Below are 288,358 nucleotides of genomic sequence, written 5' to 3' on the forward strand. Positions count from 1 at the left end.
TTGTAGTTACTGATTATTTCAGAGGAGTTGCTGATCCAAGGATTAATCCAGTAATTGTTTTTCTCCTAAAAATGAAGAAAACTGTATTCCACCTCATGGGGATTGCCTCTAGATCAACATGAGGTGGACGTAATAGGCTAAACTAGATGTGCATCTGTCTTTTTTCAACCTTACATATATATTACACTATTTATGTAAAAATAAATATTAGACCTCCTGCCCTCTTGCTAACCTACTCTGAGAATGATTTATGGGCAGCATATAATTTAGTTACAATTATTGTATATTAGAAGAGTAATTATGAGAGAGCTGACAGAGCATGTGATCCAGGTGCTCTCTGCTAGGGAAGGCACCAACAAGAACTGTTATGTTGATACATGGCTGGGCCAGCAAACTGAATATCTGCCTTATTAAATAAGGTGCCTGTTCATTTTTATTGCTAATTTAAAAAAAAATCCTATTGTTATTATATTTAAAAATCAAGCATTTTATGTTGCTACAAATAATAATTGATTCCTAACTTTAGCCCACTGGCACTAGGAGAGCTCATAGTGTACTTACAGTTGTAACGTAGGAGTTTGCAATTCTATTATTTCTATACCCCTACAGGGAGAAGTATCCACTGCTATTAAATTCTTTTTTAAGAATGTAAAAATTAAATGGATGATCTAATTTGCATACTGACAGCTCCATTGTGATGTGGAGAGCAGATGATTTATGAAGCTACGTATTCAAAGTGCCCATAGGGCAACCAAAGTATAAAGCTCTACGTAGTGAAATAACAACAAGTAAACTTTAGATGAATTGCATTTTGTACTGTATGTCATTAACCGGTTGCCATTAATGTACCAGGGTAGGGAGTATATAAATGAAAAGGATCTGCAAGCACAGTAAATATCAGGGTTGTGAACTTTTCAAAAGAGCTTTACTGAAAAATCCTTAAAAAATGTGCTGACAAATCATATTCCTAATTACAGGTTTCATTCAATCTGGTAAAATTATACAGTCTATTAAAAAGATTGAGTAGATTCTAGTGGAAAAGGGGAACTTGAGAGCTTTATTTTATATCAATATTACATTATCAGCAGGGTGTCAAACTGTGGTACACAATGGAACGGAGTTATAGTTTATATTTAAATGATAAATATGAATGTTTCTTACCTATTATTGAATGATTCAGAAGGCAGGGAACCCAGTGCATGTAAGCCTCTAAAAAGAAAATTGTTTCTCAGCAGGTACATTTCTTGAAGTTCCTTCCTTTTTGTATTTTTTTCTAGCAGGCTCTGCGTCAGTATATATTATAAACTGGATGTCACATTCACCAATGTTTCTAATCAAGCAAAACAAATTTCATTGATAAGGCTCACAGTTCCCGCTGTGCTATAATCACTGTTATTTCAGCTTTCCCTCCCTCCAGAGTACTGCCCAAACATCTCGGATTACTTATATAATGTTTTTCCTCATAACCTGCATCCAAAAACTTTTGTAGTTACTCCTCTATAGTTTGTTTGCTCGAGGAATTCAACCTTGCAATATCACTGTTCATCTCAGTCCAAAGTAGTCTCTTCCTCAACAAAGGAGAAAAGCCAGCACCTAAAAACACTTCTTTCATTCCAAAAAATCCATGAAATTACATTTTATGGATTTTTTGGAATAAAAGAAGTGTTTTTAACACTAGAAAGGCCAAAAAGGTTCTTTTGATCTTTCAGCTTTTCTTTTAGCTCGTTATTTCTACTGCTTTGCCTGTAGAGCCATGGCACTTAGGCTTTATTCACACTAGCGTATATCGGCCGCCGTTTTCACGGCCGGCTGAAATATGCTACCATCTAAAGCATTGAAATCCAATGCATCAGATCAGATGAACAATTTTCGGCCGTGTAAAAGCGGCCAGCCAGCCAAGATAGTGCATTTCAGCCGGGCGCTTTTACGCCGACCAGAAAAGGTAGTCCTGGAATTATCTTTCTGGCCAGAATAAAGTAAAGGCTACATAGACCACTATAGGAGCCTATGACAGCTGCCAGAGAAGGGAGGGAGTTTAGCAGCGTGACTGCTAAACTCCTTTCCCCTTCTCTCCTCCTCTCCACCCCTTGCCGGCTATTTGCTATCGGAGGAGGCAGGATGGAGTGGGAGCTAGTTGCTAAGGGCTACTGACAAGTAGTGGAGAGGGGGCGGAAGCTTAAGCACACTAGCTCTCACCCCACCTCCTCCCTGTGCCAGGAGCCAATGAGGGGGCAGAAAGGGGGAAGCAGTTTAGCAAGCTACACTGTCTCCCCCCCCCCCCCCGCCCCGTGCCCGATGGCAATCCGGGCTCAGCGTATCTGCGCCAGGCTCAGGCTGTCTGAATGGTCACACAATCTGCCATTTGCCATTCAGGCATTGTCACAACATGGCAGGGCACACGTAAGAGCACCCACGCTCATGTGAAAGAGCCCTTAAAGATATTTTTCAAACTAATGAAGGGAAGTGTTGGCTTAAAAAAATAGGGTGCCACAAATCCAAAATATTCTAATAAGCCCTACCACTCACGCCACAATCAAAGTAATAAAATAACTATGTCAAAGAGAAACAGAGTCCGACAAGCTCTCCCGCTTTCACCCCAGAATCTCTAATACCTTACATTATGGGCAAAAAATCTTCACCATCCTCCCACATCTGGAATAGAATGTCCATGACAATTCATGACATCCTAAAAGGCCCCTAAATCACCAAATAAGAACAAATAAAACCTCTTATCCCTACCAACAATCCCAACTTTTTAGAAGAGCTAAATCTATATAAGCCACTTTCAAAATTCCTCGATCCATACCATAATAAATTAAGGGATCCATTATGGTTTGAAACCTATCCATCACTCCCAAAACCCTGCAAAAAAGTAATCTCTAAGCTTCACAAGGGAGTGCATCACATAAACCATGGTTCTTGAGAGAATGGGATAAAGAATTAAATATTACCCTGTCTGAAAAAAACAGACAAAATCCTGAGCAACTCATTGTTTCTCAAGATGTATCTGCATTCAAAAGAACTCATTCAAACTTCTAACAATATGGTACAAAACACCCCAACATTTATTTAAGCTAAAGTTAGCACCCTCCTCCACATTTGGTGAAACTTCCCAGGAATAGTCCCCATTCTCCTGAATGAATACAATTTGCACAACCTCACTAAACTTAGCGCCCAATGAAGTATTCTGGCTTCCATCCAAAAACTTTACCCAAAGGAAGGACAATTTGCCAACAAAATTATTAACTGTACCCAAGTTACTCATACAAAATGCATCAAATTTTCCTCTTTAAGGAGTTCATGAGCTGGGAGAACGGTCCCAGAACTGAACACCTGGTCACCATGGATCGGATTTAAGAAAAAAGAAAACAGGCGGCCATGCTATATATAATATGTCCAACAACTCTCTCTCACCATCTAACATAGCCCCTCCAACTATTGAGGCTTCTTAAAAAGCCTTTAGAAACACACCCCATAACCATTAAATAACAAGTCTCCAGATCAGAAACTCTTCTAAACCTGCCTAGACAACTAACCCTCCCCCACCCCACTTACTGGGTCTTAGGTTAATATTTTATAGTTAAAAACATTATCAATAATCTTTGATACTCTTACAAGAAATAATTAGTTCTGATTCTTATAAATTGACTCAAAGTTGTTTTGTATTGTAATTGATTGACTCTGCTGCGAGACTTCCGTGTCTTGATTATAAGTATATAACTTCATTTATTACTGAGCAATATGTCTTGATTTACATTGCAGATCAGTATATTTTGTAACACATTTCTTAATTTAAAAAAAGATTGTTTAAAAAAAAAAACTAGGGTGTGAGCCACCCACTTTCAGGATCTGTGTAGTTGGATTTGTGTGAACTTCGATTTAAAGATATGGCTAGTAGAAAGCATTACACTGCTGAACAAGTTGCAAATACTGTATGTTATGTTAATTGCAAGATATTAGAGAGGGTCTGTCTGAAAATGAAGATGAACCTGAAATGTCTGACCTTGAAGAGGAGTACGAATTTAGTGCATCAAGTTCTAATAGTGAAAAGGAAGTTGTGTATGAAGAGGATAACAATAACCCAAAACAATCTTCTAGAGGGGAAAAGTGAAAGCGACTTGTTATTTGTATATTGCCAACTTATTCCGCAGCGCTTCTAGGTAATTTATTTATTACCACTATCAAGCACCTTCTAGAGGAGTCTAAACAAACATTTGGTTACAAGAACCAAGTCAGTATGACCTTATATTACACTTACTGTCTAACTTTTGTTGTACTACTTCATGCATGAACTTTGTAATGATCTTTTTTGTAACAATATTTGCTTTTTGTTTCACCCACATGTATTGTACTTACCAAATAATTTTAATTCCAAAGTAAAATGCAATCCATAATTTTATGTCAACATTTCCTTGTTACAGGGCATTTTAGGCTGGGTTGACAAAAAGTGGAATTGACACGGAGGTTCTGTGAGGACCCTCCACATGGAAATTCCGCTGCATTTACAGTAGCAGCAAAATAGGTGAGATTTTGAAAATCTCATCCACAAGCTGCAGAAATAACCCGCACAAAACCAGTGCAGAAACTGACTTGTGGCGCGGAATTCAATTCCGCAACATGATAATTATGTCGCCGTCTCCACTGTGGAATTCACCCCCTCTCAGTGAGGGGGTGAAGGAAGGCATTTTGCGGCTGATCTGTAGCAGAATGTCCGCTGCAGACATTCCGACTGAAATCAGCCCCGTGTAGACCCAACCTTATACTTCACTTTGTTTGATTGTAATTTAATTAATTGTTAATATTTTACAACATTTGATATAAAATGTGATTCATTTAAATTTCAAAATAAAGATAATAGCTTGACCTAATTTTTTCGAAGTGATTGCACCCTAAAAATAAACTTCCGCAACACCACAGATCTAAATTACGAGCGTAAACGAGAAAAACGAAATATATTAAAGACTAAAATAACTGTTTGGGCCTTTTAAGGTTTAAAGACATCTTAACCTTTCTAAGAAAGATGCCGACTTCTCTCCTATGTTGTTACTATTTAAGCCATCTAACTCACGGTCAGTCTGAGCAACTGAAAACTTTCAAGCTAAATCGTGGTAAATACCACTTACTAACCAGATGAAGATAACGTTGTATCTTAGTCTCTTCCTTCCTGCCACTGACATGTTATCTGCTCTACAACTCCCTCTTAACTCAACTGTCTATCTTGGCTTCAGTCCACAATGTACACTGAGTCTTTACAGTAGAAGTAAAGGGGAAGAAAGCAGGCATCACTTCCTTTTATATGACTCTCTGGAGTCCACTTTACAAACTGTAATACCAATAAAACTCAAAAAAGCTTCCATGCTACTTCTTATGAGTGTATCTTCCAACATAAGGTCACTTCAAGGGCATTTCCACTGTACTTGTGCTTCAGAGGCTCTACAAATTGGCATGGCACCTAAAAACCAATCCAGAAAAATCCATGCTCCAATAGTCAAATGATGCTTTCCAGCATCTGAGGCTAATAGTGTGCCAAAACAACAGTTTATTTCCACATACTGTATTTTTCTGACTATAAGACACATTTTTAGCAAGAATAAATCTAGCTAAAGTGTCCCTTTGCCTTAACCCCTTAGTGACCACGCAATCGGGTTTTTACATTCTCCTGTTACAGGACTTGTATGGAGGGAGATAGCGTTGCTATCTCCCGCCAAACATCACAGGTTTCAGCTGTTTGTTATAGCTGACACCTGCACGCAACAGCCCCGATCAGGACTATTAAACCTTTAAATGCCGCTGTCAAATCTAACAGCGGCGTTTAAATTCCCCAAACAATGTTTGGGAGTCCCATATGGCCTCCTCACAATGAAATCGGGAGAGCCATACAGGAAAGTCAGCCAGGGGTCTTCTGAAAGGCCCCAGGGCTGTCATGTCAGAATGCCTATCAAGCCATCCCTGTGGGGTGACTTGATAGGCTGCCTGTCAGAAGGCAGTATGATGTAATGCTATAGCAAGAGCAATCTGAGCATCGCATGTGGTGGCTCCCCCGGAGGATAAAATAAAATGTACAAATAAGAACAATAAAGTTTTATTAAATACTAGCTTACCCGTCGCGCGTTGCTGCGAAGACAGACAGACAGACATTCATACATTCGTTTTATATATCTAGATAATAACCAATCACAGCGCAGCTTTTTTATGTTACCTCAGTGGTATAATATATAACAACCAATCGCAGCGCAGCTTACATGTTACCTCAGCTTTATAATATATAACACCCAATCACAGCGCAGCTTTCACGTTACCTCAGCAGTATAAAATATAACAATTAATCACAGTGCAGCTTTCATGTTACCTCAGCAGTAAGAGAAATAACAACTAATCACAGCGCAACTTTTATTCTGCCTCAGCAATATAAAAAATAGCAACCAATCACAGTGCAGCATTCATTTTACCTCAGCGGTATAATATATAGCAACCAATCACAGCACAGCTTTCATGTTGCCTCAGCAGTATAAGAAATAGCAACCAATCACAGCACAGCTTTCATTTTACCTCAGCATTCTCAATATGCAGCAATTGTCTTGCGAAACGTTCGGCGGATGCATCATTTTGTAGTTGAACACGCATCCCATTGCTCGTAATGCCTTTTGTTTTTGTGCTTGAGATAGAAATCAAATGATCTTTGTCTGGGGGGGCATAACTGTCGACGATGCTCGCACGCACGCCACCTATCGTAGGATAGTTGTACTATGCCAGTAATCTTCCCAGGAGTGTACTCAACAACTTCCCAATGTTTCATGGTGATTGGATGAATGGTGTAGTAATGCATAAAGGACAGACAGACAGACATACATACATTCATTTTTATATATATATAGCTGACATCAGGAAGTGAGAGAGGTAGATTCCATACGTAAAATTTGCAGCGCAACTTTTATTTTGCCTCAGCAATATAAAAAATAGCAACCAATCACAGCGCAGCATTCATTTTACCTCAGCGGTATAATATATAGCAACCAATCACAGCACAGCTTTTATTTTACCTCAGCATTCTCAATATCCTATTTATGACATAATCAATGCTCGTGCCAGATTTTGCGCTTAGGATTGAATAATCGAGTTGGGACCCAATAACTTTTCCTATTTATGACATAATCAATGCTCGTGCCAAATTTCCCGTTTCTATGACACCGGAAAGTGAGAAAATAACATTCCGTACGTAAAATTTGGACGCTAATTCTTTTGCGCATAGAATTGAATAATGGAGTTGGGACCCATTAGCTTTTCCTATTTATGACATAATCAATGCTCCTGCCAAATTTCGAGTTTCTATGACACCGTGAAGAGAGAGAATTAGATTCCGTACGTAAAATTTGGACGCTAATTCTTTTGCGCATAGAATTGAATAATCAAGTTGGGACCTATTAACTTTTCCTATTTATGACATAATCAATGCTCGTGCCAAATTTCAAGTTTCTATTACATTGGGAAGCGAGAGAATTCGATTCCGTACGTAAAATTTGGACGCTAATTCTTTTGCGCTTGAAATTGAATAATCGAGTTGGGACCTATTAACTTTTCCTATTTATGACATAATCAATGCTCGTGCCAAATTTCGAGTTTTTATGACATTGGGAAGCGAGAAAATTAGATTCCGTACGTAAAATTTGGACTCTAGATTCCGTACATAAAATTTGGACGCTAATTCTTTTGTGCTTAGGATTGAATAATCGAGTTGGGACCCATTAGCGTTTCCCATTTATGACATAATCAATGCTCGTGCCAAATTTCAAGTTTCTATGACAGTGGTAAGCGAGAAAATTAGATTCCGTACGTAAAATTTGGGCGCTAATTCTTTTGCGCTTAGAATTGAATAATCGAGTTGGGACCTATTACCTTTTCCTATTTATGACATAATTAATGCTCGTGCCAAATTTCAATTTTCTATGACATTGGGAAGCGAGAAAATTAGATTCCGTACGTAAAATTTGGACACCAATTCTTTTGCGCTTAGAATTAAATGGAAATCCCTTGGTCAGTCAGAAATCCTCAGCATGACTATTAATGCTTAAATAGAGCCTGCTGTAATCTTTTCCCAGTGTTGGACGCAGCTAAACTCCCTCCCCCTCCCTTTTTGTGCATCTCCCACAGGAGTCTATTGGAGCCTCCAGCGTATCTCACTCAAAGATAGGGCAAGACCTATCTTTTCACGCACCATATAAAATCGGTTGCATTTTTGGTCACCGATGTTTTATTTTTTTTCCGACACACCCAAAAATCGCTCATCTGAATGATTACATTGGAATCCAATGAATCAGATGGTCGTGATTTTTGGACACAACTACAATAGCTGTGTATATACGGTCATGTGAATAAGGCCTTATATATATTTTTCCTCCGGCTCCCACTCCTGGTTTTGCCTTACAAAAACTCATGCAAAATACTAAGCAAATACTGCAGTCTAAATGGGGCCTTAGCCTCAAGTAGTCTGGTTCATTATACAGCTGAACTAACCTTGTGAATTTTATTTTTGTACATTAGCTGGTCTACTGTGATATTAAGAGTTTTCAAAGCACACCATTACTAATTGCAAGAAATGTGTAAATTTATCGCCTTTACAGATTATTTTCCATCTGCACAGTGGTTCCATTGGGACTCTGTTTTATAGCATCTTTTGCTTATTAACCCATGTGAGCTGGACTGTGTAAATTGCATCTGTTCATTATCATTTTTCTACATATTTACAATTGTGCTTTTTTCTAGGCAATTAATTTCATTTGACAAGGGTTTACTCGATATTAACTAAGTATAAAAGACAACTTTCTGTCAATTTGTAACAGATTTTCGCAGAAAATTCTTGGCAGTAGAAGTATGAGGATTATCATATGCTGAATTACAAATAATGCACAAATATAATTACTAAAGTACATTCAAATGAAATGTTCTAATGCACCATACAGTAGACTAAAGATGCATTGAACCAAGTGCAGAACTTGTTTTTTTTTTTTTTTTCTTGACGTCCTCCCACTCTTGTCTATTGCAGAATATAATCTAAGTTAGTGCAAGAGACATTTAGAGACTTAATGGAGAAATCAGTCGAGCAAACAGAAATGTTTTTACAACTATTATGAGTACATTGTAAAAAATGTATGTTTGCCCTTTTTTACTGCTTATGACATGCTATTATTAGCATGTAGTCCATTTTCCTTCTGGACTACTGTTATGTAATTGTGGGATTTAGCGTAGTGTTATATTTATTTAGGAGTCTTTAAAAAGCTTTCTAGTAATGAAGAACTACATAAAGTGGTTGTTTCACAGAGAAACTAATTGTCCATTTGCCCTTTTAGAGGTTATAAACTTCATAGAATGTCTCCCCCTGCCCAGGACCACCCCTAGATCCACTAAAATAGTAGCTTTCACACTGCAAATTTTCTTTATTTACTACATAATTATCAATCCTACATTTAAATGTACAGGATGACTTCTCACTAGAGATGAGCGAACGTACTCGGTTCGGGTGTTTTTGCACTCGAGCACCGCTTTTTCCGAGTAACTGACTACTCGGACGAAAAGATTCGGGGGGTGCCGGGGGCGAGCGGGGGGGTTACAGAGGGGAGTGGGGGGGGGGAGAGAGAGCTCCCCCCTGTTCCCCATTGCTACCCCCGCCCCCCGGCGCCCCCCGAATCTTTTCGTCTGAGTAGTCAGTTACTCGGAAAAAGCGGTGCTCGAGTGCAAAAACACCCGAACCGAGTACGCTCACTCACCTCTACTTCTCACCCAGCACTTCACATTCTATGCTTGAAAAAGAGGTAGAACTTGGAAACACATTCCAGTGCTGTACAGTCTTCATTCTATCTCTAATGCCCTTTTTAGTTCTATTTTATTGCATGTATCTATAAGTTATGAAAACATCCATTGCCTTCTAACATCTGGGACCCAAACATCATTCTGTCTTTGTAGCATAGAACATCAAGTCCTTGGATTTACCTTAGGGGGTCTATATTCACGTTAGACCCCCTACTCCAGTAAATATAGTTTCATTACCTTTTACCATCGGTTTGCTTGACAAACCCTTTGAGCTTGGAAGTCTTTTGTGTTTACATTTTGTTTTCTATATCACATTTTATAAAACAAATACAAATTTTTTTTTTTGCATTTAGACAATGCACCCCTGCATTGTTTTTCATAGAAGGGCTTTACATATAAGCCCTTCCCTGAAAAACAAGGATTTTAGTGTAAAAAAAGAAAAAAAGAAAAAGAAAGCTTTACCTATCCGCCACTGCCGTGTCCCCCGCGGGGATGAAGAACTCATCTGCCACATGTGGCAGATGTTTCCTTCATCCCTGCTAGTAAAAAGAATTCCCTGCTGCTACATCTGCCAAATCTGTGACAGATGCAGCAGAGGAATTCTTCAATTCCCTTCCACAGCTGACAGACATGACAGCTGCGGTAGTGGATCCTGCTGCCTGCACCCCCGTTAATGGATTTCAGGGAAGGTTTTTAAATATAAGCCCTTTCCTGAAAATCCAGTAAAAGTAGTGTAAAAAACAAAAAAAATAGATACTCACCTCCCTTCCGCTGCCGGGGCTCAGCCACGTCTTCTCTGCTCTGTCCCCAACTCTGTTATGCTGTTCTATCAGCAGGCAGGGATTTAAAATCCCTACCTGCTAACTGTTACGGCACTCTGCCCCCCAGAGCGCCAGGTGGGGTGCCTTGATCTTCCCGCACCCCACTGTCCCTGCCTACTTGCCTCGGTCCTGGCTAACCCCAGGCGGACAACTGGGCGGCGGTCCCTGCGCTGGCTAGGGACCTGGCGACTACCTAGATGGAACTACTAACAGGGGACAGAGTGCCGACAGAAGAGGCAGGTGGAACAAACCAACAAAACTTACAAGCAGAGTAAGTCTGGAAATGGAGCTCACAGGTAAACAGACAGGCTACTGACGAGCAACTAGCACAGACTGGGAACGACCTGACTAGAGGCTAGCAGAACCAATAACTGGCAGTGAGCTCAGGTCACTGCCAGCCTTTTAACTAAAAGCCTCCGCCCAGGGGCGGAGAGTGGGAGGAGCCGACTCTCCCACTGTTGCATAAGGAAGGTGGAGGAGAGCGGGCGGCACCCTACGGGCGGACACGCCCACGCCGCTGCACGCTGGCTGCTCCACGCCGCTGCACGCTGGCTGCTCCACGCCGCCGGGAGAGCCCCGACAGCAGAGCTCTGGGACGCCGGAGCCGACATCGGAGCGCCGCGCGCCGGCCGTGGGAACCAGCGCCGCCCTGCATGGTAACATTACCCCCCCTCTGACGGGGGACCTCCGGGCCCCCGGAAACTTGACCAGGCTTATACGGAAAACGACGGTGGAACCGCCGTACCAACACGGGAGCGTGAACATCACGTGCGGCCACCCAGGAGTGATCTTCTGGTCGAAACCCCTTCCAGGCCACCAAATATTGTAGGGTTCCTCGACACCGACGAGAATCCAGTATCTCCTGGACCTCGTATTCAACTTCATCCCGGACCAGGGTGGGCGGAGGGGGACCGGAGGTGGGCATCACCGAAGGGACAAAAGGTTTCAATAGCGACTTATGGAATACCCTGTGAACCCTCCATGTGGGTGGCAGCCCCAGCTCGTAGGCGAGAGGGTTCACCACACGTGTGATGGCAAACGGCCCTACGTAACGTGGCGCCAGCTTCAAGGACGGAACCCGCAATTTGAGATTTTTAGAAGACAGGTATACCTTCTGTCCCACCCTGTAAGGTTCAGACACAGACAGACTCTTCCCACTACGCAACTGCATACGGGCCCCCGCTGCCTCCAAGTTCCTCTGTACCTCTTTCCATACCCCCTGAAGCGTATCTGTGGCGACATCCGCTGCAGGACAGACCGACGGGGTAGGGACTGCTGTAAGGAATCGAGGATGCTGACCGTATACACAAAAAAATGGAGACACCCCAGTGGAAGAACAAAGGCGGTTGTTTAGTGCAAACTCTGCCAAGGGCAGGAACTCTGCCCACTGATGAGCCTTTTCGCTAGCAAACAACCGTAAATATTGAACTAAATCTTGGTTCTTCCGCTCAGTCTGACCATTAGTCTGCGGGTGGAACGCTGAAGAGAAGGAAAGCGACGTTCCCAGGTTTCTGCAGAAGGCACGCCAAAACTGCGACACAAACTGAACCCCGCGATCAGATACAATATTTTGGGGAACCCCATGTAGGCGAATTATTTCCTTTACAAAAATCGTGGCGAATTCTTTTGCCGAGGGTAGCTTTTTTAACGCCACAAAATGTGCCATCTTGGAGAACCGGTCGACCACCACTAAGATAGTGGTGCACTTCTGGGATTCTGGAAGGTCAGTGATGAAATCTACTGATAGGTGCGACCATGGGGTGGAAGGAACCGGTAGCGGTCTCAGGGGACCCTCCGGAGGACGCCGCCGACTCTTATTGCGAGCACAGACCGAGCAACCCCTCACAAAGTTGCGGATCTCCTGAGACATGCCTGGCCACCAGAAGTGTCTAGAACAAAGCTCCAGGGTCCCCTGGAACCCTGGATGCCCGGCGAGAACCGACGAGTGAGACTCATCCATGACTCTAGGGCGTAGGGTCTCAGGCACAAACCATCTGCCCTCCGGCACCCCCGAAGGAGCGTCCTGCTGAGCATCCTGTAGTTGAGGGATGAAGTTAGACTCCACAACTGCTACCACCACGCCGGGGGCTAAGATATTCTCGGGAGTCATGGTCTCACTATCCGGTACCCCGAAACTCCGTGACAGGGCGTCCGCCTTCACGTTCTTCTCTCCTGGGATATATGTCACGACGAAATTAAACCTGGCGAAGAACAGCGCCCACCTGGCTTGACGAGCTGTGAGTCTTTTAGCATTGGCGAGATATACCAGATTCTTGTGATCAGTATATACGGTAATTGGGTGTCTAGCACCCTCAAGATGGTGTCGCCACTCTTCCAGGGCCCATTTGATAGCCAATAGTTCGCGGTTACCCACGTCGTAGTTGCGCTCTGCTGAATTGAACTTCCGCGAAAAGAACGCACATGGGCTATACCCAGACCTCCCACTGACTTCCTGCGACAATACTGCTCCTGTCCCCACTTCAGACGCGTCTACCTCAATAAAAAAGGGTAGTTGTGCGTCCGGCTGTATTAGCACCGGGGCAGTCGTGAATGCCTTTTTTAGACGGCTAAAGGCCTCAAGGGCTGCAGGCGACCACTTACCCAAGTTGGCCCCCTTCTTCGTCAGGTCGGTCAGAGGTTGAGCAATAACTGAGTAATTCCTAATGAATTTGCGGTAAAAATTTGCAAAACCTAAGAACCGCTGAAGAGCCTTGAGGTTGTCTGGTCTGACCCATTGGGAGATTGCTGCTACTTTATCAGACTCCATCTGAATCTCTGTGGGTGAGATTACATAACCAAGGAAGGATATTTGTTTAGAACCAAACGTACATTTCTCTAACTTGACGAAAAGTTGATACTCGCGCAAACGGGTCAGGACCAACCTCAGGTGCCGCACATGTGAGTCCCAGTCAGGCGAGTACACCAGAATGTCGTCAAGATAGATGACCAGAAATACCCCCAGAAAGTCGTGGAAGACCGCGTTCATAAAACCCTGAAACACAGCGGGGGCATTACAAAGTCCAAAAGGCATGACCAGACATTCAAAATGTCCTAACGGGGTGTTGAACGCCGTCTTCCATTCATCTCCCTCTCTAATGCGAATTAAATTGTAAGCCCCCCGCAAGTCCAGTTTGGAGAACCAGTGGGCCCCTACCACCTGATTCAACAAGTCAGGAATTAGGGGCAAGGAGCACTGGTTCTTCACAGTGATTTTATTCAGGGCCCGATAATCCACACAAGGCCTTAGTGTCCCGTCCTTCTTCTCTACAAAGAAGAGACCCGCCCCGGCAGGGGACATGGAAGGCCGGATATGCCGGTTGGCCAGAGCCTCCGAGACATAGGACTTGAGGGCTTCATGCTCACGGCCTGACAAATTGAAAATGGCTCCCTTAGGGATGGGGCTGTCGGGAATCAGATCAATACCACAGTCCCACTCCCTATGAGGAGGCAGAGCCTTAGACAGTTTTTTGGAGAATACATCCTGAAAGTCTGACAAATACTCCGGAATGAGCACCGTATCTGCGGAGCACACAGCTATGGTAGACAGGTGGTCATGACAGGATGATCCCCAATGAGTCAATTCCCGGGTGGACCAATCAAATTGGGGATTGTGCAGTGCCAACCAGGGCATACCAAGCACCACATCAACCGACATTTTCTCCATAACCAGGAAGGACAGTTCTTCCGAGTGGAGGATCCCCACCGTGAACTGTAATCTTGGGGTCCTCCATCGTACCAGGCCTGTAGAGAGGGGGGTAGCATCAATACTGGTAAAATGAATTGGCGTCTTCAGCGCCACAAATTCCGCCATCAGAGTACGGACAAAACACAGACTTATCAAGTTGGCGGCTGCTCCAGAATCAATAAACGCCCGCCCTGATCGGGAAAAATCCCGGAATTTAACATGACACGGTACCAAAAGTTTAGGAAGTACCTGAAGTCCTAGGCGATCCTCCCTGCAATCGCCTAGGACTCGGAGTTTTCCGCCGGTTCCGGCTGCGAGCGTTGAGCCCTCAGTGGGCAGGTTATCACCCGGTGTCCAGCTTTCCCGCAGTAGAGGCAGAGACGGTGCAACAAACGGATCCGGCGTCGCTCTTTGGGGTCCAGCGGATCCACCTCCATCGGCTCGGACACAGGGACTGGTAAGGAGGAAGAGGGACCGGGATAACCGACCTCCCTGACTCTACGGGTTTGCCTGTCCTGCTTCCTAGACCTGAGCCTCCTGTCTGCCTTCACTGCTAGCTCCATAGCCTCCCTTAAGGACCCGGGAACGGGATGGGAAATTAACAGGTCTTTAACTGCGTCCGAGAGGCCCTGCAGAAAAACGTCTTTCAGCGCGCTATCGTTCCATGCCGTATCCCCCGCATAGCGTCTGAAGTTGGAGCAATAATCCTCCACACAAGCCGACCCCTGCCGCAGCGCCAACAACCGCGAAACCGCCAACCCCACTCGGTCCGGTTCATCGAAGATACCCCCGAGTTCCTGAAAAAAGGAGTCCACAGACTGCAGGCAGGGGGAACCCTCGGGGATGGAAAAGGCCCATGTCTGGGCAGAGCCCCGCAGCAGGGACATTATCAGCCCGACCCTCTGAGCCTCTGACCCGGAAGAACGGGGACGCATCCGAAAAAACAGGCGGCACGCCTGTCGGAAAACAAAAAACTTGTTCCTCTCCCCAGAAAACGCCTCGGGAAGAGGGCACTTGGGTTCGGGGCTGGTTGCGGCGTCCGATCCCTGCAACACCCCCCGCTGCTCCTGGGCCACCATGCGGGCAGATAAATCCTGGATCACAGGCACCAGGGCCTGCAGCTGGTTTGTGAGGGAACTGATCGCCTCCATGACAAACGGTTTTTAAGGGCCAGTTATTATGTTACGGCACTCTGCCCCCCAGAGCGCCAGGTGGGGTGCCCTGATCTTCCCGCACCCCACTGTCCCTGCCTACTTGCCTCGGTCCTGGCTAACCCCAGGCGGACAACTGGGCGGCGGTCCCTGCGCTGGCTAGGGACCTGGCGACTACCTAGATGGAACTACTAACAGGGGACAGAGTGCCGACAGAAGAGGCAGGTGGAACAAACCAACAAAACTTACAAGCAGAGTAAGTCTGGAAATGGAGCTCACAGGTAAACAGACAGGCTACTGACGAGCAACTAGCACAGACTGGGAACGACCTGACTAGAGGCTAGCAGAACCAATAACTGGCAGTGAGCTCAGGTCACTGCCAGCCTTTTAACTAAAAGCCTCCGCCCAGGGGCGGAGAGTGGGAGGAGCCGACTCTCCCACTGTTGCATAAGGAAGGTGGAGGAGAGCGGGCGGCACCCTACGGGCGGACACGCCCACGCCGCTGCACGCTGGCTGCTCCACGCCGCTGCACGCTGGCTGCTCCACGCCGCCGGGAGAGCCCCGACAGCAGAGCTCTGGGACGCCGGAGCCGACATCGGAGCGCCGCGCGCCGGCCGTGGGAACCAGCGCCGCCCTGCATGGTAACACTAACAGAGCTGATTGTCTGTCATTCATTTGGTGCTCACTCAAGTAATGAGTACTTTTGAGTATGCTAATGCTCGAACGAGCATGCTCGCTCATCTCTAATTATCATGCATTTTTGTTCATTTGAAGGAATTTTGAGTAATAAACATCCTGTGTAAATGGCCCTTTATAGGAGTGTGATAAGAAATGCCCACATTGATCAACCGATTACCATATATTAGGGACCTTTCACACAGAACGGACTCGTCCACAAGATATAGTGCAGAAATGGATTTTGTCAATTAGTGCAGATTTTGTTGCATTTTTTACTTGTGGAATGCATTCTGCAGAACATCTTTTTTTCAGCAGACTTTAATTGCGGAATTACATCTCCTGTATGCTACAAATCCACAACAACAATTTCACAAGACGTCCTTAATTCCAAAGCAGAAAGATTTTCCGCTACAGAATTTAATCTTGCAGTTTTTAAGTAAAGACATGCAGGTGTGGAATTCAAGCCCCATAGTAATAACATTGTGATGCATAAATAAGGTCTTGCAGACTAATTCCGTCCCATGTGAAAGATTCCTAAAAAGATGTTATATTAAAAAGATTAGAGGTTCAAGAGTCTGTTTTCCTGTACAACTTCTATTGCTATAGCTGAAGTTGTAGAGATTGTCATGGTAGTACATATACTACAATGGAGGGTTAGAAATAATAGGTGATCATTAGAGTTCGTTACCTGCTATATGCATCCTCTTCTTTAGATGGCTGTAAAGACATTGGGGCATATTTAAATTTCATACACTGGTCAAACTAAACTATTTATCAGTGTCAATACAACAAATGTTGTCAGAGGTGCATTTGTAGCAACAGGCACGAGTGAACCACAAAGGGTAGCACCTGCAGCCAGTGAAGGTCTCAGATACCATGCTATTCAACCTTGGTTTCTCTTACTGAGAACAATCACACTTTGCTCTACTGGCTAACACGGTACTAAACTGTTTTTGTTTTACCTAATGGAGGATACCAGAATGTACCGTACACAAATTGAACTGAAACATCTTCTGAAGAAATTGGCACAACTGGACAGCCACATTTTCTTTTTAACCAGATGCAAGAAGGAACATTTCATTCCCAAAGGACTTTGCCAAAGGAATCCCTTCATGCCCTTTATGCACAATGTCTTTGCTACAGGACTTCTGAGAGACTGCAGAACCATTTTATCCACATCTTCTACAGCACCAAGAAAAAGGCACTTACGGAGATACAAACTTTAAGGAACACACTTACAGAGGACTTGAGAATGAAAATGCAACTCTATTACACAACACTACGGTTGTGCCTAATTAAAAACAAGGAAAAAAAATTCCAAAGACTTTGACTCAGAGCGGGCGTGTACCCCAATACTGATCAAGAACAGCCTGGCAGAATAAGAGTCCGCAGGATGGAACAGAACCCCAAACAGGATACGGACACACGTAAAATCAGCTCTATTATAACAACCCCACTAATGTGGAGCTCAGTGTTCTCTCCAGGAGACTTTCATTTAGTTCTACTAAAATACTTGACAAAACAGAACTCTGCAGTGACATGGAGGAATATTTCAGGAGAATAAGACTGAAAGAGTTTCCATGATAAAAAGCACACAGGACGGGGGAGGAGCCTGACTGCAGAGCTTAATGGCTGCTTGAAACCAGAGCTCCTGCAGCAAGGCGCCCACAGAGGTCCTCTACAGCTTCTAATACCAGCGGCTATGGGGAAAACCGGCAGAGAGAAAGGCACAGAGCAGCTGGGCACCCCCCGACCGGTGAAAAATCAGTCGGGAATGCAGCGGTACTTGAAAGAACGGGCGGCTCGTTCCCCGCACCCAGCACCTAAGATGGCACCGGCTCACGAGGCAGCCGCAACATACAGTAAGGAGGGGGAGGGAGAGCTCTCTTCTGATGAAGAAGATAGTGAAAGTATCACCAAAGGCTTCATGAAGGAGCTGATTGTAAATGCCCTGCACCCAGTTCTGTCAGAACTAGCAGAAATAAAAGAGGAGGTGAAGCACCTGGGTCGCAGGGTAGAGGACTAGAAGTCCTCCTCAGCAGCAATCTCTTCCCATGCACTAGCTATGGCTAAAGTGCTTAAAGACCAGCACGATCACATAAATCAAGTGCTAATCATGCAGGAAGATCAAGAAAATCGCAGCAGGCGCTGCAATATTCGCTTTAAAGGCATTCTTGAATCCTGGGCCGCCGACTCCCTTTCAAAAGTAGCCACTGAAATTTTCAGCTCTTTGCTCGGCGTGGAGAGAGCGGCATCCATAACAATAGAGCGCATCCACAGGGCACTCAGACCCCCCCCCTCATCGGACCCCCCGAGGGATGTCATCTGCAGATTACTCTCTTTTCAAGACACCGCAGCCATCTTGAAAGCTGCAAGATCACATAAAGACCTGAACTACAAAGATTCTACTATACAGATATTTCAGGACTTATCCCCCTCGACGCTGGCGAAGCGTCGCCTTTTACGCCCCCTGCTGGAGGCTCTGAGGGCGGAGGGAATAAAATACTCCTGGCTGTTCCCGTTTGGTATTGGCATCACTCACAATGGTCGCCGACTAAACATCCGTTCGCCAGACGACTTACGCAAATGCTGGGAGCACCTTCAAATTGTACCTATTGATCTGCCCTGCTGGCTACCTCTCCCGGAACTCCCGAAGCTTCCAAAACTGTCTCTCCCGGAAGCCTGGCAGCTGGCAGGTACTCCCAAATCGCCGAGAGAGAAAAAGAAGAGGTCTAAGGACCCCCCACACAATGTGTACACTTGAATTGAGTAGCCACATTTATTTTTGGTTGCATTATAGCACAGACATTTGTGTGGCCCGAAGACCTCTCCGGCTGCTCGGAGAAGACCCAGTGTATTGGTGAAACACCCTAGTTGAGTTGTTTGATCTTGATGCCGCACGCGTTCTGCTTTACAAGAAGCGGCATCCGTTTCTGGCTACCAAATTTGAAGAGTGTGTGTGTGTTATGGAGTTTGTAATTCTACAGATCTGCTTTCCTTTTCCCCAGAGAGCTGATGTACTTTAAAGTTTATTTTTATCTTTTATGCTTTATGCCCATATGACCTCGTGGGCGCCTGACTGTTCAGGCTGTTCTCGCGGTTGTCTGTCCTCCGAAGTAGAAGTTCAGACAACTAGCCCCCCCAGTCGGGAGCGAGGCCTCGTGTTTGGACCTCACCCTATCTGTTTTCCTAATTCATAATAGATACTTGAATTGTTTTGTATAAGTGTTCTTGTACCACCCCCCCTTCCTTTCTTCCCTTCTCGTACCTTCCCACCCCTCTTACCCTTCCCCCTACTCCCTGTATCTTCGTAGCGGGACTGATTGCTTTCTCTACCGATAGACTCCAACCACAGCTAATTTATTCCTTTTCCCTCCACATTAAGGCGATCACTCTGACTGCATGCCGGGCTCCTTTGCCGAGGATACCTTCCTGCGTAGTACAACACTAAACGTCAAGGGGATCAACTCGCCTTCCAAGAGACACCAGATTGCTCTTCTCCTAAAGAGGTATGGATCTAAGATCGTTTTCTTGCAGGAGACCCACTTCAGGGGAAACAGGCACCTATCCCTCCCGGGCAAACAGTTCCCGCAGGGGTATCACAGCACCCATCCTACTTCAGCCTCGAAAGGGGTCTCCATCCTCCTGCATAAAACCGTTGCTTTCTCATGTGAAGCCCGCCACTCTGACCAGGAGTGCAGGGTCCTGTTCTTGAGGGGATATTTAAATCACACAAGAATAACCCTTGCCAATCTATACGCCCCCAATACGGACCAGATACCATGGTTAATTGGACAGCTGGAAGCCCTAAAACACTTTGCCATTGGTCCGATTCTCCTGGGAGGTGACCTGAATCTTGCCTTAAGTCCACTACTAGACTCCTCTTCCGGTAGGTCCGAAACCCCCCAGAGGAAAATAAGAAAGCTTATCCGCACCCTGGCGGAGATGGAGGTAATTGATGCATGGAGGTGCTTGAATCCCACAACGAAGGATTACACCTTCTACTCGCCGGTCCATAATTCCTTTCATCGCATCGATTACATCTTCGTTTCCCCTTCCCTCCTACAAATTACGAAAAGAGCCAAGATAGACTCTATCCTTGTCTCAGATCATGCGCCTGTGCATATTGACCTAAAACTACCAGACCCCTCTCCCAAGGAATGGCGCTGGAGATTAAATCCATCCCTTCTTGATTCAGAGAAGGACAAGAAACAACTGAATGACTCTCTGGAAGAGTTCTTTAGTATTAATACTTCAGAGGATCAGCGATTCCCGATAGTGTGGGAAGCCCATAAGGCCTTTATTAGGGGACTTTTAATTGCCCTGGGCTCTAGAACCAGGAAAAAACAACAGAAAGAGATTGATGACATACTGCAGCTAATTGCTAAATTTGAACAAAAGGCTAAATATTCAGAACTCAAGGAGTCACAGGACAAACTCACTGCACTTAGAAAGGAACTTAAACTACTACTGGAAGCCAAATTTAACAAGAAATGTCTCTTTCTCAAACATGCTGTCTATGCCCAGGGCAATAGAGGTAGCAAGTTCACCTCAGCCCTTATTTAAAAAGCTCACTCCCGGAATAATATTAAAACTATTAAAACACAGGATGGTCTCCAGGTCACCTCTACAGCAGAAATAGCTCTGCAATTTCAGAAGTTTTACTCCCGCCTTTATAACCTCTGTGAGCCACCCACCCCACTGGCTAAAGCCAATCTTATATCACGGATTGACTCCTTCTTAAAGGACTTAAATTTACCTAAAATCCCCAGTAACGAAATTTCTGCCCTCTTAGCCCCTGTAACTACCCAGGAAGTGGAGGACCTGCTTTCCTCTTTCCCGGCTGGGAAAAGTCCGGGCCCGGATGGATTCCCACTTATTTATTATAAATCGTTTAGAGGAACACTAGGCCCTCGGTTAGCCCAATTATGTAACTCACTTTTTCAAGGTAATGCCCTGACAAAACAGGCACAAGAGGCCCACATTGCACTAGTTCACAAAGAAAATAAAGACCCGGAACAGTGTGGAAATTACCGCCCTATATCTCTAATAAATTTTGATTTGAAACTTTGGGCCAAACTGCTCACAAAAAGACTTGAAAAGCATGTCACAGAATTAATCAACCCAGAACAAGCGGGTTTTGTTAAGGGGGGAGATGCTAAAGATAACTGCCTGAGACTCCTACACGCTGCAAGGTACGCCCAAACCAATAACATCCCATTAGCCTTTCTAAGTACTGACGCAGAAAAGGCGTTTGACCGTGTGAACTGGTTGTACATGGAGAGGGTTCTTCTGCAGTATAATATACCCCCGAGCTTCGTTAATGCAATCCTCTCCCTGTATGCCATGCCCCATGCAAGGCTCAAAGTAAATAATACCCTCTCCCCCCCTTTCAACATCAACAATGGCACCCGTCAGGGTTGCCCTTTGTCACCTACACTTTTTATATTAGCTCTAGAGCCCTTTCTCCAAAAAGTCAGAAACGACCCTCTGATCCATGGTCTAAAAATAGGCAAGGAGACCCTGTCGTCGGCATCTTATGCGGACGACATAGTATTCCTTTTAACAAAGCCGGAGGATAGCTTCCCGAGACTCACCACACTCCTGGAGGAGTTTGGATCCCTGTCGGATTTCAAAATCAACTTTGGCAAATCCACCGCGTTAAATATCTCTATCCCCGCCACCCGATACAAATTGCTCAAATCCAGCTCCCCCTTTACATGGTCGGAGACGGGAATAGATTTCCTTGGTATTAGACTTACCAAAAGAGCGGAGGATCTCTTCTTAGCTAACTTTCCCCCCTTAATAACTAAGGTTAAAAATCTCTTACGTACATATGAACTACCGTTCATCTCCTGGCTAGGTAGAAAGAATATATTGAAGGCATATGTCATCCCCATTATACAATACAAAATTAGACTACTCCCAATATTCATTCCAATGGCTTTCTTTAAGAGTCTCCGGTCAATCTTTTCCAGATATTTGTGGGGTGGGAGGAGACCGAGACTGGCTCACTGCTTACTGGTCAGAAAACGCACGGAGGGAGGTGTGGATTTTCCCTGTATTCGGGAATTCTACCAAGCCAATCAACTAAAATACTGGACAGAGCTCTCCTATCCTACTAAGGATATTCTCATTCATCATAATCATCTGGACCAGCACCAAACAAGAACTAATAAAATTCTATGGGAGATTCAATGCATTTCACTCTACCATAAACCCGCCGTTAAGCTACTCATGTACAGAAATCAACTGTTTGGACACCACCATAAAAATTTCAAACAACTCAATACAGACATCCCTATACCAAAAAAATGATTGATCGGCCTACATACCTCAGAAGGGACAGTTCAATCCTAAGCACATCAAAAATTCAATCATCTACAGCCAGGTCTTCTCATACAACTGGATCAGCGCCAATCCAACAGACAGAGAGGAACATCTATACCATCTTAAAAGGATATTTTTAAATCAGGGCTACCATCCCACCTTAATTGATGACCAAATCACAAGAGCCACCAGGATACCCAGAAACCATGTACTTCAATGTAGAGAGAAGGAAGAAAACAGATGTTTACCTCTAGTAGTGACCTACAATTCACAGCTAGAGGTACTAAGGAAAACTGCAAAGAAACTCCACCATACCCTGCACAAGGATGACCACCTGAAAAGCATATTCCTGGACCCTTCCCTTCTTTCTTACAGGCAAACTCCAAATTTGATGAACTTTATAGTCAGGAGTGCATTGCCCTCAGACACACAAAAATGAACTTATCCCTGTAAGGTAAGGAGCTGAAAGACCTGCTGACATGTACTGACTGCGGACAGGAAGCAAATCCCCAACACACAGCAGGACTATAAGATCCCCGGGACATTCACATGTTCCACATCTGACGTTGTGTACCTGATCCTGTGCAGTAAATGTCCTGTTTGGGCCTTTATGTTGGAGAAACAGGACAAAAACTTAGAGCAAGGATGAGATCTCATTGCCACACCATTAAAGAAAGAAAGACAGAATTACCTGTGACAGAGCATTTTTCTAATCACTGGCACAGCATAGAACATTTGAACATTATTATACTAAAAGGCAATTTCAAATCTCAGCTTCACAGAAGAACTTGGGAGTTCAAGTTTAGAACCATTCTTGATACCCTTAAGAATGGAATGAACCTCAGAGGGAGCTTTTTGCATCGGTGGAGAATATGAGAAATCTAGAACAGAAATAATACACTGGCCTGATGACCGCCTAACATCAATTTAGAAACCATAAAACTTTCACATTCCATATCAGTGGACTAAATAAGTAATTACTCCTCTGCTCATCCTGTTCTGGTATTGTTTTAAGTGCAAATAAATCCCATCATGTCTGTGCCTTTTCACATCTATGTGTGTATACGTATATGCCTCTTCGGATCTATTCCATTTAATGTTGAGGAAGAGCCCTGAATAGGTTAGAAAGATTACTACAACATAATGTATTTTTATTAGCCATTAAAAGGTATCATATCTAAAAGATTACTTGGTTTCTCTTACTGAGAACAATCACATTCAACATAGGCCTCAGTGAAGCCCAGTGAATTACCTCCAGGAAGGGTCTTAGCCACTTATGCTGCTGAAAAGATGTAGGGAGGGCCAAAATTATAGATGGTCCAAGTGATGTAGTTACTGTATTAAAGCATGCGGATTGCTAAGGGCCCAACCTTATGATTTATGCCTCAAAAAAGCTAAGCTCATTTGCCAAATCACAGTGTGACAGGTGAATGGTGCTATGGCGCAGCGGTGACAGAGGGAGGCAAAAGCAGCACACACTTTTTTTTAATTGCAAACTTTATTAAAACAGAAATTAGTTTAAAACTCGATGGGACACATAATATTTAAATGGTGTATTATAACTGTTACATTAGAACTGAAGATGTAATATGCTGTGTAATACAGAACTTTTATAAACAGAGCCAGAGAAATTAACTTGCTAACTTCAGATGGCCATAATCACCTGTGCTGCACATAGCATAGACCTTATCCATGCCGTTGGGGCTGAGTATCACCAATGAGACACACAACATCTTAGCTGTCACGTGAGCCATACATCTAGGTTTATCCCTGGCTACGCCACATTGTGTCTCACAGATGTTCTGCTGCATTCTTACATATATGCAATGCTTTGCAATGCTGATCCAAACTCATTCTCAAGCAATCCCATCTCAGCCTGATCTTTGATCCCCAGTTATCAGAACCCTTCAGTCAGACTTTAGCTCCAGATTATCAGAGCCCTTTTACCAGACACCTTTGCTGTTTTCAGTTCATTGTAGCTGTTCTGCTGCCCACACCTGGCCACTCCCCAGACAAGGGCAACATGGCCCATGCCACTGCCATAATCAGCTTCTTTTAATCTACTTAAAGCGGCTCTATCATGCAGCTGATGACAGTGGCATTAAGCTCAGGGCACCATCTACCCCTCTTACAACAGCACTGTTGCAGTGGCAATGTCCAGACAGCTTGGTGAAGATTGCCTTGGCCTTGCGTGGATGCACTTGGCTGCTCTGATTGGGCTAATTAGTCTGGTTTGAACCTGTGACATGTTCTGCAATTAACATAACAGATGTGTCTGCATTAATGGCTTACTTAACAAAGCTCAGTTAGTTACAACATGTTTCCCTAAGGGTGCGGGCAGACGAGCGCATAAACGGCGCGTTTTTGCGACCAAACGTATATACGTGACCATCTGAGGCAATGGTTTCGAATGTATTCGTTCACATGGGCGATTTTACGGCGCGCAAAAACGGCAATTCGAAAAAAAACGGAACATATGCGACCGAAATACGCGCCAACGCATATTCGATCGCCGAAAAGACCGTTTGCAAAGTAGGAACAAACGAAAATACGCTTTCTAGCTCTGGTCGTGATCGGTGAAAAACGATCGCTCAGGCGATTATACGTTGCGCTCGTGCGAACGTAAATACGCCTACGCTCGTCTGCCCGCACCCTAAGGGTGCATTCACACGAACGTATATCGGCTCGGTTTTTACGCCGAGCCGATATACGTTGTCCTCGTGTGCAGAGGGGGGAGGATGGAAGAGCCAGGGCCAGGAACTGTGCTCCCGCCCCCTCTCTGCCTCCTCTCCGCCCCTCTGCACTATTTGCAATAGGGAGAGGCGGGCCGGGGGCGGGGCTAATTCCCGGACCTTAGCCCCGCCCCCGTCCTGCCTCCTCTCATTGCAAATAGTGCAGAGGGGTGGAGAGGAGGCAGAGAGGGGGCGGGAGCCTGAGTTCCTGCTTCTGGCTCTGCCATCCTCCTCCCTCTGCACACGAGGACAACGTATATCGGCTCGGCGTGAAAACCGAGCCGATATACGTTTGTGTGAACGCACCCTAAGGAAGTATAATGAAACGTGTGTCAGAGCAACTACAAGGACTATTGGGAGGTATCATAAGAAGGATAAAAACTGCTACACTGCACTTGAGCAATTAATGCTCTGGGTATTATATTGTTCAGTCATGTGCACCACACGTGCTTATACATCTTGTGGCTAAATTGGAAATGGCTAAGTAGCGCACTACACCTGTTGTAAAACAGTACCAGTTTTCACCACTCTTTATTGTAGTCAGTTTGGCAGTGAAAGAGTGTCTCTAATTGTTAAGCTGGAGGTGCCTTGGACCTTCTGGTTAAAGGAGTAGATGTGCCACTCCCATTCATATTGAGGCTCCTGGGTCGGACAGGTGTGTGAGGAGAAGCCATCAAGATTGGAATGAGAGTGCAGGCCAATAGAGCATATTGTGGGGCAATATGTTGTTTTCCTTGTTTTCACCCTAATATAGTATTATGCTAATATATATACAGTATCCACACATCTTTGCTTCGTGTTTGAGTTTCTTTTTTGAGACCAATATGAGTATAATTTTCATTGACTCACCTTCTGGTATATGATTTATTTCTAACTAAAACTTGAATTGGTGAAGACCAAAGTTTCTGCCAATTGATTCTATGGAGGTATGATTTAGGCCTCCTACACACGGGCGACACAGCATTGCGGCAAGAAAATTGCAGCAATATTGAATCATTGCACCGCACGATATCTCTGCATCTTCTCGCAATAATACTGCACGACTTTGTAGCACCACATGCAAGGATTTTCGGGGGAGGCTTGAAATATAAACCCTACCCTGAAAATATACCATAACTGCAGAAAAAAAAACCCAAAACATACGTCCCCTAGACGCGCTGTCCGTGACTCCGCTGCAGCTTCTTCCAAGTCCCTGGTCCACTTCTCTTCATCTCTTCTGGCCAGGAATTGAAAATCCCCACCTCCTGGAAGCGCTAGCTGTGATTGGCTGATGCTTAGCCAATCAGAGCCAGCACTCGATGTATGGCTGTGATTGGTTCAATGAGCACTGGCTGTGATTGGCTAAGCGTCAGACAATCACAGCCAGCGCTTTCAGGAGGTGGGGGTTTTAAATCCCTGGCCAGAAGATGATGAAAAAGAATAGTTCCGGGACCTGGGGAGAAGATGCGGCTGGGCTGACAGTGCTGGAGAGGTGATGCTTAGATTAGGGCTTTGACAGTAGGATTCCCTACTGTTTTTTGTGAGAGCGCAGACGACCGACGAACAGTGGTGTGCCGCATCAAGATCAGCCAGGAAGCCACCACTACCAGCCTCACCACCACCAGCATGCGCAGGCATATGTTGGCCAAGCACCCCACAAGGTGGGACGAAGGACATTTACCGCCTCCGGGTCACACCACTGCCTCTTCCCCTGTGCCAATCTGGCACACAAATCTAATCCCCCTCCCAAGATGCAGGCACGAGCGTCTCCCGGCCTGCACCCACACCCTCACATCCACCGTCCTCCACTTCATCCAGCGATGTCTCTCAGTACAGCATTCAGCTGTAGCTAACACAAGCGTTGGAGCGAAAGCGGAAACACACCGCCACCCACCCGCATGCACAAATTTTAAACGTGCACATTGCCAAATTAATCAGCCTGGAGATGCTGCCATAAAGGCTTGTGGAAACGGAGGCTTTCAAAAACATGATGGCGGTGGTGGTCCCGCGCTACTCGGTCCCCAGTTGCCACTATTTTCCCGGTGCGCTCACATGCTACTCACACAGAGGATAGCGGGTCCTACCTTTGTGATGGTTTCTGCGGCATATCATGCCACCTCCTCCAACACCCCCCCTCCTCCTTCTCCGCCACCTCCACCTCTCAATTAAGAAGTGTGAGCACATCGCCAGCAGTCGGTAGCATGCGACGGGGCAGCACAGCGGTGCGCAAGCATCAGCAAGCCGTGCTGAAACTTATCAGCTTAGGTGACTAGAGGCACACGACACCCGAGCTGTTACATGGTCTATATCTCAGCGCATTTTGAAGGAGGAGGAGGGGGAAGAGACTGCTGGCAACACTGCAGAGGGTACCATTGCTGCTTCCCTCTCATCTGTGCAGCGTGTATGGGCTGAAGAGGAGGAGGAGGAAGATCCAGAAAGTCATCCTCCTACTGAGGACAGCGCTGTTATGCGTACTGGGACTCTGGCACACATGGCTGACTTCATGTTAGGCTGCCTTTCCCGTGACCCTCGCGTTAGATGCATTCTGGCCAACACGGATTACTGAGTGTACACCCTTCTCGACCTACGGTATAAGGAGAACCTTTCCACTCTCATTCCCGAAGAGTAAAGGGGTACGAGAGTGATGCAATACCACAGGGCCCTGGTGGAAAAAGTGATGCTAAAGTTCCCATCTGACAGTGCTAGCGATAGAAGACGCAATTCAGAGGGCCAACTAGCAAGGGAGGTGTGGGGATCAGGCAGCATGTCCAGCGCAGGCAGGAGAACACTCTGCAAGGCCTTTGGCAGTTTTATGGCTCCCCAGCAAGACTGTGTCACCACTCCCCAGTCAAGGCTGAGTCGGAGGTAGCACTGTAAAAAGATTGTGAGGGAGTACATAGCTGATTGTACCACCGTCCTCCGTGATGCCTTTGCTCCATACAACTATTGGGTGTCAAAGCTGGACACATGGCACGAACTTGCACTGTATGCCCTGGAGGTGCTGGCCTGCCCTGCCGCTAGCATCTTGCCAGAGAGGGTGTTTAGTGCAGCTGGGCGGATCATCACGGATAAGCGTACCGGCCTGTTAACTGCCAGCGCCGACATGCTTACACTCATAAAGATGAACAAAGGCTGGATTTCCCCAGACTTCTCTTCTCTACCGGTGGAAAGGAGCGGAACCTAAAGATTCTTTTAGCTGCAACAGGAGAAATATGCATCCTTTATCACCCCAAAAAAGGGGAGAAGTAGCTTGGTCTATCCTCCTCCTCCTCAAACAGCATGTCATCACGCTGAACTGCCATTTTTTCTGCGGGTAAAAAGGCTCTCTTAAAACCAATGTTTTTGGAGAGCTGCCTCCAGGCTCTGTTACAAATTAAGCAACAGCAAGCTGATTCTTTAAAAAATGTTTATGAGTTTCACTTGCCCCTCAGGGTTAAGCAATTTTTCAGGGGTACACTTTCACTCTTGATACACCAATTTTGCAGGCCCTCGGCTACACTCTTAGCAAACTAATTTTTCCGGGCTTCACCTATACTCTTGGTAAACAAATTTTTTCAGGTGTTCGCCTATACTCTTGGTACACCAATGTTTCAGGGGTTTGCCTATACTCTTGCTACAAAAATGTTTCAGGGGTTCGCCTATACTCTTGCTACAGAAAAGTTTCAGGGGTCCGCCTATACATTTGCTGCTGAAAGGTTTCAGGGGTCTGCCTATACACTTGATACTGAAAGGTTTTAGGGGTTCGCCTATACTCTTGCTACAGAAATGTTTCAGGGCTTCGCCTATACTGTGGGTGCACAAAGGTTTCCCATAGTGGCCTTCAGCTGTCTGGCACAAATACACTGAATGACTTGGGAAGAAGTGTGGGCCAATGCCGAGGTCCTGGGCGGGATGAAACTCTGCTATGTTTGGGCACTCTCATTTCTTCATGTGTAATACTGTTTTTGGGTTTCATTGGCTCGCCTATGCTGTGGGTACACAAAGGTTTCCCAGCGCGGTGTTCAGCTGTCTGGCACAAATACACTGAAAGACTTGGGTAGGGTGCAGATGGCTTTCCCATTGCGGTGTTCAGCTGTCTGGCGCAAATACACTGAATGACTTGGGCAGAAGGCAGACAGCTTTCCCATTGCAGTGTCCAGCTGTCTGGCACAAATACACTGAATGACTTGGGTCGGGTGCAGAGGGCTTTCCCATTGCGGTATTCAGCTGTCCGGCACAAATACACTGAATGACTTGGGTAGGGTGCAGACGGCTTTCCCATTGCGGTGTTCAGCTGTCTTGCACAAATACACTGAATGAATTGTGTGGGTACACATGGGTTTCCCATAGCTATGTACTCATGGCACCTTGTGTCACACAAGGTGGAGGCTGTGACCCAGCCTGACCCTGGGCCCATTCACGTGCTTCCCACACAGAGTATTGCGGGTCTTACCTTGGTCACGGTTTTTCGGGCTTATTATGCCACCTCCTCCTTCTCCTTGGGGTCTGGGTAACAGCACTGGTCTGCATGTATTATCACTCGTTTTACCAAAGTTATCCGAGATACTGGATTGGAGCGTTCACAGTAGGCGTAACTGATTGTCATTCACAGGGTCACTGTACACCTGTGGTGGCCACTTTGGCAACACCTCCTGCTTCAAACCAATCTTTGGTGTTAATATGCGCTGCTGCATTGTGGAGATGTGTGGAAGTACTGCCATCTGAGTCCCCTTTATGCCCACGTTTGCCGCTCCTGACAATTTTGTGATGGAGGTGGCACGGGATTGGAATTATGATTGTACGTCAATTTATCATTAATTCTCATCAGCATTGTGGGTTATCGCCCACACTTTCAAAGAGGGTCGCTGCCAGGCCCTGCCAACCCTCTGCAGTGTGTGTCTCCGGTTTCTCCTCATCCAGTACACACTTATAAATAGACATGAGGGTGGTGTGGCTATCAAGTAGACGTGTGGCATGAGGGTAGCTGAATGCTGTGCAGGGAAAATTTTTTGTGCGCTGTGGACGCTGGATCTTGCAGAGGGTTGGACAGCAATGCCAGCATGTAACCCAGGAGAGGAGGCAGTGGTGTCACCCACAGGTGGTGATTGTCCTTGGTTGCAGCTAGTGTGGTGCTTAGCTAAGATGTGCCAGCACGTGTGCCGTGCTGCTTATGGTCTGTCCCAAGTAAATTGTTAGGGGTTAACCGCCAGGCTCTTGCCCCCAATTTGGCTTAATAGTGGGACCTAGGTGCCTCAGATGCACCCATGCATGCTGCCCCTGCCGTTCCCTATCTGTTTATGTGGTGTTTCCATGACTTTCTCATTTTTTCAGGTGTTTCACACAACCTCCCCCATGCGGAGCATCAGTCAGCTTGAAAAATGCTCGAGTCCCCCATTGACTTCAATAGGGTTCGTTACTCGAAATGAGCTCTCGAGCATTACAAAAAGTTCGACTCGAGTAATGAACACCCGAGCATTTTGGTACTTGCTAATCTATAGTCATCAACTAAAGGAAATTATTTCTAGATGTTGTATTTCCAAATGGAGTTTGTAAGCAATTCTTTACAATAACCAAAATATGAGACTTTTGAAAGACAAGTTTAAAGGATATTGGTGTGTTTTTTTCCCCCTCCAATGCAGAGAATTTATAGATAATTTTCAAGGGTGTGATGGTAGGTAGGGTGTTAAATACATACATATACAGAGCAGTTGCTATTGAGACTACAAAAGAGGTGTGGCTAGTTATGAAGCATTTTATTCTTATATATTGGAATATGTCTGAGCTTGGAATTCTGTAGTTTTCTTCTTAGTTCTTCAAAGCTGGGGATTTTATCTACAGACATCATATCCTCAATATATCCAATCTCTCTCTTTCTCCAGGCCCAGATTCTTAAATTACTGATAACAATTTCTAGGCTCTCAATCAGTAGGGAAACTTCCTTTATAACGACAGTATCAAGGAAAATGGAACACTTCTCTGCTTGTGGACCACTGTTAGACAGTGACAAGAGACACCCCAGAAAAGGAGTACAAGTGACAAGCAAAGAGAATTTGTTCACATGATTAAGCCCTTTTATTTAAAGTTAGTGTATCTTTAAAACCAGAGTTAGGCCCACTAAACAAAATATAATGTCACATTCATTTTCTTTGATCAAAACTTAGGGTACTTTACTTATTTTGAAAAAAAGCACTTCCAAGTGTAATTTTAGTATTTTGCTTTGAGATTAGCATATCTTAAAAACTAGAGCTAATAAAACAAATTTAATGTTGTATTCGTGTTTCTCCACCCCAAATTAGGGTAGTTTAACTATTTTGAGAAAGGAAAAAGTGCATTTTTGTTGTCTAGTGAAATCGTACAGCTGATGTATTTTGGATGTGAATTCCAGTACTTGGTGCGTTTAATTGGCGCTGTAGTACATCAGAATCTTTGGCAAACTTAAAAATGCACATGGTCATGTGAAAGAGCCCTTAGGGGGAGTTTCAAATCTTCGTCAGAATCAGGCTGGAGGTTCTGTCACAGATGCGGCTGAAAATGCTGAAAAAAAGGGCTGCATACAGCACTTTTTCTTCCATTCAAAGGCTGTACAGACGGGCAGAAAGCAGGTGAGCTTCATTTTAGTAAATGGGGTCCACCATTGACTATAATGTCCAGAGACAGAACCATTCAGCGGCAAGTATTCCCCATTCCTGCTCCACGGAAAGAGCAGAAAAGCAGAATCCACAATGCAGTTCTGAAAACATCTTAAGCTAGTCTAAAGTAAAATTATATTAGTATAATTTTATGTTATTACTTTATGTTAACTTGTACTATATTTAACTTTTCTGATGAATACCAGTTTGTGCAGCAGTGCCAAGTGTGCTTACACTCAGATTCCCTGGAGATTTGATTGAAGTTACAATGTGCACAATGCTATAGACACAGTTATTACAGAAGCATGGCATTCACAATTGTAGCAGAACTTGGTTAAAAGCGTGGAATTAAAAGCAAATTGTCTGAGGCTATAAAAGGGAGTACTATTTTATTAATTATGCTCTTTAATAATTTACAATTGTTAGCTTTTATAGAGCAAAATTATTATTTGGAAAATGCTTTTGGATGACAAAAGAAAACCTTTTAAACTATTTAGAGTTTATTTCCTAGTTAATTCTCAAAGTACTCCTCAAGAGAAAACAGTGTAACATTGTATCATAAACTTAATAGAATGTGAACATCAATATTGTATGGCCTTTAAGCTGTGGTATTGATTTTCTTTTCATGGTTTAGCACTAAGGTGTGCATATATATATTTCTAAGTATTATCTTAAGGTCAATAGAGTTTGGATTTTTTCATTATGTTGGAAAATATCTGCCCACTGCAGGCACTTTTTAAATCAGGCTACTGGGTTCTTGATTAATTGATATCACTATTTGTAATAGAAAACCTGCATTATATAATGAAAGCAAATAAATAGCAGAAAATTTGAGCTTCATAATCTGGAGGTTTCCCAAAAGTGTTTATCACTTCCCTAAATACATTTTAAAGAACGCTGCAAGGACAAATCACTAAATTGGAAAACTTGTGTTTAAAAAAAAGTTTATGGTAGACTATATTTCTGTTTAGCTGTAAACACACATGCATTTTTTATGGAGTTTTTTGAGCCAAAACCAGAAGTAAATCCAGCAGTAGAAGTATAAACCCTTGCTTTATATTTCCCAATCCTTTTGAATCTTCTCCTACAGTAGCTTTGCCTAAAAAAAGTGCATCAAAACCTGTCACAAAAACTGTGGCAGTTTTCCAAAAAATGCTGTGTTTCAAACCATTTGTATGGCAATATCTACCCATGAAATTAGATGTGCCTTTGATCTGATGTAAAATTTGCAACAAGACCCTTACTATGTGCCATTTATAATACCTTTAAGTATTGTTTAAGGGTCCAGGAGCAACTATAACATCCCCTCTATAGCTAAGTATAGTATGTAAGTTAAAAGCGGTACTCCCATCTCAGACTTTTATAGCATATCAACATGATGTGCTATAAAGGTCAGACAGTTGGAAGTCTCACCTCTGAGACCTGCACCTTTCTCTAGGTTTGGCTTCCACCAACCTCAGCTAGGCTGTATAATGGCTGCTGCTGTGTGGGATTATGAAAACAGCTGAGCGGGCTTTGCCATGCTGTTTCTGTAACTCCCACAGACGTCAGTGGGTAGGAGTTTTTTGTTTGCTAATCATTTGTCATTCAATTAGTGAAAGCATAAAAATCAAACAATGATCAGCCTGTGTAAACAGGCAGTTGTTCATCTATGAGCAACTGCCTGTTTACTTTGAATGGAGGTGGGCAGATGGGCAATTTCTGGTCCGCTTCCCCTCCACTCACTGAGTGAACCATTACCATTACCATCAATCTATGAATACATTGGCTACAGCAGTGATGTTCCATATGTATACGCATATGCTTGTTGCAGAGGTCTTTAATATCTTTTGAGGTTTATGTGAGGAGTCTCTTTCTGTTGGACAACTTTGATACAGTGTGCTAAATCAAAGTAGCCAGTGGTACTGATGTAGCTTTTATGTTAGCACTATGGTGAAAGGTTTAAAGAAATATTCCAATAAGAAAGTTATCCCTATCCACAGAATAAGGACCAACACTGGACACCAGAACGGAGGTACCATGTACCTCTGAGAGACTGGCAAATTAATGGAGTGGCAGCTTCCATGTTCAGCCACTATTCTACCAATCTATTCATTTCCATACAGTTAAAACGCTCGTGTATCTCCAGTACTCCTATTGAAATTAATGGAGAGGTGGCCACCACCACTCCATTGAGTTGCTAGCTTCTCAGTGGGACATAACCCCCATTTTTTCAATCGGTGGGGATCTCAATTGCCAGAAATCCACCAAACAGCTAGTTATCCCTTACTCCGTGGTTAGGCGATAACTATATCTTACCAGAATATCGCTTTTTAAGAGCCTGCATTCATTTTGTATTATGTGTTTATTGAGTGTTAAGGCTGCAAGGTCATGAAATGCAAGAGTTGTGCTTGCTCGTTTGTGAGGTTTTCAACAGCTATGGCTCTCTATTGAAGATATTCTTATATAAAAGTTGAAAAAAATTACAGATAATATCATAGGTTGGCTTTAAGCTTTAGTCACTGTGACCTATATGCTCTTTCAATCATTAGAAAATGTATGTCTGCCTCATCCAGGAGATTAGAGAAGATACTTGGTTATGGTTTCTGCTGCTACCGATTCAGGAACACCATTAATCCCCAAATTATTTCTTCTATCCTTGCTTTCATGGCGTGCTACTATGTTGCACATCCTGTTAATGTAGTCTTCATGCATTTTCTTCAAATAATTTTTATTTGATTTTTAAAACATACATGAATAAATCACTTTAGCTTGCCTCATTACACACTTGAATGTGAAAGCATAAAGGTGCACATATTTTAGTCTCGATCACACATACAAGTGGTTTACATCCGTTTAAGTATGGAATATACAAAGAGCATTTTTAAGTTAACCTGTGTGTGTGTGTATATATATATATATATATATATATATATACATATATATATATATATATATATATATATATATATATATATATCCAACTATACTTAGTAGATCTTAGTACATGATTGTGATTACCGTATTTTCCGGACTATAAGGCGCACCGGATTATAAGGCGCACTTTCTATGAGCGCCTTATAAGCACTCCTGTTTCATATATAAGGCGCACCGGATTATAAGGCGCAGCACATTACCGTTAAATAAACCATTGCTCAGACTGCAAGTCAAAATTTATTACACTTTTTAACAATAACTTGCAACTGGTTCAGCTGTAATTGCAAATCAAAACGTTTACCGTACTTTTTCAGTTCATTCCTCCACCAGAAATCCATCAAATCCGTCATCTTCAGTGTCGGAGTTGAACAGTTGGGCGATTTCGGCATCAAGCATGGGGTCCTCCTCTTCATTATCCGAGTCGGTCTCGTTGCTGCTGCTAGGCTCTTCAGTGGTGATTCCAGCCTTCCTGAAAGCTCGGATGACACTGGAGACTGATACATTCTTCCAGGCATCCACGATCCACTGGCACATAGTGGCATAACTCGCACGGCGTTGCCTCCCTGTGTTGGTGAATGTGTGGTCACCTTCTGTCATCCAATGCTCCCATGCAGCTCGCAATTTAACTTTAAATGACCTGTTGATGCTGATATCTAGCGGCTGGAGCTCTTTGGTTAATCCACCAGGGATGACAGCAAGCTCCGAATTAGTTTTCTTCACTTGGGCTTTGACAGTATCGGTCACGTGGGCGCGCATCGAGTCACAGACCAATAGGGATGGGAATTAGTGAAAAAAGCCACCCGGTCTCTTGACGTAGACCTCCCTCAGCCACTCACTCATCTTCTCCTCATCCATCCAGCCCTTTGGGTTAGCCTTAATGATGACACCAGCAGGAAAATTTTCTTTAGGCAAAGTCTTCCTCTTGAAAATTACCATGGGTGGTAGTTTCTGGCCATTAGCCTGACAAGCGAGAACTACAGTGAAAGATGACTTCTCATTTCCTGTGGTACGTATAGATATCGTACTGGTCCCTGTTTTCTCAACAGTACGGTTTACGGGGATATCGAAAGTGAGGGGAACCTCATCCATGTTAATAATGTGTTCTGGCTGGATATTTTTTTCATTTATCTTGGTTATGCAGTAGGTACGAAAAATGGCCAGCTTCTCTTCATAATCCTTTGGTAATTGCTGGCACACAGTAGTTCTGGTGCGAATGGAGAGATGACGCCTTTTCATGAAACGAAAGCACCATGAAGGACCTCCTCGAAAGTCCTTGATCTCCATGTCACGTGCTAAAGCAGTGGCTTTGAGTCGAATAGAGACAGTGGAGACGCTTTTACCTGCGTTTCTCTGTTCCATAACCCACTGTTCTATTTTGTCCTCCAACTGTGGCCACCTTGCTTTGTTTCCTCGGAAACTCATTTTGGTCTTCTTTACTTGGCGGAGGACATCTTCTTGTTTTCTCCACTTACGCACCATGGATTCATTAATGTTGAATTCTCTTGCAGCTGCCCTATTTCCATGCTCTACTGCATAACTTATAGCTTTAAGCTTGAAACCTGCATCATAAGCATGTCTCTTAACAGGAGGCATTTTTTGGGGTAGTGGGTATAGTTAACGCTAAAGCACAGATATGCAAGTCGTGCGCTAGATAGGCACTCTGCATAGACAGCCCTGGGGCCTTTCAGGAGGTCCCCGGCTGCCCAGCAACCGCACAGCGTCCCGCGATCTCATCGTGGGACGCTGTACGGGCCCCCTGAACGTCGGGTGCCGGCTGTTTCTTACAGCGGCCACCCGGCGGCAGCAGTTCTGATGAGCCGCGCCGCTCATTAGAACTGTTAACACTTTAAATACCGCTGTCAGAGCGGTATTTAAAGTGTTAACAGTTCTGACAAGCGGCGCGGCTCGTCGGAACTGCTGCCGCCGGGTGCCCGCTGTAAGAACAGCCGGCACCCGACGTTGTATGGAGCGGGATCCACCCGCGATCCCGCTCCATACTACTACTTGTTTGACTTGCGAACGGGGGGGGGGGGGAGGAGCATGGTGTGTGCTGTGGTATGCCGCCCACGATAGAGGTAAAGGATCCTGTATGAACCGGGTTCATATATAAGGCGCACCGGATTATAAGGCGCACTTTCTATTTCTGAGAAATTCTCAGCATTTTATGTGCGCCTTATAGTCCGGAAAATACGGTACATGAGAAATCTTAGTTAAAAACACTTAAATCAACACATGACTGTATCCAACTCATAACATAAAATGTCGCCAAGTTTTCCATTAAGCATTAAAGCTGTTTAGGTTACTATTAGATTTGGCATACATTTTTTTGGGATGTAGTGGTCTGCTACTGTGTCCAATAAATCATTGACCACAAGAGCAGAACTCAATCCCCACTTCCTCGTTATTATAAGTTTCACTGTCAGCAAAAAATGGCAATTCCACCTCCTGTGTATTCTTGGTAGCAGGTTACATTCAATCAGTAAGAGTGCAATTTGAGGATTCCTCTTTTTTGGATGCCCGTTATTTTTCGGATGAGATCAAATACCTCTAGCCAGAATGGTTTAATCAATGGGCATTGCCAAAAGATATGGAGTAATGTGCCCTCTTGACTACAGTACCTCCAGCACCCTTTGCTCCAGAGGGGGGAGCTCCTAGCAAGCTTGACAGGAGTATAATACCATCTTGTCAAAAATTTATAATAGGATTGCAACAAACCTGTTGAGAGGGTAGACTTATTAGCCCACTCAAAAGCTCCCAGCCACTGAGCTGGAGAGAACTCTTGTTTCAAATCTAATTCCCAATTTATGAGATGTATCCTCTTCGAGGTCCCTATATCTCCTAATAGGGCATTATATAATTTTCTGGTCTTCAACCCTTGGGCAGTGGTGCACTTGGAGAGGATAGATCCCGAACCTTCTGGGAATACGAGGTCTCCCATCTTATTTTTCTTTAAAAATGATATTATTTAATAATATGGGAAATATTCATTGTCTTTTAGCCCAAATTTCACTTTAACCCTGTTAATTGTAAGTACCCCCCCCCCCACACACACACACACACAAACACCCTCCATGATGTTGGCGATGTTGCCCCTTCTGCTCCATCATCCAATGTTTAAATATTATATAAAATATGTGAGGTCCTCTATTGGCAGTTTGAGGGTTTGGTTTCTCAGGGAATATATATTCCAAGCTTGCAGAGTTGCTAGCATAGGTGGTGACATGTCCTGAGAACCCATTGGAGGGGAAAGTTCTGGATACAAAGCCCCAATCATGTAGGCTTTGAGGTGGGAGTCCAGTGATCTATGATTTTTTAAATCTTTTTTCATAAGACTCAGAGTCCTCGAGCCAAGATGAGGCTTGATTTAGAACAGTCACTTGATAGTAAGAATGTAAATTTGGAACTCCCAACCCTCCCTGCTTGCAATGTTGGAATAGAATCTGGGCTGCTACTCTAGGCCGCTTGTTGTCCCAATTATATTGTATCAATTGTTTTTGGAACCCCTATATGGTGGACTATGGAATGGGGTAAACTAGGGTGCGGAAGAAGTATAGGATTTTTGGGAGTATTAAACCAGTAGAATTCCTTTTTTTCTCTATTTAGTCCAGATCTTTTTGGATGGACAAGAGCAAGAGTCCCAAATTAGCTAACACAGTCTTAGATAATGGGTAACATAATTTTATGCCCAGATAAGGGATTTCAGAATGCCATTGAAAAGCAAGCTCCCCCTGGATGTCTAATCTTAGTTGCGTATCCACATTGATTCCCCAAATATACGATTTGTCTACATTCAATTTATAATAGGATGCTTTACTAAACAACATTATATTTCCTGACACTTTCCTCAAAGTGTTTAAGGGATCAGTCAAAGTTAGTAGCACATCATCCAAATAATTCAATTTTATGTTGCCTAAATCCATGAGGGACTCCCCTTATCTCTGGCATGGTCCTAATCAATTCCACCAATGGTTCTATTATAAACAACAGTGGGGAGAAGGGGTGCCCCTGGCGAGTCCAATTTGTAATATTGAATGATGAAGACAGAATCCCATCCACTAGGATTCTTGTGGATGGCGAGGAGTACAAAGCTTAAATGGCCTGTAGGAATGTATTCCTTATTCCAAATTTTTTGAGAATTGAAATTGCAAACCCCCAGTGTAATCTATCAAATGCCTTCTCAGCATCCAGGGCAAGGAGGAGAGAGGGCGTCCGACTCACTTTCAATATCGAAATCGGGTTCAAAGTCCTCCTTGTTCCATCCACTGCCTGTTTCCCTTTAGTAAAGCCTACCTGATCTTAATGAATCACCTCTGGTAGGACCTCTAGAAGTCTTGTAGCTAGATTTTTGGAGTAAATTGTGGTGTCCCAGTTGAGGAGAGATATTGGTCTAAAATTGCTAAAAGAAAACTCTGCTGTGTAGGTGCAACTCTCTGGAGGTTCCAATAAAAGTACCAGAACAATCAGATGAATATCCAACTACTCGTTTTATTTAGAATATTAAGATTAAAATCCAGCTAATAAATGCTTTTTGGGGTAAACTCCTACATCAGTAGTGCTGGGATGACTAACAGTACATGAGCAATGGCAAAAGTGAACTTATAACCCTAAATACTGGGTAACAGAGTCATGAGCAAGAGCACAGTGGATTTCCAAATGAGAAGTTCGATATTCATCTAATTGTTCTGGTACCTTTATTGGAATCTCCGGAGAGTTGTGCCTACACAGCAGATTTTTCTTTAAGCATATTCTACCCTCCCACCATTGGTGGGTTTATCTGGGTGGCAGCACCTCCTATTGTCTACCATATCCAATCTAAGCACTTTAAGACCAGTGTATCTTCCCAGGCCTTTTGTCTCAGTCTTCACTGTGGGTTTGCTGCACCTCTCTCTCCACCTACTTCTATTTGTCTAAAAGTAGCTGGGTTCATCGGGGGACTACCTGGTTTGGGAGTGATGACGATAGTCGCTTGTAACATCTCTGTCAGCATCAATCCTTCAAACATTGTATCATTGAATAGGTTAACAAGGTGAGGAGACAGATTAGAGGAAACCGTTTTTATAATATTCATTCTAGAACCTGTCTGACCCAGAGGATTTGAAGTTTTTTAATCGGGTAATAAATTTCATCACTTCCGTAACAGAGATGGCTTTATCTAATTCTTGCGCTTAATTGCCTAGTGTAGGGAGGGCTATTTTGTCTAAAAACGTATTAATGATAGTCGCGCTGAGTTGTGGAGTAGATGTATCATCCTTCAAATTATATAATTTGGCATAGAAATCTTTAAATACTGCTATCTGTTAGGGATGAAAAATGTTATGGTATACTACCCTTAATACGCCGAAGCGACAAAAGGCTTCAATAATGACTTATCAAAAACCCTATGAACCCTTCATGTAGCTGGCAAATCAAGTTCATAAGCAAGCGGATATACAACACGCGTGATGACAAAGGGACCAACATAACGCGGCCCCAGTTTCAAAGACGGAACCTTCAATTTGACATTTCTAGAAGACAAATATACCTTCTGTCCCATCCTGTAAGGTTCAGATACTGACAGGCTCTTCCCACTATGCAACTGCATACAAGCCCCCGTTGCTTCAAGGTTCTTCTGTACTTCTTTCCATACCACCTGCAGCGCATCTGTGGCGACATCAGCTGCAGGACAGGCAAACGGAGTAAAAATAGTTGTAAGGAAGCAAGGATGCTGACCATATACGCACAGGATTGGAGATACCCCAGTGGAAGAACAAGTACGGTTGTTTAGCGCAAACTCTGCCAATGGCAGGAATTCTGCCCACTGATGAGCCTTTTCGCTAGCAAACAACTGTAAATATTGCACTAAATCCTGGTTCTTCCGCTCAGTCTGACCATTAGTTTGCGGGTGGAATGCCGATGAGAAGGAAAGCGACATTCCCAGGTTTCTACAGAAGGCTCGCCAAAATTGTTCAACAAGCTGAACACCGTGATCAATTACAATGTTCTCGGGAACCCCATGTAGACAAATGATTTCTTTTACAAAAATCTTGGAAAATTCTATTGCAGAAGGTAGCTTCTTTAACGCCACAAAATGTGCCATTTTTGAGAAACGGTCTACAACAACTAGGATAGTGGTGAACTTCTGAGACTCAGGTAGATCGGTGCTCAAATCTAGCGATAAATGTGACCATGGACAAAAAGGCACCAGTAACGGTCTCTGAGGCCCCTCCAGCCACCGCCGACGACTTTTACTGCATGCACAGACAGAGCATCCCTTAGCAAAGTCGCGGGATTTCCCAAAACATGCCTGGCCACCAGTAGTATCTAGTACAAAGATCCAGAGTCCCCTGAACCCCCGGATGGCCTGTGAAAACAGATGAGTGAGACTCTTCAATGACTGTGAGACGCAAGGTCTCTGGCACAAACCACCTGCCCTCCGGCACTCCTGAGGGAGCATCCTGCTGACAATTTTGTAGATGAGGAACGAGATCAAATTCTACAGCTGCCACCACCAACCCAGGTGCCAAGATATTTTCGGGAAACTCTGTGAGAGGGCATCTGCCTTCATGTTCTTCTCCCCTGGAATATATGTAACGACAAAGTTAAACCTGGCGAAAAACAACGTCCACCTGGCCTGACGAGCTGTGAGTCTCTTAGCATTGGAGAGATATACCAAGTTTTTATGATCAGTATACACGGTAATAGGATGCCATACCCCCTCAAGATAGTGATGCCACTATTCTAGAGACCAATTAATCGTCAATAACTCACGATTACCCACGTCTTGGTTACGTTCCACGAGAAGAACGCACATGGACAATACCCAGGTCTCCCGCTGACTTCCTGAGACAATACAGCCCCCGCCCCCACCTTAGACTCATCGACCTCAATGAAGAACGATCACGGCGTGTCAGGCTATACTAGCACCGGGGCAGTAGTAAACTTCCTTTTGAGACAACCAAAAGCCTCTAGGGCCTCTGGTGACCATCTTATCAAGTCGGCACCCTTCTTGGTAAGATCGGTCAGGGGTTGAGCAATAACAGAATAATTCTTAATGAATCTACGGTAGAAATTTGAAAAACCTAAAAACCGCTGGAGAGCTTTCAGGTTATCTGGTCTGACCCATTGGGAGATTGCTGCCACTTTATCACACTCCATTTGAATCTCCGTGGGTGAAATCACATAACCAAGGAAGGACACTGGTTTATTACCAAAATTCTCCAACGTGTGTTTCTGGTCTTAATTGTCTAGGCAATAAAAATGACCCAATATTCACAAAATCAAATCAGGTAAGTGTGAACCAATTTATGGCAAAAATCAAAGGAAAATCAAATTTCCATAATGCCGGCTACAGAGGTTAGAGTGTAGCCAATCAGAAGCCAGGACACCTTGATTATGCCACCAATGTTTCCTTTATCTTGCATACATACAGCACTTTCATTGAAAACTTACATCACGTGACCATGCCATATAAAATATAGGCACAGTGTAACCGACGTCCCTTTTTTTTTTTAATCATTGGATCTTTATTAGCATTTTCAAAATATACAACATTTAGATTTCAATGTAGTAGTTGCATAGTCTAGAGCTTTCATCAACATTACATACGTATCTTATATGGGGGAAGGGTAAGAAAGGTGGGGGAGGGAGGGGGGGGGAGATAATGGTTTTTGGAAAGTTTTTTGAACGTAACTTATTGTTAAGTGTACATAACAGGTGTTCACTTGTGTTATAATATTATTGAACAAACGTTTAATAAAACAAACATTTAGCATACCAAGGTGTTATGTTAAGTTGGTTTCCACATTCCCCATACCTCTTTGTGTTTTTTAAGGTATTGTCTCTTAGCGCCAACCATTTTTCAAATATTTGTTGTTCAGCCATACGGTCTGTGAATTCGCCAAAGTTGGGGGGGAGAGGGGTTCTCCAGTGTTTAGCTATTAATGATTTAGCTGTCATCAAAGCGTGGGCTAGCAAATACCTGGTACTCAGAGGGTGTTTATTTAAACCTATCAGTAGCAAGATTGTTTTTGCTTTTCTTTCTATGCGAGTTCTTAGATTTTTGTCTAGGAGGTTTAGGACTGGGTTCCAGAAATTTTTCAACTTGGCGCATGTTCAGAATATGTGGGTAAGTGTGCCTTTTTGATCACACTCTCTCCAGCATCGGTCATCGCTGTGTTGAAATCTGGCGGCCAGCAAAGAGGGAGTATAGTACCACCTTAGGTTAATTTTTAGTTGTATTTCTAGGATTCCCAGTCCTTTGGTGGAGCCACATGCTGTTTTGTATGCTATTTCCCATGTTTCAGTTGGTATAGTTTTGCCTAATTCTTTTTCCCAACTGAGAATATGTGATTTTTTGGGTAGGTTGAGGTTGTCTGTTAGGACATCATAGAAATATCTAGTTTCTGATTTCCCCCGGCAGGGGACCCATTATAATTTTTCCCAGAACCACATTTGGAATTTTTGTCTTATGTATAGGGTTTTTTTTTAAGAAAGCAGATATTCTTGTATAGTTGAAGAGGTCGCTGTTGGTTAAGTTGAATTCTAAGCTCACAGTTTTGAAGGGTTTCACCCCCTTTTCTGATGTGAGGTTGTCTAGAGTTTTTATTCCCTTCTTTATCCAAGGTTCAATATTTATATCATGTATAAATAGGTTTAGTATCTCCAGTGGGAGGTCAGGCTTTTTGTGAGAGTCATATGTGGCCACCTTTTCTGAGTATTCCCTCCAGGCTTCTATGGAAATCGACACCCTTGGGGGAGGATTTTTTAGAATCATTTTTAAGTCGGGATGGTTTTTTGCTGTGGTGAGTGATGCAGCCAATAGTAATAGATTTCCCTTAGGAGGGTTAATGTAGGATGTTTCCATGCCCACCCAGGCCATTGTGTTATTGTTTTTTACCCAATTTCTGGTTTGGTTTAGAATAGTAGCTTTGAAATAACCGGCGTCCCTTTTACAGTTCAGCACATAACAGAGAAGCTGCATCACGTTTAGATGCCTATACAAAATGTGGTCTGTTGTTAGGGACAGATATTCTACAAAGTATATATTCCTGCTGGGTTTGAAATCTTGTATACAAGCAGATAACCTAAATGGGGTTCTCTAGGAGGGACCAGAGAAAGAAGCTACATCACATTTATATATCTACTAGCTGATATACCCGGCTTCGCCCGAGTTAATTTGGTATTGGTGTTTATCTGGTGTTCACACAGAAAATCTTATGAAGTCGTGGTTACTTTAGAGATACCGGGAAAAAAATATGTTCACCATTTTGCATGGTTCTTTGCGTTACCCAGGAAACATCACATGGAGGTAACCATGAAAAGTTTCCTTTATATAAAATTACATCAGGAAATGAGAGAATTAAATTCTGTACATAAAATTTGGATGCTAATTCTTTTGCGCTTAGAATTGAATAATCGAGTTGGAAACTATTAACTTTTCCTATTTATGACATAATAATCAATGCTCGTGCCAAATTTCAAGTGAGAGAATTAGATTCCGTACGTAAAATTTGGACTCTAATTCTTTTGCGCTTAGAATTGAATAATCGAGTTAGGACCCATTAGCTTTTCCTATTTATGACATAATCAATGCCTGTGCCAAATTTCAAGTTTCTATGACATTGGGAAGTTGAAGAATTAGATTATGTACGTAAAATTTGGACGCTAATTCTTTTCCGCTAGAATTGAATAATCGAGTTGGGACCCATTAACTTTCCTATTTATGAGATAATCAATGCTTGTACCAAATTTCAAGTTTCTATGACATTGGGAATTTGGAGAATTAGATTCCGTACATAAAATTTGGACGCCAATTCTTTTGCGCTAGAATTCAATAATCGAGTTGGGACCTCTTTATTTTTCCTATGTATGACATAATCTATGCTTGTGCCAAATTTCATGTTTCTACGACATCGGGAAGTTGGAGAATTAGTGGTGAGTCAGTGAGTTAGTCAGTCAGTGAGTCAGTAAGGGCTTTCGTCTTTATATATATCCATATGAAACGTGGTCTATACATAGGGAGAGTGTATATTTCTACTGCTGTTGCTATTTAAAGCAGCAAAGCAGATAGACAAACTATGTGTTGGCATGGAAAATACAGCAGCTCACTGTTTGTGGCCTCAGACGTCATTCAAAGTTGCCACTCCGGCCACTACAAATTATTTGCAAGGAAATATTCTTTCCTCCACATACTGTGGCTCATCTGAAAGGAAAGGCAGCTTTATATGCCTTCCGACAGAGGACATTCTTATACCAACCTGTATGAACAGCCATCTCCCAATCCAATTTCAAGCCATCTTCCATGAAAGCAACAAATCAAGTGACCTCCTTCAAGGATAACTTTTCCTCCTCTTTAATAAAATGTGTCTATACCCTTGACCAACAAATCTCTTAAAAACCCTCAAGTGCATCCCAGATTATTTCCTTTGATGTTGATACATTATTCACCTCAAAATAATTTGCAATTGATTTGCAAAACGATATTCAGTATGAACGTGTCCTAATTATACTGACCTGACTATCATTTAACACGACTAATTGTGGAGACTCTTCCTGTGCCCATGCTAAAATAGAGCATGCTGTGTTTTTTTTTCTGCTTGCGGAATCCGCAATTCCTACCCACATGTCTGAGCAAACCGGCGAAAGTTCATACCTTTCAATGCCTGTGTATTACCGTGTATCATCCGCATGGACATCAGTCGTGGAATCAGTATTTCAAATCTGCCCATGTGAGGGCCGCCTTACTGAATGGTTGTCACTAGAGATGAGCGAGCATACTCGGTTCGGGTGTTTTTGCACTCGAGCACCGCTTTTTCCGAGTAACTGACTACTCGGACAAAAAGATTCGGGGGCCGGGGGGCGGAGTGGTGGAGTGGGGGGTAGCAGTGGGGAACAGGGGGGAGCTCTCTCTCTCCCCCCCCCCACTCCCCTCTGCAACCCCCTGCTCACCCCCGGCACCTCCCGAATCTTTTCGTCCGAGTAGTCAGTTACTCGGAAAAAGCGGTGCTCGAGTGCAAAAACACCCGAACCGAGTATGCTTGCTCATCTCTAGTTGTCACTCTTTATTGTACAGCAACAATAATCTCTGGGATAACTGTTATGTGCTAAGAGCCAGACAATCTTCCTGTGTAAGATGACCCTTAATTTGTCAGGTTTTTCACGTAATATACAGTTGTAATCACCAATTGCAATGAATTGAACATAAAGTAATGTATTTTTAAAAATTGCATTTTCCTAAAAACGTCTGACAAATGTTGGGTGGCGATATATAAAGAAAGGCAAAATTAATCTGTCAAGTCTGACATTTTATGAAAAAAAACATAGACTTCATGTCTCCATCTACCTTACTTATAAAATCGTACACCCTAATACACCCTAGTATTGAAAAGGGAAGGTATACTGCATGATATTCCGCTCTGTCCATTTCCTCTCCCATGGGTTCTCCATTTTATTAAGTGTATTTTAAGCACCATACTATCCTGAGTAAACAGTATGAATTTTAATAACCTTAAAACCTGCTATCCTTTTCAATCCAATCCCTTGGCCTGTTGGGTTCCAGACTAAGATCCAGAATATAGGATCCTCATATTCATCATTTATATGCAGAAACAAACAAAGTAATGTCTTGTAAGGTGGAATCAGAGAGGGAAGATGAGGCCGATATGGAGATGGGGCAGAGGGATTAAATGTGCTTGAAAATAACACATTGCAGAAAAAAAACACCACCCCAATACTCTAAGGCCTCCTTCACACAAGCACTGTTGCTTGCAGAAATTCGTCTGCAGGAACTGCAACTATTAAAACCCATAGGTTTCAATGGGTGCACTCACATTGGCCAATTTCATGCGCTAGTTTTTGTCGCTGACAAAAATATGTGGCATGCTCTTTTTGGGCTGCCTTTGTGCACCCAAGGCTCCATAGGAGTCTACGGTGCACTCCAAAGGAGTCTATGGTGCACTCCAATGCGTCCTTGTTCCAAAAAAAATTGCGCTATTTATTTTTGTGGTGTTAATCGATAAGACTGGGGACTAGAGATGAGCGAACACCAAAATGTTCGGGTGTTCGTTATCCGGAACGAACTTCCCGCGATGTCCGGGTGTTCGTTTCGAATAACGAACCCCATTGAAGTCAATGGGCGACCCGAACATTTTTGTATTTCGCCGATGCTCGCTAAGGTTTTCATGTGTGAAAATCTGGGCAATTCAAGAAAGTGATGGGAATGACACAGTGACGGATAGGGCAGGCGAGGGGCTACATGGTGGGCTGCATCTCAAGTTCACAGGTCCCACTATTAAGCCACAATAGCGGCAAGAGTGCCCCCCCCCCCCACTGTCAGCATAAAGATCGTTCTCCTCTGCCACAGCTGTAACAGCTGTAGCAGAGAAGAACGATGTTTGCCCATTGAATTCAATGGAGCAGCAATACAGCCGGTTCCACTGAATGCAATGGGCTGCCCGCGATCGCAGGATGAATGATCGGAAAGGGGTTAAATATATAACCCCTTTCCTGCAATTCATCCAGAAATGTGTTCCACTAAAAATATATACCGGCGTATAAGGCGACCGGGCGTATAAGACGACCCCCCAACTGTCACCTTATACGCCGGTAATACAGTGGAGCAAAGAATAAAAAGCATTACTTACGTTTTTAGATGATCTGCGGCGCTCCTGCAGGCTGTCACACCCTCCTGGTCCACGGCAGACAAGCTTTCTCTATGAAAGGCTTTAAATCCCTGCCTCCAGAAAGACACGTGCCTTCAGCCAATCACAGCCAATGACAATGATGTCATTGAATGGCTGTGATTGGCTGTGTTTCTGGAGGCGGGGATTTCAAGCCTTTCGTGGAGAAAGGAATACTTTGCCGTGGATTAGGAGGGAGCGACAGCCTGCAGGAGCGCCGCAGATCATCTAAAAACGTAAGTAATGCTTTTTATTCTTTGCTCCACTGTATTACCGGCGTATAAGGTGACAGTTGGGGGGTCGTCTTATACGCCCGGTCGCCTTATACGCCGGTATATATTTTTAGTGTATCACATTTCTGGATGAATTGCAGGAAAGGGGTTATATATTTAACCCCTTTCCGACCATTCATCCTGCGATCGCCGGCAGCCCATTGCATTCAGTGGAACATGCTGTATTGCCGCTCCATTGAATTCAATGGGCAAACATCGTTCTTCTCTGCTACAGCTGTTACAGCTGTGCCAGAGAAGAAGGATTTGTCTTCTATATGTTCTCAATGGGGTCAGCGCTGCTGCCGCTGGCCCCATTGAGCGCATATAGAATGCATCCATAGCGAACAGCGGGAGGGGCAGACTTTTATATCAGGCGGACACCTTATCTCCCCAGCCACTCACAGCAGGGGGGTGGTATAGGGCTTAAACGTTGCAGGGGGAAGTTGTAATGCCTTCCCTGTCTTTATATTGGCCAAAAAAAAAGCGCTAACGTCTCAGGGAAGAAAGTTAAAGTAACCCGGACACCGCATGGTGTTCGTTACGGATAACGAACATACCGAACACCCTAATATTCGCACGAATATCAAGCTCGGACGAACACGTTCGCTCATCTCTACTGGGGACTAATTAGGCAGGCCCGCCCACTGAGTTGGTCGGTCTGCCTATATTTTACAATGCCCTGCCTGTTCAAACATAGCTTGGGTGTCTCCCACAAGAATGTGAACAGGTCCGTCAGTGGGGAAAAAAGCAGTAAGTAGCATGGATCCGCTCGCCAGACGATGGGATCAGCCTCCATTCGGAGCACAATTATGTTTTCATTTGGAGAGCGTGATTATGGGATGCTCTTGTGAAGGAGCGATTGGCTGTTTTCAATTTATATCGCTCACAACTTCACTATTTAAAGGCTTAAACAGATGAACATGTTACGAAGACATTTTGTGCGTGCTAAAATCCCGCTCACAGAACGTTGAGAATAGAATTCATTGATTTCAATAGGTTCATTCTCACTTTTTTTTCTCATTCTCGCTGTTTTTGCGGGTACAAAAATTAGGATCTGCTCTATCTTGTGTGTGCTTGCGCACCAAAGAACCCCATAGAGTTCTATGAGAGGTGCGCAAACACGCACATCTGCCTGTGCAGATATATGCTAATCGCAGTGCATATCCGCAGTCACTGCCACCGCGTTAGGCTAATTAGCCTTTTAACTTGAGGTGGGGTGATTCTACCACCCATGTGAAAAAACAGTGTCTGCATCAAAACGTAAATCATACTTTTTTCTTGCTGTCATTTTCCACAATGGGGATTATTTATTAACTCAACTGTGACAGAATTCCTGCAGCAAAAACTATCAGTTTTGGTTCAAGTCATTTTTATGCAAAAATTAGGCCTTTTTGCTTTTTTACGCCACTCTTGCTAACTTTTTGAAAAGTGGGTGCAGTACATTTCTACTAGAATGCTAGTCCAGCCTATATCTGAATCAGATTTCTTAATATGGTGCATGGACAGCCCAGGTTACACCTAATGTATTTACAAACTATGTGTTTCTTAATACATTAAGCGCATTTTAGTCCAGGGCCCTGTTTATTAAGACTTGGGTGTGAATTGCCAAACTTAATACGTGTACCCCATTATTGTTGGAATTTATGAATTGTGCACTCTGATTTTGGATATTAACCCCTTCAGCGGCAGGTTTATTATTACCATGTCATGCCTCACAGGACAGGTTTTTTTAATGAGTCAACAATGCAATTAAAACCCTGGAAGATTTCAGATGACACATTTCAGCACTAGAACCGTCCTTGGAAATCTTCCGGGGTTTAACTGCATGGTCAGTGCAGCAAGCCCCAGAGATTTTCCAGGGAGTGCCACTAAAAGGCTTAATACAAACTTACCAATAGTTTAAAACCAATTAGTCATTCAATATTTATGATTCTATCTGAATATTTTTTTATTATAAAAAAAATTTTGAAAAAAAAGTTCAGTAAAAAAAACTGTACATAAATTGAAGCCAGGTGTAGAATGTGTCTTCTATACAATTTAGCTTTTTTTTCCTAAAAAAAAGAATCTTGGATGCGGTCCTGACACCAAACTGCAAACTGTTCCCATAAAACTGTGATCTTCTTTTTAGCAAACACTATACAATTTTAACAGCTGGGCGCCATTTATCATTTACAAGTTAGCAAATGCATAGTGTTTTTCTTAAGAAACCTGTGTTACTAAGTGTGATGAGCTGGATTATTACAGGTCTCTAGATTCCCACCTTTGAGATCTAATCATATATTGTGAGACGCGAGTGATTTCTATTTCTAACAAATATCCTTACATTATGGAAGAAGTATTGGTGCCGTCAGACATTCCATGAAGCAAAACACTTAAGAACCAGTACTTATTTCTGTTCATGCAAGCATAATATTCTTGTGAATACATTATATTAATGTCCAGAGGGATGTGGGAAATAATGTTCAGAAACATAATAATGGCCACTGGGGCTTGAAGATCCAACAGTTCCCTCTAAGTGTCAAATTTAATTCCCTTTACTTAGCATTAGTACTGCAAGTGACTAGGGCGGTGTTACAATGCGCTTACAGAACGCGGCTGGAAATACTATTATGAAGGGAAGCACTGTCAAGGAATCACGGAGCTTGTAGGACTGCTGCTCTTTCATTTTAAGTATCATGAGGGGTTCTGTCAAACCCCAACAATCAGTTAGTGAGCGCCAAGCAATACGTTATTACTTGGGAAGTGAGAAAATCCTCTTGGCTGCTTCCACATAGTACTTTGATATATTTTTAAAACTTTTTAGAATTTTTTTGTCAAGTATGCTGCGGCCAGATGATCATTTAACGTTAATAGCAAAATTTTGACAAGTCAATTTAAACAGCATTTTTGTTTTGGGGACAACGGCATATTCAATAGCAGCATACAATGATGATGATTTTTCTGGTGCTTTCCCCACAGGCTTCTCTATAGGATTTCAAAAATGTGAGGACAAATACTTGATTAAGTACGTTTTCAGATGAGTGTATGTGCAAATACACTCGCCTCAGCGCAACATAAAGAATGAGGTCTGATGAGGTAGATTAGCGTGCGTATCAGAAAATAGTACTGTAATTTGTAGGCACGCAGGGTCAGGTCATACATGCGCATGACACACCTCTTCAATGATTTAAAAGGCTTTCTAGCCTAACAAGGTCTAGAGTAGATTTTTCCTGCAGAATTGTGCAGCCAATTGATTGCGCATTTGCGAACCTCCATAGACTCTATGGGGCTCCTGGTGTGCAAATACACAGGAAAATAGAGCAGGACCTATTTCCTTTCACACACATGAAATGTGTGTAAAACTTGCTCATGAGAATGAACCCATTGGCATCAATGGGCTCTATTCTCTGCACATTGCACACATATTCTACGTGCACAAAAACATACGCATACATGGTCATCTGAATAAGCGCAAAAATGTAAAGAAAAAAAAAAGCAAGGTAGTTTTTTCATGTCACCAGCATCTGCAAGGGACAGGCATGTGTGACTATGCTCCACTGGTCACTCATTTGTGCTCTTTTTCTACTACCCTAGTACAACTGCAACCAGACTGACTACAGACCAGCATACTGTAGAGTAACTGCAGGTACTTTACAAAGAAAGAACCAAGAGTACTGCGAGGTACAAGATAACAGGTGAATGGGAAGTTAGGCAAATCTAAGGCCCGAATCAGGTATCAGCAGGAAAGGGTTTTCCAGGGGGGTAGTCTAGAAAACTGGGTCAGTAACATAGGACACAAAAAACATAAATAGTACACCGAGTTGAATGATTCAATAGCTTGAAAAGCACATGGAAAGGAAGTGTTTAATTAGAATGCTGAGCACTCTCAGAAACTGCAGAAGAGGTACACTGATCAGATATCAGAAGTTACCTTTTTATGACTGGCTAGTAGAGTGGATTTTATCTTATCTTTACCTGAAAGCTTCTTATTTTTCAGAATTAGTCTTTCAAATTCCAGGTTGTTGGAATTAAAATACCCTCAGTTGAGTGAATAAAGCGCTCTGAGAGAACAGTCCATCAGAGGCATCATTCAAAGTCAAAAGTAAATACCTTTCTGGGCCAAAAGAGGGCTATAAGTATTACTCTGGCCCTCTCTTCTGTCTTCTATTAAGAAGACACAACAGCATAGCTGTCTCTACCAGGGCTGAGAAAGGGCATTGACCACTAATGTCCCCAAATTCAGGGAAATGAACCAAGGCCTTTTTTTGTTTGCCCTGGTTGCAAAAAAGTCCAAAGTGGGAAACCGCATAGAAGGGATATGGTGCAATATCTACTACCCCTGGCTGACAGTACTGTTGCTGGCTTAAGAAATTTCCATGAATATTATCTGATGCCTTCAGGTAGACCACAAAAAAAGTATGAACCTCTGCTAGATCCAAGAGCTAATGAGCAATTCTCATCAGACCTGGGCACATGGTTCCCCTTGTCTGTTGATGAAGGCCACCACAGCCACACTGTCTGACAGTATCTTCACATCTGAAGTGAACAGAGTACAAATAATAGTTCCCTGGTATTCTGTGACTCCATCCCCATGAAAGCCAACCATTAAACCTGAAGAAAAGATTCTGAGTGAACATTGCAGCCCCTGACACTTATGTCCATAGTGCTTGTCAAGGCATTGTGCTTCAACTATTGCACCACCCGTTGAGAGGTGTGAAAGTTTCATCCATCAGGAGAAGCATGGTTTTACCTGAGGGAATAGAAGAACTCGTCTATCCAGGAAAAATGTACTACATCTCAGAACGCAGAATTTCTAGCGGAGGGTACTTGTATCCCACACAATAGTTGGGATACAAGAGGTCAAATCTGACATGGGCTTCCTTAGAGAAATTCCATTGGATTTAATTACATTTTCTACTCTTTTCTCATCAACCACAGAATTTTTGGGGCAGGAAGGAAACAGGCTTGCTGGGTAGATTTCTGTAGGATCCCTAGGAAAATATAATGGTAACTTGGGAACAAGAATAGCTTTCCCTAATTTATCTCCCACCCCAGTTGAGATAGGATATATCTATTAGTCTTTTTATCTAACTTCTGAGGCTTCTTCATGTGAGCTAATAGTTGAAATTGTCCTGATAAGGAACAATTGCAATAGCTTCCTCTCTGCTACTAACTTTGTGAACACCATTGTGGTTTGAGACACATATCCTAGTTCCACAATGTCTTCGATGCAGTAGCTGGCTGAATTTTTTTCTCAGGCATGAAAGAAAAGGTAAAGGTAACTTCACACTTGAAGTCTGTTGCTATTGCTGATTCCTATTAGGAGGGTTAGATTGTTGCCTGAACAAAAAAGAAAAAAAACATTGTTTTTGTTATTGAATATCTAGTGATATTTTCTGAAGTCTATGTTCTTTTTTCTCTTACACACTAATGCTATACCCCCCAAAATGGCCTGTGCTTCCTTGGAAAACTAGACATAGGGAACCTTTGCTTTTTGTCCAACCTTTTTTTCCAGGATCTCATCTAGTGAAGGAACAAGCAATAACTCTCCCTTGTATAGAATGGTACATAATTGTTTTTAACCAATATCTTCATTCCAGCACCAAAGCCACGAAACTCTGTGTGCTGAATTAGAGGTGCGTCTCTAGCACTTACCCTCAGAGTAACAGCAGACGTGTTTGTGATTAAATCTACTGCCTTAGGCATAGAGAGAAAAGTATGGCAGCAAACCAGGTGCAGATAAATGATGCAGAGCTTTATTCCTCCTCAAGTCACAGATACATGACGTTTCGACACAAAGTCTTTTTCAAATGCAATGAAAGCAATGGTACAACAGGGTATATATGCAGTCAAACAGCTTAAAAAGATTGATGTATCGCTGCAAAAATTTAAAGAGGACATTGAGTCAGTTAAACGGACGAAGTGGTTTCGCGACCTAGACGATTACGAAAAGGGTCGCATATATAGTTGGCGCATGACTAAAAGTGAACGTAATATGCGTATACCTAGACGTGGTCGATATGCGTCTAGAAGAAAACAATTTAAGGAGTCAACGTTTGGTTTTTCCTCGGCCGATTCCGAATCTACCGATGAATCCTCTCAGGGTTCTAATAGATCAGTTCATTTTTTAGGATCAGGCCCTTCCAATCGTGGGAGAATGAAAAATGCCGCTTCAAATCGGTTCGCAGAGGTGGAAGAAAACACGCAAGATGGAGAAAAAGGGTCACTAAGCAGGACCACACGATCCAGCAACAAAAAGGCGACAACGCAACTAACCTAGTGGTAAACATCTCATCTAGGACACTCTCGGAGGTCGAAACCACAGTTCTATCAAAAGGTTTGTCCTATTGTCCAACCCCTCAAATAGACTGGTTTGAGATTGATTTGAGTCTACGGGGCTTCTTTAGGAGACTGCGCCTTAAATCCTTCTTCTCTCAACAATCGAATGGTGACACTTCCAACAATAATGGTGACTCTAACCCTATTGGACAAGTACCTTTCACCTTACGTAAGTGTGGCATTTACAATAAGAGCAAATTTCAACCACCGGATACTAACCACATTGTTGAGACATACATCTCCCTGGTTCATGCTGACATTAATAAATTACGCAGGCGTAATGTATCCTATAAATCTGTATCTAACCTTTCTGGTGAGGAGCGTCGGGCGCTCAGAGCGCTGTCAAGTGACGGGTCCATCACCATCAAGCCCGCCGATAAAGGCGGAGCTGTGGTGGTGATGGACTCGATCCAGTATGAGGCTGAAATTTATCGACAGCTAGCAGATCTCAACGTATATGAACCGTTATCAAACAACCCCACCAGTCAGTATCAGACTCTTCTACGGAATATTTTGTTTGACGCCGTCATGGAGGGCAACATAGATCAAGCCCTTTATGATTTCTTGTACGTAATCACACCAGTGGTGCCAACTATTTATGCATTACCTAAAATCCACAAATCTCTTGTAAACCCCCCCGGACGCCCGATCGTCTCGGGGAGGGGATCATTATTTAATCACACATCAATTTTTTTGGATAAGGTACTGCGTAGGTTTGCTACCTCGGGTGCCTCTTATGTTAAAGACACCAGTGATTTTTTAACGATCCTGAGTAAAATGACTATTTCAGGCGATGTGATTCTGGCCTCATTTGACGTGACATCGTTGTACACGTCAATTACCCATGAGAAGGGATTAGAGGCAGTGAGATACAAACTAGCATCGTCTGACATATCTCTCGAATGCGAACATGTTGTTCTATCATTACTTGAACTTATTCTGTCAAAAAATTATTTTCTTTTTGCTGGCAAATACTACAGGCAGTGCCAGGGGACCGCCATGGGTTCGAACGTAGCGCCTACCTACGCAAATATTTACATGAACAGATTTGAGGAAGAGTTTGTGTATGCGTCTGCGTTCTGGCCCATGGTGGTCTCCTGGCACCGGTATATTGATGACATATTTTTGGTGTGGCGTGGCAATGAGAGTGACTTGATGTCATTCCACTCGGAGTTAAATGGCATTTGGCCAGAACTCCAATTCACTTTGAAATATTCAAGAAACGAAATTGCGTTTTTGGACGTTCTAGTAACCAATGTTGGCGGTAGATTGGAAACCGATCTTTATGTTAAAGAAACGGACCGTAATAGTTTACTAGAATACAATAGCTTTCACCCTCGCTCCATGGTAAGGTCTTTACCGTGGAGCCAGTTAATTAGGGTTAAACGAGTTACCATTGACCACAAACTTGATATTCGTTTGTCACAGATGTGCACTAAATTTCTATCACGTGGATATCCTCAAAATGTAATCACTATGGCCACACAAAGACTGACTAATGTTCAACGTGTTGATTTGTTGTCCCCTAGATCCAGGGTGGAGGGTCCAAAACGGATCCCTTTTGTATCGGTATACAATCCTGTAAGTACACGATTATCTGCTGTTCTCAGAAAACATTGGTCATTGCTACGCATGGCCGACAATAACATTGAGGAGTTTGTTAATCCCCCCATGATGTCCTACAAAAGGGGTAAGGACTTGCGAGACATCTTGGTACACTCATTGTATGAAAAGAAATCAGGATTACAGCAAACATTATTAGCACCCCGCCGCTCGGGAAATTTCCCGTGCCTAGGGTGCTCTTGCTGCAATAATATGCTTAAGGGTGATAAATTTCACCATTCATCAACGGGTGCTGCTTTCTCGATTAAAGGTTTCTTCACGTGTTCCTCTTCTTACGTAATTTACCTTTTGTGTTGTCCATGTGGACTGCAGTACGTAGGAGAAACAACGCTTGAAGTTCGTACTAGAATTAATGGACATAAAAGCTCTATTCGTACCAAGAACCTGTCATTACCTGTTTCGCGCCATTTTGTGGAGAGTGGTCACACGGTCGGTCAACTACGATTTAGGGTGATCGACTGTGTGCCCCCGCTCTCACGTGGTGGCGATCGTGAAAAAATTCTCCTTAAAAAAGAACTCAGCTGGATCTATACTTTAGACACTTTGACGCCACGTGGCCTCAATATAGATTACAATATCACGCAATATCTATAGTGCTGTTGAACCTCACTGTATCTGTCTTACTTTTATTTGTGCATTTTTTGTATTTGGTATTTATTTTGATATGTTTGTCATATTTTTGCTTATTTATATTTTTTTCTTTTGTTATAGTGGTGAAATATATATTCGTTTGAGATATTGGATATTGGAATCTACCGGAGTGAACTTGGAGCCACACATGGAGACTTACATCCTTTATTTGCAAACACATTTTGTACATATGCATATACAGCGGTTTCTGCTGCGTTTTTGTAGCGATTTGTACATTATGCACCTTTTTCCTTGGTGCTACTAGTCCCAGCTGTTATATTTGTTATGTTTCTATACATTGCGATATTTGGATGTTTGCTCTGTGTTTTGCCCCTGTTCCTCCTGTATTGTATGAATTATTTTTTGTATTTGACTAATTAATGCATGGACTTTTGTTGACACTTTGGGCTTTTTTTGACCTTTTTTCGCATTGAATACGTAGTATTTATGCGTCCCGCTTTGGAACGCACATTTTGACACACAGGCCTTTTTTCGCAAGCTTGCGATTAATTTATGCGCCCTATTTGGAAGCGCTTATTGTGATGCGCACGTGGCACATTCAATGACGTGTGTTCACGTGACAGTGTAGACACGCTGTATGAGGCCCCTATGCGTGGTACGTCGTGACATCATGACGTTCTATCACATGACTTTCTCCATGACGACGCCTGATGCCAGAAGTGCCCACAAGTATCCATGCATTGATTCTAAACCCTCCACATGAGGTACTAATTTGCAATTAACAACTTGGCTGTTTGACTGCATATATACCCTGTTGTACCATTGCTTTCATTGCATTTGAAAAAGACTTTGTGTCGAAACGTCATGTATCTGTGACTTGAGGAGGAATAAAGCTCTGCATCATTTATCTGCACCTGGTTTGCTGCCATACTTTTCTCTACATACTTGGATTACTTTGGAAATTATTTGGATCAATTTCCTTGTGGCGATTGCAAGTTACCAGTTCATCCCTTATTGGGTTAAGGTTGTGCTGTCTGCAACTCTGCTTCTCTTTACTGCCTTAGGCATAGTAAGGACCAAAATCTGATCACGAGAGGTCTTATTTTGAATGTGAGACTCACTAGTTCAGCTAGACTTTAAGTGACCTGGTAACTGCAATAGCAGTTACACAGGGTTCAATGAAGATATGTAGCCTCCTAATTATTCTTTAAAGAGACTCTGTCACAATCTTTTGCACTCCTCTCTGAGAGCAGCATACGGTAGTGACAGTCACACTGATTACAATGATTTGTCTGTTGTGTGTATCAGTGCAGTCCTTTTAGAGAAATTCATGTTTTATCAGTAGCAGCACATGCAGAGAGGACTACCTGAAGTAGTCCTGGATATTCCTGATCTGCAGGCTAGCCATGCCCACCCCGCCCTCCAGCCAATGATTGAGAGCTGTCTGCCTACTACTGTGTATAGAGAGAGAGTTGCCAATCATTGACTGGAGGACAGGGTGGGTGTGGCTGGCTGCAGCTCATGAATATGGAGGACTAGTTCTCTGTTTGGCTGCTACTAATAAAATGCAATTAACCCTTTAAATATATTTCAGTCCTCCTATCCATAAGATGTATTAGAGATCCCAAATCCTCAAAGGATAATGCTGCTTTCTTATAGCTTTTGATACAGGTGCTCAACCTTATAAGTCTCATCTGAATTAGCCACTTCTTCCACATCAAAAGTATACTTCCTCTTAACTGACTTAGGGATGCAGAACTTTTTTAACTGGCCTTTTACATTCTTGTTAATTAGGGATTTACCTATAACCTGTATAGTGAATACTCTGCAACTTCTAGGTATAAAGCTTTCAAACATCTGGTCTTGAATGGACTGAACAGATGTAAGTCCTAACCTAGAACTAACAGTAGCTTTAGATTGAGCAAGACGTTTACTTTATCTGAGGAAGAATCAAAAAAATCTGACACTTCCCCTTCTTCTCTGGTGCCAGGGAGTTCTATGGGAGAAAATTTGCTCTTGGGAGTGAAAGTAAGGGAACTCTTGAAGTTTTCCATAGACCGACCAACCTCTGATTCAACAGCATCCTCAATATTTTGCGTAAAGGATGGACTTTGTATGTCATAGAGCCATCATAGACGTGTAGGCTAGGAAGGTGGAAGCTTCTTTTTACATAACTCAAACTCACTATTTTTGCCTTGAAAGTGGCCTTTCTTAGGACATCTCCAGATTTCTAAAATACAAGTGAAAAATCCAATACGAATAGAGATCTAAACACTCCCCCTTCCGGAAAAAGAAGAGAAGTGGTTTAAATTTCTCTTAACCCACCACACTACTTTTCTGCCATTAGTGCATGGGTGTGGATGTTCTGTACATTGAAAATCATCCATGTTGCTGTTTGGGAAAGGTAGGAATCTACATCTTTGTGAGGCGATTCATCAGCTGGGATGACTGTTCTTATGTACAGGTCCATCAGCCCATCAGTCTCCTGGCTCTCCTCTGGAACATCCTAAGTCACTCAGGTGTACACACCACATCACTTCCTGGAGACTCACCTCCCCTTCCTCCTTTTTGTTTTTTAATAGTAGGGCGCCTATCTTGGACAAATATCAAAGACCCTGCAAACTGATCATAAATTGTTGCATTTAAAGAGAAGCTACCTGCTAGGGAAGCTCTGGCTAAGTTTTGAAGAGCCCCAGTCCTTTACCTATCCCAGGTTTGGAAACATTTTTGTACAGTGTAAACATTGTATATCATAAAAGTAAAAGTTTTGTCTTTTTTGCTTGTTGTTTTACATAATTTCACAAATAAAATTTCTGATTTGACTAAATATGTATGCATTTGCGTGTTTATACTCATATTGTTCAGACTATAAGAGTTTACATAAATGTGCATCAAATTTATATAACTAAAATAAGGATAATATAATAGTTTAACTATTCAAAGTGATAGACAGTTTTCTGTTAAGTTATATGAAAAGATTGAAATGGGCAGTTTAATAAACATCAGAACTCTGCATTTGAGATTTTAGATTAATTTGCACTAAAGACATTTATCGGGAGAATTTTATAGAAATATCATGATTTCATGGACCATATTCTACAAAATTGAGATGTCATTAAACTAATAAAGAAAAATCACAGTCTTCCACTTAAAACTGGAGTGGAATACAGTATTTATGGTTGTTAAAATATAAGTATGTTAAGGCATTTGTATTTTGACATATGTTATAATTAGAGATGAGCGAACGCGTTCGTCCGAGCTTGATATTCGTGCGAATATTAGGGTGTTCGGGATGTTCGTTATTCGTAACGAACACCATGCGGTGTTCTGGTAAATTAAACTTTCTTCCCTGAGACGTTAGCGCTTTTTTTTGGCCAATATAAAGACAGGGAAGGCATTACAACTTCCCCCTGCAACGTTTAAGCCCTATACCACCCCCCTGCTGTGAGTGGCTGGGGAGATAAGGTGTCACCCGAGTATTGAAATCTGCCCCTCCCGCTGCTCGCTATGGATGCATTCTATATGCGCTCAATGGGGCCAGCGGCAGCAGCGCTGACCCCATTGAGAACATATAGAAGACAAATCCTTCTTCTCTGGCACAGCTGTAACAGCTGTAGCAGAGAAGAACGATGTTTGCCCATTGAATTCAATGGAGCGGCAATACAGCAGGTTCCACTGAATGCAATGGGCTGCCGGCGATCGCAGGATGAATGGTCGGAAAGGGGTTAAATATATAACCCCTTTCCTGCAATTCATCCAGAAATGTGTTACACTAAAAATATATACCGGCGTATAAGGCGACGGGGCGTATAAGACGACCCCCCAACTGTCACCTTATACGCCGGTAATACAGTGGAGCAAAGAATAAAAAGCATTACTTACGTTTTTAGATGATCTGCGGCGCTCCTGCAGGCTGTCACTCCCTCCTGGTCCACGGCAGACAAGCTTTCTCCACGAAAGACTTTAAATCCCTGCTCCAGAAGCACATGTGCCTTCAGCCAATCACAGCCAATGACAATGATGTCATTGAATGGCTGTGATTGGCTGTGTTTCTGGAGGCGGGGATTTCAAGGCTTGAAATCCCCGCCTCCAGAAACACAGCCTATCACAGCCATTCAATGACATCATTGTCATTGGCTGTGATTGGCTGAAGGCACATGTGCTTCTGGAGCAGGGATTTAAAGTCTTTCGTGGAGAAAGCTTGTCTGCCGTGGACCAGGAGGGAGTGACAGCCTGCAGGAGCGCCGCAGATCATCTAAAAACGTAAGTAATGCTTTTTATTCTTTGCTCCACTGTATTACCGGCGTATAAGGTGACAGTTGGGGGGTCGTCTTATACGCCCCGTCGCCTTATACGCCGGTATATATTTTTAGTGTAACACATTTCTGGATGAATTGCAGGAAAGGGGTTATATATTTAACCCCTTTCCGACCATTCATCCTGCGATCGCCGGCAGCCCATTGCATTCAGTGGAACATGCTGTATTGCCGCTCCATTGAATTCAATGGGCAAACATCGTTCTTCTCTGCTACAGCTGTTACAGCTGTGCCAGAGGAGGACGATCTTTATGCTGACAGTGGGGGGGGGGGGCACTCTTGCCGCTATTGTGGCTTAATAGTGGGACCTGTGAACTTGAGATGCAGCCCACCATGTAGCCCCTCGCCTGCCCTATCCGTCACTGTGTCATTCCCATCACTTTCCTGAATTGCCCAGATTTTCACACATGAAAACCTTAGCGAGCATCGGCGAAATACAAAAATGCTCCGGTCGCCCATTGACTTCAATGGGGTTCGTTGTTCGAAACGAACCCTCGAGCATCACGGGAAGTTCGTTACGAATAACGAACACCCGAACATTTTGGTGTTCGCTCATCTCTAGTTATAATGCATTAAAAACAGAGTTAGTAAAGCAAGCTCTTGTGCATTGCAAGACAATAACAGTAAGAATTTGTATGGCTAGAAACAATAAAAATGACATACTCGAATTGTTATTTTATGGTGCATCAAATAGAGGTAAAAGTTAATGGGCTGCAACAATACATTGCATTTTCTGTAGGAAATTCTAGGACTCAAGACCAAAATGTGAATGAAAGAGCAAATTAAAAATGATTTGACAATATCTTCTACAACAGTAGATACTTAATGTCTCATAGAGACTGAGATTTCAATAGTTTCAACATTTTATTTTTTTAATGTATATTGTTTGCTATTGTCCCATTGTTGCTGTGCATTTAGTATATTAATAAACAACTGGATACTATCCCTAATCTTACAAGTATTACAGTGTGTATGAACTTAAAAATAGATAGTAACAGAATTATAGAATGGCTACAATAGTAATAATAATGATAATAATCTTTATTTATATGACACTCATATATCCCATAGCACTCTACAGATCAGAGTGCAAATGCACAGGCAAAATTACACATTATATCAGACATTACATATACAGTATTATTAGACAAATAAATAATTAGAGGAGGTAGGGCTCTTTTCACAAGAGCTTATAATTAGTGTTGTTCATTGTGATCGACTGGGTGATAAAAATGGTCTGAATAGGATTGGGTCATCCAAGCAGATTTTTAGAAAAAAAAATTGTTTTGCAGACAGCAAGCATGCATACATACACATATTTTCTTCCATGAATGTAGCTCAGTCGTTAGCACTGTTACCTTTTCAATGCTGGGGTTCTTGGTTTAAATCCTATCAAGGTTAACATCTGCAATGACTTTGACTCCATCCAGAAGTTACCCCTGGCCAGAGTTAAACCTATAACTCTAGCAGTGGTAGTGCTAACAACTGAACTACCACACTAGTCTGTTCTGCTTCAGAGGAGGAGGGGAACAACAAGAATAAACACAAAGAGAACATAAAACCCCCATCCAGATGTTGTCCTTGGTTAGATTAGAACCCTCAGCTTCAGCACTGCAAAGCAGCAGTACCAACAACTGAGCCACCATATTTTTCTTATCTGCTCCTGAAGTGGGCAAGAACAATAACAACGAGAATAAACCCAAACAGAACATTAAAAACAAACAAAAACATGAAGATGTTGATGATGATTATCTGTTCAGTCCCATCTGACCCTCGGTCACTCCATGGATCAATGTTCTCCACACATTTATGTCTTTCTCGGCTTCTTTCAATTGCGCAATTGACATGTTGGTGGTGGCCTTTTTTTGTATCTAGCCATCTTGTTCTTTGTCGTACTGCTATTCTCCTCCTACTGACCTTGCCGAGCATCAGTACTGTTTCCAGTGAGTTAGCATGCATCACGTGTCCAAAAAAAGAGAGTCGCTGTTTGATGATTTTGCCCTCTAGTGATCCAGTTTGACGTGATCTTACACTACCTTGCTCGTTGTCAGGCAGTCCAAGCATATCTGCAGCATTCTCCTCCAGCACCAGAGTTCAAACACATTAATTTTCCTTCTGTCTGCTTTTCTGAGCGTCCAACTTTCGTAACCGTACATCATTATGGGAAAGACAATTGCATTGACCAGTCTGGTTTTTGTTGCATTGCTAATATCCTTGCTTTTGCAGATCTTTACCATTCCTTGCATTGCAATCCTACCAAGTGTAATCTGTCTCTTGATCTCGGGCTCAGATTGCCCATTGCAATCGATTTTGGATCCAAGGAAGATGAAATCTTGGACCATCTTGACTTCTTCTTTGCTAAATTTTATGTTCACTGTACCATTGCTTACCATAGTTATGTCTTTCATGTTCTTGCTGTTCTTGCTCTCGTTGGATAAGGTATTCCAGATATTCCAAGATGTTGCTTTTGGACAAATTTGAGCCTAAAAAAACAGCACTGCAAGCCAGCAGTGCTAACAGCTAAGCCCACATTTGTGCTTTCTGCTCCAGAAGAGGAGAACAAAAAGAATAAACATAAAGAGAGCATAAAAACACCATCCAGGTGTTGCCCTTGGACAGATTTGAACCAAAGACACCAGCACTGCAAGGCAATGATTGAGCCTGCTTGTTCTTTTTTCTTCTCCTTTTTCCTACTCCATCTTCTCCGAAAGAAGAAAGAAGAAGAAAGGGAAGATCTAACTCCCATTCTTCTCCTCCTCATCAAGAGAAGAAGCGTCCGTGGGAGGAAGGAGGAAGAAGCTGGTTGCGTGGCACTGCTGCTTTTTAGCACTGCATTTCTGGGTTCACAGCTGAATATGTTCTTTTTGTGTTTAATATTATTTTGCTTCTCCATCTTCTACTCCTCTGGAGAATGGTAAAGAAAGAAGTGTCATGGCTGTCTTGCAGTGCTGAAATTAGAGATTCAATTCTGTCCAAGGGCAACATCTGAATGTTGTTTTTATGTTCGCTTTGTTTATTCCTGTCACTATTTTTCTGCTCTGGCACAGAATATACAAATCCAGTGGCTCATTTGTTAGATCTGCTGCTTTGCAGTGCTGGAATTGTAGGTTCAAATCTGATTGAGGGTAACATTGGATGGAGTTTTTCAAAGTCCATGCAAAAATTATCCTTGCTGGGATTTTAACCTAGGCCCCCCAACACTGAAAGGATACAGTGCTAGCAACTGGTCAAAAGAAAATGATTGGAGTCAGAATTGGCTGTATTGATTCTCAACTATTTTTTTCAAACGCCGCCCAGAACATATCCAATAATCTCTCAACACTACTTATAATCTAAGAGGTAATAAAGGGGATGTAAGAGGTAAAGTGTGCTTGTGCTGCATAATGGTTCAGCCATCTTTTAAATAAATAGGGTGGTATACAAAGCTGTGTAAAGCGGTCACCAGTCAGTATCTATTGTGACATTTGGGGATGTCAGATCGCTAGGGTCACAATCTGCCTCCTTAAGATGGATGGCACACAAAGTACTTTCACTCTCGTTCACACTGGTTACAACCATCTTCATTGTGCTTCACACAGTACACAAAAAAATAACTTCACACATTATAGTACAATGAGCAAAAATAACAAAAGTCCTGGGACTTTCTGGCCCTTCAAAACCCCACATGGGTTCATTATCACCTTCTTTGGTGTGTCTGGCTACCTGAGACTAGCTTTGCCTCTTCTTCCCAGACTGGAGTCAGGACTCAGAGCTTCATCCTTCTTTATGCACTAATGGCGTTTGAATGAGCACACGAATTAGTGACATCACTACTAGTTGTTTGCGCTCATGCAGAATGTTTAGACAGGTAGATCCTAACTGAGAATTATTCATTTCTTGTTCACTTCTCTCAGTGCTTCACATTCTATGTACACACTGAGCGGGGAGTGCTTAGATGTAATGAGAAGTAAGCGAACCAGCATAATTTTTATGCATACTGAAACTGAACGTCAAATGAAAAGCAAACTAAAGATGGCTCACGTTTAGATGTAAGAATTATCACTCACTTTTGTTTGAGCAAATTTTGAGCGGCAATCGTTAAATGTAAATGGGCCTTTAGAAAGCTCTTAGGTTGAGCATAAATAGACCAGTTTCCCAACTACATACGTGCCTATGGTGACCGTGTCTGCTTTGCAGACCTTCAGGTATGGTATTTTTGGCTTTTTCTGTGAATAATGTGTTTGTTTTTTTCCCTCACCAGTTGGCCAACTACAAAGCATTGAAACCCTTTCTCTGACCCACCGTTTTTAATTAGGCCCTCTCATGTCCACTTCTTGAGCTACACTGCTGCACTATATGTGTACAAATATAAAGTGCATTAGGGTGTATAGGATGCGTGGGAAATACTCTGATTAGGTTCTAAGAAGAGTGCAGAAGTGGGATAAATGGGGAAGAATTAAATGATAATAGGCTTCTTTAAAGAGATGCATTTTTAGGGGACACTTAAAACTGCAGAAACAGGAAAAGTCTTGAAGATGGTAATGGGAGGTTCAGACTACAGCAGAACTTAGTCAAAGGTCACTAGAAAAATGGCGAGCGCAGGAACGGTGGTTGATAGATATGGGGGGAGAGGAGATATAACGCAGTGCAGCAATGTGGGGAGCTTTACAGATCAGAGTGTTGAGTTTAAATTGTACTCTATAGTGAACAGGCAGCCAGTGACTGGCGCAGGGTAGAGGTATCGGCATAGCTCTTGAATAGAGATGAGCGAGCGTACTCGGAAAAGCACTAGTCGCTCGAGTAATTTGCTTTATCCGATTATCGCTGTGCTCGTCCCTGAAGATTCGGGTGCCGCTGCGGCTGACAGGTGAGTTGCAGCGGGGAGCAGGGGAGAGCGGGCGGGAGAGAGGGAGAGAAAGATCTCCCCTCCGTTCCTCCCCGCTCTCCCCTGCAGCTCTCCGCTCCGTGCCGGCACCCGAATCTTCAGGGACGAGCACAGCAATACTCGGATAAAGCAAATTACTCGAGCGAGTAGTGCTTTTCCGAGTACGCTCGCTCATCTCTACTCTTGAATAAGAAGATCAGATGAGCCTGGATACTGCATTCAGGATGAATTAGGCAGAGAAGAATTTAGTGAGGAGAAGATAGATCAGTACTGAGTTATAAAAGTTAAAATGAAAACAGATCAGGACAATAACAAGACTTTTTGTTGTATCAATGAATAAAAACATTAGATTTCGGAGATGCATTCGAGATGCAGGTGACATGAGCAAATATGAGCCCAATACAGAAGATGTGCTACCTTGGAACTATTGTAGCACCACATACTGAATTAGAAATGTAAGTTTTAGGTAAACCAGTAGAGAAAGGAAACACAAAGTTCAAATTTGGATAAGTTCAGATCCAGATCGAGAGACAACATGATGTTAGAAACAGTAGACAGATAATCACCGGTGCTTTGTAGTAGCGCAGGGGTGATGTTTTGCAAAGAGGAGTATAATTGGGTGTCATCAGTGTAGAGATAGTACTGAAAGCCAAATCTGCTGATAGTTTGTTCGATAGGGGCTGTGTAAAGAGAACCTAGGACAAAAACCTGAGGAACCCCAACAGCCAAGGGAAGAAGAGAAGAAATGGAGCAAACAAATGATACTCTGAAAGATATTTCCAATTTCCCTTGCAATCTATTACAATGAAATGATGAGTGACCTTTATAATCAGAGTTTACTGAGGTGTAACTACCGCCATAGTAGCTACTATAATGCCGGCATCTCAGGGGGACCCATGCTGCCGGTCTGGACCAGAATCCTGGGTTTTCTTGCCTCTTCTCAGTATTGTATGTATAATGGCACCTTCAGTGCTCACTCACACGAGCAAATTCAGTTTTAGTCCATGAATTAGGCAATGTTATCACAAACTAAATCTGTGCATACTCCCTTATATCTTTTTTTCATCCATACATATTTATTTCGTTCTTCACACATGCAAAAAAGCACAAGAAGGCCCCATCGATTTCATATGTAAATACATAGTAAATGCACATGCAACATGCATATTCCCTGTATATTTACGTGATTCCTTTAGTTGTAATGGGCTATTTTGGCAGGTAATATAGACTAAAATAGGACATGCCTTTTTTTTTACAGAAGAACGTATGCACAAATACATTCGCTGGTACGGAACGTATTTGTGCCTGAACGAGAATAGATGGCAAGAAACAGGCTGATACGTATGTGCCAGCTGATAGATTGGTTATATTTGTGACCGAAAAGCCAGTTTAGACGCTCGTGTCTTACACCCTTCCCATGGAATAGAATGGCAATTAAATGCCAAATCAGGGCCAGCTGTCCCCTCCCTTTTTTTAAGCTGCTATAGACTTCTATGGCAGCTCTCAGCATAACACAGACAAAGATAGGGCAGGTCTTATCCTTTCTTAAATGAAGATCTTGCGCGGCAAAAACACATTCAGCTGAAAGAATCTATTGAAATCAAAATTGCATCATTGCATTATATAGGCAAGATTTTCACATATGGAAATGCCTCCGCAAATATGTTTGTCTGAAACTGCTCTTAGAATGAGGCCTTATGGTATAAAATGGAAAGGGCATTATACTAACCTCTGACCCCACTGCTCCGTTATCCCCACTGCTCTGTCTTCTCCGTGCTTCCTGGTAACTGGTCACATGATGAACACATGACTGCTGCAACCAATCCCCAGCCTCAGCCACATGAGGCCAGGGAATGGCTGCAGCGCTCATGTGCATCCGAACATGTGACCGAATGCTGGGAAGTGAAGAGAGAGCAGTACAGCAGAGACAGCAAAGCTGCCGGGTCAGAGGTTAGTATAGTGTTCTTTTATAATCTACAGCATAAAAGTGCCATTATGCTAAAAATACTAAGCAAGAGAAGGAGGGATGGGGGGTAGCCTTTTCTAGTTACACCCCTGTGAGTTTAATATACACACTTTGATTCTACACTTTAATATTACCAGGAATGAGTTTTATTTAAGGAACTTAGAAGTTGCTCATAAAGAGTACAAAAAATGTAGCAATCAGAATGTTTAAGAACATTAAAGCATATTTCCAGTCATCCACTTAAAAACCTCTTAGGCTATAAGCCTCAGTGTGTGAATTGAAATTACTAAGCTAAAGTTTTTAAAAATGCAGGTTCTACACTGTATTTAGTATGTTGGAGATAAGATTGAAGCAAACAAGAGATCTTTATCATTTTAATTCCCCCCCCCCCCCCCCCAATCAATTTAATCTTTTTCAATTATATTAGATATATCACTTGTTTGCTAGTTTGTGCGGGAAAATATTGTCATGTACCTGATTATCCCTCGCATCACTAATAAGCTACATATTACTTATCCCAAACTCTAGACCTTTTTTTTTTACCTCTATAGGATTATTACAAAAGATCTTGCCAATTTGAAGCACTCTCGTTTAATGGCATTCAGATAGATAAATTTGATATCAATGGAAACAGAAACTCAAAAATTTAGCAAAACTTTCAACCAGTATGACCATCCTTGTTGCCTGTAGTGACCAATCACACGTTCAATCACACCAATTAGAACTTTCATTTCTCAGGTTGCTAAGGTAAAAAGGAAACGTGCTGTGATTGGTTGCTTATGGGCAACAAGGACAGTCTAACTGTTATACAGTTGTGCTAACTGAGGCCCAAAAAGTTTTATTCTGCTGTAGTCATCACTATGGGGATCGGAGACAAAATAACTGCCAACAAAAACAGGAGAGCGTTATGTGTCCTTCATTTTCATGTCTACCAGTCTATTACTAGAGTGCAGTGTCATTTTTGAACAGAAAGTTTGGTAAAGTTCCACTCAGCAGGCGCACAATTTGTAAGCAATACTAATCTTAAGGAAAAAGGTTGTATCTGTAAGTGAAAATCATCTGCCTGTACATCAGTAAGCGGGGAAACAGCTAAGCATTTACATTAGTGTGGGCCTTATTTTTCAACTTTCTAAAACTTTAGCTCCCCCCTCCCCCCCCCCCCCCCCTCTATCTCATTCCCATCACCAAAAAAAAAACGATCTGTGCAAAATTGTAGCTCAATCAGACAACTGTGAGGCGACCCTCATCGACCATGAACTTTTGACATTTTTGTCTGGAATTCATTTTATCAAATAACATTTTTTTTTAATTATTTTAATTACTTTATTTATCACTTGTAAGCTCTAGTAATGGAAATTAATGCGAGCTTTCAATAATTTTATTAGCATTGCTATTGCTCAGTTCAGCTGACACTACAATTGATTTAACACACAATTATGTTATGTATTGGGAAGTGCAGAGTGTTAAGGCAACAGTATGCAGTTCTAAGCTTTCACTCATGAAGATTGCAGGTTCAATCCCTGCATGGTTCAGGTAGCTGGCTCAAGGTTGACTCATCATTCTGAAGGTGGTAAAATGAGTACCCAGTTTGCTGGGGGGCTGATAAATAAATTACATAAAAGCACTAATTTGTCGCTTTCCCCCCTATGCGATTTGCACAACAATGTTGCATACAGCACTTTATTATGTTGTTGGGCTTTATCATTGCACTGGTTACAAAAGTGGAATTGAAAAACTTGAGAAGACAGTTGTGAATGACGTTGCAGAAAGAGGCGGCAAACTCATTCAGGATTACAATAACATTCTCACAGAAGATGAAAATGAGAAACAATTTGTTTTACAGATCGTTGCCAGAGATCATAAAAAATACCTAAAGCCGCATGCACCCAACTGGGATCCTGCAGTGGAATACAACCCAGGACTGGGCCTGTGACCCCTGCGTACCTGTCCGAATGGTTTTAGTCTGTGTTGCAGAGTACAGATGTGGCTACGCCACTGCTAGGTGATGCCACGGATTCTGTGGCCTTTCCGTAATGAAAATTGCGGAAGGTCCGCAGGACGGACAGCTTCCATTGACTTCAATGGAAGCCATCCACAAGGAATCCGGCTCAAAATAGAGCATGCTGCGATTTTCCCCGAACTAGTGGAAAATCGCAATTGATTTCCACTCATGGGTTATGGAAACCCACTTTTACATTGCGTGCTATGGCCAGTATTTGCTGTGAAATCCGGAGGTGGATGCCCGCTCCAGATTACGCAATGCATATCCGGCCATTGTGCAGGCGGCCTAACTGCTACTAAATCCTCTCTTAGGAAAAAATAATCTTCAGTGTTCGTTTGTTCACATTATATTTTGATTCTTTAGAAATTATTTTTGCAAATAAAAATGTGTTTCTGTTATAGAAGTTGTGTGCGTTATTAAAAAAAACTAATATTTTTTACATTTTTCACGTTATTTCAGGAACCTTTTGGAATTACCTTTTGTGAAATTTGATTTAGTATGTTTTAAACAATTGCTGGGGTTGCCTGGATGTGTCCACATCAATTTCTCTAGGAAGAAAAAACAAAATGTTCGAGATACAAAAGAGTACACCGCTTTGGAATGGAATTAATCATTGTGTAAAGCATATACTATGTTCCAACTTCAAGGCATTTGAGGGTTGCCTAGCAATTATCCGATTGAGCTGAAGTTTTGCACGGCCTGTTTTTTTGTTGATTGGAACAGGATTAGGGGTGGAAGCAGCAAAAGTTTAACTTTTGAAAAATTACCTATAGCTAAGAGCCACCCTAGTGTATATGCAGGTTTTACACAAAGTCCTCAGAAATCCACCATCACAACAAGCAGAGAAATGGACGTCCCACGGCCTACTATGTGGAAGAATCTGCACAAACATTTACGATGTTGTCTCTACCAATTGCAGATGTTACAGACCCTTAAATCAGGCAACACAGTGAGGCAACATTCTTTTCTGTGAGAGTAGGCGAACTCTAATAGAAACTGATGGTCTCATGGGATCTTTAGTGTTTCGTGATGAAGTCACCTTTCTCTTTTTCAGGCACAGTTAAAAAAAACAAAAAACTCACATGCCTACATGGGGCATATGCCCAAGGTGAATGTGTTTTGCATTATAATCTTTTTTTTGGAGTTTTGTTTTTTTTTCAGCTTCCTAAGTGAGGCTAGGTGACGTCACCCCCAGCCCGCAGTATCTGTGTATGCAGCTGCTACCGGCCGGAGTGGCTGCGGCTCACACTTGTGCTCTGTGCTTTTGCTCAACTGCTGGTTATTGCCTTCTGCTCCTGTTCTCCACCCACTGCTGCTGGGTGAGTGTTCTTTACATTGACATAATGCTTGTTTTTACTTTCATTGTCCCTTTTTTATTGTATTTTTTAACATTGCTATATTGCCTTTTTCACTCCATCCTGCTGCATTTTACATGCCCCTTTTCCTGGTTGTACTAATACAGGCACATTGATGAAGTTCAGCGCACCGTTTGTACTTTATTGCTTTTGCTTTTCATTTATTACTTGATCCCTGTTGGAAAATTCCAGGATGCTGTATTCTACATACATTTCTAAAGAAAGGTGACTGCATTTGTGTGAGGTCTTGTTTCCACTGAAGTATACGGAGTATGCAGCAGGCAAGAATTGGTAGACTGCCATTCACCCAATAAATGAGGATCTCAGAGGTAGCAATTATGGCATCTGCTGTGAAAGGTAAGATCACACATAACAGCCACAGCATGGCTGAACTGTGTGCTTACATGCAAAGTTGTGTGGTTGTGTGGCCATTAATAATCAATTTGAAATTTGTGCTAATTTGTGGTAAAACCATATGTCCGCATGGCTTTCAAGTGACCTCACTGTTAAGAAGGTTTCTAGTTGAATACAATCTGCGGATATTCAGCTTGCTGTCCATTATTTTTCATGGCGATGGGGAGGGGGGGGGGTGTGTGTGTGTGTGTGTGGGGGGGGGTCATGTGAATGTGAACAGGCCCTGCATGTGCAAAAAGTACAGTGCTATGAGCCAATACTCACACAGATCTACCTTGTTCATGGCACAAATGTGTTGCGCTAAAAAATGCACATTTGCACATACGCTTAGGAATAATGCTTACAACGCATCTAAGGCAGTCTGAAGTCTGTCACCTGTCTTATCTTAGTTTTAATAAATGCACCTTGAAAGACAAGAAGATAGTTCCCATTAAAAGCATAGAATGATTACAAATTACAAGAATCTAAACTACTAATGAATTAAATGAAACTAACACATAAATGAGCTCAAAAAGGGACACTTAGATCAGATACAATTGGTATAGTAGCTGTATATTAATTGGGCATAAATGAACAGATGCAGAACATTCCATTACAGAATGATTATGTTCTATTAACATAAGACCTTGGTGCTTTTATCAGTACTTTATATATAAGTCTGCTATAATATTAAAGCATTTAACTTTTGTTTATTGTCAAACTAGCCTCGGTATATCTATTGTTATACAATGTAAATGTAGCCACAGATTTGCTGTCAGATGCAGCAGTAAGTCAGTCCAGATTAGCTGCATGATCCATGGCTCTTTCTACTGTAGCAGAAGGGCCATTTAGATAAAACCTTGGCTGTCTGTTTCCACCTACAAAAGCAACCTATACAACATCAAATACAAGCTGGGACACTTGTTTAGGGCAGAGCTGAATGCATTGAAGGATGACATATCATTTAAGAAGGGAAAGAGCCAACTCACACGACAGCAGAGGTCCTCCTCACAGAGAGGTGGAAGCAGAGCACCTAATCGAGCAAACAAACCTAAGAGACCAAAGTTCCGAAGCCAGGATTACGGTAGGGAGATGCCTATGCCACTTCCTTCCAGTTTGTGTCTCTGTACAAATTTTTTTAGATCTGGTCTGGAGTCAACACCCGGCAAATCTGATCAGGTGGAGGGGCCCACTGATCCTGGAAGGCCCACTCAAGGGTCTACATTCTGTGAAAACCTGCCTGCAAGCAGGGTGATCGTCCCAGCAGGGACAGCCTAGTGCTGCAGCCTAAGTAAGAACTTGCCCAGAGATGGTAAATGATCCAAGCAGAACAGGAGACAGTTCACACTAACACAGCATGGAGCACATACACAACTGAACAGGACTGTTCACATGACATGTCTGGCAACCAGGTCAGACACACAGAACACATCACAGTTCACACTCACAGAGCAACAGGCATGGATGCAAACACAAGGGGGAATGAGAAACACCAGCTCCCTCCAGCCAGAGGGCTGATATTTATATGCAACAGTCCGATGATGATTGGCTTGCTGGAGAACACCACACCCATCCAGTTCAATCATGCCACACATGTGGAAATGTGCTCCTGGAAACCCGTAGTACTATAGGTCCCAGAAGCACAACCTAACATATAGTAATTATAATCTATTATATAAGGCTACTCTCACATTTCTGGCATTGTTTCATTTTACTGCTCTGTTTGGAGAGCAGGAAAGGGAATCCCCTAGCCAAATGAACAGAGTCTGTCTTATGATGGAACGGAACAGCATCAAATGGACCCCCGTGACAACTATTGGGTCCGTTCAATTTTTGCTAAGCTACCCAGCATTTTACCAGAAGAAAAAGCACTGCATGCACTGGTATTGTGTTGCCGGTTCTGCAATGGAACCTCTGAATGGAGGTTCCAGCACATATGTGAACCTGGCCTAACTAGCATCACATGGAAGGTTATAGTGCATGTATGTATTGTGTCACAGCACTACTATGCATGTTTGCACAATTTCATGGTTCACTTTTAGTCCTGTAGCATTTATTATTATAAATTGTGTAATTCCGACCATTTTTTGTATACATTTCTATTGCATGGTCTGCATCGTTCCACATGATGCTGGCCAGAAGAGGCCAAGGCAGAGGATGGAAGATGCTGCGTTGGAGCATGATATAAGTGAGTATATTTTTTTAGTGGCGGGGCACAGCAGGACCTTATTTATGACTCAGACTGCACAAAGGGGCTTAAAAAAAACGGGGCCCACTGTGACTCTATCGCCCAAGAATCCACCCAAACCTGAAGCTGATCCTAGTTCAGGCACTGTATCATACACTGAATTTACTTTATAGAAATTTTACAATGTATTAGACAAGCAATTCAGCTGGTCAAGTCCACTGGTGGGACAAAAAAAATGTAAAAAAGTTCAATAAAATATTAGAAAAATGTTACAATTTCCCCTTACCATCACCGTATTATGTAAAAAAAACAAAAATCTATAAAAAAAAACATAACTAGTATCACTGTGTTTAGAATAACCCTTACTTTAACACGGAGCATTATTTATCCCACATAGTCAATGCAGAAAAAAAAAATATATATATATATATATATACTAGCTGATATACCCGGCTTCGCCCGAGTTAATTTGGTACTGGTGTTTATCTGGTGTTCACACGGAAAATCTTCTGAAGTCGTGGTTACTATAGAGATACCGGAAAAACATATATTCACCATTTTGCATAGTTCTCTGCGTTACCCAGGAAACACCACGGGGAGGTAACCATGCGACATTTCCTTTATGTAAAATGACATCAGGAAGTGAGAGAATTAGATTCCATACGTAAAATTTGGACACTAATTCTTTTGCACTTAGAATTGAATAATCGAGTTGGGACCCATTAACTTTTCCTATTTATGATATAATCAATGCCCGTGCCAAATTTCAAGTTTCTATGACACCGGGAAGTGAGAGAATTAGATTTTGTACGTAAAATGTGGACGCTAATTCTTTTGTGCTTAGAATTGAACAATCGAGGTGGGACCCATTAACTTTTCCTACTTATGACATAATCAATGCCCGTTCCAAATTTCATGTTTCTATGACACCAAGAAGTGAGAGAATTAGATTCCGTACGTAAAATTTGGACGCTAGTTCTTTTGCGCTAGAATTGAATAATCGAGTTGGGACCCATTAGCTTTTCCTATTTAGAGACATATTTAATGCTTATGGCAAATTTCAATTTTCTATGACATTGGGAAGTGAGAGATTTAAATTATGTACGTAAAATTTTGACGCTAATTCTTTTGCGCTAGAATTAAATAATCGAGTTGGGACCCATTAGCTTTTCCTATTTATGACATAACCAATGCTCGTGCCAAATTTCACGGTTCTATAACACCGGAAAGTGAGAAAAATATATTCTGTACGTAAAATTTGGACGCTAATTCTTTTGCGCATAGAATTAAATAATCGAGTTGGGACCCATTAACTTTTCCTAGTTATGACATAATCAATGCTCGTTCCAAATTTCACATTTCTATGACACCGATAAGTAAGAAAATTACATTCCATACGTAAAATTTGGACACTAATTCTTTTGCGAATAGAATTAAATAATCGAGGTGGGACCCATTAACTTTTCCTACTTATGACATAATCAATGCCCGTTCCAAATTTCATGTTTCTATGACACCAAGAAGTGAGAGAATTAGATTCCGTACGTAAAATTTGGACGCTAGTTCTTTTGCGCTAGAATTGAATAATCGAGTTGGGACCCATTAGCTTTTCCTATTTATGACATATTTAATGCTTATGGCAAATTTCATGTTTCTATGACATTGGGAAGTGAGAGATTTAAATTATGTACGTAAAATTTTGACGCTAATTCTTTTGCGCCAGAATTAAATAATCGAGTTGGGAGCTATTAGCTTTTCCTATTTATGACATAATCAATGCTCGTGCCAAATTTCACGGTTCTATGACACCGGAAAGTGAGAAAATTACATTCCGTACGTAAAATTTGGACGCTAATTCTGTTGCGCAAAGAATTAACTAATCGAGTTGGGACCCATTAGCTTTTCCTATTTATGACATAATCAATGCTCGTGCCAAATTTCATGGTTCTATGACACCGGTAAGTGAGAAAATTATATTCCGTACGTAAAATTTGGACACTAATTCTTTTGCACATAGAATTAAATAATTGAGGTGGGACCCATTAGCTTTTCCTATTTATGGCATAATCAATGCTCGTGCCAAATTTACGCTTCTATGACACTGGAAAGTGAGAAAAATACATTCCGTACGTAAAATTTGGACGCTAATTCTTCTGCGCATAGAATTGAATAATGGAGTTGGGACCCAATAGTTTTTCCTATTTATGATATAATCAATGCTCCTGCCAAATTTCGAGTTTCTATGACACCGGAAAGTGAGAGAATTACATTCCGTACGTAAAATTTGGACGCTAATTCTTTTGCGCATAAAATTGAATAATCGAGTTGGGACCCATTAACTTTTCCTATTTATGACATATTCAATGCCTGTGTCAAATTTTAAGTTTCTATGTGAGAAAATTACATTCCGTACGTAAAATTTGGACGCTAATTCTTTTGCGCATAGAATTGAATAATCGAGTTGGGACCCATTAGATTTTCCTATTTATGACATAATCAATGCTTGTGCCAAATTTCACGTTTCTATGACACCGGAAAGTGAGAGAATTAGATTCCGTATGTAAAATTTGGACGCTAATTCTTTTGCGCATCGAATTGAATAATCGAATTCGGACCTATTAACTTTTCCTATTTATGACATATTCAATGCCCGTGCCAAATTTTAAGTTTCTATGACATTGGGAAGTGAGAGATTTAGATTATGTACGTTAAATTTGGACGCTAATTCTTTTGCGCTAGAATTGAATAATCGAGTTGGGACCCAATTACTTTTCCTATTTTGGAGATAATCTATGCTTGTGCCAAAATTCTCGTTTCTACGACATCGGGAAGTTGGAGAACTTTTGGCGAGTCAGTCAGTCAGTGAGTCAGTGAGTCAGTGAGGGCTTTCTTCTTTATATATATAGATGTTTTTAGTCATCTCTACCCAAAATAATAACCCTGGGGAAAAAAAGACCTTACACAGATCTGGAGACAGAAAAAAAAATTTACTCTTTTGGACTAAGATAATAAAGAAAGGGGGAAAAATGCTGTATCCTTTAGGCCGAAATATGCCATGTTTTAAAGTGAGCTTGTCTTTACTTTTAAGTCCCATAAGCTATGTTATGTGATACAAAGGTGATGGAATGGGGAGTGCAGGGAGCTGTGTTTTGTAACGCCCTATTCTAATGCTGTGCCTCTGAGAAGTTGTGCCTCTGAGAAGTTGACAAACAGATAGTGTGATTCATTTCAGCTGACTACCATACAACTCTATGAGAGAGCACATGCTCACAGCTGTCTGAAAATATTCACGCTGTATGCACACAGCAACTTTACGGGGACACAGCACTGCAACAGAGAGTCCAGCGAGTATAAAATACTGCAATAAAAGACTCCCCGTTCCATAAACTTTGAGTCCCATTCCATAGTTTATGGGGTTCAAAGGTAATGACTGGTTTCCTTTAAGGGTCAAAAGGGCTGGGGTCAAGGTATAGGCCTTAAAAGAATTTTCTGAGACCCCCTCAAATTTATTGAAAGTCAGCCAGAAATCATTAAATAATAAAAAAAGAGAAACAAAGAAAAATTCACCTGCTCATTCCACCATTGTTCCAGCGCCATTGCATTGGGGCCTAAGAGCCTGCTTTTTTTTTGGCAATGCTGAAATTATGACTTAACCGATAGCAATTACATGTAACTGCTGAAGCTAATCACTGGCTTCAATAATGACTTGGGTAGTCGGTTATGTCATTCCTGGAACACCACCATCGAAAAACAATTCAGACCCTTTTGCGAGTCTCAATTTATTCTAGAGACTGGTTTGGGGTCTAACTTAATTTTGGGATTTTGATACATTTTTTGGTCTGGTCTATAGTTTGATGCCTTTGCTGACTCTGTTTTGCCTTTATGTGGCAGAACAGTCTGGTACTATTTTTTATGTTTCCCCTTTCTGATTTAGATTCTGAATCCACACCTATATCACTGCATCAGACCAAAGGGGAAGTCAATTTGCAAATACTGCAGAACAGTAGAAAAGAAAGTACAACAGCATGGACTACATCACAGAGAAAAAAGATTGAATATCAATATTGAAGTGAATATCAAAAATAGTGTTTAAAAGGACCTGTCACTTTGAACATGCTGTCTGAAATCCAGGCATCAAACTGGACGGGGATTTATTAGCACAGTCTTCTGTTGCTAGGTGGATGTCTGTGGAACCCTTCTGAGGTGGGATGCCAGCCAACATTGTTGGAGAAGGTTGCATTCATCTCCAGTGATTTCATTTAAACAAGTTGTTTAATTTTCACCTATTTTGTGATGATTAATTCATAGAAATAACATGCTGCGGTGAAATTTTGTTTTATTTTTCACTGTTCAAAGTACTCATTAAAAAAAGTCACAGGAAGGGAGACCGGATAAATACAGAGTAGAGGCAAAAATTGCTTAACGCTCAGTGCTGTGTGGAGACACACGTAACTGGTTCTTCCATCATTATAATGAACCTGCCCACACAGCACTGAGCTCAATCTATATGTTCATGAAGAACGGCATGACACCCTTGCCTCATCCTCCATATTCACCTGATCTCACTCTGTGCAACTTTTTTTTACTTTTTTTACTTTTTTTTTCAGTGCTTTGAGCAGTTGAAAAGGAAATAAAATTTCACAGTTGTACATTGTTCATAAGAATCAGCCATCACAAAACAAGTGAAAAAATGGAATGCCTTCTTTAAAAAAAATTACTGGAGCTGAACGCAGCCTTCCCCAACAACGTGGCTGGCATACTACCTCTGAAGGGTCTCACTGACATTCATCTAGTATTAGAATCCTGTACTAGTAATCAAGAAATCAGTTTCTATTTCACTGCCAAGCAAGAACTTCCCTTCCCTTTTCTATTCTAAACCTGAAAAAAAGAATTCTGGTGTTTTCATTGCCGTTAAAAGTATTGGTACCTTTCAGTCTCTGCATGGTGGTGCTGGTGTGCAATATTAACAATTCCACCTTAACAATAGTTAATGTGAATGCACCTAAAAAATTACAGGAAGCCTTTCTAAATTCCATTAGAAATAATAGTATAATCTCAGGGAAATTATATGTGGGCACTTCAATATAATCCATGACTTTGCAATGAATTCCACATCAACGGGCAGCAGATCCCCTCCTCATATTCATAGTTGGTTGATTTGTGAAAATTGATATGATGTTTGGCATTGTCTCCATGCCTCAGGAAAAACGTTTCCTTGTACTCTAATCGCCACAATACATATACGCACTCATATGCTTCTGACTACCAAATGGGTTCTTCTAGAAGTAAAAAAATGTAATATTTGGAATATTACCTGGTCAGACCATATTCCCATAACTCTAAACCTTCAGCTTCCTCATTATTATGAAATATGTATGTCTGGAAAAACAAGACTTTTGTTATGTCCCTTATTCTCAAAAGACTCACAAGCTAGATTTTAAATCCCATTTAGTACTGGATTTTGAGCAGCAAACAAAACAGCTAAAAATGTCATATAACCAGATGCACAACAAGGCTAGAAAAATTAATGGATAACAAAGTTAAAACTGCACGAGTCAAAACGACAGTAGCTTAACTCCTATTCTAAATGCCAAACATGAGATTCAATGGCCCATTAGATATTGTAAACAAATTAACTAAATGCTACCATAAAGTTTATAACTTAAGTCAAGATACAGAAATCTTTTCACTTAATGCTAACCAGATTAAAGATTTCCTCCTTTCCACCAATCTCCCTCAGCTAAATTTGACCCAACTTAAAGAACTTCACAAACCTACTGCAGCTACTGACATTATGTCTGCTATCAAATCTCTGAAATTAGGAAACTTTTTTTGCCAAGACAGGTTCTCTAATGAATGCCTTAAAGTTTTCCACCCTGTCTTCATCCCCTATATCCAGGATTTGTTCAACCACACAATCATTAAAAGGGTTTTGCGAGTTGTAGAGTGTCTGTTCAACCAGGTTCCCAGAAACTGAGACCTTACAGTCTTCTCTGTCCTCATCTCTCTCCTCTCATGCCCCAAACACTACCAGATCCACTGCTTGCCCCACCACATGCGCCAGCGATCCTCTCCCCTCACATCTCCTCAGGTCCCTTTCTCCGACTGACATCACCCATCTCACCACTATCTTCAGCCTCTCCCTAACCTCTTGTATTTTCCCCTCCTCATTCAAACACTCCATAATATCCTGTCTGTTAAAAAATCTACCAATGCTGCTAACTACTGACCCATCTCAAACCTCCCCTTCATCTCCAAACTCAGTTTCTCCCGCCTCACATGCTACCTCTGTGACAACTCCCTCCTCTACCCCCTCCAGTTGGCTTGCGCCTTCTAAACTCAGCCAAAAGTGCCCTTACAAAAGTGTCAAACGACCTGATGACAACAAAGTTGATGGGAGACTATTCCCTACTAGTCCTCCTTGATCTCTCTGCTGCGTTTGACACTGTTGACCATGACCTCTGCTTCATTATGCTTCACTATATCAGCCTAAAGGACACTGTTCTATCCTGGTTCTCCCCCTATCTCTCTTACCGTTCATTCAGCATCTCCTTCACTGACTCTATCTTCCCTCCACTTCCTTTTGCTGTTAGGGTCTCCCAGGGCTCAGTCCTCATCCCCATTTCTTCTCTATCGATATAACCCCAATACGACAAACCATCCACAAATTTGTCCCCCAACATCATCTCTACACCGATGACACCCAGCTATACACCTCTTCCCATGACATCTCAGCACCCTGCCTCCACTAATAATAATCTTTATTTGTAAAGTACCAACTTATTCTGCAGCACTTTCGAGGCAAATAGGGAACACAAGCAATACGAAATTTACATGTCATATTCAATTATTTGGAAAAAATGGGGTGGGATGATACAGAAGGTACAGGAACAGGAGGTGGAGCAAGGGGGAACACAGCAATATGATGATAACATGATATACACTTGTTAGGACACAAACAGGGTGGTGGTAGTACAGGAGGTATAGGGCAGAAAGTGTACATGATAGGCAAAAGTAAAAATCAATAGGGAGGGGCAGGGGCATATTGTGGGGGTGAGGGACTAAATAAGGAGGTTTGTTATGCTACTTTGAAGAGGTGCAGCTTTAAGGCACTTCTGAAGTTTCGTGCAGCCTGGACTGTCTGGATGTTTTGGGGTAGAGTGTTCCAGAGGATTGGTGCTGCTCTTGAGAAGTCCTGGAGGTGAGCATGTGAGGTGAGCATTATAGGGGTGTTTAGTCTGAGCATGTTAGCAGATCAGAGTGTGCGGGATGGGTGATGTATTGACAGGAGGGAAGCGTTGTACGGTGGCGTGGCACCATTGAGAGCATTGTGGGTGAGGGTGATGAGCTTGAATTGAGTTCTGTAGTATATGGGCAGCCAGTGCAGTGACTGGCATAGTGCAGAGGCATCTGATAAGTGGCTGGATAGGAAGATGAGTCAAGCTGCTGCATTTAGTATGGATTAGATTCAGCATCTCCAAAACATCACCAAATGTCTGTCTGCTGTCTCTAACTTAACTCTCAAAAACTGATCTTCTCATCTTCCCGCCTTCTGCCAGATGACCTTCCCCCCAATATCTCCATATCATTATCTGGCAACATCATAACCTTCAGAAAGCATGCCTGCTGTCTTGGTGTCACACTGGATTCCGACCTTTCCTTCACCCCAGACATCCAATCACTGGCCCAAACATGCCACGTGCACCTCAGAAATATTCCAAAATCTGCCCATTTCTCACCACAGACACGCTAAAGACTACTGCAACTCATTACTCATTGGCCTTCTCTGCACCAGACACTCCCCTTTCCAATCCATATTAAATGCAGCAGCTAGACTCATCTTCTATCTAGTTGTTTATCAGATGCCTCTGCACTATTCCAGTCACTGCACTGGCTGCCCATCCACTACAGAATCAAATTCAAACTCATTACCCTCATCCACAAAGCTCGCCATGGCACAGAGCCACCATACATTTCCTCCCTCTTGTCCATTCATCACCCAGCCCGTGCACTCTATTCTGCTAACACACTCAGAATAAACGCCCCTCTAATACAAACCTCACATGCTCACCTCCTGGACCTCTCTTGAGCAGCCCTGATCCTCTTGAATGCACTACCTCAAAACATCTGGACTATCTCTGACAGATGGAGCTTCAGCCATGCTTTAAAAATGCACCTTTTCAGGAAGGCCTACCTACTCTACTGATCCCATCCCCCACCCCCATAATATGCCACTATGGCTCCCCACACCTTCCACTCTGCCTATCATATATGTCCTCTGCTCCTATACCTCCTTATCACCCCCACTTCAATTGTTCCCTGACAACTGTATACCACTTGTAATCATCGTATTGTCTGTGCTCCCCTGTGCCTTATATACTGCCCTTGCAGCTCCCGCATTACCCACACCGCGTTTGTTCCCAACCAACTGTATACCATATGTAATTGTCTGTATTATTCATGCTCCCCCATGCTTTGAAAGCACTGCGGAATAAGTTGGCACTAGATATAATAATAATAAATCTTTATATGTGAAGTCTGACCAGAATGTACCAAAACCAGTCCCCTGAACAGTTCCTTGGCTATGTTTACACAGTGGAACAAAGTCCTTAAACCACCACACGTGATGTCTGGAATAAAAGATGGAGAGGGGAACTTTTCCTATATGATTTGTAAGAGATCGTATCTGTCTATAGCGGGTGTCCCATCGTGATATGAATACACCCAACCCACTATCCTTGGCCACTAGCTGTCCCGATCTGGGAGAGAAGTAAACGACTAAGTAAGACTATAACTACCACCAATGACCACAGTACTTATATTGAAATGGGCAGAGAAAAACAGGAAACCAGGATATAGCTCTGAATCCAAAACCCATCAGATGAGCACTGAAAATAATCAGCACAGGTCTACAGCCAAGACAGGAAAAAAAGCCCTCCCTAATTGCTAAACAGGTGCAACAGGTTGGCGAGCTCTCCCATAGACACTCCCACCAGTGCTAATGAAAGCTGAAAGGAAAATTCAAAACAGAACTATCATAAACCAGGCCTCTGTGAATGAAAAACATAACCTGCAGCAACACATGCACAGAAGAAGCCATATATCATCACAACCATCACAATCCTGAAATGCTGGTGTCTTCTCTGGGTCAAAGCTAATTTAAAATGGACTAAGGCAAAATGGAAAACTGTTCTGTGGTCAGATGATTAAAAATTTGAAATTATTTTTAGAAACCACAGATGCCATGTCCTGCAGACTCAAGAGGAGAGGGACCATCCAGCTTGTTATCAATGCACAATTCAAAATCCTGCATTTCGGATGGTTTGGAGTTGCATTAGTGCATAAGCAGTTTAGATATCTTGAAAGGCACTATGAATTGTGAGCAGTATATAGAGGTTTTAGAACAACATATTCCCTATCCAGACAATGTCTCCTTCAGAAAAGGCCTTGCATATTCTTCAGCAAGACAATGCTAAACCATACACTCTATCAAGCAAAACAGCATGGCTTTGCTGAAGAAGAGTCTTGGTGATGAACTGTAGTTCAGATCTTACACCAATAGAAAACATTTGGTGCATTATGAAATGAAAAATCCAGCAAAGACGACCTAGTACTGTTGAACAGCTAGAACCCTACATCAGACAATAAGGGGACAACATTCCTCTCACAAAACTCTAACAATTGGTCTCCTCACTTCCTAGACATCTACACACTGTTGTAAAAAGAAAAGGTGAGTCTGCGCAATGGTAGACATATATCCCTGTCCCAACTTTTTTGTGATGTGTTACTGCCATCAATTTTTTTTAATTAGTTAATTTTTTAAAAAAGGAATTAGAAAAATGGCTCAAATTCAACTTTTGATATGTGTTCGATCGTGAATAAAATATGGTTAGATGAGATTCCCAAATTATCACATTCTATTTTTTCTTTACATGTATTTACATTTTTCACAGTTTTCCAACGTTTTTGAAATTGGGGTGTGGAACTGAATGCCTCCCCTAATTGCTGGATAAATTGTAAATGCTTGGGATCCATTATACGCTTTTTTTTAAATTGCCCCCTAATCTCCTCTTCATTGGCACAGGTGTTCAAGCTCCTTAGGCAACTCTATGCCCCTATTATCAAGAGAGACCTGGAAATTGCCATCCTACTAATAGGCATTGATGGTATTGTACCCAGTCACAAAGTGCTGCTTTGTCACATTTTCATGCTGTCGGACTGCTAGTAAATAGGTACTGGAAATCTGCACATGTTCCCTCAATTGATGAGGTGATTAACACAATTTCCTTACATTTTCTGTATGAAAAAATGATAGCTAATTATAATCAAAAGGGTAAGCTGGAGTTGTCTGCGAAAAACTGGAACACCTGGGCTGCCTTCTTGCCGACTCTCTAGATTGGGAATTAATACGTTAATGGGTATCAATATTCATCCAACTACCACTACCAATTTCTTACTTTGTCCGAACACATTACAATTGTTAGATTTTACACTTATCAACGGATGGTAACCAGACTTGAGGTGCTTTTCATTATTTGTCTTGTTTTACTCCCCTTTTCTCTCTCACTTCCTCCCTCTCTTGTTGATGTTTGATAATCTCAAGTGCCTGTTTATTATACATAAAGCTTGTTCTATTCTGAGGGCTCAGTCACACGGGCATTTTATTGTGTGAATTTTTGTGTGCAGAATGCAAATGCACAAAAAGTTTGCATGACCGAAACGGGAGCACGCATAAAAAAAGCACTTGGCCATGTTTTTCCGCACATAAAGTGTGCTGCCATTATTCCCTGCTGGGGCTGTGACAGCTGCAGCAAGGAATTCCTTGGACGTGAAAACCCTAGATGCTGTCTCATCCAGGGGTTTCACTTTTGGTCAATGGGGCTGGTGGCAGCAGCAGCGGCCCAATAGACATACAGAGAGGATCGCGATCCTCTGCTACAGCTGTGACAACTGTGGCAGAGGATTTCTTCATCTCAGCTTTGTCACAGAGTACAGTGACAATGGAACTACCTGCAGAGATGAAGAAATCCTCTGCCACAGCTGTCACAGCTGTAGCAGAGGATCGCGATCTTATCCCATTGAATTCAATGGAGCCAGTGCTACAGCTGTCTCCAGTGAAATCAATGGGCTGCCGGCAAGCCCTGCAGTGATTTTTGGGGAAGGGCTTTAAATATAAGCCTTTCCCTGAAAATCATCCCTAGAATGTGTAAAAAATTAAAAATGTATATATACTAACCTCTCCACAGCTGCCGGGGCTCAGGCGCATCTATCCAGGTCTTCTGCAGCACTGCTCTGAAGTTATTTCAGCAGGTGGGGATTTAAAATCCCCACCTGCTGAAAGGGCTGCATCTGATTATCTGAGCACTGTGACCAATCAGAGGCAGCTCTCAGCTGTTAATCAATAGCATTGGTAAATATTGGGCATCTGACTGCTGCCATTGAAAAGCATTGGTTCTATATAGATGTGGATTGCAAATGCAGGTAACATATGCACATAAAACACCTGTCTGACTGAGCCCTGACTCAATCTTGTGAAAAGAAATATTATTACTAAATTTCAGCTTGATTCATCTGTATATTAAGGCTGGGTTCACATGGGACGGATTTGCTGTGGAAATTCTGTGTGGAACTTCTGTGTGGCAAATCCGCCCACGGCTCCTAATTCCAGGATTAGCCAGCCATGTGGACAAGATTTTGCAAACAGGGCGGCCAATCAGTCACGGCAAAGCCAGGCGAAAATGGCGATGTGGCGTGGAATTGACAGCTGCAGCATGATAATTCTTTTTTTTTTCTGTTGCAGCCTCACTTCTCTTTATGGGGAGAGAAACCTGCAACGGAATGACGGTGGCCGAATCACTCCAAAACCTGGGGCGAAATGCTGTCCCATGGGAACCCAGCCTAATAATCACTATTCGCTGACAAGTTTAAAACAATTTGCTTTCTGTATGTTTTAATACAAAACCTAAAAGATTGAATTTTCAAATAAAAAAAATGACACTAACCCTATATTATGCATCATCGCAATGTGTACAGTGACACTTTATCAAACTCACAAAACATAATTCCAAAGATTACATAATCTGTACTTGACTTTTTTCCCATTATATATGGACAAATACAATGATTTGCAGGCTCTAAAACAATTTGTGCCAATAGAATACAGTGCTTACAATTCGGCAATGTTTCAGATGATGTTTAAGATAAAACGATAAAACCTTTTTTTTTTTTAGAACTTTCAGCCATATTTCAGGCTTTAATAAAACATTCCCTGCATGTATTACAGTGTTCAAAATAAATTTCATTATATACTTTAGATTTGGCGAGCTGTGAAACTTTTAAATTAAAATGATGAATTTTCAGTAAAAGTGAACTATGATCATTCTTTCCGCAAGCCCTTTATATGTAATCTTTGCCCCTAAAACATGTGACAGAACAAACTTCCCAGAAACAATAACTAATGCCAGTTTAAGGAAATACATCATCTCAAATGATCCTTATAGACCTTTTGGACAATTCCCAAGAGATAATGACAAAGAAAAAAATATATATATCTCAGAGACATACTATGAAAGAGTAACAAAAACTGTCCTGAAATGTATCATTACTTTTCTTTGTTATTCTCCAAAATTAAGTGCAGCGTACTGCGAAGCTAGTTGGCTGTTTGGTGATTGTAAGAAAATGCGATTAACTTTGGTTTGAGCCAAAGCCATAAAAAATTGGAAAGCTTTTTCTACCAAAATACAGCATAATGAAAGTTCACAGACTTGTGCTGTAGCTTCTTTATGATCAGTGCCAAAGGGAGGAAACAATTGACCAAGGAATTGAAAGGCAAATTAGAAATTTCTTCAAGGCAAAGAATAGTTAGTGTCAACTTGACACTGGCAATGGCAAATATGACCTTTTCTGATCATAGGGAGAACATTGGAAAAAAGTAACAATGGTAATTTCCTTGCAATCATAGAGTTACTAGCTGAGGGTGACATTTAAAAAAAAAATTGCTACAATTACCTGAATGTGCATCAAAATACCTAACTCCTCAAATTCAAAATAAACTAACACATTTTATCTAAAAAGGGTTCAAGACAGGATTTTATCTGAAGTGAAGCAAGCTCTATTTTGTTCACTGATTATGGACACTACACAAAACATTGCAAAAGTAGATTAGATGAGGCAGGTGGTTAGATTTGTGCCTGTAGAGAAAAATAGACATATGAGAACCACAAAAGTCAGTATACATGAAAGTTTTCTTAGCTTTCAGGTGGTGCTACTGGTAAGGGAAAATAGATGCTGGCATGTATTGGCAGGCATGGTCTTTCTTAGATAAATGCTGTGGTCAGGGTAATGATGGAACGGCCACAATGAGTTGTATGCATTATGTTGTGCAATCTTCAATTTCACAAATAATAGAAAATGTTCTCTATGTTCATTGTGTGAATTTAGTGCTTCATGATGCTATTTATGGAAATACGGGAAACTTTAGCAACATGGTACAAATTTTGTATACATTTTGGGGGAAAGTGTAAGACATTGGGAAATTCTGTCTTCATTCCCAAACCAGTTTTTTTCTAACTTTAAAGAAATTATGCCCACAATGCCGATTGTTATGCTATAAATTACAAACAAATCACTGAAAGAGGACATATCAATTAAAAAACTTACTGCCAGATCAACCAATACACATGATTCACCCTGCAGGCTTACGACTTACTAACGACACCTCGTACAATTTAGCTGTGCGGGTTGTCCTGCACCTCAAAAGTGAACAACACTGTCTGCATGAGATGTGGTTCTATACCTCCCCTTGTATTTTGTATCATTATATTAGTAAGTATGGCTACTGGAAGTGATTTATTTGAATTGATGTGTCCTCTTTCTGTGTGTGTTTTTGTTTCCCATGTTCATGTAGGAACTCATAAAAAGACAATGGCCCTTGACAGTAGGTTGTGGGCTTCTGTATTGTGGCCAAATTATTAACCCATACCTTGTATTTATTGGCATTTAGCATTATGTTTGTAGCAGGCAGTATGGCTTTAATTGCTGGGAGAGCCCAGGGTGGCAGTGCCAGTGTGGCTCACTTTTGAGGTGCAGGACAATGCATGTGGCTGAATCATACATGGTGTCATTAATAGGCTGTGAGCCTGCATGTGCACCGTACGAATCAGTTGGTCTGTGACCTTTTGTATACCTCATCTATGTGCAAGAATAATAAGAATAATACTAAACATGTACTCCCCACAATATGTCGTAGATATGTGACTGGTTGTTCATCAGTATTTTGACCTGTGCAATGCTCCTCCATATTACAGTTTGGCCATCTGCGTGCTGTGGGATGTGGTGTCTATTTTGTATCAGTATATCAGTAAGTATGGTTGCTAGCAGGGATATTTTTTCATGCCATAAAGCATTACTTGCCTTGCGTTTTCACTTTCTAGATGTTTTGAAGGCATTGTCAAAACTCATTCTTATCTCATTCAAAAAAGTGAAAGAGATGAAGCAATGAGACTTAAAATGAAAATTTGAGTCATTTCAGTTTGTTTTCTTGGTAGTCCTACGAACAAAAGTATTTCAGAGTGTTAATGTTCTGTCTATAATGCTCCAGGCTGAAAGCATGGATTTATCAAAGGCAACACATTTAATTAAGAATGTTCTTGAGAAACTTTCAGACTACAGAAACAATTTTGAAATGGCCAAAGTTTGTGCTGTCTAATTGGCATGCACTTGGAAGATTACTCCATATTTTGAAGAAAAAAACAAATTCCCAAAGTAAAAACTCATATTGATGAAAGATTGAAAAATATGGAAGAAAGGTTCAGAGTCACATTTTTTGACAACTATTTAGACTTCATCATAAATATATTTAAAGGAAAATTTAAAGGAATGAATCAAGTTGTTAAACACTTTTACATAATTTAGCCAGCCGTTTTGGCTTCTGCATGAGATGACGCTTTGTTTGAAAGCTGCGTCAAATCCTCAGCAAAAGTATGAAAAAGATTTCTCACCAGCTTTTCCATTAAAGCTTTTAGAAGTGCACTTAAAAATGAAGCGCACAATTGTCAATGAGAGGGCTGGTAGATCTGCTTTCAGTGGAGTACAAGCACTGTCATCTACTTGGCCAGATGTGTGCCCAGCTTTTCTTTTGCGCCTTACAATGCCTGGTACTGTGGGCTCTGCGGAAAGGTCCTTTTCAAGACTGAAGTTGGTGAAAAGTAATTTGAGCAGTAAAAAATATCTGAGCAAAGACACTACGGCCTTACAATCCTAATAAATTAAGATACATATCATATATCTTTTAATGACTAATATAAATCTCTTAAGGACATGGCCTATGATGGGCATAAGAAAGCAATGATGTTTGGCAGATTCCCATCTCAATTCTTCAAAAGCCATGACTTTTTCATTTTTCCATCGACATGGCCATATAAGGGCTTGTTTTTTTTGTGTGGCAAACTGTGTGGCAAACTGTACTTTTATTGGTGCCATTTCTGGGTACATAGACTATATTGTAAAATTTTTATTATTTTTTTTTTATGTCAACACGGAGAGAAAACATAAATTCTGCCCCTTTTTTTACAGTGTTAATTATGCAGCATAAATAACACAATCCATTTTTTCCGCGGGCCGGTATGATTACGATGATACAAATATTCTTATATATTTTTGCAGTCTTTCCACTTTTCCACAATAAAAAACTTTTTTTTGGAAATGATTTGTTTTTCTAAATCGCTGCATTCAAAGCCCTATTACTTTTTTAATTTTTCATGCACGGAGCTCTGCCACGGCTTATTTTTTGCAAGACGAGCTGTAGTTTTTAATGGCACCATTTTGGGGCACATATGGCTTTTTTGATCATTTTTATTGTATTTTTGGGAGACAAAATGAAAAAATAAGCATTTTGCCTCAGTGTTTTATAGGGTTTTTTGCACTTTTTGCTGTGCAGGATAGAAAGCATGTTCAATTTATTGTACATGTCATTACAGATATGACAATACCAAATATGTGGGATTTTAATTTAAAAAAACAACAATTATGCTAATATGGGTAAAAGCACAAAAAAGTTTTTTTTAACACTTTTTTTTTACTTTTTATGAAAGAAAGTTTATAAGGCATCAAATGTTCACTAGATTAAGCAGATAATATCTAGTGCAAACATGCCCTTTGGCCTCTATGGTCCTTTAGGCATCAAGGTCCATTCCACCATATCTATGTCAACTAGTTTTGCACAACATTCTTCTGTTTCAGTAGAACAGATTTGTGGTGTAACATCTTGGTCCACACCCACTTTCTTAGTCACTGCATGACACAAAAAGATCTTCAGAAGTGATTGCCATTGATCAATTGATTTTATTTGTCTTTGATGATTGTTCCTTCTAAATGCCCATTTACACCAGCTGATGATTGGTAAAAAATCACTAATCGGCGATCGTTTTAGTGATAATCAGTGCGTCTAAATGTGCGCCCATTGTCTGCTTTTCGGGCACTGTTAGGTGATCGTTAAATTCAAGCTAACCAAAAATTGTTCACTCTTATCAGAAGTTCACCATGGGGAGCGGTCATAGCATTGTTTCCCCGTGGAGAACAAAGGATCTGAATGCAGATAATAGCCCTGGGCTATTAACTGCATTCAGGAAGGCATCATTTGCACACCTAATTGGTACTTAAGTAGCTGAGTAACTACTTAATACTTTATGCAAAATGATCACTCAAAGCTGTCACTCAAACTGTCCTTTGAGCGATCATCTGCTGATGTAATTGGGCCTTAAGGCATAACATGCTATATCCCCACATGTTGTACTGTTAAAGGAAGGTAAGGGAAGTTTGAAATAAAATAAAAATCTGTTTTCCCTTAGTCCCCTCACAGCACAAGGCTTTCTCCCTTTATAATTAGTATTCAGTCAGACTATCAATACAATAATATATACATAATGCCAAGGAGCCTTTATATAGTTTCAGCTTTCTACAAAGGTTCCACCTATCCTATCGCTTTCAGTATAGAAAATTCAGCACATGTTGTGCCGTGGATGGGACTATGGGAAAACAGATTCCCATTCTAAATCCAAATATATTCTTTGACTTTCTTATATCCTGTGAAGAAGCCTAAGCAATAATATCTGATTTTTAAAAAAAACAAACAAACAGCATTTTTATGTCAAAACTGGAAGCAAAACACTTCTTCCAGATAAGACATAACTAGTTGTCATACAAGATACTAATGTAGAAAACTCAAAATATTTATAACAGTACCAAAAGTAGGGGAACAGGAAATCTGACCCTAACCTCTGACACAAGGGATCCTTGGGGTGACCCTGATTTTCCCTAGGCGGTGACAGGTAATTTTGGCAAAGGGTAGATGACATGATATATGAATGACCACTAAGACTCACGGAAGCAAAATGTTAAATAACTTTACAGGTGTTAAAGTAAATGTGCAGCCAACTTAGCTTGGCTAAAGATTCAGGTCAGGCAGGGAACTGCATACTGGACAATAACACCTTCAGATAGCAGTCTACAGACAAGACCAAGAACACCTGTGTCTACACAGACTTGACCAAAAGGAGGAGCTGGAATAAATGTGTAAAGATTAAAGCTGATTAGGTTGGTTGTAACACCTCCCAGCCAACCAATCCACCCATACATAGACAAAGATGTGTATCTGTTGGTGTGCAGTGCCAAAATAATGGTATGCATGTGTTAACTTGAGGATCACACAGGCCAAAGCTGACACTGTGCTGTCATACCTGTTCCTGCCCCTCTTTTGATGCAATCACACCATAACAAGTATGCAGCAATTGCAAAAAATAAGCCATTGACAAAAAAAAAAAAACAGACAGTTAAAAAGCAAATACCACAAATTGTTTATATTATTTTTAATATTTTGCTATTTGGAAAAAAAAAGCAGCAAAAAACACCACTAAAAAGAGTACTTTTCCTAAAAATGCTGATTTTGAAATTACCCAAATAGTGGAAAATGGCAACTTTTAGATGTGATCTTAACTTAGGAGGAAAATAAGATATATACTGCATATGTGATTCTAGCTAGAGTGTAAGCTAGAGTAAAAAAATGTTGTGGAGTTTGTTAAAATTTAGGAAAATTATTATTTTTTAAATAGAATGTGCGCATAAGAGCAAATGGGGATTAATGTGAGGGGAAAAGCAACACCTCAACTTGTAATACCGAAGCATACCAATTTTATATGTAAAACAAAACAGTAAATGTACAAATCAGCAACTGGTGGACTGAAGACACTCACCAGACTGTTTTTCCCTGATGAAGAAGCCACATCTAGGCTTCAAAATGCGTAGGCTCTATTGCGCAGTGGTGGCCACTATAGCCAGCCGTGCTCAGTCTCCTCCCACACTGCCGCTTCCGACCGAAGTGCCAATGTGCATCCTCTTTAGTTTTACATTTAGCACGCAGCAAATAACCACCCCAAACAAAGTTTGTGAGGAGTAGTTTACACCAGACTTCTCTTCAGGGCATACAAATGAGGGCAAAACCACTATACAGGACTTCTTTGGAAGGCATCTCCCTGCCTACAGGTTCCCTGGTATTTCTCGGAGTGTCTTTAGTCCACCAGTTGCTGATTTGTACATATACAGTATTGATTTACACATTGTACTTTTTACCCCGCACTAATCCCCATTTGTTCTGTTGTGTACTACTTCATGATCAGTGATTTTGCACACAGTTCTGTTTTATGATTTCGTTTCACTAATATCATCTATGTATTTGCTGCAGGAAAAACAACATCCTTGGCACTGAGTCCCTTTTACTTATTGTCAACTTTTTCAATTATTGTTTCAAATGATTACAAATAGTTTTTATATATTGCACACTATAGTACCTGGAGAATTGTGAGTGCATTTAAGGGTGGCTTTACACGAGCATGTACGTACATAGGTGCGCACCCCTGTACGTGCAAAAACACGCATGAATGCAGGTACGCATTGTCTTTAATGGGCACCTCAGCCAATCACAGGCAGCTCTGGCTGAATGAATGACAGGCGAGAGCTGCCTGTGATTGGCTGGGCGCCTCAGCCAATCAGAAGCAGCTCTTTCAGCAGGCGGGAATTTTAAATCCCCGCCTGCTCAAAGAGCTGCATTACCGACCCGGGGACAGTGCAGAGAAGATACGGCTAAGCCCCGGCAGCTGAAGGAAGGTGAGTATTTTTTTTTTCATTTTTTTTTTTTCAAATAATTTTTATTAGATTTTATAACCAGCAAGAGCATATACATAACATTTCACATGCAAGTAGAATTATGTACTTTGTTACAATTTTTTTTATTAATGAGCATGTCAATTTTTACTTTTTATACAGTTGTATACTTTAAGTGTGATGAATTGCTCTTTAAATTCAAGCAATAGGCGAGAAAGGTCAACAAAACAGTTTTTAAAACATGTCAAAACTTATTTTTTAACTCAAATTACTGCCATTTATTCCAGGTGCTATTAAATTTGGGAAGACAGTTATTGAATTTTGCATATATCTTTTCGTAACAATAATGGTCTGAAACTGCGCCCAGGAGGTCTTCCATTGAGGGTGAATGGGTTTCTCTCCATTTTTTTGCTATGATGTTTTTGGCGGTTAGTAGAAAGTGGCATATCTATTTTCTTTTCTTTATTGGGATTACTTGGCAGTCAATGAGGAGGAGTGCTAGTTGAGGTGAAGAGTGCAGGCGAATGCCAGTAATGGATTGAATGGTGTTAAATACTTCTTCTCAGTATCTATGAATTTGGGGGCACTCCCAGAACAAGTGGTATAGGGTACCTTCCTGTCCGCAGTTTCTCCAACATGAGTTAGAATGCGTCGGAAAAAATCTTGCCATTTTCGCGGGCGTGTAGTACCAGTTGGTTAGTACTTTATAGTGGGTTTGGAGAATGTTGGCCGAAAGCGTAGCCTTGTTGGCCCATTTGAAAGCTTTCAGCCATTTGGGGAGTGGTATGCTTTCTCTTAATGTGCGCTCCCATTTCAGTAGGTGAATATTTTTAATCTATTAATATTTTGAATGAATGTGTTGTAAAATATTCTAGTTTGGGAAGCCTGGGAGTATTTGCACCTAAGAAACATAGTCTCCAACTCTCTCGGGAAGGAGAAGTTATATATATCAGCGTATTTGAGAAAGGAGAGAATCTTTATATATGAGAAAGCTTCTGAATCAGGAATATTGAATTTATTTTGAATTATTTGAAAAGGAAGAGGTTTGCCTTTATTTAGAATGTCAGAGATAAATTTTACTCCCTTTATCAACCATCTATTTAGATTTAGGTCCCTTATAAAATAAGAGAGGACTTCAAATGGGAGCTCCGCTGGAGAGTCCCTAGAACCTGTTCCACATCCAAGGGTCAATTGGTTCCAGTAATGTAGGGTGTTTGACATTAGTGAGGAGATATTCTGGAATTCTAGTAGTGGTTGGATCTTCGGAGTCAGGGCTCCTAGGATTGAGGCTTTAATTAGGGAACCTAGGTGTCTATCTCCGTTTCTGCTTCTTTCTATATGACACCAGGAAGGATATGTTTGGGGTTTCAGCCAGACGCTAGATTGGCTTAATAGTGAAGCTTTATAATAGAATTGGAGGTTGGGCACACCAAGGCCTCCTTGTTTCCTAGGTTGGTAAAGTATTGATGCTGCCAATCTCGGTTTTTTGCCGCTCCAAATAAACTTGAGAAGTTGTCTCTGAAATTTTTTAATTGTGGGGGCGGGGGAACTGGGTAAGACAATGTGCGAAAAAGATATAGGATTTTCGGGAGTAGTACCATTTTATAAAGTACCATTCTGCCAAACCAAGATAATTCTTTCTTACCCATCTCTTCCATCTCTGCTTGAAGAGAGATATATAGGGGGTCAAAGTTTGCGGAACTTGTTTCAGATAGGTTTTGGCATATTTTGGTACCTAAATACGGTATCTCGGTTTTCCATTGAAAAGGAAACTTCCTCTGTATATCTGATTTTAAATCAGGGTCAATGTTAATCCCCAGTGTCTGGGATTTGTCAGAGTTTATCTTGTATAGAGAGGCATTGCTGTATTGAGTAATGCAGATATTTACACCTCTTAGGGAGTTCAGAGGGTCTGTCATTGTAACAATGATGTCATCGGCGAAAAGACCAATTTTGTGTTGTCTTAATCCCATAGACACTCCTCTTATTTCCGGGGAGGTTCTAATCATTTCCACAAGGGGTTCTATCGTCATAACAAATAGCAATGGTGGGGGGCGTGGCCTAACCAGGAACCAAGATGGAGGTTTGAGAGAGAGCTCCTCCATGAACTACGCTCATTAGCTACTGCACAGCAGCATTTGGACATCTAAATCTCTCACATAAGTGACTGAAAGGAGTGAGGATCATAATGCCACCAAAAAAGAAGCAGCCCAAGCTTCCTCCACGCAACCTGGAGGAGTTTTTCCCAGCACTGGAGGATACACTCAAGATGGCACCTGCCATGCGGCCGAGTGCAGTGACTGCTGCTTTTACCGAGAAGGAAGAGGACAGAGGCTCTGTGTGCTCCTTATCAGAGTCCCAGGAGGACAAACAGACAGATGAAGAGGCTGCCCTATTGATGGAAGCTGTGGGAGCAGAGGAGTCTGTGTGTGCAGGGAGTGCAGGCACCAAGATCTCCAGGATGGAGCCAGCCACATGGGTGAGTGCAGCTGCTGCTGCTATTACAGAGGAGGACGGGGGCTCGGTGTGCTCTCAGCCAGAGACCACACTGTCAGGGAGAGAGGACTGTTTATTAGTGGGCACAGTAGGAGCTGGAGTACACAGCATGGGAAGTACAAACAAGATGGTGCTGGTGTAGGGACAGCAGGCAGGGGTAGCCACGCCCACTAAAGCAACATCATCAAAACCACACCCCCTCATCCCAGCTAACAAAGTACAGGCACGAAGTTCAGCACATCTCACCTCAGCAGAGGATCACAGTACACAGTCAGCACTGGCATCTCCTGGCCTGTCAGGCTCTGCTAGAGCATCAGTGAAGGCAGGCAGTGTGGGTGGCAAGGGAGAATCCCACAAGCTAGAGCCAGTGAAGAGACGATGGGCCCGTGAGGCTCCGCCCACTAAGATGACATAATTGAAACCACACCTCCCTCCTATAGCTAGCATTGAACAGCCTCGCAAAGCTCCACCCACTAATACAGCATCACCAAAGCCACACTCCCTTGCCTCAGCTAACAATGTACAGGCACCAAGTTCAGGACATCACACCTCAGCAAAGAATCAAAGTGTACAGTCAGCACTGGCATCTACTAGCCTGCCAGCCTCTGCTGGAGCATCAGTGAAAGCAGGCAGTGTGGGTGGCCAGGGAGAATCCCACAAGCTAGCCCCAGTGATGAAAGTACAAGCTAGTGAGGTCCCACCCATAACTGCAAACAAGCAGTTACATGGAGCAAAATCACCAGGGCTGCTGGAGGAGTTTTCACAGCACCCTGCTGTGTCTGATGGTGAGCAGGCTTGTGGCCTAGCACTGCACACAACAGCAGAGAGACAATGTGAACTGTTAACCCTGGCAGGCCCTAAGCTAGCAGACTCTGCTGCTGGTGACCCTATAAAGCAGCTTCACACTACTAATCAACCAGCCACTGAAAACTTCATCAAAGAGATTGTTATGGCTCTGAGAGATGCTTTACAATCTGAAATGAGAAGTCTGACTAACTCAGTTAATTCCTCTATACAAGACCTCAGCAACAGGTTTGAACATACTGAACTGAAGATGAGTGAAGTGGTCAAATCACACAACGAATTGATTGATGCGCATTATACCTTAGAGGAGGAAGTACAGCAATTAAAAACCAAACTCGCAGACATTGAGGATAGAAGCAGAAGGAACAATGTAAAAATCCAGGGAATTCCAGAGTCTGTCCCCAATCAAGAAATTCAGGAATATTTAAAACGCTTGATTATAAAAATCCTACCCGACACTCCTACAAACGAGCTCATCATAGACAGAGCCCATAGACTGCCCAGACCCAGCTTCATCTCTGAAAAAACACCAAGAGACATAATAGCTCGCATCCATTTCTTCCATATTAAAGATGCCTTAATGTTCGCAACAAGAAATATGGACTGTCTTCCAACTCCCTTCTCGGATTTACAAATATTTACAGATCTTTCACAAACAACAATACAAGCGAGGCGCGCATTTCTTCCAATTACTTCGTCACTCAGACAGGCGGATGTCAAGTACAAATGGGGCTTCCCCACAAAGCTGTTAATTAATAGAGATGGTAAATTCTACTCAATTAATAATCCATCATCTGGAGAAGAGATTCTCAAATCATTGGGGATCCCGTTACTTACATCATCTCGCCGTCCACAAACGGCCAAACCCTCCAAACAAGGAAGAGATTGGTCCCATAGGAAAACCACACGTTAAGTTCAAGGTTGCTGTCTAAAAATACTCTGTGTGATCCACTGACAGAAATAATCATCATCCCTCATCCTTCCAGACACTAAGGCAACGACAAGAATGCATTTAGTTGAGATTGTTGCTGTCTAAAGATTTACTTTTAAGTGAGCGTTTGTTCACTGTTCCTGTAAGACTTTCCACGCTGAACCATCCCAGGTCGTATCCTGCAATGTTAATAGTGCATTCATGTAGGCCGGGGGTCTGATGTGTCTTCCGTGGGGGTGCCTCAGATCTTGTGGGGGCTCCTTTACTGGGGGTCGTATTGGGTCTCAGACAAAATGTTAATTCTACAGTTGTTACTGTTTTTGTTATACTGTTTAATTTCATGCTCACTCTTCCAAAATGCCAGATGTTCTCTGTCACTAGCTTACCGCTAACAAACCAGACACTCCTAATCATCAGCAAAACACCATCACCCCTCAATGGCGGTTAATATACTGTCGCTCAATGTGAATGCTCTAAACTCCCCCTTCAGAAGAAGGTCTGCATGGAGGGAGGCATTGAAGTCCAGGGCCGACATACTGTGCTTTCAAGAAACGCACTTCATGGCTTCCGCACCCCCCAAAATGTCACACGCAAAATTCCCGGTAACATTCTTTGCCAACTCCAGCAAGAAACAAGCTGGAGTTATGATAGCAATTAAAGATTCCCTAAATTTCTCAGTTATTGATCAAATCATAGATTCTAAAGGTCGCTTTATAATTCTATTATGTACCATTGACGCCTCTCCTGTGACGCTGGTGAACATATATGTTCCGAATTCTAATCAAATCAAATTTCTAAACAGAGTGATGAAAAAGGTGCGGAAGTTATCAAAAGGTAATATAATTTTATGCGGAGATTTCAATGTAGCACCCGATAAAGTCATGGATACTACAGGAAGCAGTAACAGACATGCCCCTAATCTGAATAACTGGCTTCAAACAGAGGCACTGTATGATACATTTCGTTGTAAAAATGCCTCATTTAAGGAATACTCCTTCTATTCAGCTCGTCACCAAACATTCACAAGGATTGACCTTTGTCTTGTGAATAGATCTCTACTTTCTAGTGTGTCATCCTCAAAAATTGGAACGGCTACTTGGTCAGACCATGCGCCCTGTACCACATCTTTGGTGCTGGGCATGGCCCAATCACCCCCCCCCCCCGCAATTGGAAAATAAATACCTTCCTACTAAAAATCCCCCACTACAACAGATTAACTGCGGAAGAACTAGAAAATTATTTTAAATGGAATAACACGGAAGGGATTAACGCAATGTCTATATGGTTAGCACATAAGGCCTATATCCGGGGAATTATAATCAAAATGGGTTCGCGCTACAAAAAAGAGAAAGCCTCAACAATAGATGAACTTCTAAAACAGATTAAAGTAGCAGAAGGTAATATAAGAGCTTCCCCATCAGACACAACCCACAAACAACTCTTTAAACTCCGAGAAAGCTTGAGAAATGCTTTAGTCAGTGACTATGATAAAGAGTTAACAAATCTGAGAACAAATATGTATGCTTCATTAGGCAAACCATCCAAATGGTTAGCAAACCAGGCAAAAAGGAAGGAAGCTAGAACAAAAATTCCCTTTGTCTGGGATCCTGGGGGAAAAGGTCATAAGATATCTCACCCACAACAGATGGCGGACGTATTTAGGGGATACTATGAAAAATTATATAACCTGAAAAAAGACCCAAATATTTCCCAACCCACTAACCAAAACATATTGGATTTCCTTCAAAAAATCCCCCTTCCAAAAATATCTAGAGAAGAGGATGAGAGATTAGCAGCCCCAATAACATTAATGGAAATAGTAGAGGCAATAACTAAACTAAAATCCACCAAAGCGCCTGGACCTGATGGTTACGCTAATGAGTATTTCAAATCATTCTCAACGCAACTCTCCCCATATTTATTAAAAGCAGTTAATTCAGCCACCAGTATTGGTCACTTTCCTGAGGAATTTCTACAGGCCACAATAGTAACCCTTCCCAAACCAGGTAAACCCCCCCACTCACCAGAAAACTTCCGACCAATTTCTTTACTCAATACTGATGCAAAAATATTTGCGAAAATCTTAGCCAAAAGACTTCTAGACATTCTACCTAACATAATTCACTCGGACCAAGTAGGCTTTGTTAAAGGTAGACAGTCTTCGGACGGGACCCGGAGAATTATTGACCTGCTACACTGTGTTGAAAAAACCCAAACCCCTATTATACTGCTAGCCTTGGATGCAGAAAAGGCATTTGACAGGGTTCATTGGGGGTATGCCTTCTTAAGGGCGCCCACCCACTGGCGTTTTTTTTCACTGCGAAATTCGCAGGTTTTTTTTTCTGCAGGGGGTCTATGGGACTTGTAATGTAAAAATCGCGATCGCGCAAAATCGCGATTTACCGCGATATCGCGATTTTGCGCGATCGCTATTTTAGCTTTGCATGTCCCATAGCCCAAAGACCCCTGCAGAAAAAAAAACGCTGCGAATTTCGCAGTAAAAAAACGCTAGTGGGTGGGCACCCTAAGGGCTCCCACCCACTAGCGTTTTTTTACTGCGAAATTCGCAGCGCTTTTTTTTTCTGCAGGGGTCTTTGGGCTATGGGAGTTGTAAAGCTAAAGTCGCGATTGCGCAAAATCGCGATTTCGCGGTAAATCGCGATTTTGCGCGATCGCGATTTTAGCTTTACAAGTCCCATAGACCCCCTGTAGAAAAAAAAAACGTGCGAATTTCGCAGTGAAAAAAAACGCTAGTGGGTGGGAGCCCTAACTCTAAAGAAATTTGGACTAAGTGAAAACTCTATAAACTTAATTAAAACCTTATATGCCAACTAGAGATGAGCGAACACCAAAATGTGCGGGTGTTCGTTATTCGAAACGAACTTCCCGCGATGTTCGAGGGTTCGTTTCGAATAACGAACCCCATTGAAGTCAATGGGCGACCAGAACATTTTTGTATTTCGCCGATGCTCGCTAAGGTTTTCATGTGTGAAAATCTGGGCAATTCAAGAAAGTGATGGGAACGACACAGCAACGGATAGGGCAGGCGAGGGGCTACATGTTGGGCTGCATCTCAAGTTCACAGGTCCCACTATTAAGCCAGAATACCGGCAAGAGTGCCCCCCCCCCCCCTCCCAACAACTTTTACTTCTGAAAAGCCATCATTAGCATGGCATACCTTTGCTAAGCACCACACTACCTCCAACAAAGCACAATCACCGCCTGCATGACACTCCACTGCCACTTCTACTGTATTACATGCTGCCCAACCGCCCCCCCTCCCCCCCACAGCGCACAGCAAAGTGTCCCTGCGCAGCCTTCAGTTGCCCTCATGCCACACCACCCTCATGTCTATTTAGAAGTGCGTCTGCCATGACGAGGGACCGCAGGCACACACTGCACAGGGTTGGCACGGCTAGGCAGCGACCCTCTTTAAAAGGGGCGGGGCGATAGCCCACAATGCTGTACAGAAGCAATGAGAAATAGAATCCTGTGCCACCTCCATCTGGAGCTGCACACGTGGGCATAGCAATGGGGAACCTATGTGCCACACACTATTCATTCTGTCAAGGTGTCTGCATGCCCCAGTTAGACCGGGCTTTTTAATTCATAGACACAGGCAGGTACAACTCCCTATTGTGAAGTCCCTGTCGACCGACAGCATGGGTGGCTCCCTGGAACCCACCGGCGGTATACAAAAATATCCCATTGCATTGCCCAACACAGCTGAGGTAGTAATGTCGTGCGTAATACAGGTGGGCTTCGGCCCACACTGCATGCCCAAGTCAGACTGGGGTTCTTTACAAGTGGACACATGTAGGTTACACTCCGTGTGCACCTACAGCATGGGTGGCTCCCTGGAACCCACCGGCGGTACACAAAAATATCCCATTGCATTGCCCAACACAGCTGAGGTAGTAATGTCGTGCGTAATACAGGTGGGCTTCGGCCCACACTGCATGCCCCAGTCAGACTGGGGTTCTTTACAAGTGGAAACAGATGCATTTATAATTCCCTGTGGACCCACTGCCTGGGTGGGTGCCAGGAAGCCACCGGCGGTACATAGAAATATCCCATTGCATTGCCCAACACAGCTGAGGTAGTAATGTCGTGCGTAATACAGGTGGGCTTCGGCCTACACTGCATGCCCCAGTCTGACTGGGGTTCTTTAGAAGTGGACACATGTAGGTTAAACTCCCTGTGGACCCACTGCCTGGGTGGGTGCCAGGAAGCCACCGGCGGTACATGGAAATATCCCATTGCATTGCCCAACACAGCTGAGGTAGTAATGTCGTGCGTAATACAGGTGGGCTTCGGCCCACACTGCATGCCCCAGTCAGACTGGGGTTCTTTACAAGTGGACACATGTAGGTTACACTCCGTGTGCACCTACAGCATGGGTGGCTCCCTGGAACCCACCGGCGGTAAACAAAAATATCCCATTGCATTGCCCAACACAGCTGAGGTAGTAATGTCGTGCGTAATACAGGTGGGCTTCGGCCCACACTGCATGCCCCAGTCTAACTGGGGTTCTTTAGAAGTGTACACATGTAGGTTAAACTCCCTGTGGACCCACTGCCTGGGTGGGTGCCAGGAAGCCACCGGCGGTACATAGAAATATTCCATTGCATTGCCCAACACAGCTGAGGTAGTAATGTCGTGCGTAATACAGGTGGGCTTCGGCCCACACTGCATGCCCCAGTCAGACTGGGGTTCTTTACAAGTGGAAACAGATGCATTTATAATTCCCTGTGGACCCACTGCCTGGGTGGGTGCCAGGAAGCCACCGGTGGTACATAGAAATACCCCATTGCATTGCCCAACACAGCTGAGGTAACGTCAGCTGGAATGCAGGTGGGCTAAAAATTAATTTGATTACACTGTAGGCGAGGGCCCACAAAAATTGCTGTATCAACAGTACTAATGTACATCCCAAAAATTGGCCATGGCCAGCCAAGAGGGCAGGTGAAACCCATTAATCGCTTTGGTTAATGTGGCTTAAGTGGTAACTAGGCCTGGAGGCAGCCCAGTGTAACGAAAAATTGGTTCAAGTTACAGTTCCAACGCTTTTAAGCGCATTGAAACTTATAAAAATTGTTCAGAAAAATTATTTGAGTGAGCCTTGTGGCCCTAAGAAAAATTGCCCGTTCAGCGTGATTACGTGAGGCTTCAGGAGGAGGAGCAGGAGGAGGAGGAGGAATATTAGACACAGATTGATGAAGCAGAAATGTCCCCGTTTTGGATGGTGAGAGAGAACGTAGCTTCCATCCGCGGGTGCAGCCTACGTATTGCTTACGTATCGCTGCTGTCCGCTGGTGGAGAACAGAAGTCTGGGGAAATCCAGCCTTTGTTCATCTTGATGAGTGTTAGCCTGTCGGCACTGTCGGTTGACAAGCGGCTACGCTTATCTGTGATGATTCCCCCAGCCGCACTAAACACCCTCTCCGACAAGACGCTAGCCGCAGGACAAGCAAGCACCTCCAGGGCATACAGCGCTAGTTCAGGCCACGTGTCCAGCTTCGACACCCAGTAGTTGTAGGGGGCAGAGGCGTCACCGAGGATGGTCGTGCGATCGGCTACGTACTCCCTCACCATCCTTTTACAGTGCTCCCGCCGACTCAGCCTTGACTGGGGAGCGGTGACATTGTCTTGCTGGGGAGCCATAAAGCTGTCCAGGCCCTTAAAAACTGTTGCACTGCCTGGGATGTACATGCTGCTCGATCTCCGCACCTCCCCTGCTACCCTGCCCTCGGTACTGCGTCTTCTGCCACTAGCGCTGTCGGCTGGGAATTTTACCATCAGCTTGTCCGCAAGGGTCCTGTGGTATAGCAACACTCTCGAACCCCTTTCCTCTTCGGGAATGAGAGTGGGCAGGTTCTCCTTATAGCGTGGGTCGAGCAGTGTGTACACCCAGTAATCCGTTGTGGCCAGAATGCGTGCAACGCGAGGGTCACGAGAAAGGCATCCTAACATGAAGTCAGCCATGTGTGCCAGGGTACCAGTACGCAACACATGGCTGTCTTCACTAGGAAGATCACTTTCAGGATCCTCCTCCTCCTCCTCAGGCCATACACGCTGAAAGGTGGACAGGCAATCAGCAGGTGTACCGTCAGCAGCGGGCCAAGCTGTCTCTTCCCCCTCCTCCTCATCCTCCTCATGCTCCTCCTCCTGTACGCGCTGAGAAATAGACAGGAGGGTGCCCTGACTATCCAGCGGCATACTGTCTTCCCCCGCCCCCGTTTCCGAGCGCAAAGCAGCTGCCTTTATGGTTTGCAGGGAATTTCTCAAGATGCATAGCAGAGGAATGGTGACGCTAATGATTGTAGCATCGCCGCTCACCACCTGGGTAGACTCCTCAAAATTACCAAGGACATGGCAGATGTCTGCCAACCAGGCCCACTCTTCTGAAAGGAATTGAGGAGGCTGACTCCCACTGTGCCGCCCATGTTGGAGTTGGTATTCGACTATAGCTCTACGCTGTTCATAGAGCCTGGCCAACATGTGGAGCGTAGAGTTCCACCGTGTGGGCACGTCGCACAGCAGTCGGTGCACTGGCAGCTTAAAGTGATGTTGCAGGGTGCGCAGGGTGGCAGCGTCCGTGTGGGACTTGCGGAAATGTGCGCAGAGCCGGCGCGCCTTTACGAGCAGGTCTGACAAGCGTGGGTAGCTTTTCAGAAAGCGCTGAACCACCAAATTAAAGACGTGGGCCAGGCATGGCACGTGCGTGAGGCTGCCGAGCTGCAGAGCCGCCACCAGGTTACGGCCGTTGTCACACACGACCATGCCCGGTTGGAGGCTCAGCGGCGCAAGCCAGCGGTCGGTCTGCTGTGTCAGACCCTGCAGCAGTTCGTGGGCCGTGTGCCTCTTATCGCCTAAGCTGAGTAGTTTCAGCACGGCCTGCTGACGCTTGCCCACCGCTGTGCTGCCACACCGCGCGACACCGACTGCTGGCGACATGCTGCTGCTAACACATCTTGATTGCGAGACAGAGGAGGAGGAGGAGGAGGAGGGTGCTTTAGTGGAGGAAGCATACACCTCCGCAGATACCACCACCGAGCTGGGGCCCGCAATTCTGGGGGTGGGTAGGACGTGAGCGGTCCCAGGCTCTGACTCTGTCCCAGCCTCCACTAAATTCACCCAATGTGCCGTCAGGGAGATGTAGTGGCCCTGCCCGCCTGTGCTTGTCCACGTGTCCGTTGTTAAGTGGACCGTGGCAGTAACCGCATTGGTGAGGGCGCGTACAATGTTGCGGGAGACGTGGTCGTGCAGGGCTGGGACGGCACATCGGGAAAAGTAGTGGCGACTGGGAACTGAGTAGCGCGGGGCCGCCGCCTCCATGATACTTTTGAAGGACTCAGTTTCCACAACCCTATACGGCAGCATCTCAAGGCTGATGAATTTTGCTATGCGGACGGTTAACGTTTGAGCGTGCGGGTGCGTGGCGGCGTACTTGCGCTTGCGCTCCAACAGTTGAGCAGGCGATGGCTGGACGGTGCGCTGAACTACACTGCTGGATGGGGCCGAGGACAGCGGAGATGAGGGTGTGGGTGCAGGCCATGAGGCGGTAGTGCCCATGTCCTGAGAGGGGGGTTGGATCTCAGTGGCAGGTTGGGGCACAGGGGGAGAGGCAGGGGTGCAAACCGGAGGCGCTGAACGGCCTTCGTCCCACCTTGTGGGGTGCTTGGCCATCATATGTCTGCGCATGGTGGTGGTGGTGAGGCTGTTGGTGTTGGCTCCCCGGCTGAGCTTTGCGCGACAAAGGTTGCACACCACTGTTCGTCGGTCGTCAGGCGTCTCTGTGAAAAACTGCCAGACCTTAGAGCACCTCGGCCTCTGCAGGGTGGCATGGCGCGAGGGGGCGCTTTGGGAAACAGTTGGTGGATTATTCGGTCTGGCCCTGCCTCTACCCCTGGCCACCGCACTGCCTCTTGCAACCTGCCCTGCTGATGCCCTTGACTCCCCCTCTGAAGACCTGTCCTCCTGAGTAAGCGTTGCACACCAGGTGGGGTCAGTCACCTCATCGTCCTGCTGCTCTTCCTCCGAATCCTCTGTGCGCTGCTCCCTCGGACTTACTGCCCTTACTTCTACCTCACTGCAAGACAACTGTGTCTGATCGTCATCGTCCTCCTCACCCACAGAAAGTTGTTGAGACAGTTGGCGGAAGTCCCCAGCCTCTTCCCCCGGACCCCGGGAACTTTCGAATGGTTGGGCATCAGTGACGATAAACTCCTCTGGTGGGAGAGGAACCGCTGCTGCCCAATCTAAGCAGGGGCCTGAGAACAGTTCCTGGGAGTGTTCCCGCTCCTGAGCAGGTGTCATTGTAGTGGAGTGAGGAGGCTGGGAGGAAGGAGGAGCAGCAGACAGAGGATTCGGATTTGCAGCAGTGGACGGCGCAGAACTGCGTGTTGACGATAGGTTGCTCGAAGCACTTTCTGCCATCCAGGACAGGACCTGCTCACACTGCTCATTTTCTAATAACCGTCTCCCGCGTGGACCCATTAATTGGGCGATGAATGTGGGGACGCCAGAAACGTGCCTCTCTCCTAATCGCGCAGCAGTCGGCTGCGACACACCTGGATCAGGAGCTCGGCCTGTGCCCACACCCTGACTTGGCCCTCCGCGTCCTCGGCCGCGTCCACGTCCTCTAGGCCTACCCCTACCCCTCAGCATGCTGTATTACCAGTGATTTGATTTCACAGGCAGGAAATAAATTGGCGCAAGACTGCAGGCCAAATATAATTTTTTCCCTTTTTTGAAAACGAAAGGCCCCACTGCCTCTAGTGAATGAATAATCTAAGTTTAATAACTGTGCTGTGGCCCTGCTAATGTGTCACAGAACGTGAGGGTAGCAGAGTTATTAACTCTGGCAGAGCAGGTATTTTTTTTCCCAATTAAGGAAAGCAAATGGCGAAGCCAGGAGTAAAACGTAGCTGGGTGCGTCTGATTTTTAAACGTTGCACACGCAGCCGACACGTGTCCACCGCCCTTAGGACGGACAGAGGCAGGACAAATACAATTATTTTCTGTTTTTTTCCACCAAAAGGCAGCACTGCGTATATTCAATGAACATGAGAAGTTTAATAACTGTGCTGTGGCCCTGCTAATGTGGCACAGAACGTGAGGGTAGCAGAGTTATTAACTCTGGCAGAGCAGGTATTTTTTTTCCCAATTAAGGAAAGCAAATGGCGAAGCCAGGAGTAAAACCTAGCTGGGTGCGTCTGATTTTTAAACGTTGCACATGCAGCCGACACGTGTCCACCGCCCTTAGGACGGACAGAGGCAGGACAAATACAATTATTTTCAGTTTTTTTCCACCAAAAGGCAGCACTGCGTATATTCAATGAACATGAGAAGTTTAATAACTGTGCTGTGGCCCTGCTAATGTGGCACAGAACGTGAGGGTAGCAGAGTTATTAACTCTGGCAGAGCAGGTATTTTTTTTCCCAATTAAGGAAAGCAAATGGCGAAGCCAGGAGTAAAACGTAGCTGGGTGCGTCTGATTTTTAAACGTTGCACATGCAGCCGACACGTGTCCACCGCCCTTAGGACGGACAGAGGCAGGACAAATACAATTATTTTCAGTTTTTTTCCACCAAAAGGCAGCACTGCGTATATTCAATGAACATGAGAAGTTTAATAACTGTGCTGTGGCCCTGCTAATGTGGCACTGAACGTGAGGGTAGCAGAGTTATTAACTCTGGCAGAGCAGGTATTTTTTTTCCCAATTAAGGAAAGCAAATGGCGAAGCCAGGAGTAAAACGTAGCTGGGTGCGTCTGATTTTTAAACGTTGCACACGCAGCCGACACGTGTCCACCGCCCTTAGGACGGACAGAGGCAGGACAAATACAATTATTTTCAGTTTTTTTCCACCAAAAGGCAGCACTGCGTATATTCAATGAACATGAGAAGTTTAATAACTGTGCTGTGGCCCTGCTAATGTGGCACAGAACGTGAGGGTAGCAGAGTTATTAACTCTGGCAGAGCAGGTATTTTTTTTCCCAATTAAGGAAAGCAAATGGCGAAGCCAGGAGTAAAACGTAGCTGGGTGCGTCTGATTTTTAAACGTTGCACACGCAGCCGACACGTGTCCACCGCCCTTAGGACGGACAGAGGCAGGACAAATACAATTATTTTCAGTTTTTTTCCACCAAAAGGCAGCACTGCGTATATTCAATGAACATGAGAAGTTTAATAACTGTGCTGTGGCCCTGCTAATGTGGCACAGAACGTGAGGGTAGCAGAGTTATTAACTCTGGCAGAGCAGGTATTTTTTTTCCCAATTAAGGAAAGCAAATGGCGAAGCCAGGAGTAAAACGTAGCTGGGTGCGTCTGATTTTTAAACGTTGCACACGCAGCCGACACGTGTCCACCGCCCTTAGGACGGACAGAGGCAGGACAAATACAATTATTTTCAGTTTTTTTCCACCAAAAGGCAGCACTGCGTATATTCAATGAACATGAGAAGTTTAATAACTGTGCTGTGGCCCTGCTAATGTGGCACAGAACGTGAGGGTAGCAGAGTTATTAACTCTGGCAGAGCAGGTATTTTTTTTCCCAATTAAGGAAAGCAAATGGCGAAGCCAGGAGTAAAACGTAGCTGGGTGCGTCTGATTTTTAAACGTTGCACACGCAGCCGACACGTGTCCACCGCCCTTAGGACGGACAGAGGCAGGACAAATACAATTATTTTCAGTTTTTTTCCACCAAAAGGCAGCACTGCGTATATTCAATGAACATGAGAAGTTTAATAACTGTGCTGTGGCCCTGCTAATGTGGCACAGAACGTGAGGGTAGCAGAGTTATTAACTCTGGCAGAGCAGGTATTTTTTTTCCCAATTAAGGAAAGCAAATGGCGAAGCCAGGAGTAAAACGTAGCTGGGTGCGTCTGATTTTTAAACGTTGCACACGCAGCCGACACGTGTCCACCGCCCTTAGGACGGACAGAGGCAGGACAAATACAATTATTTTCAGTTTTTTTCCACCAAAAGGCAGCACTGCGTATATTCAATGAACTTGAGAAGTTTAATAACTGTGCTGTGGCCCTGCTAATGTGGCACAGAACGTGAGGGTAGCAGAGTTATTAACTCTGGCAGAGCAGGTATTTTTTTTCCCAATTAAGGAAAGCAAATGGCGAAGCCAGGAGTAAATGTAGCTGGGTGCGTCTGATTTTTAAACGTTGCACATGCAGCCGACACGTGTCCACCGCCCTTAGGACGGACAGAGGCAGGACAAATACAATTATTTTCAGTTTTTTTCCACCAAAAGGCAGCACTGCGTATATTCAATGAATAATAACTGTGTTGTGGCCCTGCCTACACAATTCTTTCCCTGCAGTATCAATGGAGGGTGCAATGCTCTGCAGAGGCGATTTTGAGAAGAAAAAAAAAATGCAGCACAGCTAACAGCAGCCTGGACAGTACTGCACACGGTTAAATATGGCCCTAGAAAGGACCGTTGAGGTTCTTGAAGGCTACACTCACTCCTAACACTCTCCCTGCCTATGCAGCACTTCTGTCCCTAATGCCGGGTGCAACGCTCTGCAGAGGCGATTTTGAGAAAAAAATAATTGCCACTGCTAACAGCAGCCAACACACAGCTATCAGTGGCCCTAATAAGGACCTTTGGGGGTCTTGAAGCCTACACTAACTACCAATTCTTTCCCTACAGCAGCTCCGGTACAAACAGCACTGTCCCTCATCTAACTCACACGGCATCTGAGGCGAGCCGCGGGAGGGGCCGACTTTTATGTTCGGGTGACACCTGATCTTCCCAGCCACTCACAGCAGGGGGGTGGTATAGGGCTTGAATGTCACAGGGGGAAGTTGTAATGCCTTCCCTGTCTTTCAATTGGCCAGAAAAGCGCGCTAACGTCTCAGGGAAGGAAGTGAAAGTAACCCGAACACCGCATGGTGTTCGTTACGAATAACGAACATCCCGAACACCCTAATATTCGCACGAATATCAAGCTCGGACGAACACGTTCGCTCATCTCTAATGCCAACCTTTCCGCGAGAGTCTTGGTGGATGGCACCCTGTCAGAACCTTTCCAAATTACTAATGGTGTGAGGCAAGGTTGCCCATTGTCTCCACTAATATTCACAATGACTATAGAACCACTAGCCGAAGCGTTACGGATTAACCCAGAGATAAGGGGAATTACCGCAGGCCTTCGCCAGCATAAAATAGGCCTCTTTGCTGACGACATCATTCTTTCATTAACCAACCCACTAACGTCACTACGAAAAGCATACCAAATCATAAAAGAATTTGGAAAAGTATCCTTCTACAAATTAAATACAAACAAATGCCAAATCCTTGGCACCAACACTCCCACAAAATTAAAATCAATAATACAAAGAGAATTCCCTTTTAGCTGGCAAGCAGAATGTATCCGATATCTAGGCATTATCCTAACCTCCCCGCTAAAACTTTTGGTTGAAAGAAATTTCATCCCCCTCCTTGAATCCATGCAAAAGGACATTAACTCCCATAAAACTCAAGGACTATCTTGGTTAAGCAGAATAATGGTATATAAAATGATCACTCTACCCAAGATTTTGTATGTATTCAGGGCCCTGCCAGTCATTGTCCCTAAACAGATTCTTAACAAACTCCAAAGGCAAATTTTCAACTTTGCCTGGCAGGGCAAAAGACCCAGGATTGCAGCAAACATACTGACACTAAGATTAGGCAAAGGGGGAGTGGGAATTCCCAAACTGGAAGCTTATTACAAGGCCATAATCATAAACCAGACCAAACAATGGACAATAGCAACACCAGCCCTAGGGTGGAAAGGAATAGAAAACACAATAATTAGTCCCAAACCTTTGGGAACATTGTTATGGGCGACCACTTTGTGCCATTACCAAAAAGGACAAACATTAAGTACCACTAACCTGGTTCAGCCTCCAACTATGCTAGCCTCTCTGGACTCTTGGCATGCTTTCCTTGAAAACCAAAACACATCACCCCACCGATTAACACCAAAAATACCTCTAGAGGTGATAGAGCATTTCATTAATGATCTATCAACTAGCTCTTGGAAAACCAAGGGGATCACCTACATTAAGGACTTAATAGAAAAGGACAGAGTCAAATGCTTTCAAGATCTACAGGTCCAATTTGGATTAGGTGAGGGTGAAAGATTGCGTTATTTCCAGGTCCACTCCCTACTAAATTCCTCTAAAATGGGCGAAATAAGAATTCCTAGATTAGTACTACAATATTTACAGAAAGAAGATTTGTTAAACTGCTCATTCACTAGGATTATTTATGATTGTTTAACAGGGAATTATGAACTCAGCAAAAAAATCCACTTGTTGAATTGGGAAAAGGACCTGGGGAAGGCGTTTTCTATGGATAGCTGGGAATCAGCCCTCAGGTTAGCTTCACAAGCGACAAAAGGAGCAGCAATACTTGAAACTTTCACGAAAATAGTGACCCGCTGGTATCTTACGCCGAGAGCTCTTAAAAATAGAGGATTAAGTGACGACGACCAATGCTGGAGAGGATGTGGCCACTCGGGGACACTTCTCCATGTTTTTTGGGAATGTCCACGAGTGATACCCTATTGGGAGGAGGTTTATGACATGTTAAATAAAATAACAATTTCTCAGGTGCCCAGAAGACCTGAATTAGCACTACTCCTACTAGGCCTAGAAAATTATCAAATAGACACCAAAAAAATACTAGCCCACATTCTTATGTCAGCTGCAAATTTAATTGCCAAGAATTGGAAGGCCCAATTACCACCTAAAGGGAGTGACCTCCACAATAGGCTTCATGCCCATGCCACTATGGAAAAATTGATGGCAATGAGATCCAATACCCTGCACAAATACGAGAAAACGTGGCACATCTGGCTCACACACTATCCGAATTAAATGAACGAGAGCAATTTAAAGTTATGTTCTGTTGTTATGTTATTAAACTGTTTTTATTTTAAAGCTATAAATTTCAATAAAGATAAGCTCTTGAATAAAAACTTATCAAAATTGTATGGAGGAACAGGAACATGTTATGCATACAAGAGGGACGGAAGCCCTCAAAATTATTCTGTTGCAATATAATTGTAATGTATTTCCTGTGTTCCCTACTACTAAATAAAAAATGTTCAAAACAAATAGCAATGGGGATAGAGGGCAACCCTGTCGGGTGCCATTCGATATAGAAAAGGATGAGGACAACACCCCATAGACTAATACCCTGGCCGAAGGTCGTGTGTAGAGAGCTCGGACCGCCCGCAGGAAGCCCTCACCCACCCCAAACCTCCGGAGCACCTCAAAAGCAAAACCCCAATGCACTCTATCGATTGCCTTCTCCGCATCCAGGGAAAGGAAAAGAGAAGGCGTCCGACTCGAGCTGACCCATTCCAGCAAGTTCTGGATTTTGCGTGTACCATCTGTGGCGCTTCTGCCCTTCGTAAAACCTACTTGGTCGTTGTGTATGACCGTGGGTAGAACCTCTAGAAGCCTATAGGCCAGTATTTTAGCATATATTTTTAGATCAGAGTTCAGGAGAGAAATGGGCCTAAAATTTGCTGGTGTTGTAGGGGGCTTGCCTGGCTTGGGTATGGTGACGATAGTGGCTTGGAGTATCTCTTCATGCATAGAGCCTTGTTCCATCGTCTCATTAAATAGTAAGTTTAGGTAGGGAACCAGCAGGCGAGCGAAGCTCTTTTGAGAGACCGTCAGGTCCAGGGGATTTGTGGTCTTTTAGATCTTTTATGGCTTTAAGGACTTCTGCTTTGGAGATTGGTCTGCCCAAGGCGTCTCCCCGGGCGCCCAATGTGGGGAGAGCTATCCCATCCAGGAACTTGTTTATTAGCTCTGGAGTAGGCTGCGGGGTGTCCGAGTTACTTCTGAGGTTATAAAGGTTGTTGTAGTAGTCTTTAAATTGCTCAGCTATCTGCTGGGGGTGAGAAATTTTTATTTGCGCTGCGGAATAAGTTGGCGGTATACAAATAAAGATTATTATTATTATATTATTATTTGTGGATTGCTATTTTTGATAATGAATGGAATTTTTGTTTTTATTTGTTTTTTCTTAACAAGGTTGGCCATCAGTTTTGAAGGCTTATCCATATAGGAATAAAAGTTTGCTATGGAGTACATTAGACCCTTATTATAGTTATCTAAAAGAGCTTTCTTTAATTCTCTTCTCAAGGAAGTCAATTCCATTAGGTATATGTTTTGTGAGGATTTTTGGTGGAGTGATTCCAACTTTTTTATTTTTTCTAGTGAGGTTTATCTTCGCTCGTTTGTTTTTATTTTGTTGTATTTTGAGTTTTATTAATACTCCCCTTATAACTGCCTTATGGGCGTTCCAGAGTGTGACGTTGCTTATGTCAGGGGTAGAGTTGAGAGAAAAATACTCCTCTAAAGCTTTGTTAATAATTTTTTGGTTTTCGGGAATATTGTATAAGTTTGTGTCATTGCGCCAAATTTTTGTTAGGGTGCATGAAGCGCCCACATTTAGTTTTCATGTGTATTGGCGCATGGTCCGACCAGGTGGCGACTCCAATCGTGGAGTTGATAATTGATGTGAGAGTCTCTCTGTCCACCAAGAACATATCTATCCTTGAATATGTTTTGTGCCTTGGGGAGAAGAACGTGTATTCTGTTGAGGAGGAGTTGAGACATCTAAATGTGTCATATAAACCCTCTTTGTGTAACCAAGAGTGAAGGACCGACATGCTCCTGGTGGATGCTGTGGAGTCTATTTCCTTGTCTACTATTATGTTGAAGTCTCCACATAAGATCAATTTGCCCATGAGTACTCTCTTGATCTTCTTTATTACTTTGTTCAGAAAAGAGATTTGGGATTTGTTCGGTGCATAAATGTTCACCAGAGTAATCGGTGAGTTATTTATGGTGCCTGGCAGTATCAGATATCTGCCTTTGTCATCTGAAATTTGTTTATTAAGAGAAAAGTGAAGACTATCCTTCAGGGCGATCAGCACTCCAGCGTGCTTTTTATGGGCATTTGAAAAGAAAATATGTGGGTATTGTTTATTTGAAAATTTGGGGCAAGACGGCTGAGCAAAATGCGTTTCTTGCAAACATAAAATGTCTATGTTAGACGCTTTAGCGTCTTTTCAGACCATTGAACGTTTGAATGGGGAGTTTAATCCCCTAACGTTCTGGGAACAGATTTTTATATGCATTATAAAAATAAGTCATAAGCGTATGTGGTTGGAACAATTTGGCAGCATAGTAAACATATGAACTTAAAATAGAAGTACAGGCGGAAACAGTAATATGCCTGTTAACATTTAAGAATATGTGGGTTACGTTGTTAATGCTAATCAGTAGAGTAAATCTAATATATTCGTTTTCCATGTTAGAAAGCATTAGAATGTGTCCTTTTTGAAGGAAGCAACGAACCTGTAAAAATAAACAGATAAAACTTTGGATAATAGCAGGTATAATAACCTGAATCCTGTTGTGGGGGGAAAAGTTCGGCATGCAGACCATCAGCCTGGCGATGAAGATCGATGAAGAATGTGTCCAGCGACCTATAAAGAAGAACATTTGGGGGGACTTTTGCTTTTCTCACGGAGGGGTGTTAGGAAGCGTGCGGTGGTAGGAGGATTTGAGAGGTCTTTGAGGCTTGTTTGGTTGTGGTTCATCTGGAAGTAGGATATTCCACTTTGAGAGGACTTTGGCGCCATCCTCTGGAGAATTTAGAGCATGTACTGTATTGTCCTTGTGGATTATTATTTTAGCAGGAAAACCCCATTTGTAGGGTATTTTTGCGGCTCTTAGAGATGAGGTGATTAAGGAGAAGACCTTTCTTGCTTGGATTGTATTCTGTGACAAGTCGGTAAACAGGCTGATATTTGCAAATGGGGATGGTAGGGTACCCTGTTTTCTTGAAGCTATCATCAGGGCATCTTTTATGTGGAAAAAATGGAATTTAGCAATTAAATCTCTTGGGACAGAATCCGGAAGGAAGTTCGGCTTTAGCAATCTATGTGCTCTATCAATTGTGCAATCCAATTCCGAGACGTCTGGGAGGATACTTTTGATAAGCTTGGTGAGCAAGCTTTTTAGATCATGCTGTGGAACACTCTCTGGGATGCCTCTGAATTGAACGTTGCATCTCCTGCTCCTATCCTCCAGATCTGTAAGCTTTTTCTTTATGTCTTCTACTTTATCCTCTAGGGTATAGTGTGCATCTATTAACTTATTGTGAGATGCAGTTACTTCTCCCAATATGGTCAGTCCTCTCTTCCAGATCTTGTATAGAGGTGTTTAGGGTATTTGACAGAGACTTAATGTCCTTTTGTAGGGACCTCTTAAAGCTAAGATCATTTGTTTTCTGAAATCCGCCGTAGCGGGCATATTGGACGATGGGACACTTATGATGGGGTCAAGTTCAGCTGTGGGGTCCTCTTGGATTTGGTTGATGTCTGGGGACAGCCATGGGCGCTGTTTTTCAGCACTTGACAAAGGAGTGGAGGGGGCAGATGATGGCTGAGAGCCCGTTAGCACCATTTTGCGGCTATGTAAGGCGGCACTGTCCCTCACCCCAGGGGAGGCACTCACCCCTCATCTAGCTGTGGACCTCGGTGTCTCCTCTCCCTGCAATTCTTGGTCGGTGTTTAGACTTCTGGCGCCAGATGATTGAGAAGGAGAAACCTCTGCTCTCTCTCTGGGACTTGCAGACGTGGGGAACCATCCTTGTTTATTGGCCCCTGTCTCCTCGGCCCGCGGGTAGTGAAAAAGTCCGAGACTTTGTTTAGCGGTGTTTCGGTGCTTCTTCTTTTAGGCATTTTTCCTATAGAGGACCTCCGATCTAGTTTTTAAGTATTTTTGAAGAGATCAGGGTCACTTTTAATCCCTGCGTGGGTTGGGAGTAGTTGACTCTTTGTGTTTTGTGGCTGTCTCAGTCTATGATTAGGCCACTCCCCTTCCAAAGGAGCTCTTTATTAATTTCACTTGTGGTATGCGTATGGCTATGTTTGTCCTTGTATACAGCCGTTTTCAGCTTACACACTGTTTGGGGAACTCTCTTTGCAAGCTCCAACGTAGTGGAGTCACTATCTCTGAGGACCCTGTCACCGGCACCCAAGTGCTGCTGAGCTGTTCTCCCTGTTATCAGCTCACTATTAAATGCGAGCAGCTAGTATTCCTGTACCCAGTCGTCTACTGAATGTAAGTAGCTGCTATGGGTTTCTTTATTTCGGGAGACTCGGGGAGGCAGTGTGCAGTCTGGTGCTGTCACTTCTCCTTCACTCCACATGTCGCACTCAGCCGCCGCTGCCGGAGTCTAAGATGGCGCCCCGTTCCCGCGCTTCCCCGGGCTTCTGATTACAGTAACTCACCAGGTGGCACTGCAGGATTGCGCTGTAGCTCTGACCTGTCTCCTCCGTTGTAGAGAAAGCCTCCGAAGACGGGTGAGACCTCCGATACGTCTCAGGATGCTCCCGCCTCTCCGGTTGTGTTGGATGGCGAGTATCTCTATTTTTTCCGGTTTCACTTTTCAGCATATAAGTTATGCCATTTCCAGAGGGGAAAGTGCAGAGCGTATTTGTGCATGAACCAGTAATCTTTTATTTTTTTTACTTTTCAAACTGTGTGCACAAATGTTTTTTACATAATCAGGAAGATAGGCCCTTCATTATCTTTTCTTGCATGAGATTTTTGCTAGTCATAACAAAACCATTGAAATCAATGGTTTTGTTTTGTCACTTTTTAGCGGCCTTGATTTTTTACGGGGGTAAAACTTGACAAAACCACAGCCATCTGAAGAAGCCCTTACCTAGACTATAATGGGCATGTTTTTCACAGTATGCACAAAAGTAGCACTTTTTTAAAGCAGCCATTAAATAAATATCTCTATAAAAAGATACATAGATTTACATCAGCTTCGTATGATGGTCTGCAAAAAATAGATGAAGAATATGCTTGTCTGAAAGCAGCTAAATACAGTTTATAGTCACGTGTGGCAGATTTCTTGCATTAATTTCTGCAACTATGGGCTTAAACACAAAGGCCCATATTTGTCCTGTTATGCAGCCGTGATAATCATGGCCATATATCGGGACAAACCAAAACCATTGATTTAAGAAAGGATAGAACTTGCTCTATATTTCCCACATACAATTAATGCCTTTATTTTCAAACTCTAGTGCTAGGGCACAAAGTTTGATCGGCTGGAGGGAAAAAAAACTCTTTCATGTGTAACTACGCTCCGTAGCGGCGAACATAGTTGCGCATACAGCCATCTAAAACCCTTCCCAAGACCAAGCTTATTTATGTAAATGGGTTTCTTTGCTTTTGGTGGTTTCTGCCAATTGAATTTATATAAATGTGACAACAAATCTGTCATGCGTCAATGTCCTATAGTGTTTCAGTTTTAGTTTATGTTCCGCGGGATGCTTTTACTAAATTGGAATGTTCCTTTTACACGCTGATTTTCCTGCATTTTAAAATGCATATATTAAAAACTCCATGTGTTTCAGTCACTTATTTGTGTTTGTTAACTAGAATGTATGCACACATGACAGATTTGTAACAGAAACTGCCAGTCTTAGGGCGGTGTCACATGAGCCTTTGTGCAAATGTGCCCACTGCAGCACAGCGTCATAGTGCACAAACTAAGTTTAAAGAGGACCATAATTAGTGTGCTGCTCGTGTGTCTGTGTATATAAGGCTTGGTTTACACTGGGCGGATTCCCGGCGGAGATTTTGCGGTTCGGCCGCAGCGAAAAACCGCAAGATTTCCGCCGGGAATTCGCTGTTTCAAAACTCGCGGCACTTAGCAACGGATTTTGAAGTGGCCTAGCTGCACGCTCTTTCGCTGCAGCTGGCGCTCCCATAGAGGATGAAGAAAAAAATAAACATGCTATGGCCGGCGAATCCACGTCACAGCACCAGCTTCTGCCAGCTTTGCTGCGGCGGATTCGCCGTCCCATGTGGACGAGATTTCTGAGAAATCTTGTCCACATGGTTGGCTAATCCTGGGATTAGCTGACGCATATCCGCCCTGTGTGAGCCCAGCCTTACTATAATTTTTGCGCACGCAAGGCCAGTTCACACAAGCATGTGGCACACCCTTTTTGTGGAATTTTATGGCTCTTTATTCTCTCTTCCTTCTCCTGCATTAAGCATAGTTTTACACCCTTCCCCTTTTGTATTTTCATACCTGCAAGACTTACTCTTTTACTGGCCTGGTGAATCCTTAACACTAATTCAGGGACCATAAAATGTTCACATCTTTATCAGTTGACTATTTAAGTATGTTTTTATTTCTCTACCCAATATATATATATATCTTCGGATCTATTTCATTGTGTCTTATGAGAAAGAATTCTGAGGGTCTCGAAAGCTCGCAAAATCATCATGTATTCTTGTTAGCCATTAAAAGGTATCACATCTACAAGATTACTTGGTTTCTGTTGCTGGGAACAGTCACATTTTCCTTTTTTTGCACCCGCACAAAATGCATGTGCAAAACGATTTCAGAGGACAAATGCATTGAAATTTATTTATTCTATTCTCTGTGTTCAGCACACGAAGATTTAACCAATGCAAATACCTGCGCAAACATGACCCTGTGATGGAGCCCTAACAGTAATAAATCATCAAAGCTCATCACATATAACAGGTTATCTGCTCCTATTTATTAATTATTGAATAGCATTCATTAATCACAAATGTACCACAACCTTTATTACTGCAAATTCTGATTGTGTAAGAGTTCCTCTGCCATTATATATATATACAATTAATCCATATTTAACATGAATGTAAAACATTATTGTTCTTTTCTAGACTTCATTTAGTGTGTAAAAAAAGACATCTAGTTATTAAAATAATAAGATATTTGCCAGATGGCACGGGAAAGGAAGGAAAAGCAAACAAAAAATGTAAATCTTTTAATCTCTAAATGTACAAGGAGGTCTTATCTTCAGTTCTCTGCTATGTTTTTGGATGAGCTGCAATAGAACAGGGACTCTGAATGATCACATGCAAACACTGCCAAAATCACACATATTTGAGTTTAACAAATCTGTCAATCTGTCTGCCATCTGAATAAACATTTATTCAGATTAAACATGTTTCTATTAATTTATACTGCCTTAAATGGGATTTGTTATAACTATATTCACTGTGAAAACTGAGCAGCATATGTGAGGATATCAAGATATGAATAATTCTAAACTATTTTTTATAACTCAAATACATTTTAAATGCACTCTGACTATAAATGATTATTCCCTACACAGGTTGCCAGTTCAAATACATTTTTACATGTCTTATGTTGCTAGGCCACAGCTGATATTGGCATGCAACATTTTCACCATTTTTTCAAGACACGTACAGTATTGTAATGCAACGGCTAAAAAATGTAACTAAAAGAAGAGAAAAAAACAATCCGAAACATATAAGAATGACACTGTTGTTTTGTACAGTGCTTGCTAAATGTATCAGTCTGAAGTCCAGCATGTTTAAATAATAGAAATATACTGGTCTCGGCTCGATGGCCGCAACAAGGTTTTGGCATAATGGCCACAATGCAAAAATGGACTGGCAGCACAATGTCAGTCCGAGCCACGTTATGACACTGTTTGGATCGCATGCCTGTTATCTCTTAGGGTTCCCTCGTCATTGCTAAAGGATCATTGGGAGTCATATGTTAAGATTCCCTCAGGTGTTTTGTGTTTTTCGTGGCTGACCAATCTACTAGAGAGGGAGCTTATATATTCCAGCCCTGCTCTTTCAGGTCACTAATTATTCATCTCATGTTGGTGAAATTGGTCTGGTCCATATTCCTCTTGGTGCAGCCATCTTGGTTAAGATAAGTTGCTGGTGTATTTGTTTATTGGTGCTGCCTCTGCCATTGCCCCTGCTGCCTATTGTTATTTCCACTTGCTTATAGACACTCCCTGTTTCTACCTAGGGTCAGTGCGGGTGACCAGGCTCATGATGTGGGGTCACGCTTGTCAGGGTGATCCCCCCACTTTAGGCAGGGTTTTTTTTCTCTTCTGGCTGTTAGAGATATATTTCCCATATTTCCCTCTTGGTTGTGTTTGGTGGTGGTTTTTGGGTTATACATGGGACTTACTCGTGTTTATTTCTCCCATGTGAACATTGCCTTGTGTCCATGTTGGACATAGTGCATTAATGCTCAGCATGGATGTAACAATATCTGGACTAGATCCAATTGTATCTACTTTGCAGCTGAGAGCAGGACTAGTTATGTATTGAATGCCATCATTTACTGACAACAATCAATAGATTCTTGAAAAGGAAGAAGCATTGCTTTTATACCTGAACTACATGGAGATGGGTACTTGGTTAAATGGCCTTTAAACAAGCCGATTCAGGTTGCATGGAGGACAAACACTTTTGTCACTGTAGGTACCACATGCCATGTTTAAACAGGGAGATGTGCTGCCAACAATGTTAGGTTTTGCAGTTACTTAATTAGTCCAGGGACAAGAAATGTGAACGTTTTATGGTCTCTCAATTTATGTTAGGGGGTCACCACCAGATCAACGTAGTACCTCTGCTCTGGCTTTAGCATCCCTTGTCCCTAAACTAATTAAAGGGGTTGTCTCATGAAATCAAGTGGGGTTATATACTTCTGTATGGCCATATTAATGCACTTTGTAATATACATCGTGCATTAAATATGAGCCATACAGAAGTTATTCACTTACCTGTTCCGTTGCTAGCATCCCCATCGCCATGGATCCATCTAAAATCGCCGTCTTCTGGCGATTTTAGACGCGCTTGCGCTGTGCGGTCTTCTGTGCGGTGAATGGGGCCGCTCGTGCCGGAGAGCTGGTCCTCGTAGCTCCGCCCCGTCACGTGTGCCGATTCCAGCCAATCAGGAGGCTGGAATCGGCAATGGACCGCACCGAGCCCACGGTGCACCATGGGAGAAGACCCGCGGTGCATCGTGGGTGAAGATCCCGGCGGCCATCTTAGTAAGGTAAGAAAGAAGAAGGTTTGTCTCGTGCCGAACGGGGGGCCTATTGAAAAAAAAAAACCGTTTCGGCGTGAGACAACCCCTTTAAGTATTTACTGTTATGATCATCCCTTTCTGGTATTTATCTAAGTGCTATTAATCACAACATGTCTATGCCCACTTACCCTGTTCTGGAACTCATTTCAAGTGCAAATTAAGCACACCATGTTTGTGTCCTTCAGTGTGACCATGTGTATATGTTGTTATATAAATACATCTTTAGATCTGTTCCATTATGCCTGAGGAAGCATCCTGAGTAGGCTTGAAAGCTCTCTATAACATCATGCATTTTTGTTAGCCATTAAAAGGTATCATATCTACAAGATTACTTGCTTTCTCTAACTGAGAACAATCACACTTAAAATTAATTCAGAACTCTAAATGAATTTAAAATAAATAAATAATTAATTATTCTGACTCCAGACTCTAAAACTAAGTTGGAGCCCAGATTTCAAGTCCTAAAGTAGTTCAGACATCAACATTATTTCAGAAACAAATCCCCAAAATTTAATTATGACTTCACATCCCATGAGAATTCAGACCACAAACATTGGTATCAGCTGGCTTTAATTGTTTTTATGTTTGCAAACATAAGTGACTGTGTGAGCTAAGCGGGTGTGCCTGCTGTATTCTAAGTATGCTGTTTTCTAAAGTATGTTGTTTCTTAAGTGTATGACTTGGGATAATTAAAATTGCTAAGTGCATCTCTCCCTATTTTCTTTGCGTTTGTTTATTTGTGTTTAATATGAGCTCATAGTCACCTTTAACCTATACTTATTGTCCCTTTTTCCTAGAGGTTAAATATATTGTGTTAGGAGGATACATTGAAGGGTTATAGTATTAAAAATTGTTACATTTAAAAAGTCTGCTTGTGAGTTTCAATCTCCATTGCTTTTCATTGGTGATACGTAGGAGCAGGGTTACCCAATCAGGGTGCGATAAATTGCATCTGTGGAACATCCTGTGTCCTTTCCAAACAGAGGAGGAGCAGAATTATTACATATAAATGCTATATAAATAAATCATAAATGAGCATACAAGCCAAGTGAATATGCATGCTGTATTCGAAGTGTACTATATTCTGAAGTGTTCTGCTTCTTAAGTGTGCGACTTGGGATTAGTGATTTTGGATTCGGGGACTTTAGAAGGGTCATTTGTATTTAATTACTGCTTATCTATTTGAATTTTTGCATTTTTATCAAATTTACCTCTGACCGTCAAAGGAATGACTACTCCAGTAAAAGCAGCAATGGGAGCACAGGGCAGGCTAGAAATGTCCTGGTAGTGGGAGAGTCAATTATTAGGGGGACAGACAAGACAATCTTCTGCAAAGACCGGGATCATTGAGCAGTGTATTGACTTCCTGGTGCTCCACTTTGACACATTGTGAATCGTGTTGACAGGTTACTGGGAGGCCTGATGAGGATCCAGTAGTTATGGTACAAATTGGCACCAATGACAAAGTTAAAGGTAGGTAGAGGGCCCTTAAAAACAATTTCAGGGAACTAGGATATAAACAGTGCAAGGATCTCCAGAATAGTATTTTTTTTTTATGCAACCTGGTCCACCTGCCACACCAGAAAGGCAGAGGAACATTAGGGAGGTAAAAAACTGTCTCATTAGTTAGTGAAGAATCAGGGGTTTGGGTTCCTGGAGAACTGGGACAACATTGCTTTTGGCTACAGGTTCTAATACAGGGATGGGCTGCATCTCAATGGGAGAAGATGGCTAGAAGGTTAGAGAAGTTTTTAAACTAAGAATTGAGAGGAGGGCAACCAGGTACATAGATGGGAAGACAGTATAGACAGTGACCTGTGACTAAATAATGAGAATGAGGGTGGAGCAGTGGGAGGGGTTAGTACAGTTGGAACTAGCAGAAGAGTTAATAGAGATGCCCAAAATAAATAATGACCAAAACTTTCTAGACTGCATAGTAACAAATGCTATAGGTTTGACCAATAACGTTGACAAACTGGAAGTAATAATGTCCAGAAAAACTATGACATGCTGGGAATAACTTAGACCTGATTGGATGAAAGCTGTAACTGGGTGGTGAACTTATAGGGTTGCAGTCTGTTCAGAAGGGATTATAAAAACTGGAGAGAGAGGTTTGCCCTTATGTTAAGTCCTGTTTAAATCTCACACTGCAGGAAGATATTTCTGAGAGAGATGAACAAGTAGAGTCTCTATGGCTAGAAATACACAGAGGAAAAAAAACAATGTGATTCCAAGAATACATTTTTATCATATTAAAGAAGAGCTGATGAGAGCTGCTAGAAATTTTAAAGACCTGCCTCCTCCCTTCGGGGATATCAAATTATTCTCTGACTTCTCTCAGGCTACTATGTCCGCACGCAGAAAGCTTTCTGCAATAACAACTGCTTTGAGAGATAACAAGATATTATATAGATAGGGCTTTCCAACTAAACTTTACATTAATAATGAAGATGGCACCGACATTATCACAACCCACGAGGAAGGCATATCCCTCCTGAAGAAATGGAACCTCCCATTACCCAAAGAAAACATACAGGCTTGCGTCTCCAAAGACTGGTCCCACAAACAGCTGAACAAAACAAATAAAAAATCAGCTCCTAACCGCTAAAACTCTGCAGGGGAATATATATTCTCCCACTGTGGCACTCATGCCACATTTGATTGGTGCTTCTACTATAGGCTGAACTTTGTTACCCCCCAACCAAGACCTTCTCCAAGAGGTTAACACCAGCCTGCCTGCTGGAAATGAATCAACCACACCACAACCGTCAGAAGCAACTATAAATGCCTTTCTAGATTCGATTCAGCTCCCCAAATTGACAGAAAAGCAGCTTGAAAAACTTAACTACCCCATTTCCTCCAGAGAAATTCCACAAACTATTGATAAAGCTAAGAAAGACAAAGCCCCTGGCCCAGACGGTTTCTCTAATGAATATTATAAAATATATAAAACTCAGTTGGTAGTTCACATGAGGAACCTGTTCAATGAGTCAATGACAAAGGGTTCACTACCCCCAGAAATGCTTCAAGCAAATATCGTGACAATCCCTAAACCAGGGAAAGACACATCCAATCCTGCAAATTTTAGACCTATATTATTATTAAATAACGACACCAAAATATACGCAAAAATATTGGCATTGAGACTGCTAGACATCTGCCCGGATCTTATTTACAGCAAACAAGTAGGCTTTGTCAGGGGAAGACAAGCATCAGACGCAATGAGACGTTTGCTGGATGTTTTGAGTGAAGCGAAGGACTCTCGAATGCCTTGTCTGCTTCTCACTTTGGACGCGGAGAAGGCATTTGACAGAATTCACTGGGGATACGCCTTTGCTGTGCTGAGAAAATTGGGCTTTGGAGGTGGAATTCTTTCGGCTATTCTGCTCGATTCCTTGTGAATGGGGTCATTTCCAACTCATTCAACATAACCAATGGCACCAGGCAAGGCTGCCCATTATCGCCTATGCTGTTTATTTTGACCATGGAACCCGTAGCCGAAGCAATTTGCATGTGTAGCGAGATCAAGGGGATACCTTTAGCATGTAGACAACATAAAATAGGTTTATATGCAGACGATATTGTATTAATGCTAACCTCCCTGCTGGAATTCATTAGGGCGGCCTCTGACTTGTTATTTTAATTTGGAAAAATCTCACTTTACAAAGTGAACCCATCAAAGTCAAAAATTAGTGTTCACCTCAGGCTTCAAACGCTGATAAAGCAAGAGTTCCCATTTGAGTGGGACAAGTTGGGTTCCCATTATCTGGGTACAACAATTACCTCACCAATAAGTAATATAATGGACTTAAATATAGGGACACTAAGGCCTCCTTCCCAAGGGACGGATTTCTGCCGCGTAATACGCGGCGAAAATCCGCCGCGTTGCCCGCAGCTATTGGGTTCTATTGAACCTAATAGCTCAATGCTCACGGTGCGGAATTCCATTGCGGAATTCCGCACCGTGAAATCTCCCGTCCTCACCCGCGGCATGCTCTATTTGCCGTGGGTGTACGCGTGGCCGGCTTCCATTGCAGTCAATGGAAGCCGTCCGCTCACGCTATCTTCCGCTGTAACACAGCGGAAGATAGCGTGAAATCACCTTTCCGCCCACCGCCGCTGCGTCATATGACGCGGCCGGCGCGTCATATGACACGGACGGCCGCATCATGTGACACGGCCGGCGTGTCACATGACGCTGCGGTGCGTCACGCCGAAGTGTTATTCGGGACCCAGAGCGCCAGATCCGCTGGTAAGTATAGGGTCTCTGGGGGGCGCCGTGACGGACTTCGTCGCGGAATATTCCGCGTCGAAGCCCGTCACGGCCGTGTGCAGCCGGCCTAAGAGAAGAAATTCAGGGAATCCTAAAAAACTATAGCAAAACAGAGTTCTTGTGGTTAGGCAGAATTGTCATATATAAAATGATGGTTCTTCCGAAAATATTATACATCTTTAGAACAATACCACTGAAATGCAACACCAAGTTACTAAAGCATCTGAAAAATCAACTCATGTCCTTCCTTTGGGGAAATAAGAGACCAAGAGTGGCCTCAGCAATATTATACTGCCCTAGGAGACATGGTGGGATGAGGGTGCCAAACTTAGAGGCCTACTACAAAGCCAATATCGTTTCCCAATTTAAGGCATGGTGTATCCCATAGGAAGGAATAGGTTAGCCCAACATTGAACAAACCTCACTAGGGAGAAAATCCTTTAGAAATCTACTGTTAGCATCAAGTATAAATATAGACAATATCCCTTTAAGGAACCCAATGGTTAGGAACGCCATAGATATATGGAAACAATTAATACAAATTACAAAGGATCACTCCCCCAGGGTAAAAATACCTCTACCAATAGAAGTATTAGAATTTTGCTTTGATAACATAAACACACGACCTTGGAGGTCAAAGGGTATTACATTTATATCAGACATAATTGAAGGCTCAAAAATTAAAACATTCCACTGTCTTCAGGAGGAATATGATCTCTTAAGCGGAGATTTTCTTTTGTACTCTTAGATACGGGGAAGATGGTCCTCCACCATCTTCCAGGAGATTTTCCTGCCCAAATATCTATATAGATTTCTATTTGACCCCCCTCCATATAAATTATCTTTAAAAGATATATATGAAATCTTTTGTGGCGGAGGGGACTACGCACAAGATTTGCAGAAAAAAGCACATCTTCTCAACTGTGAGAGAGAATTGGGGAAGACATTTTCTTTTCAACCCTGGACTAAAGCACATAGTTTGGCGAATAAGTCGTCATTGTGTGCCTCCCTGATAGAGGTCCACTAGAAAACTCTCACGTGTTGGTATAGATTGGCAGATTTTTTTTTGAGAGGTCTCAGATAACTGCTGGACAGTCTGGGTAAGGAGAGGCTCCCTGTTACACATTTTTTGGAACTGCCCAGAGGTTTGGACAACCTAGCAAAAATTATTTACACTTATTAGCAATATCATTGGGATAAAAGCACATCCGTCTCCTGAACTAGCAATACTCTTGATAGGAGTAGAAGATTTCCCTCCCAGGTTCAGAAAGTTGATATCCCATAGTTTTCTCGTTGTCAAATTATTAATAGCTAGGAACTGGAGATCCCAACGCGTCCCCTCCCTGCTTGAATAAACTAACCTAATATCAGACCAAGTGGTAATGGAAAGAATATATGCATTTAGACAACATAGAATCTCTAAATTTAAAGAAGAATGGAGTCCTTGGATAGACTATTTCTTGCCTGAATCCTCAAATATAATGCTTAACCCATTTACGACCAGCCACTGTATATATACGGCGGATGGTCCTGGGCTTAGAGGACCACCGATCGTAAAAATACAGCGGTGCTCTAAGTCTCCTGCCTCTGCAATCAGTCAGAGGCAGATATGGGTTATCAGCTGTTAGTGACAGCTGATAACCTGGAGCAGAAGGCAGGAGGGGTTTTTAACCCTTCCTGCCTTCTGCCTCCCCGATATCCAGTGCTCAATGAGCACTGTCTGGGCAAAGTGAAAGTAACATGGACTTTCACTACGGGAGCCTCGGGGGGTCATGTGACCTCCCGGGATTCCCTGCTACTGCAGAGCTGGAGGGTCAGACTTAGACCCTGGCAGCTCTGCAGGTGACTAATGTTACTATAGGGGTTGCTTTCCCCTATAATTAGGGCTCCTATGGACGCCCCAGCTACAGTGGGAAAATGTCAAATAAAGTTAAGAAAAAAAAAAAAGTGAGTGTCCCCCAGAGGTCTTATATGACGTCATGGGGGACACAGATAGTAAAAAACACAATTGCATAAATAAGTAAAACAAAACAACAGAATAAAACAACAATACATACAAAAGAAAGAGAATAACACAAAGCAGACGCCAACAAAAACCGTCACCGTATGCGCCCTGTAAGCCAAAACCATACATACTATATATCAAAACGTCCGAAATAAATAGAGGAACCAACTTCCATACTTTATTTTAGTGTAAATATAAAATAATTAAAAAAAAACCTGTAAATTAGAGATGAGAGAACGTACTCGGATAGGCACTACTCGTCCGAGTAATGTGCCTTATCCGAGTACCTCCCCGCTCGTGCTGAAAGGTTCGGGAGCTGCCGCTGCTGACAGGTGAGTCGCAGCGGGGAGCGGGGCAGAGCGGGCGGGAGAGAAGGAGAGAAAGATCTCCCCTCCATTCCTCCCCGCTCTCCCATGCAGCTCCCCGCTCCGTGCCGGCAGCCGAACCTTTCAGCACGAGCGGGGAGGTACTCGGATAAGGCACATTACTCGGACGAGTAGTGCCTATCCGAGTACGTTCGCTCATCTCTACTGTAAATGTTAAAAAAAATCATTTTTTTTAGCATTTTACCCCCAATAAAACTAAAAAACGGAAAAAAAAGTCAGTGAAAAAAATATTAAAAAAATAGTCCTATATTTCACGGGGGAAAAAAAACACAGCAAAAATAATTTTGGTAGCTAAAGGAAAAAAAATGGAGCAGTAAAACCGCCACATGGGTAAAATCCCTAAAAAGTGTCTGGTCCTTAAGGTACAAAACAACCTGGTCCTTAAGGGGTTAAAAATTGAGTAATATAATAGATCTTTATTCCACAAAATAGGAATGATTGATCACATCAGACGGTTGAGAGACAGATTGGTTTTAATTTGTAAAGAGGAATGGATTCTATTGCTTCCCTTCCCCTTCATACCCTTCCCTATCCCCCCCCATCCTTCCCATCCAAGTTTGTTAAATTTCAACGATTGTTACGAAAACAACTTGCATAACCAAGTGTTGCATGAGCCTCATGTTATGTACTCCATGTGATTTCGCTATACGTAAGCAGAAATGTTTCATATTACATGTATGTACAATTTATCTATGCTAACTTTCAATAAAAGACAATTGAACAATGAAAATATTATTGGACTTATAGGTGGCTCTTACTTTTGTTGATATCAAATTGCACTAGAAAGAGGTTGCACAAATATGATCCACATGGAAAGCATGGCAAGAAAAACCATTGCTGTCCAGAACAAAGACCAGAGCAAGACTAAAGTTTGGGAAACAAATATAGGTAATCAGAAGAATTTTTGAAACAATGTACACTGGTTAGATAAGGGAAAGATAAATAGTTTCATGAGAAGAAGCTGTTAGCAACTAAACAGCATGGCAGTGTAAATGCTGCTAGGCTGCATCAGGGTCTGTGTAGCTTACCATAATAGAATCTACTAAGAGTGGGGATTTAAAATGGTCAGTGCATGCAATAAACCACATAAATATTAAGTGAGGAAAGCTTCTCCCAATCGACATCTCCTGTAGTAGTACCTGTGCTCAAAGCACAGCGACATACAGCTCAATGGGTATTCTCCAGAAAACAGAGACAGCCAAACTGCTATATGGAGGAGCCACTGCACAGGTGCAAGGCACCAATGAACGGCCACTCACATACCTACTTTCCTTATATTGAGGGGGTAGCTGCTTAGAACTATTCTTATATAAAAAAGTATATACAGGGTGCCAGGCCACATGATACATGTAGTCAACTATGGAGGCTTACACCCTATTGTTGATGCCATATTTTAATCCAGCATGTGCACTACATGTATCATGTGGCCTGGCACCCTGCATATGTTTTTTTTACGTAAGAATATTACTAAGCAGCCAGACCCTCAATATAAGAAAGGTATGTGAGTGGCTATTCATCAGTGCCTTGCACCTGTGTGGAGTTTGTGAGTGGCTGTTCATTGGCACCTGTGCGGTGGCTCCTCAATATAGCAGTTTGGCTGTCTGCATGTTTGGGGTGTGGTGTCTATACCTGCCCTCTTGTGTCAGTATATCAGTAATAGAGATGAGCGAGCACCAAAATGCTCGGGTGCTCGTTACTCGGGACGAAATTATCGCGATGCTCGAGGGTTCGTTTCGAGTAACGTACCCCATTGAAGTCAATGGGCGACCCGAGCATTTTTGTATTTCGCCGATGCTCGCTAAGGTTTTCATGTGCGAAAATCTGGGCAATTCAAGAAAGTGATGGGAACAACACAGAAACGGATAGGGCAGGCGAGGGGCTACATGTTGGGCTGCATCTCAAGTTCACAGGTCCCACTATTAAGCCACAATACCGGCAAGAGTGGCCCCCCCCCTCCCAACAACTTTTACTTCTGAAAAGCCCTCATTAGCATGGCATACCTTAGCTAAGCACCACACTACCTCCAACAAAGCACAATCACTGCCTGCATGACACTCCGCTGCCACTTCTCCTGGGTTACATGCTGCCCAACCCCCCCCCGCACGACAGTGTCCACAGCGTACCCCAAATTGTCCCTGCCCAGCCTTCAGCTGCCCTCATGCCACGCCACCCTCATGTCTATTTATAAGTGCGTCTGCCACAGGAAAAGCAGGCACACACTGCAGAGGGTTGGCATGGCTAGGCAGCGACCCACCCATAAAAGGGGCGGGGCGATAGTCCACAATGCTGTACAGAAGCAATGAGAAATCCAATCCTTTGCCACCTCCATCTGGAACTGCACACGTGGGCATAGCAATGGGGAACCTATGTGCCACACACTATTAATTCTGTCAAGGTGTCTGCATGCTCCAGTCAGACCGCGGTTTTTTATAAATAGTCACAGGCAGGTACAACTCCGCAATGGGAATTCCGTGTGCACCCACAGCATGGGTGGCTCCCTGGAACCCACCCGCTGTACATAAATGTATCCCATTGCAGTGCCCATCACAGCTGAGGTAATGTCGTGCTTAATACAGGTGGGCTTCGGCCCACACTGCATGCCCCAGTCTGACTGGGGTTCTTTACAAGTGGACAGATGTAGGTTAAACTCCGTGTGCACCTACAGCATGGGTGGCTCCCTGGAACCCACCGGTGGTACATAAATAAATCCCATTGCATTGCCCATCACAGCTGAGGTAATGTCGTGGTTAATGCAGGTGGGCTTCGGCCCACACTGCATGCCCCAGTCAGACTGGGGTTCTTTACAAGTGGACAGATGTAGTAACAACTCCCTGTGGACCCACAGCATGGGTGGGTGCCAGGAAGCCACCGGCGGTACATAAAAATATCCCATTGCATTGCCCATCACAGCTGAGGTAATGTCGTGGTTAATGCAGGTGGGCTTCGGCCCACACTGCATGCCCCAGTCAGACTGGGGTTCTTTACAAGTGGACAGATGTAGTAACAACTCCCTGTGGACCCACAGCATGGGTGGGTGCCAGGAAGCCACCGGCGGTACATAAAAATATCCCATTGCATTGCCCATCACAGCTGAGGTAATGTCGTGGTTAATGCAGGTTGGCTTCGGCCCACACTGCATGCCCCAGTCAGACTGGGGTTCTTTACAAGTGGACAGATGTAGTAACAACTCCCTGTGGACCCACAGCATGGGTGGGTGCCAGGAAGCCACCGGCGGTACATAAAAATATCCCATTGCATTGCCCATCACAGCTGAGGTAATGTCGTGCTTAATACAGGTGGGCTTCGTCCCACACTGCATGCCCCAGTCTGACTGGGGTTCTTTACAAGTGGACAGATGTAGGTTAAACTCCGTGTGCACCTACAGCATGGGTGGCTCCCTGGAACTCACCGGTGGTACATAAATAAATCCCATTGCATTGCCCATCACAGCTGAGGTAATGTCGTGGTTAATGCAGGTGGGCTTCGGCCCACACTGCATGCCCCAGTCTGACTGGGGTTCTTTACCAGTGGACAGATGCAGTTACAACTCCGTGTGGACCCACAGCATGGGTGGCTCCCTGGAACCCCCGGCGGTACATAAATATATCCCATTGCATTGCCCTACTCAGCAGAGCTAACGTCAGAAACAATACAGGTGGGCTTCGGCCCACACTGCATGCCCCAGTCAGACTGGTAAAATGTACCTTAACAGTAACCTCATTGGTGGTAATGTGGTGGTGACTGCGGACCTGGTAGCGCGGTTTTATGTAGTTGGTTTTCGGAATGTGGCCAGGATTAAGTGGGCCGTGGCGGGGGGATGGTGGTGGTGCTCTCTTGTTGTGTCGTTAAAGGTGAAATTCTTGGACTGCCACCAGACGGACCAATGCATAGGTATTTGCCAAGAATGTTTTTATTGTTGGAGGAGGAGGGGGATGTTTTGGAGGCACTATGTGTCCTCTACACGTGTCCGTGGTTATATGCACCTTAACAGTAACAGCGTTGGTGGGAAATGGCCTCGCCGCCATCATGTCTTTGTGAAGCCTCTGTTTCCACACCCCAGTGACATACCATTAGCAGCGGTATAGGCAGAGCCCAGAATTATTAACATTTCAGCGGTAGCATTAGGGACAGGCCCCACTAACATATTTCTAGCAGCAGTATAGGGGGAGCGCAGTCTTAGTTCCATTTCAGTAATAGTAGCACTCAAGACAGGCCCCAGTAACATTCCCATTGCAGCAGTTTAGGGAGATAACAGTCTCTTTCACATTTCAGTAGCTGCAGTATAGACAAGGCCCCAGTTACATTTATTTAGCTAAAGTGTAGGCCAACCCCACACACCTTTCTGTACCATGAGTGCAGGCGAAGAACATAGAAATTACTATGATTACACTGTAGGTGAGGGCCCAAAAAAATTGGTGTACCAACAGTACTAATGTACCTCAGAAAAAATTGGCCATGCCCAACCAAGATGGCAGGTGAAACCAATTAATCGCTTTGGTTAATGTGGTTTAAGTGGTAACTAGGCCTGGAGGCAGCCCAGTTGAACGAAAAATTGGTTCAAGTTAAAGTTTCAACGCTTTTAAGAGCATTGAAACGTATAAAAATTGTTTAGAAAAATTATATGAGTGAGCCTTGTGGCCCTAAGAAAAATTGCCCGTTCAGCGTGATTACGTGAGGTTTCAGGAGGAGGAGCAGGAGGAGGAGGAGGAATATTATACACAGATTGATGGAGCAGAAATGTCCCCGTTTTGGATGGTGAGAGAGAACGATGCTTCCATCCGCCGGTGCAGCCTACGTATTGCTAAGGTATCGCTGCTGTCCGCTGGTGGAGAAGAGAAGTCTGGTGAAATCCAGGCTTTGTTCATCTTGATGAGTGTAAGCCTGTCGGCACTGTCGGTTGACAGGTGGGTACGCTTATCCGTGATGATTTCCCCACCCACACTAAACACACTCTCTGACAAGACACTAGCCGCAGGACAAGCAAGCACCTCCAGGGCATATAGCGCGAGTTCAGGCCACGTGTCCAGCTTCAACACCCAGTAGTTGTAGGGGGCAGAGGCGTCACCGAGGACGGTGCTGCAATCGGCTACGTACTCCCTCACCATCCTTTTACAGTGCTCCCGCCAACTCAGCCTTGACTGGGGACCGGTGACACAGTCTTGCTAGGGAGCCATAAAGCTCTCAAAGGCATTAGAGAGTGTTCCCCTGCCTGCGCTGTACATGCTGCCTGATCTCTGCGCCTCCCCTGCTACCTGGGCCGCGGAAATGCGCCTTCGGCCACTAGCGCTGTCGGATGGGAAGTTTACCATCAGTTTGTCCACCAGCGCCCTGTGGTATAGCATCATACTCGAACCCCTTTCCTCTTCGGGAATGAGAGTGCAAAGGCTCTCCTTATACCGTGGATCGAGCAGTGTGTACACCCAGTAATCCGTAGTGGCCAGAATGCGTGTAACGCGAGGGTCACGAGAAAGGCATCCTAACATGAAGTCAGCCATGTGTGCCAGGGTACCTGTACGCAACACATGGCTGTCCTCACTCGGAAGATCACTTTCAGGATCCTCCTCCTCCTCCTCCTCCTCTAGCCATACACGCTAAAAGGATGACAGGCAAGCTGCATCTGTACCCTCAGCAGTGGGCCAAGCTGTCTCTTCCCCCTCCTCCTCATGCTCCTCCCCCTCCTCCTCAACGCGCTGAGATATAGACATGAGGTTGCTCTGACTATCCAGCGACATACTGTCTTCCCCCGCCTCCGTTTCTGATTCCAAAGCGTCTGCCTTTATGCTTTGCAGGGAACTTCTCAAGAGGCATAGCAGAGGAATGGTGACGCTAATGATTGCAGCATCCCCGCTCACCATCTGGGTAGACTCCTCAAATTTTCCAAGGACCTGGCAGATCGCTGCCAACCAGGCCCACTCTTCTGTAAATAATTGAGGAGGCTGACTCCCACTGCGCCGCGCAGGTTGGAGTTGGTATTCCACTATAGCTCTACGCTGCTCATAGAGTCTGGCCAACATGTGGAGCGTAGAGTTCCACTGTGTGGGCACGTCGCACAGCAGTCGGTGTACTGGCAGATTAAACCGATGTTGCAGGGTCCGCAGGGTGGCAGCGTGCGTGTGGGATTTGCGGAAATGTGCGCAGAGCTGGTGCACCTTTCCGAGCAGGTATGACAAGTGGGGGTAGCTTTTCAGAAAGCGCTGAACCACCAAATTAAAGACATGGGCCAGGTATGGCATGTGCGTGAGGCTGCCGAGCTGCAGAGCCGCCACCAGGTTACGGCCGTTGTCACACACGACCATGCCCGGTTGGAGGCTCAGCGGCGCAAGCCAGCGGTCGGTCTGCTCTGTCAGACCCTGCAGCAGTTCGTGGGCCGTGTGCCTCTTCTCTCCTAAGCTGAGTAGTTTCAGCACGGCCTGCTGACGCTTGGCCACCGCTGTGCTGCCACGCCACGTGACACCGACTGCTGGCGACGTGCTGCTGCTGCTGACACATCTTGATTGCGAGACAGAGGTTGCGTAGGAGGAGGAGGAGGGTGGTTTAGTGGAGGAAGCATACACCCCCGCAGATACCACCACCGAGCTGAGGCACACAATTCGGGGGGTGGGTAGGACGTGAGCGGTCCCAGGCTCTGACTCTGTCCCAGCCTCCACTAAATTCACCCAATGTGCCGTCAGGGAGATATAGTGGCCCTGCCCGCCTGTGCTTGTCCACGTGTCTGTTGTTAAGTGGACCTTGGCAGTAACCGCGTTGGTGAGGGCGCGTACAATGTTGCGGGAGACGTATTCGTGCAGGCCTGGGACGGCACATCGGGAAAAGTAGTGGCGACTGGGAACCGAGTAGTGCGGGGCCGCCGCCGCCATCATGCTTTTGAAAGCCTCCGTTTCCACAAGCCTATACAGCAGCATCTCTAGGCTGATCAATTTTGCAATGTGCACGTTTAACGCTTGAGCGTGCAGGTGCGTGGCGTCATACTTGCGCTTGCGCTCAAACTGTGGCGCTAGCGACGTCTGGACGCTACGCTGAGAGACATTGCTGGATGGGGCCGAGGACAGTGGAGGTGAGGGTGTGGGTGCAGGCCAGGAGACGGTAGTGCCTGTGTCCTCAGAGGGGGGTTGGATCTCAGTGGCAGGTTGGGGCACAGGGGGAGAGGCAGTGGTGCAAACCGGAGGCGGTGAACGGGCATCGTCCCACCTTGTGGGGTGCTTGGCCATCATATGCCTGCGCATGCTGGTGGTGGTGCCTCCCCAGCTGATCTTGGCGCGACAAAGGTTGCACACCACTGTTCGTCGGTCGTCAGGCGTCTCTGTGAAAAACTGCCACACCGTAGAGCACCTTGACCTCTGCAGGGTGGCCTGGCGCGAGGAAGCGCTTTGGGAACCAGTTGGTGGATTATTCGGTCTGGCCCTGCCTCTACCCCTGGCCACCGCACTGGCTCGGCCTGTGCCCACACCCTGACTTGGGCCTCCGCGTCCTCGCCCGCGTCCACGTCCTATAGGCCTACCCCTCAGCATGGTGTATTACCAGTGATTTGATTTCCCAGCCAGGAAATAAATTGGCGCAAGCCTGCAGGCCAAATAGAATTTTTTCCCTTTTTTTTTAAAGGAAAGGCCCACTGACTATATTCAATCAATAATAAATGTGTTGTGGCCCTGCAGTGTGTCACAGAACTGCAGTCTTGCACTGTTATTAACTGCAGCAGAGCGGTGATTTCCCAGCCAGGAAATAAATTGGCGCAAGCCTGCAGGCCAAATAGAATTTTTTCCCTTTTTTTTTTTAAAGGAAAGGCCCACTGACTATATTCAATCAATAATAAATGTGTTGTGGCCCTGCAGTGTGTCACAGAACTGCAGTCTTGCACTGTTATGAACTGCAGCAGAGCGGTGATTTCCCAGCCAGGAAATAAATTGGCGCAAGCCTGCAGGCCAAATAGAGTTTTTTCCCTTTTTTTTCAAGGAAAGGCCCACTGCCTATATTCAATCAATAATAAATGTGTTGTGGCCCTGCAGTGTGTCACAGAACTGCAGTCTTGCACTGTTATGAACTGCAGCAGAGCGGTGATTTCCCAGCCAGGAAATAAATTGGCGCAAGCCTGCAGGCCAAATAGAATTTTTGCCCTTTTTTTTAAAGGAAAGGCCCACTGACTATATTCAATCAAGTAACAAATGTGTTCTGTGGCCCTGCTGTGTGTCACAGAACTGCAGTGCTATTAACTGCAGCAGAGCGGTGATTTCCCAGCCAGGAAATAAATTGGCGCAAGCCTGCTGTTAAACTTAGCTGGCTGCGTATGATTTTTTTGACGTTCTCCACCCACCACACACGTACCCAGAACGCTGAGGACTGTCAGAGGCAGGCCAAATAGAATTTTTTCCCCCTTTTTTTAAAAAGGAAAGGCCCACTGACTATATTCAATCAAGTAACAAATGTGTTCTGTGGCCCTGCTGTGTGTCACAGAAGTACAGTGTTATTAACTGCAGCAGAGCGGTGATTTCCCAGCCAGGAAATAAATTGGCGCAAGCCTGCAGGCCAAATAGAATTTTTGCCCTTTTTTTTAAAGGAAAGGCCCACTGACTATATTCAATCAAGTAACAAATGTGTTCTGTGGCCCTGCTGTGTGTCACAGAACTGCAGTGCTATTAACTGCAGCAGAGCGGTGATTTCCCAGCCAGGAAATAAATTGGCGCAAGCCTGCTGTTAAACTTAGCTGGCTGCGTATGATTTTTTTGACGTTCTCCACCCACCACACACGTACCCAGAACTCTGAGGACTGTCAGAGGCAGGCCAAATAGAATTTTTTCCCCCTTTTTTTTAAAAAGGAAAGACCCACTGACTATATTCAATCAAGTAACAAATGTGTTCTGTGGCCCTGCTGTGTGTCACAGAAGTGCAGTGTTATTAACTGCAGCAGAGCGGTGATTTCCCAGCCAGGAAATAAATTGGCGCAAGCCTGCAGGCCAAATAGAATTTTTGCCCTTTTTTTTAAAGGAAAGGCCCACTGACTATATTCAATCAAGTAACAAATGTGTTCTGTGGCCCTGCTGTGTGTCACAGAACTGCAGTGCTATTAACTGCAGCAGAGCGGTGATTTCGCAGCCAGGAAATAAATTGGCGCAAGCCTGCAGGCCAAATAGAATTTTTGCCCTTTTTTTTTTAAGGAAAGGCCCACTGACTATATTCAATCAATAATATATGTCTTCTGGCCCTGCCTACACAATTCTGTCCCTGTAGTATTACTGCAGGGCGCAATGCTCTGCACGGCCGATTTGGAAAAAAAAAAATGTGCACCACTGCAAAAGGCAGCCTCCACAATACTGCACACGGTTAAATGTGGCCCTAAGAAGGACCGTTGGGGTTCTTGAAACCTACACTCACTCCTAACACTCTCCCTACAGCAGCTCCAACACAATAGCACTTTCCCTCAGCTAACTCACAACGCATCTGAGGCGAGCCGCGGGAGGGGCCGATTTTTATACTCGGGTGACATCTGATCTCACCAGCCACTCACAGCAGGGGGGTGGTATAGGGCTGGAACGTCACAGGGGGAAGTTGTAATGCCTTCCCTGTCTTTCTATTGGCCAGAAAAGCGCGCTAACGTCTTAGAGATGAAAGTGAAAGTAACCCGAACATCGCGTGGTGCTCGTTAAGAGTAACGAGCATCCCAAACACCCTAATATTCGCCCGAGCATCAAGCTCGGACGAGTACGTTCGCTCATCTCTAATCAGTAAGTATATGGCCGCTTTCTGTGATTTTGTTATGCTGACTGCAGTATCATCTATCATGATCAGTTTGTTAGTGGGTCAATGATGGTTTAAGGAGGCATAGCCTTGGATGGTTGCACAAACCTCCATGTCATAGCCAACAGTACCCTGAATGCTGTTGCTGAAGGTATCAGGTAAGAACTATTAGAGGTTGATCCAGGGATTAGTCTGACTGCCATTAGGGAGTCAGGAAGGAATTTTTCCCCCGAAAGGGCTAATTGGCTTCTGCCTCTTGGGGTTTTTTGCCTTCCACTGGATCAACAAGGAGGTTAAACAGGCTGAACTAGATGGACATTGTCTTCATTTGGCCTAGCATTCTATGTTACTATGTATCAGGATGATATACTTAGAGCATTATGTTGTTCAGTGGGCCCTGGGTTCCTCCTGGTGCAGGACAAAGCCTAGCCTCATAAAACCAGATTGTGTAGGCAATTCATGTATGACGAAGGCATTGATGCCATTGACTGGCCGTCATGGACTACAGATCCAAATCTAATAGAGATCCTCTGGGATATTCTGCATCAGTGCATCTGACATCGCCAAATAAACTGTCCAGGAACTCATTGGTGCCCTGATCCAGGTCTGCGAAGAGATCCTTGAGGACACCATCTGCCATGTCATCAGGAGCATGCCCAGATGTTGGCAGAGGTGCATACAGGAGAACATACACACTACTAAGTGACTTTACAAGTTGCCATGATTGAATTCACATAAATTGATTTTCTTGGTGATTTAGAATACTTCCCTCAATTGATTGTCAATTTTGTTTTTCAATAATTGTTGATATGTCATTTTGTTCTGCTGAATTACACAACTTGAATTGTTTATTTATCAGATGCGTGACTTAGGCCTCCTGCCCACGGTCAGGTTGGATTCTGACTGTGAAATCTTGCAGTGGAATCAGACCCGGCGCCCCCAGAGACCCAATACTCACCTCTCCGGATCCGCCATGACCATCTCGGGCAGCATGCATGCGCACTGCAATGCATGATGCTCCAAGGTTGGGCTGTGATGCAATGTCCCTTGATAATTCCGCAGTGCTCAATGTAATGGAAGTTCTCCGTGCGATTTTACGCACAGAATAGAACATGCTACGATTCTCCCTCACAAGCGGAAACTCACAGCTGATTTCCGATTGTAGGCAGGGGAGAATCGTTTACCATTGCATGTCTATGGACGGACATTGCTGCAGAATTTGCGTCAGGTGTCTGTCCGCGAATTTCGCTGGAATAATCTGTCTATGGGCATTCAGCCTTAATTGTTCCTTTCATTTTTTAAGCAGTGTATAATTATATTTAAGTCATTTAAACATAGTGCTAGAATAAACATGAGCTATTTATACAGTGTGCACAAACTGAAACTGGAACGTCCTTAGTCTCTTACTTGACTGCATTTTCTGAACAGTTGCCTGAGATGTCCACTTATTTTTATGGTCATCCCCAGAGGGAAAACTATATACTGACTTATCACTAAGTACAATGCATGGGAGCTCAGTGCATAGGTCCAAAATTCTGTACTGATTAATTTCTAATTACCTCCACAGTGGATGGAACATTGTTTTCTGGATACAGAGCTCCAAATCATCTTTATAATCTTAGCTTTAAAACATAACATATGCAGTAAGCTCCCTCTGGTGATGGCTACAGGCAGCCAGCGTGTCATGCTTTCAATTTATGATTATATAGAGGATTTGGAGATTTTGAGGGAAAAAAAGCTCTGAAAGCTATAGTGATATATGAGAAAATTAATCAGCACAAAATGTTTGACCTAATTAGATTAAAACATCGAAAATGATAATAAGGGGTTGGAAATTGTTTTAAACAATATACATTTGCTCTCTCACTCTCTTTCTATAAAATGTACCCGTAAAAGTACATATCAATTGTAAGAAATTCTGCTGTAATAAAAAGAAATAAGTGAGACAAGTGCTGTTAAGAGATTTAACCACCAGCAGAAACTTATAGAAGAAAGTAGCAGCTCAATTGAGTTAATACATTTGCTAAAAAAATAAAGTTTAGATACTGAAATTTAAAACAGAATAGTCTCAAGGGCACAGCAGATGGAGAAAATCACAGGAGGCAGAGAACAGTTAAGTGAAAATGAAAAGTTGCACCATGATTAAGAGTAGCAAACTGAAGTAGGGTTTAAAATGATAATAAGGATGCAAAAAACAATGAATATATGAATAGACAAAGTTGCTATATACATTATGAATGAATGTAATAAAATAGTTAAGAACAGATTACATATGGACTTATGCTGCTATTCACCCACATTAAAATTGTCTATTTTGGGCTAATAGTAAATCTGATGTAGCATTTGACAATAGATCGTGCAGCGTCCCGCAGGGTGTCCCCGGACACAGGGAGTACGTTGAGGAATTGGGAGGGTAGGATGCTGGCTTGTCACGGCGGCACTTACCACGCTTCCTCCCAGAAGTGAACCACATAGCCTCAGCCAGGGCAGTGCTGGTCTTCTTCCGGACACCCCTCAGAGCGGGATGCCCAATAATCATGTTAACAAGGATAGAGATTATCACAGGTGATGCCACTGTTCCATTACCCACTGGTATGACCGACAGCGGTAAATAAATGGAGCCGCACACAGAATTGGTGTACCTCAGGTCCCTGGGAATGGTCAGGGCCTGGAAGAACTTTACTTGAATAACTTCACACGGTGATCCTAGATGTCAGGACGGCCGTGTGTGAACAACAGACTCAGGAGTACCTCGACCCGGTGATCCCAGACTTCAGGATGGACGAGTGTGACGAATGAAGAAGAGTACCTCTACGCAGTGATCCAATAGGAAAAGAGGTCAGAAAGTGCATTAGGCCTTGCACATACTTCTGGCTCACGCTCTCTCTTGTGGCTCACTTTTTTCTCATCACAGATGCACTCACGCTAGGGAACCTCTCTTCCTCTTCCATTCTTCACCACATTACAGTTGAAGGTACCCTCATGCAGCTCACACTCTGAAGCCTTAGGAACCCAGAAGCAATGGACTCATTTACTCTGAAGAATGGACCCTTTCCCGCTCTCACATGCTCACAAATTATAGCTTCACTCATACCACGTGACAGGACATAATTTGATACATTTACAGGCAAGCTTTAAGCTCTTGCAAACATTTAACCCATCACACACTGCAGCTGTGCAATACATATAACAGAATGACTAGACAGATTTGCACAGTGCAACAACATAAGACATGACAATTATGACATTATAGAGAGAAGCCAGGAAAGTATGTACTGGGCCACTACAATCGTGTTAAAGAAAAGTGTGTTTTTATGCTTACCAGCCACTATCTTCTCTATATTTGTCAATTACAGTGTATGAAATTATTCAGAGACTTTGCACTCACTGAGGTATCATTTTAGGCTCTGGTCAAACCTGGGTTAGAAGTTTCATGTAGACCCTTCTCTGCACATTTCAACATATTTGCTGAAAAAATTAAAACAGCACACAAATCCCATTATAAGGCTTCTTTCCCATGAGTGCATAAACGGCAACATTTTTACGCCCAACCGATATACATGAGCATCTGAGTCATTGGTTTCCAATGCATCCGTTCGCATAGGTGAATATACGGCATGTAAAAACAGTGAGCTGTGAAAAATGGAACATACATGACCAAAATACATGCCGACACACATATGCTGGGCAAAAAGATAGTTCTGGAACTATCTTTTGCCCGGTATACGGCGGCGGCTCCCATAGACTCCTATAGGCTGGAAAAAGAAAGGAGGTGGAGGCATTTTAGCAGTGCCCAATGCTGCAAAAAGCTTACAGGTGCCTCTAGATAGGCATTGGAAGGCATTTTGAGGATTTTTGCAAAGCGAGGGTTTTCCGGGGCGCAGTGTATTTCTTTGCTAAAAACGACGCTCATGGTCATGTGAATGGGCGAGAAAACGCTTGTCGTGATCACAGAAAAACATAAATCATTGTGAATTAGGACAGCCAATTCCGACTCCCATTAAAATTAATGGGAATAAAAATTGGGTTTACTATTTGCCCTCCGGCAGGTCCACAATGCAGCCATAGTTCCCCACATTACATGGGAATACAGCAACACATTTTGAGAACACCGTGCTCCTCCCATAAATTTGTCAAAATAGTGTGCAGTGGTATAGGGGTCAATCGTTGCATACAAGTGTCACTGAAAAAAAGAAGGCCCACATAGGGTCTCCTAGATCAAAAATTGCATCAGGGCAGACAGCAGGGGTGCTGCATGTTTTAAAAGCAATGTCATAAATTTTGCAAGGACCAATTCTGCCAGGTGAGCACAACACTTAAGGCGCCTTCACACTGGCAGTAAAAACGTGCAAGATTTGTGCGTTGTGAGACACACAAATCTCACACAAATATGGAACCCATTCTTTTGAATAGGTTCATTCAAATTTACGATGTTTTCCTGCATAGCAATGCATTGCAATGCGATGCAGAAAACAAATTGCAGCATGTTCTTTCTTTTGTCGATATCATCCATTGGTTTCAATGGGGCTGGCGGCAGCAGCGCCGGCCCCATTGAAACCAATAGAAGAACATCGTGATCCCCTACTGTGGCTGTGACAGCTGCACCAGAGGATTCCTTCAGTGATCTTCTCCCATTGATTTCAATGGGGCTGGTGCTGTGACAGCCGCAGTAGTAATGAAGAGAACCCCTGCAGGGATGCCAGGCTGTTTTCAAATGAAAACACCTCGCATCCAGGGGTTTCAGCATGTTTTCAATGGGGCCAACAGTAGTGCCGGCCCCACTGAAATCAATTGGAGAAGATCGCTATCTCCTGCCACAGCTTTTCCTGTGATTTTTTCCAAAAATCAGTTTGGACTTACCCAATACAATTTGGTGAAAAGAAGGGCAATTTTATCACCCAGCTGATCAAGATGAGCTGTACTAATCATAAGTCAGTGAAATCCCTTATATGCTGTTGGTGTTCATCTTATGATGGATGGGTCATGGCTGGAATTCTGTTTTTCTGTTTCTGTGACAATACAGGAAAAACTAAATTTGCAATGCAGATGTGAAGAGAACGTTACACAAAGCAGAACTGCAGACACAGTATATCAGAAAGAGGAAGAATGAGGGCACTCGCGCACACTGGACCTCATTATAAAAACAGTCTGAAAGAAAACCAGGAATTTTCATCCATAGCAACCAATCACAGTTCAGTTTTTGTTCTTCCAGAGTTGCTTAAAAAATGAAACTTGATCTCTTATTGACTGCTGACTTTGATTAACAAGGCCAATTTTTCAGTTGAATAGTTCTCCCGTTGGACAAATCATGTAGTAAGCAATAACACCCAGTTGGTTAAGTGTAGCATTTATGTATATGTAGCTGCTCTGACAATGGAAGGTGGTGGGCTGTAGACCTACTTCTTTCATATCCAGACTTGTATGGGCAATCCAGCACCACCACTACAAGAGGAACCATAAAAGTTGAACTGCATTTATGTCATATTAAAATCTATAGATGGTTGCATATGGATTTTAATATGATTTAAATAAAATTCGACTTTCTAATTCTGCTTGTTCTGGTAGTGCTGGCTTGAAGATTTGAGCTTTCTGGTTATCTTGACACATAATTAATGTAGTGTTGACCACTCTTTCACTGCGGCAGAGGAATCGGATAAACTAGAACTATTTTCACTGTACAGTTCTAAATAAAATGTGAGATGGCTCAAAGAGACAAGAAACTAAAAAATAATTTTTTTGTGTCTGGGATCCCAGTCTTACAGGGATAAAAAAAAGTGGTTGTGAAGCGAAATAAATAGCTTCCGTTAGATACCCAGACACTGATGTAAGCTGATGAGATTTTTCTGCCCAGAGGACATACAGGGTTCTTTGGTACTTGTAAACCCTAATAAGTATACTGTTCTCATGAACTTGTTTAAATCTCAATTGTTAAGTAGTGAGAAAAAGATGTCATAGATGTCCCTATGTCATAGAAATTTGAAATTTGGCATGAGCATTCATTATGTCATAGATAGGAAAAGCTAATGGGTCCCAACTCAATTATTCAATTCTAAGCGCAAAATAATTAGCGTCCAAATTTTACATACATAATCTAATTCTCTCACTTCCTAATGTCATAGAAACTTGAAATTTGGCATGAGCATTGATTATGTCATAAATAGGAAAATTTAATGGGTCCTAACTTGATTATTTAATTCTAAACGCAAAACAATTAGCGTCCAAATTTTACGTACATAATCTAATTCTCTCACTTCCTGATGCCATAGAAACTGGAAATTGGGCACGAGCATAGATTATGTCCAAAATAGGACAAGTAAAAAGGTTGCAACTCGATTATTTAAGTATAGCGCAAAATAATTAGCGTCCAAATTTTACGTACGTAATCTAATTCTCTCACTTCTCTATGTCATAGAAATGTGAAATTTGGCACGAGCATTCATTAGGTCATAAATAGGAAAAGTTAATGGGTTCCAACTCGATTATTCAATTCTAAGTGCAAGAGAATTAGCGTCCAAATTTTATGTACGTAATCTAATTCTCTCACTTCCCAATGTCATAGAAACTTGAAATTTGGCACGAGCATTGATTATGTCATAAATAGGAAAAGCTAATGGGTCCCAACTCAATTATTCAATTCTAAGCGAAAAAGAATTAGCATCCAAATTTTACGTACGTAATCTAATTCTCTCACTTCCCTATATCATAGAAACTTGAAATTTGGCACAAGCATAGATTATGTCCAAAATAGGAAAAGTAAAGAGGTCGCAACTCGATTATTTAATTATAGCGCAAAAGAATTAGCATCTAAATTTTACGTACGTAATCTAATTCTCTCACTTCCTGATGTCATAGAAACTTGAAATTTGGACGAGCATTGATTATGCCATAAATAGGAAAAGTTAATGGTTCCCAACTCGATTATTCAATTCTAAGTTCAAAAGAATTAGCATCCAAATTTTACGTACGTAATCAAATTCTCTCACTTCCTGATGTCATTGAAACTTGAAATTTGGCACGAGCATAGATTATGTCTAAAATAGGAAAAGTAAAGAGGTTCCAATTCGATTATTCAATTCTAGCACAAAAGAATTAGCTTCCAAATTTTACGTACAGAATCTAATTCTCTCACTTCCTGATGTCATAGAAACTTAATATTTGGCACGAGCATTGATTATGTCATAAATAGGAAAAGGTAATGGGTCCCAACTCGATTATTCAATTCTAAGCGCAAAAGAATTAGCGTCCAAATTTTATGTACGGAATCAAATTCTCTCACTTCCTGATGTCATTTTATATAAAACAAACATCACATGGTTACCTCCATGTGGTGTTTCCTGGGTATCGCAAAGAAATATGCAAAATGGTGAACATATTTTTTTCCTCGGTATCTCTAAAGTAAGAACGACTTCATAAGGTTTTTTGTGTAAACACCAGATAAACACCAGTACCAAATTAACTCTGGCGAAGCCGGGTATATCAGCTAGTTTATAATATATATTCAAAAAAGAAAAAACAAACATAAGTTTACTACAGGAAGGATACTTTTCCTGCTTAAGCATGTGCCTTCCATATCAAAAAGTTACTTCCCACAACAGCTTCATCATACTTCACATTTCCAAGCATCTAAATAAAACAGTATAGACATCAACAGATCCACTTATGTTGTCAAATCAAATTGTTGACCTGGAGGGCATCAAAGGTAACATTTGCAAACAATTGAGTAGTGTTGGAAATGTATACAGTATGCCCCAAATTTAGTCTAGGCAAACTGTTAAATTGCACTTTACAAAAATGCATTGACTTTCAAAAAGGTACCCCGATTCTTGGAGAGGATTGTAATGGAACTTATTTTAGTTTCCTCTAACATTCCCTCCCACATCTTTCAGTGCACCAGCTAAAATTAAACAGTTAATCCATGCTTGCGATTTTAGATATGTATAGAGATTTTTCAATCCTAGTTCTAATAATTACAACCACTACTCTGACCTTCATTAATCATGTACAATGTCAGACTAGTTCCTCACCTTTATTCAGCGTCTGCAAAAATGCAACCACCTCTGTATTAATTCTGTCATGGCGAATCATAAGGTTGCAGTTGGACGCTGCTGCTGGTCAACACTCCCATGCCTCTGCTTGCTTCCAGGGCTCTGATCATAGGACTCACATTCACTCCTGCCCCCTCTCTCAAAGAGTGAGCTTTGTGACCTGTAGCAAAGCTTGTATCCCACTATGAGGGTTTAAGCATGAAAACCAGGGTTCCTTAGGTGCTGCCATTTCATAAAGCCACAACCAAACTGGTGTGTGGCAATGCAGATTCACATCCATCTGCCTGACATATTTTTTGGATGATTCCCAATCAATATATTATTTATTTCCCAGGGTGAAGTCATATAAACTGAATGGGTTGCTGCTAAAGTTCTCAAGTATTCTCCATCAGCTTACTAATAAACTTATGGATTTTTTTTTTAAATAAATGATGGTGCTTCTTTCTGTCTTTGTTGGTATTCTATGGGAGGAACATAAAGCTTTCTTTAGAAGAGAGTATATTGCACTGACCTCAAATGTTAAAAAGAAAAGAGAAGAAAAATGTATAGAACTTAGCAATTGAGACCATAAAGAAGCAGCCATTTACTGAATTGCATGCTCAAAAACTTCAAGATCTCAGATCTCACCCAATATAAAAATTATGTCTACATTGACAAACAATTAAATTCATAATTATACAGATAAAAGCAAATCAAAATTCTTTATCACAGTTTTAGGTATATCTTATAAATGGAAACTTTATGACATGAAGTCATAACGCTAAAGTCTGATGAAGAAAGCAAACTACATTTGAAAGCTTGCTGTAACAGCATCTCTTTTTTGCTAGCCATTAAAAGGTAACCTAAATATTACTTTGCTTATCTTACTGAGAACAATCACAAAATACTTCTTTGTGCAACTTAACTCATTTTTTGGAGCATTTTGATATTTTTTATCTCAAGCACACCTGATATAACTAATGAAGCTCTTGATTAGTTGCAGCAGGTGTTTTTGAGACAACACATCATTTGCAAATGTGTGCTGTTATGAGGTATTCTATTTAAGGGGTTGAATAATTCTGAGACTGCATAGCTATTAAAAGTATCATTTTATGTAGAATTTGGAGAAAACACTTGCTGTATTAGTTATGCTGGCTTTATTAAATTATAGTTTATTTATTTTTTGCAAACAGGTGAAGGTTTATCATTTTGGCAAATAAACCTAATTTGCAGTGAGGTTAAATTATTTTGATTGCAACTGAAGATGCATGTTTGGGAAGTTAATCCTAATATAGAAGCTGCGATAGTAAACAAGACTTTCTAATTACAAAGACAAAACATTGTAACATTGAGATCGTAGAATCAATGTCTCATCATTTTCACAAAGTTTAACCCTGTCAGGGGCATTAGAATTAGAGTTATATTTGTAGAGTCAGATTTTGGACTGTGCAGATGTCATTCTCTACAAGCAAGACCTGGATAGTACAACAATACTAAGATCAATGATTCTTTTAAAGTAATAGAGATGAATGACAGAATACGTCAGAGTACAGATGAACAAAATTTGGAAATTTGATTCACCAGCATTTCACTGATAAAAATTTCCTTCAAAAAAGCTGTTTATGGCACATGAAAGACAAGAAAGGCAGAATGCTAAAATATGGATTCATATTTTAGTCTGCATTGCTTTGCAAGCTAATTTTGTTTGCCATAACTTCAACTTTACAGTGTTACACATTTTCTATTGCTACATATACAGCTAAGTGTATAAATGTAAAGGGCCCAAATGTAAAGGATCCATCATTTTGAAATGTCATTTTCAGACATTGAGTTACTAGAAGAAAGTCCGCCATTAGGAACCTCCAGCAGTTAGATGGAGTGCAAAACAGCTAAGATAAGTGTCTTTCCTTGACGTCCCTGGAGATTCCCGCACATTTATGTCAAATACATTGCATTAATATCAATAAGAACCTGTGAAAAAAACTAATTTCATCAGTAGTAGAGATTTTAATATTTTCAACAGAAGAACACCATGTATTCAGCTTCATTTTGGCCAATCTTCTAGCAAAAACGTATTGATTTAAGAGGACAACCCCATAAAGTGAGGTTTAGCTGAATATTATGCCTTCTTACCTATAATATAACTTTCCAACTAGATTTGCTGTCCCTCCATAATTGTAAAGGGATTTTCCAGAGAAATACTATTCATGACCTTATCCTCAAGTCTTCCACTTGAGCCCCGCCGATCAGTTGATTGGGCGCCAGTTGACAACACCACAGTACACGAAGATATGGAGTAGAAGAAGAAGCAGAATTATTTTAATGAGAGCTGCACCCACAACTACAAGTGGTGGTCACTACACAATGGTCAGAGCAGCAGCTTTGGCTCCATTCCCCTGTGTATTGAGGCACTGACACTGGGAACCTGATCAACCGTGGTCCTGAGCAGCACATTCCAGTGGATTGACTATAAATAACCTACCTGAGCATAGGTCATCAATAGTATTTCCCTGGAAACCCCCTCCAACTATAATGAATGTTACACCCAGTGCAGTGTCCGAGGAGCGGGCCCACAGCCGAGAAGATGGTGGGGTAGATAAAGGCCTTGTCACAGGGCTCTACCATCTCCTCCCCTGGGGCTAGATCAGGACCTGACCAAGTTACTGCGGGGGGCAGGTCACAGGGAAAAGTAACAATAGGTTACCTGTAGTCTTTCTTGTCACTTGTGACACCACTGTTCTGTCCTCTGCGGTGAACTTTGACGGTAGAATAAAGTAGTCTACACATGGAAATGTTATGGACAAACTGGGAACGGTTGGTATTGTCCATTTACTGTAACTCCAAAAAAGTCCTCTTTACAACAGCAGTTTGGCGCATTTACAGCCAGAGAAGGTGGTGTGACAGGGAGAATACTCGGGGTATTCCAGACAATCCACAGTCCGAGTTATCTGTGTTAACCCACTCCCGGCGACTCTGTCTCTCTCTAACTCTCTACCAGTCAACACTTATGCTTCTGGTGCCTTTCTCTTGCAAAGCAGCGGTCCTTCCTTTTCATACAGTACTCAGTGGTATCACTGGCATATCCTGGGTAGACTGGTGGCAGGCCACACAGAAGGGAATCGCTTGGCTTCCTCTATTCTCTCCACATTTGGACTGATCTCAGAAGTGTGGGTGTCAGACTTCTTTCACTTGCACAAACTACCAACTATTTCAAGACTAACTCAGCATCACATCCTTGCAAACACATATACATGACACAGTCACGATACATTTTCCAGACAAATCCCAGACATTAACCCATTCAGTGCTGCAGAGATGCAATACACATACCAAATGCACACTACATTAAGACACTGACAAGACAAAGGCACAAGACAGACATAACATTATGGAGAGACACTACTAACTTTGGGCCACTACACCAGTATCACAATAATTAGTTATATGTTAATCATACACATGCAAGCAGCTTTAATAAAATTGCATTTATGTTTTTTGAATGGAGAGAGCTCGTTGCTCTGATAACTTCCATTATTTTGCTGTGTGTGACAGGAACATTATATTCAAAATGTTGCAAATGGCACAACCAGTTCTGCAATGAAACTTTGTACATTCATGAATGGTTTATAGTGCTTTATAAATAGCCTTCTGTTGTTCTCTTGCCATTTCCTTAGGTTAAAGTAGACTAGTTTCAATAATTTTGGATGTTGCACAATATAGAAATAAATGGCAGAGCCAAAGCACAAATCTGTTTAGCTGGAAGAGCTGAGTTGTGCTCTTTTCATATTTTTTTAAATAAAAAATAAAAAAAACTGTTGTTTATTCATGTTTTCCTATTTTCAACCATTGTCAGTTGTCATATTTCCAACTTACAGGTCTTTTGAGGACAGCCAGTGCTAGCAAGTAGCATCAGGTCATAAAGCACATTTAATTTTCTCTTTGCAATTTGCAGTGTATTTGTATGTAGCATGAATGCACAAAATTGAGACATAACATTTAAACCGATGACAGGTAATATAAATAACATGATTATTGCATGACAACAACACCTGTTGGAGGGTGGGAAACATTATGTAGCAAGTGAGTACTCAGTTTGTGAGGTTATTGTGTTGAAAGTATAAAAATTGGGCAAGCATAAGGATCTGAGGGACTTTGAGAGGGACTAGATTGTGATGGGAAGATGGTTGGGTCAGAGCATCCACAAACTGTGCTGATCGGTATTTACCAAAACTAGTCCAAGGAAGGAAACCTACGGTAGTAAATAGTTAACAGAGTCATGGTTGCTAAGGCTCATTGATGCATGTGGAGAGTGAAGGTCTGACCCAATCTTTGTAACAGCTATTGTAACAGAAAGGTGTCAGACATACTGTGAATCTCATCTTGTTGCAGAATTGCAGAGTGTCTATACTGACCCCTGTCCACCATTGAACATATCTAAATCGAAGTTCTACATCCACTTGCTTGGCTCTTCAACTATTCGTCTACATGTGGTGACCAAGATTGATCCACCTATTTTACCTTTCCCCTTCATTGCATATGTTTCAACTGGTCGGAGCTGTTTTGGCAGAACCTGGGAGTCTCACACAGGTGAGACAGGCGGATTTAATGTTATGATTGGTTGATGTAAATAATAACAAACTAGGATGTGCTTGAGGAAAGAATATGTTTATAGAACCATTAGAACTTAGATATAAAATATAAATGGCTCATGTTCTTTGAGGGTCAGATACAAGTCTGAGGTCTGCAATCCTTGTCTGTTCCTGCCCTCAAGCAGAAGAAACTCTTAGAATTTATGTTTACAGTAGGTCTTTCCATTATGTCTCCCTTTTATTTTCAGATTGTTCTTCATGTTTGTCATTTTCTTTTATGTATTTATTTTGTAAACACTGTATGTTTTATTAGTAGACTTTATAACTTATGTTTGGTCTTTGTGTGCTCTAAATAATATGTGACCTTTCTTAGAGTGTGCCACCCCTGTGATTGCCTGAGAGCAGTGAATGTAACATTTCCTTGGCCTTTCTGCCTCTTTCTTTTTAGTCAAAAACTGTCCAGGCTAAATGATAACTGCAAGTCAAAAGCAAAATATAAACCGCATATTTTTTGTGACATATTTCACTAAAAGTTTTCTACCATGTTTGTTGTTGTTCTTAGCCGTTCATGAACCTCAGCGACCCTAAATGCAAGCTCCCTTCATGTTTTTTTTTTGTTTTTTTTTGCGCTGCTTCTTTCAGTTGTGTTATATCCATGTCAGTATCAGCTTTGACAGTATCAGCCATTACGTCCTTTCGTGGTCGGGTTTTCTTTTGCCACTGATCTGTCCAAGCATTATAGATTTTTCTAGCGACTCTGCTCGCATTACATGGCAAAAATACGTGCGTCTGGTCATCCTCCCCTCTAGTGATATATCAGGTTTTATATGATTCACGACTTCTCTGTTTGTTACTCTCGCCATACAGGACATACGTAACAGCGTTCACCAGCACCACAGTGCAAACGTATCAATCCTCCTTCTATTAGCTTTTTTCGCAGTCCAGCTTTCACATTCCTACATGGCTGTGGGGAAAACAATGGTTTGCACTATCTTGCATTTCGTTGCTATACCGATATCCCTACTTCTCCTGATTTTGTCCATGATTAGCATCGCACTTTGCCCCAATTCTATTCTATGTTTTATCTCTGGCACAGATTCTTCAGCCTGGTCAATTTTTGAGCTAAGGAAGATGAAGTCTTGCACGCATTCTATGACCTCATTGTTGATTTTGATTTGACTTTGGCCATTTTTGGCAGTTGTCATTAACTTTAAATTCAGGTAGAGGCCCATTTTTTCACTTTCAGTTTTAATCTTACATATCAGGTGCTTCAGACCTGCTTCTGTTTCTGCAAGCAGAGTTGTGTCATCCACAGCTGCATCTTAATGGGGAGGGTGCAGCTGTGCTGGGGGAAAAGATGGCTAGAAGGCTGGAGGAGTGTTTAAACTAGGGACTGGGGGGGAGGGTAAAATGAGAAATAGTGGGGTAGCCAGTGTAACTAGCGATCCAGGTCCAAGCAAAGGGAATGGGGGTCGAGCAGGGGGTGGGGTTAGTACAGTTAGAACTGATAGATCAGCCATAAGTACGAATAGCAACAAAACAAATTCAAAAAACAAAAAAAATGATATAAATTGTATGACCACGAATGCACGAAGTCTGATCGGTAAAGTGGGTGAGCTTGAAGCGAGAATGACTGATGAAAACTATGATATAGTCGGAATTACAGAAACATGGCTTGATGATAAGTGCGATTGGGCGGTGAATTTGAAGGGGTACAATCTCTTCAGAAGAGACCGAAGAAACCAGAAAGGGGGAGGGGTATGTCTGTACGTCAAATCGAACTTGAAGCCGAGGCTACGGGAGGATATAGGGGTAGGAGACGAACAGGTGGAATCTCTGTGGGTAGAAATACAGGGAGGAAAAAATAACAAAATCCTGATAGGGGTCTTCTATAGACCACCAAAAGCAACAGAAGAAACTGAAAACTTACTACTAAGGCAGATAGAAGAGGTGTCAAAACGAAACGAAGTAATTATCATGGGGGACTTTAATTACCCACATATAACATGGGAGAACGAAACCTGCAAATCTCAAAGGGGTGATAAGTTCTTGAGAGTAATTAAAGACAATTACCTGAACCAACTTGTGCAGGAACCAACAAGAGGGAGGGCCATTCTGGACCTAGTACTAACTAACAAACCGGAACGTATAAAGGGGATGCAGGTTGAGGGGCACTTGGGGAACAGCGACCACAATATAATCAACTTCCAGCTGTCAATCAATAGGAAGCCTTATCAGGGAGTGACAAAGAAACTAAACTTTAGTAAAGCAAAATTTGATGAGCTAAGAACTACTATCGGTAACATTAATTGGGACAACATCCTCAAAAATATCAGTACGGAGGAAAAATGGGAAAAGTTCAAAAGGATCCTAATCGCCTCATGTGAGCAGTTCATTCCCTTTAAAAATAAAAGAAACTCCACTAAAAGGAAACCAATGTGGCTCGACAAGACGGTAAGAGGGGCAATAAACGGAAAAAAAAAAGCGTTCAAACTACTAAAGCAAGAAGGCATCGAAGAAGCGCTAAAATCATACAGGGAAAAGAACAAAATATGCAAAGATACGATCAAAACTGCCAAGGAGGAAGCAGAAAGACGGATCGCAAAAGAGAGCAAAAACAACCCGAAGCTATTTTTCAACTACATTAACAGCAAAAGGATTTGCAGGGAGAGCGCTGGCCCTTTAAAAATCAATGCAGGAGAAATCATTGATGATGACGAAGGGAAAGCAAATCTACTAAACAGTTTCTTCTCAAGTGTATTCACCAAAGAAAAGGAAATGCCACACCAGATGCAGGGGAATAAAACGAACCCCTCACAAAATATCTCATACCTGACGCAGGAGGAGGTGCGGAAGCGTCTAAAGAAAACTAAAATTGATAAATCGTCAGGCCCAGATGGATTACACCCAAGGATACTAAGGGAACTAAGTGATGAGATAGCTAGGCCGCTATACCTAATATTTCTAGACACTATCAAGACCGGTGTAGTACCATTGGATTGGCGCATTGCCAACGTGGTTCCAATTTACAAAAAAGGGAGCAAAAGGGAGCCTGGTAACTACAGGCCAGTAAGTCTCACTTCAGTAACGGGAAACATTTTCGAGGGGATTCTGAGAGACGCCATCGATGAGTACCTCAAGGAGGCTAAGGGAATAACTCCTCACCAGCATGGATTCATGAAGGGTCGCTCATGTCAGACAAATCTGATCAGTTTCTACGATGAAGTAAGCTCTAAGCTGGACCAGGGAGAATCTATTGATCTTGTATATCTGGACTTCTCTAAAGCCTTTGACACCGTGCCACATAATAGGCTAATATACAAAATGAGGCAGCTCGGACTGGGCGAAAACGTGTGTAAGTGGGTAAAAAATTGGCTCAATGATAGAAGGCAGAGGGTGGTAATAAATGGCTCATACTCTGATTGGACCACAGTCGCTAGCGGGGTACCACAGGGTTCAGTACTAGGCCCCACTCTGTTCAACATATTTATCAATGACCTGATAGAGGGGCTGCACAGCAAAATATCAATATTTGCAGATGACACAAAATTATACAATATAATTAATGCAACGGAGGACAATGTGCGGCTACAAACGGACCTGGATAAGCTGGGGTCTTGGGCAGAAAAATGGCAAATGAAGTTCAATGTTGAAAAATGTAAGACTATGCACATGGGCAGGAGGAACGGATGTCACAAATATTCAGTTAATGGGGTACCACTAGGGAAAAGTGATATGGAGAAGGATCTCGGGGTATTCGTGGATAATAGACTAAACTGGAGTAACCAATGCCAGTCAGCTGCTGCAAAGGCAAATAAAGTCTTGAGGTGCATTAAAAGAGGTATAGGGGCGAAGGACGAGAACATTATCCTTCCATTATATAAGGCACTTGTCAGGCCTCACATGGAATACTGCGTACAATTCTGGACACCGGTGCTCAGGAAAGATGTCACAGTGCTTGAGGGGGTTCAAAGAAGGGCAACTAAACTAATACATGGAATGACGGGACTGGAATACCCAGAGAGGCTGTTCAAATTGGGACTATTTACTCTAGAAAAAAGAAGGTTAAGAGGCGACCAAATAGCCATGTATAAGTACATGAGGGGACAACACATGGATCTCTCCCGCGATCTGTTTACACCCAGGACCATGACGGTAACAAGAGGACATCCGCTACGATTAGAGGAAAGTAGGTTTCATCACTAACATAGAAGGGGATTCTTTACTGTAAGAGCAGTTAGACTGTGGAACTCTCTACCGGAGGAAGTGGTGATGGCAAAATCCATAGAGGAGTTTAAAAGGGGACTTGATGTCTTTCTGGAGAAGAAGGATATTACAGGATATAAATATTAGGTTAAGTGTCAATCCTGGTATATAGGCAGGTAGGAACTATTAGGGGTTGATCCAGGGAACAGTCTGATTGCCATTAGGGAGTCGGGAAGGAATTTTTCCCCCAAAAGGGCTAATTGGCTTCTGGCCTTGGGGTTTTTTGCCTTCCTCTGGATCAACACAGTAGGATAGACAGGCTGTACTAGATGGACATTGTCTTCATTCGGCCTTACGTACTATGTTACTATGTTATGTTACATAACGGAGATTGTTGATGTTTCTTCCACCTATTTTCACCCTGATTTCCTTTTTGTCTAGGTCCATTTTACGCATGATCATTTCCGCATCTAGGTTAAATAAGAAGGTTGAGAGGATGCAGCCCTGTCGGATGCCTTTGCCCATCCCAAACCAATGTTTGTCAACACTGTGTTCTCACAGTAGCTTCTTGATTGGTATACAGTGATTTCATTAACTTGACTAGATGTGATATACCTAACTCTTGTAGGGCCTGTCGTAGCTTGTCATGGTCGATGCAGTCAAAAGCCTTGATGTCAATGAAGCACATGTACATATTCTTTTGGTTTGCAATAAGATTGCTGGTGCCGCGTCCTTGCTGGAATCCTGCCTGCATATCAGAGAGTGCCACTTCAACTACTGATTTCAGTCTTTCCTGTATAATTTTGAGAAGGATCTTGCCTGCATGCTGAATGAGGGCTATTGTTCAGTAGTTGGAGCAATTCTGGAAGTCCCCTTTCTTTGGTAGAGGGCTTAAGACAGATCTTTTCCAGTCTTGTGGCCATTGTGTAGATGCCCATACTGCCTGGTACAGCTCTGTAATGGTGTTGACTGGTAATGGCAGCAATAGCTCTGCCAGTATGTTATGTATAGCTGATGATTTGTTTTTGGCTAGTTGTTTCATTGCCATAACCACTTCTGACTCCATAATGTAGGGTTCCAAGTCCGCAGGCTCCACCTCACACAATGGTCTAGGTGTCTGGTTGCAGCCATATAGTTCTTCTGTGTATTCCCTCCACCTATTCCTGATACTCTGTTGGTCATTCAGTTCCTTCCCATTTTTGATTGTGCTTTTGCATGCCAAGAAAGGTTTTCGGTCTATCTTGACCTATGAGAATAGGCTTCACATATGACCTTTCATGGCTTCTGCTTCCAGTTGTTTTCAACGCTCATTCCAGTCCATTTCCTTATCTTTCGTGGAAAATCGGCATTTAGTTGCCAAACTTCATCTTTGTTGCTGGCCACCTTTGCTGCTCTTCTCTTATTAGCTATTCTTAGGGTTTGCGCAGACAACCAATTATGTATTTTTTCCTGCTTCTTATAGGTGAGATGCTTACTAGTTGTTTCCATAACTGTGGACTATATATCGCGCCATAGTTCCTCTAGATGCCTTCTAATGTGTCAAGCAGTTCAAATCAGTTTGCTGCCTCAATAAGTGTATGATTGAGGGATGTTAGAGGTGTGAAATTTCTTAATGAAGCACCTTTCTTAATGCTATGGAATTTGCTCTTGGTCTTAGCCACAAGAGTTCATGATCAGTGCTGCAGTTGGTGCCAGCAAAGGTTTTTATTGCAACATCTGAACTTCGCCATTGATGATTAGACAGGATGTAATCAATCTGATTTTGATGGAGGACATTGGGGGATGTCCATATGTACAGTCGGTGTTTGGGCTGCATAAACCATGTGTTTGCTATCTTTCACCAAGCCCAAATCTTCCTGTGATGGTTGCATCTGGCTGGCAGCCAACTTTGGAATTGAGGTTGCCCATAATGTAAAGTCATGAAGTTCTTCTTTGGAACTTTGTTTAGAGTTTTCTGGATGTCGGCATAAAAATCTACAATGGTGTCCTTATCAGCATCAGTCGTTGGGGCATTGACCTATAAGATTGAGATGTTCACTGGCTTACCACATATCCGGATAGCAATGATACAGTCGCTGATTGTTCTAAAACGTTCTACTGTCTTTGAGGTCTGCTTGTTTGTAATAAAAGCTACTCCATTCCTCTTGATTTCCTCATGTCCGGCACAGTGCAACGTGAAGTCATCGGACTGAAAATATCCATTACCTATCCAGTGCAATTCACTAATTCCAAGAATATCAATGTTAAGCCTTGTCATTTCACATTTCACAATGTCCAATTTCCCTAGACTCATGCCACGTATGTTCCATGTTGCTAGTATGTGAGATTTGCTACAGCGCAGTCCTTTCCTTTCATCATGACGTGCATCAGCAGCTGGGTTTCCCTGAGGGCTCTACCCCAGTTGCATCATAAGGAAAACCCTGTCTATTCCTACCCAGCCGTGTAGGAGTCATTCAAATATGCTTCAAATAAGCATGATGCTTATTTTTCCCCGTGCTCAAAATGCGCTACGAAAAATACTACATGTGAAGGAAACCATTCAAGTCAATGGGTTCTATATGCTGCGCATTGTGGGCCCAGGTTTTGTGGCCACAATCGGGCTCATGTGAGGTCGCCCTTAGATGTTTACAGGTCCAGACAATCTGCTATGAAAAAAAGGAATGTAAAGTAAGCCTTAGAGCCTCCTTTTCGTGGATGACCTTTTGGGGTCTACCACATGATCACTGAGAATGTTTGCATCCTTCCAATTTAATGTTATGAGGCTGTGCGCACAGCCTGAAGCAATCCCACTGACACAAGTTCAGCATATGAAAACTTCCTCATTTCTCTTTTATTTGTGGGCTTGTAGCCTCTTTTATAGAGTTTAACATATCTGCCCTTTATGGGCAGGCCAAAGATTGCATAGATAAAATGTATGGATAGACAATTGGATAAGTTCTTTAAGGTTCCTCTTGCACCCAGTCATCTGTTGTTCTTGGCATTGCCCGTCACATGGTATCAGTCAGGAGGGAGCAAGATGGGATGATCGAGTTGTCATAGGTACCACATGTGGATGGTCCGCTATGATTGGAGGTAATGATTTGAACTATTTGCATAAATTTCCCGTAAACTGCTTATGCTGATTAGTGCGTTTGCTAAAAGCGGTAAAGTTAAGACTGCGATTTCGTGTATCTGGCTTGCTTCTGCTAGAGTCTGCTAGGAATTGGGAAACAGAGAGTTTCACTGTATATTCTGGTATGAGGAAGTGGATATATTAAGATATAAAAAGATATATATGTGCAAGTAAACAAGGGATGGAAAAATACTGTCATAGGTATATAGAAGATAAAGAATGTATAGTATGTAAAGGATATATGAGGGAGAATGTCCGCTGCAGGCATATGAGAGTATATGTCCACTGTCACTGAAGTATAGATATTGGGTTTATCCACTACAATCTTGATTGCATGGGTATTTGCACGCACAAAACACAGTGGACAGAACCGATTGCTTTCAATGAATTTGTGCCCATGAACGCATTTTGCATGTGCATTTCCCATATCTGGAAAAAAGTAGGAACTGGTTTATCTGTCTGTGTTTTGCACAGCAAAGGCCCCCATAGAAATCTATGGGAGGTGTGCAAATGGGGAAAGAGGGGAAGCGTGTAACAGTGCGCAAAATGCAGGGAGCACTGAACCTCATTAGGCTAAATATCCTTTTGAACCATGAAAAAGTTGTGTTGCGTGTGCGTGTAAATTGGGCCTGTGTGCGCAAAAAGTACAGTAACGTGCAGATCATGCGTGAAAAAAAAAGCGCAATTTCGTAGCCAGCTGTCAGGACTCTATAATGTTTGCAGTTAATTGCAGGGAAGGCATGGCAGGCAGCCACTTTGGAGATTGTTTAGGATAAACTCTAGTTTTTAGTATGCTCAACTTTGTAAATAAAAGAGATGAAATAATACCTCCACAGTGCCACCGACTAGGGCTGTCCCGAAGGAGAAAATATAGCGTTTCTGACCACTATCATTTGTGTTCAATTTGAGTTTAGCAAAGCTCAGTGGAATGCAACTGCATACAGATAGTTTGGAGCTCGCCTACTGAAAAATGTGAAAATAACTGATACTCCTGCATTCCTATTTAAAGGACTAGCTAGTATGCCTTATTTGTCTATTGTATATACTGAGCCCTGTATTGTATCTAAGTATACAGTAGCTGAAGTCAAGATGAACTGGCAGACAGCCCGCGACCAATATCGCTGGGAGGCCAGCTCACACCAGTGAAGCTGCTCCAGAGCCCCCACTAAACGTCCATATACATATCAATATCTCATACACTTTATGAAACATGTTGTAGAGATGGCCGTAAGTGGTAATCTATTTAAAATATGTTTGCTTTGGAAATTGAATATAGCACTTTATTGATTCAACTCCATATGTTATAATAGTTTGGCCAACAAGCTATCTTTATCTTCAGTTATATATTGTGACAATTGTTAAAGGTCCCATTGTTTAGGCTGGTTACTTTGTCAATAGTTTCTATGATTACATAGTGTGTCCAAAGCCATGGTATGCAGAGTAATGGTGGTCCTTCATGTCTCCTACGAATTACCAGTACACAATGTTGGCAAAGGCTACATAAATGTTGGGAATTCAACATAGACAATGTATGCTCCATAAAGAACTGACTGATTCTCACCTGTGCTTCATAACATAATAGAAGTATATGTATCACCTGTGTTTCACTTTGTCTATACCACAGCCACTATTAAAAACTTTGTGCTTATATAGTCTATTTTTTCTTCCCAGAGGAAGAACAAGAGGTAGCTGAGGGTGCAGAGCCAGTTGGTGCATCCTCTACCCCATCCAGCATTCAGGAGCGTCGGGATGGTGCATAGGCAAGATCCAGCCCTCCACATCTTGAGCAATTTCCAGGCTGCCTTATGGAAGGCCACATGGCCCTGCTGCCCAGCCCCTTTTGGGATTGCAGGTTGACCAGAATGTCCTACCCAATGAAAGGAGTTCTTGCTAGATGTGTACGGCCACACAGTGGTGCATTCACCGAGCAAAGTGCATACCATGATGGCGGCAATCACCCCCTTGGTCCTGACAGCTTTTCCCCATGTTTAGAATGAGAAATGCTTCCTTGTGTTGGATGAGTGGTGGATTAGCCACCAGCTGTGCCTGCATGCTGCCGCAGAGCAATTAGCACTGCCCACCCTCCACAAGCCCCCTCCCAACCCTATTACCTTAGATCCATAAGCTATGAAACTGGCCATGGGTCTCAGAGTTAATATGATAGAGCCCGTGGCCAGTTTCAGAGGCCTAATCCGTATTATAATACCCCCTCTTCCCTCCTCCAAATTTCCCCTCCTACCCTGACTCCTCCCAGTATGGCCCTAGCATTCAGGGCAAAAGTCAGTGGCACGGGCCTCCCGAGTCACAGGACAGTGAGCCCTTTAGGACGGATATATAAAGGATGGCAAATAGACACATTTTATGTTGTCTCTTTTGAGGAAACATGGAGAAAATGCTAATGTCTTTGTTTCTTTTGCAATATATACTTTTTTTTACCTTAAAAAATGCTTGGTAGTCGTTCATTTATCCAACTAGTCAAACTGGTGCATATATACATTTTGCCAACTGTGAAAGTTTCTGTTTTGTGGCAGCAGTCCTACATTGTCCCCTTATGAGCCGCTGTATGCTTACTGACAAAAAGGCAAACCAATACATGGTTGTTTATGGGTATAACGTTGCTTTCAAAGACAGTGCCCCAATCTCAGTTCCCATAATGTCTGCAAGCAATAGAAACAGTTTGCTTTGCCCTTTGCAATCATGGTTCTGCCAACGTTTGATGATATTGCCAATTTTTTCCCAAACACTGCTAATTTTGGCCCACAGAACACATGGGTTGGGAGCATAATGGTCCACAAAGCAATTTCACTACCAACTAATATAAGCCATTCTTAAAACATGCCTTAAATGTGGGATTGGTTTAAAAATTAGCAAAAAAAAAACACTATTAAATTCGACAGCAAAGGCAATGTGAATTTTCAGAAATACTGAAGTTTATTACTATTGCAAAATTACTTTACGCTTACAACCCAAGTCAAGGGTTCTCGTTATGTTGCGAGTCCTTAACTACCTAAATGGTATCTATCTAGAAAAAAAAAGGAAAGCACAGACGGCTTAGGAAAGAAATAATGCTGTTTAGAGAGATCAGCTTATCAGCTTCCTCGAACATAGTCCATCTGCCACAGAACTGCTCCCTGAGGACTCAGAAAGTAGTCTGCAAAGATGTCCCTGACTTGTAGAGTAGATGCTGCTGGTCTGCAATGCAGCATGGGGTCATCCCCAACTTCTGCTGGGAGAGGACCACGCAGGCTCTAATTACGGCACACATATTGTCAGGTTTCAGCTGCAGTGCACTGTGGAAAACTCTCCACTTGTTGATGAAAATCGCAAAGGCAGACTCCATGAAACACCTGGACCTGTCATCCAGCGCTCCATTGCAGTTCGGAAACATCCACGAATCCCTCTGCTATATCCAACTAATCTAGACAAGTCCTGATCGCACCACGCCCAAACGTTTATCAAACTGCTGGATTGACAAAAGACAGAAGGTGAAGAACTTTTCCAGATGGCACCTCAAGTCAGCGTAAAGGTATGGAAATGCCCCTCAAGCGCACACTGCAACACCAGAGGAATAACCCAGAACCCCCGACTCCTCCTTCTAGGAAGAACCTCGCCATCTCACGAGACGCCCAAATCTGCCCGTCAGCAACCAAGACAAAACAACATCCTCATCATGAGAAGACATGTCTCCAACCTCAGCTACTTTCTCAGAAACGCAGAAAGGACCATAGGATAGCATTGTGCCACACATGTTGAATATTTATGGGTGATTACAGTGGGCTGGGTCAATGATGACAGAATGACGTATTGCCAGCATATTTTTATGAGCATGCAAATGCCAGGCTATTGTGAACGGAAAAAACAGAAATATACACCGTTACACGGACAAAAAAACATCCATGTCATTTGATGCAAATTTTTATTTGTATTTTGTGAGGAATTCACCCTCTCATTTGAAGAAGAGGAATATGCACTGCAAATGACATGCAGCTAATCGACATGCTGTGGATTTAAATTATGCACTGCATCACAATTTCTACACTGATCTTGGGCAGATTTTCTCTGCAACATAAGAATGAACTTTTGAAAATCTCAAACGGGAAGATGGAACAATACCTCTATAGCGCCACCTACTGGAAGTCAATGTCAGACTTTTTAACAAGCCTTGTTACAATGACAGGAAATTGTGAGCGGAAGCCAGAATCTTCTGTAGGGTGAAGATAACCATGCATAGACAGCTGTTTTGGAGAGGTTGCCCTTCATTAATATGCAGCAGGTTGCTGGCTTGGCTAGTGACCTATGGACGTGAGACAGGAAGCGTATCATTTATCGTTAGGAAGAGTTACTAGAAAGTGTGAGGAAACTTATAAGGCCATCCATGCTCCTCTGGGAAATATACAAATTGGAAGATGGAACAATACCTCTCCAGCACCACCTACTGGAAAGCAGCATTCCTGCAGCATGCCAAAACCTATAAAGGTAGAAAAATAATACCCGTGTAACCTAAACCTGTATTATTGAAAGAACATTGGGGCACATTTATGACAAGTTTTATGCCAGATTCTGTTATAAAAAGTCACAATTTTTTGCACAAACATGTATTTACACAAAAATTTACAACTTTTCTCATTTCTGTGCCACCCCTGCCACTTGTTTGAAAAGTGGATGGGGCTTGGCAGAATGGGTAGATCGACAGATATATGTATAATTTATGCCAGAAACTGACATGCTCCTCTTCATCTACTCAGTGCACCATGTATTGGGGACATTGAACAAACCTGGTGCAAGAAATGCCAGGTTTAGTACATTTCCCCTACTATGTCTTGATACATAAATGATTGATATTCCGATTATTAAAAAAGTCATCAAGGACACTGAGAACTGTTGACATAGATGAAACCTCTATTCTGAAATATCTAGAATAAGGAAAAAATAATGATTAACATTAGAAATGCCCCAATGAAGGGAAAGATAGGGCAAGTCCTATTTTTTCAATTAGAGTTGCCCTAATGAAGAGAAAGATAGGGCAAGTCCTATTTTTTCTCACTCGTACTATTAACGGGCGTGAATACCGCTAATTAAAATTTAACCATTAAAATCAGTGGTTTCCTGTTGTCCCGTTTTGTGGCCGTGATTATCATGGCCCCAAAAGGGGACTAAATCACTCCAATCTAAAGAAGCCCTAATGTGGCTATAGAGCGCTATACACTATGATAGCGTTCCTCCACTTCCACCTCTTTAGCACCAAGCTTCCTACCTTCAAGGGGGCTAGGGTGCCCGAGGAGGGCAGTCAGAGCTGTGCCACCACCTGTGAGTTGCTGAACAGAGCGGTGTAGAGGTGCATTGGGGGTCTGAATCCAAAATGAGTTGGACACATTTATAATAGGAAATGTTGGTCTTTTTGTGTTTTGGATCCATTCCTGGTTATAGTTTAGAACTACTGATGCAAAGTACTGATGCTTGAAAGTAGCCTTAGGATGTACAGTATGAGTAGAAAACACTGCAAATTGTCACCATTTTTCCTTGAACACCACTATAACAGTGGACTGGATGCTCCATATGGCAGCATTGCAAACTACGCTTTAGGATCCTCAATGGGACTGGAAATAGGAGTGTTGACAGATCAATTCAAAATTTTAGCTTGACAAGTCCCGTAAAAAAAGATTTGGATATTTATGTGCAATGCCAGGAACAGAAGAATTGCTTATGCTGTTTACCAAAGACAGAAGTATGCAGCAAGTGTGTCAGCTCATAATATGTGCCTGTTTCAGTAACACCATTAATTTCAAGTACCGTCTGAAGTTTGTTACAGAAGGGTAAAGCAGTTTTTCCACCAGAATGCAATGTTTTTCAGATCTGTACTTTGCAATGTAGGTTTGTTCTGAATAATAAATAATATCAACAGCTTAAATGGAAAGATTTAGAGATTGCCTCGTGACTACAAGAGTTATACTAGCTGTAGTGGATTTGTAATTGCATGGGATTCACACTAAATTTGTATAGAATTCTTAAAGGTTAAAATGTTATAAATTTGCAAGAAAAGGTAAATGAATCCTGTAGAATTACCTGGATTTTTGCATTGATTACTAATAAAATCCGGTCTAAATATATTAGGTTATAAATAGAGATGAGCGAACGCGTTCGTCCGAGCTTGATATTCGTGCGAATATTAGGGTGTTCGGGATGTTCGTTATTCGTGACGAACACCATGCGGTGTTCTGGTTACTTTCACTTCCTTCCCTGAGACGTTAGCGCGCTTTTCTGGCCAATTGAAAGACAGGGAAGGCATTACAACTTCCCCCTGCAACGTTTAAGCCCTATACCACCCCCCTGCTGTGAGTGGCTGGCGAGATCAGGTGTTCGCCTAATATAAAAGTCGGCCCCTCCCGCGGCTCGCCTCAGATGCGGTGTGAGTTAGATGAGGGACAGTGCTGTTTATACCGGAGCTGCTGTAGGGAAAGAATTGGTAGTTAGTGTAGGCTTCAAGACCCCCCAAAGGTCCTTATTAGGGCCACTGATAGCTGTGTGTTGGCTGCTGTTAGCAGTGGGATTTTTTTTTTTTTCTCAAAATCGCCTCTGCAGACCGTTGCACCTGGCATTAGGGACAGAAGTGCTGCATAGGCAGGGAGAGTGTTAGGAGTGAGTGTAGCCTTCAAGAACCTCAACGGTCCTTTCTAGGGCCATATTTATCCGTGTGCAGTAGTGTCCAGGCTGCTGTTGGCTGTGCTGCATTTTTTTTGGGCTTCTCAAAATCGCCTCTGCAGAGCATTCCACCCTCCATTGATACTGCAGGGAAAGAATTGTATAGGCAGGGCCACAACACAGTTATTATTCATAGAATATACGCAGTGCTGCCTGTTGGTGGGAAAAAACTGAAAAGAAATCTATTTGTCCAGCCTGTGTCCGTCCTTACGGGCGGTGGAGACGTGTGAGCTGCGTGAAAAACATTGCTAAATCATACGCACCCAGCTACGCTTTACTGCTGGCTTCGCCATTTGCTTTCCTTAATTGGGAAAAAAAATACCTGCTCTGCCACAGTTAATAACTCTGCTACCCTCACGTTCTGTGACACATAAGCAGGGACACAGCGCAGTTATTAAACTTCTCAGGTTCATTGAATATACGCAGTGCTGCCTGTTGGTGGGAAAAAACTGAAAAGAAATCTATTTGTCCAGCCTGTGTCCGTCCTTACGCCTGTGGAGACGTGTGAGCTGCGTGAAAAACATTGCTAAATCATACGCAGCCAGCTACGCTTTACTGCTGGGTTCGCCATTTGCTTTCCTTAATTGGGAAAAAAAATACCTGCTCTGCCACAGTTAATAACTCTGCTACCCTCACGTTCTGTGACACATAAGCAGGGACACAGCGCAGTTATTAAACTTCTCAGGTTCATTGAATATACGCAGTGCTGCCTGTTGGTGGGAAAAAACTGAAAAGAAATCTATTTGTCCAGCCTGTGTCCGTCCTAAGGGCGGTGGACACGTGTGAGCTGCGTGAAAAACATTGCTAAATCATACGCAGCCAGCTACGCTTTACTGCCGGCTTCGCCATTTGCTTTCCTTAATTGGGAAAAAAAATACCTGCTCTCCAAGAGTTATAATAACTCTGCTACCCTCACGTTCTGTGACACATAAGCAGGGACACAGCGCAGTTATTAAACTTCTCAGGTTCATTGAATATACGCAGTGCTGCCTGTTGGTGGGAAAAAACTGAAAAGAAATCTATTTGTCCAGCCTGTGTCCGTCCTTACGCCTGTGGAGACGTGTGAGCTGCGTGAAAAACATTGCTAAATCATACGCACCCAGCTACGCTTTACTGCTGGCTTCGCCATTTGCTTTCCTTAATTGGGAAAAAAAAATACCTGCTCTGCCACAGTTAATAACTCTGCTACCCTCACGTTCTGTGACACATAAGCAGGGACACAGCACAGTTATTAAACTTAGATAATTCATTCACTAGAGGCAGTGGGGCCTTTCGTTTTCCAAAAAGGGCAAAAATTATATTTGGCCTGCAGTCTTGCGCCAATTTATTTCCTGCCTGGGAAATCTAATCACTGGTAATACAGCATGCTGAGGGGTAGGGGTAAGCCTAGAGGACGTGGACGTGGACGTGGCCGAGGACGCGGAGGGCCAAGTGAGGGTGTGGGCACAGGCCAAGCTCCTGATCCAGGTGTGTCGCAGCTGTCTGCTGCGCGATTAGGAGAGAGGCACGTTTCTGGCGTCCCCACATTCATCGCCCAATTAATGGGTCCACGCGGGAGACGGTTATTAGAAAATGAGCAGTGTGAGCAGGTCCTGTCCTGGATGGCAGAAAGTGCTTCGAGCAACCTATCGTCTACCCGCAGTTCTGCGCCGTCCACTGCTGCCAATCCGAATCCTCTGTCTGCTGCTCCTCCTTCCTCCCAGCCTCCTCACTCCACTACAATGACACCTGCTCAGGAGCGGGAACACTCCCAGGAACTGTTCTCGGGCCCCTGCTTAGATTGGGCAGCAGCGGTTCCTCTCCCACCAGAGGAGTTTATCGTCACTGATGCCCAACCATTCGAAAGTTCCCGGGGTCGGGGGGAAGAGGCTGGGGACTTCCGCCAACTGTCTCAACAACTTTCTGTGGGTGAGGAGGACGATGACGATCAGACACAGTTGTCTTGCAGTGAGGTAGTAGTAAGGGCAGTACGTCCCAGGGAGCAGCGCACAGAGGATTCGGAGGAAGAGCAGCAGGACGATGAGGTGACTGACCCCACCTGGTGTGCAACGCTTACTCAGGAGGACAGGTCTTCAGAGGGGGAGTCAAGGGCATCAGCAGGGCAGGTTGCAAGAGGCAGTGCGGTGGCCAGGGCCAGGGGTAGAGGCAGGGCCAGACCGAATAATCCACCAAGTGTTTCCCAAAGCGCCCCCTCGCGCCATGCCACCCTGCGGAGGCCGAGGTGCTCTAAGGTCTGGCAGTTTTTCACAGAGACGCCTGACGACCGACGAACAGTGGTGTGCAACCTTTGTCGCGCAAAGCTCAGCCGGGGAGCCAACACCAACAGCCTCACCACCACCACCATGCGCAGACATATGATGGCCAAGCACCCCGCAAGGTGGGACAAAGGCCGTTCACCGCCTCCGGTTTGCACCCCTGCCTCTCCCCCTGTGCCCCAACCTGCCACTGAGATGCAACCCCCCTCTCAGGACACAGGCACTACCGCCTCATGGCCTGCACCCACACCCTCATCTCCGCTGTCCTCGGCCCCATCCAGCAGTGTAGTTCAGCGCACCGTTCAGCCGTCGCTTGCGCAAGTGTTCGAGCGCAAGCGCAAGTACGCCGCCACGCACCCGCACGCTCAAACGTTAACCGTCCGCATCGCAAAATTCATCAGCCTTGAGATGCTGCCGTATAGGGTTGTGGAAACGGAGTCCTTCAAAAGTATCATGGAGGCGGCGGCCCCGCGCTACTCAGTTCCCAGTCGCCACTACTTTTCCCGATGTGCCGTCCCAGCCCTGCACGACCACGTCTCCCGCAACATTGTGCGCGCCCTCACCAACGCGGTTACTGCCACGGTCCACTTAACTACAGACACGTGGACAAGCACAGGCGGGCAGGGCCACTACATCTCCCTGACGGCACATTGGGTGAATTTAGTGGAGGCTGGGACAGAGTCAGAGCCTGGGACCGCTCACGTCCTACCCACCCCCAGAATTGCGGGCCCCAGCTCGGTGCTGGTATCTGCGGAGGTGTATGCTTCCTCCACTAAAGCACCCTCCTCCTCCTCCTCCTCCTCTGTCTCACAATCAAGATGTGTTAGCAGCAGCATGTCGCCAGCAGTCGGTGTCGCGCGGTGTGGCAGCACAGCGGTGGGCAAGCGTCAGCAGGCCGTGCTGAAACTACTCAGCTTAGGCGATAAGAGGCACACGGCCCACGAACTGCTGCAGGGTCTGACACAGCAGACCGACCGCTGGCTTGCGCCGCTGAGCCTCCAACCGGGCATGGTCGTGTGTGACAACGGCCGTAACCTGGTGGCGGCTCTGCAGCTCGGCAGCCTCACGCACGTGCCATGCCTGGCCCACGTCTTTAATTTGGTGGTTCAGCGGTTTCTGAAAAGCTACCCACGCTTGTCAGACCTGCTCGTAAAGGCGCGCCGGCTCTGCGCACATTTCCGCAAGTCCCACACGGACGCTGCCACCCTGCGCACCCTGCAACATCACTTTAAGCTGCCAGTGCACCGACTGCTGTGCGACGTGCCCACACGGTGGAACTCTACGCTCCACATGTTGGCCAGGCTCTATGAACAGCGTAGAGCTATAGTCGAATACCAACTCCAACATGGGCGGCGCAGTGGGAGTCAGCCTCCTCAATTCCTTTCAGAAGAGTGGGCCTGGTTGGCAGACATCTGCCATGTCCTTGGTAATTTTGAGGAGTCTACCCAGGTGGTGAGCGGCGATGCTACAATCATTAGCGTCACCATTCCTCTGCTATGCATCTTGAGAAATTCCCTGCAAACCATAAAGGCAGCTGCTTTGCGCTCGGAAACGGGGGCGGGGGAAGACAGTATGCCGCTGGATAGTCAGGGCACCCTCCTGTCTATTTCTCAGCGCGTACAGGAGGAGGAGGAGGAGCATGAGGAGGATGAGGAGGAGGGGGAAGAGACAGCTTGGCCCGCTGCTGACGGTACACCGGCTGATTGCCTGTCATCCTTTCAGCGTGTATGGCCTGAGGAGGAGGAGGAGGAGGAGGATCCTGAAAGTGATCTTCCTAGTGAAGACAGCCATGTGTTGCGTACAGGTACCCTGGCACACATGGCTGACTTCATGTTAGGATGCCTTTCTCGTGACCCTCGCGTTGCACGCATTCTGGCCACTACGGATTACTGGGTGTACACACTGCTCGATCCACGGTATAAGGAGAACCTGCCCACTCTGATTCCCGAAGAGGAAAGGGGTTCGAGAGTGTTGCTATACCACAGGACCCTTGCGGACAAGCTGATGGTAAAATTCCCAGCCGACAGCGCTAGTGGCAGAAGGCGCAGTTCCGAGGGCCATGTTGCAGGGGATGTGCGTAGATCGAGCAGCATGTACATCCCAGGCAGTGCAACAGTCTTTAAGGGCCTGGCCAGCTTTATGGCTCCCCACCAAGACTGTGTCACCGCTCCCCAGTCACGGCTGAGTCGGCGGGAGCACTGCAAAAGGATGGTGAGGGAGTACGTAGCGGATCGCACGACCATCCTTGGTGACGCCTCTGCCCCCTACAACTACTGGGTGTCGAAGCTGGACACGTGGCCTGAACTAGCCCTGTATGCCCTTGAGGTGCTTGCTTGTCCTGCGGCTAGCGTGTTGTCGGAGAGGGTGTTTAGTGCGGCTGGGGGAATCATCACCGATAAGCGTAGCCGCTTGTCAACCGACAGTGCCGACAGGCTAACACTCATCAAGATGAACAAAGGCTGGATTTCGCCAGACTTCTGTTCTCCACCAGCGGACAGCAGCGATACGTAAGCAATACGTAGGCTGCACCCGCGGATGGAAGCTACGTTCTCTCTCACCATCCAAAACGGGGACATTTGTGCTTCATCAATCTGTGTCTAATATTCCTCCTCCTCCTCCTCCTGCTCCTCCTCCTGAAACCTCACGTAATCACGCTGAACGGGCAATTTTTCTTAGGGCCACAAGGCTCACTCAAATAATTTTTCAGAACAATTTTTATAAGTTTCAATTAGCTTAAAAGCGTTGGAACTTTAACTTGAACCAATTTTTCGTTACACTGGGCTGCCTCCAGGCCTAGTTACCACTTAAGCCACATTAACCAAAGCGATTCACCTGCCATCTTGGTTGGGCATGGCCAATTTTTACTGAGGTACATTAGTACTGTTGGTACACCAATTTTTTGGGGCCCTCACCTACAGTGTAATCATAGTAATTTCTATGTTCTTCGCCTGCACTCATGGTACAGAAAGGTGTGTGGGGTTGGCCTACAGTTTAGCTACATAAATGTCACTTGTGCCTTGGCTATACTAAGGCTACTGAAATGGAACGAAGACTGCGCTCCCGCTATACTGCTGCTTCAGAATTGTTACTGGGGCCTGTCTTGAGTGCTACTATTGCTTACATGGAACGAAGACTGCGCTCCCGCTATACTGCTGCTTCAGAATTGTTACTGGGGCCTGTCTTGAGTGCTACTATTGCTTACATGGAACGAAGACTGCGCTCCCGCTATACTGCTGCTTCAGAATTGTTACTGGGGCCTGTCTTGAGTGCTACTATTGCTTACATGGAACGAAGACTGCGCTCCCGCTATACTGCTGCTTCAGAATTGTTACTGGGGCCTGTCTTGAGTGCTACTATTGCTTACATGGAACGAAGACTGCGCTCCCGCTATACTGCTGCTTCAGAATTGTTACTGGGGCCTGTCTTGAGTGCTACTATTGCTTACATGGAACGAAGACTGCGCTCCCGCTATACTGCTGCTTCAGAATTGTTACTGGGGCCTGTCTTGAGTGCTACTATTGCTTACATGGAACGAAGACTGCGCTCCCGCTATACTGCTGCTTCAGAATTGTTACTGGGGCCTGTCTTGAGTGCTACTATTGCTTACATGGAACGGACACGTGGAGAGGACACGTAGTGCCTCAAAAACATCCCCCTCCTCCTCCAACAGGGAAAACATTGTTGGCAAATGCCTTTGCATTGGTTCGTCTGGCGGCAGTCCAAGAATTTCACCTTTACCGACACTACAAGAGAGCCCCCCCACCATCCCCCCGCCACGGCCCACTTAATCCTGGCCACATTCCGAAAACCAACAAAATACAACCGTGGTACTAGGTCCGCAGTCACCACCACATTACCACCAACGCGGTTACTGTTAAGGTGCATATAACCACGGACACGTGGAGAGGACACGTAGTGCCTCAAAAACATCCCCCTCCTCCTCCAACAGGGAAAACATTGTTGGCAAATGCCTTTGCATTGGTTCGTCTGGCGGCAGTCCAAGAATTTCACCTTTACCGACACTACAAGAGAGCCCCCCCACCATCCCCCCGCCACGGCCCACTTAATCCTGGCCACATTCCGAAAACCAACAAAATACAACCGTGGTACTAGGTCCGCAGTCACCACCACATTACCACCAACGCGGTTACTGTTAAGGTGCATATAACCACGGACACGTGGAGAGGACACGTAGTGCCTCAAAAACATCCCCCTCCTCCTCCAACAGGGAAAACATTGTTGGCAAATGCCTTTGCATTGGTTCGTCTGGCGGCAGTCCAAGAATTTCACCTTTACCGACACTACAAGAGAGCCCCCCCACCATCCCCCCGCCACGGCCCACTTAATCCTGGCCACATTCCGAAAACCAACAAAATACAACCGTGGTACTAGGTCCGCAGTCACCACCACATTACCACCAACGCGGTTACTGTTAAGGTGCATATAACCAGTCTGACTGGGGCATGCAGACACCTTGACAGAATGAATAGTGTGTGGCACATAGGTTCCCCATTGCTATGCCCACGTGTGCAGCTCCTGATGGCGGTGGCACAGGATTGTATTTCTCATTGCTTCTGTACAGCATTGTGGGCTATCGCCCCGCCCCTATTAAAGAGGGTCGCTACCTAGCCGTGCCAACCCTGTGCAGTGTGTGCCTGCGGTCCCTCGTCGTGGCAGACGCACTTCTAAATAGACATGAGGGTGGTGTGGCATGAGGGCAGCTGAAGGCTGCGCAGGGACAGTTTGCTGTGCGCTGTGGGGGGGAGGGGGTGCGGTTGGGCAGCATATAACTCAGGAGAAGTGGCAGTGGAGTGTCATGCAGGCAGTGATTGTGCTTTGTTGGAGGTAGTGTGGTGCTTAGCAAAGGTATGCCATGCTAATGAGCGCTTTTCAGAAGTAAAAGTTGTTGGGAGGGGGGGGGGCCCACTCTTGCCGGTATTGTGGCTTAATAGTGGGACCTGTGAACTTAGGATGCAGCCCAACATGTAGCCCCTCGCCTGCCCTATCCGTCACTGTGTCATTCCCATCACTTTCCTGAATTGCCCAGATTTTCACACATGAAAACCTTAGCGAGCATCGGCGAAATACAAAAATGTTCTGGTCGCCCATTGACTTCAATGGGGTTCGTTGTTCGAAACGAACCCTCGAGCATCACGGGAAGTTCGTTACGAATAACGAACACCCGAACATTTTGGTGTTCGCTCATCTCTAGTTATAAATTATAATTACAATAATTATATATCAAAGCAATCAAACTTCATTTATAAACAGATGCAGTGTTCATGTCTTTTACTGACTAGTACAGCTAAGTGTTAGTGGGGTATATCTTTGGTGGTCTAGGGTGAGGAAATTATAGACGCATGCCCCAGTTGTCCATCGGCCCCCCAATTATGCCCCTGTACAAAAGTAGAGAGCTAGAACTGCCAGCATGTCCAGGCCATTATGGATTATCAGAGAAGACTACAGGGAAATAATATAAGACATGAACTAAAACTTCCAGCGTATTCATGCTGTTATTATGTGATATCAGAAGATGTTACAAGGAGCAAGTTGAAATAAATGGAATCACAACTCCCAGAACATCCAGGCTCTTATTATAGAATGTCAGAGGAGATTACTACAAATCCCAGCATTTCCCTGGCTCTCAGCTCTTACATAGCTGCTATCAACCCATAGATTGCATCCATCAATTCACTTTCTCCTTTCCATGCAAAGCATTGCCCAACAGGTCACATTATGGTCACATCATTGCAGGTCTATCACTACTACCTACCTCCAACACTACTGAGCTCTGTCCCACATGATGGGGACATCATTACAGATCCTTGACTACCAGCAATCCTTTCTACTGAGCTCTGTCCTCATATGCTGGTCACATGATGTTCCTTTATGACCACACTTACTGACAGATCAGGGAGCCCATAGTAGACACCAACCTATCTGGCATTTGCCTGAATTGCCACATGGGCAATTTGGTTCTGGCAACATATAATGTCCATTTTCGAAACCTTAGAAATAAACCCCTTTTGTATTTGAATTTCATATATTTTCTGTGCTCATATATGCATACTGTAGTTGAATATAAAAAAAACATTTGAGCATATATCATTTAGAAAAAAAACAAAGCGTGAACAAAAGAATGATAAATGGCTTGGGAGTGAAGGGGTTAAATAGAGATATGCATAGCCTGGAAAGTGACAACTCTAATCTTCTCAAGAATGATTGGTTAGTGTAAACAATGTCTTAATGCAAACAACGTTTAGAAGACCACAGAATACATGCTATTAGAGAAACATGAACACCCTAACAGGTATTACCCCCATAGAGTGACCATATAATGGTAGATACCGGTTATACACAGACACTCTGCAGACCTTTACTATAAGTTATTACAATGCAAAGAAATCTGGTGACTCACAGATGATGTTCTTTCTGGTTTTAGTCATTCACTTTTCCCCTCTTTTCTATCCAGCCCATGTGTCCATGATAACGTCTTCCGGCCGCAACTTATCTCTGCAAACTTTGTAGCACATACATATTTTGCTTCTTACCTTTCCAGCACCTTCCCCACTTTTTCCCAAACTACACAAACTCACCATCCTGCTGCTAACCCCAATTTTGTGTCTGTTGTCACATCTGCCGCTATTACTGCTTTATGACATAATGCCCCATATACTGTGCTTAAGAAATAATACCCCATGAAAAAAAAGTTTCACACAGACTGCAACCCTGAAACTCTTAAAGGGGTTTTCTGAGTTATCGAATTTTAAATGAACCTTAGTGACCAGCCTATTTTGTGCCATCAGGACCAAACGATTTTCATTGTTGCACTTCAAGAGCCATAACTTGTTGACATATGAAGCCATATGATAGCTTGATTTTTTGGGGGGATGGGTTGTAATTTCTAATGGCACCACTGTGGGGTACAGATAATGTGTTAGATAACATTTATACAATTTTTGAGGGGCAGATGAAAAAAAAAGTCAAGGAATTTCATCTGAAGCTATGTAACTCAGCTTGGAGCTTTCTGAATGTCAGAATGCAATATAATCCAATATTATAGTACTGTATTATATAGTATAAGTGATAAAAAATTTTAAGTTCAATTTCCCTATGGGGACTAAAGAAATAAAAATAAAATACTATTGTCGCATCCATAAAAGTTTAATCTATCAAAGAAACGTATAAAAAATGCCTCGACGATGTGAAACCACCCCTATTTGGGTCCAAAAGAAATCAAAGGCATTATAACTAGAGATGAGCGAGCGTACTCGCTAAGGCAAACTACTCAAACGAGTAGTGCCTTACACAAGTACCTGCCCACTCGTCTCTAAAGATTCGGCTGCCGGCGGGGCGCGGGGAGTGGGGGGGGGGGAGGGCGTGGAGTAACGGGGGGGGGGGGAGATCTCTCTCTCACTCTCTTACCCCGCTCCTCCCTGCTCACTCCCGCAATTCAGTGCTCTCCCCCGCCGGCAGCCGAATCTTTAGAGACGAGCGGGCAGGTACTCGCATAAGGCACTACTCGCTCGAGTAGTTTGCCTTAGCGAGTACGCTCGCTCATCTCTAATTACAACAAACTAAGCTTCATGGAGGATTCAATTTTCCCAATATGCAAATAATAAACAGAGCCACACTATTTTGCATAGTCAGTGATTGGATCCATCATACTAATTTTCACACAAACCCATTGCTGGACCAACACATGGCGTTGACCCTTTCACTCCCTGACCTACTGCATGCACCTCTCATTGATCTTCCACCTGAGTTAAAGGAAAATCCTTTCTTGATTACCACACGGAGGGCATGGCTCAAACTGAGGAATTTAAAAGTTCTTGACCCCATACCTTCAATATATGTAACGTTAATAGGCAACCCGAGTTTTCAGGATGGGTAGCCCAATCATGTCTTTAAAACTTAGGCAAAAAGGGGTCTATACGTAATAAAACAATTCAAAGATAATACTACCAAAACACTTTACACTATCCAAGACCTCAAAGATAAATATGTAAATCTCACATTTTCCCTACTTTGCATACCTACAAGTTTTTAGTTTCATATGCAGATATCATCCACTCAGTTGAGCACAAAAAGGGATACATAATTCCAGACAGGTATAAAACTGTCTACCAACTCTGGAGAGCAAATCTAGACCCTATACTGAGGCTTTCAAATACCTCTGGATTATAATGATAGTTTGACAGGCCCGGTCACTTGGATCCAGGCTGTCTCAGACTTGGATCTCTTGAATATCTTCAAAAATTTGGAGTACTCCCTAAAAACCCTACCCTCAATTAAGTTCAATGCTCAAAGATAGGACGTGCTGCGATTTTTTTCCCACATCTCGAAGTGCGAAACAAATTGCTCATGTATATGATCCTATTCAAAAGAATGGGGTTCATATTCGTGTGCAATTTGTGCATCTCGCAACACAGTAATGATGTGCGATTCTCTTGGAAGTGTGGAAGCAGCCTTAGCCTCTCATTTGCTGTTATTTGCAACCTGTTTCATGTGTTTAAGTTCTGATTTTTGAGGTTGCATTTCCCATTTTTGCTTTTGTTCTGCTGTTTGCAATCCACTTAGAGGGAGAGGGCATGTAGCAAGCTTAGGATTCTGCCAGTAGTTCAGTGTCCTGACTTCCTTGCCCTAACTTCCCAAGCTGCATTGCTGTGTCTCTCGTCCAATCAGCAAGAAGGTAGTATCTATATGACCATCTCTCTCCTTTCCCAGGAACATCATTTACATATATTCAAGCCAAATTGTTAGTAAACTCACTATAATGTGTGTGTGTGTGTGTAATGTAGGCGCACACACAGACATACAGCTACATGTTGTAACAGCAGGAGAGGAACAAACTGTAGAGACTGTTGACACTGTGTCTGTATATCTGTCAGCCAGCAGAGGGCATGGGAGCTGTCTTTTAAGATAACCCTTCCCCTTGTTGCTATGGAAACATCCCTATGTCCTTGTTACCACAGAATCTCTGTATCTAATGACAGAAAACAGTTTGCAGGGAAACTAGAAGGGAGACCACTAGTGACAGCCATTCAAACATATTTTACAGTGGTAAAGTAACAACATTTTTACGTAAGTATATTACAGAAATTATGAGACTAACACAAGCTACTAGATGAACATGAGTTGTCTAAAAGTTAGTGTCTCTTTAAATCTAAGTCTTTCTAACCTGCTGTGAAATTAATGGTAATATAGTGTCCAGTCGAAAAATTGTCCAGTCTAGAAACCTCCAGAAACACTGCCATGCAGATATGTGTTTGATATTAGCTGCCCTTTTTATAAACTGCATTCTATTAGCTACAGATATGTAAGTTTCCCTTTAATATTTACAATAGAGATGGGAATATTTCAATATGACAACTTTTTAAAATGTGGTGAACCTCAGACAGAAATATTACATTGTCTATGGTCATGTGTAAAGATTACAAACTTCTAGAAACAAGTAACATAGTTTGTTGGGCTGAGAGAAGACAATGTCTATCCAGTGCATCCTGTTTTGACCCCCCCCCCCCCCGTCTTGTTGATCCAGAGGAAGGCAAAAAAAACAAAAAAAAAACAATGAGGCAGAAGTCGATTTTGTCCATTTGGGAGAAAACAATTCCTTCCCAACTCCAGTAATCATCTTCATCAAAACGTAGCTTCTCTCTTTCTCCTCATGCTCATCTTTAATAATACAGCATGGCTGGAAGTCATGGATAGTATTTCTGTTTGCCTTCTATTGAGGCTCTTAATGGACAGCACCATTTGGAAGGGTAAGGTGAACTGGCACGGATTCTCATCACTTATTAGACTGAATGCTGTGCCACCCCTGGCAGGTCTTACAGAGCCACAAGCTGTAGCAGCACCCTGGTTGGGAATCTCTGCATTAGAGGATGATGTGAGACCCACAGGCATTTAGCCCTTTTTTCCCCTTTTCCTCCCTCTCCATCCACCATTCCCAAACTTCAACCACCTTTCTGGTTTTACTTTCTGTTGTTAGCAGTTTTCCATGATTTATATAATTCAATCAAAAGTGAGAATAAGTATATACCACTGGGATATTTTATTTTCATCATGTTTATTTTCAACTACCAAAACTATGCTGCATGGTTCACACACATTTATACTTGTTTTGTTCTATAAGGTTGTATTGAAAACCCCAATAAAAGCAGTTACAAAAAATAATGGTCCCAAGCAGAGGCATAACTTGAAGTTCCTGGGCCCCAATGCAAAATCTGTAATGGAGCCCCCAACTATAATGCTTTATTCATAGTGCCAGGCTCCCTATATGGACTAGAAAGGCTACATGGGTCCCCTAAGGCTCCTGGGCCCAGGTGCAATTACATCCCCTGCATCCCCTATAGTTATGCCACTGGTCCCAAGTGCCTTCTTAAAAGTAATAATTCCTCCGAGTTCCCTCTTCCAATTAATATTGCCCTCTTGAAAGTAATAGTGCTTCGAAGTTCCTCCTTAAACATAATAGTGCCACCTGAGTGCACTCAAACAGGGTTTTATGCAACAGAAAAACTACAGCAAAACCTATACTTACCCAACCTTGGCCTAGCACAGCTGGAACAATTAAGGGTATCATATCTCTTTAACTAGAGCACCTAGAAGGAGTATAAGGAGACACCTAGATGGTGAATGAGGAGACTTATAAGGCCATGCATGCTCCTCTGGGAAATATACAAATAGGGAAGTTAGAACAATACCTCTGCAGTGTCACCTTTATACAAGCCTTCGAACAATGACTGGGAATTAGAATAGAACATGCGGCAATTTTTCTATCTTGTCGCATAGCTGCAAGAGAAAAATCACTCGTGAATAAACACATTTAAAATCAGTGTGTTATTTTAATGTGTGAGCTCTGTCCATAACGCTATCGGACAGACCTTCCATGTGACACCCACCCATGTGAGTGCACCCTAAGATTTTCACTGACCTAAGCCAGCGATGCTTCTGTGAATTTCTGATAAGGACAAAGGCTAATGAAAACCATCTTTCTACAAGCTTTAGATATCAAGTAGCACAGAATATATAGAATTCACAGATGAATACCCAGAGCGAAAAGCACTAAAAGCATATTCTATTGTCTTGTTTAAAGTACATGCTTTCTTCAGAACATGATTCCTAGATTGTTCAAAGTAGCTTCTTTGAATTTGTGTAAATGATGTGTAAATCTTTTATGAGACGAACATAGGGTATTCTTTTTTTTATCTTGCTGTCTTAAATAGACTTTTATATTTTTTTCATAGGCAGCAGGATTTCTCACCCACACTATTAATCAAAACAATACTAAACTTGAAAAGTAAAACCTTTGAGTAAGAAGACTATAATCTGAAGACATGCAGAGCTGCTCAGCAACCACCTTCATTTACCCTTTCAATTTGGCTTTAAAGGTCCTTTAACACATGGACTACAATATATGCTTCTTCTTGTATTAGTATATTTATACAGTTTGGGAAGAAGCAATGAGAAAATATTGAAAAGAACACAGATTTATAGTGAGACTTTAATACTTATAGGGAGGCAAAAAGTTGTTAGACACAACGTTATAGTATATTATTAAAATAGTTTATTTTATGTCCACGGCCTATTCTTAGTTTATGGCATCGATAAATGATTGTTGGAGGTCCTACTCCTGGCACCCTTGTAAATAGGCTGAATGAAATGGCAGCTCGTCATACTGTAGGTAGGTACCAGTGATTCTATGCAATATACAGACAGTCCACTGATGCTTCAGCAACACAAATGAAATCTAACATGCTTTTCCAAGTGATGTGGGACCTGCTATGAGCAGCTCATAATAAGGGGACCTTCTATGTGAGATAGGATCGACCAGAGCTCAAATACGTGAAGACAGCTCTGTAGTAGTGTGTAATTAATGGATTTATTTATTTACTTACATTTCTATGAAGTTTTGATTTCTTTACCTTGCTATGTCAAGTTTTCTTAAACAAGACCTCCTAGCCAAGCCTTGTTTCCACCCAACCACACCAAACCACAGCCAGCCTTACCACATGATTTATCCTTAAAGAGTCCCTTCAGGTGTACTCTTCATCCCACACTGACTTACTACAGTTGTCTTTCTGTGCAACTCTATAACACCCAGTGAGTCTTGAATGCAGGACCTATGAATTTGGATAAAACTCAAACACAATATTTGGAGGACATTGTATAGCTGCCATGGCAACTACCCATGACAATGCCCATGTTAGAAGAGGGAAAGTTTGCATTAGGGGTAATTTTAATGGGCTCACAAGATTTTCATAAACTTACAACTCTCAGTCGGTCTGCAATCATTACAGTTAACTTGAGGTTGTATAGATGTAGCAGGTAACATGACTGGTGCCTCATGATAACTCAGTTTAGAACCCTGTACCACATTGTAGTTAAGTTATCATCATGTGTTAAATGTCAAGTTTACATTTGCTATATTAGTAGCTCTATTAGGAGCTGAAGAGGTAGAGGATCACAATACAGTTGGGCCATTCCTGTTCTGTGGTCCTAACAATCTGATAAAACTACACCTCTCAGCCTGCTCTGATAGTTGGTAAACAGAATACATGAACGGTGGTTTATCACAAAAGGCACCTTTCTTCTTGCAAAATAAAATTCCTTGATTAAATTGTGGGCACTGATATTCTCCAGAGGTTCCCATGATCTCCTCTGGACCATATATCTTCCAATCTACCAAAAGAACAATTTCTCTCTTATCTTGTTGTCTGAGATGTCTTTAACTTCATATTTCTCTTCAGCAACAGTGGAGGGTGCAGAAGACGTGGAAAATTGTGCATATCTGTTAAGAATTAGAGATGAGCGAGCGTCAAAATGCTCGGGTGCTCGTTACTCGGGACGAACTTTTCGCGATGCTCGAGGGTTCGTTTCGAGTAACGAACCCCATTGAAGTCAATGGGCGACCCGAGCATTTTTGTATTTCGCCGATGCTCGCTAAGGTTTCCTTCTGTGAAAATCTGGCAATTCAAGAAAGTGATGGGAACGACACAGCAACGGATAGGGCAGGCGAGGGGCTACATGTTGGGCTGCATCTCAAGTTCACAGGTCCCACTATTAAGCCACAATAGCGGCAAGAGTGGGCCTCCCCCCTCCCAAAAACTTTTACTTCTGAAAAGCCCTCATTAGCATGGCATACCTTTGCTAAGCACCACACTACCTCCAACAAAGCACAATCACTGCCTGCATGATACTCCACTGCCACTTCTCCTGGGTTACATGCTGCCCAACCGCCCCCCTTCCCCCCCACAGCGCACACCAAAGTGTCCCTGCGCAGCCTTCAGCTGCCCTCATGCCACACCACCCTCATGTCTATTTAGAAGTGCGTCTGCCATGACGAGGAACCGCAGGCACACACTACAGAGGGTTGGCACGGCTAGGCAGCGACCCTCTTTAAAAGGGGCGGGGCGATAGCCCACAATGCTGTACAGAAGCAATGAGAAATAGAATCCTGTGCCACCGCCATCAGGAGCTGCACACGTGGGCATAGCAATGGGGAACCTATGTGCCACACACTATTCATTCTGTCAAGGTGTCTCTGCATGCCCCAGTCAGACCGGGCTTTTTAATTCATAGACACAGGCAGGTACAACTCCCTATTGTGAAGTCCCTGTTGACCGACAGCATGGGTGGCTCCCTGGAACCCACCGGCGATACACAAAAATATCCCATTGCATTGCCCAACACAGCTGAGGTAGTAATGTCGTGCTTAATGCAGGTGGGCTTCGGCCCACACTGCATGCCCCAGTCTGACTGGGGTTCTTTACAAGTGGAAACAGATGCATTTATAATTCCCTGTGGACCCACAGCATGGGTGGGTGCCAGAAAGCCACCGGCGGTACATAGAAATATCCCATTGCATTGCCCAACACAGCTGAGGTAGTAATGTCGTGCTTAATGCAGGTGGGCTTCGGCCCACACTACATGCCCCAGTCAGACTGGGGTTCTTTACAAGTGGACACATGTAGGTTAAACTCCGTGTGCACCTACAGCATGGGTGGCTCCCTGGAACCCACCGGCGATACACAAAAATATCCCATTGCATTGCCCAACACAGCTGAGGTAGTAATGTCGTGCTTAATGCAGGTGGGCTTCGGCCCACACTGCATGCCCCAGTCTGACTGGGGTTCTTTACAAGTGGAAACAGATGCATTTATAATTCCCTGTGGACCCACAGCATGGGTGGGTGCCAGGAAGCCACCGGCGGTACATAGAAATATCCCATTGCATTGCCCAACACAGCTGAGGTAGTAATGTCATGCTTAATGCAGGTGGGCTCCAGCCAACACTGCATGCCCCAGTCAGACTGGTAATATGTACCTTAACAGTAACCGCGTTGGTGGTAATGTGGTGGTGACTGTGGACCTAGTAGCGCGGTTTTATTTTGTTGGTTTTCGGAATGTGGCCAGGATTAAGTGGGCCGTGGCGGGGGATGTTTTGGAGGCACTACGTGTCCTCTCCACATGTCCGTGGTTATATGCACCTTAACAGTAACAGCGTTGGTGGGAAATGGCCTCGCCGCCATCATGTCTTTGGGAAGCCTCTGTTTCCACACCCCAGAGACATACCATTAGCAGCGGTATAGGCAGAGCCCAGAATTAGTAACATTTCAGCCGTAGCATTAGCGACAGGCCCCACTAACATATCACTAGCAGCATTATAGGGGGAGCACAGTCTTAGTTCCATTTCAGTAATAGTAGCAGCCTACACAGGCCCCAGTAACAATTCCGAAGCAGCAGTATAGTGGGAGCGCAGTCTTCGTTCCATTTCAGTAATAGTAGCAGCCTACACAGGCCCCAGGAACAATTCCGAAGCAGCAGTATAGGAGGAGCATAGTCTTAGTTCCATTTAAGTCATTGTAGCAGCCTACACAGGCCCCAGGAACAATTCCGAAGCAGCAGTATAGGAGGAGCATAGTCTTAGTTCCATTTAAGTCATTGTAGCAGCCTACACAGGCCCCAGGAACAATTCCGAAGCAGCAGTATAGTGGAAGCGCAGTCTTAGTTCCATTTCAGTAGCTGCAGTATAGCCAAGGCCCAAGTTACATTTATGTAGCTAAATGTAGGCCAACCCCACACACACTTCTGTACCATGAGTGCAGGTGAAGAACATACAAATTGCTATGATTACACTGTAGGTGAGGGCCCCAAAACATTGGTTTACCAACAGTACTAATGTACCTCAGTAAAAATTGGCCATGCCCAACCAAGATGGCAGGTGAAACCCATTAATCGCTTTGGTTAATGTGGCTTAAGTGGTAACTAGGCCTGGAGGCAGCCCAGTTTAACTAAAAATTGGTTCAAGTTAAAGTTTCAACGCTTTTAAGAGCATTGAAACATATAAAAATTGTTTAGAAAAATTAGATGAGTGAGCCTTGTGGCCCTAAGAAAAATTGCCCGTTCAGCGTGATTACGTGAGGTTTCAGGAGGAGGAGCAGGAGGAGGAATATTAGACACAGATTGATGAAGCAGAAATGTCCCCGTTTTGGATGGTGAGAGAGAACGTAGCTTCCATCCGCGGGTGCAGCCTACGTATTGCTTACGTATCGCTGCTGTCCGCTGGTGGAGAACAGAAGTCTGGGGAAATCCAGCTTTTGTTCATCTTGATGAGTGTTAGCCTGTCGGCACTGTCGGTTGACAAGCGGCTACGCTTATCTGTGATGATTCCCCCAGCCGCACTAAACACCCTTTCCGACAAGACGCTAGCCGCAGGACAAGCAAGCACCTCCAGGGCATACAGCGCTAGTTCAGGCCACGTGTCCAGCTTCGACACCCAGTAGTTGTCGGGGGCAGAGGCGTCACGGAGGACGGTCGTGCGATCGGCTACGTACTCTCTCACCATCCTTTTACAGTGCTCCCGCCGACTCAGCCTTGACTGGGGAGCGGTGACACAGTCTTGCTGGGGAGCCATAAAGCTGTCCAGGCCCTTAAAGACTGTTGCACTGCCTGGGCTGTACATGCTGCTCGATCTCCGCACCTCCCCTGCTACCTGGCCCTCGGAACTGTGCCTTCTGCCACTAGCGCTGTCGGATGGGAATTTTACCATCAGCTTGTCCGCCAGGGTCCTGTGGTATAGCAACACTCTCGAACCCCTTTCCTCTTCGGGAATGAGAGTGGGAAGGTTCTCCTTATAGCGTGGGTCGAGCAGTGTGTACACCCAGTAATCCGTAGTGGCCAGAATGCGTGTAACGCGAGGGTCACGAGAAAGGCATCCTAACATGAAGTCAGCCATGTGTGCCAGGGTACCTGTACGCAACAAATGGCTGTCCGCACTAGGAAGATCACTTTCAGGATCCTCCTCCTCCTCCTCCTTCTCAGGCCATACACGCTGAAATGATGACAGGCAAGCAGCATGGGTACCGTCAGCAGTGGGCCAAGCTGTCTCTTCCCCCTCCTCCTCATCCTCCTCATGCTCCTCCTCCTCCTCCTGAACGCGCTGAGATATAGACAGGAGGGTGCTCTGACTATCCAGCGACATACTGTCTTCCCCCGGCTCTGTTTCCGAGCGCAAAGCGTCTGCCTTTATGCTTTGCAGGGAACTTCTCAAGATGCATAGCAGAGGAATGGTGATGCTAATGATTGCAGCATCGCCGCTCACCACCTGGGTAGACTGCTCAAAGTTTCGAAGGACCTGCCAACCAGGTCCACTCTTCTGAAAAGAATTGAGGAGGCTGACTCCCACTGCGCCGCCCATGTTGGAGTTGGTATTCCACTATAGCTCTACGCTGCTCATAGAGCCTAGCCAACATGTGGAGCGTAGAGTTCCACCGTGTGGGCACGTCGCACAGCAGTCGGTGCACTGGCAGATTAAAGCGAGGTTGCAGGGTGCGCAGGGTGGCAGCGTCCGTGTGGGACTTGCGGAAATGTGCGCAGAGCCGGCGCACCTTTACGAGCAGGTCTGACAAGCGTGGGTAGCTTTTCAGAAAGCGCTGAACCACCAAATTAAAGACGTGGGCCAGGCATGGCACGTGCGTGAGGCTGCCGAGCTGCAGAGCCGCCACTAGGTTACGGCCGTTGTCACATACGACCATGCCCGGTTGGAGGCTCAGCGGCGCAAGCCAACGGTCGGTCTGCTCTGTCAGACCCTGCAGCAGTTCGTGGGCCGTGTGCCTCCTATCTCCTAAGCTAAGTAGTTTCAGCACGGCCTGCTGACGCTTGCCCACCGCTGTGCTGCCACGCCGCGCGACACCGACTGCTGGCGACGTCCTGCTGCTGCTGACACATCTAGATTGCGAGACAGAGGTTGAGGAGGAGGAGGGTGCCTTAGTGGAGGAAGCATACACCGCCGAAGATACCACCACCGAGCTGGGGCCCGCAATTCTGGGGGTGCGTAGGACGTGAGCGGTCCCAGGCTCTGACTCTGTCCCAGCCTCCACTAAATTCACCCAATGTGCGGTCAGGGAGATGTAGTGGCCCTGCCAGCCTGTGCTTGTCCACGTGTCCGTAGTTAAGTGGACCTTGCCACTAACCGCATTGGTGAGGGCGCGTACAATGTTGCGGGAGATGTGGTCGTGCAGGGCTGGGACGGCACATCGGGAAAAGTAGTGGCGACTGGGAACTGAGTAGCGCGGGGCCGCCGCCGCCATCATAGCTTTGAAAGCCTCCGTTTCCACAACCCTATACGGCAGCATCTCAAGGCTCATAAATTTGGCTATGTGGACGGTTAACGATTGAGCGTGCGGATGCGTGGCGGCGTACTTGCGCTTGCGCTCCAACACTTGCGCTAGCAACGGCTGGACTGTGCGGTGCGAGACATTGGTGGATGGGGCCGAGGACAGCGGAGGTGAGGGTGTGGGTGCAGGCCAGGAGACGGTAGTGCCTGTGTCCTGAGAGGGGGGTTGGATCTCAGTGGCAGGTTGGGGCACTGGGGGAGAGGCAGTGGTGCAAACCGGAGGCGGTGAACGGCCTTCGTCCCACCTTGTGGGGTGCTTGGCCATCATATGTCTGCGCATGCTGGTGGTGTTGAGGCTGTTGGTGGTGGCTCCCCGGCTGATCTTGGCGCGACAAAGGTTGCACACCACTGTTCGTCGGTCGTCAGGCGTCTCTGTGAAAAACTGCCAGACCTTAGAGCACCTCGGCCTCTGCAGGGTGGCATGGCGCGAGGGTGCGCTTTGGGAAACAGTTGGTGGATTATTCGGTCTGGCCCTGCCTCCACCCCTGGCCACCGCACTGCCTCTTGCAACCTGCCCTGCTGCTGCCCTTGCCTGCCCCTCTGAAGACTTGTCCTGAGTAGGCGTTGCACACCAGGTGGGGTCAGTCACCTCATCGTCCTGCTGCTCTTCCTCCGAATGCTCTGTGCGCTCCTCCCTCGGACTTACTGCCCTTACTACTACCTCACTGATAGACAACTGTGTCTCATCGTCATCGTCCTCATCACCCACTGAAAGGTCTTGAGACAGTTGCCGGAAGTCCCCAGCCTCATCCCCCGGACCCCGGGAACTTTCCAATGGTTGTGGATCAGTGACGATAAACTCCTCTGGTGGGAGAGGAACCACTGCTGCCCAATCTGAGCAGGGGCCCGAGAACAGTTCCTGGGAGTCTTCCTGCTCCTGAGCATGTGTCATTGTAGTGGAGTGAGGAGGCTGGGAGGAAGGAGGAGCAGCAGACAGAGGATTCGGATTTGCAGCACTGGACGGCGCAGAACTCTGGGTGGATGATAGCTTGCTCGAAGCACTTTCTGCCATCCACGACAGGACCTGCTCTCACTGCTCATTTTCTAATAAAGGTCTCCCGCGTGGACCCATTAATTGGGCGATGAATGTGGGGACGCCAGAAACGTGCCTCTCTCCTAATCGCGCAGCAGTCGGCTGCGACACACCTGGATCAGGAGCTCGGCCTGTGCCCACACCCTCACTTGGGCCTACGCGTCCTCGGCCGCGTCCACGTCATCTAGGCCTACCCCTACCCCTCAGCATGCTGTATTACCAGTGATTTCCAAGCCAGGAAAGAAATTGGCGCAAGCCTGCAGCCAAAATAGAAATTTTTCCCTTGTTTTTCAAAGGACAAGCCACACTGCGTGTATTCGATGAATACTACTAAGTTTAATAACTGTGTTGTGGCCCTGCAAATGTGTCAGAGAACTGCAGTGATGCAAAGTTATTGGCTCCAGCAGATCAGGGATTTCCCATGCAGGAAAAAAATTGGCGCAAGCCTGCAGTAAAATGTAGCTGGCTGCGTCTGATTTTTTTTAACGTTCTGCACGCAGCACACACGTACCCAGAGCCCTGAGGACTGTCAGAGGCAGGCGAAATAGAATTTTTTCCCTTGTTTTTCAAAAGACAAGCCACACTGCATGTATTCAATGAATACTACTAAGTTTAATAACTGTGTTGTGGCCCTGCAAATGTGTCACAGAACTGCAGTGATGCAAAGTTATTCGCTCCAGCAGATCAGGGATTTCCCATGCAGGAAAGAAATTGGCGCAAGCCTGCAGCCAAAATAGAATTTTTTCCCTTGTTTTTCAAAAGACAAGCCACACTGCGTGTATTCAATGAATACTACTAAGTTTAATAACTGTGTTGTGGCCCTGCAAATGTGTCACAGAACTGCAGTGATGCAAAGTTATTCGCTCCAGCAGATCAGGGATTTCCCATGCAGGAAAGAAATTGGCACAAGCCTGCAGCCAAAATAGAATTTTTTCCCTTGTTTTTCAAAGGACAAGCCACACTGCGTGTATTCGATGAATACTACTAAGTTTAATAACTGTGTTGTGGCCCTGCAAATGTGTCAGAGAACTGCAGTGATGCAAAGTTATTCGCTACAGCAGATCAGGGATTTCCCATGCAGGAAAAAAATTGGCGCAAGCCTGCAGTAAAACGTAGCTGGCTGCGTCTGATTTTTTTAACGTTCTGCACGCAGCACACACGTACCCAGAGCCCTGAGGACTGTCAGAGGCAAGCGAAATAGAATTTTTTCCCTTGTTTTTCAAAGGACAAGCCACACTGCGTGTATTCAATGAATACTACTAAGTTTAATAACTGTGTTGTGGCCCTGCAAATGTGTCAGAGAACTGCAGTGATGCAAAGTTATTCGCTACAGCAGATCAGGGATTTCCCATGCAGGAAAAAAATTGGCGCAAGCCTGCAGTAAAACGTAGCTGGCTGCGTCTGATTTTTTTTAACGTTCTGCACGCAGCACACACGTACCCAGAGCCCTGAGGATTGTCAGAGGCAGGCGAAATAGAATTTTTTCCCTTGTTTTTCAAAGGAAAAGCCACACTGCGTCTATTCAATGAATAATGTATGTCTTCTGGCCCTGCCTACACAATTCTATCCCTGTAGTATTAATGCCGGGTGCAATGCTCTGCACAGCCGGTTTTGAGAAAAAAAAAATATGCAACACTGCTAACAGCAGCCTGGACAGTACTGCACACGGATAGATGTGGCCCTAGAAAGGACCGTTGGGGTTCTTGAAGCCTACACTCACTGCTAACACTCTCCCTGCCTAACCACCACTTCTGTCCCTATTGCAGGGTGCAATGCTCTTCAGATCCAATTTTGAAAAAAATAAATAAATACAGTGCTAACACAGTATTGCACACTATTAGATGTGGCCCTGAGAAGGACCGTTGGGGTTCTTGAAGCCTACACTAACTCCTAACGCTCTCCCTACAGCAGCTCCAGCACGATACCACTGTCCCTCAGCTAACTCACAAGGCATCTGAACCGAGCCGCGGGAGGGGCCGATTTTTATACTCGGGTGACATCAGATCTCCCCAGCCACTCACAGCAGGGGGGTGATATAGGGCTTGAACGTCACAGGGGGAAGTTGTAATGCCTTCCCTGTCTTTCAATTGGCCAGAAAAGCGCGCTAACGTCTCAGAGAGGAAACTGAAAGTAACCGGAACACCGCGTGGTACTCGTTACGAGTAACGAGCATCCCGAACACCCTAATATTCGCACGAATATCAAGCTCGGACGAGTACGTTCGCTCATCTCTATTAAGAATCAAAGACTTCAGAAGGGATATGTGAAATGAAGTTTGAATTCTCTAGGAAGAAGGTAGGTGGAGCTTGTAAGTCACTGGGTTGACTTGACTCAAGATTTGGAAGGAACTAATGAAGCATAGTGCAAATTTAAAAGAAGATATCCTGACGCGTATGTTCCTGGAAAATAACCAGACTCAATCCCCTGGAGAGTATTTTGGAAGAGTTCTCCTTTATTATCAGCAGCCTTGTGCATAAGGACAGTGGCATGTGACAGAGAGATAAGTCTGGTCCAAAACTTTTTAAAATTCCTGTTGACAGTGGTTCACAGCAGGCACATCTGTGGAAGAAGAGAAGGGTAAAGGCACACAGAGGTGCAGAACATAAACTATGAAGAAAGGCACAGACTTAGAGGAATAGTTATGTGAGAACTTGTACCAAGGGAAAATAGATGATTCATCTTCCTGTTAGTAGGACACAAAATGATGATTGATTAGTCCGCTCTACCTGGCCACCGGAATGAGAATGGTAAGCAGAAAATAAGTCCAACTTGACATCCATCAGGCAACACAACATTCTCTAGATCTTGGAAGTGAACTGCCCTCCACGATTAGAGACAATATGGAAGGGAGGTCCATGTAACCTAAGAATGCGTGCTACATAACAGATGTGCCAAGCAAGATGCAGAGGGCAAAGCTGGAAGACCGATGAAATAGACCATCTTAGAAAATCTATCTACAACCACCCAGATTACTAAATTGCCAGAAGAATTAGGCAGATCAGTAATAAAGTCCATGGCATTGTGCAACCAGGGTGACTGCAGAAGGGCAGATGGTAGAGTAGACCGGCAGCACGTAGAAGTGATGGCTTGTTTCTAGCACAGACCTAGCAACAGAAAACAAATTCTTTTATATCTAAATCCATAGTAGGCCACCAATAAAGACAAGACATAAGTTCAATAAATCTCTTATAAACTGGATGCCCAGCTAGTTTAGAGTCATGCTCCCAGAACAGAATGTGAGACCTCTGAGCAGCAGGAACTAATATTTTTCCCGGAGGAATGTCATATAGATATGTGGCATCAACAGAAACATTTTTTTCAGGTTCATTGATGAATTGAGCTTCAGGACTGTCATCAGATGCATTAAATGACCTGGCATCAGCTTTAGGGCTTTTACCCACTAGCAATTTTTAACGCTGCGATGCAAAAATTGCAAGTTTGTGCTTCTGCGATTTTTGTGCGATGCACTTTTAACATTAGAAAGTCCTATTGACAATTGCAGTGTTAAAAAACGCTAGTGAGTAAAATCCCATAGTGTTCTTCTATGCAGGATGGAAATATTGAAGGAAGTTCAACCTAGCAAAAAATAGTGACCAACAAGCCTGACGAGGATTGATTTTGACACTGAACAGACTGTTTGTAAGTCAAATTCTTATGATCTGCATAGATGTAGAATAGATGAACAGATCCTTCCAATAGGTGTCTCCATTCTTCTAATGCAGGCTTGATTGCCAGTAACTCATGATCATCAATGGTGTAAATTTACTCAGAAAATGTTTACAATTTGGAGAATAAACAACATGTAAAGTTTGTTTTTTTTCCCTTTGGAATCCTTTTGATATAAAAGGACGCCTGGCCCAAGGAGGGAGTGCCAATCTCCAGGTAAAATGGTTTTGCGATGTTGGGATGATGAACAATAGGAGTACTAACAAACATTTGTTTTAGTTTAGCAAAGGCCTCTTTATTCTCAGATGACCAATGTTAAGGGTTTGCACCTTCACGAGTCATGGTAGATAATGGAGAAGTCAAAGTTGAGGAATGTGGTATGAACTGATGGTAATAATTTGTAAGTTTCAAAACTCGCTGGATGGCCTTCAGACTGTAAAGTTTAAACCAACTGTTAACAGCAGACATTTCGCTTTGTCCATACTGAGGTCTTGTGCTGAATTTATATATCCCAGGAAGGGTAAACTGAACTGTTCAAATAGAGATTACTTGGCCCAATGACGGTTCTGATGTAAACGCTGTAAGACTGTTTTGGCATGCTTGCAGTGGGAAGTCATATCACAAGAAAATATCAAAATGTCAGCTAAATAAATGATCACACAAAAACACAGGAGGTCTCGGAGCAAATCATTCACAAATTCTTGAAAAACAGCAGGGACATTACACAAACCAAAAGGTATGTCAAGATATTCATAATGTCAACCTCTGATGTGGAATGCAGTTTTCCACTCATCTCCCTCACATATTCTAATTAGATTGCACACCCCACAGAGATTAAGCTTGGTAAAAATGGTAGCCTCTTGTATCCTATCAAACAGTTCACAGATTAAAGGTAATAGATACGTATTCTTTATGGTAAAAGCATTCAGATTTCTGTAATCGATGCATGGTCCAAATAACTACCTTATTTATGAAGAAAAACCCTGCACTAGCTGGAGAAGAAGACTTTAGAATTAAACTTCTCTCAAGATTCTCCTTGATATATTCAGACATGCCTTGAGTCTCAGGAAAAGACAACCAATGCACTTGACCTCTAGGAGGAGATGCACCTAGCAGAAGGTCGATTAGGCAATCAAATGGTCTACATGGCAGCAGGGTCTCATCCTCTTTCTTGCTAAAAGCATCTGCAAACATAACATATTGTTGAGGTAGACCTGAAAGCTCAGGAGGAACTTGTGGTTTGAGCCCTGGAGAAACAGCATACAGACAATGAGTATAACAGCGGGTGCTCCAATGTGAATTTTGCCCAGTATGCCAGTCAATGACTGGAGAATGCAGGCAAAGCCAGTGAAGTCCCAACAACACCAGGTTTATGGCTCTGGGTAGAGCCAGCAAATACATTTTCTCTTTGTGCAGAACTCCAATTTGCAGATTCAGTGGAGCAATGACACAGCTGATGACATTAGACAGGAGCTCTTCATCAACAGAAGTGACAGAAATGAACTTCTTCAAGTTTTGGTATGTTTCCATAAAGAATTAGGAGTTGCCACAGGTAGCAGAAACTTTGGAGAGGACTCAGTGTCACCTAGGGCAGCCTCTCCTACTGGCCCTATGTGACAGCGTTTCCCTGCTTTACTGGGCATGGAAATGTCCATCACCACCACAATACAGACATAGTTTTTTGCATTCACCTTCTCAGGCATTCCTCAGATGAGAGCTTAGTTCTTCTATCATCATTAGTTCCTTAAATAACAGAGCCCAGGGAGGCTGAAGTAGTCTGGAGAAGCTAGGAGCCAGACCAATTTTCTTTTTCTCATGAGAGTTTTTACATAGGTGTTCTCTCAACTGAATATCAATTATTGAGGCCAAAGAGATGAGGTTCTCTAAGGACGAGGGTAAATCTCTTCCAGTAAACTCATCTTGTATTCTGCTAGAAAGCCCCTCCTAGAATGGTGCCTGGAGTGTCTGATCAATCCATTCTAATTCTGCCACCAGTGTGCAAAACTATATGGCATGCTGGCTAACTGTCGTGAATCCTTGACGCAAAACACAGAAGAGCAGGTGCAGCCGATGAAATAAAGACGGGTTGCTCAAATACAGTACGAAATGTGGCTAGGGATGTCTGTAGATCAGAAGTCACAGCACCCTTGTATTCAAATAATGGTGTAGCCCAGGCTAAGCCATCGCTGGACAATAAAGACATAATAAATGCCATTTTACTGTGATCAGTAGGAAATTCTGCAGATAAATCTGTCATTGGTTCAAAAAACTTCAGCAAGACATTGGGTCTGTATTGTATCATGACAGTAATGGTAACTTTGGCCTAGTGGCAGGAACGGAAGCAACAGTAGAAGGCAGAGATGCAGTTTGAGTCATAGTATAAGCAAATAATTGACTGGGTGGTTTCTTGTGTAACAACCTGACTCAGCTTTTACAGATTAAGTGTTTTTCAAAGGATTCCTAATGGATTGTGACAGTCTGCAGAATTTGTGTTACTTGATCTTGATAGACATGGTTGAATCTGGTGTGATATGTGCAGTGCCAGCAGTATTTATGGCCTACGAAAACCGGCAGACAGCAGATGTGGATCCACCCTGCCACACATCGATTTGTCTGATTTGCATGAGGAACCCTAGTGTTTGCTTAACCCCTCCAATTGGGATGACAGCTTTCCCCTGACCATTTTACACACAGATAGTCCCAGTTGTGTGGCTGCGGACACTGCAATGGGCCAAGGTGCAGCACCTGAAGGTCTGAACTGATCCATAGTATATAGACAGGCTAAAGTTTGGGCTGGCAGCACTGGTCATAAACACTTTCCAGGCTATTAGTCAGGGCAGGTGATAGACAAAGCAACTGTCAACTATTCAAAGCTGAGTTCAGTGAATATAGCAGTCAGGATAGTCGGTACACAGGCAAGTGTCCAAACTAAAACACGCGAAAAGGTGGGCTTTATCACAAATGGCAGGATGGGACTAAACTGCTTCGGCACCTACCCTAGGGCAGTGAATACCTAATACAGCAAGTGCAGCAACCAGATTGGAGTGAAATGATTAATGGGAAAGCACATTACGAAGCCTGGAAGGAATGTGAACAATTCCCCTAGACAGAAGAGTGGGGGAGAGTAGAGGAGAGGCGTATTGAGTGCAAATGACAGTGACGCCCAACGACAACCCCAGTAGCAGGTAATTGAGGTGAACAGCGGTGCACCATGGCCAAAGCTTACTATTAACTTCAGCCTTTTTTGCCGAATTCAATATTAAATATGTTTGAATATCACATGTACATTAAAATTACAGTTAAAGGGGTTGTCTCACGAAAGCAAGTGGGTCTATACACTTCTGTATGGCCATATTAATGCACTTTGTAATATACATCGTGCATTAAATATGAGCCATACAGAAGTTATTCACTTACCTGCTCCGTTGCTAGCGTCCCCGTTGCCATGGTTCCGTCTAACTTCGGTGTCTTCTTGCTTTTTTAGACGCGCTTGCGCAGATGGATCTTCTCCCTTCGGCTGGTCTTGGAAGCATCGGCGTTTTGGCTCCACCCCCTTGTACGCGTCATCGCGTAGCTCCGCCCCCGTCACGTGCCGATTCCAGCCAATCAGGAGGCTGGAACCGGCACACATCATGGGGCGGAGCTACGCGATGACGCGTACAAGGGGGCGGAGCCAAAACGCCGATGCTTCCAAGACCAGCCGAAGGGAGAAGATCCATCTGCGCAAGCGCGTCTAAAAAAGCAAGAAGACACCGAAGTTAGACGGAACCATGGCAACGGGGACGCTAGCAACGGAGCAGGTAAGTGAATAACTTCCGTATGGCTCATATTTAATGCACGATGTATATTACAAAGTGCATTAATATGGCCATACAGAAGTGCATAGACCCACTTGCTTTCGTGAGACAACCCCTTTAATTTTGAGGACAGGCAGGCCATAAAGGGGGTAGTGTTACTTGATTATTCTTTGATGGCGTGACAGCATAAGGGTGAGAGATGTCTCTATTATACACATAATTTTGCCTCCTGTCAAGAGCTAACAATTTTTTTTTCTGGAGTTAAATTCAAATTCCAAATGGCGTAATTCTGGTTTTGTCTACTGATGACAGAATATAGCTTACAGCAACTTGTATTCCGCAAATGTGATATACAATCCGATCAGTCATAACACACAAGTGCATAAACATATTATACCGTATTTTACATTCACTACACAGCATGTAGGACGGCGTGTTCACATGCCAGCACTGAATTTCAATCCTAGTGTGAAGTCCAAAGGCTTCAAAACTTTGATCACTTCCTTTAAAACTCAAGAATTGAAAAAAAATTCTCTAAATAGCAAACTGTGGTTAGTGGCAAAGTCTGATGCAGCGCTGTAAAACTGCAAAAACCCTTTATATGCCTCAGAATGAAATCACAAGCTTATTGAGGTACAGAAGAGGTTTTAGGCAACTTTCTGGAAGCCATAATACCGCCACGTACACGAGCCCTTAGTCTGAAGAGCAATCTTTATATAACTTTTAATACTTTGCCATAGCACTTGATAGTGTATATATATATATATATAATTTATGCACCTCTGCATCCGACTTGCGGTATTTTTTTGAACATGATATTCTATGCTTGTTAGAGTTGACAGCTGCTTTAAGTCAAGATGTCAGATTTAATGAGGTCAAGCAGTTGTTTCTTTGGTAGGGTTTGGCTGCTTTTACAGCTGTATTAAGGCTCTGTTTCCATCTCTGCTCCAATTTTGGAGAAAATAAATTGAAAAAAACGGATCCAATTTTTCTCCCATTGATTTCAATGCTTTTTCAGAAAAAAGAAAAGCAAACGTATAAACTTCTGTCAGGGAAACATCTGCGTACAGCACCAATCAGGCCCATCCCAATGCCCCGCTGCCGGCGGTAAAGAAGAGACACCACACACGGAGGTCTGGTATAGTTCCTCACACGGGGACATGACTGCGCACTTTATTACAGATTACATGGGATCTTATACCCTTTGGTCACATCACTAAGAATGGGTAATGGTCTCATTGGCTCAAATTCACCGGATAACCATATATGTGAAGTCCGGATTTCCGCCTGAGACAGTGATAATCATATACGTAGTTGAACAGTCGTTATCTAGATACGGCGCTTCTGGGAAAACAGCCAAGCACACGGCCTTCGTATCCGGTTCTTCCTTGCGGTGTTCAAGATACATTTTGTCTTCGCCTTGCAAGGCCTTTGGAATATCTGATGTAAGGTGACATATAAGTTTTTCTCATTTTAACTTTGAATAGAACTTGCATACAGGTATAAAAGCTTAAAAAATAGAGATGAACGAGCATCAAAATGCTCGGGTGCTCGTTACTCAGGACGAAATTATCGCGATGCTCGAGGGTTCGTTTCGAGTAACGAACCCCATTGAAGTCAATGGGCAACCACAGCATTTTTGTATATCGCCGATGCTCGCTAAGGTTTTCATTTGTGAAAATCTGGGCAATTCAAGAAAGTGATGGGAACGACACAGCAACGGATAGGGCAGGCGAGGGGCTACATGTTGGGCTGCATCTCAAGTTCACAGGTCCCACTATTAAGCCACAATAGCGGCAAGAGTGCCCCCCCCCCTCCCAAAAACTTTTACTTCTGAAAAACCCTCATTAGCAATGCATACCTTAGCTAAGCACCACACTACCTCCAACAAAGCACAATCACTGCCTGCATGACACTCCGCTGCCACTTCTCCTGGGTTACATGCTGCCCAACCCTCCCCCACCCCCCCGCACGACGCAGTGTCCACAGCGCACACCAAAGTCTCCCTGCGCAGCCTTCAGCTGCACTCATGCCACACCACCCTCATGTCTATTTATAAGTGCGTCTGCCATGAGGAGAAACCACAGGCACACACTGCAGAGGGTTGGCACGGCTAGGCAGCGACCCTCTTTAAAAGGGGCGGGGCGATAGCCCACAATGCTTTACAGAAGCAATGAGAAATATAATCCTGTGCCACCGCCATCAGGAGCTGCACACGTGAGCATAGCAATGGGGAACCTATGTGCCACACACTATTCATTCTGTCAAGGTGTCTGCATGCCCCAGTCAGACCGCGGTTTTTTATAAATAGTCACAGGCAGGTACAACTCCGCAATGGGAATTCCGTGTGCACCCACAGCATGGGTGGCTCCCTGGAACCCACCGGCTGTACATAAATGTATCCCATTGCAGTGCCCTGGACAGCAGAGCTAACCTCAGATTAAATGCAGGTGGGCTTCGGCCCACACTGCATGCCCCAACCTGACCGTGGTTTTTAATTCATAGACACAGGCAGGTACAACTCCCTGTGGACCGACAGCATGGGTGGGTGCCAGGAAGCCACCGGCGGTACATAAATATATCCCATTGCATTGCCCATCACAGCTGAGGTAATGTCATGTTTAATGCAGGTGGGCTTCGGCACACACTGCATGCCCCAGTCAGACTGGGGTTCTTTAGAAGTAGACACATGCAGTTACAACTCCCTGTGGACCCACAGCATGGGTGGCTCCCTGGAACCCACCGGCGGTACACAATTATATATCCCATTGCAGTGCCCAGCACAGCTGATGTAACGTCAGCTTTAATGCAGGTGGGCAAAAAATTAATTGGATTACACTGTAGGCGAGGGCCCCAAAAAATTGGCGTACCAACAGTACTAATGTACCTCAGAAAAATTGCCCATGCCCAACCAAGAGGGCAGGTGAAACCCATTAATCGCTTTGGTTAATGTGGCTTAATTGGTAACTAGGCCTGGAGGCAGCCCAGTTAAAATAAAAATTGGTTCAGGTGAAAGTTTCAACGCTTTAATGAGCATTGAAACGTATAAAAATTGTTTACAAAAATTATATGACTGAGCCTTGTGGGCCTAAGAAAAATTGCCCGTTCGGCATGATTACGTCAGGTTTCAGGAGGAGGAGCAGGAGGAGGAGGATGAATATTATACACAGATTGATGAAGCTAAAAGGTCCACGTTTTTGATGGTGATAGAGAACAATGCTTCCATCCGCGGGTGCAGCCTACGTATTGTTTAGGTATCGCTGCTGTCCGCTGGTGGAGAAGAGAAGTCTTGGGAAATCCAGGCTTTGTTCATCTTTATGAGTGTAAGCCTGTCGGCATTGTCGATTGACAGGCGGGTACGCTTATCCGTGTTGATTCCCCCAGCCGCACTAAACACTCTCTCTGACAAGACGCTAGCCGCAGGACAAGCAAGCACCTCCAGGGCATAGAGCGCGAGTTCAGGCCACGTGTCCAGCTTCGACACCCAGTAGTTGCAGGGGGCAGAGGCGTCAAGGAGGACGGTCGTGCGATCGGCTACGTACTCCCTCACCATCCTTTTACAGTGCTCCAGCAGCCTTGACTGGGGAGCGGTGACACAGTCTTGCTGGGGAGCCAGAAAGCTGTCAAAGGCCTTAGAGAGTGTTGCCCTGCCTGTGCTGTACATGCTGCCTGATCTCTGCGCCTCCCCTGCTACCTGGCCCTCGGAACTGCGCCTTCGGCCAATAGTGCTGTCGGATGGGAATTTTACCATCAGCTTGTCCGCCAGGGTCCTGTGGTATAGCATCACTCTCGAACCCCTTTCCTTTTTGGGTATGAGAGTGGAAAGGTTCTCCTTATACCGTGGGTCGAGCAGTGTGTACACCCAGTAATCCGTAGTGGCCAGAATGCGTGTAATGCGAGGGTCACGAGAAAGGCATCCTAACATGAAGTCAGCCATGTGGGCCAGGGTACCTGTATGCAACACATGGCTGTCCTCACTAGGAAGATCACTTTCAGGATCCTCCTCTCCTCCTCCTCTTCAGGCCATACACGCTGAAAGGATGACAGGCAAGCAGCATGGGTACCCTCAGCATTGGGCCAAGCTGTCTCTTCCCCCTCCTCCTCATCCTCCTCATGCTCCTCCTCCTCAACGCGCTGAGATATAGACAGGAGGGTGCTCAGACTATCCAGCGACATACTGTCTTCCCCCGCATCTGTTTCCGAGCGCAAAGCGTCTGTCTTTATGCTTTGCAGGGAACTTCTCCAGAGGCATAGCAGAGGAATGGTGACGCTAATGATTGCAGCATCGCCGCTCACCATCTGGGTAGACTCCTCAAACTTTCCAAGGACCTGGCAGATGTCTGCCAACCAGGCCAACTCTTCTGTAAAGAATTGAGGAGGCTGACTCCCACTGCGCCGCCCATGTTGGAGTTGGTATTCCACTATAGCTCTACGCTGCTCATAGAGCCTGGCTAACATGTGGAGCGTAGAGTTCCACCGTGTGGGCACGTCGCACAGCAGTCGGTGCACTGGCAGATGAAACCGATGTTGCAGGGTGCGCAGGGTGGCAGCGTCCGTGTGGGACTTGTGGAAATGTGCGCAGAGCCGGCGCACCTTTCTGAGCAGGTCTGACAAGCGTGGGTAGCTTTTCAGAAAGCGCTGAACCACCAAATTAAAAACGTGGGCCAGGCATGCACATGCGTGAGGCTGCCGAGCTGCAGAGCCGCCACAAGGTTACGGCCGTTGTCACACACGACCATGCCCGGTTGGAGGCTCAGCGGCGCAAGCCAGTGGTCGGTCTGCTGTGTCAGACCCTGCAGCAGTTCGTGGGCCGTGTGCCTCTTCTCTCCTAAGCTGAGTAATTTCAGCATGGCCTGCTGACGCTTGCCCACCGATGTGCTGCCACGCCGCGCGACACCGATTGCTGGCGACGTGCTGCTGCTGACACATCTTGATTGTGAAACAGAGGTTGCGTAGGTGGAGGAGGAGGAGGGTGGTTTAGTGGAGGAAGCATACACCGCCGCAGATACCACCACCGAGCTGGGGCCCGCAATTCTGGGGGTGGGTAGGACGTGAGCGGTCCCAGGCTCTGACTCTGTCCCAGCCTCCACTAAATTCACCCAATGTGCCGTCAGGGAGATATAGTGGCCCTGCCCACCTGTGCTTGTCCACGTGTCCGTTGTTAAGTGGACCTTGGCAGTAACCGCGTTGGTGAGGGCGCGTACAATGTTGCGGGAGACGTGGCCGTGCAGGGCTGGGACGGCATATTGGGAAAAGTAGTGGCGACTGGGAACTGAGTAGCGCGGGGCCGCCGCCGCCATCATGCCTTTGAAAGCCTCCATTTTCACAAGCCTATACGGCAGCATCTCCAGGCTGATAAATTTGGCTACGTGCACATTTAACGCTTGAGCGTGCGGGTGCGTGGCGGCGTACTTGCGCTTGCGCTCCAACACTTGCGCTAGCGACGGCTGGACGGTGCGCTGAGAGACATTGGTGGATGGGGCCGAGAACAGCGGAGGTGAGGGTGTGGTTGCAGGCCAGGAGACGGTAGTGCCTGTGTCCTGAGAGGGGGGTTGGATCTCAGTGGCAGGTTGGGGCACAGGGGGAGAGGCAGCGGTGCAAACCGGAGGCGGTGAACGGCCTTCGTCCCACCTTGTGGGGTGCTTGGCCATCATATGTCTGCGCATTCTGGTGGTGGTGAGGCTGGTGTTGGTGGCTCCCCGGCTGATCTTGGCGCGACAAAGGTTGCACACCACTGTTCGTCGGTCGTCTGCACTCTCAGTTAAAAACTGCCAGACCTTTGAGCACTTCGGCCTCTGCAGGGTGGCATGGCGCGAGGGGGCGCTTTGGGAAACAGTTGGTGGATTATTCGGTCTGGCCCTGCCTCTACCCCTGGCCACCGCACTGCCTCTTCCAACCTGCCCTGCTGCTGCACTTGCCTCCCCCTTTGAAGACCTGTCCTCAGTAGGTGTAGCAAACCAGGTGGGGTCAGTCACCTCATCGTCCTGCTTCTCTTCCTCCGAATCCTCTGTGCGCTCCTCCCTCGGACTTACTCCAATTACTACTACCTGAGTGATAGACAACTGTGTCTCATCGTCATCATCCTCCTCACCCACTGAAAGCTCTTGAGACAGTTGCCGGAAGTCCCCAGCCTCATCCCCCGGACCCCGGGAACTTTCCAAAGGTTGGGCATCGGTCACGACAAACTCCTCCGGTGGGAGAGGAACCATTGCTGGCCATTCTGGGCAGGGGCCCGGGAACAGTTCCTGGGAGTCTGCCTGCTCCTCAGAATGTGTCATTGTAATGGAGTGAGGAGGCTGGGAGGAAGGAGGAGCAGCAGTCAGAGGATTCAGAGTTGCAGCAGTGGACGGCGCAGAACTCTGGGTGGTTGATAGATTGCTGGATGCACTTTCTGCCATCCACGACAGGACCTGCTCACACTGCTCATTTTCTAATAAAGGTCTACCGCGTGGACCCATTAATTGTAAGATGAATGTGGGGACGCCAGAAACGTGCCTCTCTCCTAATCCCGCAGCAGTCGGCTGCGATACACCTGGATCAGGAGCTCAGCCTGTGCCCACACCCTGACTTGGGCCTCCGCGTCCTCGCCCGCGTCCACGTCCTCTAGGCCTACCCCTACCCCTCAGCATGGTATATTACCAGTAGTGCAGAAACAGAACGCTGTAATTAAATGTGCCGCTTATTGGCCTGTGGTTGGAGGCTGACTTCGCTTACGGAACGCACAGCAGAGGCAGGAAAGAATTTTGCGCAAGCCTGCTGTAACACTTAGCTGGCTGCGTATGACTTAGGACAACTACCCCCAGCAGAGACCCAGTACACAGAGGACGGTCACAGGCAGCCCAAATAGATTTTTTTTCCCAAATGTTTTCGGAAAGGCCCACTGCCTATATACACGAAATATGTCTTCTGTCCCTGCCTCACCACTACTGGCCCTGGACAATGTAAAATTACTGCAGACTGTTTCACTGTGGACAGGAATACAGCGGTGGTGATGTAAGAGGCAACACAGAGGCAGGAAAGAATTTTGCGCAAGCCTGCTGTAACACTTAGCTGGCTGCGTATGAATTAGGACAACGACCCCCAGCAGAGACCCAGTACACTTGTGGACAGGAATACAGCGGTGATGTAAGAGGCAACACAGAGGCAGGAAAGAATTTTGCGCAAGCCTGCTGTAACACTTAGCTGGCTGCGTATGAATTAGGACAACTACCCCCAGCAGAGACCCAGTACACTTGTGGACAGGAATACAGCGGTGATGTAGGAGGCAACACAGAGGCAGGAAAGAATTTTGCGCAAGCCTGCTGTAACACTTAGCTGGCTGTGTATGAATTAGGACAACTACCCCCAGCAGAGACCCAGTACACTGAGGACGGTCACAGGCAGCCCAAATAGATTTTTTTCCCAAATGTTTTTGGAAAGGCCCACTGCCTATATACACTAAATATGTCTTCTGTCCCTGCCTCACCTCTACTGGCCCTGGACAATGTAAAATTACTGCAGGACGCAATGCTCTGCACGGCCGATATACAAAAAAAAAAAGTGCAACACTGCAAAAAGCAGCCTCCACACTACTGCACGCGGTTAGATGTGGCCCTAAGAAGGACCGTTGGGGTTCTTGAAGCCTAAAATAACTCCTAACACTCTCCCTATAGCAGCTACGGCACCAACAGCACTTTCCCTCCTCTATGTCAGAACGCATCTGTGGCGAGCCGCGGGAGGGGCCGATTTTTATACTCGGGTGACACCTGATCTCCCCAGCCACTCACTGCAGGGGGGTGGTATAGGGCTTGAACATTGCAGGGGGAAGTTGTAATGCCTTCCCTGTCTTTCTATTTGCCAGAAAAGCGCGCTAACGTCTCAGAGATGAAAGTGAAAGTAACCCGAACATCGCGTAGTGCTCGTCTCGAGTAATGAGCATCTCGAACACGCTAATACTCAAACGAGTATCAAGCTCGGAAGAGTACGTTCGCTCATCTCTATTAAAAAATATATGGCAATATTTACATATACCCTCACACTTCCATTTGCTTTCATGCTATCAGATTTCCGTCTTTCTGGATGGAAAAACCCCACTGCAGACTGCACTATTTTTCCATTAAAATAAAGAAAAACGGAAACCTGACATAATGCAAGCGCACACAAACCTTTTGATTTGCTTTCCATTTTTTTTAAACCCATTAAAATCAATAGGGAAAAAAAGTTTTATTTCAGTTTTTCTCCTCCAAAAATGGTGCACAGACTGAAACCCTGACCGGAGCCCTGACACGGGGTGAATGCAGCCTTCATTTTTTTTTCTTAAATAAACGGCTTAAATTACTGGAGGCCTTTTGTCATAACATCTTTTGATGCTGCGTGTCGACGGACGAGGGTTTTTTCTCATACTTTGTAGATTACATGACTTCTGTGGTTTGCTAAATATAAATGAAAAAAAAAGGTAATTAAGGTAAATAATTGTGGGCATTTGACTTGTACAAGTATGCTTCAGTTTGCTTTTAAAAGGCTGTATTACAGCTTGCAGTTTCACGCTCTTCATCCATGCTGGATATTTTTCCTTTTTGGTACGTTTGACTTGATAAAATAATAATAATAATAAGTTCATAATTTAAGGTTATTATACAAAGACAAATCAGTACATTTTTATTATTTCTGTGGATTGCAGTGACTATTTTCAGCAGATTCTGTTCCTTCATTCTGCTCATCTGACACTAGATGGCACTGCATGAGACTTTTATGCCCAAAAGATCTAAAAACTTACTGTAACAATGTGAAAAGGTTGTTAAAGTAAATATGTGTAGAAATATCCAAATTCCATGTAACCATTCATTCTGCTCCCAACAATTAAGTAAAAGACTGTTAAATCCTACTCTTGTTCTAATTTAAGATTCTGCCTTTTGGATTTTAAATGTACAATAGAGAATGTGATGGACTCAAATCAGGTGCTTATTATTTGATCATGAACTTAATAGATCATTTTGGGTGATGTATAGCTATTTGTAACTTGCTGTTATATATCCTCCTCTAGAGCAGGTATATAATAAGCCTGTGTATGTATAGCTGATGTTGTCACTTACAGGAAAGCTGCCCTTTCAGATATACTGTACATAAAACTAACCTAATTGCAAACTAAAAGTTGGATATCCATAGGACCTTTGTCAAACAGGCCTTTCATCCTCTTGTATCATTGCTCGTGTTCCTGAACCCCCATGGTTCTATTGAACTAAGCTTATAGCACAGGCTGGAAACAGTCAGTGTTAAAAAGAAAGCGGTTGTATAGCAATGGTATAGCTCAGTCATAGCTTGGCAAAAAGAAACAGGGAGGACTTTAGTAGAAGATTTGGATCTTTATGATAATAAAGTTGGAAAACTTCGTGTGGTGCACAGTTATTCAGTATAGGCTCAAGTACTTATAGACTGTAAAGCAAAGCTGGTTTTAATGCTTAGAAGGCTTTAGTATATATATACTGTATATATATATACACACACACACACACAGAACCACTCTAAGTATTGAAACCGGCATATAAATATGTATATGCATGCACTGAATTTGTGCACACAATACACAGAGAATAGAACCCCCTAAGAAAGATAAGACCTGCTCTATTTTTGTGCACATTTGCATACCAGAAGCACCCATAGAAGTGGGATGTGCGCAAATGCTACATTGTTACAAAGCTAGTTAAAAAGTCTGACTTTGACTTGCAAGAATGCTGTCTTCCAATAGGTGGCGCTGTATAGGTATTGTTCCATCTTCCCATTTGCATCTAATACCCTGTTTAGATAGGACAATGTCTGACAGTGCATCCCAGTGATGCTCTTGTGCTTTTACACAGAAGTGAGCATCACTGGCATCACTGAAAGTGCTGCCAGCTGTCGCGGCTTGTCGGTCGCGACAGCATTGTGGCATAGTGACCTCGACGCAGACCAATACTTGTCGCCTTGTTATGCAGGACAAAGGTTAATGCACCATGTGCAGAGACTGCTGGTTGCTGTCTCCCTATGCTGCATGGATGCATGCTGAGGATTAGTCATTCCTAGGAGAAGGTTGGAGGTTTGGCTCTCTACTTGCTCTGCCAATCATGAGCTGTGGAGAGCTTTATATTCTTACCCCTCCCTTTGCTCACCGCTGCTTATTCAGTTCCATAGAGGAGCAGTTGGAGAGTGGTGTTCCTCTGTGCTGGGTGTATTGCTACTTCCAGATAAGTGCGGTGGTTTCCTTTTCAGTTGTATTTCTGTCTTCATGTTTGTATTGTTTTGCTGTGTTGGTTCATCTCTGTGTTGGTTCACAATCAGTGCCCAGGAAGAAGACCGCGGGGTCACCTTTATCCAGGTGATGATTCCGCTTTTAGGCCGAGACCCTTCACCTCCCTGCTAGATTAGGGCCAGGCTTGTTTCTCCCTGGAGTGGTGCTACTGATCAGCATAGCGTGGTGTGCTACTATTTCCAGCAGTGTGTACGTTATCCTACCCCATGCTGAGCGTGGTACTCTTGTGCCGCATGAACTTTACATACTGCTTACATATTCCTGGTGTGGCGCACACTGTTCGACAGTGCATAGTGTTAACAACTGCAGTAGGTATGAACGTCACCCTGCGTCTGTGCTGAGCATACTGCTCATGTTCCACAGGGATGTGACACCAGCATTGAGATGGAGCCGGCCGGGAAAGTGTTCTCCCCCCGCCTGCTTTCTTATACTGTCAGCAGACAGTCATTCAAAAGTGAAGGATTGCTGTTTACACTGAACATCATGTCATTCAGTTTTCTGCATGCATTTACACGGGACAAGTATTGTTTAAATTCCCACACTTCTGTGATAATTCTCCTATACAAATGGCCCTTAACTACATATTCTATTTCCCTGAAAATAAGACCTACCCCAAAAATAAGCCCTAGCATGATTTTTGGTATATCCAGCCAAAAGGAAAGGTTAGGATGGATAGATCAGTTTCTGATTTCCATGCTTTTCCAGTTGATCCTCACCATACACAAGGGCCACCATATTCCCAAAGCATTAACAGCCCCAGTAGATGACCCTAGGGATACTCTTGTCAGAGTACATATCTACTGTGCCAAGGAATAAATTATGAACACTGCATGAAAAAAAGGCTGCCTGCAGGAGCTGCATGAATCACTATCACCGTTCCCTGACCTTTCTGCTGTGACAATTCCTCTTAATTGCCCGAGTCATGAGAAATCATTATATAAGGCATAAATGACAATTCTCCATTAAATTAGTGATTTCAATGGACATATACTTCATGGTCATTCAAAGTGTCGTGAGTGATGGTCTCTACTAAAAAAGTGGAGCCTTTAGTCAGTGCATCACCCAAATCAACAAAATAAAAGCCCATGGACCAGTGCTTTATCTCCCTTTTCCCTGGAAAATTATAGTGCATAGGTTGCACTACGATCCATATAGGTTTATTTATTTATTTTTTTACCTCTAAGGCCTTATGTCCATGGTCAGGTCTGATTCTGCATGCCGGAGTCCACAGTGGGATCCAACCCTGCCTGCTGCTGGTGACCTTGTGTACCTGCGTCTGCAGGCGGCGGTGTCTTTCTGGACCTCTCTTCTTCTGGGACATTTGTACTGCGGATGATCCGCATGGCTCACCGTCAGACATGCACAGTACAGATTTTTTTCTTTTTAAATCTCCTGCTTTTCCCATTAAATCCATGGCCCATTTGCAGTGTCAACTGCAGATGAGCCACAGATCGGACGTCTTTCGTTGACTTCAATGGAAGCCATCCATGTGGGAACCGCAGTGAAATGGAGCATACTGGGATTTGTTTTCCGCATCAAAAGATCCACAAAACAAATCCACATGCTCTAATTCAGGTGAGGATGGCAATGCTTCTCCATGGGCGGCTTGAATTGTGAATCTTCCGCGCAGGTGCCTCATGCGGATTCCGCAAATCAAATCTGCCCATGGACATTGGGCCTTACTTGTTTTGAAACCTGTAACAAGATAGAATCAGCAAGGTTAGCCACAAGGTTCAAGAGGGCCCAGTGAGCAGAGGCAGCTGAACCATCATCTATCTATAGAGACAGTTTACATGGTTCTGGTATTTAGAAGGTGGGCTTTTGTGGAAAAGATGACGATAAATGAGAAGTGTTGATAGCCACACTTTAATATAATATATAATACCAGGTATGGCTTGAACATTACTCCTCACCAGATACATTATTTGCTTGTCCCAAATGTGAAGCTTCAAGAACTGATATAATATACAGTATCTGGTCATGTAGAGCAACTCAAAGCATTTGGAATGAGGTGATTAAACTGATTGAGCAGGTTTGGCTGCTTGAGTTCCAAGCCCTCTTTTATCATTAATTGCCCAATGACAGAAAAGCACCAATTATGGAACATGCATTAATATTGGCTTCAAAAACATACTTGTTTCTTAAATGGCTTCGACCCATGATCCCATCCATCACCGAATTAGTACAACATGCCAAACACTACCTAAGGCCGATTTCATTCAAGCACATTATTGAGTTTGCAAAATGGGTGTGTGCCTCTGCCTGACCGTGAGGTTTACTGACCTGTGATGCTCCAAGTTCAGGTCAGTAAACCCCATGGTCAGGCAGAGACACAAGTCTATATTATGGATGCTGAAATGCAGACGTAATACACACATCTTAAAATTGCCTTAATATACAGCAGTTAAAGGGGTGGTCTCGCGAAACCAAGTGGGGGTATACACTTCCGTATGGCCATATTAATGCACTTTGTAATGTACATCGTGCATTAATTATGAGCCATACAGAAGTTATTCACTTACCTGTTCCGTTGCTAGCGTCCTCGTCTCCATGGTTCCGTCTAAATTCGCTGGCAGCTTGCTTTTTTAGACGCGCTTGCGCAGTCCGTTCTTCTCCTTTCAGCACGAGCCGCTTCAGTGTGCTCCCCGCTACAGCTCTTCTGCGCATGCGCAGACGAGCTGTTACTGCTCGGGAGCGCGATGGAGTGGCCATTCTGTACCATCCTCTGTTAGAGGAAGGTGCAGAGCCGCTCAGCTGTCCCAAGTAGCCGCCCAGCTGTCCCGCCGTCCTGCCGTCCTGCCGCCCAGGTAAGTGATGGGCCGGGGGGGTGCCGCTGCGCCGGGGGGGCTGCCGCTGCGATGGGGGGGCTGCCGCTGCGATGGGGGGGCTGTCGCTGCGATGGGGGGGCTGTCGCTGTGTCGGGGGGGCTGCCGCTGTGCCGGGGGGGGCTGTCGCTGCGATGGGGGGGCTGCCGCTGTGATGGGGGGGCTGTCGCTGCGATGGGGGGGCTGCCGCTGTGATGGGGGGGCTGCCGCTGTGCCGGGGGGGCTGCCGCTGTTCCGGGGGGGGGGGGGCTGTCGCTGCGATGGGGGGGCTGTCGCTGTGCCGGGGGGGGGGCTGTCACTGCGATGGGGGGGCTGCCGCTGTGCCGGGGGGGCTGCCGCTGTGCCGGGGGGAGTGCCGCTGTGCCGGGGGGGGGGGGGCTGTCGCTGCAAAGGGGGGGCTGTCGCTGTGCCGGGGGGGCTGTCGCTGCGATGGGGGGGCTGCCGCTGTGATGGGGGGGGCTGTCGCTGCGATGGGGGGGCTGCCGCTGTGATGGGGGGGCTGCCGCTGTGCCGGGGGGGCTGTCGCTGCGATGGGGGGGCTGTCGCTGGGCCGGGGGGGGGGGGGGCTGCCGCTGTGCCGGGGGGGGGGCTGTCGCTGCGATGGGGGGGCTGTCGCTGTGGCGGGGGGGCTGTCACTGCGATGGGGGGGCTGCCGCTGTGATGGGGGGGCTGTCGCTGCGATGGGGGGGGGCTGCCGCTGTGCCGGGGGGGGCTTTCGCTGCAAAGGGGGGGCTGTCGCTGTGACGGGGGGGGCTGCCGCTGTGATGGGGGGGCTGTCGCTGCGATGGGGGGGCTGCCGCTGTGATGGGGGGGCTGCCGCTGTGCCGTGGGGGGCTGTCGCTGCGATGGGGGGGGGGCTGCGCCGGTTACCTGCTGCCTGGCGGTGGGTGACTGGTCCAGTCGGCGGCTGCGGGGCGTCTGGTTGTCAGGGAGACACAGCTGGTAGCGTCTCGGGAGCGCGCACGTCGGGCTACAGCAAGCGATGGGAAAAGAGCCGGCGGCCATCTTGGGAAAATTTTTATAAGTTGCTGAAACGCTGGAACTGTAAGTACAAACCAGCTAGAAAAGTCATTTACAGGGGGGCTTAGTAATGTTTGCTTAATTAGGGGAACTGGGCAAAAAAAAAAATTCACTGCTTCCTCGAGACAACCCCTTTTAGGTTGGAATAAAAAGACTTCATACTGTACCAAATTTTTAAAATATAGAAAACTTTATTAGTCACGTTTCGAATACAACTGAGATCAAGCAGCTCATTAGCTTCTTACTTTACATTGTATGGTGTTAGATTATTTAGGAAAGTGAAAAATAAATTCATGATGCAATTTACGCTTTCTTCACTTTTGTATACATTATGAAGCAACAGCTTTTATTCTCTTTGTTGTCACCAGTTCCAGATTATACGGCAATATTTGCCTATAAGAAACATGTTGAATGTTTCCTATTTTCCCAAAGTTCTGAAAGATTCAGCACTTTATCTTCATATTTAATGTAGATAAAATAGTTAGTATTAAGGAAACAAATTTCCAACTGTTAATTTAATTAACAATGCGCAAATCATCTGTTACTTTATTACAGAAGCTGTTTGAGGCATGCTAAATTATTGTATCTCATTCACATTCCTCATTTTTATAGTAATCTTGATTATGAATCGAGAAATTAAAATATAGGTGACTGATAACCAATGCAATCTGTAATACTTAGCTCGGATTCACCAACATATTTCAATACTTAATAACAGGTAAAAGTAAAAGAATCATCATCTATATTCATTATTAAACTATTCTTTTTCTGCAGAGAGAATAATAAGTACAGTAGCAGAAGCAATATGTATGCTACATCTATGAGCGGGGATTTAATTAAAGGCTATGGGCACCTCTGGGGACAGTTTTTTTCACTAATTGTATGTATTTACATTGTTTTCAAACTCTTCAATCTTTGCCACATTCTGTCACATGAACCTGCTCTTAATTGTGAGGAGAATGATGTCCCAATGGCAGTGCTGCCAAATCTGATTTTGGCCCCCTGTCCACGGGCATTGCAAAGTCCCCCAGTGTATCTCCGCCACGGGAGCCTCTGCCCGGAAGCAGGAGCCGGAAGACAAATCTCTGCGGCCAGCCTAATCTGATAGATAGGCTTACCGTGGAGAATCGCGGCAATTCGCAGCATGCTGCGAATTGCCGGCCTCGAGCGGAGAATTGCAATGATTCTCTGCTCGTGGACACTGGGCCAATGCTATGGAAAGCTTCAGACAGCGTGATTTGCTGGCGGCCTTTCTCTGGCAAATGCAAACCAATCTGAATGGTCCTGGTTTGTAAGCACAATGCGTATTAGAGTATGTCAGGTCCTTATGCCACCCTCATGAACTCTGTTTTTAACAGTCTGATAAGTCTTGTAAGACTAGTAGCCATTTGTAATACATTGTATGTTGAATCACATAATCATTATATGTTGAACCACTATGCCAAGACCAACATTACCAATAATAACACTATATAAGGGTCAATAATCACAGGGCCCCACACAGTAATAATGCTCCATATAGGTTCCCACATAGTAATAATGCCCTATGTAGGCAGCCACACAGTAATAATCCCTCTCATAGGCCCCATTCAGCAATCATACCTGTCAGACTCCACTAATTAATAATGCCACATATAGGCCCCCACAAATGATTAATGTCGCATAAAAGCACCTACTCAGTTATAATGCCATTCACAGGCTTCAACGAGTAAAAATGGCCCGTAAAGGCTTCCACTCACTGATAAGTCCTCATATAAGTTCACACTCAGAATTTATGCTCTATATTGGCCCCCACTCAGTAATAATATCCCTTACAGGCCACAACTCAGTGCTAAAGCTCCATATATCCCTACTACTCATTAGTGGTACCCTTTGTATCTGGTAAAAAAGGTTATATTCACCTGTATCACTCCTTTTGCTTCCATCCTCTATAGTCTGCACTGCTGCATAACTTGCCGACTCATTTCTGGATAGAGTGATCATATGATCACTGGGCCAGTTCCTGGCTGCAGATATCACATCTGTTTTTCACATGATAACTCTACCAGGAACTCAGGGGTGAACAATGGGGACAACTTGAACTGCGGAGGAGTGGCACTGACGAGTGTAGCATTTTCTTTACATTTCAGCAAAAACGTCTCCCCCTCCACTGACCCTAGGACTGGCGGATTATCATTGCAGGTAATTTGGGTGGCCATGGGCCCTTCTTGAGCTTTGGGCCCTGGGGTTGCTGCCCTGATTGTAATCTGCCATTGATATTCCAACAAGTATATCACATTTACATGATGTAAATTAGTACAAAAAACATGCAAACATTGTGTAGATGGGGAGATATTGGGTGTGTGTAAATATTCCTGATTAGGTCATGGATGATGTATCAGATAATGCCCTAATTAAGAGAGGTATGCTTGCAGTCAATAACTTGAAGCTCAATTAAATGAGAGAGCATGAGAAAAATCTAATATCACTCCTTAGGCCATTGCATGGTGTGCGCATAGTTTCAGTGGGTATGTTTTAATGTTATTTGCACTTATTCTGCAAATATTATTATTAAAAAACCAGCAGAAGGCCTGTCTCAGTATACTGACTGCAATATAAATATATATATATATATATATATATATATATATATATATATATGTGTGTGTTTGTATCCAAAAAAAGTTTGGTACTATGTTAGGGCACCACAGACTTACTGGCCAAACGGTCAACCGTTGGTTTCCTCTCTCCGATTGTGCCATCCTGGCCAACGTGGATGTGGAATCCTTATATCCTAACATCCTACACGAAGATGGACTGACTGCCTGCCAGCACACCTCGAGGCAGATGGGATCGCCTCTGAATCCATGTTACAAGTAACAAGATTCATTTGGCAAAGAGATATTCTTGCAACTCAGCATAACCGCCCTGGCCAGTAAATGTCACTGCAATATGCCAACCTTTTCATGGCAAAACTGGATAGTGACTTTCCGGCCTCCTACTCCAGCAACCATTGACTGCAAACAATTGAAAGTCTCTACCCAGGGCCCATGGAATTCTGGGCTGCGGTGTATATATGCCGCTGCCCAGCTGTGTGAATGGGTGAGAAAACGGGAGACTTAGCCGTGACTTGGTCATGGCTTTCTTCCATTTATGTGATTTTCGGCCGTGATGTGGGTGTCTGAAAATCACAACACTTGTGTGAAAGAGGCCTTAGCCTGATGTGGTGAGGTTTGGTATGAAAAGAACTCTGCCCATGACAACCCACTTTACAGAAATAGGCAACCCTTTAAAACTCAATTTTATTACTAAACTTTAAAATATAGGGCTACTAAAGCAACTAACAAAGAAAAGGTATCCGTATAAATGGAAAGCAGATACTGAGTGAGAAGAACATTCCAGAATCAGTAATAGGATAATAACTTTTACGGGTATCACCGTACTTATCCACCAGGGATGTCAAACAAAAATATTAAACAGACACAAAAACATAAGTTTAGGGGATCAATGAGATGCCTCTGTAAAGAGCTTCAAGGATGCAACGAATATAATAATAATAGTCTTTATTTATATAGTGCCAACTTATTCCGCAGCACTTAATATTTGTAGATTCAAGCTGAGGTGCGTCGGCTCAGAAAAAGCATCTCCTATAAAGTTGGATAAAGAGCTGACAACTATGTGTTCTATAGAATACTGGTATAGATATAGGAATTGTCCCAATACCTCTGACACTGCCCTAAAAAATGTAGGGTCAGTACAACTAGAAACCGAAAAATTGCTAAATTACAGAATTCTGGTTGAGATGGACTGAATAAAATTCTGTTCTTGATACCAATAGCAACCTAGCCCAATTCTATAGACGATTCATCGACGATGTAATTTTTATATGGGACGGGACAATTGATGAAGTAAAGAACTTCATCCACCAACTAAATTCTAATAATTGGAACCTCAAATTTACAGGATCTTTTAGTTCCACCAAGGTTACATTTTTAGATTTAGATATTAGCATCAAGGAGGGTTTGATTGAGACTAGAGATGAGCGAGCACCAAAATGCTCGGGTGGTCGTTACTCGAGACGAACTTTTCGCGATGCTCGAGGGTTCGTTTCGAGTAACGAACCCCATTGAAGTCAATGGGCGACTCGAGCATTTTTGTATATCGCCGATGCTCGCTAAGGTTTTTGTTTGTGAAAATCTGGGCAATTCAAGAAAGTGATGGGAACGACACAGCAGCGGATGGGGCAGGCGAGGGGCTACATGTTGGGCTGCATCTCAAGTTCACAGGTCCCACTATTAAGCCACAATAGCGGCAAGAGTGGGCCCCCCCCTCCCAACAACTTTTAATTCTGAAAAGCCCTCATTAGCAATGCATAACTTTGCTAATCACCACACTACCTCCAACAAAGCACAATCACTGCCTGCATGACACTCCGCTGCCACTTCTCCTGGGTAACATGCTGCCCAACCCCCCCCCCCCCCCCGCACGACCCAGTGTCCACAGCGCACACCAAACTGTCCCTGCCCAGCCTTCAGCTGCCCTCATGCCACGCCACCCTCATGTCTATTTATAAGTGCGTCTGCCAGAGGAACCGCAGGCACACACTGCAGAGGGTTGGCACGGCTAGGCAGCGACCCTCTTTAAAAGGGGCGGGGCGATAGTCCACACTGCTGTACAGAAGCAATGAGAAATCCAATCCTGTGCCACCTCCATCTGGAGCTGCACATGTGGGCATAGTAATGGGGAACCTATGTGCCACACACTATTCATTCTGTCAAGGTGTCTGCATGCCCCAGTCAGACCGCGGTTTTTTATAAATAGTCACAGGCAGGTACAACTCCGCAATGGGAATTCCGTGTGCACCCACGGCATGGGTGGCTCCCTGGAACCCACGGGTTGTACATAAATGTATCCCATTGCAGTGCCCTGGACAGCAGAGCTAACATCAGATTAAATGCAGGTGGGCTTCAGCCAACACTGCATGCCCCAACCGGAGCAGGGTTTTTAATTCATAGACACAGGCAGGTACAACTCCCTATTGTGAAGTCCCTGTGGACCGACAGCATGGGTGGGTGCCAGGAAACCACCGGCGGTACATTAATATATCCCATTGCATTGCCCATCACAGCTGTGGTAATAAATTCATGTTTAATGCAGGTGGGCTTCGGCCCACACTGTATGCCCCAGTCAGACTGGGGTTCTTTAGAAGTGGACACATGCAGTTACAACTCCCTGTGGACCCACAGCATGGGTGGGTGCCAGGAAGCCACTGGCGGTACATAAATACATCCCATTGCAGTGCCCAACACAGCTGATGCAACGTCAGCTGTAATGCAGGTGGGCTAAAAATTAATTGGATTACACTGTAGGCGAGGGCCCCTAAAAATTGGTGTACCAACAGTACTAATGTACCTCAGAAAAATTGCCCATGCCCAACCAAGAGGGCAGGTGAAACCCATTAATCGTTTTGGTTAATGTAGCTTAATTGGTAACTAGGCCAGGAGGCAGCCCAGTTAAAATAAAAATTGGTTGAGGTGAAAGTTTCAACGCTTTAATGAGCATTGAAACGAATAAAAATTGTTTAGAAAAATTATATGACTAAGCCTTGTGGGCCTAAGAAAAATTGCCCGTTCGGCGTGATTATGTGAGGTTTCAGGAGGAGGAGCAGGAGGAGGAGGAGGAATATTATACACAGATTGATGAAGCAAAAAGGTCCCCGTTTTTGATGGGGATAGAGAACGATGCTTCCATCCGCGGGTGCAGCCTACGTATTGCTTAGGTTTCGCTGCTGTCCGCTGGTGGAGAAGAGAAGTCTGGGGAAATCCAGGCTTTGTTAATCTTGATGAGTGTTAGCCTGTCGGCACTGTCGGTTGACAGGCGGGTACGCTTATCTGTGATGATTCCCCCAGCCGCACTAAACACCCTCTCTGACAAGACACTAGCCGCAGGACAAGCAAGCACCTCCAGGGCATACAGCGCGAGTTCAGGCCACGTGTCCAGCTTCGACACCCAGTAGTTGTAGGGGGCAGAGGTGTCACGGAGGACGGTCGTGCGATCGGCTACGTACTCCCTCACCATCCTTTTACAGTGCTCCCGCCGACTCAGCCTTGACTGGGGAGCGGTGACACAGTCTTGCTGGGGAGCCATAAGCTGTCAAGGGCCTTAAAGAGTGTTGCCCTGCCTGTGCTGTGCATGCTGCCTGATCTCCGCGCCTCCCCTGCTACCTGTCCCTCAGAACTGCGCCTTCGGCCACTAGCGCTGTCGTATGGGAATTTTACCATCAGTTTGTCCGCCAGGGTCCTGTGGTATAGCAAGACTCTCAAACCCCTTTCCTCTTCGGGTATGAGAGTGGAAAGGTTCTCCTTATACCGTGGGTCAAGCAGTGTGTACACCCAGTAATCCGTAGTGGCCAGAATGCGTGTAACGCGAGGGTCACGAGAAAGGCATCCTAACATGAAGTCAGCCATGTGTGCCAGGGTACCTGTACACAACACATGGCTGTCCTCACTAGGAAGATCACTTTCAGGATCCTCCTCCTCCTCCTCCTCCTCCTCAGGCCATACACGCTGAAAGGATGACAGGCCAGCAGCATGTGTACCCTCACCAGTGGGCCAAGCTGTCTCTTCCCCCTCCTCCTCATCTTTCTCCTCCTCCTCCTCCTCACCGCGCTGAGATATAGACAGGAGGGTGCTCTGACTATCCAGCGACATACTGTCTTCCCCCGGCTCTGTTTCCGAGCGCAAAGCGTCTGCCTTTATGCTTTGCAGGGAACTTCTCAAGAGGCATAGCAGAGGAATGGTGACGCTAATGATTGCAGCATCGCTGCTCACCACCTGGGTAGACTCCTCAAACTTTCCAAGGACCTGGTAGATGTCTGCCAACCAGGCCCACTCTTCTGAAAAGAATTGAGGAGGCTGACTCCCACTGCACCGCCCATGTTGGAGTTGGTATTCCACTATAGCTCTACGCTGCACATAGAGCCTGGCCAACATGTGGAGCGTAGAGTTCCACCGTGTGGGCACGTCGCACAGCAGTCGGTGCACTGGCAGATTAAACCGATGTTGCAGGGTGCGCAGGGTGGCAGCGTCGGTGTGGGACTTGCGGAAATGTGCGCAGAGCCGGCGCACCTTTCCGAGCAGGTCTGACAAGCGTGGGTAGCTTTTCAGAAAGCGCTGAACCACCAAATTAAAGACGTGGGCCAGGCATGGCACGTGCGTGAGGCTGCCGAGCTGCAGAGCCGCCACCAGGTTACGGCCGTTGTCACACACGACCATGCCCGGTTGGAGGCTCAGCGGCGCAAGCCAACGGTCGGTCTGCTCTGTCAGACCCTGCAGCAGTTCGTGGGCCATGTGCCTCTTATCTCCTAAGCTGAGTAGTTTCAGCACGGCCTGCTGACGCTTGCCCACCGCTGTGCTGCCACACCGCGCGACACCGACTGCTGGCGACGTGCTGCTGCTGCTGACACATCTTGATTGCGAGACAGAGGTTGCGTTGGAGGAGGAGGAGGAGGAGGGTGCTTTAGTGGAGGAAGCATACACCACTGCAGATACCACCACCGAGCTGGGGCCCGCAATTCTGGGGGTGGGTAGGACGTGAGCGGTCCTAGGCTCTGACTCGGTCCCAGCCTCCACTAAATTCACCCAATGTGCTGTCAGGGAGATATAGTGGCCCTGCCCGCCTGTGCTTGTCCACGTGTCCGTTGTTAAGTGGACCTTGGCAGTAACCGCGTTGGTGAGGGCGCGTACAATGTTGCAGGAGACATGGTCGTGCAGGGCTGGGATGGCACATCGGGAAAAATAGTGGCGACTGGGAACTGAGTAGCGCAGGGCCACCGCCGCCATCATACTTTTGAAGGACTCTGTTTCCACAACCCTATGCGGCAGCATCTCCAGGCTGATAAATTTGGCTACGTGCACGTTTAACGCTTGAGCGTGCGGGTGCGTGGCGGCGTACTTGTGCTTGCACTCAAACGCTTGCGCTAGCGACGGCTGGATGCTGCGCTGACAGACATTGCTGGATGGGGCCGAGAACAGCGGAGGTGAGGGTGTGGGTGCAGGCCAGGAGACGGTAGTGCCTGTGTCCTCAGAGCAGGGTTGGATCTCAGTGGCAGGTTGGGGCACAGGGGGAGAGGCAGCGGTGCAAACCGGAGGCCGTGAACGGCCTTCGTCCCACCTTGTGGGGTGCTTGGCCATCATATGTCTGCGCATGCTGGTGGTGGTGAGGCTGGTGGTGGTGGCTCCCCGGCTGACCTTGGCGCGACAAAGGTTGCACACAACTGTTCGTCGGTCGTCTGCACTCTCAGTGAAAAACTGCCAGACCTTTGAGCACCTCGGCCTCTGCAGGGTGGCATGGCGCAAGGGGGTGCTTTGGGAAACAGTTGGTGGATTATTCGGTCTTGCCCTGCCTGTACCCCTGGACACCGCACTGTCTCTTGCAACCTGCCCTGCTGCTGCCCTTGCCTCCCCCTCTGAAGACCTGTCCTCAGTAGGCATAGCAAACCAGGTGGGGTCAGTCACCTCATTGTCCTGCTGCTCTTCCTCTGAATCCTCTGTGCGCTCCTCCCTCGGACTTACTGCCCTTACTACTACCTCACTGATAGACAACTGTGTCTCATCGTCATCGGCCTCCTCACCCACTGAAAGGTCTTGAGACAGTTGCCGGAAGTCCCCAGCCTCATCCCCCGGACCCCGGGAACTTTCCAATGGTTGGGCATCAGTCACGATAAACTCCTCTGGTGGGAGAGGAACCACTGCTGCCCAATCTGAGCAGGGGCCCGAGAACAGTTCCTGGGAGTCTGCCCGCTCCTCAGAATGTCTCATTTTCATGGAGTGAGGAGGCTGGGAGGAAGGAGGAGCAGCAGCCAGAGGATTCTGAGTTGCAGCAGTGACCGGCGCAGAACTGTGGGTGGACGATAGATTGCTGGAAGCACTTTCTGCCATCCACGACAGGACCTGCTCACACTGCTCATTTTCTAATAAAGGTCTACCGCGTGGACCCATTAAATGTGCGATGAATGTGGGGACGCAAGAAACGTGCCTCTCTCCTAATCCCGCAGCAGTCGGCTGCGATACACCTGGATCAGGAGCTCGGCCTGTGCCCACACCCGGACTAGGGCCTCCGCATCCTCGGCCGCGCCCACGTCCTCTAGGCCTACCCTTACCCCTCAGCATGCTGTATTACCAGTAATGCAGAAACAGAACGCTGTAATTAAATGTGCCGCTTATTGGCCTGTGGTTGGAAGCTGACTTCGCTTACGGAACGCCAGGAAATAATTTGGCGCAAGCCTGCTGTAACACTTAGCTGGCTGTGTATGATTTTGTAGAACTACTACACCCAGCACACACAGACCCAGAACACTGAGCACAGTGACAGGCAGGCCAAATAGATTTTTTGCCCAATATTTTTTTAGCAAAGGCCCACTGCCTATATTCAATCAATAATGTTAATATGTCTTGTGTCCCTGCCTCCACACTTCTGTCCCTGGAGTATGTCACAGAACTGCAGAGTGTTTCACTGTCAACTGCAATACAGCAGTGATTTCAGAGCCCAGACAGAGCCAGGAAATAATTTTGCGCAAGCCTGCTGTAACACTTAGCTGGCTGCGTATGATTTTGTAGAACTACTACACCCAGCACACACAGACCCAGAACACTGAGCACAGTGACAGGCAGGCCAAATAGATTTTTTCCCACAAATTTTTTTGCAAAGGCCCACTGCCTATATTCAATCAATAATATGTCTTCTGTCCCTGCCTCCACACTTCTGTCCCTGGAGTATTACTGCAGGGCGCAATGCTCTACACGGCCGATATACCAAAAAAAAAAAAAGTGCAACACTGCAAAAAGCAGCCTCCACAGTACTGCACACGGTTAGATGTGGCCCTAAAAAGGACCGTTGGGGTTCTTGAAGCCTACAATAACTCCTAACACTCTCCCTATAGCAGCTCCAACACGATAGCACTGTCCCTCAGCTATGTCAGAATGCATCTGTGGCGAGCCGCGGGAGGGGCCGATTTATATACTCGGGTGACACCTGATCTCGCCAGCCACTCACTGCAGGGGGGTGGTATAGGGCTTGAACGTCACAGGGGGAAGTTGTAATGCCTTCCCTGTCTTTCAATTGGCCAGAAAAGCGCGCTAACGTCTCAGAGATGAAAGTGAAAGTAACCAGAACATCGCGTGGTACTCGTCTCGAGTAACGAGCATCTCGAACACGCTAATACTCGAACGAGTATCAAGCTCGGACGAGTACGTTCGCTCATCTCTAATTGAGACCCAGACGCATTTTAAGGAAGTGGACGCTAATAGTCTATTGGACTTTCGGAGCAACCATTATAAAGCCTGGAAAACAAATGTCCCATACGGACAATTAAAGAGGATTAGATGTAATTGCTCCTCTAGTGTTAATTTTGAGAAACAAGCTAAACTATTATGTGATAGATTTAGAGATAAAAAATACCCAATAACTCTCATTCAGGACTCCTATAAAAAAGCTAGGGATGAGGATCGTGTATTGGGAAAAAAGAATAAAATCCAATCAGAATCAGATGAAAAGGGAGCTTTACGTTTTATTACAAAATACAACAATAAACATAAAGAACTCAAACAAATTATATCAAAACATTGGAACATACTTAAAGCTGATCCATATTTATTGTCCGAACTCCCATCGAAACCAAACCTGACGTACCGTAAAAACAAAACCTTCGGTAATATCCTAGCACCCTCTTGTCCCCAAACAATGAATCCTAAATTAACCAAGAATATATTCTTCCAAACTTCAGGATCTTACAAATGCGGAAAAGCTGGTTGCAAATGCTGTAACAATATTTGTAATAAAAGAAAGTCAATAGATTTAGGTCCAACTAACCCACCTCATTTAATTAAACAGTTTTTAACATGTAGTACTGAAAATATCATATATTTAATCGAATGCCCCTGTTCCCTACGATATATAGGGCGCACTTCAAACACACTACGTTGTAGACTGAATCAACACCGTTACAATATCAAGACAATATTTATTACATAGTGTCTCTAGACATTTTTCAATTTTCCACAATGCAGACTCTTCAGGACTATCCATTACCCCATTAGAACAAATCACATCAGGCGAACATTCCAGGTTAAGAAGAAAAGAAATGTTTTATATATTTAAATTTAATACATTACATCCCATAGGTTTAAATGAAGCTCTGGAGAAAGTTTATTGAGGATAATCTTTTATTTCATTTTTATGAGGATATTTATTTATTATTGTATTTATTACAGGATTAAAATATAAATTTTTATTAGTAATTAGATTTTATCTGTATAATGTATAGTATATGTTTTATGCAATATGATTCTATCCTTATGATTTTTGATATATCCTGTGTATATATATTATATCCAATGTGTAATTACATTATTATATCTATCATTCCCTTCCCTTTCCCATTTCCATTCCCCTCTTTCCTTGTATAACCCATATGGGATGCAAAAGGTATTAATATTTGAATGTGACACCTTACCGAGGTTTTTTTAAGTAGTCACATGACATGATGCCGTTCTGATGTCTGAGCCTCCTCCAATCTATTTTGATCCGATGAAGCTATCATAGCTGGTCACATGATAAATGGTCGATGTACCTTAGTTTACGAACACCCTTTTCCCTCACGTGACCTTGATAGTGCAGTCATGTGACATGACGTCCTTACGTTCGGACGTCGGCACACTTCATGCGGCACAACGCGACTTCACTTACACCGCTGGAGGTGACTGTGCGGCCGCGAGATGTGACATGCACACGCATGAACGTCATCACGTTCTACGTGGCACCACGTGACCTTTCTTTATGATGCCGAAGGTGACGTAACACTACCACGCCCCTCACTTGTAACTATGGTTACAAAATGCTTACGCCCATGCCCTGAGGAACGCCCCCCTCTAGTGAGATTCATCTTTACCTTGGGCTTTAAACGATCCCACTGACGTCATTGAACGGCGCCGCGCTATTAAGCGGACACCGTTCGATATGTCTTAATCTGTCTGTGTTATGGGAATAGTATGAAATCAACTTGACTATCACAGGGATATAATACCATACTTAGCACATTACAGTTATTATTTGAAAGCCACGGTTATTGGAGGGAGGGACAGAGTAGATTGTTTCCCTTCCTTCCCCCTCCCCTTCCTTTCCTCCCTAAGTACATGCTTGCTATAAATAGAGACCACTTGTCATGTTTATCTTATGCTTGAAAAAGGCTTGACACAAGCCGAAACGCGTCGCAGCACCATCTATCTGTTTTTAGATGTAATACATTGACCTATAAGGAATACGTCTGTTCTATTGGAGTCTTCTGCTTTCTTGGATATTGGGGGTGCCAGGAGTCCAGGCACCCCATAACAAGTAAGATCCTTATATATTGATATAGTTTGACGGAGCGCATGAAGTGAGTTTTTTTCCTCATCTTGATTGCATACCAATTCTATTCTTGATTCTGATACTATTCTTGGTTAAGAAGGCCAAAACCTGTAAGGTGATATAATACAGTATTCTGGTTAAAGATAGATTTGTATAAAGTACTGTTCTTGATTCTAGTATTTTTCCTAGTTCTGTTCTAATCATAATCATAGAAGTTAATACTGGTTCATCGTAATCATAAATATTAATCCTGTTTCGACACATTTCCTTAGTGAACCCAATTCATCAGGAACACAAATGCTAGAAAAATAGTCCGAGTCAACTATGCTTGGTATCTCAAGTAAAACAGGATACATAAGACCCATTACTGGGCTAATGTATCAGTCCAGTAACAGAAAGGGTCACAAGAGACTTGAAAAATACCCCTAGAACTAGAAGTTCTATAGGAAGTCAGCGCTATATAGAGAGCAATCCCTACAGCTATTAGGAAAACAATCCCCTAACCCAAATGAAAACAACAAACGGGTAAGAGCGTCAGCCCTGATGGCGGACTGATGGTGAATATCTGTTCCTATGAGACAGCCTAGTCCTTTTGGAGCCCAAAGTAAGAGACCTTCCCATTTGTTCATTATTCTCTTTAGTAGTCCTGTATTTTCACGTTTAGAAATAAAATTGAGTTTTAAAGGGTCGTCTATTTCTGTAAAGGGCTTTTTGTTGAATTATATTGGACCCCTCTGCTGCAGTGAATTGGGCCATAATAACACATCAGAGCACAGCTTTCATTTTACCTCAGCAGTATTAAAAAATAAAACTGTGTTGTGATTGGTTGTTATGGGAAACAAAGACAGATTTTCTTTTAAAGAGTTTTCAAAAGAACGTGTTACCAGCTTACTTTTCCGGGGCCCACCCTGTACTATGACTATAGAATCTAGTGCTACCAACAACTGGGAAAACGTCAGTATTGGTCTCATGAGCTGCATTATATGTTCCATGTTAGTTCATATTCTGTGATTATCTTATGCTAGTGTTTACAGTAAAACGAAAAAAAAAAAAAAGTACCGTGTTAGGCCCAATGTCCACGGGCGGATTTGTTTTGCGGAATCACCGGCATAGAAGATCCGCAAAGCTAGCTGCCCATAGGGAAGCATGAGCGTCCACACCTTAATTAAACATGCAGATTTGTTTTGCGAATCTTTTGGTCCAGTAAACAAATTGCAGTATGCTCTATTTCTGTGCGTTTCCCGCATGGACGGCTTCCACTGAAGTTAATGGAAGCCATCCGATCCACAGCCCTGTCCGCAGCTGTCACCGCGGACGGGCTACAGATTCTGCGGGAAAGCAGGAGTTTAAGGGCTCATGTCCACGGGCAAAAGAAGAATTAAAATCCGCAGCAGATTTTAACTCTTCTCGTGCCCGCGGATCCGCACCCCATAGGGATGCATTGACCACCCGCGGGGTAGATAAATACCCGCGGATGGTCAATAAAAGTGATTTTTAAAAAAATGGAGCATGAAAAAATCTGGACCATGCTCCATTTTCGTGCGGGTCTAAAATAGGAATTTAAAAGAATTTACTCATCCGGAGCGGGCGGGGAAGGTCTTCTCTTCCTCACGGCCGGATCTTTCTTGCTTCGGCTCGGCGGATGTGCCTGGCGCATGCGCGCGGCACGTCGGCGACGTGCCGGCGACGTGCCGCCGGCGTGACGAGTTCATCCGCCGGCCGAAAAAGAAGATCCGGCCGTGAGGAAGAGAAGACTTTCCCCGCCCGCTCCGGATGAGTAAATTCTTTTAAATTCCTATTTTCAGCGCTCATGTCCGTGGGGCAGGAGGGACCCGCTGCAGATTCTACATGTAGAATCCGTAGCGGGCCTGATTTTCCCCGTGGACATGAGGCCTAAAAAAACCGTACTGCATAAATGCACGGGTGCGCCGGCCGGCACTTCCGCACACATCCACATTACGGAAGAAAGAAGACCGGACAGTTACATGTGGTTGCCGGTCGTGGGCAGGGTCAGATTTCACTGCCAGATTCCACATGCGGAATCCGATCCGCCTGTGGACATGAGGCCTTGGCCAGTATTTATAGTAATATGCACACAAGATAATACTATACATGGTTTACAATTTACTTTCTCTGCTCATTTCTTCTTTCTTTCATTCATCATCCAATGTCAGCGTTTTATTGCGGATTCTCTGTATTAGCATTTTGAATCTGTAGCAGCGTTATGAAGTGTTATAAATACCCTTAGCATCCAGCTTCAGGCACTTATAATACAATCATGACTATATAGTAAACAAGACTTCTAGAACCTCTACTAAATGATTCATATTTCAGGCTCTGAAACCTTTATTACATTCATGCAGAATGCATTTGCTTTGATCTATAAATGGTTAGAGCGAATTGTTTTTGCCCTGTGACCTAATTTTATTAATTTGCTGTGTTCCTTCCCAGACTTATTAAAGACTTGCCTCCTGTTATGTGTGTGATTATTTCAGAAACATTAGTTGATTCTTCCTTTCTGTTCCAGATGTTCTAAGACTTACAAAGACTTCACATTCAATCATATTACCGTTTCTTGTTTTATGAACATGCAGACACGGCTTATGCTAATAGAGGATTTTAATATTTTAGGAAAATACTGGCTTTTTAATGTTTAGCTCTCCAAATAATGTATTTTCTTTTCTGGTGTTTCCGTACATATTTTTAGCGTTCAATAACACATGAAGCTACCATAGCCTTGGCTGACAAAAGGATTAATTGTAACTAACATACCCACTAACCCGTCAAAAACACACTTCACGCTGTGAGGAGAACAATGGCGCTGTGCACTTGAATGACACATATTCTGTCAGGAAACATAATGTCCCAACTGGCTATGCAGCTGGTGGATGTTTTTGGCTTTCTGCCAATACATCTTACTTTGTGATTGTTTTTCTTTCTCTTCTTTTTCAAAGCGAACAATAACTGTCTGCATGACCAATACATTTGTACAATTCAATATTACATTCAACTTGTTATGTATTTTAACCTACTATTTGTACATTATGCAATTACTTCTGACAAAGATTTCTTTCAGTTGAATACTTCACAGAAAGAAATAATAGACTCAAATAGAACAGACGCTGTAGAAGAGAAGCTGCTCGCCATGAGGTTATTTCATTTTTATATAAGACCTAAGTTTTATGTAAGTATAATAGCGCTAAACACGCAATGATTACCCAACTAAAGGAAGAGTTAAACACTTGGCCATGTATTAAAACTAAGTTATGGTGCTCGAAGGTCAGGGAACAGCGAGTCTGGGGGGAGCTGTTTTGTACTCACTGGGCACCCTGTTCCTGCGCTGTGACTCCCTGAATCTACGCATGCCAACAGCTTGACATAGATATGAATGGCGAGTGCATGCACTGAGAAGACTGAAAAGAGTTACTCTGGAATGTGCGGACTTCAAAGAAACACAACGCAGTGAGTATGAAATAATTCTGCCCAGACTCCCTGTTTCCTGACCCTAACGGCTTAATCAGATAACCGTATATCGTATTCACGGCGGCCGATATACGGCGTCTCTCTACGCAGGGAGAGCAGGCTGGAAGAGCCAGGAGCAGTGCACAGAGCTCCAGCCCCCTCTCCACCCCTCGGCTCTATTTACAATGGGAGGGGCAGGGAAAAGGTGGAGCTAACTCCTCGGAACTTAGCCCCGCCCCCATCCCACCTCCTCTCATTGCAAATAGTGCCAAAGAGCAGGGAGGAGGCAGAGAGGGGTGGGAACTTAGTGGACTGCTCTCAGCTCTTCCAGCCTTCTCCCCCTGCATAGAGGGATGCTGTATATTGGCCAGCGTGAATACCCGGCCGATATACGTTCGTCTGAATAAGCCCTTAATCCCATAACTACATTTATGGAGCTCAAAGGTCATGACAGGTTTCCTTTAGGCATTTCTATTAACTGTTTTATAAAAAAAAAAGTCTGTGGAGAAAGATAAGAACACTGTAATGCTGTAAAGACACAAATCTTAGATGCTGCTTAATCCATACTTGGACCCCAGGCTCCAATTGGGACATTTAAATACCACTGTCAGAATTGACAGTGGCATTTAAGGGGTTAACAGTTGTGGTCAGTTTCAGCCCTGATGCCAACTGTTGCCGTCGGGGGTCAGCTGTTAAAGACAGAGAGTAACTGCTGTGTATGGAGTGAGATTGGTTCACTATCCCACTGCATACAAACCTTGAGGCCAGAGGGCGTACATGTATGCCCAAAATCAGCAATGGGTTAATCTAGAGGTGGGGGAATTTGGCATAGATCCTTTCTTAAGTGGGTATGGACTTCCTCCTCTTACTTTATTATTGTTCTTCACTTATTCAAACATTTTTGAAACACCACATTGCAAAATATATGTTAACATTTCTTCCAGTTATTGCATTCAACTTCTTTAACCCTTTATATATATTGCATATTACACGTGCATAATTCGTGGTAAATGGTGTCTATGAAAGTACAGTGATTTTCATTGTTTCCTTCCCACTTGCATATATTTATTGCGTATGTTACATGGGTATAAAAAAAGAATGCAGCAGGTTCTATTTTGCCGCGTATTATGTGCCCTATTGCTCTCCATGGGTGTGTTCAAAATATAATGAATATGCAATTGCATTGTGCATATTGCTAGAAGACATGAGGAGGAAATGAAAAAGAAGAAATCAGGATGCCAGTGCAGGACAGCATGCGTAAAATATGCTGTACATGTAAAAACACAACAATATGCAGGGACAAGCATTAAGTAGTTGCCTATACCAGTATAATGCTGCAATTGTTATGCAGCGTATTGCCATAGAGTCATGTAAGCCTTTTGGATACGGCCTGTTTTGTCCCAAGGAATGCAACAATTTTGGGGGGATTTTCATTTCCAATTTTCAAAAGAAATAACTTTTTAAATAAGATTTAAATGGTACCATTTTTGGGTGCATATAATGTATTGCAAAACTTTTATTACATTTTTGTGCAGAGAGAGGAAACGCATTAATTCTGCCATTGTTTGTTTTTTACAGCTTAAGGCCTTAGTCACACGGGCGTTTTTTCGTGCGATTTGCGGATCGCATGACGGAGGCGGATCCGCAAATCGCGTGACCGGGGCCAAAAAATCGCCCGAAAAATCTGCTCCTAGCCGCTGAGCCAATCAGGGCAAGTCTGACTCACACCCCCTTCACACCCACTGCAGGCCGGCCGCTCTGAACTCCGTCTGCCGGGACCAGGTGAGTATATATATATTTTTTATTTTTACACTTTTCTGGATGAATTGCAGGGAAGGGCTTCTATATTTAAGCCCTTCCTGACAATTCATCCTGCGCTCGCCGGCAGCCCATTGCTTTCAATGGAGCTGGCTGTATTGCCGGCTCCATTGAATTCAATGGGCAAACATCGTTCTTCTCTGCCACAGCTGTTACAGCTGTGGCAGAGAAGAATGATTTGTCTTCTATGTGTTCTCAATGGGGTCGGCGCTGCTGCCGCTGGCCCCATTGAGCGCATATAGAGAAGAGAACAGGAATCGCAGATCGCTGATAGGTGCGATCTGCGATTTCTGTTCTATAATTTATCGGACGAGCGCATAAAAAGCGCTCATGTGTCCGATACCATTGCAAAGCAATGGTTTAAAAAAATCGCCGGACGCATGCGCATGCGCAAATCGCGCGAAAAAAAACGCCCGCCTGACTAAGGCCTTAGGGTGGCTTTAGACGAGCGTGTATTTTGTGCGTGCGTACTCACGTATAAAATCACGCGCCTATTGGCCCCAATGCATTCACTATAGTGTGTGCACATGTCTGTGCTTTACAGGCGTGTGCCTGCAAAGATAGGACATGCGTGCACCTTAAAGAATGCACGTATTGTTTTCAATGAAGCCGTGGCTGCTGCCGGCGGCTCCATTAAAAACAATAGTCTGTTGGCACCCCTGCATTGTTTTTCAGGGAAGGGCTTTACATATAAGCCCTTCCCTGAAAAAAAAATGTTAGTGTAAAAAAAAAAAAAGAAAAAATAAACTTACCCTCCACCCTGCTGTGACCCCCGCGCGTGTGAAAAACACATCTGCCGCAAAAACACGCCTAAATGCAGGTCCGTGCATTGTTTTCAATTCCCCGCTAGTAAAAAGAATTTCCTGCTGCTACATCTGCCACATCTGTGATAGATGCAGCAGAGGAATTCTTCAATTCTCTACCGAAAATCCAGTAAAAGTGCTGTGAAAAACAAAAAAAAAAGATACTCACCTCCCTTTAGCTGGCGGGGCTCAGCCGCGTCTTCTCCTGCTGTCCCCGGCTCTGTGGTGCTGATCTATCAGCAGGCGGAGATTTACAATCCCCGTCTGCTGAAAGAGCTAAATGTGATTGGCTGAGGTGCTCAGCCAATCACAGGCAGCTCTCGCTCATCATTCATTCGGGAATGACAGCTGCAGTAGAGAATTAAAGAATTCCTCTGCTGCATCTGTCACAGATGTGGCAGATGTAGCAGCAAGGAATTCTTTTTACTAGCATGGGTGAAGGAAACATCTCCGCTTGCGGCAGATATGTTCTTCATCCGTGCAGGGGACAGGTAAGTTTATTTTTTATTATTTTTTTTTACACTAATTTTTTTTTTTCAGGGAAGGGCTTATATGTAAAGCCCTTCCCTGAAAAATAATGCAGGGGTGCCAGCAGACTATTATTTCAATGGAGCTGCCGGCAGCAGCCACGACTCAATTGAAAACAATGCACAGACCTGCATTTAGGCGTGTTTTTGCACGTACAACGGTGCGCATTTATGTACGCACCTATGTTCGCACAAAAACACGCTTATGGGAAGCCACCCTCAATCATCCAACATAAACAATGTGATATTTTTTTCTGCAAGTTAACACAATTATGACAATATCAAAGCTATTATTTTTTTAGGTTTTCCAGTTTTGACAAAAAAAGCCTTTTTTGAAAAGTATTTTTTTTACATCAATGCATTCAAAGTCACATTCAATGCCCCATATTTCTTTTTTTCATGGATGAAGCTCTGTGAGGGCTTGCTTTTTGCATGACAAGCTGTAGTTTTTATTGGTACCATATTGGGGTACACAGCATTTTTTTGATCATTTTTATTGCATTTGTTGGAAGGCATACTGAACAAAATAAGCATTTGTTTTTATATAATTTTTTTATGTTTTTTGCCGTGCAGGATAAATAGTGTATTCAATCTATTGAACAAGTTATTGCAGATACAAAGATACCAAATATGTGTGATTTTTAATTTTTTTTTTCTATACAAACGGGAAAGTACGCAAAAAGTTTTCTTTTTGCAATTTTTTTACGTATTTTATACACTTGTTTCACACTTTTTTATGTCCCTGTGGGGGGCTTGAACCATAACAGTTATGATCGCTATGATAATGCATTGCAATACTCCTATAATGCAATGTTTTATCACTTCCAACAGTGATCACAAAGCATGGCAAGGCGGGAAACCAGTTTCTGGCATCCAGTTTCCATGGTAATTCATCGCCCCTCTGCGATTACATCGCGCAAGGTTGATGATATCACAGAGGGATTGCGATCCCTCTGTGAACCATTTACATGCCGTTGATGTACGTTGATTGTGACATGTAGGGGGTTAACAATGGGAATCAATGTTCTCATCAATCCCCGCTGTTGCAGCGGGAGGCAGGCTATCAATCACAGCCGACTCCTACTGCAGTATGGTGCAGGCTCACTTCTAATCTAGCACCATCCATAGGATGTAAGTTTATGTCCTGTTCTGTTCGGTAAGTGACCCTAAGCCAGGAGATAAACGTATGTCCTGTAGTGCTAAGAGGTTAATAAGTTATGTCCAATCAAGGATACATTTATGTGTAAGAGTCATTCCAAAAGGTCTTAGCTTAACTATGAAAGAAATATGTTTTCATCTTTACTTTTCAACATGGAGCCCTGACAATGGTGTTCCAAGGCTAAGATACCGGAGGCATAATAGTATTTGTCGAAACTTTGCAAAACCTCCTCCACCGGACACATGATATCATCACCAGAAGAGGTGAATGTCTGAGGGTGCCAAATCAGGAGAATAGGATGGGTGAGGCATGATTTTATGACCATACTCATGAAGAGCAGCCACCTCATTGACAGCTTGATTGCTGGGCATATTATCATGGTAAATTACAATGTTTTCAGCGTAATTAGTCCCTAGTGCTTTCAGTTAACATTCTGAAATTCTACAGTTCTGTGCGCGATTTTTTGCGGACTCGGTGAGCATTTTCGCACCCCTATAGACTCCGATGGTGCCTTGGGTGCGCAAATGTGCGCCAAAATAGAGCATCTCATGTATATTTTTTCACGTGCATGAAAATTGAGCGAAAAAAGAAGAATTGATTGGTTGCATTGTCTGCGGCTTGTGCGAGCGATATGGGATGCACAAAACCGTGTACAAAAATGCTTGTCTGTAGGAGCCCAATGTATTTCCCCAAAATATTACATGCAACAGTTTTTTGGATGTTGCACTATTGGTGTGAATGAAAAATCACTTATGTGTATTAACCCATTAAAATCAATGAGTTATTTGCCTATGCGAGTTACCTCCATATGGAAATCGGATTGCACTGAAGTGGGAAAATCGTTCATGTGAATGCACAGTAACATGCAGGTTTTGACACATTCTGTATTTGAAAATGTCTTAATTCTGCTGGCAATTCCATGACAAAATTTGCGTATTCTGCAATGTATTGCCTTATATTTCAGTGAATGCACCTAACTTGTCTCCAATTGTGGCTCACCTTCACTAGCGTTAATAAAGCAAGGTAAGCACAAACATACCGTACACAATATGCAGTGTGTAATTAGGCCCAAAGGAACACATCTACTAATATAATTATTTAAAAAAAGATGGTAAAGTACACATACCGCTTGTTCATCTCTACTTATATCCCTAATGAAATTCTAATGAGCTGAATTAACCTGTAATAGTTGTATATTGTTGAAAAGAGAAATATTCTAGAGTACTGGTGTAGAAACATTTAGTCTCTAAAACTTTTTTTTTTTTTTATTTCAGAAGGCAAAAAAGCACAATATGTGTCATACCTATCATGGGCAGCAGGAGAGTGCGCAGGAGTTACTCCAGGGGTTTCCTGATAGTGCTTCTCTCCCCAACCCATTTCCAATTCATTATTTGTCACTCGATGAGTATGTGGACAATATGACCAAGTAGTTAGAGACTATAAGTATTTAGGAGAGGTGGGTGGATAGAAGGGTTAGGGCTAAGGGTATCTAGGCATAAAAATGAGTCAGAAGCAGTTAAATAGTTAGCGCAATGTAAAAAGTTGGCAGTCAGCTGAGATTAGGCAGACAGATAGTGGAGAACAGGGAAAGGTTGGTTGTTAGTAGAGACAACAAACAGGTAGAGAAGAGGTACTGTAGGTGGACAATAAGATATATACATATATGGGGTAAATGGGAAGTAGGCATAGGCACAACAAAATCTATGAACAAATGGGCAGGTTTGTCACTATAGACATCTAATTGCAACTGAGATGTAAAAGGGCAGAGCAGTAGACAGAAAGTAGGAGTTGGTTGGCAGTCATAAGGATCTTGAGTTGAGCAAGGTAGTTGACACATTAAAGGGACAGTGATACAGGTTATGTGGCACCTAGGAGTACATGTATCTATAAGACAAGTAGTTGGCAAGGGGGCATGATGAGATTTTATGGGTAAAGTGTGCAGAGTACTTTGGACACATGGAGGGCTTGTGGGGTGGAATCATCAGCTGCTTTTCTAAGTTCTAGCCCCCCCCCACCCCCCCAAAAAAAAAAACACTTTAACTTATTTATTTTTCCATTGATGGGGTTATACAGAGACAAGTTTTTGCATGAAAAGCTGTAGTTTATATCAGTACCATTTTGAGACATATACAGTTTTTGATCACTTTTTATTGCACTTTTAGATTAAGATAAGCGGTAACCAAAAAAGAACAACTCTGGCATTGTCACATTTTGTGGGCGTGAAAATCTCCTAAATGCAATGAAATGAAACCATTGATTTCAATGGTTGTGTTTTGACTAGTGTGTTTGTTGCACAATATTACTACACGCAAGAAGAGATAGACCTTGTCCTACCTTTCTTACATGTAGTATTTCTATGTGCGAGAAAGATAGGGCAGGACCAATCTTTCTGCTTTCTTTTTTACCATGTGCAAAAAAAAGAATTCTGACCTTTTCATGCACAAAAATGTTCTGCAGTGGAGAGCATATTTGCGCACGCGCTCGTCTGTTTAAGCCCTTACATCGAAAATTTTTGTAGCACTGCTGATCTTGGAATTAATCACGCTTTAAAAATAAATAACGATGACAGCTGCAGTCCACAAATTACATTTAAAGTGGTTTTCCAGCTCTTCATAATAATTGGTAATCTATCCACAGGATAGGTCACCAATAGCTGATGGTCACGAGTCTGCCACCGAAGACCCCAGCTGGTTGAACGCTCACCAGGCCATCAGGGGTGAGCTCTAGTTTATATTAGTACCACATTGGCACACATATAAGTTTTTGATTACTTTTTTATTGTATTTTCTCAAATGCAGAACAAATAAAAACAACTTTTTGGTAGTTGTTTTTTTTTTTTAATTTTTATCTTCTTTACAGTGCTCAATATGCTAGATAAATAATGTATTGATGTTATTGCATGGGCCAATACAAATATTGCACTACCAAACATGTATCTTTTTTTTACAAAAAGTGTGGAAGAAAGATGTGTTTGTTTTTTTTCCCTGTTTTTTGTTGTCTGCGTTTTAGTAGGAGGCTTTCAGATACAACCCTATGATTACTCAGATAACAATTATATATAAAATTACTGAAACTTCCTCACGTACATTTGCCAATAGTGTACATGATATGTCATACCAAATGCCCTGATGGAATCTATATTGGGAAAACTAAGCAAAGACTACAGTCCAGAATGAATCTACACAGACATAAAATAACAATGGAGCTTGATACACTTGTTGGTTATGGGAAATCATTTCTCTGTACTAGGCCACATTATGAAAGAGTTAAAAGTCTTAATTCCCAAAGTATTGATTTAGGAGAGAAAAAATATCCAAATGCCCTCCAACCAGAACAGGTGATGATGGATATAAAATATATTAACCACACACTTACTTCACCAAGGTGGTGTAACAGACCCGTCCAGGTCAACACAAACCCTTGTACTCTACGAGAACTTGTAGGATTTCTAAATATAGAGATGTGTTTTTAGAAATGTATGTGGTTGTGGGCGTGTCCTATTTGATTGTTTCGGGGAATGTAATTGAATTATTAAAGAATAAAGAAATATATGAAGATATTTGACTATATACTTGCAATATTTCCTCTTTATACACCTTTTATGGATTTGATGAGATAATAGTTCATTTCCATTCCAGCAGAATCATTTTTTGTCAGAACTTTTTAAATTTAGTCCTGAAAGAAATTATTTTTGGTTTGATGGGTAGTTCTTCCTCCAGAATCCCCATACAGCAATGGGTGCATAACTCACACCTAGTTATGCAAATCTGTACCTGGTTATCTGAGAAAAAGATTTTATTTTTAATAATAACCCTGTTTATACAATATTTTATTATATAAATTATTTATACACAATGTGGTCATTTTATGGCATGGGGGGGGCTTCAGAATTACAGGTTTTTCTGGGTTATATGAATGGAAAGGACAGGAATTTAAAATTCCCTTTTTCATATGATCTGGCGAAAATCTTTTTGTTTTGGTTCTCACAATTTTTAAGAGTGGAAATAAATGAGACACTAAGACTTAAAAAGAAGACAGCAATAGTTACATCCACTACCACAGTTGTCATTATAAATCATGGCTGAATAATTTACCCAAGGCTCAAATTAAAAGAATACGCATAGTATGTTCACAGAAACTGATATTTTTTTCTCATTCAAAGATTGTGGAAAAGTGATTGTATGAGAAAAAATAAGATAGTTGTTTGTTTAAGAAGGCTATTCAGGATGTGATTTTTGGAAGGAAATTAAGAAAAAAAAGTTAAAATGATATGAGGGATTATAGAAAAATGGAAGATCAAATAAATTCCCACTTTATCATGTAATTCACTCAAGGTTTATATATATAGATGATTGTGTTTTTTTATTGCAGGATTTGTATCATTTAACCCAAAAGTTTTTTATGAATGGGGATCTATGTGTAGGGCGTTTGTGCTTTTGTGCCATGCGGCACCAGAGCACTATGCTCAGCCCGGGGCAGGGTGACATTCACACTGAACGCAAGAGTCATACACCATGCAATGCAGAACAGTAAGCACCACTCCAGGAGAGGGAAAAACCTGTCCCTTACCAAACAGGAAAGTGAGGAGACCTCGCCTGCAAGCAGAATTATCATCCTGATAAGGACAGCCCCGCTGTCTTCCTCTGGGCCCTGACTATCCCTACAGCAACCCCTGGAGAGGTACACCGACACAGCAATGCAAAACAGTAAAGGTAACTTAAAAACAATATAAAGTAAACAACAGCACTTAACTGAACTGGAAGCTTTTCACCCAGGCTTAGAGGCTCTCACCAACTCCAACCTCTCCTCTAGTTAACTGAATAAACAGCAAGGAGGAAAGGGATGGGTATGAATATAAAGCTCTCCACAACTGCTGATAGGAAGAGCAACTAGAGAACCACACCCCTAACCCTCTCCCAGAAATGCCCAATAGTTAGCATGCAACCATGCAGCATACAGAGAGATAGCAGCAAGCAATCTCTGCACAATGTGCATTAACCCTTGTCCAGCATAGCAACAGGCCGACAGGTCTGACCCTGCGTCACGGCCACCATGCCACGACGCTGTGGCGACTGACAAGCCACGACAGTTTGTAATGCTAATTTTTATGAATAGGGATTAATGTGTAGTTTTTGATTGTTTGAGGATAATTACTGGTTTTGGATATTTAAAACTGAACTTTTGACATCCTTGTTTGTATATTTCAATTGATGTGTATTAGGGAAAGGTTTCTTATGACTATTTTACATGTTTATAAACAGTTGTTAATTTTATTATATATTTTTTATGCATGTTTAGTGTGCATTATTTAATGATCAAAGATGCTGCTGGCCACCATGACCCTAAAGAAGCCTATCGGACAAACTTTGGGTTGAGTGGTGCTGGTGGCATGAAGCCTGTTTTTCTGAAGTGCCTTTCAATTCACATGTTTATGAATATGATTAATACATCCATGCAAATGCAGGTTTGTAATATATTGCACTGTGTTTGATCCTTTCATTTAGCATTTCATGCCAGTTTGAAAATTGCATCCTGTGGAGATTGGAACCATCAGCTGGCATATATGCTAGCAACCGCATGGACGCAATTCTGCTGCATTATCTGAATAGGAAAGGAATCCTTAGATCGCCTGCTTACTCTTTATTTCAATCATCAAAACAGTGAGAAATATTGTAATGTGTTGCTGAGAATTTGACTTTGTTCTGTTAGAGGTCAGTCAGATGGGCGTTTTTTGTTGCACATTTACTCGCGTGAAACAAACGCAAAATGTGTGCAGCAAAAATTTAGTGTGACTGAAGCAGGCATCACATTGTAAAATTCGCACTTGTGTGTGGTCACATGATGGCAATATTTGCACATAAAGTGCAATGCCCGCTATCCCCTGCGGCAGCTGTGACAGATGCAGCAGTGGATTCCTTGGATGTGAAACTCCTGCATGCTGTCACATCCAGGGGTTTCACCTTGTGATCAATGGGGCCTGCGGCAGCAGCGACAGCCCCACTGGGTCCCCTCATCACTGAATACTATGACAGTGCTGCCACAGCAGTTACAGTTGTGGCAGAGGATCGCGATCTTCTCTGTATATTCTCAATGGGACCGCCACTGCTGCCACCGGCCCCATTGACCACAATGTGAAACCCCTGGATGTGACAGCATCCAGGGGTTTCACATCCAAGGGAATCCCCTGCTGAAGCTGTCACAGCCGCAGCATGGAATAGCGACGGTACCGCACTTTATTTAAGTTGCGTTTTGCGATATGTTGTCCTATTTTTTTACCTATGCAAATTTTTTCAAGTAAAAAATTGGACATGTGACCGCTACCATTGAAAAGCATTGGTTCTAATAGATGCGAATTGCAAAAGCAAAAACATGTGCAACAAAAAACGCCCGCCTGAGCCCTTATTCAGAAAGAAAAAAAAATTGTTTCACTAATGTGTGTTTTTCTCTTTTTAGTAGGTTCGAATACGCAGCATTATGGGATAGGTTTTTCTGTATCTTTTTATATATATTTTGTTATGTACATTTTGTCATACAAATAGGATTGGGGATGCGGCCGGACTGCATCGTTTATGTTCATATTCAGAGGGGAAGCAATATACAGATTTTTGGACTAAGATCAAACGGCCTTTGCTGTGATGTCAGGGCTCTTGCAGTCATTTAGATGACTCTCATCCTGTCTAAATAGGTCATAAGTAGAGATGAGCGAGCACACTCGTCCGAGCTAGATGCTCGTTCGAGTATTAGGGTACTCGAGATGCTCGTTACTCGAGATGAACACCACACAGTACTTGAGTCAATTGCATTTCCTTCCCCGCATGCTTAGCGCCATTTTCTAGCCAATAAACATGCGGGGAAGGCATTACCACTTCCTGCTGTGATGTGCCAGCCCTCCCCTTCTACAGTAATGAGTGGCTGGGATGATCAGGTGACCACGGAGTACTTAAACAGGTCCCGCCCGTGGCTCGCCTCAGACGCATGCTGGCAGAGGTTAGGGAAAGTGCTGCTGCTGATATAGGGACAGTGTTAGAGTAGGATCCTGTCGTCAAGCACACTAACAGTCCTTCTTATGGCTACTCCACATTGTGTGCATTACTGTTGTTACTGGCTGGGAGCAGTAGTGCACCATTCTTTTTTTTTTAAGCATCTCGGGCTGTGCAGGTCATTTCAGCTATAGCGTTCTCAGTCTGCAGTGTATTACGCAGAGGTTAGGGAAAGTTGCTTATATAGGGAAAGTTTTACTGGACTCCTGATCCTCTGTGGTCCTTCTTAGGGCTACATCTGACCGTGTGCTTTACAGTTGTGGCTGGCTGGGAGCAGTAGTGCATCAATTTTTGCATTACACATGTATGCCTGTTCCCAGCCTTGCAGTTATAGCGTTCTCAGCCTGCAGTGCGTAACGCACATTTTAGGGACAGAAGTGCTTCTATAGGGAAGGTTATGCAGTCCTGATCCTCCATACAAGAACCCCAACGGTCCTTCTTAGGGCTACATCTGACCGTGTGCTTTACAGTTGTGGCTGGCATGTAAAAGGTCCAATAGTCTGAAGCAATCCAAGATTGCTAAACAGATAAGCATATCAGTTTGCAGCGAGTAGCAGATAGCAAGCTAGACTGATGGTCCTTCTACATGGGACGATTATCATTCAGAATCCTTTAGATTCCTGGGCTTCCGCAGGAATATGACTGAGAATCATCCCATGAAAATGCATGCAGCGACTGAACGAGAATAGAGATGAGCGAGCACCAAAATGCTCGGGTGCTCGTTACTCGGGACGAAATTTTCGCGATGCTCGAGGGTTCGTTTCGAATAACGAACCCCATTGAAGTCAATGGGCGACCCGAGCATTTTTGTATATCGCCGATGCTCGCTAAGGTTTCCATTTGTAAAAATCTGGGAAATTCAAGAAAGTGATGGGAACGACACAGCAACGGATAGGGCAGGCGAGGGGCTACATGTTGGGCTGCATCTCAAGTTCCCAGGTCCCACTATTAAGCCAAAGTAGCGGCAGGAGTGCCCCCCCCCAACAACTTTTACTTCTGAAAAGCCCTCATTAGCAATGCATACCTTAGCTAAGCACCACACTACCTCCAACAAAGCACAATCACTGCCTGCATGACACTCCGCTGCCACTTCTCCTGGGTTACATGCTGCCCAACCCCCCCCCCCCCCCCGCACGACCCAGTGTCCACAGCGCACACCAAACTGTCCCTGCGCAGCCTTCAGCTGCCCTCATGCCACACCACCCTCATGTCTATTTATAAGTGCGTCTGCCATAAGGAGGAACCGCAGGCACACACTGCAGAGGGTTGGCACGGCTAGGCAGCGACCCTCTTTAAAAGGGGTGGGGCGATAGCCCACAATGCTGTACAGAAGCAATGAGAAATAGAATCCTGTGCCACCGCCATCAGGAGCTGCACACGTGGGCATAGCAATGGGGAACCTATGTGCCACACACTATTCATTCTGTCAAGGTGTCTGCATGCCCCAGTCAGACCGCGTTTTTTTATAAATAGTCACAGGCAGGTACAACTCCGCAATGGGAATTCCGTGTGCACCCACTGCATGGGTGGCTCCCTGGAACCCACCGGCTGTACATAAATGTATCCCATTGCAGTGCCCTGGACAGCAGAGCTAACGTCAGATTAAATGCAGGTGGGCTTCGGCCCACACTGCATGCCCCAACCTGACCGGGGTTTTTAATTCATAGACACAGGCAGGTACAACTCCCTATTGTGAAGTCCCTGTGGACCCACAGCATGGGTGGGTGCCAGGAAGCCACCGGCGGTACATAAATATATCCCATTGCATTGCCCATCACAGCTGAGGTAATGTCATGTTTAATGCAGGTGGGCTTCGGCCCACACTGCATGCCCCAGTCAGACTGGGGTTCTTTAGAAGTGGACACATGCAGTTACAACTCCGTGTGGACCGACAGCATGGGTGGCTCCCTGGAACCCACCGGCGGTACATAAATATATCCCATTGCAGTGCCCATCACAGCTGAGGTAATGTCATGTTTAATGCAGGTGGGCTTCGGCCCACACTGCATGCCCCAGTCAGACTGGGGTTCTTTATAACTGGACATATGCAGTTACAACTCCGTGTGGACCGACAGCATGGGTGGGTGCCAGGAAGCCACCGGCGGTACATAAATATATCCCATTGCAGTGCCCAGCACAGCTGATGTAACGTCAGCTTTAATGCAGGTGGGCAAAAAATTAATTGGATTACACTGTAGGCGAGGGCCCCAAAAAATTGGTGTACCAACAGTACTAATGTACATCAGAAAAATTGCCCATGCCCAACCAAGAGGGCAGGTGAAACCCATTAATCGCTTTGGTTAATGTGACTTAATTTGTAACTAGGCCTGGAGGCAGCCCAGTTAAAATAAAAATTGGTTCAGGTGAAAGTTTCAACGCTTTAATGAGCATTGAAACGTATAAAAATTGTTTACAAAAATTATATGACTGAGCCTTGTGGGCCTAAGAAAAATTGCCCATTCAGCGTGATTACGTCAGGTTTCAGGAGGAGGAGCAGGAGGAGGAGGATGAATATTATACACAGATTGATGAAGCTAAAAGGTCCACGTTTTTGATGGTGAGAGAGAAGAATGCTTCCATCCGCGGGTGCAGCCTACGTATTGTTTATGTATCGCTGCTGTCCGCTGGTGGAGAAGAGAAGTCTGGGCAAATCCAGACTTTGTTCATCTTGATGAGTGTAAGCCTGTCGGCACTGATTCCCCCAGCCGCACTAAACACCCTCTTCGACAAGACGCTAGCCGCAGGACAAGCAAGCACCTCCAGGGCATAGAGCGCGAGTTCAGCCCACGTGTCCAGCTTCGACACCCAGTAGTTGTAGGGGGCAGAGGCGTCACGGAGGACGGTCGTGCGATCGGCTACGTACTCCCTCACCATCCTTCTACAGTGCTCCCACTGACTCAGCCTTGACTGGGGAGCGGTGACACACTCTTGCTGGGGAGCCAGAAAGCTGTCAAAGGCCTTAGAGAGTGTTCCCCTGCCTGTGCTGTACATGCTGCCTGATCTCCGCGCCTCCCCTGCTACCTGGCCCTCGGAACTGCGCCTTCTGCCACTAGCGCTGTCGGATGGGAATTTTACCATCAGCTTGTCCGCCAGGGTCCTGTGGTATAGCAACACTCTTGAACCCCTTTCCTCTTCGGGTATGAGAGTGGAAAGGTTCTCCTTATACCGTGGGTCGAGCAGTGTGTACACCCAGTAATCCGTAGTGGCCAGAATGCGTGTAACGCGAGGGTCACGAGAAAGGCATCATAACATGAAGTCCGCCATGTGTGCCAGGGTACCTGTACGCAACACATGGCTGTCCTCACTAGGAAGATCACTTTCAGGATCCTCCTCCTCAGACCATACACGCTGAAAGAATGACAGGCAAGCAGCATGGGTACCCTCAGCAGTGGGCCAAGCTGTCTCTTCCCCCTCCTCCTCATCCTCCTCATGCTCCTCCTCCTCAACGCGCTGAGATATAGACAGGAGGGTGCTTTGACTATCCAGCGACATACTGTCTTCCCCCGCCTCTGTTTCCGCCTTTATGCTTTGCAGGGAACTTCTCAAGAGGCATAGCAGAGGAATGGTGATGCTAATGATTGCAGCATCGCCGCTTACCATCTGGGTAGACTCCTCAAACTTTCCAAGGACCTGGCAGATGTCTGCCAACCAGGCCCACTCTTCTGTAAAGAATTGAGGAGGCTGACTCCCACTGCGCCGCCCATGTTGGAGTTGGTATTCCACTATAGCTCTACGCTGCTCATAGAGCCTGGCCAACATGTGGAGCATAGAGTTCCACTGTGTGGGCACGTCGCACAGCAGTCGGTGCACTGGCAGATGAAACCGATGTTGCAGGGTGCGCAGGGTGGCAGCATCCGTGTGGGACTTGCGGAAATGTGCGCAGAGCCGGCGCACCTTTCCGAGCAGGTTAGGGCACAGGGGGAGAGGCAGCGGTGCAAACCGGAGGCGGTGAACGGCCTTCGTCCCACCTTGTGGGGTGATTGGCCATCATATGTCTGCGCATGCTGGTGGTGGTGAGGCTGGTGATGGTGGCTCCCCGGCTGATCTTGGCGCGACAAAGGTTGCACACCACTGTTCGTCGGTCGTCTGCACTCTCAGTGAAAAACTGCCAGACCTTTGAGCACCTCGGCCTCTGCAGGGTGGCATGGCATGAGGGGGCGCTTTGGGAAACAGTTGGTGAATTATTCGGTCTGGCCCTGCCTCTACCCCTGGCCACCGCACTGCCTCTTCCAACCTGCCCTGCTGCTGCAATTGCCTCCCCCTCTGAAGACCTGTCCTCAGTAGGCGTAGCAAACCAGGTGGGGTCAGTCACCTCATCGTCCTGCTGCTCTTCCTCCGAATCCTCTGTGCGCTCCTCCCTCGGACTTACTGCAATTACTACTACCTGAGTGATAGACAACTGTGTCTCATCGTCATCGTCCTCCTCACCCACTGAAAGCTCTTGAGACAGTTGCCGGAAGTCCCCAGCCTCATCCCCCGGACCCCAGGAACTTTCCAAAGGTTGGGCATCACGACAAACTCCTACAGTGGGAGAGGATTCGGAACCATTGCTGCCCATTCTGGGCAGGGGCCCGAGAACAGTTCCTGGGAGTCTGCCTGCTCCTCAGAATGTGTCATTGTAATGGAGTGAGGAGGCTGGGAGGATGGAGGAACAGCAGCCAGAGGATTCAGAGTTGCAGCAGTGGACGGCGCAGAACTCTGGGTGGCCGATAGATTGCTGGATGCACTTTCTGCCATCCACGACAGGACCTGCTCACACTGCTCATTTTCTAATAAAGGTCTACCGCGTGGACCCATTAATTGTGAGATGAATGTGGGGACGCCAGAAACGTGCCTCTCTCCTAATCCCGCAGCAGTCGGCTGCGATACACCTGGATCAGGAGCTTGGCCTGTGCCCACACACTGACTTGGGCCTCCGCGTCCTCGCCCGCGTCCACGTCCTCTAGGCCTACCCCTACCCCTCAGCATGCTGTATTACCAGTAGTGTAGAAACAGAACGCTGTAATTAAATGTGCCGCTTATTGGCCTGTGGTTGGAGGCTGACTTCGCTTACGGAACGCACAGCAGAGCCAGGAAAGAATTTTGCGCAAGCCTGCTGTAACACTTAGCTGGCTGCGTATGAATTAGGACAACTACCCCCAGCAGAGACGCAGTACAGTCAGGACGGTCACAGGCAGCCCAAATAGATTTTTTTTCCCAAATGTGTTTGGAAAAGCCCACTGCCTATATAGACTGTATATGTCTTTCACTGTCCCTGCCTCACCACCACTACTGGCCCTGGACTATGTAAAATTACTGCAGACTGTTTCCCTCTGGACAGGATGACAGCGGTGATGTAAGAGGCAACGCAGGGCCAGGAAAGAATTTTGCGCAAGCCTGCTGAGTACGTTCGCTCATCTCTAAACGAGAATCATTTAGTTGTTTAGTTTCTGAACGCAGAAAACTGAACACCGTGACGTTTAGTTTGAACAGCAGTCTGTTACTTTGAACAACTGTCTGTTTACTATATGGAGGCGGGCGGGGAGAGAAAGTTCTCCGGCCTGGTTCGCTTTTATTGTGGCAGCACTATGAGCTATGCTAGGGATATTCACAGAAAGAAGCATCACTGGGATCAGTGTTTGCCCGACAGCTCCTCCAATGTGAAAGGACATTAAAGGCAGGAAGCACAATAATCTTGAAAAGAGGAAGTGCCAGGGTCAGACTTACATAAGAAATTAGAGGTGGGTCTAATTGGGCTATGAACATATGGTATTTAAAGACAAGGAACTAGGTAAATGGGTTCTGAAAAGGAGCTGTCCTGGATGAACAATACCCTAGTTAGAAGAGCTGCTGCCTGGAACACAAGAGTTTCTGGGTCCAAATCCTGATAGTACTCTCCTTCAGATGAATAAGCCCAAAGAGAGGTGCCTATTAGAGTTACTCTTTTTGTTTCATTTGCCTCCACTTCTGTTGTGTATTTCATCTACCTACCCATTTGTCCCAAGCCTTTTAATTAAAGTCAGGCACAAAGACTCAATATGCCCTATTACATGTCCATTTGTACTAGCCAATTATTATCATGATTTGCTCTGTTTTTCTTGAATGTAGCAATTTTTGGTCAGTGTTAATAAGAGAGAAGATGAAATATCAAGAAAATTACTGTTTACCATCGATCTTCATAAGTCTAAGGTTACACGGTGACTTTGGTAATATTCAGTGGTTCACAGGTAATGTTTTCCCTGATAGTAGTAATTTTATTTTCCTTAACCTCTCTCTTGACCCTGATAGCCATGTCAACTTCTGCTCGCTAAGATTCATCTCTGCAGAGTTTGTTGCCCCTTAATGTCCCACGCAATATTAGTGCCTTACACAGTAAGAGTGACTCCTTAATCCCCCCACCCATAATAGTACTGCCACCACTTGTGACCCATATAGTAATAGTGCACCCCAAGAAAATACTGGTTTCTACTTTGAGTGCCTAAATGCTAATGCCACCTGCATGCCTCCAACATACTAATGGTGGCCCCTTTGTCACCACAGCAGTAATATTGCCCTTGCACACAGTAATAATTTCAGGTTACACCATTGAGATGCTTTATAGTTTCTCTCCATGCACAGAGAGCACAGTCCCAACTGCGACAATCCTCCTTTATTGCCTCCAAAATAAAGACAGCGAACCTGGGTGAAGAAGGCCACAGGTCTAAGATAGGGAAATTCTGGAGCTAGTTAACTGTCATACTTAGGACATGGCAGTAATGTTAATAATGGAAACGTAGGAGGAGTCACCACTAGTGCTGCTTCTCATCTCTACAGCTGCAATAAAAAGTAAGTAAAGTCTTTGGAATTACTTGGATCTCTGCAATAAAAAGAGTAACCAGCTCACCACCCATGCTGATGTCCAATGCTCAGAGCATAGATCCCGCATAGTTTAGGCTCATATTCAAAGAGGAAGTAGTATCCAAATTGATGAACTAAGAACAAATGCTTTATTCATATCTCATTAAAATCCAAGCTAGCTGTATCGTAAAATTCAAGATAACTGAAAACTACTGTATACCATTGATCTTCATAAGTCTTGGGCTACACAGTGACATTGGTAATGACAGGAGTCCCATTACTAAAGTTTGCTCTGTAGCTCTGCAACCTAATATTGCCATTGAACTCAGTGCAGTTACAGGTTGTAACAACCTCACAGTTGCAAAGAATTCAGCCTCAATGCATATTTTGTAATTGCAAGGTAATGGCAAACTGTGACTTGCGCTTCAATTCCATTAAGTTCAATAGCACTACGAGGTCACAGAGACTTTTTTGCTCCCATGACTGTGCTGCTGTAAAAAAAAAATCATTATTGGAAACACGATTAGTAAATGTAAATATTACGATACAGTAACTGAATAATACTAGTAAACCATTAAATCCCACCATGCCATGACCAAATAGCACCAACACAACACGTCAAAGTATACAAAGACCAATATTACTACACAGCCCACCAAATGAATAAAAATACATCATACTTACCCCAAAATGGTACCATTAAAAAGTAAAACATGCACTCACTTAGTTCCATCAACAGAAAAATAGAAAAAAGTTTTGTGCTCAGAGTATGTTGACAGAAAGCAACTCTTTTTTACTTTTTAAAAGTAGTAAAACTTTTACAAAATACTATATAAATTTGCTATCGACAGGATCGTTTTGTCCACAGAATGAAGTTAACATGTCTTTTTCATCACACAATGCATTTCATATAAAAAATGGTGTAATCATCTTTTTTCCATTTTTCCGACTTAAATTTTTTATTTTTAATACCTTTAAAAAGCTTATATGGTACCATTAAAAAAATCCTCCCACAAAAAGGCAACCCCTCATGTGACTACGTCAAAGAAAAAAATAATATAAGTATGGCTCTTGAAAGGTGGAGAAGAAAACTAACAAAAAAACATGGCTGCAGATAGAAAGAGTGTAGTACTGCTGGCAGCTACTGCAGAATGCATTGTAGCTGCCACATGACTGTTGACAGCATTGCACCCTCTCAGCTGCCCCGTTCAGTCTATTTTTGGAGGCAAAGACACCAGCATTTACAACTCTTATAGTCCAACAGCAGGCCCTCCAGAATTGTGCTGGTTCTCTTGTCCCTTGATATCCTTCTCCCCTCTATCTCTACTGTTCTGATGGCCCCATGTGTACCCAAAAACCAGATTGGTTAAAAGTTTAACTAGATTGGAGAGTGATTGACCATAAAAGTGAAATCATGAATTCCATAAAAGAGTTTAAGAGGGGTTGTCGATCCATGGATTATTCCGATGGCCATATATCACAGGTGGGTGACTATGCAAAGAAGGAAGATGGAATGTTACCTCTTCAGTGCCACCTATTGGAAGGCAGCATTCCTGCAGGTCAATATTGGCACTTTACATTGTTACAAGACTTGTATAAAGAGTTTAACATTAACTTGAAGGAATGCTGCCTTCCAATAGGTGGCGCTGCAGAGGTAACATTCCATTTCTCTTATTTGCATATTACCCAGAGGAGCATGAATGGCCTTATAAGTCTCCTCACTCACCTTCTAGGTGTTCTCCTTATGGAAAAAAGTTAGTGTTCCTGACCCAGGTTGGTGACTGTCACACCTGTAAACCATTGTCCACCCTCTTTCTATAACACTGGTGATTGAGCAACTGGGACTCCTACTAATCTTGAGCGTGAAGGCCAGCATATGTACTTTTCTTCACCAACTACTGTGCAGAGATTTGCAAGATATCCCCATTCAAAAACAGGAACGGTAGTAGCTCTGGGCAAGAAAAAAAGAAGTGCTGTGGCACTCTGTGATGCCTTATACCACCACTTTCTTATGATTAGCTCGTACGAATGAAAGACAAGAAAAGGGTTTGATCCATGAGATCCAGGACTTATACATAATGTAGACGTTTAGAAGTGTAAAATAAAAATGTAGACAAAAGTAAAAGAACACATTTTAAAGTTTTGAAGAAAGATGATGTAAAGCAAAATGTTCTTATTCCAAGGCTCATCTCCTTCTATTACATATGGTTTAATAATAATGCACTATATTTCAACTGTGCCATATTCCAGGAGAATAGATATTTCATACAGAAATTCCCTATATTACCTTGCATCCATTAATTTCAGTGTTATAGATATAATACATTATTTAGGCCTGCATTTGCTCTTCGTAATGGATTAGTGATATACTATAATGAGAGCTACATTTGACTCTTTTATTCTAAATCAAATTAACAGTGTATCGTATAAAATAAGCGTGTAAATGAAAGGACTAATTAATGTACTAATTCCGGTGCATCATTTTGTAGAATGTCAGCACTTCTGTGATGCACACTATTTACATTTCGTTAACAATAGTGATGAAATATTGAAAGACTGCAAAAACTGAATAATCGTGTGCATTTTCTAGAATGCCATAAAACTGAATTCATCCATTAGCAGTGCGGCTGAAGACTAACACAGGGATAAAACAACCTTTATTGATTTCATTAAAATAAGAAATACTCCTATCAGGTGTCATAACTGTTGCAGACTGTAATGGAGCAGCACCTCTCTCACATTCATTCTTGGTTTATCATGTCTTTTGTCCATTGGAGAAGCGCAGCTGCTCCAGGAGGAGAAAGAAGAAGCCCTGTAATATGAAGAGAGGAATAAAGTGCCCCCCAGCTGTCCAGTATCATCAGCTGACGTTCCGGACACTAATAAAGTTGAGTTGACATCCTTCCCCTTTGAATTTGCCCTCACTAGGTAGATATTAGACAGATAGATACCATATATAAAGGAGTTAAATGCTTTTCACCATCTAGAAAGGTTAGTAGGGAGATAACTTTGAAGTAGACATCAGCAAAGGCTGTTGCACTCCCCCCTAGGGGATCTCTGATGTCCTACAGCCCCTCTGAAGCCAGAACCAGCATATGTTTATATTAGTAGATAAGGACAGGAATTGGCCCTTCACAAGCCAATAGTTATCCGCCCATTTCCTGAAGACCATAACCAGCTGACTTGATAACTTTTGGAGGCAAAGTTAACAAAAGAACGTGCCCTTAAGACAAAGAAAAATTATAATTTAAAAATTATGAAAGATCTGTACATCGCAGCCTGCTGACGATGTGGAGGTCACTATACGTGATGACTGGTCCTTAGTAACCCGTGAGACTCCACGCCACAGAATGGTAACACTATTCTTTTACTCCCTGTTATTTTACTGTCTGTGATATCATATGTAAGCCTCTTGCCGATTATCTTGTAACATCATTTTTTGTATTTTTCTGTAAATAAGCACTTCTCTTTTCTTTGAGAATCAAACTTTAAATTAATTAGTGAACCTCGTCTGTGTTAACACAAAACCGTATTCTCCGAAGATTATATTAATAAGTCATAAATCGGGTTCCAATTTACCATTACGAAATTGGTGGGGGCTGCTGTATGCATATTGTAGAGCTTTGAAGTGTGTTAGAATGGATCAGGTGGGTGATTTGAGCTTCTGCTTCGCCTGCATGCAGAAGTCTGAGAAAGCTGGGTACAAATCAGCCTGTATTCTAACGACTGCCAGCTTGCAATACTGCAGAGTGTTTGAGGACAGGGGGGATCGATAGGTATCATTCCTTCCCCTCTTTCCTCTGGTCCAGTGAGGGACAAGTTGAGTTTACTGTGCAGGACCAGGCGGATTGCTGTGGAGTTGTGGCTGTGGCTCATGGTCGCTTTTCTGGTGTCTTGGAAAGTTGGGTACCAGTCGCTCCACAATCTAAGAGCCTTCCTTTCCTTCTCCTCACCTCTTCCCCCTGCTAAGTAACAATCCCCGCAGGGCTACGGGATTTCCGCAAAGCAGGGAGAGTGAGCGGAGCAATGGGGGATTTCCCTACAGCGGGGAGAGATGAAGCAGGGCGAAGTGTTAATCCCCCATAAATCTGCTCGCTCTCTCTGCTCTGGGGAGATCCCCTGTAGCTCCACTAAATCTCCCTGCTATGGGAAGATCCTGAGAAATATCCCTATAGTGGAGAGTGAGTGGGTGGGGGTTGAAATAGTGGGCAGGGCTATAGGGATACTCACAGAGAATTTCTTTAGCAAACCATAGGGAACAGGGCTAGAAGGGATGGAACTATAGGGTGATCCGACTAGCCCCACCCCCTCCTCTCACGATCTTGGGGGAAGCCCTATAACCCCACCCCCCTCTCTCCCCGCAATAGGAAAATCCCTTGTGGAGAGAGGTGAGAGGAGTCCCCTACTGCCCCCACTGCTGGGGAATTGCCCAGCAGGGAGGCAGGAGGTGTACCCCGCTGCATACAGCAGGACATTGAAAAGGTGCTTTAAGAGGTGATTCTGGACAGAATCACCTTATAACCCCTTAGTGACAGCCCCATAGTGTTTTTATGTCCTGCCACTGCAGGACATGTATGGAGGGAGATGGCTCTGCATCATGTGAGCAGCGCAATTAAAGTCTATGGGATACTGGTACTGCGTATTACGCACGCAAAAACTGTGCATCTAATACCCAGTGAGCATGCGCTCGTGTGAGCCCGGACAAAAGCGTTACCAATTTCAGATGTATATATAAAGACTTTGCTAATAGCTTCCCATGTCCCCGGATTTAGCTATTTCTGCCTGTGTTTAAACACAATATAGATCACTCTGTCTGCTCATGATTCAACACCACACTGTAACGGAGCAGCACCTCTTTCAAACACTGGGTTTGCATACGTGTGAGCACTGACCCCCACACTACTGGAACACTGGATTAAGAATATGCTGATTTCTTAGACTAAAGTGTTACCCATTTCAAATATGTAGATCCTCAACTTCTACTTCATTGAGACTTTGTTCCAGCTCTCATTTATATGATGTCTGCTGGTTAGAGGATGGAATAGCATAACCATCTGGTCAAGTAACATCCCGTTGCTCATACCCTTATAATCATTTCTAGATATAACAATGTTTCCATCTTTGTCAGATGGTTTTACCACTATGAATCTACTATTTTCTTTTTTAAACTTTTTTTTAATTGTTATTTTCATAGTATCAACACAACACAATATCTCAACCATTTCATACCGTACAGTTGGTATACATTTGCAAGTGTTATTTGTTTCTTAAGTATACTGTTGGCACTTCAGTGAAAAATTCCAAATTTTCAAAAAGAACAAAAAAGAAGAAAAATATTCACACATTGGCCTCGCTAGGAATGTTTATACGTCTGAAAAATAATTATACATATCATCAATAAGAGTAAATGGAGAAATAAAAGTTATATGTTATACAGACACAATATTTACGAGAATTTTATCCATAAGAGGAGACTCCCTAGAGCCCTGCCACAATGGGTGTGAGACTTATTTGCACCAGCCAGTGCCATGTTGCAAAAAACCATGGGCTCCCATCTCCTGCAGGCTAAGGAATGAGTGAACAGTCGTCTCTGGGACAGGGGGGGTCCTTTAAATGAAATACAATTTCACTGTGAAGGTGCCCCAGAAATATTAGATTAGATAATCTGTTCTATTATTAAAATATAACTTTTATTATAGGACTTTATTTAAAATAGGCTAAATCACACCACCAAATGGCCCAGCACACATCAGAAAACTAGACGAACATAAACATACAAACACCCAAAGAACATACAGGACAGGGGGTAGGTATATCACCTTATCGTGGTGATCCGCTATACCGATGTTAATTACCGTTCCCTTAATAGATTTACAGGTACGGTTATATTGCTATTTATACAGTGGTAATAACGGTATAAATTTTATTTCAGAAGGCTAAGGATGATAGACAAAAAATATTTAATCGACGCGTTTCTACGGCCCTGATGTAATAAGTGAGCCGATTCATCAGGATCAAGACAAATAGCCTGTCTTTTGTACTCAAATGCCCCAAATGAAAAATGGTTCGTAGGGCTTATAACACTTATATGTAGTTAGTTCGTGATTATTTATATTGTCCTTCTAGAGGTACAGGTGGTCGGCGTCTGCGACCGATAATACCACTGATTTAGGCCTTAGTCAGACGGGCATTTTTTTGCGCGATTTGCGGATCGCATAACGGATGCGCATGCGCAAATCGCGTGACCGGGGCCCGAAAATCGCCCGAAAATCTGCTCCTAGCCACGTTTCATTAGAAACGGGCCGGAGCTGTCCAGCACATTGCATTCAATGGAGCCGGCAATACCGCCGGCTCCATTGAAAGCAATGTTCTGCGGGCGAGTGTGGGATGAAGTGTCGGGAAGGGCTTAAATATATAAGCCCTTCCCTGCAATTTATCCAGAAATGTGTTAAAATAAAAAATATATATATATACTCTCTTTGTCCTGGCAGACGGAGTTCAGAGCGGCCGGCCTGCAGTGGGTGTGAAGGGGGTGTGAGTCAGACCTGCCTCTGATTGGCTCAGCGCTGAATGATTTGTCTTCTATATGTTCTCAATGGGGTCGGCGCTGCTGCCGCCGGCCCCATTGAGCGCATATAGAGAAGAGAACAGGAATCGCAGATCGCAGATAGGTGCGATCTGCGATTTCTGTTCTATAATTTATCGGACGAGCGCATAAAAAACGCTCATGTGTCCGATACCATTGCAAATGGTTTTTAAAAATCGCCGGACGCATGCGCATGCGCAAAACGGGCGAAAAAACGCCCGTCTGACTAAGGCCTAATACTGTATTTAACATGGTGGTATATTTGCCTGGGCACAGAATTGCCTGAAGTGTTTCTAGTACTTGTGATGGAGTAGTTCAGAGGGTTAAAGAGTGTAACTTAATTATATGGGGATATCCCCTCTTTTTGCGATCAGAGCCGATGTTGGCACTTGCACCAAATATGTGGATGATGTGGTATTTGATGCTTATACACACATCTCCAAAGTGTTTATGCCCAATGGCTAAAGATCGCACTGTTTAATATATCAGTGTTAGAGTGCTCTGTTTTTAGGCTCGGAGGACTGATAGTCATCAGAGCATCCACTTAAGATAGTACAGATAAAGCCCTGAGAAAATCAGATAACATATCTCTCAGTTTTGGGCAATCTGTGCTTATCTAGTTGGAAGTCCGGACGTGCATTCACGCCCTAGAGTTGGTAGAAACTATACTTGATTGTAGCCTCCAGCAGGAGCCCTGCACTCCTCAAACACCTCTATGTCTGCACTTCACGGCGTCTTAGCCCCTAGTGACAATAGGACAGATTATCTAATGTAATATTTCTGGGGCACCTTCACAGTGAAAGGGAATGAGTGAAGAAGCAGCAACTGACTCACCTTACATATTGGACAGATCTGCAAGCACCGCTGACAGCATGGGGACATCACACAGACACAGATCAGAGCAATCTCTTCAGAAGGGGGTGAGTCACTCCAGCACAGCGGTACATAATAGACCCGCTGCCATCAACAAAATGGCGCCAGAGCACGAACAGCAGCTCACTGATTCCTCCTCTCCCTGTCCAAGCCCTGAGAAGCAGAGACCCAGGCTCTCTTCCCAGCCTCTAGTACAAAACGGTGCAAACCTAATAGATAGCCCTAACTGAGCAACGGATGTTATCCTACGTGTCCCCACTTCTAATCAGCCAGCATCAGAAGAATTCATTAAAAACATGATTTTGGCACTGAGAGGGTTCTTACAGGGTGATGTATGCAACATTTCCACAGCATTCAACTCCTCCTAACAGGACTTAGGTGAACGCACAAACCACATAGACAACAAAATGGAGAAATTAACTACATCTCACAACAGTTTGATAGACGTGCATTATGCTTTGGAAGAGGACGAAAAATCTATAAAAAACAAGATGGCGGACCTCGAGAACAGAAGCAGGTGCAACAACATAAATGGGATGTTATTGCAAGAATCTATTTTTTCACATAAAAGAGGCCCTTATGCATACCTCCTGTAAAGCTGACTCCCTACCTATACCATACTCCAATATTCACCTCTATGCAGATCTGTCCCCTGCCACCATGCAGGCAAGAAGAGCCTTTTCACTAATTACACTGGCTTTGCGGTCTGTCAAAACACCATATAAATGCAGATTTCCCACAAAGCTACTCATCCATAGAGACAGTATCCTACACATAATAACATCTCCCAAAAAAGGAGGAAAGGATTTGTCAACTTGGAGGATAAAAAATTGAAAACATTCAACGAGATGCATACCAACCGAGATCTAAGAAGGTTCGTAACGAGTGGACCCGTGCATCTTCCTCATAAAGAATATCAGCTAGACATTACTTGCTATTTTAAAGCATAATACACCTTATCTAACTAGGACTTGTAAGAAGGGCATCCAAAACTGAAGGCTGACGCTGTCAGGTGGACTTTTGTTGCTGCCTCACAAGATATGGAGGCAACAATTCCTGCTCTAACACTTGTTCTGTTTATTTGTACTGTTTCCCAGAACTTCGTCCATACAGGCCAAAAGATCCTGATTAGAGATGAGCGAACGTACTCGTCCGAGCTTGATGCTCGGGCGAATATTAGGGTGTTCGGGATGTTCGTTATTCGTAACGAACACCACACGATGTTCGGATGTTCGGGTTACTTTAACTTTCTTCCCTGAGAAATCTTTTCTATATGCGCTCAATGGGGCCGGCAGCAGCAGCGCCAACCCCATTGAGAACATATAGAAGACAAATCCTTCTTCTCTGCCACAGCTGTAACAGCTGTGACAGAGAAGAACGATGTTTGCCCATTGAATTCAATGGAACCGGCAATACAGCCGACTCCACTGAATGCAATGGGCTGCCGGCGATCGCGGGATGAATTGTCGGAAAGGGGGTAAATATATAAGCCCTTTCCTGCAATTCATCCAGAAATGTGTAAAAATAAAAAATATATACACTACCGTTCAAAAGTTTGGGGTCACATTGAAATGTCCTTATTTTTGAAGGAAAAGCAGTGTACTTTTCAATGAAGATAACTTTAAACTAGTCCTAACTTTAAACAAATGCACTCTATACATTGCTAATGTGGTAAATGACTATTCTAGCTGCAAATGTCTGTTTTTTTGTGCAATATCTACAAAGGTGTATAGAGGCCCATTTCCAGCAACTATCACTCCAGTGTTCTAATGGTACAATGTGTTTGCTCATTGGCTCAGAAGGCTAATTGATGACTAGAAAACCCTTGTGCAATCATGTTCACACATCTGAAAACAGTCTAGCTCGTTACAGAAGCTACAAAACTGACCTTCCTGTGAGCAGATTGAGTTTCTGGAGCATCACATTTGTGGGGTCAATTAAACGCTCAAAATGGCCAGAAAAAGAGAACTTTCATCTGAAACTCGACAGTCTATTCTTGTTCTTAGAAATGAAGGCTATTCCATGCGAGAAATTGCTAAGAAATTGAAGATTTCCTACAACGGTGTGTACTACTCCCTTCAGAGGACAGCACAAACAGGCTCTAACCAGAGTAGAAAAAGAAGTGGGAGGCCGCGTTGCACAACTAAGCAAGAAGATAAGCACATTAGAGTCTCTAGTTTGAGAAACAGACACCTCACAGGTACCCAACTGGCATCTTCATTAAATAGTACCCGCAAAACACCAGTGTCAACATCTACAGTGAAGAGGCGGCTGCGGGATTTTGGGCTTCAGGGCAGAGTGGCAAAGAAAAAGCCATATCTGAGACTGGCCAATAAAAGAAAAAGATTAAGATGGGCAAAAGAACACAGACATTGGACAGAGGAAGACTGGAAAAAAGTGTTGTGGACGGATGAATCCAAGTTTGAGGTGTTTGGATCACAAAGAAGAACGTTTGTGAGACGCAGAACAAATGAAAAGATGCTGGAAGAATGCCTGATGCCATCTGTTAAGCATGGTGGAGGTAATGTGATGGTCTGGGGTTGCTTTGGTGCTGGTAAGGTGGGAGATTTGTACAGGGTAAAAGGGATTCTGAATAAGGAAGGCTATCACTCCATTTTGTAACACCATGCCATACCCAGTGGACAGCGCTTGATTGGAACCAATTTCATCCTACAACAGGACAATGACCCTAAACACACCTCCAAATTGTGCAAGAACTATTTACAGCAGAAGCAGGCAGCTGGTATTCTATCGGTAATGGAGTGGCCAGTGCAGTCACCAGATCTGAACCCCATTGAGCTGTTGTGGGAGCAGCTTGACCGTATGGTACGCCAGAAGTGCCCATCCAACCAATCCAACTTGTGGGAGATGCTTCTAGAAGCGTGGGGTGCAATTTCACAAGCTTACCTCAACAAATTAACAGCTAGAATGTCAAAGGTGTGCAATGCTGTAATTGCTGCAAAAGGAGGATTCTTTGACGAAAGCAAAGTTTGATGTAAAAACAATGTTATTTCAAATACAAATCATTATTTCTAACCTTGTCAATGTCTTGACTCTATTTTCTATTCATTTCACAACGCATGGTGGTGAATAAGTGTGACTTTTCATGGAAAACACAAAATTGTTTGGGTGACCCCAAACTTTTGAACGGTAGTGTATATACTCACCTGGTGCCGACAGACGGAGTTCAGCGCGGCAGGCTGCAGTTCTCCTGAACTGCTCTGAACAGCTGTGAGTAGTATTCAGCAGCCGGGGATTTAAAATCCCCGCCTGCTGAATAAGATGCCTCTGAATGGTCACAGCCTGACCAATCAGAGGCCAGCCCTCACTCACACCCATTCATGAATTCATGAATGGGTGAGTGAGGGCTGCCTCTGATTGGCTCTCCTGCCCCTGAGCCAATCAGAGGCAGCCCTCACTCACCCATTCATGAATTCATGAATGGGTGTGAGTGAGGGCTGGCCTCTGATTGGTCAGGCTGTGACCATTCAGAGGCATCTTATTCAGCAGGCGGGGATTTTAAATCCCCGGCTGCTGAATACTACTCACAGCTGTTCAGAGCAGTTCAGGAGAACTGCAGCCTGCCGCGCTGAACTCCGTCTGTCGGCACCAGGTGAGTATATATATATTTTTTATTTTTACACATTTCTGGATGAATTGCAGGAAAGGGCTTATATATTTAACCCCTTTCCGACAATTCATCCCGCGATCGCCGGCAGCCCATTGCATTCAGTGGAGTCGGCTGTATTGCCGCTCCATTGAATTCAATGGGCTAACATCATTCTTCTCTGCCACAGCTGTTACAGCTGTGGCAGAGGAGAACTTGCTGTGTCGTTCCCATCATTTTCTTGAATTGCCAAGATTTTCACACATGAAAACCTTAGCGAGCATCGGCGAAATACAAAAATGTTCCGGTCGCCCATTGACTTCAATGGGGTTCGTTATTCGAAACGAACACCCGAACATCGCGGGAAGTTCGTTTCGAATAACGCGAACCCGAACATTTTGGTGTTCGCTCATCTTTAATCCTGATCATAGGCCTCAGCGGCAGTAGTTCTCTTAGTCTCGTTATTGTTTATGTTACAATAATAGTCAGATTCTATACATGTACAGTAAGATATCAGACCTCCACAGTGTTATGCTATTTTTCTAGGTGTCATATCGATTAAGATTTTGTCGCAAAATGCAAGGAGATTAAACTCCCCCTTTAAGAGGTCGCTAATAGTATAAAGCTGACATGTTGTGTATTGTGGAGACACATTTTCTGCATAAGGCCGGTCCAAAATTTTCTAATAAACAATATTCCAGATATATATGGCGAATACACAAAAGAAAAACATGCAGGGGTTCGCTTTTAGAGCTAACACCAACTTTGTGCTGCCTGAACAAATTATAGACATAAAAGGTAGATACCTCATTCTCATGGACACTCTAAATGAAAAGCATAATACTTTAGCAAATATCTATGCCCCTAATAATGACCAAATTTTCTTTCTAAATAAAGTCATTAAAAAAATGCAAAAAGTGCAGAGCGGTAATTTAATCATATGCAGAGATTTCAATTTAATCTCGGATAGAACGATAGACTCCACAACCAAACATAGAACAGCCCCATATTACTTCCGTGGCTACATAAAGAAACGTTATACAATTCCTTTAGATGGCTTAACTCCTCCTCCAGAGAGTACACTTCTCTCCGTGCCATAATTCATTCTTCTGAATAGATATGTTTTTAGTTGTAAGTTGAATGCTCCCTAAGATCACTGTCTTGGAAATAGGACTAACTGCCTGGTCAGATCACTCCCTGATATATCTGAAAAAAATCTCCCTAATTAATGATTTCCTGAAAGAATATTCTGAACTGAATTTAAATCGGAAGTTAATGTCCTCTCAATCTGGAATGCCCATAAGGCCTTCATCAGAGGGGTTTTGATAAAGATGAGCACCCAACATAAAAAATATAAGCAAGCACAAATTAATATCCTTTTGGCTCAAATACAGGCTCAAGAGAGGACTTTACAAAGTCTTTCTACAGCTGATGGGCAAATAACACTGATGTCCCTGAGAAAGTAACAAAGCTTTTTACAGACAAAGCATTGCATCACAAAAGAGGAGTGTACAGAGGGGTAATCATATTTACATCTGATTGATTACCTTGCATACACAAAATGATGTAACATTAAGGCCTTAGTCAGACGGGCGTTTTTTCGCGCGATTTGCGGATCGCATGTCGGATGCGCATGCGCAAATCGCGTGACCGGGGCGAAAAATCGCGGGAAAAATCTGCACCTAGCCGCGTTAATCGTCGCAGCAAAACGCCCGTCTGACCGGAGAAATATCGCCGTGCGCATCAAAATGTGCATGACACTTAGACTGGCCAGCGAAAAAAATGATTTTGGTGCGCACATAAAACGCCGAACGCAGATAGGCGCGATCTGCGAATCGTCGTGTCCTATAATTTATCGCATATCCGCATAAAAAGCGGACATGTGATCGATACCATAGCGAACCATTGGTTCTATATATGCGCGAATCGCATGCGCAAATCGCGCGAAAAAAACGCCCGTCTGACTAAGGCCTAAAGATACATACTCTTAAAGTCATAAGAACTCAGGATAGGTTCTAGTTTCTAGCGATTAACATATGTTAATGCCTTAAAGTGTGTGTTACTACTAAAACATGTGATTTCTAAGAAGCAAGGAGAATCAAAACTTGCACACATGGTAATTAGCTATAGAAAAAATGTGGAAAACATGTGGTGTGTAGGTTGATATCTGTCAGGGTGGAGAGTGCTTTGGCACCCTGATTCCCGTGGAAACATAAATGTTCTTCTGAGTAATTTGTGACACAAGGAGTGATTATCCAGTAAAGAGCTGCCAGGTGCTTTTTTGATTGACCACAGTGCACTGTGATGACAAATGGAGGAAGTAGTGAATAGTCTATTATATTCATCGGCTGGTAAGCGTCTGAATGCTGTAGCTAACGATGTGATGACACTTGGTGACTGTAATTGGCTAAGATGGATGGAGGTGGAAGAGAAGTGTGTCTCTCTTTATTTAAGTCCCTCAATAGGCGTCAGCGTCTCATGCCTACTATCAATGCCATACATGATATTTAAATGAGGAGAATAATGTTAATGTTTTAGAGCATTGGGATGTAATGCTGAAAAGCATTGTTCAATCATAAAGATACAGGACGGCTTAACCCTTGTAAAGCCAGGAATGTAATGCCGAAAAGCATTGTTCCATTAGAAAGAGATATTCCAGGCTAAACCCTGATGAATCTATGAATAGAGGAAAGGTGTAGGGTTAGATCATAGTCAGACAAGGTGATCTGGGTTAAATACCGGGTCAAATCATAGTCAGACAAGGTGATCTGGGTTAAATACCGGGTCAAATTATAATCAGACAAGGTGATGTATATTGTGTTTTAACACAGGCACGGATAGCTTAATCCTGGGACTTGTGAAGCTGTTAGCTTAGTCTTTAATTGTACAAATCTGGTAGCACTTTAGTCTCACAAATATTCTTCATTTCTATGTTATAATATACTCCCATATTATGGGAGGTAAGTGCCTTGTTCACACTTATATGAACTCAGAGAGGTGCTGCTCCATTACAGTGTTCATGACACCTCATATGAGTATTTATTGTTTTAATGAAATCAGTAAAGCTTATCTTTAGTCCTGTGTTAGTCAGTGATTCAGCCATAATTTCAATATACCTACTAATAATATCTGGTTTTCAGTGAAATGCGCATTCAATACCAATAGGTTAAACTCATGCTACAATACACATTTCACCTGTTTATTGTCTGCTTCTTGTGATGAAAAGTCCTTCATGTTCTTTAGTGCTTTATATTGTGGATACAATGTGGCAAAAGGGAGAAGACATGAAAAAAAACCAAATATGAATGTTCCAAAAAAAAAGGTTTTTCTAAACATAATAGTAAAAAAGTGAGAAGTATCACCCTGATTTTAAAGAGGTTATCCAACCTTTTAAAAAATGAGGGCCTATTCTTAGGATAGGCCATCAATATCTGATTACAGGGGGTTTGATGCTTGGGATCCCTAACGATCAGGTGAGGTCTGGTGTGAGTGAACCTACTCTTCAATGTTTACATCTGAGCATGAACCTATTGGTACTCAGAACAATGCTTAGTTTCTATACAATAGCAGCTATTCTGAGTACTACATGCTTGTCCCATTCACTTTAATTCTCATTTTGTCTATGTAAGCACATTATTTTGTTGGTTTCTGTATTTTGACTCAACAGATATTTTTTGGCATTGAGAAATTATCAGCAAAAAAATGAAAAGAGCAATAAAAAGATAAAGAACTAAAATAAGGTAGCGTAAGTAATGAGCAAAATTAATCCTGTAGTATGAATACTAAACTTTGCCATTTAATAAACATGATTTTGCAGATTTATGAAACGGTCTGAAAAAAACTAAACTTTTTGTTGTGCGTAGCAATCACACACAGTGCAGCATTTAGTTCCCATAATGTTCTTACAAAATGAAAGAGAACTGTGATTGGTTGTTATGGGCCAAAGGGCTCGTTCAGACAAGCGCTGTTTTCGCACACTATAGACGCGAGAAAAGACCGCAGCTATAATGCTCTAAAGATTGCGTGAACAGGCTCCTTCAAACTATTTAAAGCAGCCCGTTCACGCGATCCAAGGTGTGGGCTGTATGCTTTCAAGGCTCCCATAGGAGTGTATGGAAAGCGAGCAGCAAAGATAGGACATGCCCTATCTTTGCTCACACCTCGGAGCCAACATGCGAGTTTGCACTCGCATGTCTTATCTTTTGTTAGGTGCGCTGTTTCAGTGTGCCTAACATTCTCTCATGTGAATGCTTCTATAGTAAGTGTAACCTATTGGTTTCTATTAGAAGCGCGCTCTGTGCGCTGCTAACAGCGTGAAAACAGCGCTTGTCTGAACAAGCCCAAAAAGACAGTTTCTCCTTTAGACAATGTCATAAATGCACCCCAACATATATTTAAAGAAAATTTGTAAATTGAAAATGGAAAAATTAGATTTTTTATTATGCGCATACATATAGTAAATAATACCAATTAAAATAAATCAATGCTTAAAATGTAATGTTTACATCATTTAACAACTTTTATATTGAGGGAACAACATGTTGTCATTGAAAATAGAAATTTTGAACTACTCTTGAATAGAGATGAGCGAACGTACTCGTCCGAGCTTGATACTCGTTCGAGTATTAGCGTGTTCGAGATGCTCGTTACTAGAGACGAGCACCACGCGATGTTCGAGTTACTTTCACTTTCGTCTCTGAGACGTTAGCGCGCATTTCTGGCCAATAGAAAGACAGGGAAGGCATTACAACTTCCCCCTGCGACGTTCAAGCCCTATACCACCCACCTGCAGTGAGTGGCTGGCGAGATCAGGTGTCACCCGAGTATATAAATCGGCCCCTCCCGCGGCTCGCCACAGATGCGTTCTGACATAGCTCAGGGAAAGTGCTGCTGATGCTGCTATAGGGAGAGCGTTAGGAGATATCTTAGGCTTGAAGAACACCAACGGTCCTTCTTAGGGCCACATCTGACCGTGTGCAGTACTGTTGAGGCTGCTTTTAGCAGTGTTGCACTTTTTTTTTTTTTTGTATATCGGGCGTGCAGAGCATTGCGTCCTCTGTCTGCAGTAATTTTACATAGTCCAGGGCCAGTAGTGGTGAGGCAGGGACAGTGGGAAAGGTGAAAGAGATATACTGTCTATATAGGCACTGGGCTTTTTCAAACAAATTTGGGAAAAAAACTATCTTTGGGCTGCCTGTGACCGTCCTCAGTGTACTGCGTCTCTGCTGGGGGTAGTAGTCCTAATTATTACGTAGCTAAGTGTTACAGCAGGCTTGCGCAAAACTGTTTCCTGGCTGTGCGTTGCCCGTTACATCACCGCCGTCATCCCGTCCAGAGGGAAACAGTCTGCAGTAATTTTACATAGTATAGGGCCAGTACTGGTGAGGCAGGGACAGTGGGAAAGGTGAAAGAGATATACTGTCTATATAGGCAGTGGGTTTTTTCAAACAAATTTGGGAAAAAAACTATATTTGGGCTGCCTGTGACCGTCCTCAGTGTACTGCGTGTCTGCTGGGGGTAGTAGTCTTAATTAATACGCAGCTAAGTGTTACAGCAGGCTTGTGCAAAACTGTTTCCTGGCTGTGCGTTGCCCGTTACATCACCGCTGTCATCCCGTTCACAGGGAAACGCCTACTAGTGGCGTTTGGCCACTTGACTGCTTCAGCGCTGTGAATTCCACTAGCTGAGTCATACGCACCTACGTCTTACTACAGGCGTGCGCTAAATTGTTTCCTGGCTCTGCGTTGCCCGTTACATCACCGCCGTCATCCCGTTGACAGGGAAACAGTATACATATATACGCTCCCTACAGTATCTGTCTGCTGTCTCAGCTCAGCCTTTCAAAAAATAGAAACAAAACACTTAAGGCCTACTAGTGGCCTTTGGACACTTTACAGCTTCTGCGCTATGAATTCCACTAGCTCAGTCATACGCACCTACGTCTCACTACAGGCTTGCGCAAAATTCTTTCCTGGCTCTTCTGTGCGTTCCGTAAGCGAAGTCAGCCTCCAACCACAGGCCAATAAGCGGCACATTTAATTACAGCATTCTGTATCTGCACTACTGGTAATACACCATGCTGAGGGGTGGGGGTAGGCCTAGAGGACGTGGACGCGGGCGAGGACGCGGAGGCCCAAGTCAGGGTGTGGGCACAGGCCGAGCTCCTGATCCAGGTGTATCGCAGCCGACTGCTGCGGGATTAGGAGAGAGGCCTTTATTAGAAAATGAGCAGTGTGAGCAGGTCCTGTCATGGATGGCAGAAAGTGCATTCAGCAATCTATCGACCACCCAGAGTTCTACGCCGTCCACAGCTGCAACTCTGAATCCTCTGGTTGCTGCTCCTCCTTACTCCCAGCCTTCTCACTCCATTACAATGACACATTCTGAGGAGCAGGCAGACTCCCAGGAACTGTTCTCGGGCCCCTGCCCAGAATGGGCAGCAATGGTTCCTATCCCACCGGAGGCGTTTGTCGTGACCGATGCCCAACCTTTGGAAAGTTCCCGGGGTCCGGGGAGATGAGGCTGGGGACTTCCAGCAACTGTCTCAAGAGCTTTCAGTGGGTGAGGAGGATGACGACGATGAGACACAGTTGCCTATCACTCAGGTAGTAGTAATTGGAGTAAGTCCGAGGGAGGAGCACACAGAGGATTCGGAGGAAGGGCAGCTGGACGATGAGGTAACTGACCCCACCAGGTTTGCTAAGCCTACTGAGGACAGGTCTTCAGAGGGGGAGGCAAGGGCAGCAGCAGGGCAGGTTGGAAGAGGCAGTGCGGTGGCCAGGGGTAGAGGCAGGGCCAGACCGAATAATCCACCAACTGTTTCCCAAAGCGCCCCCTCGCGCCATGCCACCCTGCAGAAGCCGAGGTGCTCAAAGGTCTGGAAGTTTTTCACTGAGAGTGCAGACGACCGACGAACAGTGGTGTGCAACCTTTGTCGCGCCAAGATCAGCCGGGGAGCCACCACCACCAGCCTCACCACCACCAGCATGCGCAGGCATATGATGGCCAAGCACCCCACAAGGTGGAACGAAGGCCATTCACCACCTCCGGTTTGCACCACTGCCTCTCCCCCTGTGCCCCAACCTGCCACTGAGATCCAACCCCCCTCTCAGGACACAGGCACGACCGTCTCCCAGCCTGCACCCGCACCCTCACCTCCGCTGTCCTCGGCCCCATCCACCAATGTCTCTCAGCGCACCGTCCAGCCGTCGCTAGTGCAAGTGTTTGAGCGCAAGCGCAAGTACGCTGCCACGCACCCGCACACTCAAGCGTTAAACGTGCACGTAGCCAAATTGATCAGCCAGGAGATGCTGCCGTATAGGCTTGTGGAAACGGAGGCTTTCAAAAACATGATGGCGGCGGCGGCCCCGCACTATTCGGTTCCCAGTCGCCACTACTTTTCCCGATGTGCCGTCCCAGCCCTGCACGACCACGCCTCCCGCAACATTGTACACGCCCTCACCAATGCGGTTACTGCCAAGGTCCACTTAACAACGGACACGTGGACAAGCACAGGCGGGCAGGGCCACTATATCTCCCTGACGGCACATTGGGTGAATTTAGTGGAGGCTGGGACCGAGTCAGAGCCTGGGACCGCTCACGTCCTACCCACCCCCAGAATTGCGGGCCCCAGCTCGGTGCTGGTATCTGCGGCGGTGTATGCTTCCTCCACTAAGCCACCCTCCTCCTCCTCCTACGCAACCTCTGTCTCGCAATCAAGATGTGTCAGCAGCAGCACGTCGCCAGCAGTCGGTGTCACGTGGCGTGGCAGCACAGTGGTGGCCAAGCGTCAGTAGGCCGTGCTGAAACTACTCAGCTTAGGAGAGAAGAGGCAGACGGCCCACGAACTGCTGCAGGGTCTGACAGAGCAGACCGACTGCTGGCTTTCGCCGCTGAGCCTCCAACCGGGCATGGCGTGTGTGACAACGGCCGTAACCTGGTGGTGGCTCTGCAGCTCAGCAGCCACATTCACGTGCCATGCCTGGCCCACGTCTTTAATTTGGTGGTTCAGCGCTTTCTGAAAAGCTACCCACGCTTGTCAGACCTGCTCAGAAAAGGTGCGCCGGGTCAGCGCACATTTCCGCAAGTCCAACACGGACGCTGCCACCCTGCGCACCCTGCAACATCGGTTTAATCTGCCAGTGCACCGACTGCTGTGCGACGTGCCCACATGTTGGAACTCTACGCTCCACATGTTGGCCAGGCTCTATGAGCAGCGTAGAGCTATAGTGGAATACCAACTCCAACATGGGTGGCATAGTGGGAGTCAGCCTCCTTAATTCTTTACAGAAGAGTGGGCCTGGTTGGCAGACATCTGCCAGGTCCTTGGAAACTTTGAGGAGTCTACCCAGATGGTGAGCGGCGATGCTGCAATCATTAGCGTCACCATTCCTCTGCTATGCCTCTTGAGAAGTTCCCTGCAAAGCATAAAGGCAGACGCTTTGCGCTCGGAATTGGAGGCGGGGGAAGACAGTATGTCGCTGGATAGTCAGAGCACCCTCCTGTCTATATCTCAGAGGAGGAGGAGGAGGGGGAGGAGCATGAGGAGGCGGGGGAAGAGACAGCTTGGCCCACTGGTGAGGGTACCCATGCTGCTTGTCTGTCATCCTTTCAGCGTGTATGGCCTGAGGAGGAGGAGGAGGATCCTGAAAGTGATCTTCCTAGTGAGGACAGCCATGTGTTGCGTACAGGTACCCTGGCACACATGGCTGACTTCATGTTAGGATGCCTTTCTCGTGACCCTCGCGTTACACGCATTCTGGCCACTACGGATTACTGGGTGTACACACTGCTCGACCCACGGTATAAGGAGATCCTTTCCACTCTCATACCCGAAGAGGAAAGGGGTTCGAGAGTAATGCTATACCACAGGACCCTGGCGGACAAACTGATGGTAAAATTCCCATCCGACAGCGCTAGTGGCAGAAGACGCAGTTCCGAGGGCCAGGTAGCAGGGGAGGCACAGAGATCAGGCAGCATGTACAGCACAGGCAGGGGAGCACTCTCCAATGCCTTTGACAGCTTTATGGCTCCCCAGCAAGACTGTGTCACCGCTCCCCAGTCAAGGCTGAGTCGGCGGGAGCACTGTAAAAGGATGGTGAGGGAGTACGTAGCCGATCGCACGACCGTCCTCCGTGACGCCTCTGCCCCCTACAACTACTGGGTGTCGAAGCTGGACACGTGGCCTGAACTCGCGCTGTATGCCCTGGAGGTGCTTGCTTGTCCTGCGGCTAGCGTTTGTCAGAGAGGGTGTTTAGTGCGGCTGGGGGAATCATCACGGATAAGCGTACCCGCCTGTCAAACGACAGTGCCGACAGGCTTACAATCATAAAGATGAACAAAGCCTGGATTTCCCCAGACTTCTCTTCTCCACCAGCGGACAGCAGCGATACCTAAACAATACATAGGCTGCACCCGCGGATGGAAGCATCGTTCTCTATCACCATAAAAAACAGGGACCTTTTAGCTTCATCAATCTGTGTATTATATTCATCCTCCTCCTCCTGAAACCTCATGTAATCACGCCAAACGGGCAATTTTTCTGAAGCCCACAAGGCTCAGGCATATAACTTTTGTAAACAATGTCTATACGTTTCAATTCTCAATTCAATGAAGCGTTGAAACTTGCACCTGAACCAATTTTTATTTTAACTGGGCCGCCTACAGGCCTAGTTACAAATTAAGCCACATTAACCAAAGCGATTAATGGGTTTCACCTGCCCTCTTGGTTGGGCATGGGCAATTTTTCTGAAGTACATTTGTACTGCTGGTACACCAACTTTTTTGGGCCCTCGCCTACATTGTAATCCTAGTAATTTTTAGCCCACCTACATTAAAGCTGACGTTACCTCAGCTGTGCTGGGCACTGCAATGGGATATATTTATGTACCGCCGGTGGGTTCCAGGGAGCCACCCATGCTGTGGGTCCACAGGGACTTCACATTAGGGATTTGTACCTGCCAGTGTCTATGTATTAAAAACCCCGGTCAGACTGGGGCATGCACTGTGGGCCGAAGACCACCTGCATTAAACCTGACGTTACCTCAGCTGTGCTGGGCACTGCAATGGGATATATTTATGTACCGCCGGTGGCTTCCTGGGACCCACCCATGCTGTCGGTCCACACGGAGTTGTAACTGCATGAGTCCACTTCTAAAGAACCCCAGTCTGACTGGGGCATGCAGTGTGGGCTGAAGACCACCTGCATTAAACCTGACGTTACCTCAGCTGTGATGGGCAATGCAATCAGATTTATTTATGTACAGCCGGTGGGTTCCAGGGAGCCACCCATGCTGTGGGTGCACACGGAATTCCCATTGTGGAGTTATACCTGCCTGTGACTATTTATAAAAAACCCCGGTCTGACTGGGGCATGCAGACACCTTGACAGAATGAATAGTGTGTGGCACATGGGTTCCCCATTGCTATGCCCACGTGTGCAGCTCCTGATGGAGGTGGCACAGGATTGGATTTCTCATTGCTTCTGTGCAGCATTATGGGCTATCGCACCGCCCCTTTTAAAGAGGGTCGCTGCCTGGCCGTGCCAACCCTCTGCAGTGTGTGCCTGCGGTTCCTCCTCATGGCAGACGCGCTTATAAATAGACATGAGGGTGGTGTGGCATGAGGACAGCTGAAGGCTGCGCAGGGACACTTTGGTGTGCGCTGTGGACACTGGGACGTGCGGGTGGGGCTTGGGCAGCATGTAACCCAGGAGAAGTAGCAGCGGAGTGTCATGCAGGCAGTGATTGTGCTTTGTTGGAGGTAGTGTGGTGCTTAGCTAAGGTATGCATTGCTAATGAGGGTTTTTCAGAAGTAAAAATTGTTGGGAGGGGGGAGGGGCACTCTTGCCGCTATTGTGGCTTAATAGTGGGACCTGGGAACTTGAGATGCAGCCCAACATGTAGCCCCTCGCCTGCCCTATCCGTTGCTGTGTCGTTCCCATCACTTTCTTGAATTGCCCAGATTTTCACAAATGGAAACCTTAGAGAGCATCGGCGATATACAAAAATGCTCGAGTCGCCCATTGACTTCAATGGGGTTCGTTACTCGAAACGAACCCTCGAGCATCGCGAAAATTTCGTCTCGAGCAACGAGCACCCGAGCATTTTGGTGCTCGCTCATTTCTACTCTTGAACTATAGCTGCTTTCTTATTTTACACCACGGGGACCCAGTGAGACAGCCTTTCACAACTCACACAACCCCTTTTAAAGATTAAAGGGGTTGTCCCGCGCCGAAACGTTTTTTTTTTTTTTTTCAACCCACCCCCCGTTCGGCGCGAGACAACCCCGATGCAGGGGTTAAAAAAGATCACCGGAGAGTGCTTACCTGAATCCCCGCGCTCCGGTGACTTCTTACTTACCTGATGAAGATGGCCGCGGGGATCTTCTCACTCGGTGGACCGCAGGGCTTCTGTGCGGTCTATTGCCGATTCCAGCCTCCTGATTGGCTGGAATCGGCACGTGACGGGGCGGAGCTACACGGAGCCCCATTCAGAAAAGAAGAAGACCCGGACTGCGCAAGCGCGGCTAATTTGGCCATTAGACGGCGAAAATTAGTCGGCTCCATGGAAACGAGGACGCTAGCAACGGAGCAGGTAAGTGAAAAACTTCTTATAACTTCTGTATGGCTCATAATTAATGCACAATGTACATTACAAAGTGCATTAATATGGCCATACAGAAGTGTATAGACCCACTTGCTGCGGCTGGACAACCCCTTTAAGGAAGAAATCTCTAAGATTCTTCTACTAAGTAACTAAGCAGTATTTCCCTAATTAGATAAAATATGTGTTTTTTGGAGTCTTCTCCAGACCCATTGACTTATAGGCGTGAGCGTTGCTTCCCAAATAGGTGGTCTTGGTAGTGTCTGTAGCAATGTAACACAATGGATTGCTTTTAAATTAGTTTGAGAGTCCAGATGTATGTCCAAGACCTTGCAAAGTTGTTTGATGTTAGCAGGTGAGCAATCTGTATATCTCTTTCCATTTGCTGACACAGAGATTCCAAATGGGAAGGGTCTTAAGAAGTCTTCTTTTATTAAGTGTTGTTGGAGATGGGGATCTATCTTCATATGTAAGAATCAACCAGTAAGTATAAATAATACTAGCACCAGTGTTTCTGGTGGTACAATGTGCTACTTACTAATATAATATAGTGAAAGGGTTTGGAGTTGGTCAAAATGTTTCCGTGCCAATAGTAAGCTATTCCCATTATTTGCAATTTTGCTCACCATGTCATTTACGAACTTCAGCTGCTTGCTGAGGAAGCATGTTCACTTGTTGCTTTCGTATATGAGCTGCACATGATTTGCAAACTTCAGCAGTTCACTGAGGAGACATGATCGCTTGTTGCTTTCGCATATGAGCAGCATGTGATGTACGAACTTCAGCTGCTCGCTGAGGTGAAATCGTGGCTTGTTGCTGTGTCATGTAAGCCGCATTAGCTTACGGTAGTGTTAAACCCTCTGTGGTAACACTTCACTGTTAGGACTTTAAAACATAACCTTTAATAAAGCAATTAAAATTTAAAATAGTACTCACAAAGACTGACACACATAATACATAAAGAAAAATATTAATAACTCTGGAAGTATCTCAGAGGATTCTTGAAAATGTAGATGCCATATATCGTGCTTTCTAGGTATAGTGTGATGCCTTAACTGGTATCTATTCGAGGCAATGAATAACCGTTTTAGGGTGATAATACACCCCCACAACGGTAGTATCTACAGTCTTGGGAAACTGATAGTGCCCAAGACCGAGATTATTTGTGCTTGGTATTAGCACCAAGAAGGCTTAATCAATATCTGGTCCTTGGGCCGACGCGTTTCGCTCAACTTGAGCTCCTCAGGGACCTCTTGTGAATATTTAATATGCCTCTCAGGATCTTAACAGCAATTGCATAGTAACCAAATAGTGAGCATTCAGTTGGTCGCAGGTAAACATATATCTTGCAGATCAGATGTTATCTGCAATGAAGTATATAATACCTCTTAATATGGTAAAAAAATTTTTAAAGAATCTTTCCAAAAGAATTTTTTCTGAAAAGTTCAGAGTAAGCCATGTATCAGAGTCTCGCGTTGTGCAAGAGACAGTGCTGCATGGACTTTACACACCCATGCCCTGCATCTACCTTGATAGCTTGCTGGCCCCTATATATTTACTAATTCCTATCTACCAGTGGTAATAATGTTACCTAATAGTTTTTAGGTCACACACTGTAGAATTTCTAACTACTATCTCTCTCCGCTAATTAGGTTCTATTAGTGCCTTATTCCTAATGCTTCTCTGATTACAAGATAGCAAAAAGTATCGCACTCAGTAGCAGGTAGATCAGTAAAATAAAAAAGGATAGAGCAACAGCAAGCCAACCACCCTGATGGTGAGTGATTGGTATCAATGGATAGTTATTAATATTTTTCTTTATGTATTATGTGTGTCAGTCTTTGTGAGTACTATTTTAAATTTTAATTGCTTTATTAAAGGTTATGTTTTAAAGTCCTAACAGTGAAGAGTTGCACATAACATTTTGGACTTTACTTGCCCCCAGTGACAAACTCTGTGGTGACATGTTTGCTTGACAGCGACGGTTTGTTTCAACACTGGACAAAGGTTGATGATTAGATGAAGGCTCAACTGGTGTTGGTGGAATTAGCACTTAAGATGATAGGATATCATGTTCAGGAGATGTGAACGTTGTGGTAAAAGACTATGCTTCAATGTTGTTGGTCAATATGCACCACGAGCTATGTATGCGTACATTTGTGAGGTGTCATTTATTAGAGTCTCCACACAGCTGTCCAGCTATCTCACAACCAGCTACAAACTGCTGGACTGAGTACTGCTGTATTCAAAGCAACTGAGACTGTGGGGGTTTGTAGGGGATGTAGTCCACTCTTAATCCCTCATTCAGTGCACAGGGATGAAGGACCTGTGATGACGTCACCATCATGTGATCAGGTGCGGAGCTCAAACCCCGGTGACTGATTACATGATGGTGACATCATCACATGTAACTCACATAGTCACTCAGTCACTCATCACTCACAGACAGGTGGTCATCAGTATTTAAAATAAGAATAAATCATCTGAAATCCTGAAAATTAGGTCCCTGGGGGGGGCGGGGGGTGTCAGAAGGTTTCGCTTGCCCTAAAGAGATCTATTAGCCTACTCATTAATCATCAGTTGCTGGTCTGATCCAGCGAGCCTTGGAAGATATGAATTGGTGTTTTTTTGTAGTGTTTCTGTTGCAACACATTTTGGCAAGCCGTTAACCTGAAGGTTTTTCTTCCTGTCATGATTTTCATGGTCTTTAAGTAACAAATACACTCTCTTACTGCATTCTTCATGAGTACTGAGACAGAATGAAACGTCTTCATTATACTCTAAGGGCTTGTTCACACGAGTGCTGTGGCACACATTAGAGGTGTGCACAGGACGCGCTTCTATAGGAACCCATGGGTTCCTATTGGAGCATTCACATGAATGATTTTTAGACGCGTTGAATTCGCACATATAACAAAGATAGGATATGTGAGTGTAAATCAGAGGCAGCTCTCAGCTGTCATTCAATAGCTGAGAGCTCAGCCAATCAGAGGCAGCACTCACTCACCAATTCATATATTCATGAATGGGTGAGTGAGAGCTGCCTCTGATTGGCTTAGCGTTGTGACCAATCAGAGGCAGCCCATTCAGCAGGCGGGGATTTTAAATCCCCGCCTGCTGAATACTACAGAAAGCAGTTATGGGGAACTGCCGGCTGGACGCGGCTGAACTCCGGCAGCTGCAAAAAGGTGAGTATATATTTTACAGCTGTGGCAGAGGAGAACAATCTTCAGTATATGCTCTCAATGGGGTCGGCGCTGCTGCCACCTGCCCCATTGAGAGCATATACAATGACGCCCATTTGCACAGAACGCAGTTACATGCATTCTGCAAATTGGTGTGTCATATAATCATCGGCACATCTGCATCAAAAACGGCCATGTGACAGATCCCATTGCTATGCATTGGGTCTATATATCAGCAGATCGCAAGCTCGTCTGCAAATCGGACCAAAAAACGCCCGCGTGACAGAGCCCTAACATAGGACCTATCAAAAATTACAAAAATAAGAATCTTTATTTGTATAGCGCCAACTCATTATGCAGTGCTTAATAAAAAGGTATGCACCTCCTCTTCATACATTAGGTACAGTGTACATCTCTTCCAACCATGAGCTAAAGTAGATTTCTGGAATAATGTATGCTAGTTTATGGGATATTCTTTACATAAATATCTTGGGCTATACCCGTCCCCATAATCCATACCCTCTTTTCTTAAAACTTGTATTAGCTACATACATTTTTGAAAGTTGCACTTTTTTTTCACAAGTTGCACCAAATATGCAACCTTTTTATACCACTCTTGCCATGACCTACATTAAGTTAAACTAAATGGACATTAAATTAAAACCTATAAACTATCACATTATCCCTAAATACTAGAATTATAGCAATTGTAATGTATGCATAGGTTTAAAGAGGTTAATGACTTATCCTCGATATAGTCACCAATAGTTGATCGGCTGGGATCTGACATTTGGGAACTCGGTCGATCAGCTGATCAGGCACCTGCTATCAGCACCACAATACACAGGGGTTAGAGCAGAAGCAGATGGCTTGGACCCCTGTGCCTGCAGTTACAAGTACTGGCCACTACACAGTGGAAGAAGCTATCTGCTTCCACTCCGACCCCTATGTGTTATGTCGCCCAATCAGCTGATCACCCGGTGTCCTGAGTAATGGACCTCAGCTGATTAACTGTGGATGATAGGTATTGAATGTTATTTGTGAGGAAAACCTATTTAAGAGCTTTTTTAAGCTCTTAAATGAGCGTTTTTTTCACTCTTGTATAGGTGTGTGAAAAAAAAAACTTAGAACACATGTATAAAAACTTTGTGACAGAAACTTAAATTCGCACATAAATAGTGGGGCCCCATTGAAAGCAATGGGAGAGGATTGATATCACAGCTGTCACAGCTGCAGGGGATTCCTTGGATGTGTAACCCATGAAAAAGAAGAGTGCTGGGGTCTCGAGAAGAACACGAGCCAGAGCCGGACAGCACTTCTAGATGATGTGTTTTAAGCTAGTGCCTATTTTAGGGGTTTAAAAGTAGGATTTCCAAAATTGCATAGCAGGAAAAACACATTTTTATGCGGAACAAAAAACGCTGTCCTATCTTTTGCAGGTGCAAATTTTTAGCTATTGTAAAAAAAGGACATGTGACTGTTTCATTGGAAGCCATTGGTTCTAATAGAGCTGTTTTTTAAATGTAACTATACATGTGTGAAAAAAACGCTGATCTGACTGAGCCCTAATAAATGTTTATGCGTTGTCCTATGTACGATGTGAATTCTAATCTATTACTGAAATGATTTTTATGTTTTGGCATTTGCTATATCTGGTTTAGTAAGCTTGGGATCTCAGCGCTGTATAAAGTGAAGAAAAACAATATTCAAAACTACCACTGAAAGATCAGATTTCAAATCAATAGGCTTTGAATATAAAGTTGTTGACCTGAATATGTTTAATTCTATCTTTGCTGAAATATTACGAGTAAATACAATTTTTCACTCAACCTATTGCTCTTTAATTCTTGTTGAGCAAAAAAAAAAGTGTCTAAATAATTTACTGTAGTCTAATTTTGTGAAAAATAAACTATAATAAAATGCATGGAACTTGTACAGTACAAGTGGGGTCAATCATAATATTAATTTTTCTGAAATATTGAGATTAGAGATGAGCGAGCATTCTCGATAAGGCGATATACTCGAGAGAGCATTGCCTTTTTCGAAAACCTGCTGGCTCGTCCCTGAAGATTTGGGGGGGGGGGGGGGGCGCGGGGGTCGGGGGTGGCACGGGGGAGCGAGGGGGAGCGGGGAGAAGAGTGAGAGAGATCCCTCTCTCTCCCTCCTGCTACCCCTCTGCAACGCCCCACTCACCCCCGCGGCCCCCACGAATCTTCAGGGACAAGCCAGCAGGTACTCGAAAAAGGCGATGCTCTCTCAAGTATATCGCCTTACCGAGTATGCTTGCTCATCTCTAATTGAGATATTTAAATACAAGAGGCTTATATAGTAGAATTTAATTAAGATTAATATGACCTTTTGAGGAAAATCAGCACTGGCACTGCTGTCATTTATATTTATAACTCATCATAGTTTAATACCAAAGTTTTACTGTCATCTATGATGTGCTCTTTTTAATACATTACTATATCACATATTAATATTCTGTCAAATGTATACCTATATCATTAAACATGTTATAACAGCAGTTAAAGGAGCTGCGCTAAGATAAAAAAATATCCCTTATCCAAAGGAAAAGGGAACAGTTTGTGATCACTGGGGGTCTGACCACTGGGATCTCCACAATCATGAGAACAGTCAGACTCTTACCAATTAGAAAGTTATTCCCTTTCAGTGTGTTAGAGTTAGGCCGAGGACAGACAAGTGATTTTTTGCAAAAGATAGGACATGAGTGCATCGGGAAGGTCCGTGCTGCACATAACATCGTGTGATATTATAGGGAGTCTCCTCATCACTGAGCACTGTAACAACATTGCAATAAAATGCAGGCAACCCCCGCAGTGAATTCAATGAATGGCTGAGCGCTGCCTCTGATTGGCTGTGATCAATCACAAAGTTGGTATATGAGGGGGATGCCATTACAAAGCCAGCACCGCTGCAGCACAACATACCCTCTGAACACCAGGGGGATGACTGCTCCAGTGAGAAGGGGACGGGGAGCGTAGGGCAGGCTAGACAGGTCCTAGTGGTGGGGGACTCAATTATAAGGGGGACAGAGAGGACAATCTGCCATAAAGACCGGGATCGTCGAACGGTGTGTTGTCTTCTGGCGCTCGAGTTCGACACATCGCAGATCGGATTGACAGATTACTGGGAGGGACTGGTGAGGATCAATGAGCACCAATGAATAAGTTAGAGGTCAATGGAGGGCCCTCAAAAATGATTTCAGGGACTTAGGATCCAAGGTTAGGGCACGGTCCTCCTGGGTAGTTTTCTCAGAAATACTAGCTGTACCTAAGGCCACAATAGAAAGGCAGCAGGATCTTAGGGAGGTAAACAAGTGGCTCTGAAGTTGGTGTAAGAAGGAGGGATTTGGGTTCCTGGAGAACTGGGCTGACTTTGCTGTCGGCTACAGGCTCTACCATAGGGACGGGCTGCTTCTTAATGGGGAGGGTGCAGCTGTGGAGGAATGTTTAAACTAGGGACTGGGGGGAGGGTAAAATGAGAAATAGTGGGTTAGCCAGTGTAGCTAGCGACCTGGGTCAAATAAATGGGAATGTGGGTCGAGCAAGGGGGGGGGGGGTTAGTACAGTTTGAACTGTGAGGTCAGCCATTAGCACGTATAGCAACAAAACAAATTTAAAGAACAAAAATAACGATATCAATTGTATGACCACAAATGCACGAAGTCTGATTGGTAAAGTGGGTGAGCTTGAAGCAAGAATGACTGATGAAAGTTATGATATAGTTGGAATAACGGAAACACGGCATGATGATAAGTGCGATTGGGTGGCAAATTTACAGGGGTACAATCTCTTCAGAAGAGACCGAAGGAACCAGAACGTGGGAGGGGTATGTCTGTACGTCAAATCAAACTTAAGTCCGAGACTACGGGAGGATATAGGGGTAGGAGACAAACAGGTGGAATCTCTGTGGGTAGAAATAAAGGGAGAAAAAAATAACAAAATCTTGATAGGGGTCTTCTATAGACCACCAAAAGTAGCAGAATAAATAGAAAACTTACTATTAAGGTAGATAGAAGAAGTGTCAAACCGCAACGAAGTAATTATCATGGGGGACTTTAATTATCTGGATATAATATGGGAAAATGAGACCTGCAAATCTCACAGGGGTGATAAGTTCTTGAGAGTAATTAAAGATAATTATCTGAACCAACTTGTGCAGGAACCAACGAGAGGGAGGACCACTCTGGACTTAGTACTAACTAACAAACCGGACCGAATAAAGGGGGTACAGGTTGAGGAGCACTTAGGGAACAGTGACCACAATATAATCAACTTCCAGCTGTCATTCAATAGGAAGCCTTATCAGGGAGTGACAAAGAGACTAAACTTTAGTAAAGCAAAATTTGATGAGCTTAGAACTGCTATCGGTAACATTAAATGGGACAACATCCTCAAAAATATCAGTACAGAGGAGAAATGGGAAAAGTTTAAAAGGATCCTAATCACCTCATGTGAGCAGTTCAACTAAAAGGAAACCAATTTGGCTCGACAAGACGGTAAGAGGGGCAATAAACGAAAAAAAGAAAGTGTTCAAACTACTAAAGCAACAAGGCAGCGAAGAAGCGCTAAAATTGTACAGGGAAAAAAAACAAAATATGCAAAGATAGGATCAAAATTGTCAAGGAGGAGGCGGAAAGACGGATCGCCAAAGAGAGCAAAAACAACCCGAAACTATTTTTCAACTATATTAACAGCAAAAGGATTTGCAGGGAGAGCACTGGCCCTTTAACAAATAATGCAGGGGAAATCATTGATGATGCAGGGAAGGCAAATCTATTAAATAGTTTCTTTTCAAGCATATTCACAAATGAAAAGGAAATGCCACACGAGATACAGGGGAATAAAATAAACCCCTCGCAAAATATGTCATACCTAACACAAGGGAAGTGCGGAACCGATTAAAGAAGATTAAAATCGATAAATTGCCAGGCCCAGATGGAATACACCCAAGGGTACTAAGGGAACTAAGTGATGAGTTCGCTAGGCCGCTATACCTAATATTTCTAGACACTATCAAGACCGGTGTTGTACCATTGGATTGGCGCATTGCCATCGTGGTTCCAATTTACAAAAAGGGGACCAAAAGTGAGCCTGGTAACTACAGGCCGGTAAGTCTCACTTCAGTGATGGGAAAAATTTTCGAGGGGATTCTGAGAGACGCCATCGATGAGCACCTCAAGGAGAATGAGGGACTAACTCCTCACCAGCATGGATTCATGAAGGGTCACTCATGTCAGACAAATCTGATCAGTTTCTACGATGAAGTAAGCTCTAAGCTGGACCCGGGAGAATCTATTGATCTCGTATATCTGGACTTCTCTAAAGCCTTTGACAACGTGCCGCATAATAGGCTAATATAAAAAATGAGACAGCTTGAATTGGGTGAAAACGTGTGTAATTGGGTAAAAAATTGGCTCAATGATAGAAAGCAGAGGGTGGTAATAAATCGTTCGTACTCTGATTGGGTCACCGTCATTAGTGGGGTACCACAGGGCTCAGTATTAGGCCCCATTCTGTTCAATATATTTATCAACGACCTGATAGAGGGGCTGCACAGCAAAATTTCAATATTTGCAGATGACACAAAATTATACAATATAATTAATGCAACGGAGGACAATGTGCGGCTACAAACGGACCTGGATAAGCTGGGGGCTTGGGCAGAAAAATGGCAAATGAAGTTCAATGTTGATAAATGTAAGGTTATGCACATGGGCAACAAAAATGGATGTTACCAATATACACTTAATGGGGCACTGCTAGGGAAAATTGATATGGAAAAAGACCTGGGGGTACTAGTGGATTGTAGACCATACTGGAGTAACCAGTGCCAATCAGCTGCTGCAAAGGCAAATAAAGTTTTTGGATGCATTAAAAGAGGAATAGGGGCAAAGGACGAGAACATTATTCTTCCATTATATAAGGCACTTGTCAGGCCCCACATGGAATACTGTGTACAGTTCTGGTCACCGGTGCTCAGGAAAGATGTTACGGTATTGGAGGGGGTTATTGGAGGGGGTTCAAAGAAGAGCGACTAAGCTAGTACATGGAATGACGGGACTGGAATACCCAGATAGGCTATCAAAATTGGGACTATTTCCTCTAGAAAAAAGAAGGTTAAGGGGCGACCAAATAACCATGTATAAGTACATGAGGGGACAATACAAGGATCTCTCCCAGGATCTGTTTATACCCAGGACTACGATGGTAACGAGAGGGCATCCGCTACGCTTAGAAGAATGCAGGTTTCATCACAAACATAGAAAAGGTTTCTTTACTGTTAGAGCAGTAAGACTGTGGAACTCTCTGCTTGAGGACGTTGTGATGGCAAAATCCATAGAGAAGTTTAAAAGGGGACTTGATGTCTTTCTGGTGAGGAAGGATATTATAGGTTATAAATCCTACTTTAATTGTTAATCCAGGTATACAGGCAGGTAGGAACTATTAGGGGTTGATCCAGGGAATAGTCTGATTGCCATTAGGGAGTCGGGAAGGAATTTTTTCCCCAAAAGGGATAATTGGCTTCTGCTCTTGGTGTTTTTTGCCTTCCTCTGGATCAACAAAACAGGAGGCTAACAGGCTGGACTAGATGGACATTGTCTTCATTCAGCCTTACGAACTATGTTACTATTTTACAGGCAGCCATCAGCTGTGATTCGATGAATGGCTGAGTGCTGCCTGTGATTGGCTGAGCATTCAGCCAATCAGACAGAGCGCTTTCAGGAGGGAGAGATTTTTACATTTCCAGCCAGAAGAAAGTGCTTCAGAGCAGTAGCGCCGACCCCATTGAAAGCAATGGGCACAGCGCTTTGGTCAGGCGCATTTTGCACATCTGTGTAGCACATTTTTTTGCACACATAGGCACGGAAAAAAAACGCTCATCTGACTGAGCCCTTGCGGGGGTGTGAATAGCTTTATGGTGAAAACGTGTGCGTGAACTGAGCACGTTTTTAATTTTTCACTATCAATAACATCTTTTCAGCAATACTCATAACAAAATTAATATAATGTACATTTTAGGCCGGCTTTACACAGGCAAGAAAATCGTACGAGATTTGTGCATTGCGCAATTCTTGCACAAATATGAAACAGAAAAGAGAAGATTATCTCTGGAACTTTAAACTCCTGAAGATGGTAACTGCGTAGAAACGAAGATACTTGCATATATTTATAAATGTCTGAATTTGTCAGGTGAAATTTAGACATCCGTGTATAAAAAGGGAAAAGGCCATGTGGAAAGAAAAGGTCTGTTATATAACACAGGCATTTTTGGACCAAGATTTAAGATGTAGGTTGGGAATTTAAAAATTCCAAAATTTCAAGAGGTATACTTGAGCGAGAATGAGAAAAAATTTTAGCGGCATTCCGAACTAAGTCAATTCAGGCTTCCAGAGAAGCTCTCATAGGGGGAGACATATTCGGAATACTCAAACATCTCATAAGTGGGGGAAGATGGATCCAATAATAGAGGCAATCAATAGGAGTTTTAATGGTCTTTGTTTGTTGAAATCAAGTTCTAGTGAGGGCCAGCTTATTTTTGGATTCTGTCGCAACCAAGTTTATTAGTTGGCTCAGCACAGTAGACAAGACTCTAAATTAGGAAGACCCAAACCTCCCTGGTATATGTTTAGTGATAGGCTTGATTATTGTGCAATATTAATCTGTTAATTAATCTGTTAAGAGTTTTTTCCCTGTTATGTCAAGCACTAATTTTGATTAGAACCCCTCTGAAGAAGGCCTTATGTGCATTATAAATAGAAAGCAAGGACATATCGAAGTTGTATTATTTTCAAAATATTCCTTCAGGCCAGACAATATAGTGGTGTAGTTTTTTGGGAGTTTCATCAAGAACACATTATTTCTCCAAGCTTTAGCTCTCTCCTCTACTGCCCCCACAAAAATAGAGATTGAAACAGGTGCGTGATCAAACCAGGTGGCTATCCCCACCTGAGCTGACATGACATGGGAAAGGCAACCCTATTTACTAAAATTAGATCTATTCTTGAAACAGATTTATGTCTTGATGAATAAAAGGAAAACTCCCTAGATGAAGCGTTTAAACATCTAAAAGTATCAAATAATGCTTCTTTGTGTAACCAAGTGAGCAGGGAGGGAGCCGTTCTCAAAGAATCTCTTGCTGAATCAAGCAATTTGTCTGGTACAGCATTAAAATCTCCACATATAATAAGGGTACCCGCCTCGCACCTTCTTACTTTTTTGATAATTTTAATTAAGAATCGTAATTGGGCATTATTTGGGGTGTATAGGTTAACAAGCGTGAAAGGCTTACGATTTAGAGTGCCTGTCAGTATCAGGTATCTGCCTTTCATATCTGCTTCTTTAGGCCTCGGTCACACGGGCGTTTGTCATTCAGCTGAGAGCTGCCCCTGATTGGTCCCTGCGCTGAGCCAATCAGAGGCAGCACTCACTCACCCATTCATGAATTCATGAATGGGTGAGTGAGAGCTGCCTCTGATTGGTCAGGGCTGTGACCAATCAGAGGCAGCTCATTCAGCAGGCGGGGATTTTAAATCCCCGGCTGCTTAATACTACTCATAGCAGTTCAGCAGAACTGCCGGCCGGCCGCGGCTGAACTGCGTCTGCCGGGACAAGGTGAGTATATTTTTTTTTTTACTTTTTACACATTTCTGGATGAATTTCAGGGAAGGGCTTATATTTTTAAGCCCTTCCCGAAAATTCATCGTGAGATCGCCCGCAGCCCACTGCTTTCAATGCCGGCTCCATTGAATTCAATGGGCAAGCATCATTCTTCTCTGCCACAGCTGTTACAGCTGTGGCAGAGGAGAATAATTTGTATAGTATATGTTCTCAATGGGGTCGGTGCTGCTGCCACCAGCCCCATTGAGCGCATATAGAGAAGAGAATAGGAATCGCAGATCGCAGATAGGTGCGATCTGCGATTTCTGTTCTATAATTTATCGGACGAACGCATAAAAAGCGCTAATGTGTCCGATACCATTGCAAAGCAATGGTTTTATAAAATCGCACATCGCATGTGCATCAGCAGATCGCACGGAAAATCGCCCATGTGACCGAGGCCTAAGACATAATATCTACTTGTAAGGAATCTTTGAAGGCAATCCAGACCCGGCTTGTTTTTTTGGAGAGCATGGCATATACGCACATGCCATTTTTGAAAATCATTTGCGCAAAAAATTTTGGACAGGCAGAGGATGCAAACTGTGCACATATAATTTCAGCATCCGCAGATAAAGCTTCTTTCCACATTGAAGATCTCTTAAATGGCAAATTTAGCCCATAGACATTAAGAGATAGTATCTTAACTGACATTGCAATAACTCATATTAGATTAGGAAGTATACGGAAACTCTGGAGAAACTGGTGGCTCAAAATTGAAAAAAAGAACAGCAACAAGAAGCAGTATATTTCCTACAGTGCGAGATAAATATTTCTGTTTCCAATGTATATAGGAACAGATTCTCAGCATCATATTATCAAAAGCAAATACAAAGCTTAAAAGGAGAGGAGAGAGAATAAAGAGAACAAAGGAAGAAACAACAATAACCGCACTGGAGGGAAAAATAAAACAGATTAGTTTAACAGGCTATTTGGCCTAATCAATGGGGAGGGGGGGGGGGGGGGGTAGAAAAATTTGCTGATGGAGATCCTTCCGGAACCACCTAGAGTAGTTGTTATTAATGACTTAGCAGTTCAATAGAGCCCTCATTTCTAGATCCAGTCTTGGGGTTGTTTTCGTGGTTTTCTTGGGGACGATTGGGGATGTTAAGGAGCAGGCAGAGTCACACTCCATGATTTAAGTAGTTGGTCAGCATCGTTAGGCTTGAAGATAATGTGGGTGGTATCATCTTTACGGATCAGGATTGTAGTTGGGAAGCCCCACCTATATGAAATGTTAGCTTGCCGCAAGGCTGCAGTGATTACAGAAATTTTTTTCCTTTCATTTATGGTGACTTTTGACAGGTCTTTGTATAGGCGCACCTCAAAGTAGGGAGAAGGCAACTGGTTTAGCTTCTGAGCAGCCTACATTAAAGCTTCTTTTGTGTGGTAAAAATGGATCCTAGCTATATTGTATCTCAGAGTGGAGTTGGCAATAAATTTTGGTCTGGGAAGCCTGTGTGCTCTATCGATAATTAAATCTTGTGGAGTGGCATCAGGAAGCAGTGTACTCATAAGTTGTTTTATGTACTTGGAAATTTCAGATGATATGATAGACTCAGGTACTCCACGGAATTTTATATTGTTACATCTATTTCTATCTTCCATATCTGCAAGTTTCGTTTTGAGTTGATCTACTTCTTCTGCCAAATCATAATGCGCATCAATCAGAGCATTGTGCGATTGCGTGATTTCTCCCATTTTGCTTTCAGTATGAGCGACTCTTTCACCTATAGCTTCAATGGTGGTTTTGAGAGAGATGTTGAGAGATTTGAAACTGTATTAGAAAGAGTCACTTAATGCAACCATCATTTCTTTTATAAAGGATTCCAAAGCTAGCTGGGTTGACGACAGCAGGGAAGCAACATAATCCCTGAAGGAAAAAGATTGATTGATAGAGGGATTCAACTCCTCAGTTCTGGGATGCTGTTTTAGCAAACTAGCAGAGGGAGAGGAGCCCTGTTTTCCATGTGGTGAGGTGGCCACCACCATCTTAACTGCAGGGTGTGAGTGGGAGCCCTGTCTTTTCCCCCCTGTTTGATTGTGTGAAGGGGAGCCAGAACAAACACTCACCAATCCCTCTGACATCTGGTCCGGCGAGGAGCCATCAGCAGGGTCTGTAAGGGCCCCATCATCCTCCTTGCTCTCTGTCTGTGAAGCAGGGATCTTCCTGCACAGGCATTCGTGACCTCCGGTGGCATAAATAAATCAGCCAGGCGCTGCAGCTGGGAATGTGAGGCTCAGCGATGGGACATCGCTGCAGAGAGGATTGACAGAGGATGCCTTTCGGAGAGAGAAGGAGTCGCTACCAGGTGGATCTGGCACAGAGTGCAGAGATTACGCCATTATCTTCTAGCTCATCCAGGCCATGCCCCAATGGTCGATATTTAAACTGAACAATTAGTGAATGAGCTAACGATGATTTTCATACTTACATGAAATGAATCATAAAAGAATGAATTATGGTTCATCCTTCAATCGTTGACAGTGTTTAAACTGAACAATTATCATTCAAATTCGAATTATCCAGAAATTTTGTTTTAACAACAATCGTTCCAATTAAAAGCACCTTTATAGGTAGCAACATAATGCATCAGTTTTGTCAGATATCTACATACACATGCATGCAAAGAAGATGCACATCTTGTCTTTTCTGCATGCCTCGGAAACTGCTCTTCACAAGATTTAATAGTGTCACCATGAGTTTCCCTAGCAGTCCTAATGCAGAAGATGTGACTTCTATATAACCGAACCTAGAGCTCAAGATTCAGGGCTTTTAGTCATAGTGAACTATTTACTTCAGTTGTCTGTCACTCTATAGGACTGTCTATATTCGAGTAAGATCCTGGTGATGGTCCTGTGTGAAGGAATGCTCAATACCACGAATCCCCTTAAGCAAATTAATAGGTGTCCAGAATAGGAACCATGTCATTTGCCAGCTCATCAAGTTGGGTTGGGTGGGATGAGAGTAAGTCAACAAAATCTTATTTTAATTTAAGTTTATTTTTACATGAATTCAGCTTATGTGGCTATATATGTAATAGATTTATCAAAAATAATAGTGAATACTCCACAAAATGTTTTCTTTTCTAATACATGTCGTAATTTCCACAGCAGACAAACCAGCCACTCATTTGTTAATACTCCGGAGAGAGAATAGCCACAGCCTAATAAATCATGCGAGAGGGTAAAGACAATAAGCATTTGTCTTCCCAACCTGCTAAAGTAATATAAGCAAAGATTATTATGGATATAATCAAAGTTCAAGACTAAAAGGTGTCATTTTTTCTGATTATGAATATAACTTGTTATCTGTAAAATATGTAAGTCTAGATATTAAGATTTACTACTACATCTTAATTCCTGAGCTACCACAAAGAAATGTAATTGTATTTACTTTTCCATCATAATACTAACAATTTGACACATACCATACATATTATGTCAAAATTGGGTAAATAAAATAATAGTTTGTTGAACCTAGAGGCTTAAAGTGTGTTTTCTGCAGTATAGCATCTAGGGCCACTATGGCAGGATGGCACTATTAAAAAAGACAGCATTATTATAGGGTTGTCCAGAGGGTATGCATATAGCCAGAGATGTTATGTGGGACAAACTCTGCAGGGGCAACTCAAAGCTAAAATGAATCTCAATGGCAGTCTGGTTCAGAAAGAGAAATTAGGGAAATTGAACAATTACAGTCAGGGAGAATGTCATCAATTTATCACTAAATTAGTTTGTTATGCCTTTGGGCTGAGTCACACGGGCACCGATCCGACTGTGTTCCTGCATGATAGGACGGCCGCACTGCAGGTGCGGACGACTCTCTGCACCACCAGAAGAAAAAACGGACGACTCTCTGCACCGCCAGAAGAAAGAACACATGATGCTGTTAGGAAAGGAAATAGGGAGCTGCATTTTTCATATTCACCTGCTTCTTGGTTCCCACGATGCCCATCTGTAAATCTGTCTCTTTCCAGAGTTCTGTGCGTGCGCTCTCGCATAACCTTGTATATGAAAGAGCACACACGGGGCTTTAAAAAGAGTCAGATTTTTGGCCAGTACATGGACATTACAAGTGGGCACAGTGGGAACCAGGAAGTGGGTGAGTGTGGAAAATACCTCACACAGCTCCCTGTCAGCTACCACAACTGCACCATAAATTAGTTTATGGTGCTTCAGGCAGATGACGGGTTCCCTTTAAAATAAGTAGGGCTATTACATTTGAGCTACACTTCAGTGCTTTTTGCATAGCACTGTGGTGAAAAATTACCATTTATTTATCATCTGCTACATATATTTGGGATTCTACTGGTGCTAAAATTTATTTTAGGGGAGAATACGTCTGTGATATGATAGAAAAAGCCATGATTTTTCCTAACATATTCCCCGTGTTACATAACACTATTTATTTACATCATAGGAAAATATATTTAAAAGAAAATCCAATTAAATGATCTTCTAATATCTCATAAATAAATGTGAGACTATCACACTAGCAAAATATGTGATCTTGGCTTTTTTTGACTGGTGCCTTCCTTTATTGTACAATTTTTCAAGTAATAATAATTTCTGAGTACCGTAGCAACAAAGTTTTTAAAGCTGGAAATAATGACACTTATCCATTCAGATCAGCCTATTACCCTGCAAAGGAAGGCAAAAAAAGCTCCAATGACATAGAAGTCAATCTTTCTCATTTTAGGGAAAACTTCCTTCCCCTCTCTAAATGTAAGAAGCATTCCTACATTATAACTAGCTGATATACCCAGCTGCGCCCGAGTTAATTTGGGACTGGTGTTTATCTAGTGTTCACACAGAAAATCTTATGAAGTCGTGGTTACTTTAGAGATACCGAGGAAAACAATATGTTCACCATTTTGCATGGTTCTTTGTATTACCCAGGAAATACCACAAGGAGGTAACCATGCGACGTTTCCTTTATATAAAATGACATCAGGAAGTGAAAGAATAAGATTCCGTACGTAAAATTTGGACGCTAATTCTTTTGCGCTTAGAATTGAATAATTGAGTTGGGACCCGTTAACTTTTCCTATTCATGACATAATCAATGCTCGTGCCAAATTTCAAATTTCTATGACATCGGGAAGTGAGAGAATTAGATTACGTACGTAAAATTAGGATGCTAATTCTTTTGCACTTAGAATTGAATAATCGAGTTGGGACCTGTTAGCTTTTCCTACTTATGACATAATCAATGCTCGTGCCAAATTTCAAGTTTTTATGACATTGGGAGGTGAGAGAATTAGATTCTGTACATAAAATTTGGATGCTAATTCTTTTGCACTTAGAATTGAATAATCGAGTTGGCGCCCCTTTACTTTTCTTATTTTGGACATAATCTATGCTTGTGCCAAATTTCATGTTTCTACGACATCGGGAAGTTGGAGAATTAGTGGTGAATCAGTCAGTGAGTGAGTCAGTCAGTGAGTGAGTCAGTGAGGGCTTTCGTCTTTATATATATATAGATGGTGACATGTATTTCACCATGTGCATAACCTTAGATTTGCCACTTATTTGCTTAAACCACATTCTGTCCTCTCGTGTTAATTACTTCACATAGTTTTGTATCACCGACAAATATTGATATTTTACTATGCAATCCCTCCACAATGTTGTTAATAAATATTAAAAATAAGAGGGCCTAATATGGACCACTGTTGTACCCCACTAGTAACGGTGACCCAGATTGTGTACTATTAATAACCACCCTCTTATTTCTATCACTGAGACAGTTTCTTACCCCCCTACACGCATTTTCCCTCAGACTAAGCATTATCATTTAATGTGCCAACCTGTTATGCAGAAAAGTATAAAATACTTTGAAAAAACAATGAAGGGGTTGTCTCATAGGCTTGTATGGGGAAGCACATGCACAGGAATATGAAAAGAGTTAGATGTTCATTTGCCCCTCCATGCTGGATCGCGGTAGGGGGTGAGTATAAAAAATACAGCACCCTGCTCCCTGCCATGTCCTCAAACAGTACCATAGCTTAGTTTGTGGTGCTGTGGGTATGTGAGTTTCCTTTTAACAAATTATTATTTTTTCAATTGTAAGCGTTTTTTGCAGATTGTTTAATCTTTTGAACCTTTAGACAATGTCTACTGCAGATACGGCAGAGGTCTTAGAGTCATAGGCTAGTGAGAAGGAGGGACACATGTATGATCTTTAGGAACACATTGAGAAATATTCTGTATAAATCAGTTTTATTTTTAATATGAGGACTGTAGCTATAACAAGAAAGCATCCTCTACGTCAAGAGGAAAGAAGGTTTCTACACTGACATAGAAGGGGGTTCTTTACTGTTAAAGCAGTGAGAACTCTCGTTCCTGAGGATGTGCTGATGTCGAACTTGACAAAAGCATTTCAGAGGAGCCTGGACGCCTTTACAATATTACGTGGTAAGATCACTAATTACTTCAAAAGTGTTGTTGATCCAGGGATTGTTCCGATTGCCAGATTAGAGTCGGAAAGGACTTTTTTGCCTGAAATAGGGAAAAGTGGCTTATACTTCATTGGGTTTGTTTTGCCTTCCTCTGGATCAACATTGGGGGGGAAAGGCTAAACTGGATGGATATTCAGTAGGGATAAGCGAGCGTACTCGGAAAAGCACTACTCACTCGAGTAATGTGCTTTATCCGAGTATCGCAGTGCTCGTCCCTGAAGATTCGGGTGCCGCTGCGGCTGACAGGTGAGTCGCAGCGGGGAGCAGGGGAGAGCGGGCGGGAGAGAGGGAGAGAAAGATCTTACCTCCATTCCTCCCCGCTCTCCCCTGCAGCTCCCCGCTCCGTGCCGGCACCCGAATCTTCAGGGACGAGCACAGCGATACTCGGATAAAGCAAATTACTCGAGCGAGTAGTGCTTTTCCAAGTACGCTCGCTCATCCCTAATATTCAGCCTTTTTTCAGCCTAAAATACTATGCTACTAAAAAATTGAATCAACAGAGAGGAAGAGTTTAAGGAAGGGGAATATTTTTTGTGCATTTACAAGTTTTCATAGGTATTGACTAGAGATGAGCGAACGTGTTCGTCCGAGCTTGATATTCGTGCGAATATTAGGGTGTTCGGGATGTTCGTTATTCGTAACGAACACCATGCGGTGTTCTGGTTACTTTCACTTCCTTCCCTGAGACGTTAGCGCGCTTTTCTGGCCAATTGAAAGACAGGGAAGGCATTACAACTTCCCCCTGTGTTGTTCCAGCCCTATACCACCCCCCTGCTGTGAGTGGCTGGGGAGACCAGGTGTCCGCCGAATATAAAAGTCGGCCCCTCCCGCGGCTCGCCTCAGATGCCGTGTGAGTTAGATGAGGGACAGTGCTGTTTGTACCGGAGCTGCTGTAGGGAAAGAATTGGTAGTTAGTGTAGGCTTCAAGAACCCCAAAGGTCCTTATTAGGGCCACTGATAGCTGTGTGTTGGCTGCTGTTAGCAGTGGCAATTATTTTTTTTCTCAAAATCGCCTCTGCAGAGCGTTGCACCCGGTATTAGGGACAGAAGTGCTGCATAGGCAGGGAGAGTGTTAGGAGTGAGTGTAGCCTTCAAGAACCTCAACGGTCCTTTCTAGGGCCATATTTAACCGTGTGCAGTACTGTCCAGGCTGCTGTTAGCTGTGCTGCATTTTTTTTCTTCTCAAAATCGCCTCTGCAGAGCATTGCACCCTCCATTGATACTGCAGGGAAAGAATTGTGTAGGCAGGGCCACAACACAGTTATTATTCATTGAATATACGCAGTGCTGCCTTTTGGTGGAAAAAAACTGAAAATAATTGTATTTGTCCTGCCTCTGTCCGTCCTAAGGGCGGTGGATACGTGTCGGCTGCATGTGCAACGTTTAAAAATCAGACGCACCCAGCTACGTTTTACTCCTGGCTTCGCCATTTGCTTTCCTTAATTGGGAAAAAAAATACCTGCTCTGCCAGAGTTAATAACTCTGCTACCCTCACGTTCTGTGCCACATTAGCCACGACACAGCACAGTTATTAAACTTCTCATGTTCATTGAATATACGCAGTGCTGCCTTTTGGTGGAAAAAAACTGAAAATAATTGTATTTGTCCTGCCTCTGTCCGTCCTAAGGGCGGTGGACACGTGTCGGCTGCATGTGCAACGTTTAAAAATCAGACGCACCCAGCTACGTTTTACTCCTGGCTTCGCCATTTGCTTTCCTTAATTGGGAAAAAAAATACCTGCTCTGCCAGAGTTAATAACTCTGCTACCCTCACGTTCTGTGCCACATTAGCAGGGACACAGCACAGTTATTAAACTTCTCATGTTCATTGAATATACGCAGTGCTGCCTTTTGGTGGAAAAAAACTGAAAATAATTCTATTTGTCCTGCCTCTGTCCGTCCTAAGGGCGGTGGACACGTGTCGGCTGCGTGTGCAACGTTTAAAAATCAGACGCACCCAGCTACGGTTTACTGCTGGCTTCGCCATTTGCTTTCCTTAATTGGGAAAAAAAATACCTGCTCTGCCAGAGTTAATAATTCTGCTACCCTCACGTTCTGTGACACATTAGCAGGGACACAGCACAGTTATTAAACTTAGATTATTCATTCACTAGAGGCCGTGGGGCCTTTCGTTTTCAAAAAACGGAAAAAATTATATTTGGCTGCAGTCTTGCGCCAATTTATTTCCTGCCTGTGAAATCAAATCACTGGTAATACAGCATGCTGAGGGGTAGGGGTAGGCCTAGAGGACGTGGACGCGGCCGAGGACGCGGAGGGCCAAGTCAGGGTGTGGGCACAGGCCGAGCTCCTGATCCAGGTGTGTCGCAGCCGACTGCTGCGCGATTAGGAGAGAGGCACGTTTCTGGCGTCCCCACATTCATCGCCCAATTAATGGGTCCACGCGGGAGACGGTTATTAGAAAATGAGCAGTGTGAGCAGGTCCTGTCCTGGATGGCAGAAAGTGCTTCGAGCAACCTATCGTCCACCCGCAGTTCTGCGCCGTCCACTGCTGCAAATCCGAATCCTCTGTCTGCTGCTCCTCCTTCCTCCCAGCCTCCTCACTCCACTACAATGACACCTGCTCAGGAGCGGGAACACTCCCAGGAACTGTTCTCGGGCCCCTGCTTAGATTGGGCAGCAGCGGTTCCTCTCCCACCAGAGGAGTTTATCGTCACTGATGCCCAACCATTCGAAAGTTCCCGGGGTCCGAGGGAAGAGGCTGGGGACTTCCGCCAACTGTCTCAACAACTTTCTGTGGGTGAGGAGGACGATGACGATCAGACACAGTTGTCTTGCAGTGAGGTAGTAGTAAGGGCAGTAAGTCCGAGGGAGCAGCGCACAGAGGATTCGGAGGAAGAGCAGCAGGACGATGAGGTGACTGACCCCACCTGGTGTGCAACGCTTACTCAGGAGGACAGGTCTTCAGAGGGGGAGTCAAGGGCATCAGCAGGGCAGGTTGCAAGAGGCCGTGCGGTGGCCAGGGGTAGAGGCAGGGCCAGACCGAATAATCCACCAACTGTTTCCCAAAGCGCCCCCTCGCGCCATGCCACCCTGCAGAGGCCGAGGTGCTCTAAGGTCTGGCAGTTTTTCACAGAGACGCCTGACGACCGACGAACAGTGGTGTGCAACCTTTGTCGCGCAAAGCTCAGCCGGGGAGCCAACACCAACAGCCTCACCACCACCACCATGCGCAGACATATGATGGCCAAGCACCCCACAATGTGGGACGAAGGCCGTTCAGCGCCTCCGGTTTGCACCCCTGCCTCTCCCCCTGTGCCCCAACCTGCCACTGAGATGTAACCCCCCTCTCAGGACACAGGCACTACCGCCTCATGGCCTGTACCCACACCCTCATCTCCGCTGTCCTCGGCCCCATCCAGCAGTGTAGTTCAGCGCACCGTCCAGCCGTCGCTTGCGCAACTGTTGGAGCGCAAGCGCAAGTACGCCGCCACGCACCCGCACGCTCAAACGTTAACCGTCCGCATAGCAAAATTCATCAGCCTTGAGATGCTGCCGTATAGGGTTGTGGAAACGGAGTCCTTCAAAAGTATCATGGAGGCGGCGGCCCCGCGCTACTCAGTTCCCAGTCCTCACTACTTTTCCCGATGTGCCGTCCCAGCCCTGCACGACCACGTCTCCCGCAACATTGTACGCGCCCTCACCAACGCGGTTACTGCCACGGTCCACTTAACAACGGACACGTGGACAAGCACAGGCGGGCAGGGCCACTACATCTCCCTGATGGCACATTGGGTGAATTTAGTGGAGGCTGGGACAGAGTCAGAGCCTGGGACCGCTCACGTCCTACCCACCCCCAGAATTGCGGGCCCCAGCTCGGTGGTGGTATCTGCGGAGGTGTATGCTTCCTCCACTAAAGCACCCTCCTCCTCCTCCTCCTCTGTCTCGCAATCAAGATGTGTTAGCAGCAGCATGTCGCCAGCAGTCGGTGTCGCGCGGTGTGGCAGCACAGCGGTGGGCAAGCGTCAGCAGGCCGTGCTGAAACTACTCAGCTTAGGCGATAAGAGGCACACGGCCCACGAACTGCTGCAGGGTCTGACACAGCAGACCGACCGCTGGCTTGCGCCGCTGAGCCTCCAACCGGGCATGGTCGTGTGTGACAACGGCCGTAACCTGGTGGCGGCTCTGCAGCTCGGCAGCCTCACGCACGTGCCATGCCTGGCCCACGTCTTTAATTTGGTGGTTCAGCGCTTTCTGAAAAGCTACCCACGCTTGTCAGACCTGCTCGTAAAGGCGCGCCGCCTCTGCGCACATTTCCGCAAGTCCCACACGGACGCTGCCACCCTGCGCACCCTGCAACATCACTTTAAGCTGCCAGTGCACCGACTGCTGTGCGACGTGCCCACACGGTGGAACTTTACGCTCCACATGTTGGCCAGGCTCTATGAACAACGTAGAGCTATAGTCGAATACCAACTCCAACATGGGCGGCGCAGTGGGAGTCAGCCTCCTCAATTCCTTTCAGAAGAGTGGGCCTGGTTGGCAGTCATCTGCCATGTCCTTGGTAATTTTGAGGAGTCTACCCAGGTGGTGAGCGGCGATGCTACAATCATTAGCGTCACCATTCCTCTGCTATGCATCTTGAGAAATTCCCTGCAAACCATAAAGGCAGCTGCTTTGCGCTCGGAAAAGGGGCGGTGGAAGACAGTATGCCGCTGGATAGTCAGGGCACCCTCCTGTCTATTTCTCAGCGCGTACAGGAGGAGGAGGAGGAGCATGAGGAGGAGGAGGAGGAGGAGGGGGAAGAGACAGCTTGGCCCGCTGCTGACGGTACACCGGCTGATTGCCTGTCATCCTTTCAGCGTGTATGGCCTGAGGAGGAGGCGGAGGAGGAGGAGGAGGATCCTGACAGTGATCTTCGTAGTGAAGACAGCCATGTGTTGCGTACAGGTACCCTGGCACACATGGCTGACTTCATGTTAGGATGCCTTTCTCGTGACCCTCACGTTGCACGCATTCTGGCCACAACGGATTACTGGGTGTACACACTGCTCGACCCACGCTATAAGGAGAACCTGCCCACTCTCATTCCCGAAGAGGAAAGGGGTTCGAGAGTGTTGCTATACCACAGGACCCTTGCGGACAAGCTGATGGTAAAATTCCCAGCCGACAGCGCTAGTGGCAGAAGGCGCAGTACCGAGGGCAAGGTAGCAGGGGAGGTGCGGAGATCGAGCAGCATGTACATCCCAGGCAGTGCAACAGTCTTTAAGGGCCTGGCCAGCTTTATGGCTCCCCACCAAGACTGTGTCGCCGCTCCCCAGTCAAGGCTGAGTCGGCGGGAGCACTGTAAAAGGATGGTGAGGGAGTACGTAGCCGATCGCACGACCATCCTCGGTGACGCCTCTGCCCCCTACAACTACTGGGTGTCGAAGCTGGACACGTGGCCTGAACTAGCGCTGTATGCCCTGGAGGTGCTTGCTTGTCCTGCGGCTAGCGTCTTGTCGGAGAGGGTGTTTAGTGCGGCTGGGGGAATCATCACAGATAAGCGTAGCCGCTTGTCAACCGACAGTGCCGACAGGCTAACACTCATCAAGATGAACAAAGGCTGGATTTCCCCAGACTTCTGTTCTCCACCAGCGGACAGCAGCGATACGTAAGCAATACGTAGGCTGCACCCGCGGATGGAAGCTACGTTCTCTCTCACCATCCAAAACGGGGACATTTCTGCTTCATCAATCTGTGTCTAATATTCCTCCTCCTCCTCCTGCTCCTCCTCCTGAAACCTCACGTAATCACGCTGAACGGGCAATTTTTCTTAGGGCCACAAGGCTCACTCAAATAATTTTTCTGAACAATTTTTATAAGTTTCAATGCTCTTAAAAGCGTTGGAACTGTAACTTGAACCAATTTTTCGTTACACTGGGCTGCCTCCAGGCCTAGTTACCACTTAAGCCACATTAACCAAAGCGATTAATGGGTTTCACCTGCCCTCTTGGCTGGCCATGGCCAATTTTTGGGATGTACATTAGTACTGTTGATACAGCAATTTTTGTGGGCCCTCGCCTACAGTGTAATCAAATTAATTTTTAGCCCACCTGCATTCCAGCTGACGTTACCTCAGCTGTGTTGGGCAATGCAATGGGATATTTCTATGTACCGCCGGTGGCTTCCTGGCACCCACCCAGGCAGTGGGTCCACAGGGAGTTTAACCTACATGTGTCCACTTCTAAAGAACCCCAGTCAGACTGGGGCATGCAGTGTGGGCCGAAGCCCACCTGTATTACGCACGACATTACTACCTCAGCTGTGTTGGGCAATGCAATGGGATATTTTTGTGTACCGCCGGTGGGTTCCAGGGAGCCACCCATGCTGTAGGTGCACACGGAGTGTAACCTACATGTGTCCACTTGTAAAGAACCCCAGTCTGACTGGGGCATGCAGTGTGGGCCGAAGCCCACCTGTATTACGCACGACATTACTACCTCAGCTGTGTTGGGCAATGCAATGGGATATTTCTATGTACCGCCGGTGGCTTCCTGGCACCCACCCAGGCAGTGGGTCCACAGGGAGTTTAACCTACATGTGTCCACTTCTAAAGAACCCCAGTCAGACTGGGGCATGCAGTGTGGGCCGAAGCCCACCTGTATTACGCACGACATTACTACCTCAGCTGTGTTGGGCAATGCAATGGGATATTTCTATGTACCGCCGGTGGCTTCCTGGCACCCACCCAGGCAGTGGGTCCACAGGGAGTTTAACCTACATGTGTCCACTTCTAAAGAACCCCAGTCAGACTGGGGCATGCAGTGTGGGCCGAAGCCCACCTGTATTACGCACGACATTACTACCTCAGCTGTGTTGGGCAATGCAATGGGATATTTCTATGTACCGCCGGTGGCTTCCTGGCACCCACCCAGGCAGTGGGTCCACAGGGAATTATAAATGCATCTGTTTCCACTTGTAAAGAACCCCAGTCTGACTGGGGCATGCAGTGCGGGCCGAAGCCCACCTGTATTACGCACGACATTACTACCTCAGCTGTGTTGGGCAATGCAATGGGATATTTTTGTGTACCGCCGGTGGGTTCCAGGGAGCCACCCATGCTGTAGGTGCACACGGAGTGTAACCTACATGTGTCCACTTGTAAAGAACCCCAGTCTGACTAGGGCATGCAGTGTGGGCTGAAGCCCACCTGTATTACGCACGACATTACTACCTCAGCTGTGTTGGGCAATGCAATGGGATATTTTTGTGTACCGCCGGTGGGTTCCAGGGAGCCACCCATGCTGTCGGTCGACAGGGACTTCACAATAGGGAGTTGTACCTGCCTGTGTCTATGAATTAAAAAGCCCGGTCTAACTGGGGCATGCAGACACCTTGACAGAATGAATAGTGTGTGGCACATAGGTTCCCCATTGCTATGCCCACGTGTGCAGCTCCTGATGGCGGTGGCACAGGATTCTATTTCTCATTGCTTCTGTACAGCATTGTGGGCTATCGCCCCGCCCCTTTTAAAGAGGGTCGCTGCCTAGCCGTGCCAACCCTGTGCAGTGTGTGCCTGCGGTCCCTCGTCATGGCAGACGCACATCTAAATAGACATGAGGGTGGTGTGGCATGAGGGCAGCTGAAGGCTGCGCAGGGACACTTTGGTGTGCGCTGTGGGGGGGAGGGGGGCGGTTGGGCAGCATGTAACCCAGTAGAAGTGGCAGTGGAGTGTCATGCAGGTGGTGATTGTGCTTTGTTGGAGGTAGTGTGGTGCTTAGCAAAGGTATGCCATGCTAATGATGGCTTTTCAGAAGTAAAAGTTGTTGGGAGGGGGGGGCCCCACTCTTGCCGGTATTGTGGCTTAATAGTGGGACCTGTGAACTTGAGATGCAGCCCAACATGTAGCCCCTCGCCTGCCCTATCCGTTGCTGTGTCGTTCCCATCACTTTCTTGAATTGCCCAGATTTTCACACAGGAAAACCTTAGCGAGCATCGGCGAAATACAAAAATGTTCTGGTCGCCCATTGACTTCAATGGGGTTCGTTGTTCGAAACGAACCCTCGAACATCGCGGGAAGTTCGTTTCGAATAACGAACACCCGAACATTTTGGTGTTCGCTCATCTCTAGTATTGACATTTTATTTTTAAAATAATTTATTTTTATGTCTCTGCATTCAGAAATCCATTTTATTTTTACTTTGTCATCAATAGATCTAAATGAGGACTTGCTT

The sequence above is a fragment of the Eleutherodactylus coqui genome, chromosome 9 (assembly GCF_035609145.1).
Source record: "Eleutherodactylus coqui strain aEleCoq1 chromosome 9, aEleCoq1.hap1, whole genome shotgun sequence".
In the NCBI taxonomy this organism is placed as follows: Eukaryota; Metazoa; Chordata; class Amphibia; order Anura; family Eleutherodactylidae; genus Eleutherodactylus; species Eleutherodactylus coqui.